General features: G+C 46.1%; 10 protein-coding genes and 2 long non-coding RNA genes across 17 annotated transcripts; 6 read left to right on the forward strand and 6 right to left on the reverse strand.

The window, feature by feature from the left end:
* The first annotated feature begins 1,832 nt into the window (after positions 1–1,832).
* On the forward strand, positions 1,833–33,085 carry LOC135918678 (uncharacterized). Its single transcript, XM_065452329.1, has 6 exons — positions 1,833–1,991; positions 15,965–16,176; positions 17,588–17,656; positions 22,054–22,123; positions 24,713–24,789; positions 32,024–33,085. The coding sequence occupies exons 2-6, from the start codon at positions 16,025–16,027 to the stop codon at positions 32,160–32,162; spliced, it is 507 nt and encodes a 168-aa protein (XP_065308401.1). The 5' UTR covers positions 1,833–1,991; positions 15,965–16,024; the 3' UTR covers positions 32,163–33,085.
* A 12,326-nt stretch (positions 33,086–45,411) lies between these two features.
* LOC135918695 (uncharacterized) lies at positions 45,412–76,821 on the forward strand. Of its 3 annotated transcripts, none has more exons than XM_065452355.1 (4): positions 45,412–45,777; positions 64,655–64,861; positions 67,058–67,341; positions 68,689–76,821. In XM_065452355.1, exons 2-4 carry the CDS (start codon positions 64,657–64,659, stop codon positions 68,881–68,883), a joined length of 684 nt encoding a protein of 227 aa, XP_065308427.1. In that variant the 5' UTR covers positions 45,412–45,777; positions 64,655–64,656; the 3' UTR covers positions 68,884–76,821. The 3 variants fall into 3 exon arrangements, with proteins under 3 accessions (XP_065308427.1, XP_070396653.1, XP_065308428.1); XM_070540552.1 differs by lacking the exon at positions 45,412–45,777 and adding an exon at positions 55,448–55,580; XM_065452356.1 differs by lacking the exon at positions 45,412–45,777 and adding an exon at positions 64,161–64,274.
* Positions 69,741–90,453, reverse strand: LOC135918692 (XK-related protein 6-like). Its single transcript, XM_065452350.2, has 5 exons — positions 89,612–90,453; positions 88,243–88,448; positions 87,245–87,533; positions 86,253–86,484; positions 69,741–81,030 (listed from the first exon to the last, which is right to left on the reverse strand). The coding sequence occupies exons 1-5, from the start codon at positions 90,025–90,027 to the stop codon at positions 80,773–80,775; spliced, it is 1,401 nt and encodes a 466-aa protein (XP_065308422.1). The 5' UTR covers positions 90,028–90,453; the 3' UTR covers positions 69,741–80,772.
* A 205-nt stretch (positions 90,454–90,658) lies between these two features.
* On the forward strand, positions 90,659–106,472 carry LOC135918693 (XK-related protein 6-like). The gene is made up of 5 exons (XM_065452351.2): positions 90,659–91,384; positions 94,764–94,969; positions 97,601–97,886; positions 98,835–99,066; positions 100,649–106,472. Exons 1-5 carry the CDS (start codon positions 90,975–90,977, stop codon positions 100,892–100,894), a joined length of 1,380 nt encoding a protein of 459 aa, XP_065308423.1. The 5' UTR covers positions 90,659–90,974; the 3' UTR covers positions 100,895–106,472.
* On the reverse strand, positions 100,494–109,173 carry LOC135918698 (uncharacterized). Its single transcript, XR_010569734.2, has 2 exons — positions 108,254–109,173; positions 100,494–100,842 (listed from the first exon to the last, which is right to left on the reverse strand). It is a non-coding gene; the product is annotated as an uncharacterized lncRNA (long non-coding RNA).
* Positions 109,174–109,625: 452 nt separating this feature from the next.
* Positions 109,626–110,529, forward strand: mRpS34 (mitochondrial ribosomal protein S34). Its single transcript, XM_065452357.2, has one exon. The coding sequence runs from the start codon at positions 109,850–109,852 to the stop codon at positions 110,411–110,413; it is 564 nt and encodes a 187-aa protein (XP_065308429.1). The 5' UTR covers positions 109,626–109,849; the 3' UTR covers positions 110,414–110,529.
* A 3,903-nt stretch (positions 110,530–114,432) lies between these two features.
* Positions 114,433–119,339, reverse strand: LOC135918697 (uncharacterized). Its single transcript, XM_065452358.2, has 8 exons — positions 118,946–119,339; positions 118,783–118,856; positions 117,623–117,650; positions 117,478–117,539; positions 116,665–116,692; positions 116,511–116,572; positions 115,702–115,729; positions 114,433–114,696 (listed from the first exon to the last, which is right to left on the reverse strand). The coding sequence occupies exons 1-8, from the start codon at positions 118,986–118,988 to the stop codon at positions 114,521–114,523; spliced, it is 501 nt and encodes a 166-aa protein (XP_065308430.1). The 5' UTR covers positions 118,989–119,339; the 3' UTR covers positions 114,433–114,520.
* Positions 119,340–119,495: 156 nt separating this feature from the next.
* On the forward strand, positions 119,496–130,998 carry mRpL46 (mitochondrial ribosomal protein L46). 2 transcript variants are annotated; one of them, XM_065452353.1, is made up of 6 exons: positions 119,496–119,643; positions 122,740–122,929; positions 124,097–124,218; positions 125,087–125,229; positions 128,610–128,741; positions 130,675–130,998. In XM_065452353.1, exons 1-6 carry the CDS (start codon positions 119,547–119,549, stop codon positions 130,957–130,959), a joined length of 969 nt encoding a protein of 322 aa, XP_065308425.1. In that variant the 5' UTR covers positions 119,496–119,546; the 3' UTR covers positions 130,960–130,998. The 2 variants fall into 2 exon arrangements, with proteins under 2 accessions (XP_065308425.1, XP_065308426.1); XM_065452354.2 differs by having other exon boundaries at positions 119,562–119,643; positions 122,727–122,929.
* Positions 130,999–133,881: 2,883 nt separating this feature from the next.
* On the reverse strand, positions 133,882–145,684 carry LOC135918665 (neurotrophin 1-like). 2 transcript variants are annotated; one of them, XM_065452311.1, is made up of 4 exons: positions 145,444–145,684; positions 141,084–141,367; positions 139,783–140,046; positions 133,882–135,640 (listed from the first exon to the last, which is right to left on the reverse strand). In XM_065452311.1, the coding sequence occupies exons 1-4, from the start codon at positions 145,501–145,503 to the stop codon at positions 135,460–135,462; spliced, it is 789 nt and encodes a 262-aa protein (XP_065308383.1). In that variant the 5' UTR covers positions 145,504–145,684; the 3' UTR covers positions 133,882–135,459. The 2 variants fall into 2 exon arrangements, with proteins under 2 accessions (XP_065308383.1, XP_065308384.1); XM_065452312.1 differs by lacking the exon at positions 145,444–145,684 and adding an exon at positions 142,701–143,399.
* Positions 145,685–146,975: 1,291 nt separating this feature from the next.
* On the reverse strand, positions 146,976–192,915 carry LOC135918687 (endothelin-converting enzyme 1-like). 2 transcript variants are annotated; one of them, XM_070540554.1, is made up of 7 exons: positions 192,658–192,915; positions 171,333–171,506; positions 167,546–167,759; positions 166,483–166,663; positions 152,314–152,439; positions 149,639–151,306; positions 146,976–147,546 (listed from the first exon to the last, which is right to left on the reverse strand). In XM_070540554.1, the coding sequence occupies exons 1-7, from the start codon at positions 192,896–192,898 to the stop codon at positions 147,160–147,162; spliced, it is 2,991 nt and encodes a 996-aa protein (XP_070396655.1). In that variant the 5' UTR covers positions 192,899–192,915; the 3' UTR covers positions 146,976–147,159. The 2 variants fall into 2 exon arrangements, with proteins under 2 accessions (XP_070396655.1, XP_070396656.1); XM_070540555.1 differs by lacking the exon at positions 171,333–171,506.
* On the forward strand, positions 173,072–183,118 carry LOC139061079 (uncharacterized). The gene is made up of 4 exons (XR_011515161.1): positions 173,072–173,252; positions 174,655–174,696; positions 177,806–178,010; positions 180,692–183,118. It is a non-coding gene; the product is annotated as an uncharacterized lncRNA (long non-coding RNA).
* An 8,743-nt stretch (positions 192,916–201,658) lies between the features above and the next one.
* On the reverse strand, positions 201,659–230,408 carry LOC139061080 (endothelin-converting enzyme 1-like). The gene is made up of 5 exons (XM_070540556.1): positions 230,156–230,408; positions 221,122–221,302; positions 206,944–207,069; positions 204,269–205,936; positions 201,659–202,232 (listed from the first exon to the last, which is right to left on the reverse strand). The coding sequence occupies exons 4-5, from the start codon at positions 205,760–205,762 to the stop codon at positions 201,846–201,848; spliced, it is 1,881 nt and encodes a 626-aa protein (XP_070396657.1). The 5' UTR covers positions 205,763–205,936; positions 206,944–207,069; positions 221,122–221,302; positions 230,156–230,408; the 3' UTR covers positions 201,659–201,845.
* Between the last annotated feature and the right edge of the window lie 4,760 nt (positions 230,409–235,168).

The raw sequence follows: 235,168 nt of genomic DNA on the forward strand, positions 1-235,168 counted from the left end.
CAACAGGCCCTACTATCTGTTGAGATGAGTGGAACGTCGAGAAACCGAAGCGCATTATCGACAGGCACTTCAAAAGTCACAAGTGACTTCAAATACTGGCGAAAGATCGTAATACACCGGCAAATTTTTCTCGAAAACTCTTACAAGTGCAACGCAGAAACACTAAAAGATATCTTGCAGTTTTTCTTCTAGCGCAAAAAGCACAAGGACGTAGAAGCAAAAAGAAAGCAGTTACATACAAACACAAAAAGATTTTTTTTTTCTTCTACAGCCTTGTGCTTCTTGCGCTACAAGAAAAACTGCAAAATGTTACACGAACAAACCCAAATATCTACACTGATGGACTAAAAAATAATTGACAAATCTAAAGGCTCCATGAAAGACTGCTAGTGCCGTGAGACTTTCATACATGTGCCTATATATATATACTTGCGCTAAACATAGGTTGCTAAGGACGTGAGCTCAAAAAAACCCTGTGCAAATGCGTTTTCTTTTTCTGCAAGTATGGCCAATTGCGCAGCTAGGCAAAGGTTGAGAGCTAAAAACGCAACAATTCTAAAAACCCTTCTACAGAAACACCTGCTTTTTGTGAAAACTTTATGACGCCATACTTGTCCACGCAATCCCCTATGCACTTAAGAAGATAATTGTGCGGGATGGAATAATATAATTATTTGACGTCAGCTGACAAGCCCTGCGCACGCAAAAGCGAAAATGAGGTGAAAGAGTGGCGAAACAAAATATTTACATATAGACTGCTTGCGAAGTTTGACTTACATGGTGTAACACTCGGTGTAACTAACATAGCTTCGCTGTTCGGCCATCTTCACGAACTGGGAGGGACGTGATTTTTTTCAGCTCCAAACAAGCCAGTAAAACAAGCTGTGTAAAACCACTAGTACGATGAGGACAAGAAAGCCGGCATGTAATAAGAAGCACAAAGATCAGTTGGTCGTCTACGCCGAAAGGGTGGTCTATCGCATTCCGCCGTCATGCGGTAAATGCTACATAGGTCAAACCGGAAGATGCATCAACGAACGCTTAGGAGAGTACAAAAACAAAGTGAAAAGTGTATCAGGTGTCGGTTTTCTGGCGTTTCATTGGAATCCACGTACTACACGTCACCTTCCTCTGGAAGACAACTATTATAGAAGGGGATAAACGTGAGTTTCTAAGGTTGATAACAGAAACTCGGCCCATCTTCTCAGCCGCTGACCAATGCAAAAGCAAACTTTCAGTCATTGTCCTCGAAAGGAATTCATTACTTGCGCATGCCTTGACAGCTGACTTTATCTGCAGTCTATCAATTAAGCTGTCTTGGTGTATTGTGATTTACAGGCTTTGAGATCTTGCTAAGTTTAAGTTTCTTTGCTGATAGGCAGTGCAAGGTAGGTTCAAATAGGTCGCGAAGCTTCAGGCGAAAAGCGGTTCAGAACAAATTGTCACCGACATCAGCAAGGGTGGTTGTGGGAGCAGCGATTAACGCGCGGCTATGTTTGGAGGGAACAAACATTGGGAAAATAAAAAGCGTTCTTTATTCAGAGCGAGACACGGATTCGTTCAACGAAATTAACATTCGTGGTCAATTTTATATGTGCGTGACGAGCAAAGAAAATTCAAGTTCATTTTATATTATTATCAATAAATACATCTTTTCAGCGCCCATCGTAAGAGGGAGCCTTTGACGCCGATATCATTATCATTCGCAATGCAATACAGTTCTTGACGTGTGCAGCAAGGCATGCTCGTAAAGTTCATCTGATACAATACGCCCCCCTCACACGTTGTGCTGTTTTGCTTGTCGACGTTTGTCTGTATTTTGGTGACGCGAGCAGCTTCATCGTTTCTTAGCCTGTTCAGTCGGAAGTAGGGAGTGACGGCCGCCAGATAATTGTTTACTGCAGCTTTCGCGCGAGTGCGCTGGACGACGGGCTTGGCGTCCGACGATAGGACCAGCACTCTACACCTGAAGGTTTCATCGGCTTCCAAAGGTGTGTTCCGTATGTCAGCATACGGCTGGCCTTTTCCTGCGTCACTTTCCGCGCTGAAAGCTATAAATGCCCATCAAGTGGAATGGCGGGACATTTGAATATACAGCTCTACTGGCAGGCCACCAAAAGAAATTTCGCGCCTTCGAGAAGAAAATGGCGTCACTCCTGTTTTTAACGGACATGACGTCCCATTTTTTTCTTCTGCCGGAATTTTTCCCTCCACACAGAGATGGCGCTAAACCCCACGAACCACCGATGAACCGTCATGTTTTGAACACATGGGCACATATGGAAGCTTCACTACCAGCTATATTTACATTGCATAGCGTTCGTGTCAGTTTGTCATTTCTCCTTGTGTCCGTGTTTTGCTGGGCTGTGCCAGATACAATTCCTACGATCAAGATCAAGGAATCCACGAAGCCACCGTCACGTCTCAAGCACCACCGCAATTACCATCGACGAACCAGAGGTTAGTGTGTTGCCTCCAGTCGTAGTCGTGCTCTATGAGCCACCACCAGAAAAGTCAGCTGCCAAGAGGTGCAATGAGAAAAGTCATGGCAGCCTAGGGAATTTCGCTGCTGCAGTACAAGTCACCAGCTCGGGTATTAGCGGCGTGCTTCCATGCTTCCACACACTAGTATACCGAGAAGTGGCGATACGAAGGTATGTACAGCCTTCGTTACAGCCGTGATTCCATGGCCACTGAAGATTACATTCCATGAGTATGGTTTAAGTCATTCAATATCGACCTGCACATCGTTTCTAACGTGCCGTGGAGACCCCTTTGCAAGGTCGCCCATGCGTATGAGCACTGGAGACAAGACCTAGATAGTAGTTAAGGCCTGTTCACTCTGATCCATGACGTCATGCTACTTGGCCCGACTGCCATAGAAGCTAATAAAGATGCTCCCGAGTAAGCAACAGTGATTTTGATGTCACCGTTTTTGTTATGCTAACCTTATTGCCAATGGAAATTATGGGCCAGGTAGCATGACGTCATGTATCGGAGTGAACGAGCCTTGTGCTCTGTATGTGGTGTTGGCACTGGTCATGCAAGCAGGGTAATATCGTATCCTGCCATCATAATCGTGGAATCCACTGAGCCAGCGTCAGGTCTCGAAACACCACCGTAAATGCCGTCGACGAACCATGGATGCCTGTGGTGCCTCCAGTCATTGTCGAGGTCGCTGTGCGACAGGGAGAAGCAGCTTCCAACGGAAAGAATGAGCGAAGCCATGTCATATTTGGCAGCTTCGATACAACAGTACAAGTCGTCGGCTCGGGTATGAGCGGCGTGCTCCCATGGAGCCACATACTAAATCACCTAGAAGTGGTGACATGAAAATAAAGGTGCCGTGCTTCCATGCCCACTGAAGATTGTGTTTGATGCATCCAGATTTAACTTGTCGAGCGCGAAAGGAAAAGTGATCGGTACACAAGCTACACAGCTGATACAGGAGCATACGCTTCACAACCATCTTTATTTCTTTCGATGTTCGTGCTGTGAGCACCTCCTGGCATCGTAGCAGCTAGAGCGCAAGCGCGTAATGGGCGCAATGCTGGCGTTCTTGAGGTTGAAAGGGAAGGTAAAGCTCTGGGGAATCCGTGCTCTGGAGATGCATGGGGGGGGGGGATTAGCATTACACGTAGGCCGGCTTGAGACGGTCTATAGAGACTTTTCCTCACGTCCCTGTTGCGTGATGAGAAGTCTTGGCGGAACAGCGCAGAACCGGAAGCGGCCCGTCATAGGCTGGCTTAATAGGCGCCCGGATACAGTCTTGCCCAAGAAAAACGTGTGAAGGTCGCGAGGTCCAGGTGTTCGATTATGTGTTGCTTGGCAGACCTATGTTGGATGCGCTGGAGGGCATGGAATCAGTCATGGATGCCTTGAAGATATGGTTGATGTTCAGGCGTTGTCTTTTCTGCAGTGAAAAGGTCACCTGCAAAAAGTAAAGGGGTGCCGTAAACTATAGTCTGGCCATCAATGGCAATTAGTCTGTCCAGTGACACGATAACGACATGCTGTTAGGGCCGTCTTGAGCTGCCGATCAAGATGCTCGACCATGCCGTTTGCGGACGGATAGCAAGCAGGACTGTGGCAGTGCTTCCCACCTAGGACACGGGTAAGTGCAGAAAATAATGCAGATTCCAACTGCCGTCCCCGGTCTGTCGTTACAATGGCTGGGCATCCGAAACGTCGAACCCATAAAGAAATGAAGGCGCGTGCCACTGTCTCTGCGGTGACGTCAACAATGGGGACCGCTTCGGGCCACCGTGTGAAACGGTCAACTATAGTCAAAATGTAACGGTAGCCACGCGAAACAGAAAACGGACCAACCATGCCGATGTGGATATCATCGAAGCGCTGGTCGGGAGGCAGGAACCATTGGTGTGGCGCAATAGTGTGACGGGTCACCTTGGTTGTTTGACATGCAATACAGGAACGGGACCACGCGCGAGTGTCTACATTGACGCCACACACAGCGCAGCGTGACGAGGGGTCGAGTGGCCCGTATGCCAGGGTGAGCAATGTCGTGCAGAGTGTGAAAAAATGTCCCGCCGGAACGCTACTGGAATAAAAGGGCGCGAAAGAGGCCCATACATATCGCACCACAGAGAAAACGGTGCCGACGGATGAGGAACAAGCTCGAGGCGAAGGGAAGAAGGGCGTTGCCGTAACTCTTTTAGTTGAGGGTCGTTGCGCTGTGCCTCCAATACCGCATGCAAGTCGACAGTAATAAATGTTGAGCTGATTGCCGCAACACTGGATAGGGCATCGGCCGCAGTGTTGTCGGCTTCCTTGTCATGCCGTATATCCGTGGTGAACTCTGATACGTATGCAAGATGTCGTTTCTCCCTCCCGGCGTACTTTAAGGAGTTCATGCAGAACACTCAAGTCAGAGGCTTATGATCAGTCATCACGTGGAACTGGCGTCCTTCCAATGGGGGGCGGAAGTGTTGAGTGGTGGCATAGATGGCCAACAGTTCGCGACCGAAGACACCGTAGTTTGTCTCGGCGAATTGCAGCTTCCGAAAGAAATAGCCCAAGGAGTGCCATTCAGAGCCAATTTATTGTTGCAACGCAACTCCGGTGACCACACTGCAGGCATCTACCATTACTCTAATCGGTGCGTCAGAACGGGGATTTACCAGCAGAGTTGCTTCAGCGACGACTTTCTCAGCACCCAAAAGACGCAGCCCGATCCTGAGGTGACCATGGTATTGTTGAAGACGGGCTCCATGGATGGCCTTTTCAGTAGGTCGGTGATCAGCTGCAGTTAGGCTGGGCAGTGTGAAATAAAACGGCGTGAAAAATTGACGAGACCCAACAACTTGCGAAACATGGGAACAGCGTTGGGCAGCAGGAAATTCTGGACAGCCTGGATGCGGGGTGGCAACAGGAGGATGCCGAGTGCCGAAAGGCGATGGCTCACGAAATCTAGCTCGGTGTTTCCGAAAACGTATTTCTGTGGTTTCACGACAAGGCCATACTGTTGCAGACACTGTAAAAGCTCACGCAAGTGATACTCGTGGTCTTTTGGAGTGGCGCTAGCGATTAGTATGTCATTTATGCACGCGAAGGCATAATATTCTACAGGCCTCAACAGGGGCATTGTGTAAGGGGGGGGGGGGGTCAAATACAAACTTTTATACAAAGTACGCTGTCAACTACGCATAAAGTACAGCAAAATAGAAGTAAACAGAAAACTTATGCTCTCAGGTATAAAATCACAAAATATGGAAAATCGGAAGAAGTGATATAAAGTACAAGACGTCACTTATGCATCATGGAGCACAATAAGGGAAATGCACGAAGTAGTGTACATACGTCAAAAAATTGTATCAATCACGTTAACAAACGGACGTACTGAGTCTTATCATTGAAATGTTTGAGCATTTGTTCGCGAAAGGTATGGTGATTTCACTGCTGGGCGACGCAGTCCTGAAGATCGATGCACAGGCGGATGACGCACTAGAGTGACGAGAAGTTAAAAGCATGTGTAGCGCCGCAAATGCGGGTGTGGCTGTGGTTGTTACGTGATCTATGCTATAAGTTAGATGGACGTTGTAATCGTGCTAGAGGAGACCGAGTTTATTCATGAGAGAAATAAAAGGGCAATGTTTCGACGCGTATTTAACGGCTGGAGTGAAAGTGATCGAGCTTCCGCTGGGTTGCACTGAACTGGTAAATATAAATACGCGATATAAAACGTCAAGCTATGTCTAGATCGTTTCTAACTTGTCTATTACGTATTTTTGATGAGGTGACCAGATGGATAAAGCGTATTCTAATTGCGGAGTAACAAATGTTATATAGGCTTGTTTACGCACATGAGGGGTATTGCTGAGTAGGTTGCGGCGAAGAAACCGTAATGATCTGGAAGAATTAGCAGAAATGGTGCTTATGTGATCAACCCAAGAAATATTTGGTGTGAAGTGGACGCCTAGGTACTTGCACCCTGTGGTTCCAGCCTATGTATTGTTATTAATGTTGTGAGGAAAATGCGAACGAGCTAATTTTCTAGTGAGAGAGATTGTGTTAAATGACACCAATTTTACACCAATCGTTAATTTGATCCAGGTCACCTTGGAGCTAAAGGTGATCATCAGTACCTGTCATTGAATGATAAACAATGCACTCGCCAGCAAATATACGCATACAAGATTAGATGTTATGTGGCAGGTTGTTGGTGTAAATTAAGAAGAGTAACGGACCGAGGACACTTCCTTGCGGCACGCCTGATGCGACGTTGGAGCGAGGAGGAATTATTGACAAAGGTGAACTGCTGGTGCTTAGAATGTTACGGACCCATGACAAAATTGGCGAATCCAATTTGAGCGCAGAAAGCTTAGATATTAGGGGGCAATGTGCTACACGATCAGATGCTTTGGCAAAGTCAAAGAAAATGCAGTCGGTCTGTATGTTAATGCTCATGTCGTAATGTAGGTCAGTAGTGAATTCAAATAATTGCGACTCACGGGAAAAGGTTTTTCTAAATCCATGCTCTTTCTCCGGCGTTCCGAAATCAAAAAGGCATGCACACGAACTTCAATAAACCGAATGGCGTGGTGAAGGCAGTTTTGGGAATGTCGTTGGGTTCAACTCATGTCTGGCTGTACGCCTCAAGCAGATCCACTTTGCTGAATATTGTCACGTGGCAGTGACAGTCGAGGACACAGCAACACGTCTGTGAATGGCGAAACTAACTTTATTGGGCGAACCTGTGCCCACAAAAACAGGCTGCACTCAAAGCTCAACGGAAGCGGCGAACACAGTCGGCAATCGTCGAAAATCTGATCATGCAGCGGGTCAAGCGCATCGGCTTTTATACATCAGTCGTAAATTGTTCCAGAGTGATCGCTGGGACTCGCGTGTCTTCCACGAAGCTCTACACTATTCGCGTCGCGCAAACAGGCAATCAGATTACACAAGGTTCAATGGCAGACAGTGGATGGAATCATGGATAACATTTCAGAAGCTTCCGATACATCCAGGCGCGTCCTGCGCTGTGCGATAACATTTATTAGGCGGTAACAAGCGGTCACCCGGAAAAGATAAACCAGTACACGTGTCAATATATTGCACCCATTCCGGTTTAGATGTGAAATGTTGAGAATGGGGAAGATGGGTAGCTGTCATGGGCGGTTTTAGCATTGATCGCATGGTCGTCTCCCCACGGACGCCAATCATTCGGATCCTTCTTTTGGCACCAAATGCAGCGGCGAAGGCCAAGCACTGGATGAAGGAAGAATAATGCTGAGTTGCAGCATGGGCTCAAACTCTGGTTTAGCGTCGGCGTGAAGGTCACCGAACAATCGGCGAGGACGGGAAGAAACTGGGGAACCATGCGTGATGACGCTGTAAGTAACCGTGTGGTTAGGAGGTTTGTTCAATGTGCAAAGTGTTGTGACCTCGGTGAAGTCTCCAAGATTCTCTGGTAAAGACTTGACGGTACAATTGACGGACAAAAGTAGATTAGCTGGATAATTCCGGTTGCTTAAGGCATTTCTAAAGATATTGATGACGCAGGAAATTGAACTAAGCGAACCAAATGGAGCTTAAGCGTACATCACGTAAAGCGTCTGCCTAAAAAAAGTACAATTCGCGGGTTAAAAGGCCAGCAGCATATTTAAAGAGTATAAAAAGAAAGCAATGGTTTCCTTGCTAGTAATGAAGAAGTCTTGAGTGAAGTGTTTCGAACAAAGCACCATAGCGTCTGTCACCTTTTTCCCAATGCGCGATTTTTCTGATCCATCCATGCCTCTCTCCGTTGCGTGCCGTCTGCTGTCTTCGGAAAACGATGAAATGATGAATTGCTGTCTTTGATGGCACAAATTTTTTCGAGGTTCGTTTTGGTGTTTCGGGCTTGTGCGTGGCGGCGGCATCATGGTCATTTGAGAACTACGAGGCAGCGTTGCAATGCAGGCTGTAATGTGAGAACGTGTGGATGAACCTGGATCGGTTGCTTCTCGGCACGGTCGCTAGGGGGCGAGCATTTAGTTGGAATCGCGAATACGAGGAAACAGGTGACATCCCACGCCGTCATCATCATCATCATCAGCCTGGTTACGCCCACTGCAGGGCAAAAGCCTCTCCCATACTTCTCCAACAACCCCGGTCATGTGCTAATTGTGCCCATGTCGTCCCTGCAAACTTCTTAATCTCATCCGCCCACCTAACTTTCTGCCACCCCCTGCTACGCTTCCCTTCCCTTGGAATCCAGTCCGTAATCCTTAATGGCCATCGGTTATCTTCCCTCCTCATTACATGTCCTGCCCACGCCGTAAAAGCTGGTAAATCAGCTGGTTTGGCGAAGCGTGTCAGATGATCGTGACCGTTACCCGCCGATTTCCACGCGGTGTCGCGGGAAGCGGGCCGTAGGGGCCCACCCCGACCCATTGAATGCTTTTGCGGGACAATGCAACGGCTGCAAGGTACCGGAAACGCATAGAGCTGGCGATTTGTGGCATTGACATGGAGTGCCACAGGTCGGCAAAATAATACTAACTCACTTAGACTTGCTCCCACTTTTATTTTCTGAAGGCTCACTCGGTCTCAGACTCCCCAAAATTCTACTCAACCGGTATACTTTGTGGCGCAAAATACATTTCTTGAAAAGGGACAGAAGAAAGGGAGACAGTGAAGCGCCAAACTACCAACTGTTTAATGACAGCCTCAACAAACTTTCTTCTGTCCCTTTTCAAGAAATCTATTTTGCGCCACAAAGTATACTTAGGAAATCTAAGCGCCAACTTGCCCAAGAAGAAGTCCTTTTGCTACTCAACTGGGCTCACTTAACGTAGATTCTAAGGCGTGAAGAAATGTACTTGACGAAAATAGGACAGAAAATTCCGCTGAACCCATCTCACGGTGCCTGTGGACGGTAATGTGTTTAGCATTTAATCAATGTAACGACATGACCTGTCGCCACCGTCGAATAGCTATGTGTGAGGCGTGTATGCTGCAGCTGGGCTCCTCCTTCGCGCTTCCACAAGAACAATCGGCGCCATCTAGCGGCGACACCGCGAAGCCTGCGCGTCACCTCCGAAATCCATGGCGTGCTGGTGCGTGCAAACACTGAGAAAGCTGGCATGCGGCACCCGGCTTCCTTTCTCACGGTTCTTTTCTGGACACGCTGCGCCATCTAGTGGCGTGGCCGAGAAGCCGCCGGGGCATGGCCTCCGAGACGAGAGGCGTGGCGCGCCGGCGTCTGCGAACTTTTCGTTATGGAGTTAAGTTATTTAACTCCTTAATTTTAGTGAACTCTTTATATTTCGTATAGAAGTTAGGTCTTCAAAAGTTATTCGATTTAGCAAAAGCATGCATGACCTATGACAAAGGAATGCAGGCCAAAAACCACCACGTCGCAAAAGGTTGTACCTCGTGCAAGTGCACGGTGATTCGGAAAGCTCACCATGCTTTTTCGCACACTGTCGGGTATTCGGAAGGCATAATAACGGACGCGCAGGAAGGTGAACTGGCGACGGTAATATGCCAGTAGATGTGAAAAAAAGAAGGCAGCACGCTTCAACGATTCCTTCAGCTCTGTAGTCGTTTTCTACGACAGCAGCACTCTTTTTGAAGGCTCCCATCTTAATTTTGCTTGCCTGTTCTTTCCTTGCTTTTTCTCAAACAATTCCGTTCGCCCAGTACGGGGAACACGAGTACGCTTATTTCGTGTTTTGGTTCACTCGAATGACGTAATAGTTGAGATTTCAGGCAACAACCCTCTGAAGATATGAGCGGTCACAAAGCGTGTTTGTTCTTATGGGAAAAAAATAGTAGGCAACATTATTTGCTACGTTGTTAAGACTTCAAAAATATGTTGTTTTTTGTGATTGTTGGATAAATGGTACATTGTGATTTCGTGACATATTATTGGAAACAATAGAAACATTGTCGTGAATATACAGGGAAATTAAAAGCAAAACATACTTAAATCTAATACAAAGCACAAGCACAGCGATGACAAGCGACATATATTGAAGAAAAATGGCGTAGTAGAGATCGCCAGGGAAGCGCGGCTAACCCTGCGTGGCTTTTTGTACATGTGCTATTCAGTGCGCTACCCTGGCCAAACAGCAGTCAAGGCACTGATGTTGGACATGCGCCGTGGAACGGGGACTGTTCTCGCGAATATACTACTATGGCTTTGAATCAACGATCACTCGAAGACGTCCGTGGAATTCCGCCACCGACGCTGCAGCAGACCAGGCTACAAAATCAGCGGACACTCCTTTCAACATCAGGGGGTACGGCAGCTGTCGCCCAGCTGAAACTACCTCATAGAAAAATAAAATTTAACGGAAATAGTCCGAAGAGTAATAAGTAACCTCGTCAGAATCGTATAGCTGTTCACTCGATTAACCAAGTTCTTGCGGATGCTGTGCGGCACGCGCGACAAAATTGCATCGTAAGAAAATAGCACACGTCATCAATTCAGTATAAAGAAGCCTAAACTAACATGATGCCTAACACGACCTGATGCTTACAATGCGCGACAGTGCAGCAACAAGTTTGACTCACCTCGCCGTATGATTGATGATAGCGCTGGAACACTTCGAAAGTCCGTGATTGATTCACAGATGCGACAGGAGCACTGATGACGATGCATAATGGGCACAGACGTCGGCGGGCACAGTGCACAGCCGTGACATCGACATTTTTCAACAGTCGCGCAGAACACCAGCGCCGCATTCTCGCAAGGCGAACAGCGCCAGAACTCAGTTTAGGCAGCATGCGCTCGCATTAAGCCTGTTTCCCATGATGTGATTTTGAAAGCACCGAAAATGCAATCGCAGTCGCAGTGCCGACTCCCCCCCCTCCCCCCCCCCTCCTGTCCCCTCCACCCCTTTTCAAGTACAACCGTCCGGTTGGTCGCACATCGCAGTGATCGCTGCGATTGTCCGTCGAAATCGCGCCGAGCTATTTTGCGGGTGGTTTTGGGGAATGGCGTCGGTTGCCTCAACACAACGCTTATAGATACTTTATCTCTGAACGTTAGCTCAACAAGCCTTGGACAGTGCAGCTAAATGGAGCTGTGGATTGCGCAAGCGGTACGTGCCATCAGCACCGACACGCGAACAAGGCAGATAAGACTCGGTCATATTCGGTTGTGTGATTTCTATGCGTTTGTTGACACGCTATATATGTTGCTAGTCATGCGACCATAGCTTCTCTTTTCCACGTTGGCTTAGCGTGCTGATAAAGCATTAAAATTAAATTATGGGGTCTTACGTGCCTCAACCACTATATCGTTATCAGGCGCGCCATAGCGGAGGACTCCACATTCATTATTGACCACCGTATTCATTTCACCCCTATCGAAATGCTGCCTCCCTGGCCGCAATTTGAAACCGCGCTCTAGGGCATAGCAGCGCAAGGCCCAAGCCATTAGACCGTAACGACGGGTTATCGTAATGAATATTGTACAATAGCGTATTGAACGCTTAGACCAGGAGTAGACAGTAGTGCCAATTTATACACAAGCGTTGATGTACTGTAAGCTTCATTTAACCAGTTGTATTTGTTTTTTTCTGTTGTATCATTTTCTTTTTCCCGCACGAAAACTAACAAACCTTCAATATGTTACAAACTTTGTATCCTTACAGCACATGGATTGACCCTCACTTTAAAAGGTAATTGTATATTGCACCTACTTAAGTGCGTTTGTTTATGCTGCCAGTAACATGGAAGTATCCTAAGAAATGACTTGGCCGTAAACATCCTTGCCTTTCCTTGCTTTCGCTACCACCTACAAAACATGCAGCAATGAGGAGAGGAGGCAAACAACCTGGTTTTATGCCAAGCATACTAGCCGCACAACCACGCTCTTCCTTGCTGCGCCGCGCGCGGCCGCGTAGCTACCATATGGCGTCATAACAGCTGCGAAGCGGACGCTTAAGCTTCGCCTTCAAGAGTGGAACGCGACAGCGTTCCCGTCGACCCGACAATGGGCTACGGCGCAGCGACTACGCGCCCCGCATCGGACGCGGTGAGCGTCGAGCAACGCAGCGTTCGGCGCGACAACGAAATGTGCGCCTGAGCAAGCGACGCATGCCTGAGCCTTAGAAACAGCTCGTTTCTAAGGCAACACCGCGTTCACTAGAGGCGCTTTTGTAGCGCTTTGAAGCATCGAACTCGTGGCTTCGAACTCGTGGAGACGTTACCGGAGACGGTAACGTCTCCAGTAACGCAGAACGTAAAAACGCAGAACGTAAAAGCGCAGAACGCAGAAAACGCAGAACGCACAAAAGCCGGTAACACCGGCTTTTCTGCGACACCAGCTCCTTCACGCTGTCGCGTTAAAATAAAGGCTAGTATGCTTCGCATCCTGGGCTTAACCTTAGCTAAGCCACAGCCAGTTTTTATTGCGATAGCAATTATATGGACATCCCAGGCGCATTTCCACCGTCGGCGTCACCGTCACCGTAATATCCCGCATAAGGTCCGAAGGCGAAAGCGTCCGAGGGAAGCCTACAATCGTCGCTCAATCTCGCCCATGCGAAGCATAGCAACACGAGGAACCCAACGTTGCGAGGCTGTCTTTCTGTTGTGGCCTTTGTAGAAGCATCGTTGTTCAAAGTGCAACAATTAGACAGATTCTTTGACTAGCTTGTAGATTCGCCTGTACAATCCCGGTGGTGCTGATCCACCAGTTCAGCAATTCCTTGTTACTGAAGGGAAACCTGCAAATAAAAACACCGCTTCGCATGTAAGAAAATGCTCTCAAATGCGCTTCTTAAATGATTGTGATGCATCACTAGAGCTGTCTACTCGCGTGATGTTCTGAACAAGAAGATACATTCGTGTACTTACATGTGAAGGTAAATGCCAGAGCCCTTCGGGTCTTGGGTGTGGCACAAAGGGCACGAAGGTGTCATAGCGTCCGATGTCGTCGAGCGCTCACATGTCGAATGTAAACTGCACGAAACTACTACGCACCCAGTAGCACAGAGATTCTAAACCGAAATTCGCGCCGTGTTTTATTGAATGCATGCGTAAATCGTGATTTACATAAAATACGCACTTAGCAAGCGCTTTCTGTAAACTCAATATTCACCATCAGAAAACCATAAGGTATGCGTTTTCTTGTTGTTGTTGTTGCTTTTTTTTTATGCCGAAGCATAAGGCGACTTGCTTTGTACTAGTTTGACTTGTACTGTTCGACTTGTGCTTGTACTTGTTTTCAGTCCTTTCGATAGTAATTGCTCTGGCCCCATTGACAAGTAGCAACAGGGCGGCGCCTTAGCGGTTCTCCCTTTTTCGGCCCACCTTTTCCTCTAGAGTTGGTTAACTCTAGGGGCTTAGGTACGTTCAAATAACCCGCGCAGCTTGACGAAATGGTGAAGCGGTCATAAATGCCACCCCTTTTGATTTAAGGTTACAATTTTGAAAGATGTTTGTATCAAAAAAAAAATGAGGAGAATTGTCTCAAACCAGTTTGTAAGAGACGCAACCTTTTCTTCCCTTAGCAACGGCAAAAGCGGGCGTTCGCGGGAAGCGTTGTCCGCATGGCTATGGCATAGAGTTTCTCATTACGTAGTGAGAAACTCTATGCTTAAGAGGAAGCTTTAGCTCGGGCCCAACTCCGACGCGGCCTATTCAAATACATGTAAAAACGCAAAAACGTTTTTTTGAGATAACCCCTGGACCGATTTTAATGAAATTTGTTGCTTTTGAGAGAGAAAGTTGAATTCTAGTGACTGTTGGAAGCGGAATTTTGATTTAGGGCTTGAATTTTCTTAAAGAGATTTACAAAAATTCAGAAGTTTGAAAAAAATACAAGCACGAAGTTTACAAACTAATAGCTCTGCATCAAGAACAGATATCGCGGTTCTGTAAACGGCATCCATTAGATCATTCAAAGCGAACAAATTTTATGTCATTTTACATCTTACGTGAGTTTGTTACGTTGTTTACGAGGGTTATGCAAAAGTTGTAATTACATAATGATAATTTTTTTGAGATTCCTGTATAAGATATCAAATTTGTCCGCTTTAGATGTGCGATTAGGTACAATTCACAGAATTGCGATATCACCTATTCGTGCTGAGTTAGAGTTGTAAACTTGATAGTTTCGTTTTCTGAAAATTTGCGATTTTTGCCAATTTTTAATAACAAATTTACGACCTAAATCGAAAATTCAAAACCAACAGTCACTAGATTTTATGTTTTTCATTTAAATGCAACAAACCCCGTCAAATTTGGTGCTGTGGTTGCCAAGAAAAACGAATTCTCCTTTTACATGTATTTAGATAGGAGCACCCGAGCTAAAGCTTCCTCTTAAGTACATTCAAATAACCCGCGCAGCATGACGAAATGGTGAAGCGCTCATAAATGCCGCCCCTGTTAATTTATAGTTACGATTCTGAATGATGTGTCTATTAAAAAAATATGAAGAGAATTGTCTCTAACCAATTTGTGAGAGAAGCAACCTTTTTGTCGCTTAGCAACGGCATAAAGCGGGCGGTCGCGGGAAGCGTTGTCCGCATGGTTGTACGTTTGTGAAGACCAAGCAGAATAAAGTAGAAAAGTGGTCGTTCTTTGAGCGCGCTCACTGAAAACACCCTGGCGGCGCTGCGATCGCTTTAGCTTTCTGGCTCTGATCGCTTCTTCGCCGGCACCAGTCTGTACCAAAACTTCATTTACCCACAAAAGTTATGTAAATCAGCAAAAGACGCACCTCAAATAATATTAGATCTTCTGACAAACTATGTATGATACATTGCTTTACTTTTAATTGCTAATTTTTAGCAGATTGTTATATGAGTTCCGTGCAAGCGCCTTTGCAACGCTGCCTGTTCGTACGCACAGATGGTGTTTCTTTTAAGACGAAGGCGTTAAATGCTTCATCAGACGGTGCCCTTAAAAACGACTCTTGGCCAATCCCCGCGAGTGGGTAAGCGCCAAACTCATCCAGGACATCATCATCATCATCTTAAAAACGCGGCATGTGGTAAAGAAAGTCATGCGAGCTCGCCTCGTGCAGAGACGTGCTCATGCCACTGCTCTCGCGTTCGTCGTCGTCCTTAGCAACGCATGCGAATGAGCATGAGAAAGGTGGTAATCAACACATGTTCTGCAAGAACGCCTCGGTTATGCCACAAAGCGAGCTGCTGACCCACATCACCAAAACTTCGGTGGATGGACGTTTTAAGAACATCGCCTTTGAAACATCATACTGGTTGATGCCACAAAACTCATTATTTCTAACTTTGTTCTGTTCATGCTAACAAACTATCAAACTTGTTAGAAATTTATTTGCCTTAAAAACTAACGTCTTTCGATTCTGCGTAATCCGTGTGTTCTGTGTTTTTTTTTTTACTGCACATCGTTCGCAGCGCCCTCTGCGTGTTTTTTTTTTTTTCTACGTATGGCGGTTCAATGAAAACGCCTCGACTTGTAAACTCAATCTTTTGATGCTGGCAGGGTCACAAATTTTAAAGTTGTCTCGGTCGCGGTTGTGCAGGAATGCCGTTAGTTTGTTCTGCTTTCCCACCGCTTTCCGGCTCAAGTTCCTCGCAACAACATGGAAGAGCGTGAGCAAGATTCCTCACCAACGAAACCTAAGTGCCCTTTCAAAAAGGAAGTGTGGTTCGAGACGTCCATGCTCGGAAAGCGGCGAGTGCCCGTGGATCCGATGAAAAACAAGTGTCGGAAACTGCTACAGCTGGCTCAGGGGTAAGTTTCAGCAAGTTAAAGTGCGTGTTTGCATCTTAATATCAACAATTTAAGGCACACGGGTGTTTCCGATCGGACCAATACAGGTCGAGCGCCGCGGAGGGGTCATGTTTTAGCGCCGTTTTTGACTGGTGGTCCTGCTCGCTTCTTTTAAAACGCGCTTGTCAAGTTCAATGTAGATTGAACTGGTAGAAAAGCGAACGTGTCGGAGGGGCGCTGCCATAAAGCAGGACTCGTAGTTGTACCGTTGTAGTTCTTGTACAGAATGACAATTTTTCTGCGCTCTTTCCACGCTGTTGCAAGAGGTGCAATACGCTGGTCGGATGTTGTTTGTTGTTGTTGTTCTCCTCTGATTGTGGGTCGTACCCACTACGGGAAACTTTCGATTACTCGGTGGATAAGGGTTGATAAATATAGGAATTAAATTTCACTTGTAAATTTGCGGAGTCTGATAATCAAGTTCAATCTGATACACGCATGAAAATAAATGATGCAACCTGGATTGAACTAATTCAAGCTAAAATAAATAATAATTGTGGAAACATATTTAACTGGGCAGTCGCTTGGGATCAATAATAAATTTCTGGATGGCGGCGCAGGCATCCCATTTACTGTAACCGTTAATCGAAGCTCCAAATGAAAGGACAACAGGTGTTGGCGGATTCAGGCCAATTTGAAGACTCTTGATATCAGTGTAGTAGAGTGGCAGCACGATAAAAAAAATTGATCTGTTGTTTGCGCCTCGTTACAGAAAATGCAAAGGGGGAATGCCTCAAAGCACACCTGTGTAGGTAAAAGTTCAAAGCGAATTCGACAGCATAATTTGGTGAGTGAGTCTGCGTGTATTGAACGATTCACTATGCCAGGTGGCTAGGGATAAGGAGGTGTCAATACTAAGAAGAAGCAGTTAACGTGGTGTGCTGGAAAAAGCTTGCTCAGCTGTACTCTTGTGAAATCTAACCGAAGTGGAATAAGCATGCAATGGTACATCAGGAATAACTGGGCTGTTAAGGGTTGCCTTGACTTTTGAGTCCGCAGTTTCATTCAGAAACAAGCCCTTGTGACCAGGCACCCAAATTAATCAAGTACACTGCAAATAGCAGGGACCAGAGAAGCAACAGTCGTAATAGAGGAGATTTATTAGATGTGGAAAAGGGCAAACATACAGGTGGAAAATCTGTGAGAATGGCAGCGGTGGTATTCCAAGTGCTTAATTCATGCAGAGCGAAAATTACATCGATGGTCTCCTCCAAAAATATAGGTATGAAATCTGGCAATTGAAAAGAAAAAGACCAAGTTTAAGACAAAAATATTCCAGTGCCTGATTTTTCTTCACAGTGTGATGTCAGTTACGCAGTGGCGGGGGTTCGCTTGTGTGACAATTGTTTTTCTTTGTTTCTTCAACAATTAGGAGGGTGATCACTAGAGGTCCGGATATGGACGCTAAGACTAAGGAGCTCCTCGTCGACACATCAGAAAAGTAAGAGCCCGTTTCTTCTGTTCTTAGCTTCTTGATCTTTTTCTGAATGGAGCAAAAGGTTGCAACTTGGAGGGCCAAACTCCATGGCATCAAGGGGCCAAGCCAACTTCTCTACCTACTACCCCCCCCCCCCCCCCCCCCGCACTCCGTCTGCATATATTTCTCATGCTTTGTAGCTTTAATTAGTTAATGATTTAGTGGGATTACTCTGCATTGTTGCAGTGGCCATTTGTTACACTAAAGTCTGGAATGTCAAAGTTTCATGCACTTTGCGTTTTCAATCATTTCACCCTCCCGTTGTCTTCATATAGCCAGCCTCCCAATTAGCTCATTTGGTTGTGCTGCTTGCCCGACAAGACAGTGCCACTAGATATAGAGCACCTAGGCCTTGACAGACTTTCAGCTGTTACACATTCTTTCTGTAATACTCATGCAATATTTTTTTTCTCTGCACTGTAGTTATACATATACCAATTTTCGCATTCGTATTGCCGCATGCAATGAAAGGTATGTTGAGTCAGCCTAGACCGAACATTTTTAGATTCCTTTCAGTTTGAAAGCTGCGGCGTGCGGAGTGTCACTTTTCTGGTTCCTGCCGCGCGGTGGCGCTCGTCACGCTGTTTGCCCGACTGGCGCGGTCCCTTCCCATTGTTGCCGCCACCTGATCGAAGTAGCGAGCTGTACTTTTTCAAATGTGAACATTACTCAAATATTCCACTTTGAGTTCAAGTTCAACACTTTCACAGACTGTCTTTGTTCCAGGGCATGTCCAAAGTAGAAGGGGGACATCCACTTAAGATGCAGGAATGAAACACTTTGGGCACGGGACATTGTCTTCCTGTGGTCACAGGTACACGCATTCCTTAGTGTAGCAGCCACCCTGGCCCAAAGTCTCCAGAGAGAGACTTCCTTCACCCAAGAAAGACTGGAAGGGGGGGAGGGACACTTTCCATGATGCACTTATGGCAACCTTTCAAGGCTGGTGTCTGACAGGTGTGCTAGAGAACAACACAGGCATGCTGATAGGAGAGACAAGAAGTGTTAACAAGAACTGCTTCCTCATTGTCAGTGAAGACGGTTCTCGCTTCTGCAAGATTTTGCTCGGGAGTAACTTGGTATCGCGAACAATTGTCTAATGGCTGGCTATGGGCTGTCACACAGGTATTATGACGTCATAGGTGGGACGTAATAGAGGTGGCCTCATACGATCCAAGGAGGGAGTAACCAATTTTTCATGTGAAAATGTTATCTCTCAGCTGAATGCAGCATAATAACATTTAGTTTTAATGTTTGTGGCAGCATTGTATACAGATAGCGAATGTTTTCTTCCGTGTCCAAATGGTGTTGCAGCACCCTTTTAACACGTGTAGGCCCTCGTGCATTCAACCTGTGCCGACCAGTCTCAGAAGTGAACAGCAGTTTACGATAGGTAGCGAGGCACTGGAAGTGGTAAGAGAATACATCTACTTAGGACAGGTAGTGATCGCAGATGCGGATAATGAGACTGAAATAATCAGAAGAATAAGGATGGGCTGGGGTGCCTTTGGCAGGCATTCACAGATCATGAACAGCAGGTTGTCATTATTCCTCAAGAGAAAAATGTATAACAGCTGTGTCTTACCAGTACTAACGTACGGGGCAGAAACCTGGAGGCTTACGAAAAGGGTTCTACTTAAATTGAGGACAACGCAATGAGCTATGAAAAGAATGATAGGTGTAATGTTAAGGGATAAGAAAAGAGCAGATTCGGTGAGGGAACAAACGCGAGTTTCATTCTGTCGAAACCTCAGCAGTCATGGAGGCATTGCAGAATCAGGGTGCAGATGAGCCGTATGTAAAAATACTGAAAGATATCTATAGTGGCTCCACAGCCATTGTAGTCCTCCATAAAGAAAGCACCAAATCCCAATAAAGAAAGGCGTCAGGCAGGGAGATACGACTTCTCCAATGCTATTCACAGCCTGTTTACAGGAGGTATTCAGAGACCTGGATTGGGAAGAATTGGGGATAAAAGTTAATGGAGAATACCTTAGTAACTTGTGATTCGCTGATGATATTGCCTTGCTTAGTAACTCAGGAGACTAATTGCAATGCATGCTCACTGACCTGGAGAGGCAAAGCAGAAGAGTGGGTCTAAAAATTTATCTGCAGAAAACTAAAGTAATGTTTAACAGTCTCGGAAGAGAACAGAAATTTACAATAGGTAGCGAGACACTGGAAGTGGTAAGGGAATACATCTACTTAGGGCAGGTGGTGACGGCGGATCCGGATCACGAGACAGAAATAATCAGAAGAATAAGAATGGGCTGGGGTGCATTTGGCAGGCATTCTCAGATCATTAACAGCAGGTTGCCATTATCCCTCAAGAGAAAAGTGCATAATAGCTGTGTCTTACCAGTACTCACCTACGGGGCAGAAATCTGGAGGCTTACGAAAAGGGTTCTACTCAAATTGAGGACGACGCAACGAGCTATGGAAAGAAGAATGATAGGTGTAATGTTAAGGGATAAGAAAAGAGCAGATTGGGTGAGGGAACAAACGCGAGTTAATGACATCTTAGTTGAAATCAAGAAAAAGAAATGGGCATGGGCAGGACATGTAATGAGGAGGGAAGATAACGGATGGTCTTTAAGGGTTACGGACTAAAATCCAAGGGAAGCGAAGCGTAGCAGGGGTGACAGAAAGTTATGTTGAATTCCAATGGTAGATCGCGAGCGCTCGGCCTGATCACGAACGGAGCGCGTCGCTCCGACTGAGATCGCTCTCATCTGCTCACACCATATCTGCGAAGGGAATGCGTGCGCTCCCGCGGGGGCACTTAGTACAGGAAAATCAAGTGAGAGGGCGCTAGAATAGAGAGAGGAACAAGCGCTTGGAACCATAACCCACCACCCCATTTCACTGTGCGTGTCAGAAGAATCATCACTCAACTTGGAAATTGTACTGTCCGAGTCGGAGCTGTCTAGGAGCGCGAACAAAATCGCACAGCGCGAAGCATCGTCCACGTTTCGCATGTCCGGGACCGGAAACAGGCGACCGTGGCAGGAAGCAGAGGCGGGTGAAGGAAATACGTCACGAGGACTTCCGGTCAAATCTGCCGATTTCAGCGTAGCAAATATTTTTGCTCCACGGAGCAATCCGGGATCAGTGGCTGGTCCCAATCTGCCATTGGAATAGGATTGCTCCATGCAGAGCAGAAAAACTTGATCTGGATCTGACATTGGAATTCAACATTAGGTGGGCGGATGAGATTAAGAAGTTGGCAGGGACAACATGGCCACAATTAGTACATGACTGGGGTAGTTGGAGAAGTATGGGAGAGGACTTTGCCCTGCAGTGGGCGTAACCAGGCTGATGATGATGATGATGAGTGTTGTGCATTCATCTTTCTCTGTTTATACGGACACAATGGGCATTTCCGACAGCACTGCATTTGCATGCAAGGCATCATCTTTGTTGCAGTTAAACCTTGATTTAATGAAGTCAGTCAGACTTGATAATTTGCCGAATCTAAAAGCTTGTTAAAAACAAAAATACACATGTGAGTAACATAATGCTTATTCAAGAGCGGAAAAATAGATGTCATTTTTTGCTTACTTGGGCTTCATACAACTAAGGAGTTGTGGGCTGAAAAGATGGCAGTCATCTTAGTTTGCCTGTAACAGAGCATTTGGCACAATCTGTTAGAGCTAACACTGAGCCTTGCTATGTTGAATGACTGCAGTGGAGCAGTTTCATTAAAAAAAAAAAATATGGACCACCAGGGTACTACTCTTACTGCAGCCATACACTTATAAACTTCGAGGCATTTTGAATGCAACACGTTTCCTGTGGCCTGTTTCTTGATACATACCTTCATGAAAATCTTTGTCAAATTGGACAAGATGTTAATTTCCCTTTGTTGCTTCAATATTTTTTCAGTGCATTGGGCTACCCGCCATGGTTGCTTAGTGGCTATGATGTTGCGCTGCTCAGCACGAGGTCGCGGGATCGAATCCTGGTGACTGCAGCCGCATTTCGATGAGGGCGAATTGCGAAAACACCCATGTACTTAGATTTAGGTGCACATTAAAGAACCCCGGGGGGTCCAAATTTCCGGAGTCCCCCACTACGGTGTGCCTCATAATCATAAAGTGGTTTTGACACATTAAACCCCATAATTCAATATTTTTTTTTTCAATTCATTGGGCTCTATGAATATGTGTTGTCAATTCTAAAGCACTTATTGAAAGCTTTCTAAAATCGAGTTTCCGTAATGCCAGGTTTGGCTGTATGTGACTATTAGGGCCCTGTCATTTTCCATAAAGTGAGTGTCTGTGAAATGTTTTGGCTATTTTCCTTTGATCTGCCTCTTAAATTGAGAATTGTTCTAATTTGACCTTGCCCTTTTTTTGCAGGATCCTTTCATGCCTGGACAAGGGCCTCCAGCTTCGGGTTTTCGACCCTGATAAACTGATGGATCTCGTAGTGAGTTGGTGTTTATTTGTGCAGGCAACCTGTAGCGATTTACATTTGTGTCCTCACAGTTAATCAAGGTGCTGTGCTGGTGAATGTCGTCAAAAGAGAGCAGACATTATGTCAGAGAGAAAAATTATTTGAGCAAACGTTAATAATCTACCCTTCTACGACACCAAAAAAAAAGACACTCTTACCATGAGGGTGGATTTGGTAAGCGAGAAAAGATGCAAAAACCAAAAGCCGGTGGTGGCGCCAACCTTAATGTATCGCAACAGCTTGCCATGATGACGTCAATTTTGACGGCATCCTCTGAATCTAGTTAATTTTTTACGGGTAAAGCTGGACTAAATTGCATTGTAAGAGAGCCAGAGGTGGAGCTTGGGCAAGTTTGAGGAACTTTCACTGAGCCGCACTGATCCCAAATATGAAAAAAAAAAAAACTTTTGATATCTGTAGCATCACTCTGATGTGCAGGCAATGGGGTCGTGACGGAAAATTTTAAAAATTGAACTCTGACTTTCACTTTCTCCTATAATAATCAGCCCATTACCACAAAATCAACGAAAAGAGTTTTGAAAGCGTACCTTGTCAGTCACCAGTACTGATGTGGCATTCGTCTTTAGCGTTCCTTTAATCCCTTAACTGAGGCGTCCATCATTTGACTTGCAAGGCCTGTCTTAGAAGTGTCCAAACACGCTTCCGGAAAAAAAGAAGTGTTGCCTGGTGCTTTCGTCGTTCTACTCAATTTGAAAGTAGTGCCCCCCTGCTTTCAAACTAGTCTGACAATCCCTCCACTTCTGCCAAGAATCCTGGAACCCATCCTCGGAAAGTACTACTAGGGCAGCCATCGCGTTGCATTCGATGCCTTCAAACGTTTGGAAGGGCATTCTTTTAAAGTGCCTTTCGATATCTGCGAACAGCCATTCGCCAACTCTTTTAGTATCTCTGTGAAAAATCTTGGGCAAAATTTTGCAGACGTCGGCTGCATACTCAGATAGTTCACAGCATGTCCCTAATGAGACTGATTTTGGCACGTAATACCCCATAATTTAATTACTTAATTTACGGTCAGATACTTTCAGGCAACCCGTGCATATTATTCCAGCCACAGGAAAGGGTTATCGCACCATGATATTACGACACAGTATCAGGGAAACGAAACCAAGACTGTCTGTGGAAAAAATTACGTACATCCGACACACATCTCAAAATCTACGTGTGGCGAAGCTCTCGTGAGACGGTTAATTCAATGCTATAAATTTGCCCATTTCATTCCTGCGTCCTTGGCATAAAGGAAACTGGCATGTGCTCCCACTCACCTGTACACTTGCGGCGATAATTTCAAGGAGATAGTGGGGCTTGATAGATAGAAGTACACGTGCGATTGTGGCATAATGATTGGAGTAGCATCAGGCTGCTGTGCTTGTGGACCAAGGTTTGATTCTGTCCCTGCCCACATAGTTCTTTTTTTTTTATTTAGTATGACTATTTGACAAAACAGCACCCAGCAGCCACGGTCACGAAAGTCCTGGTGGTTCACAAAGAAAAGTTCTATTTAAAGCTACCACATTATTTTGGACGCTCTGAGACTTGCCGGGCTTCTTTTTCTTTTTAGGTTTTCAAGATCCCAGAGCTTCATTCAACGCAGAAATGAACTGTCAAAATATGTCAATACTTCTTGTAAGTGATCTCGAGTAGTCATAATGAATTCATGTTCCAGTAGAGAGTAGTGGCTTACGGGTTGCCTTGGAATGTTACATTCCTGCATTCGTTCGCCAAGCCTATTTAACCAAGCAGCAAGCGAACGCTGTGCAAGTGGATAGATGAGCACTTCGTCTATTTTGGTGGGGTAGCCTCAGCCATATTTCTGCACATAAAGTATGCATACATCTCCAAACAGTGAATGAGAGTGAAGATACCACCCTAGATCAACTAGTGCAGCATCACTGTGGAGGTTGTGGGTTTTGATCCCATTGCTGCTGAGCAGTCTTTTCTTTCATTTTTATTATCTCTTCTTTGACCGTGGAACACAAACCTCAGCGACAATGCTCTCTGATACCTTGTGCTGGCCTCATGGCATTGGTGCTATGGCAATGTTACCCGGCATTAGTGGTAGTTAAATTGATACTCGAGGGTCTTTTGTGCAGCGTTTTGTCGCTTTAAGGGCACATTCACACCATCAGTTCACAGAATTCGCACTACCAACCGTGACTGGTAGCCAAGGAGTTATTCAAAGCTATCTACTATGTCCACACCAGGAAACGCGACCTGCCTGTCGCCGCACCAAAATGTCTCGCGATAGACACCATTCCCGTCTGCTCACGCCTTCATTTCTTATTCTAAGCCTTCGTCACTACGGGAAATCATCGCCGCGCCCGTGCCGCTGATTGGTTAGTTAAGATTGCGACTGCAATCTCAAGACTGAAAAATCGAGCAGGTAAATCAACCAAGACTGATTTGGGTCAGTCGCAGTTCGACCAAAGCGTCCATTTGGGACTGACTTTGTTGCACAACCTCGGTAAGTCACAGGTGTGATCGAGCCCAGAAACTTGCCTCTGTGTTGTTTTTGTAGCTGGTGTTTTTGTGACTGTCTTGCAGCACAGAAAAAGACCACTGGCAAAGGAAGTGAGAGCACGCTGTGAGCACTTGGAGCAGCGCATCAGGAGGGCAGAGATGTAAGTGATGATGTGTAAATCTTGCTGACCGCCACCCATGCGGTGGACAGTAGCACAGTCATGGGCGGCCAAATAAGTGGTGGTGGGAATTCAAAGTTGGCCACATGGCTGTTTTTTCACCGGCACAGCTGGTTTTGTTTCCTCATTGGGCCGGATGCCAATCCAGCACCCATGCCCGCATGTTATTTGCCCATTTTCTGGTTCTTCCTTAAATGGGCACAGTATTAAGTTGCTTCTCAAGCGATCTGTTGAATGTTTTGACACGGCTGGCAGCTGAATCGCCACATGCAAATTCATTCCCGAGTCTTGAGCGTTTTGCCGTCGAGTTATGTGAAGTTGCAAGACTAAGCCATCAACCTGTCCCCTTGTGGAATTTTTTTTTTTCTGACATTCCTTGTACGAGTTCAAAAGCATCCTTTGCTTCTCTTTAATGCATCTTCTCGGCTACTGCCTGTCGTTTGCGCTTATCACTTCAGGTGCAATGACTTTCTTTTTCGCATCTTGCCAACTTTTTGTTTTCATCTTGTTTGTACTTTTGTTGGCGGTACTCTTCACAAGAAATGTAAACCCCTTCCTTCTCCCAGTTTCTCGATGCTGTTCTCTTTTCTTTTTTCTTGTTAAAGGTGGCACCCGTAGGTATTAAAGTTGTGCCATCTTCATCCACCATATCAATAAAGCCCTTTATCTGCAAAGTTTGCTTGAGCTGTACCTACCCTTGCAATTTGTACCAATATAAACCAAAGACCAGTCCTACTTTCCAGGGTGCAGTTCTTTAATTGCTTGCCAAGAACTAACTGTGGCCACTAATTGATTTCAAGGCATTTAGTCATTACCACTTCTATCTATATCTATAACATTGAGGCATTGAGGGATACCGTTTTCAAGAGAATTGCTCTTGCTTAATATATATTTGGGCGAATATATACAGGATAAGATATTTTAGTGATTTGGAGTGTTTCGCACAAAAATCTTGAAAAATATTGCTTTTTTGAAGGGGAGGGAAGGTGTGAAGCGTTTAAGAAGGCTGCAAGAGCCATCCTGTCTTTTTTTTTTTTACACCTGTACTCAAACTTGGCTAACCGCCAGTCAGTGCTGTTGTAAAACTGTGTTTAAATAGCAGGCAATAATTCATTTTAAGCAAAGAAGGATAGGTGTGCACAACCTGCATTAACGATAATCGCATTGTCCTACACCTACCGCAGCGGCAAATTGACATCTTCTGCTGAACAGGAGACTGTGCATTTTATTTCCAGTTGCACGAGTCACACCCAGATGTGTCCAGAATGCAAAAACTCATGTACCAAGCTTGCATTAAAGGCTAACTGCAACGGAATTTCACTATGGATAGGTTGGATCTCAATAAGTAGTATATACTCATTGAGTATGTGCTATATATTAAGTAGTAGTATAGTATGAGAAATTTTTGCAAAGCTGCAGGGCTATTAATTGTCTTTCCATTTAGAAGCTTTTGAGTAGCAGCTAAGAAGACACGCGTGCATCTGGTGGTTTGCGGACATTGCACAAGTCCCAGCGCGTCCATTCCGATTTGTTGGTGCATGTGACGTTGTTTACCATTGTTATTATTTGAGAATTGTTGTCCCACTCTCGTCATGCTGTTGTTGTCATGCTGCCTTTGGCTGCGCCAGCGTATGCTAAGCTGGCAAAGCGTTCGTGCAGTAGCTTAAACGAAAACACTATAAAACGTCCTGTACACCGAAATCTCCTGGAGGAAGCCGTGCCTTCGGACCTCCAAGCTATTTGGCGAGATCATGAGCAAAAATGCCTAGCCTGCACCGCAGCTAATGCTTAAACATTTGGATTACACCCATAACCACCATCCTGTGAGCTTCTTTTTTTTCACTTGTTTTTAGTTTTGGTGTCAGAAATAGCTATTTTTGCTAGCTTTTGGTGGCACATCTGCTGATATTCCAAACATAAAATTTTGCGTGGAAGATCCTTTATATCTGCCCTTTTTGAAATTGGGCCTTTTACGGATTCCAAAATTTTGTGCAAGATGGCCTTAATGAACCAGGTTGTCAAAACTAGTGCAGCTTCAGTATGGTCTCACAGCTCTCAGTGTTGTTTCTCCACATTGAAGTTCAGCATAAGGCCCTGGTCAATTTACTAGTCAAACTTCAGACCACAGATATAACAAACTATTGGATGTACGCAATTAAATCGAAATTGTCTCTTATTGATTTTGACATGTAATGATTAGAGTTGAACCTAGATACAATGAAGATAGATATACAAAAGTATCAAATTTAATTATGTCTGTGTTTTGTGTCATCATACTCATTGCTGTTCTCAGTGCATCTTGTCATGCCACATCAGTCACTGAAGTGACTCTTTTTCACAGTCACCAGAAAGAATGCCTGTTCACATATATAGGTGCATCCAAGGAGAGACACCAGCTTTGATGGATTGTTATCTGTGTGTTCATGCTCTTTCTTATCAAATTCTTATGCAACCAATATAAAGGCTCCTTCTGCTGCATGCCTTTTAGCTAAGCATACGCTGCAGGCCAATTAGCTTTTGCTTCCATGTCTAGTCAGTCTTCTGGTGGCACCGAGTAAGGGTATCGAAACAGATGGTTGATCTGTTTCTCATATTTAAACTTGAAACGCTTTTGGAATTCTGCCAAAAAGATTTTTCATATGCTCTAAAGATTTGGCGTCGTGCCTTGTCCACATGAATGAAATGTTTATCTTGAAATTAAGAAGCCTTGTCTGATGACAGAAATTTTTGAAAAAGGCACCATTCCCATTTCAGTTTTTTAGTGTGAGGAGGGCACAAAGCGTTGCGACCTTTACTGTTAAAATGGATGGGAAGCAAGTATAACTGCACCGAATATTGACATTGTGAGTCAGGCTGGTAGCACGTCAAGAAATCAGCCCCTCAACCCTTGGTAAGCTTACTATGAGGGGTTTAAAGCTTGTCAAAATATGTTAATTGAAACAGCATGACGTAGTACAGAGCTTCAAAAATGCTGTTGATGCTGCTTTCACTATGGCAGCATGAAATTGAAGAAATTAATACAATTTTATGCTCAGCAGTGCCCGAGAAAACTATTTAAACTGAATGTTTGGCGGTGCAAGTGAATTTACCCTTTAACTGCAGTACTTAAGTAAAGCCGTGGCTGTCACACTTTTCGCTCAGTCAGGTAACCCATGAACATGAAATCTGTGTACTCCTTTCACCATCTGTACACAAAAGTTAACTTATGTACGCAATTGTATGAGCAGCTTTTGTGGCTGAGAAAACCTTGTTCCTGAAATTCGCCTCCATGTTCGCATGGCTGGTGCTTTACAACATGGTGGACCAGTGCAAGAAGTCCATGCAGATGTTTGAAGGATGCAGAAATCTGAGAGCTTCTTGTTAACTTTGGCCTTAAGGCTTAAAGGGACACTAAAGTGAAAAATGATTTCTTTTGCATCAGTAAATTACCGTTCTACAACACCAAAAACACCACTCTTACAACGATAAGACGTTTGGTAAGCCAGAAAAAGAGCAAGAACGAAATACGGGTGGCGACGCCTACTGAAGTTCCCGCACCTGGGGGCTGTGACGTCTTGGATTTTGATGGCATCTTCTAGGGCCTACTAATTATATATAGCGGTACAGATTGGCTACATTGTGTTCTAAGGGAACCAGATATTAAAAAAGGGAAGTTTCAGGAACCTTTATTCAGCCAATGCGGCCCAAATGCAAAAACATACTTAGGAATTCCTGACGTCACGCTGCGTACCGGCTCTGGGGTTTCGGCGCGAAATTCAAATACTGATACATGGACCTTCATTTTCTCATGTAATAATAAATTTTTTTGAAATGACTGCCTGCAGGGTTCTCAAACAATGCTTCATTAGACTAAACTGATTTATTTTTCGCTTTAGGGTCCCTTTAAGTATTGACTTCGAAGTGTGCCATTAAGAATGGTAGTGACAAGAAAGGCTACATTATTGGCTGTGGTACTATATTTTTGCCTATTCAGTTGAATATTCGTGTAGACAGTGGTGTAGACAGAAATTAAGTTTGGTGCACATTGAGAAAGCGTCCAGCTCAAAAAGGGCAGAGATGCCCAAATACAAAGAGGTGGGCATTACTTAAGTATATAGATCACATGAATGCTGTAGAAATGCAAACAGCTTCTCAATTTAAATAAGAAATGAGAAGTTTAAAGCTACTATCACAAAGGCTTACAATAGATACCCAGTGCAATCCAAACGGGAGTTCTGGGACCCCTGAATCCTGGGCAAAAGAAATCTTGACCTTTGTGTAATGTAGGAAGCCTAACTTCAACAAGGGTCTCTTCTGAATTACTGTGTGCCTGGTTAGTGCAATGTATAGTGCACAAATGGACGAAACAGTGTCGCTTTGCCTCCTGCCTGTCCCATCTGTTATTATAGCGTGCATGCTAAAGCAAACACCTAACAGTGTCTAATAAAGGCACTGGAACGTAGGTGTTCCAGTGCCTTGCAGCACGGTGCTAATAAAGCACCGTGCTGCAAGCTCATTGTCACTTTCACTCATTTCTGATGGAATATTGACAGGGAATTGATTCAGCAGGTTGTAAGAAGTAAACAAAATCGAAGAAAGAGAATCATTGCAATGTTACAGCCACTGACATGCAGTCTGCAGACCTAACCTAGCAATTCTTTGCTTGTATTCGACTTGACATAACCAAATGCAACAGTTGGCAAATGTTGTTAATGGGCTAAACCTCGTTAATTCGGATTTCACGGGACCAAAGGAAAGATGTCTGAATTAACCGAATGTCGAATTATCGGGGTATCAAGGAAACAAGCAGATGCTTACTTCGTCAACACGCTTTTATTTACTGAATGAATGAGCAAGTCCCATTTCTGTTTATCGTCAAGCAAGTCGTCGTCGTTTATCGTCAAGCAAGTTTATCGAGCAAGTCCCATTTCTGTACTTATCGTCAACTCATGACTGATTGGCTGTCCCAGGAATGAAGGCCTCGCGACTTCCTCTGCAGCATGGCCAAGGCGTGCGCCTTCATCAGACAGGCTTTTTACTACGGCCCGCACATCCCGATTAGTTTTTCGCCAGTGAGCTGGTCGCCAATAGATCGTCCATCCATCATGATGAAGCCAGGGCTCATCATCCTTGACAGCTTTGCGCCAAGTCAAAACGAAACAACTGTTTGCTGCAACCACTGCACACAAAACAGCAATTGCTATTGACGCGATCATTGATGGCAACTACTCAGTTTTGAAGGCATGCGGCCAACGCGGTGTTATGCGCGGTGCTACGCGCAGGAATAAAGGCTTTAAAGGCACAAATAGGCACGACGTATCTGGCGTTGCTGACATTTCTGCTGATGACTATGGCGATGTGGACTCCATCACTTCGTACGGTTTGGACTCTAGCTCCACCCTCGCTCCATTGCGTCGCACATTTGTGGCTCTCCGCGAGCTCCTAAGTTTGTCCGAATTAACGAGAGTTTGATTGCAATAAATAATGCATATGCCTGCTGGGACCAGATGACAATTCCGAATTAACAAGGTTTTACTGCAGTACTTTCCAGCCATTTCGGTATTGGCCAAGCCCACGATTAAAAAGAAAGTTCAGCAGCATGTCACAGTCCTGTAACACGCAAAAGCTTGCCGCATATGTGGTAATGCATTAAATTATGCCATCGGAGGGGTCAGACTTCTTGAAACACATAACGAGCTGCAGTGTGAAGTAGATGTAGGGCGCTGTAGGTCGACATCCCCAACAACACATGTTGTTACCTAATGCACTACCTAAAGGTTATTTCCTTCCTTCTTTTGTTCTCTCTTTCTTTATTTCATTCTTTCTTTCTTTGTTCTTTTATTCCTTCGTTCATGTCTTCATTCATATTCAGTCGTATATTTACTTGCTTACGGGTGTATGAGTCATTCCTGATGAAATTTTTTGATCACTGAGCTAGACGCCGCCAAGCCTGTGGCATGTTTCGCGTCCAAGCCTTGGTGTGGCGCCACCATCGAAACGACGACAGCGTACCGCCGGCAGTGGTAATCGAAATGCCAGCTAAGCCTTTATTATGTAAGCTTTATTTGCAACTCATCAGACCAGCACGTACAAAAAAATATTTCTATCTGAAATTATACATCTTTCGAAGCAAATTCAGCCTAAATTCTGAAAATTTTTATAACGTCGCTTCTCAAATGGTTAACTGCGAGAGAGCAGGCATTCTGGACCAGAAGTCGAACAGTCGTGACAGAATTCGCCCTTGTGAAAGCTATGTGTTTTCGCTCAAACAGGAAGCACTGGCTCAAATCAAGTTGCAGTTTATGAATATTGTGAACGAAGTGACGTGACATCTTCAGCTACAAAAGTGGAGAAACTTTGGCAACATACCAGCGTGCGACGGCATAATGTGGTCGGATGTGCTTCTTCATTCAACGGCGGACAGCTTGTGTTCACCAGAAATGTGTGGCGAGACTGTACATAGTATCTTTTTGCACATAAACAACTATGTATGTTACGCACCAGTATATCTTTGAAACGCTATTCATGTGCTTCTTATTTCATGTAAACATCGATGATGTGCGTTATAACAAAGCTGTTTATTGGGAGCAAGTTAGTGTGATTAGCATCGTGATTGCTCTCGGCCTATGCAGCAGTGCCAACCTTCAAAGGTAAATAAGAATATATATATATATATATAGTGGTATATACCTGGCCAAAGCAAGCAGGCAGCGCAAAAGCAATAGCAGAAGCAGACGACGCCGGTGTAGGTCGTCTGCTGTGCAGTATTCCTCACAAGCATCATTGCGCTTTCGATACACATGTAAGTTTTTAAGCAACTAAAGACTATTCAGACATCGCCTGTCATTTTTAAATATAGATTGTAAGGGAATAATATTCAAAACATTATCTATTATTAGTAAGTAAAAATTTTTTCTGGTATCAGTGCAACTACCGTTAGAATCCAGGCGGCACTAGCATCGCTTGCGAAAATCGGCCCCATTGGCCCTGTGGGAACGTCACGGGCTTGACGCCGCTTTTTTCGGGTATGATTCATTGCAACAAGCCACTTAAGGCTTTTACCTTAATACTTGTAGAATGGTTAATGAACTTGTGTGCCACATGCATACACATATACATAGCTGCAGCATTGTTCTGCAATATGTTCTGCTTTTGTGGCAGCAATATATTCCTGGGGGGTGGGGGACAATATTTTTGCTCTTGTCTTTCTGTTTCTTTTTGTCTTCTTAACGGGCAGGTTTCGGGACCAACTGAAGCAGCAGAGCGAGCAAGAAAAATGGGACAAGGCTGCTGACCAACAATTGACCAAGAACTCGTGTGCAGAGAGACAAAACTTTAATATGTCCTTGATGGGGGCCAGGGGTGGCGGGGTTTGAGATAGCCCCCAGTCACCCTCCCCCCCCCCCCGCTTCCTCACGGCCAGTCCTTGCTTTCTGGCGGCTCATACGTATCCACCCAACATTCTGTGACTAAGGCCATTACTCAAAAGCTCTATTGTCTCTTTTATAGGCCTTCATTGTGGTCACTGCACATGATTACCCAGCTCTCCACAAAGTGACTCATTGTGATGCCAAGAACAAATCATTTTATGCGCTTCTGACATAGGGATCATTATCCCATTGTTCTTAAATTTTTAATTCAAATGCAGCTTGTTGGGTTTCCCTTGGTCACAACGTGTAATAAGCGCGCTTGTCCAAAAATCAAGTAGCTCACTAAGTGGTAGTGAAGTGTATTTCACTTGTTGATTGTACTTTGCTATTATTTTACTATGTTTATTGCATACTTCGTGACAACCATCGTGACACTTGAATGTTTGTCTACTTGGCTGTTCAAGAATGAATTCTGCTTTGTTGTAATAAAGAAGGGCACAGTACACTCCTATTGTCCTGAGCATGGCACCTAACTATCATGTTTCTCAGATATTCTACACAAGCACTACAGCGCTACAAGCACTACAGTGCACTGAAGTTGCAGCAGAGGCAAATAATAAATCAAGCCTCGGCGCAACGACCTGTCCAAAGCTTAATTTTTACCAAGAGCAGAGCTTTCGTAACCAAGAAACATTGGCGAAGGACACCTGCCACTGGTGCTGTAAAAGTATGGTACGAGCTCCTATGCTGCAACACATCCTGTTTTTAATGACATCGCCACGTTCAGTGCACGTGCTGCTGTTACTCTCCTGGTATGGTTAAGTTCACTGTGCTATAGCAGGAAAGTGATGTGACTGGGACAATGTTATTGTATATTTTTGCAGTTAAGTCAATTAAAGTGGTTGTGGAATGCCTCATCTCAACCCCGATCCTATTGTAAGATGTTACTTTCTTTTTTTGCACGTATTATACCTCCTTTGGTAACCTTATGAGGGCAAAGTAGAGGCAACAAAGCAATATTCAAAGCATGTGCTTTCTAAGAGTTGTTGCTCTTAAGCCTCCCCCCCCCCCTCTCCGTAGGACTACAACTAACAGCATTCTTGGCAGCAGTAGTGCAGTAGTAAAACTGCCCTTTAGGAACTGTGTGCACAATTGTTCACGCAGCATGATAGCGCAATAACAGCAAAACCACTGATGAAAATTGATATTTAAAACCTGCCTTGTGCATCTTTAGGCGCTTCTAATTGTACATATGTGCTCGGAACAGGTACTTCCAAGTTTGGTAGGCATATGAGGTAGTTATTTCGATATCCGATGTTATCATAGAGCGTTGTCAAATGAAGTTCACAGTCTGTTAACTTGGCAAAGTTCTCACCAGAATTCTGAATTTTAAACTTGTTCTGCAGCTGTATGCTTTCTGTGATTCCGAACGTGAAACTAAATTATCAGCAGGAGGCATCGCTAGGCAGTGGACTTGAAAACCACCTGCAATAAGTGAAGCGAGTGATGCATTTCAAGGTGAAACACAATGTTGTTCGACCAGTTTGAATTTTTTTTTTGTACAGAAGAAAGAAACGAAAGCACTGGTGTTGCCTCTTCGCACTGCTCGCATTTGGCCCATTTTACTAGTGGCGCCCTCTCTGTGTAGTCTTTTAAGTGACGCCGCAATTGTGCGAAAGATTATTTGCTGATGCAGCCGTGCTGGATCTGTCGTGCGCGCATTTTGCATCAGTATGCGAATTTACCTGCCACGCTTCAAAAGAACTCGCCATATAGTTATTGCGGAAGGTTCGCCCCTGTATCTCCGCTCAATCCGCCTCTTTCATGTTTGTGTACTGCCCTCAGACGCACGCCGCTGGAAACGTTTTGGAAGGGTGTCGAGGATTTCGCTGGTTGATTTGTGTGCCTGCGCCCATGTTGAGTGTGCGTCGGTTGTGCGTTTCGTGGATTGCGATTGATTATTAATGGTTTCTCTGGGGCAGCACGTCGTTCACCCATCGAGTATAGCAGGTGAACAGGCCCGAGTGCGCTTTTGTGGTAATAGCACAGCCAATAAAGGCACGCTGCCGACGCGGTTGCCTTGAGTTTGTTGTCGCTGATGTCTGCGATTGCACATCATTTTTTGTATTCCTTTTACACATTCACTAAACATTTCGCATATTCAAGAAGCCTTCAAGCGCAGCCTTCCACGTGGGATTTGCCAAAGCGGTGCATTTGTTTACCTATACACCTTCAGATCGCTGTTAGCTTCAGTTATATTAGAAATGGGGCATCGTTGATGTGAAATAATCTCAAAATGTAGCAAAGCATACAGACGAGTCAGTATGAGCGGCCGAGTTCCTTAAACAACTGCAACTATGATCCAGACACTTATATATTGCGGGTTGTTACTACTGGTTCTCGATTGTGTTTAACTTCATCATACTTGCAGTTTGCGTGTACTATAAAAGGGACCCTGAAACTATTTTGACGATTTTCAACAAACGTACCGAGTCGTTGGAGTAGGTCCTTCTGATCAATAATTGACACATCTAAGTGCTCTGCGTAAAGTGTGTAATTTATCATAAGGTTTTAAAAATGCACATTGCTCCCGATCGCAGCACGCTGCTCGGCAGAATATTAAGCCGCCCCTACCCATATGACAGAAATCGCCCATATGACGTCAGTGGGGCGAGCTATCCGATTGGCTGACCAGGGCGCGTGATCAATAATTTTTCCAACTTTATGGTAAACAAATGATGTTTGTAATAGTTGGAATGTTAGTTGATTTGTTTTTAGAAAAAGAAAGTAACATAAAGAGAATGCACAAGAACAAAGAACAATTTTTCAGTACATTTAAGCACTTCCGGCACGCAGCAAGTGTCGTCTGCTTGTGTTACACGTGCTCCGTCTTTGACGAGAGCTCTGCAGTCAGTGTCGGTCTGTCTTTTCGCGAGCGCTATGATTCGACTTTGTTGCGTTGTGGACTGCAAACGTGGCGACTGGCAATATGTCAAGCTGCAACATCGTGTCCTTCCGCAAGCCAGTAGATGAGCGGACTGGCTGCAGCGCATTGGACAGCCGCTATCTGATGGGCGCCAGGGTTTGCGCGATTGCGGCCATCACTTTACACCGGAAGATTACTAACGCAATAGCGTTTCGCGAGTCCGGTGTTAGGATAAACGCAAGCGCAAGGGGACAGGGCCTGGCCGTGTCCCCTTGCGTGTCGTTTCAAGGATGAACAGAAGCCCAAATGTGAATGGTCTGCACAGTGCAGCCACCTGGTGGCATAGAGCTCAACCACGCATAGTAGCAGTAACAAAATGTATTATTCTTTGCTGCTGGCATAAATTTTTTGCAGGAGTGTAATCATTAACACATTGTTTTTGTAAATGTTTAAAATGTTTTACACTTAGTTAGAGCAATATTAGCTCTTTGGCAGGTTAAGCTCTGCGCCAACGGTCTGCTGGACCGTGAAGACCGATCAGGCAGCTCACGTACGCCTACGCTAAAGTTCCTTCATCAGCTTGAATTTATGCCTTCACCGTTCTGTCGAAACGTTCTGCTAGTGTGTGATTACCGGAATACCAGACACGTTTGGCGCTACGACAGAATGCTCGCAACGCACGCTGCTTTGATAGCTCTGGCTTGGGGTTAATGGCCAAGCTGCTAGCAGAGACGTTTCGTGCTGGCGGGGGCAGGCTCCAAGACAATCGGAAGTGGACGATGCGACGTCGCATCGTGACGCAGAACCAGTGAAGGCGGAGCTTAGCCCCAATCGCTTGGCGAACGAGGAGGAAAAGCATGGCTAGGGACGAGGGTAACTTGTAATCGCTTGTAGCTCCATTAATATGTAACGCTTCAATTAAATTGTGGTGTGTATACAAAATTTGTCCGAACCGTTTCAGGGGCCCTTTAAACAGTTTGCGCGTACTATGAAGTATTATTAGAGACAACTATGCTCGGCATAAGTCCCCACTTGTAGACTGTGTAGTTTTCTCGCAAAAACGCGGATGCCATCGCTGACACCGTTGGCAACTGAGCGAGTTTATGCTGCTGTACCGAATGCACTGTCTCTTCTTTCGTGTTTGACGCAGAGCTAAACAATCCTTCTTTGAAATTAAGAAATGTCAGCATAAAAACACACTCAGACCCACCATCTATGGGAATGCGACCGGCAGCGTTTGGGAACGGTGACGAAAGTACACGATGTTGGCACAACGCTGTGTCGCCGCTTGCCGCTTATTGTGTACGTGCCGTGCGAAGTGAAGAGTAGTTATCAAATCTATATAGGGCCACAACCTAATTATAAGAGCGGTTTTCTTCGTCCTGACTGCTTATTTTTTAAGTCGAGCTCCATCGGTAGCGGGTACACGAACTCGACGAGGTCAGGCCTAACCCAAACTTCGCTAAACAGGATCAACATTGACTCAAACTTCACGTGCACAGCTTGAGAGGACTGAAGCTCGTGCATTTGAACTTCGAAGGCATGTCGACGCATTTTGAGCGCGAATAATTATATTTACATGTGAATGAGCTGCAGCTATCGCATTGTCGGTTCGACGGCTGATCATGTAGGGTTCGGTCAAGCTATCACAGTTGGCACGCTGATTTTGTCGATGCTGTCAACACGAAAGCTCGTCGTGCTATATGACAGCTCGCACCCGTCGGTTGCGTCGCTGTCGGTCTGTTACAATCGAAGGGTCTCAGTGACGCAGTGCTGAATAGTCGGCCAATCGTCGGTGTCGGCGTCTTGTATCGACCAAGTGTTACCACGCCTTAAATGTACATGAAATCATGCGCGCGCTGCCACCAACGACAGTGGGCCGACGCTGCAAGAAGACTGCGTCAGCAACGTGTTTTTGAAGTGTCGCCCAAGTGTAACGCAGGGGTTTATCGATAAACTTGACAGCCGTTAATGCAAGGCGGCAACTACGTGGTTCACGGTGCAGTCCGGACCAAGCCCTGGCCCTTTTCTGTTTCAAAGTGGGGTTGCAGTCTTACGCACGTTTTCGGCACCGCACCGGCGTCGAACTACCAGTAGAGCTTCAACGCGGTACCTGGCACGAGCGTTTGCAACAGCGCGGGTCCAAACGCTTTCTTCTTTTGCGAGGGGGGGGGGGGGGTGTACTTTCCCCCGTTATCGGCCACGCGCGCGCCCCTTCCAAAACGTTTCGCGTCTAATCCGCTTGGGCGTGGCGCATGCGCCGTTGTGCCGTGAAAAAAGGTGTATCGAGATTGCATTGTCGACCGCCTGATTTGCGACATGAGCTTGTTGTGTGCTTCTTTCTCGTCACTGCGCGATGACCAACAGCCCTCTGCGTGCTTGCGTTGGTAACTGTATCTTCACGTTGTGTTCAGTCCGGCAGCAAACGTTCGTAAACGAGCGCCTTGTGTGTACGGCTTCTTCCCATGTGCGCGGGCGTTTCGCATTTGGTCTCCTGGCCACGAGTCTTCTCATAACATAGTGTGCACATGACGTCACATCCGCTTCTGTCGTCTGCTTCCGCCATCTTGGGGTACCTTATCAACAGGCGCGCGCATCCCCAAGATGGCGCTGCTGCAAACCGGAAGTCGCGGAGTATCGTTGAATGACGTACGTGCATACGTGCATAGCTGCTCTCAAGAGCAGTGCGCCCGCCGTTGAAGCAAGCGCAGATCTCGGCCGCTTCGGTATATATTTAGCTTTCCAGTTGCCAAGCCACGTGATTCCGCTTCCCGCAACAGCGAGTAAGAAACGGTATGCGTGCTGGGGCACCCGGGGGCACGCCGAGCTGAACGCGTGCGGCTTTTTGTTTTTGTGTATCTTTTCCTGTAACGACCGCAACGTGCCGGGGTCGGAACCGCTTGCTGCTGGAAAACAAACACACCGTTTCTCCATGTCGGAGCCGGCTCTAGGCAGTGGTGACGTGTTCCGCGCCGCCGCAGTTACGTATGCGCCTCGGCGCGCGTTTCGGCGTTATTTTCTGCCTCGCAGTTTTCTTTCTCGGAGAAAGAGTCCAGTTGCTTTTGGCGGCTCTACGCTCCACTATGCGAGGTCGCTGCACTCGGTGATTCAGTTATTGAGAGCTTCGATACACACGACAGCACATTCTAAATGGGTTTACGCATGCCGTGCGTGCAACACGAAAACCTACCCCCCTCCTCTGTGTGTGTGTGTGTGTGTGCATGTGCGCGTGTGCGTGTATGCGAATTATTCTTGAAAACAAGCCCACATAAAAAAGCTGTTTGTCGTCTTTCTCTTTGTCGGCGACGCTTAATTATTCATGCGTCCGACGTCGAATGTCGCGCTGATGAATAATTAAACAGTACCTAATTATAACGATTTATTAGGAAACATATTGCAAGTAGGCCAAACTAAGGCCAGTCACTGCCTAAGTCATGTCCGCTTACTGTAAATGCTTTCCCGAGACTCGGTGGTCGCAAATCAATGTGGGCGAAATGCGGGGGAAAAAAAAAAAACGACCGTGCACCGTGCATTGGATTCACGTTAAAGAACCGCAAGTGGTCAAAATTGATCCGGAGTCCTCCCCTCCCACAATGATGTGCCTAATTATCGTATCTTGCGCGTGGCACGTAAAGCCGCTCTATTTAATTTTTTATATACATGTTTTTCACTGACGTCATCATGGCGGCCATCTTGGGGCACTAGCGTGTCGAGAAGCTGTTACGCAAGAAACTTGACACCATGACAGGCGTGTTTTGCGCCGAACTACAAAAAAATGTAAGTGATAACGCGGTAAAAAAAAAAAACGTTCGCCTCGTTAATAAACTAAAGCAGTGGACGTTTGATATGGTGCGCTCACATCGTCATGGCCGCCATGTTTGGCCAGTAGCATGGCGAGAAGTTGCGTCCGCTACGTCGCGTGAAAAACCTTACGGTTATACCGCATCCCGATATTTACCGATCACTGTGTATAGTTGTATATCACCGTTGGAGGTGTCATTCCGCTAATTGCGACGATTAAGGTGCCGCGCCGTTCGACCTAGTAGTTTCCCACAAAGCTTTTTTTCTTACCATGGAGGAAGGAAACGAATTAGGAAGGAGCGTCACGGGATAAAATTGAAGCCTACAGAAGATGTCGGCCCAACACGTGATCGTGTCGCAACGTACCTCCCGCACGTTGCTGTAGCAACAGCAACGTGCGGCTGCCGCGAGTTGCAGAAGGCGTGTGTAATATGTTGCAATAACCGACCAAAAAAAGAGTCCAGCTTTGCAAATCTGTACTTCTGCTGTAATCTGTTCTTGTACTTCTGCTGTACCAGAGAGAGAGCGCGCAGTTCTATAAACTGCGGCTGTTAGAACATCGTGCATGTAAAGCGGAGAAATTTGATATTCAAGCGTATACAGCTCGCGATTCCCGACAATGCGCCTGACGAGTCGGATGACGAGGATGGAACGATTGCAACGCCATCGCGACGATAATGTGACAACGAGTGCTTATCGATGACTGTACGGTGACGTCACGACAGCGGCGGCATGATCACGATCGAATGATTACATCATGATTGCGGCCGCGAGATAACGACGGCATGCGTTAAAGGAGGCGTTACTTTCTTTTTATTGAAAAAGGGGCGTAAGGAGAGTGGCTGCATGGTGGCAGAAGCAGGCTAAAAATTACGCTAATCGCGTTAATGCAACTTCCTTTTCTTTTTTAACTTATGCTGCCTAGGGAAGATAATATTACCTGCAACCATAACGCTACGAAAGCTCTATTCGGTGCCTCTAATAGCTGTCGCCCCGCTCCACTAAAGGAGAAAAAAAAACATCAAAAGGCCTTTAAAATGATTATACAACAGGGCGCTGTATCCTTGTGTTATAATGCTCGCATTCCTGCGCCGCCCATAAAAAAAAAAAGCGTGTTACGGCATATGAGAATATGAGACCCACGTGAGCTAATTCGGAGGAAAGATCGTTACTCTGCATTGCTTATTCGCTGTGCAAAAGAAATAATAATAATAAATAAACGAACGCCGGGGTCATAACACACTTCTTCCAGGAAGTAAACTGAATAGCGCACCGCCTGCTATAAATACGCTGTAAACAGAGCGACGACTGCTCGTGTCGACCAGTCAACGGTACTTTTTCTTTTTTATCTCTTCTCTTTACAGCCGCTTTCTACAGAAAAGAAAGTCCGCAACCCCTGTCGTGTTTACGCGTTATATAAATAATTTTCCGGGTTGCCACGACATCGCCGTGGCACTGTCAAGAAACCGACTCTCCCTCGGGCAAACATTGCTTTGTACACAGACAGGGACCAAAAGAACGACGAAGACAAGCGCTGTTCTTTTGGTCCCTGTCTGTGTACGCGCTGTAAGAGATGGCTGCAACGGAATACCAGCTAGCCCGTACCCAAACCCTGCCTTCACCCTCGGTACCAGCCTTTGCATTCTTTATGTGTGTGTGCGCGTCTTTTACCACGCGTTAAACCACCCGCCGTGGTTGCTCAGTGGCTATGGTGTTAAGCTGCTGAGCACGAGGTCGCGGGATCGAATCCCGGCCACGGCGGCCGCATTTCGATGGGGGCGAAATGCGAAAACACCCGTGTGCTTAGATTTAGGTGCACGGTAAAGAACCCCAGGTGGTCGAAATTTCCGGAGTCCTCCACTACGGCGTGCCTCATAATCAGAAAGTGGTTTTGGCACGTAAAACCCCATATATTATTATTATTTGCCACGCGTTCAACCGCCTTCCAGTCATTATCCCCCTTCTGGACGTGCCTCCCTCTCCTCGCCAACGCAAGGACACACACAAACGCACTCGCCCATCGTCGTCGCATTTGTCGCTTGTCTACAAAAAAAAAAGCACCGGAAAAAGAAAAGTCGATCGATACATACCAACTTACAGACTCCGGTGCGGCATAAAATTCCGATTATGACGTGTTTGCACGTCTCCCTATCTGTTGTCGATCGCGAAACTGCCGGGTACTGCCATATCGGCTCTGCGACGCATCTGCGAGCTCGGTGTTTCATGTTTGCCGTGGCCGATATTGTGAGGGGACGCTATAGAAGCAAATGTCGAACGAAGACTGATAGAACGGTGCTCCGCGAGTTGTCCAAAGTGTTTATTTTTTTACCGAAAGCTGAAGCACTACTTTTCATTATTTTTGTAAGCGAGGGTATCAGGTAAACGTCGAACAGCACCGATGCCGCCACTGTGAAAATATACATATGGTCTATAGTAGCTTTCGTTGTGTGACATGTTGCCCTTATACTTGGAAGATGGTGGTTCACGACTGATGTCGAAAAATATCTGTGACATTGCATCTCAACGTGATAGAAAATACTTTACCCATTGTTTCTCCCCTCTCCCCCCCCCCCCCATACGCCCTTAGAATTAACTAACCAGCGCTCTATGCACATGCTATTTGCTAAGGTGACAATGGATGGTTACTAGATGGATATTATGAGCGTCTCCTTTGAAACGGAGTGGTGATGAATGCCGCCAAGCTCGTCACTTTTACCTCTCTTCTGCGCCCATTTTTTCAGTCCTTTAGAAACAAGGAAAAAAAAACGAAGGTTAATTCATTCTTTGAAATGCTTTTATTTATAACATGGAACATGAAAGACTCACCACACGTTACCATTAACATTCCCACAATTTTCACTGAACTTGAAGGTGGTGCCTTGTGCAGCTGATTTGGGTCTTAGGGAAATATAGCAAATAACGGCAGTATTAAGTAACTCTCTACAAAGGCTGTAATTAAGTTGCAGAAATGAAAAAAAAAATATAGTTCGTCGGGCACAACACGCTTCCTGCTTCAACGAAATAAATATAAGCCCCGTGCTTCTCATAGTTAACCAAGGAGACCGGGGAACAGCAGCTGTACATGCCGTGCATAAAGTACGAGAACTGGACGAAGGTAAGTATTCAGTAACTATATTTAAAGCACATAATTACTCGAAACACTTTATGCTTCCGGCACACATCACTCGCAGAATGACCCCCCCCCCCCATTTCATTATTCTTTATTCATAAATGAAGTAAACATTAAATCTCTGCCATTTACGGTCCGCCCGCGGACGAGAGAAAATAAATGAATTAACCGTCTCATCGTATGTAAGCGCTTTTGCACGGGCCAAAAGCGAACGTTTGGCAATATTTATTTGACCCCCTAATTGATACATGCAATTCAAAATTTATTTGCTTATTGCTCTGAACAGGCCGCACATTTCCTCAAATTATAGACTGCGTAAGTGATATATATATATATATATATATATATATATATATATATATATATATATATATACCCATGAAAACTGGCATGTAGCGTTTTTGAGCGCGGTTCTAGACACAATAGGAGCGTCGCTGTTAAATCACGCAGACGACTACTCCATACGGTGCTCTGCATCGGCGCCGCGTATCAGTCATTTTAACAGTTTCATAAATATGTTCGCGACCCGAAATGGCCTCGCCTATGACTACTACTACTACTACTACTTTACAGTACATGACCGGGGTTGTTGGAGAAATATGGGAGAGGCCTTTGCCCTGCAGTGGGCGTAACCAGGCTGATGATGATGATGATGATGACTACTACGGTATAGCCAAATGGCATGTACGCGGGCCATGCGTTTTCTGCACACTTAACAGAAATCACGCGGAATTTATGGGGAATTCATATAGATTCCGTCAGAACTATATGCGGAACATATATGGAACAGTAATGGCATACAGAACGCCACAGTGGGATATGCGCCCTTTGTCGTATACCGATGCGGCTGGCCAAAAAATAGTTTATTTGACTGATGATTTACGATTTGATGACTTATGATTATGATAATTGATTATTTATTTCACTTGCATTGTGCCGTGCCAGCTCACCTTGGAATGACCTTCCCTAGCGTATGTTTTTCTTTTCTTTTTATTATTATTAGTATTATTTATTATTATTATTTTTTTTTTGAAATCGGATTGGCATGCATTCCGTGACAGGTTGCCATCTGCATTCTTCTTAAAGTTGTTCCTGTGCCATGCTTTGCTTGCATGTTTGTCTTTATCTTATTTTTTTTCTTATGTATTTGTGCTGCTCCTTTGTTCAATACTGCACAGTTTTTCCACCTCTGCTGGCAACTACTAATGTTTGTCAAGAATTGTATAATGATGTTTGTTGTTTATGTTGCCTTTGTTCTTGTATTTGTTTACGTGCTTGGTCAATTCAATTTCCCGTACTCTTACTTCGTTTTGTAATCCTCCTTATTCAGTGTCCATCGCGGAGGCCTATAAGTTGCAATAAATAAATAAATAAATAAATAAATAGATAGATAAATTAAACAGCTGTGAGTTTTGGGGCCTAAGCTCACCTGTGTTTTCTTTTTCTTTATAAATGTCCGTGTAAGAGTACATATTTTTTGAAGATATACGCGTCGGTTCATCGTTATAGTCCATCTTAATTTATTGTACATGCCTTTATTGTTGTTTATTGAACGCGTCAGTTGGCATTTCGTTCTTTTCGTTTTTTTTTTATTTTCTCTTTTCGTAGTACAATTTTTTTTAATGAAAGAAAGCTTGCCCGATCTCTCTTTTTTTTACAGTCACCATTCTTGTTTACCTTTTACATGAGTGCTTACCGACCCTTTTCAGACTTCATTCGCGTGAGATCGAGGTTTGCTTTTCTTTTTCAGCAATTTTAGGCATTAACTTTTGCAATCCATCACTCAGCTGTAGCCGAAAAAAGATGCAAATATTTAGCTGTGCCTAATGCTTATTTCGATCGCAACAAATTCCGACGTGTTGACGTCAACAGATATACTGTTTACCCGATACGCATGTAAATGAGTTTCAGTTCTGCACTCTCTCTCTCTCTCTACATATATATATATATATATATATATATATATATATATATATATATACTCTCTCTCTCTACATATATATATATATATATATATATATATGTGTGTGTGTGTGTGTGTGTGTGTGTGTGTGTGTGTGTGTGTGTGTGTGTGTGTGTGTGTGTGTGTGTGTGTGTGTGTGTGTGTGTGTTTTCTACGAGACTAGGCACCTCTCTGGAATAACCCACTGTAAGAGTCGTCGGACTATCTCGCCGCTGCCATCATTTGAAGGAGTTGAAGGTCGTAGAGAGGAGCTCGGTGAACAGGATTTATTTACATATTTTACATTTTAAGCAAGATACATTGGCAGTCTAGCGCGACTGCCATATGGAGCCCGCAAAACCAACATACAGCAAACAGTTTACGAGCACACAGCTCACTACTACATTTCGAGCATGAGAACGAGCACTCAGATCCCGACGACGAGCACGACACGAGCACGCTCTAGCAGCCGGCAAACGCTGCTTATAAGCTCTCCGCTTGACGTCATAGTTCGACGTCATCGTTCGGCGTCATCGTTCGGCGTCACTCTTCGAGGTCCACGTGGACGGAGTCCCACTGGACGGAAACGTTCGTCCAGTCATTGTAAACTTGCCGCCGCCCCGCAGAACAGTTTACGCACACATAGGCACACACATTCCGATGTCCGGCGCCGACGACAGAGGGCTTCGTGGAACTCTGCTCCGTCTCCGGTGGCGCTGCCGAGTACCACATTCCTGAGCTGACCGCGCGCCACGTGGCTGCCGGTCATCCGCAGTTCTCGGAAGGGCGCCCCGTCTGGTGGGCTTGGAACACGTGCAGCGGGCTGAAAGCTGGCACGTTGCCACCCCGTACGGCCATTCCTAACACCACACGGTCTCCATGTCACAGGCACACAATCTATCTATCTATCTATCTATCTATCTATCTATCTATCTATCTATCTATCTATCTATCTATCTATCTATCTATCTATCTATCTATCTATCTATCTATCTATCTATCTATCTATCTTTTTCTCTCTGCTAAACGACGTTGGTGCAGTGACGTTTCTAGGTTTAAAAAAACACAAATTCCCTCAAATTCGACCGTCGCCCTGCAAGCCCAAAACGACCTTCTTTTTTTTCTTTTTTTGAAAGTGAAAGCGCCGGTTGCTACCAACGCCAACAGATGGCGCTGGCGCCCAACCCTGGCTCTCAAACCCCGGGAGCCCTTAACGAAGCGTGGGCGGTTGATTCTTCGATTACGGCCTCTCATCGCGGGGTGTTGTGGGGGAGGGGGAGGGGGGCGAGGGGGAAGTGCCACGGCGTTATAAAAGAGACCCCATTAAGACGTTGCCTTCTCTCAATTCATCTTCCGCTCCCGCTCACGCATACGTGTTTCTTCAGTGGCATAGAGTTCAAACTCGGCGCCCGCCTCACACCGGACATTGGGTCGAGAAAAAAAAAAGAGAGAGAAAGGCGCGCTTATCGAGTCGGCGTGCGGCGCGGCAATCCACTCTCGGCTGCGCAGTTTCCAAACCGCGCGAGCAGGCGTAGGATCGGCGCTTTCGGCGCACAAAGGAAGCGCGCTTTGAGTGAGCGGTCAAGCCACTGGCGCGGACCCGAGGTGCGCATTGTCTGTGGCGCGCGCGCCGGACTTCGGAACTTTCCTTTTTTTTTTTTGATCCCGCGCTGTGTGGGAACGCCGCCTTCTTCCTTCCTCCCGCGCAACACAGCAAGCACGCACGCACGCCAAGGCGTTTTTTTACGGCCCGCCTCCGCCGCCACTGCTGACCAAAGCGCAAGGAGTTGCGTCGACGAGTTTCTTTCACGCAACGGGAAAGGTGAGTTAGTTAATTCTTTCGAACTGTATATTATTGGTGTTGATTTAGTTGCGAGAAGAATTGATGAATTGTAGTTGCCCCGCGTATACTTGTAGTTTACGAGAAACAAGAAAAGTTTAGTGTAAATGCCGTTTGACGTGTACTGGCCGATCAACGGACACCGAAAACATCGCGAAACACAGAAAGAAAGACACACACACGCGCTCACACATTGCAACTGAAGGATGTGTTCCCAATCGTGTTGAGTAAGCTTCACTGGAAAAAAAAATAAGAGAAATGAAATGCCGAATGTCAGACTACTCGTTGGTTATTGTCTGTTAGACGGGCTGGCGTGTTGCCGGATTCTTGATTCAGTTTGCCAGCGCAAAACGAAATGGGACACAAACGGAAAAAGACACCGCAGACGCTGGCAGCTAGTGTCTCTCTCCAATGTTCGCGCTGTTTAAGTCCCATCTTCGTGCCCCCAATTATTTAGCTATATTCTTGCGCTGGAAAAAACAAATCGAGCCTCTGTATATAGTTCCGAAATGGTAAACGTTGCACCGAGCAAGACGGATAAGCGGAACCGAAAGGCTCGATATTTTGTGTTAGTTATAACCGTACGAACCTAATGGATAAATGATAGCAATGAAAAGAAAAAGGATAGCCGAAAATAACTGCGCATTTAATTTAAATTTAGAAATAATGAGATAAAAGAAGAATGCAAGTGAAGGAAAAGGCGTCTTGCCGCCAGGTTGGGAGTCGAACCCACGTTTTCTGCATTGCGCGTGCGATGCGCTGTATTGTTTCTAATTCGTAAGCATTCCAGGGCTGCTTCCCACAGAAATCTTTCAGTGTGTATGTAACGCGTCGGACGATCTGCGCCATAGGTAAACAAGGGGTCCTGGGGTATGAGAGTGCCTTATGACTGTGTTCGTTATATATATATATATATATATATATATATATATATATATATATATATATATATATATTTAAGCTACTGGAAGAAACTGCTTACGCACTGTCTGACAAGTCCCACGTTAGGGATTTTTTCTGCTGTAACTTTTTTTACTTTTCGCTTGAAACAGTCGGTTAATTTCCCCCCGGACTTTCCTTGGTATCACATTGTGTGTTGGCGTCGCGTGCTGGGAACGAATTGTTCTATCTGCCCCCAAGGTGAGTTCCGAGGCCCATAAGTGGCGCGGATATGCCAAATTACATGCGACCCGTTCGTGGAATTGCGTGTCGCGCGAAGGTTAACGACTCGTCCGCAGAGCGTTATAGCTTAGTGGCTGTAGCCTTGTGCTGCTGGACTATATCGACGGGACTATAGCTATATCCGGTAATGCCGTGCTTCATTGCTACGAGTGTGATTGAGCATTTTATTCTTGAATGTACGTTTCTTTTTTTAAATTATGGGGTTTTACGTGCCAAAAACCACTTTCTGATTATGAGTCACGCCGTAGTGGAGGATTCCGGAAATTTCGACCACCTGGGGTTCTTTAACGTGCACCTAAATCTAAGTGCACGGATGTTTTCGCAGTTTCGCCCCCATCGAAATGCGGCCGCCGTGGCCGGGATTCGATCCCGCGACCTCGTGCTCAGCAGCCCAACACCATAGCCACTGAGCAGCCACGGCGGGTTGAATGTATGTTTGTCCACAAGCATTCGGACAAGCTAACGAGATATATGCTATAGAAGCTATTGAGATAGGACAGTTATACAAGACTGATTCTGTTGGTAGCTCTTTAGTGCTTCTCTCTCCAAAATAAATTGAGTATTTTTTTTTGTTTTGTTTTTTACGCTGTGTCGTAATTTGCGATAATAACGCCTTTGCCATCGTTGTATCTTCGAAAAAAAAAAAGTTGAAAGTCAGAGCTGTATACATATGTGCATTTGTTTATCGCATTGTTTCGCTATCGATCGCTGTAGGTTCCTAATTTCACTCGGCTCTGCTTGGCGCTTCGATTAGAAAATTAGTCGCAGTGTTCTTTCTTTCTTTTTCTTATTTTTTCCCCCTTTTTTTCCCGAAAAGGCTTGTTGCCACAGGAGCTGTTTACGCTTCCGCATAAAGAAGCTTCAAAATCTATAGTTTGCTAATAGCGGGGTACCTATTTCTGGCGCAGAGCCATTTCTGATTCAGTGACCTTTACACAAAGCGCTCCGATGCAGCCATACTTCAAAATAAAGTGCCACTTCTAAAAAATTTGCTTGCACGCACGCGTGTCCGTAAATACTCCCTATAATGAAAATGCCGTGATGCGAAAATTCATTCTCTTCGATTTCTCCCCCTCCCCCCTCTCTCTCTCTCTTCTTTTTTCTACAGCGGTTATTGAGCAACGAGACCTGTCCTACGTGATCCAGATTCAAACGCGCCTCTGTATAACGGAATCATTCGTATTGGCTGGGTCAAACATTAGTTCTGGTCGTTCGTGTCAGACCGAAGCAGCGTAATTGCGTGCTCTCTCGTGATACGTATATGAACATGTATGCTCACGACGAATGAATGCAATTGACGCTGGATGATTACGGTTTCGATTGAATATTCGCTTATATACACACACAGTGAAGTAGACGCGCGTATGAAGCGGTTTATTGACGTTTCGGCCGGGGTCCGCCCTTCATTAGTTTATGATGAAGGCCGGATATATCAATTCAATTGACGCTGGATGATTACGGTTTCGATTGAATACTCGCTTCTGCTTGAATATAGCAGATGACAATACTGACTGAAATTATACAAATATATATATATATATATATATATATATATATATATATATATATATATATATATATATATATATATATATATATATATATATATATATACAGTGAAGTAGACGCGCGTATGAAGCGGTTTATTGACGTTTCGGCCGGGGTCCGGCCTTCATCAGTTTCTGATGAAGGCCGGACCCTGGCCGAAACGTCAATAAGCCGCTTCATACGCGCGTTTACGTCACTGTGAATATTTACCCGGACCCATAACTTCTTTCTTTCTGGTGTGTGTGTGTATATATATATATATATATTATTGTGATGGCCCGCCAGATGTACCATCACCTTACAGCCGTTTCACAATTACAAGCTCAAATACTCAGTTGACCAGACGTGCAGGTGTGAATTGCATCGCTTGTACTATATAATGTAAATTAACCTATTCTTTACCAAGAGGGACTCTCGCGGAAGCCTTGTAATACTTGAATTTGTTTAGAAATTCGAAAATATTCGGTATTCGAATGCTGTCTTCTTCCTCTTTTTTTTCGAGTGTCGCTAGTCGATTTAATTTGGAAATTTCGTTATTCGGACACACCTAAAAATATTTAAAGTGGAGCATACTGTATACAATGACTATTGGTAGGGTCAAGGTACACCTTACGCGTAGTTAATTGATTAGCTTTTGTAAGAAAGATTGATGACATTAAAACCGGCCCAATTTCTCGTGCGCTTGGTCCCGTCTGGGATGATAATAGACTATGGCAATCAACTATGGGGACAGGCCAAGGATAAAGTGGGAAAATGACACATGAGACAAAGACGTGCTTTAATATAGTGAGAAAAAAATGCGAAAAAGAAAGAAAGGTGCTAAGAAGCAAGAATAGTACGTATTTGAGCAGCCGTACTACTTGCAAGACAATTACAAAAGATATGCTAAATATTGTGAAATAAACGACTGCTGGAATGAAGCGCTCCCTAAATCCTTTCCATTTCTCTTCGTCATCCTTTCTAGTTCTTCACATTCGCGTGTTCTGAGAGCGTTAGCCGCCGTGTTGTTTTTTCAACTATATATGTAGGGCACATATAATTATTTTTAGTGTTGTTTATTTTTTCGATTAATCGTTTATTTTACTGAACTTGATTCTGCAATTTTATTTATTCACGCATGTTGTTGCTTTCTTCTCCATTAATACATTTTTTTTTTCATTGGCTGCCTGCTCAGCCGTTTTTCCGCGTTCGAGTGTCGTTTTTGTGTTATTCCTGTCTTTCCTTTTACATTTTTTCGTTCACCTATCAGAATACTTTTCTTATATGGTAACTCCTGTCGCCCGGTTCCCTGCCTATTAACCTTAGCGGGCACGTGCCATAGATGAGGATCGTCATCATCAGCAGCAGCAGCAGCAGTAGCAGCAGCAGCGAACTACATTTACCGTCTCCAAAGCGGACACCTATGTAGGACAGATCGAGATTGACAGCTAGAGCTGCAGGCTGCCGTGTGAGTGGACCATTTAGCGTCCTTAACCATTCCCTGAGTGTCTGCAGCCTTTCCATTGCAGAGAACTATGCCGTAACAACGAACGCGTAAATACGTGTGCCGCGCCGTAGGCTCCACAGAACGTTCGAGGCCTCGGTCACAGAAACCTCGCGATTCACGGTGTCTACTCCTCCCACGATCGACTCTGTGGCGCTCCAAGATCATCGCCTTCTTAGCAAAGCCTCGCTTCGAGATAGTTTCTCTGTCATGACGTGCTGCGACGAAGCGAGCAGCTATATTCCTCGCTGAAGTCGAGCGAGGAATAGCCACCGCACCAGACGACACCGTTAGGCTTAGCGAGGACCCGACAACGTAGGATCGTCTGCCCGCGAGTCGCGTGATGGCCTCGCGGTGCCACGACGTTGTTTAGCACCGGTTTTCTTCACGACCTCGCACATCCCAAAGAAGTCGTCGATCCGTTTCGAGACGGCGCAAACAAGTCGTCGTGACCAAACGTCGTTCGGAGCTAGGCCTACCAGTCATGATTTTCAGCCAGGAAGTGAGCCGCTACAGTGTCACCCACCTCCTGCCGACCAGCGACAGCGAACTTTTCGAAGGCCGAGATGGCGACGGCTCGCACGCTGCCGGTAATGCCGGCGATCACGCGTCTCAGCAGCGGCAAGGCCCTCCCCGTTTTGAAAAGAGACTGTCGTCGCTCACCACTCCTCTGTTCTACGTCACAGTGGCCGTGTTCGCCGTGTGCGGAATCTCTTTTGCCCTTTACGTGTTGTACGTTCGGTCCAAAGGAATGAGCCTTTACGTGAATAACTAACGCTCGCGAAATGCTGTAGTTATGCCCGCCTGCTGTCGTGAAGGAGCTGCGGTTGTGAGTCGGTGTATAATGTATTATTACGCCGATTTCTTTTTTCGGTGTTCCTTGAGAAAGCCGCGTATATCTCGCAACGACGATCGAGTATCTGTGACTGCAACGATCGGTGACTAACAAAGCCTAACCGCGACCCTTCTGGTGACCAATTTTCGTGAAGCTGCGTCTATAGAAAAGAGTTTAATTGTATGCGCACTTGTGGTAATCATAAGCATATTGCAGCGTCACAAGGACAAGAGAGATTTAAGAATGCCGTGCAATAAGCTCCAGGGTTCTGCACCAAGACGTGGTCACTTCGAATTTTCGGCATGCGCCGATGTGTGAATTACACGCTTTGTGAGGATTAGCCTCATAACGACACGTATACAGGAGGCGGAGGCCCGACTTCATCTTGCGGAACACCTTGACAGATGATCTTCACCCATTCGTGAAGAGTGCTCTATGGTCATTCATACCAGATTCGCCGCGTACCCGGGCAAGGCAGTGCTTTTCTCGTAGTTTGCTCCGAGCTTTATTATTGCGGCTCACGCTTTCTTGCAAGCTTAACACGGGTGTCACACGGCGCACTTCTGATCGCGATCAAGCCCGATCCGGATCGAATTTCTCGGTCGCGATTGGTTGCGCAAGCTGGGCGAGGGAGCCAATCGCGGTCGAGAATTTCGATCCGGATCGGACATGATCGCCATCGAAAGTGGTCGTATGACGCCGACATCAGCTATGCCTCGGTCGCCGGAGTTTCTTTATAGCGGTTTAACTCAACGGGTATTGGAGACATCAATGCGTTTTGAGACGGGCCTGTCCCAGAGACAAACACGCTGGTAACGCGCGTGCCGTTCGTGACTTGGGAAGTGCCGGGTTCGCACCGTTAAGGAAAGGAAATTATGGCAAGACAGATGACGATTATCGTTGTGGGACAAGATAAGCACCAAAAGGGTGCAAACTCTTTTAAGAGTGTTCGGCGGACAGTCATCTCTTGTGGCTGTGTCATGGTACTGAGGACATTATGCACAAGATGCTTAGGAGGCCAAACTAAAGCTGAATCACTCACATGGCTTTACCTGTTGGATAAAAGACAACAAGCGTGTTAATTCTTTCCTGCAGTACCGCGGCACTGAACAGGACTTGCACGTATTCGCTTGACGCTTCTTGCAAATTTTTTTGGCAAATATGCCTTGCGGCAAGTCCACCGAATAAAACAAAAAATGACCTAGTTATACTAGTCTGTTGTCTTGTTGGGAAATCGGTCAAATGTTAAACGGCGCAACCCACTGAGGCCAATTATCGTGCAGCAGGAAAGGACAAGACGTACTTAAAGGAAGTAGTAATAATGATAATGTTACTGTTAATGAGCAAATAATACTAAATAAACTAAACAACTTAAAAGGTCGCTATATATAATTACTTATTTGAACTGTATTGGCAAATTATGCTTCCGTAATACCAGGAAGAGCCACTATTACCATGAGACGATGCTTTGTAAGCCAGAAAAGACGCGAGAACAAAAGACAGGTGGCGACATCGTCTTGAAGATCCCGCACCACTGAGTCGTGACGTCATGATTTCTTGTGGCGTCTGTTCGGGCCTATTTAATGTTTCATCGGTAAAGATAGGTTACGTTGCGTTCTAAAATGGCCCCAGCGTGAACTTAGTTATTTTACAGGGCCACAACGTCCTAATGTGAAAAAAAAAAGGAAATGAAATCCGTGACGTGACAACGACGTATCGGCATGGAGTATTGGAGGGACATTCGCAAAATCAAAGTTTGACCCTTCATTCTCGCTTCTATATATAATGTGTCCCAGCTAACGTTAGCGCAGGTGTTCAACGAAAAAGAATATTTGAAAAATACGGTGCAAGGTGCGATTTAAAGACCTGTGGTGGTGTTCAGTCATCAGACCCCTGACGACTGAATATCATACTTTTTATAGTTTTACCTTAAACCGATTCTTCTGATATAGGTTTCCTTTTTTTTCATTGAACACCTTGGTTAGCGTTAGCTGAGACACAAGGTACAACCCACTGCCACGAAATGAACGAATATGAAGTTGCGACATAGTAATTTACCAGTTATAACTGATTTATTGTTTGTCCTTAGTGTCCGTTTAGGGTGGCCGAAAAAGTGCGCGAGCCCGTGTCTAATATTATTTTTGTTTCTTCAGACCGATGACATAGTTTCTTCTTTCTGTTTCTTTTTTCGTAGGTTCTGCAAATTACTATGCTGAAGCAACCTACATCCAGTGGCACACGCTGTTTCAATATGAAAGCAATATATTTATTGAGGAAACTCCGTAACTTCGTGTTTACATGCATTTGAAGTGTAGTTAGAAGATACGCGTATGCTGTTTTCTTTCTGTCTTTCTTCTTATATGAACTCTGCTACGAAGACACATATAAATGTTAATGTTAAATTGCACATTGTTTCTCAGAAAGCTTCAACAGGCGGTAATATTAATGTTTTGGAAATTCGAAGATGGCTGTTATTTGCGCGTTTTGTGCATCTTCATGTACAAAGAACTGCTCTGCTATTTTGTTTGTTTGTTTGTTTGTTTGTTTGTTTGTTTGTAAGTGGAACTTGTACCTCGCGCTCTGCAATCGACATGAGTAGCATTGGGTAGGTCATTCGTTGCAGGCAACCAGGTATACCTCCTTTTATTGCGATTGAATCGCGCTTCAGTTTTGTGTTGCCGACCGTGATGTACCGGAAGGGAAGCATATTCACTGAAAAACCGCACGCTTTGCTGATCGAAAACAAACGTACGTAGCCTATAAAACCAGGGATTGCCAGTGACCTGGATATATGAATAACTCTGACGGCACACAAAGGAAACGAATTTTATGTTTCTCTTTTTCTTTTTTTCTCCGCAATCTCACTTCCTTTACTCTTGGTCCCTACTTTCTTTTTTTTTGTTCTGAGTTCAGACAGTGGAATGCTAAGAAATAATAATTTTCGTTTCCCTGACGTCACATCCGGCATATACACTATACTTCCTTTTCTCCCATGTTTCCCGATCACAGCACGCGCTATATGTAGCGTGATTTCAAACAATTCCATACCGGGTCCCTTTCGGTGTCACCACCAGCCGTTCAATTGCGGGTCGCGATGAAGGGCACCGCGCGGGCGTCCTATATATAGTCGCGCCGCTCATTAAAAAAAGGGGCGATACATTGCCACTGGACACGAACAGCGGCTACGCTATATATAACCGGCCATGCTCCACTATGAACACGGACTCCGGTTGAGAAAGGAGGCCGAGTTGTGCTTACGTTTGCTTTTGTTCGAACGAAGTCGCGCAATTGCGGCGCCGAAGGCTGTGTCACGATCGCGTCCCAGTTCGGGGGCGAGGGGAAAAGTTTATGACTTGGAAGGCGAAAGGGGGGGAGGGGGGAAGTTATTTATAGCGACCACGCTGGTGGTGGAGCACGGCGATACGTCACTCTAGTCGATGACGTCTTCGTCGTAGTGATTGCGTCAGAGCTATAGCGGCGACCCGCAGCTCGGGCCATGTCGATGACCTGAAAATCGCGACTTGGGTCGAGGTTGCTTTTGTGAGAACGCTGGTGTTGATATCAAATCGCAGTTATAGTCGGCCACCAACTCAATAAAGCGAACTTGGACGTCTGAGCGGGATAATGGTGGTTAGATTTTTTAATTTATTGAGTGAGTGAGTGAGTGAGTGAGTGAGTGAGTGAGTGAGTGAGTGAGTGAGTGAGTGAGTGAGTGAGTGAGTGAGTGAGTGAGTGAGTGAGTAAGTGAGTGAGTGAGTGAGTGAGTGAGTGAGTGAGTGAGTGAGTGAGTGAGTGAGTGAGTGAGTGAGTGAGTGAGTGAGTGAGTGAGTGAGTGCTGACGCTGTCAGCCCGGCGAGGCAAAGGAGCATTATGACTCAGCGCTACTCAACATGCCTTATACCCCGGCCACAAGGCGTACTTTCGATCGTAATCGATCCCGATCGGGTTTGACCGCGATCGAAAGTGCGCGTGCGACACCGGTATGATTGCTGCCCAAGGCCTGATCACTGGCTAAGGTGTGCGCTGTGCGATAAAATATAGTGCGTTATTTTACGCGTTAATGTGTGCTATATACCACTCTACATAGCGGTGTAGCAAGATGTGCTCTAGATGAATCTGTAATGGCTTGTTTTGGATTGCCACAGCTCGTTTCTGCGTGTTGTTGCATCCTATGGTATGATCTGGTGTTATGGCATGACATACAATGGTAAAATTTGGTAAGGTGCTGTGTCTGCAGCAAAAGCTACCAGGTAACGCACACTGCGCATTATCGTGGTCTGTTCTGTACGGTTCAGTACAGACTGCGTGACTACATTTGGAATGCCAACACAAGGCCGCAGGTTATCTTGGTTATCATCTATCAATCACCCCACAAGGTCTTGTACGCCGCTGCTACCGGCAGTGGCAGCGTGTTGAATCGCAAAGTACTGATGTTCCTTTCATCACACATCGAGAATGAATCCCAAGTTATTAAACTACTCAGTTTCGTATCACGTGCTCTGCACACCACGTTTCTGGTTTTAGCACGCGCTAAGGAAGAAAAGAAAGGCGCAACGTGCAATTTCCGCGCTCCCAAAGTGACCCACCCCTTCCGTCCTATTGTGCGGAGGACAGAGCTTACAACAAAAACTTTGCACCTGGATTAGGCTGCATTAGAGCTCCACTTGGGTGCACGAACCCCGAGGTCGCCGCACCCAAGGACTGGCCGCTTGAAAAAACGTGATCCGGGTCACCGCTGTTCGTCGCTTATCTTCGTCACCGCTCGCCGACGTTTTTTTGAAGACGTGCCTCTGTACATTGCGCTACTCTTGTACTGTTTCTACCCGGCCCTCTCTTCTTTCCTGCTCCGAAGTGACCTGGTTCTCCTGCACGTGAGACGTGCATGCCGGATAGTGAATGCATAGCTCTGGGTCACTCTACTTGTATATAAGCTGGTGCTGACGCGACGGCAGCTACGAGAACGGATACGTCTCCAAGAAATATTCTATTGTCGGTTCGTCTGGTTCGATGCTAGAACAGCGGTGAAGTTAAAGGGCCCCTGAAACGGTTCGGACAAATTTTGCAGACGCCTAGGGTGCAGCTAAAGTTAATCATTCGCACCACAAATTGCGTGAAGGGTCTCATATTAAGAGAGCTACGGACGATTACGAGCTACCCTCCTCCAAAAGTCATGCATTTTCTCCCCAAATCGTTCGCCGAGCGATCGGGGCTAAGCACCGCCTTCACTGGATCTGCGTCATGATGGCACGTCGTGTCGTCTACTTCCGGTTCTCCAGGAGCGAGCGCGCGAAGCCTCCCCATGCAACCTCTCCGGCAGCTGCTTGGCAGTCGGCCCTAAGCGAGAGCTATCGAAGCAGCGTGCGTGCGAGCATTCTGTCGCAACGCCGAACGTGTCTAGTATTCCGGTAGCCACAGGCAAGCTGGGCCTTTCGACGGATGGGTGGAGGCATAAGCCTTAAGCTGATGAAGCAACTTTAGCGTAGACGTACGTGAGCGGCCTGATCGCTCTGCACGGTCCATCCACCTGTTCGCGCAGAGCTTAATCGCCAAACAAAGAGCTAATAATGCTCTAACCAAGTGTAAAACATTTTACACATTTACAAAAACAGTATATTAACGATTACGCTCCTGCGAAAAATTTACACCAGCAGCAAATAATACACTTCTTTACTGCTACTGTGTTTGGTTGAGCTCTGTGCCACCGTGACAGGGCCTGACCGCTTGACATCCTGCACGGCTACACCGTGCGGAAGGTCAAGCGGCCAGGCCCTGTCCCCTCGCTTGCGTTTACCCGAATACCAGACTCGCGAAAGTTATGGTAGTAGTAATCCTCCGGTGTAAAGGGACAGCCGCAAACGCGCAAATTCTGGCGCCGTAGGATCATCATCATCAGCCTGATTACGCCCACTGCAGGGCAAAAGCGGGCAAAAGCCTCTCCCATACTTCTCCAGCTACCCCGGTCATGTACTAATTGTAGCCATGTTGTCCCTGCAAACTTCTTAATCTCATCCGCCCACCTAAGTGTCTGCCGCCCCCTACTACGTTCCCTTCCCTTGGAATCCAGTCCGTAACCCTTAACTAACATCGGCTACCTTCCTTCCTCATTACATGACCTGCCCATGCACATTTTTTCTTGATTTCAACTGAGATGTCATTAGCTCACGTTTGTTTCCTCACCCAATCTACTATTTTCTTATCCCTTAACGTTACACCTATCATTCTTCTTTCCATAGCTCGTTGCGTCGTCCTCAATTTAAGTAGAACCCTTTTCGCAAGCATCCAGGTTTCTGCCCCGTACGTGAGTACTGGTAAGGCACAGCTGTTATACACTTTTCTCTTCAGGGATAATGGCAACCTGCTGTTCATGATTTAAGAATGCCTGCCAAACGCACCCCAGCCCATTCTTATTCTGATTATTTCAGTCTCATGATTCGGATCCGCGGTCACTATACCTGTCCTAAGTAGATGTATTCCCTTACCACTTCCAGTGCCTCGCTACCTATCGTAAACTGCTGTTCTCTTCCCAGACTGTTAAACGTTACTTTAGTTTTCTGAAGATTAATTTTAAACCCACCCTTCTGCTTTGCTTCTCCAGGTCAGTGAGCATGCATTATCAGCAAGGCAATATCATCAGCAAATCACAAGTTACTAAGGTATTCTCCATTAACTCTTATCCCCAATTCTTCCCAATCCAGGTCTCTGAATACCTCCTGTAAACACGCTGTGAATAGCATTGGAGAGATCGTATCTCCCTGCCTGACGCCTTTCTTTATTAGGATTTTGTTGCTTTCTTTACTGCATCAGGGTGGCCAATCCTGCTCTGGTGAGGGAGTGCGCTACCGGTTCTGGTCACCGGGATCAGATCAGGGCACACTCCAGGCCTGCTTATGCAATTTTATCAACACGCGGATTTTTTTTAATCCGGTGGAAAATTGCGCGGCACCGTGATTCGAACCATGGTCCTCTTGCACGCGAGGCGGATGTTCTACGTCTAGGCCACCACTGCACCCCTAGCGCCGTAGGATAGTTACAGTCTGCAGCCACTCCGCTTGTCTGCTGCCTTGCAGAGGAACACGATGTCGCATCTTGACATATTGCCACTCGCTACGTTGGCACTCGCTACGCAACAAAGTCGATTCATGGTGCTCACGAAAAGACACACCAACACTGACTGCGAAGCTCTCTTCAAGACGGAGCACGAACACAAGCAGACGACGCTTGCTGTGTGCCGGAAGTGCTTAAGTGTAGTGAGAAATTGTTCTTGTGCATTCTCTTTCTGTTACTTTCTTTTTATAAAAACAAATTAACTGACATTCGAACTATTACAAACATCATTTGTTCACCATAAAGGTGAAAAAATTGTCGATGACGCGCCCTGGGCAGCCAATCGGATAGCTCGCCCTACTGACGTCAATTGGGTGATTTACGTCATACGGGTAGGGGCGGCTGAAAATTCCGCCGAGCAATGTGCTGCGATCGGCAGCGATGTACATTTTTAAAACCTTGTAGTAAATTACACGCTTTACGCGGAGCACTTAGGTGCGTCAATTAATTAATGATCAAAAAGAACTACTCTAACGACTCAGTACGTTTGTACAAAATCGTCAAAATCGTTTCAAGGTCCCTTTATATCACGGGAATCGACCACCATTTCGGAATGAACATTATGCTGCATTAGACGCGGGAGCATGTACGATTACGCACGCGGGTTAATGTGAAAGGAAGACTCGACTCACTCCGGAGCTTCTATTGTGAGCTATACTTAGCCTGGTTTGCTTTATTCCTTTCCCAAACAGGCCTCGAATCATAATTTTTCTATCTATCTATCTATCTATCTATCTATCTATCTATCTATCTATCTATCTATCTATCTATCTATCTATCTATCTATCTATCTATCTATCTATCTATCTATCTATCTATCTATCTATCTATCTATCTATCTATCTACATTGCAATATTTGTTTGTTTCTTGTTGTAGTTCCTTTCTTTTTTCATTGTATTGTACTATCCGCTCCTGCTACAGCCCCACCAGGGGCTAAAGTATGTGAAAATAAATAAATAAATCCAAATTCAATATAGCTTCCTTCACTTGCAAGGCTCTGTCGTAGCGGCACTGCGAGCTTGGATGATTTTAGATCAGGATCCCTAGAGCTGCTGCACCATTTATTGCCGGTGCCGCGACACAACGCCGGGGTGCAATTCGGTGAAGGTTTATTTTCCTTTTGTTGCTCTCTGAAGGTCCGCTATATGTCTGAAGTTGTAGTTTCGACAGACTACCGGCCAGTGAAACGGCCGGTTTCCGAAACAGGCCTTAATTAAGACGCACTGCCGCCGTAGCTTCTCGATTGGCTCACCCAACTCTGGTGCGAAAGATGTGTTGGCCCCGGCGCTCGTGCGTCACCCAGATAACGCGGCCAGACGGATAAACCCCGCGACACTCCCTTCTCGTGCCGTTCGATTTGACTGGTCGCGTGCGAGAGCGGCGCCGCCTCGTGTGCTGATAGTAAAGTTAATTACTCTCGAGGGGCGCACCGCTGTCGCTCGGCGCAGCCGTGCGTTCCGCGCCGCAGTTTCGCTCTGTTGTTGCTCGGAGCTCGTCGTATCGATGCCAAAGATACCGCGCGGTCGCGAGAAGTCGTGCGGAAAGAGACGTGTACGTGTGGGGGCAACGGAAGAACGACCCTGGACCAATTTGGCCAGACGGTGTTAGGCTTAAGGTCATTTCCTTCGCGTCAGTTCCGTGCAGTGCTGCGTGAGCTGTGGAGGTGCAGTTAACGACGTAATTGCGAGCGGAAAGGTGGCTGAGGAGGCGCTCGAATACTGAAACGCCTTCGAGCGCGTTCGGACCGAGTTTACGCGTGCGTCCACCTTTATCTAAAACGGCCTGCTTGTCTGTTGCCATAAACTCTCTAATTCGGATCGCGAAAAAGCTGACGGCGAAAGAAAGCATGATAGAGCAATCCAATAAAGCCTATCTTCTTCCACGCCTTTCCTTTTTCTTTTTCGCAACACCCATCTTGTGCAATGCGTTCGTTATTCCCCAACGACCTGACAATTTTGCGCCTTGCAGTGGAACTTGCAATATATAACTTGGATCGCAAGTTGTTCGTTGCGTTAATGTGCACTAATGCTAATACAATGATAAAAGTGTAATTGTATCGCGGTGATATGCAGTATATCTTATCAGAATTGAGGTGCGTTGCGTACTAGTGCAATTCTGTGGGCGCATAGCTACAAATAAGCTACAAACATCTAAGCAGCGTTTAGCCACGACTAGTATACCAACAATCTACACTTAAATAGTAAGGTTGCTTGGCAACATTCAAGGTGTAATCTAGCCCCATCTCCCGCGTACTTGTCCTAACGTCACCGACTACTGCGCATCAACTGCATCCCAAAGGAGCGTAAAGTTGGTTGGGCTTCTTGGTGATGCATAACTAGAACTGCAAAGAAATGCGTGGACATAAACGAGCATAACCCGCACAACCGCATACCCCGTCTGGTCGTTCTTCGTCCCAGTTTCCCTTTTTTTCTCCCGCCATCAGGCCGAGAAACCCTTTAGTGTTTTCAGTTCCTGACATTGACACGACACAAAAATCGTTATGTCTAGGGTCCGCGCTGTTCTAGTTTCGGCGGTGCTAAAATTGGCAACGGAACTTTGCACTCCACGAGTTAATGTTCGTTACTTACTACATTTACCAGAGTATATTCCCTGTAAAAGACGTGGCGTGTTGCGTGCTTCTCCTGCTCAACACACCGCTTGCGCTGAAGCACCCTTGCCGGTGTTATTCTTGACGGTGTGTACGCGCGCGTGTGTATTTCCTCTACGTTCCCCTCCATTACATTGTCGGCGCCACTCTCGACGCGCCCACATTCGTGTGCTTCCCCTGCGTTACGTTTCTCTTGCAGTGAAGCACCCTTGCCAGTATCGGCGTGTGTATGTGTGCTTTCCCTGCGTGACACCGTTTTCGCAGTGAAGCGCCCTTGCCGGTATCGGCGTGTGTATGTGTCCTTCACCTTCACGACACAAGGCTTGCAGTGAAGCACCCTTGCCGGGGTCAGTGCTCACATGATGGTTTCTTTTTTTAAGTGAATGGGCCCTTCTTTGACTCTTTCGGTCGTTTCCTTGGTGGTGGGACTTTCACCGTCAATACAAAGGCGCCGGTCTAAAACACAAGTGGCCTCACGCAACCGAATCGCCAAGCGGGCTCGGCGCCGAATTAACGCTAATATACAGTTCTTTGAGATGCACGCGCTGTCGCGCGAGAACTTTGAAAACTCTGAAGCTTTAGACGCTGAATACGGGATAGGAAAATGGCAGTGGCCTTCCGCGCCGGCGCTCGCACCGCTAGAGACAACACACACACGGCGGATAGGGCTGTACTCATAGCCACCTATACTACCGCTACAGGTGTGCTGCTTAACCACTCTGTTTTCTACCAAGACCGTAAAAGCGGACAAATCGTTCCAGTTTTCTTCTTTTGCGTTCATTGCTTTCAGTGTCTGTTGGCTTTATGTGGTATTGATTAACAAAATCAAGCCCCTCGGTTCCCCTCCTCTTGTTTCCTACCAAGTTGCTCAATGCAACAATAAACGCTACCTAAATATCCTCACTGCAACAAACGCACGCATTTAATTGCGTCATTTATTCGACAAAGCGAGCAAATTTCTAGAAGCGTTCAGCTATTCTCTCACATTGACTGTCATCGTCGATTATTTCTGGACGTTTTTATTTTTCCTTGCGTGAATCTCGCGGTAAAGCCTCCTTGCTGATGCCAACGTGGGTTCCGTCTCGTTTGCATTGCGTTATTTTTTACAGTTGTTTCCGTACATAGTTCAACTATTCAGACGTGTACAGTCTGAATCGGGAATCCACAACACGTTCGAAGAAATCGTTGAAGCCCAAAAGTTTTCTCAGTTTATCAGACTCTCTGGTACCCCAGCGGGCCGAGCCATATTTGGCATGCTGGGACGTAACCCCATGGTCGTCGGTCCCGACACTGTGAAGCTGCACAACGACGTAAGATCCAAGATTTCCATACACCGGATGCCACGCAATATACATCCGAGCGACAACGAAGAACGAAGATGAGCCAGTGGTAAAGCTCTGCTCGCCAGTGGCCGCTTGGACAAGGATCGAACATCCTTCGTAGACACTGCTTCGTACGCTCAAGAAAAAACTTTCTGCTCAGTGGTCATCGACTGTGATTCCAAAGTTCTCAGCTGCGCTACCATCCGCACTTCTAGTTCCGGCGTTGCGGAGCAGGTTGCAATTGCTCTTGCATTGACGGACAGCGTACATGACACGATTTATTCAGACTCCAAGGCTGCTATCAGGGCCTTTCAGATGGGAATGGTGGCTCCCCGGGCAATACGTATCATCCTAAATGCTAAAGAGCTCAAACAGCACTCATTGGCCTGGTTCCCTGCGCACCTTGGAACCATTGAGGGCGTCTCGCTCACCCCCAACGAGGAGGCGCACTTGGCTGCACAAGGCTTGACTGACCGTGTGCCTGGTAACGCGTCCCCTCCTGGGCGACCCGAGCCTCTCTGCTCGTACAACGAGATCTGCAAGCATAATTATCTATCAAGAAGACCCCTGCCTTTGCCGCACCCCTCGCTGTGCAGTGCCCAGGCAGCCACTCTCAGACTTCCACAAACAAGCACTTACCCGAGCCCCGCGGCACTGCACACAGTGTACCGCGAACGGTTCCCAATCCCGGACTGCCCCCTGTGCGGTGGTTATGCGGACTTCGAGCATGTCCTGTGAGGCTGCGCCTCTGCCAGTCCCCTTTTCAGCCAACAGGAAATGATGAAGCTTATTAAAGCCCAGGTCTAAACCTCTCAAATCCTGGCAGTCCAGAGGGCCCGCGAGAGGACCGTCAGGTTTCACCTGATGGTCCCCGAGTAGGCCTAGCCAGGTGGCGTTGAGTTTACTCGCGTCTATTGTGGACCGAATAAAGTTGTTTCACTCACTCGCTCACGACATAGCAAACGCCCACGTTTGTCTGTTTCCCCTGCGTGACATTATTGTTGCAGTGAAGCATCCTTGCCGGTGTCGGCGTGTGTACTTTCATTAACTTCCCCTCCATTACATTGTCGACGCCAGCCTTGACGCACCCATGTTTGTTTGCTTCCCCAGCGTGACATCACTCCTGCAGTGAAGCACCCTTGCCAGTGACGAAGGACGAGAATAAAGTTTTGCCGTACTACACATATGAAACAACCAAAATACATTTAATTGCTTCCCTTCTTTTCTATATATCTGTCAAAAAGGAAAAGTCGCCTCATCTACCTGCACAAGAACTGACGGGAACGGCGCCACGCGATTGTGACGTCACAACTTGAGGTCTTTTTTCTTTTATTTTTTACATAAACGAGTAAACTCAGACATAAAATTTCTGCAACCTAAGTCACCGAAACAACAGTCGAGCCACTGTGAATATGCACGTTTCTCAGTACGCAAGATTTACAGCCTTGCAAGGGGATAAAATCGAAGCAAAGGAGGCTTCGACAGCGTTGTTCGTTGAGTTGCACGCGAAAAACAGCGCATTTATAGCTGCTTAGTTACAGCAAGTATTTGCTTATTTTTAAGTAGTTATTTTTTATCACCCGACTAAACAGTGATGTCGATTGTCGCAGTTTGTTTCCGGGGCCGTTTTTGTAAACCGATCGCATTACGCCAGACAGAAAGAAAAAAAAAGAAGAAGACGGACTGAATTGCTGCTGACAGCGGCATGTCGGCCAGGTCTCTGTTGTGGTCCGCGTCGCGGTCAATGACGTTTACCTGAGGGAGAGCAGAAGGGAGCGGCGAGTTCTTAAGCGTTCGATATACCGACTCCCATTCTGCACGGCTTCCGCGTTTTTCTTTTTTTTTTGCCGTTCTACAACAGCTGCAACGCCGAAAGGAGACACGGAAGTGGAAGCATTTTGGAAGTTAGTTACAATATGCACTGAAACATAACGGTGTGTTGACTGGATGCGTTTTCTCTCTCTCTCTCTCCTCTCTTTCCTTTTTTCCCCGTGTCTAACGTGATAAACTTCAGCGAATCACACAGGTGCGCGGCGGTCATTCATCCCATCCGGGCAGACGTGGAGAGGGAGCTTTCGACTCAAAATCGATCGTTGCCTCGTCCTTCGCCTCTCTTTCATTAACCTTCCACGCGCGTATTTTGCCTCTTGTAAACTCTCCCAAGCGCTGGGGAGAAGGGGATGAAACGGTTGCCCCTAGAGCCACACCTCCGTACTAAGCGCAGACGATTTTGCCGTGTCGTCTGCTCCGATACAACGTGAACGCGCGGTTGCTCGCTTCAGGTTCTTCGCAAGCGAAGCAGTATACGTGTTGCGCTATGGCCGCTTCGCACTCGTTACGAGATCTGCGACAGGCAGTAATTTAGTTCCGCCGGCTCTTTGTGGGGATATTACAGTGTAAGTTTACAGAAGCTTGTTCTAAAACAGATGTCTCGTGTTCCGTATACTCGCACATATAGCCACTATCACGAGTGTATGTAAGGATGCTCCATAGCTGGTGTCTCGCTAAGTGTAGACGGTCAGATACAGCAGGATGTCTGTATTTTATCTTACCCCCTGTTGCCGCGAACTCACTGGCTCTCTTGGGAGATGAAGGTTGCGGTTAAAATGGTGCAATTAGTCCATTATCTTAGCTAGATAGTTATGGATTGACCGGATAGGGATTGACTGAAGGAGACATGGAGTGCACTGGTTGACGAACAACCCGACCGATTAGCGAATCAGTCATTCGTCAGCCGACAGACCCGCTTCACTCTTCGATTGTCCTTCCGTCCCAGGTATGACTCCGCTAGAGACAGCGGCGACTCACGTGACTCCCGGCAGCCTAAGGCCGAGCCCCATCGTATTTTACAACGAGGCGCACGGCCACGGAATGACCACCTACCACAATCACCACGGAGCTGGAGGAGGCGGCTTGCATCCGTCCGCAGAAGTCCACGGTGCACATCCGACCAGCCATTTTCTCGGAAGTCAAATAGTTGTGGGTAAGTAAAACAGTTTCAGTAAAACTTCATTTGGGCCTAGTTGGTGCATAATTCTGAACATAAAATTACTGCGCAAACACCTAAGACGAACCACGAAAGGAAGATACGACACACACTGGCGCTAACAACTTCTTTATTTCTTCGTCGTCGATGCATATATAAACCCTAGGCCACACCACCGCGCAGGCGCACAGATTACATTACCTGTGCGCTGCGCGGTTGTCTGGCCTAGGGTTTATATATGCATCGACGACGAAGAAATAAAGAAGTTGTTAGCGCCAGTGTGTGTCGTATCTTCCTTTCGTGGTTCGTCTTAGGTATTTGCGCTGTAAGTTTATGTTCAGAATTAAGTAAAACAGTTTCCGTGGAGTGTAGGGGGCGTGTTATCGGCCAGTTTGTTGAAATATATGCCTCCTTACAGCCGCGGACATGACGACAGAACTCGACTTCCTTCCGTGTTGCACCAAAAACGCGAAGCGTGATATGAACGCGTGACGTCACGGAATTCGGTCCTTGTGAAAACAAAGTTTACAGTTATCGCCAGGCATAGATTTTTTTTATTGCAGCGTTGTCTCACCTTTAATATTAAAGCGGGACTATAAGTAAGCCAAGGTTGGACGTCACAGTGCATTGTGACGTTTAGTTTCGTAGCTGTAACATGAAAGCTGAAAGTGCTCTAACGGTTATGCTGGTAGGTTTCTACCTTAAAGGTGTTCGATATATTGTTTTCTGCAATAAATACCTCATTACCCATTATCGTAAAAAAATATTTAAATTGTGGAGTTTTGTGTTCCAAAACCACGATCTGATTATGAGGCACGCCGTAGTGAGGGACTCTGGAAAGTTGGACCACCTGGTGTTCTTTAACGTGAACCTAAATCTAAGTGCACGGGTGTTCTCGCATTTCGCCCCCATCGAAATGTGGCTGCCGTGGGCGGGATTTGACCTCGCGACTTCGTGCTTAGCATCCCAACACCATAGCCAGTACGCGACCTCGGCGGGTTTATCGTAGAAAATGGCGATAGAATGCCTTCTTTATATTTCTTTCAATTCTGCGCCGATGAGTTGTCCTGCTTCTTAGAATGCAGTGTAATGTAATCGCAAAAAAAAAAATCTGCTACCCTAGGCCAAACGTAATCGCAATAATTTGTAAGAGAGACTCGCTTCTGTGATCTGAAAGTGATATCGCCCCAGCAGTGTTTCACTTTCGTGCCGTATTTGGCATATAAAGGCTCCTTCGTCTTTTTCTTTTCTTTTCTCTCTCTCTCTCTCTCTCTCTGTGTTTGTGTGTGTGCGTGCGTGCGTGCGTGTGTGTGTGTGTGTATGTGACGCAGCAAAGATCGTATATATTATGTCTCGGGCGACAATAAAAAATCCAGTGCGTTTCATGAAGTTGGTCCGCGCTACTATAGTGAAAGAAGGATAAATGCATGGTGTTTCTTATTACAGCAGTCTTTTTGCTACCAAGGACCTCATGTATATTGTACTGACCTTTTCTCCCATCCCGCTTTTTTTTAACAGATTGCATATGATCAAGTTTGACTTGTGCGGGTTGTTCGCGAAGCCTGCTACGTGCACAATAATAGTATTTAGCACATTTCTTCGTGACAGCATTGTCTATTGGCCAAGTACGCTTTACCGCCACGCTTTAAAATTGTGCCACTTGCGCTCGAGAGGTCGGGCGTTTGGAGTGATAGCGAGGGTTTAGTGTTCCGCTTGAACTCCTCGGACGGTGTTCTCGGAGGCCACACCTCCTCTGAGGCCACGCCTACTGGGCAGGAGAAACAGCGCCATAACAGTTACCAGGCATCTCACAACGGTGGCGCGATGTTCGCCGCCAATTTGCGTTTTGCAAGCGTCACACCTCTGATGGTGCACGAAAAAGAAGATGTACAAAAAAAAGAAAGAAACGTCGGCGTAATAGTCGGCGCGCCCAGTGAATTGTCAGATAACGTTAGATCTTGACGCTTACTGCTCAGGCCAACCGCAATAAATCGACCTCTAACTCTCCACGCACCAGTCGCGCATGCGCCGTGAGTGGGACAACCACGACAACGGCGGCTAGCTACGTGAATGCACCTCGAGCGTCCGCATACTATTTGCTGTCGCAATAAAATGCGAAAGGTTCCCCTCAAGTTCACTGTACCTTGCAGACCGTGCTCACTCTTGTTTCTTCTCGACGTGTCGGCCTCACAGGCGTCAGCCCCTCGGCCAACGGCTCCGGCCGCGTGACCGCCGGCAGCGCCACCAACGGCGTCGGCAAGGCGAGCAAGAAGCACGGCAAGAATCACGGAGGCAAGCGCCTCTCGAACCGCATCATCGAGGCGAGCCTGTGCGTGTTCCTGAGCCTGTGCGTCTCCCTGGCGGGCCTCTTCCTGGGCCTTCTCTACCAGCCGCTGCTTCTCATCGTATTCGCGTGCGGGCTCGTGGCGCTGCTCGCCTACCTCTGCTACGGTTTCGTCCACTACAAGCGCTCCTGGGTCAGTACGTAGTTCACCGCGGTGCGAGTTTGAGGCAGTTATCAGGGACGCGTACAAGGGCATAACAGCGCACAAAAGAGAAAAAAAGAAAGAAAGAAAGAAAGAAAGAAAGAAAGAAAGAAAGAAAGAAAGAAAGAAAGAAAGAAAGAAAGAAAGAAAGAAAGAAAGGAAGAATGCTTTTGGCACTGCGGAACATATTTCCCTTATTCTTTCGCCTTCACGCCATGTCATGCGTTATCAACAAAAGCCGATTGACATGTTCATTACATTCATTACTGGCTGCGACCGAGCGTGTTGGCTTCGCCGATAATAATAATAATAATAATAATAATAATAATAATAATAATAATAATAATAATTGGAGGACGCTTAAGCTTCGCCCTTAAGAGTGGAAATGGATAGCATTCAAGGATCCCTGACTTCATCTCGTGCTTCCCGGCAACTATAGCTTATGTAAAGGTAGTATTTACCGGGAAACGCTGGCGGCGAACGCTATGCACAAAGACGAGCTTTCTGGTAGAAACGCGGCCTCTTGCGTGGGTCGGTCTCGAAGGTAGTGCACAGCCGCGCCAAAAAGATTACACGGTTTTCAAGTTTCTGTTATTGTTTCGCACTTTCAGTATTCAAGTTCGAGAAGATTTAACATAAGAGGCATGTGTTGCCGGTGTTTTGTTTCAGGGTATTTGTTTGTGGGCTGTCATTCTCACAAATTCCGAGGAATAACTTTGTCAAGAATGTAAGGCAAGGTATGAGCAATAGTAGTGATAGAATGGTGTGGCAATATAACCCGCATGTACTGCATGTCATATAGCAAGGCGTGTCATACATGAACCGAAATATATACGGAAATTTTCGCTCATGGACAACTCTGCCGACATTGACACCGGATCTCCTGCGACATAGGGCCCTTAACGCTATCACGTTAATAACAATGATCTTTAATTCAGCCGTCCCCATTTTTTGTAGCCTTAGAATCAGGCTTCGCCTTGTGCACTTAAGCACAAGGAGGTGCCCACTTTACAGGAGAAGCACGGAAAGCCGTGGGTGCGCGTTTTGCTTCCTGTCACGCCCGCGCAACTGCATCAGACCTTGTGCCCTACTGTGCCGTTATTAGTACACTTATTTCATTCTTCACTCGAGAAGGAAACCTGCGCTTGCATATTTGTTCATTAAAACTTCACAGCGCATCCTTACAAGAAACACTTCCTTCCCTCGCACATCGCTGTTTGGCTCTTGTGAACTCGTTCGCTTTTGCGGTTAACGTCTAAAAACACCGTGGGCGAGCGCAGTTAGTGTCACGTGGTTGTTCTCGCCCGTTCATTCCGGCGAAACACAATATCGTTGCAGCGGAGACGTAACTCTGGTCTGACGTCTTACTGGGCGGGCCACCGCAAGATCTCGGTGGTCTCCGTCGACCGCATGCCTACCATCAACGAGGTGCTCATCGAGGACAACGTCTCCATCACCAAGGGTCTCCCCGAGGAGACCTGGAGCGGCAAGACGTTCGTCGTGCAGAACGGGAGCACGTCTCCCGAGAGCTGAAAGCAGAGTGCGGCACCGCGTCTGGGCGCCTCATCCTGCGCGCGTGTGCATCGAATCCGTGCCGTTGGGTTCACGTGACTTCGCGCCGAACGCCATGATGGCGGTTTCTGCGAGTCGCGCTGAAAGCGGGTCGCGTTCCCATGGCAACAGGCGCTTTAGCAAAGAACGCGTTTGATATCAGAGAGGTGCACGGCTTTCGTTAACACCTGTCGCGAGGTTGCACAAAAACCATGGCTCAAAAACGGTGCACCTACTGGTCCAGCTCATTGGGTCTTACAGATCTTTGTGGCACCTGCTGAAGAAAAAAAGAAAGTGAACTAAGCAGTGCTAACGCATGACACTTAAACATCTAGTCATTTTCTGCTCATAAGGGTAGTACGTGTCTGCTATCTACAGGAAATTTGCCGCAGTAGGAGAGCACAACTTGAAACGGGGTTTCGATGCTTGCACGGTTGCCCAAGTCTGGTACGTGGCAATCCAACGTATCCATGTATGTGACGATCCAACAATGTGTTTGATGTTTCAAACTAGTTGATAATGTGTTCCGAAACACCCATAAAACCTAGACTTGCTCACTTTAATACAGGAATATGGAACCTTAAGGGACAGGCCGCAGCTTAAAACTGAATGCCTGGCAGCTTGTCGTTTTGCCAGGGAGATAAGACAAGAGGTGTAGACATCGTGGTATAAACTCTATCTTTTTTTTTAGAGTTTTGAAGTGTCTACATGTTAAATAAGATCAAATGTGTCGCAATCTTTTTTTCTATGTGAACAAACATTATAATCACAGAAACCTATGCTATAAGTAGCCAAGTGCATTGTCTTATTCTTTCGTATACATAACAAAACACAAGCCATCATTCATTAAACAGGTTTATTAATTCCTCAGCACACAATACACGTCGTTCAAAACAGCACATATAAAGTATCGCGACACAATATAAGGTACACAACAATATTAGCACGGCAAGTGTAAAGATAGTAGGAACTGATGATGATAGGAAAACAGGAAACAAAGTACAGTTCAGTTGCAAATGTACGATCAAAATGCTAAAGAAGCACAGGATGCCACTCACACAAATGTTCACGACCCGTGAAAGAGGTCAAAGTCGACATGTGGTTATTCAATTCAACTCAAATACCAAGCATACCGTGATGGTTTGGTGACCAAAGTCACTGTCAACATGCTGACCCTTCTATATAACACTCAATCAACAGGTGTTTAAAAAAAAAATGGGTGGGAGAGAGCACTGAGTAGAAATCTAAAATATGTGTGACACTAAGAATTAAAAAAGAGCATGGATATATGATGAGTCTCTTTTTGGTTTGATCGGTAGCTTAGTTCGTGCCACCCCACTCCTCCCACTGAGTTAATTTTACAGAATGACTTGATGTTTTTTGCAGTCTTGTGTTCTCTCTTTAATTAAATCCAGCAAGAAATCACTGGCGTGTCTAGTTGGGCACGCTTAAAAACTATGCAGCTAAACAAAGCACCATACATCCGAATAATAAAAAGACACTGCCACTTCACTCTAAAGCAGGTACCCTGACTGGAATGTTGTGCATTATGACTACATAAGCATGTGCTAGTGTATACCAGTGCTTCATGAACCGCCTCTGAAATGCAGAGATCCGTCATACACTGCTCAGACCATACCTTCTTGCTCTAACACAGCAGCCAAATGCACCTTTCAAAACTTGCAATCAACAGCTGTACAGACGTAGTGAATTGTCATTTAGGGCGCATTTTATGGAGTTCACAGATGGGCGATATATGACTATGCAGACTACTGAGATATACCTGAGCAAAACAGTGACCAACATATCTGTCTGTAAAACAACTCTGCTTCACCAAATGGAATGTAATGAAATCACAGATGATGTAATAAAAGAAGCAAGCGTTGAAAGGAATGTCTCTTAGCTCATGTGGGCCTCTCTCGCAGCACTGCTTTGAACATGCATCTCTCAGCGTCTATGGAGTAAATAATGAGCTTTGCAATCAAGCTATATTGAGCCACAAACTGTCAGCACGCTTAAATGACAATAGCTAAACATGAGCAAAGGCTTGTTGCTTTGACATAAAACATGCAACAAGGTGGACTAATAGAGACGCAAAGGAATTGTTGTGTAAGCCAGTGAAGAGCTCTTTGCTGACTAAAAGAATGTTATTCTCCACGTACAACTACCACAAACTCACTATGCAAATCACATACTTCAGTAACATGATCAGTATATATGTATTATGCCTACACAATATTACGAAAAAAAGAAGAAAAAAAAGATGGGCATTTGTTGCAAGCAAACTCTGTGTCTCCTTTTTGCTTTCAATTTGCAAAAAAAAGAAAAAGAAAGCATCAATTGTTCACATATGACTAGAAGAACAAAGTTTGTTAGAGACCTTACTGTGTTAAATGACTGGCATGGTTACAAGCCAATAAATATTTCACAAAGAGAACAAGACACAAAGGTTCAGTGAGATACCCTTCACACGATGACGCATAACCTCTCAAGTACCAAAGGTGAGCCTTACTCATCCTAATAATTTTTTGCACCATCTGCCAGGACCAGTCTGAGTCAGTTTCATAATCCATTACAGATTTGTTAATGCAGACAATGAGGCAAGTTCCTGCATCCTATTCTGATACCATTTTAGAACTCTCTCTTTTGCCTCTAAGAGGGAAACAGGTGAAACATTGTGGCAGTTATGTCAGAACTAATGAAAATCGTTGCTATTGGATAACCTAATCATCTAGCCTTTGGACGGCTTTGTGCTGGATAACAGAAAGCCAGTGGCTTTTGATAGTAGGGTATCAACAAGGTTTTTGAGAAAGAAGTCTTGTATTTCAAATTTTCACAGAAAATGTTGCTCACAAGTAGCGGCATGATGTGTGCATTTTTAATCTACAACAAATTTTATACTCAGATTTGCAATAAGGAAAATTACCATTTTCAAAAAAATTTATGTCCACAATCTCTGAGTGGTCGAAAAATTTAATTGAAATTATTTTTCAAGAACTTTATCAATACCTTCAAATTGGTTCCGCATGAAGCATAAGCTATGACAGCAAGTGCCAGCAGACTGTCATGGAGAAATAAATATTCAGGTGGAGAAACTTCTCCAAGTGGCACCGACACAAATAGGTGGCCAGATAACATCACAGGAACAAGTGAAATAGAAAGTGATCATGGAGGGAAAACAGTGACGAAGGGATATTCACTGGAGCAGAACGAAAGTTTGCAGCGGTGGGCTCAGTTGCCATGGCAACCATGCAAACAGGAAGATTTAGCCTAGGGTGCCAAAGCGCACCAGGTTACAAACTGCCTGGAGCTTCTGCAACACGATGAAACTGTGTCCAAGATGGTAAGCACCAACTAGCTCACAAGTGAGTGTTAACCAGAGCCCTCTGGTGTATCCTTTATTTGTCCACATTCCAAATGTACTGCGCCTCCACGTAACAGCAAGTAACTAAGCCTAACAGTATATGTTATGCAGCACCATCTGGCATCCGCATCCTAAGTGCCCTGCGCATAACCCTAATGAGCAACAAACTACTAACACACCAATATGTATGTGGTAACCAGCACCTTATGGTGTGTTGTTTTCATGTGTCCTCATCCTGAGTGTGCTGAGCTTATAGATAATGAAATACCCTGTCCCCTCAGAGCTACATGTGCAGTACTACACAGGACCACAAAAGATACATGTTCAATTCTGTGTTTGAATGCACGGAGATGGCTTGAACCCTACAACTAGCACACTCCCTAGGTACACTCCCTAGATACACTCCCTATGTACACTCTTAGGTACACTCCCTAGGCACACTCCCCCAGTATACCACCAACCTCTTTCAAACCTTTAAGCTAACTACTCAACCGCTGCTATCTCGTCGCATCATGTAACACCTGATCAAAATGAAATTCTCGCAAATAAATTTTTAGCAAAGACTGAGCGCTGATGCAGCCATATTTCTTAATGCAATGCAAAAAAAGTATGCAAGAACAAACTTCTTTTTCATGTGCCAGAATCACAAGCGGGATACAACCCCGGCTATATATATAAAAAAAGGAGGAATCTAATTCAACTGAACTCTGTTGCTAATTCTCTATAGCTGTCCTTTTGACAGCTGTCACTACAATCACATTTTACAGCTAGGAGAATAAGGAAGCCAGGTGGCTCCAGAACAACTCATGCACTTTTTGTGACACTGTCATGACAAACCAAGTTTGGCACACTCTAAACAGTAATGGCTCCTCACAGCTAAGCGGTAAACACCCTAACAACTAAAACTTTAGACACGATCACTCAGCATGTTAACTCTTGTCTACAAAATGTGAGCCAGCTATGCAGTACCCAATCATTCTTGAACTAGTCAAGCAGTAACACTGATTGACAAATTTGTATGCCATGCACAAACGACAAGCCCTGAAGATATATTGTTAATTAGCTAAAGTCAAATGTGGCTGTTGATGTACGAGTCATTGCTGTGTAAGGTGTTCTCTTCTATCATCCTTTAGTGTAGCAACATCTTGCACTCGGAAACTGTTACTGCGCTAATGGCATACATACTACATAAACAATAAAATCTAATTACCTACTTCAGCATGACTTTGTCCCGTAGGCCTTGTTGGCAGTGACTGAGAGCAGGATGTCAAAAAATAGGATTTTACCCTTTGAAGCTCACTAAGTTGAGTTTGACAAAAGATGAGAAACATGCAAAAAGACACATCACCCATGCTATCCCAGATTCAACAGAAAACATAACGCTAGATAGATCTCGAGAATCCATGCATGAAGATGAAATTGACAATCCATCCGTAACACCAAAGGGTGTACACATAAAACACATTAAAAGGAACATCAGTACAACATGTGATAAAAGTAGCACGCCACAAATTTGACGTACAAATGGGAACGCTTCATAACGGCTCTGAGACGCACTTTTTGTCGCAAAAGCTTCCTGGCCAGAACGCCTATGGCCAAGAATGGTCCTAAAGACGTGGGGCAGTGGTGCAACTCCCGGTATGCGGCTGATCTAATGTTACTGAGACTTCAAGGTCTCTTGTGAGAATCTCTGAACACCGCAAACCCATGGCTCAAGACTCAAGACTCAACACCTCCATCTCAACTGCTAAACCCATCCCATGCCTTCATCTCTTACAACTTTGGCAGCTGCCTTGCCTTACGTGTGGGTCCAGTCAGGATAGTCATGTGACCGTGGTGCATTATGGTAGTTGGTCGAGCCACCAAGATAGACACTGACACTACATGCTCAAGATCTTACTGCAATGGCAAAACATGCAAAAGGAACTGAGGCACTAAAGTGGGTTACCCACTTCATCTGTTGACATCATCACCTATCTCCATCACACCAGCCAGCACCAGTGGGCAAAGGTAGTGAATACCCCAAGGCTACCATACCATACCATACCATACCATACCAAGTAACAATAATTGCACTTTTTTTGTTGGTGGTGTTCACTGCTGTGTGTTGTAGTGTTCTATGCCCATGTGGGAGTTATTGCACCAGTCCAAGACAGGCATGGCTGGATGTTACCTACCCTCTATGGCCCACTGCACTCAAGGTTACCTTACGAGCAAGCACAAAGCAGCAACCATGTTGAATATACCTTCGGCGAGGTGTCAGTGCACTTATCTTACATTACGTGATAACTACGCAGTTATCTTTACCTGAATTAGTGCAATGTAAGTTAGAGATTAAAGTGGTACGCACGGTACACACTTCACACCTCACGGTGAACAATTCAGACGTCATAGCAGTGAGGCTGTTGCACAGCATAAATAGACACACTGCTAATGGACGATGCTGCACTGCAGGTATGCCGAAAATGTGTTCCATATCCTTGCCACCATATGTTGGTTCATGTTTAGTTTGGCTGTGAGCAACTGAGTCTAGCAAACTTTGCGACAAATAGTACACAGAAATAGGCACTAGGCATACAACCAGAGCTTTTGTTTAAATTCTACAGTAATGAGAAATAATTCATTAATGACAATCAGCATGCCATGAAAGGAGTACAACATGTCTGCTATCGACAGGGAGCAATCAACAGACCCTGTCACTAAAAAATATTTGCACCAGGACATGATAGCGCAAAATGTGTGACGGCAGCTTACAAGAGGCAAGCTTACCATCACTTATCCACAGAAATGGCAGTAGAAGGCAATGACAAGCTGAAGAGTGACACATAAGGTCTGAAAACATGGCACATGCAAAAGTGACATGTGCTGTCTAGGATAAAAATATTAGAACAAGGTCAAGAAAGAGAAAACAAGAGAAAGCAGCCTCGGAGGTGCATCTGGTGTAGGCCAGTGAAAGAGAATAGACCCGCGCGTTCCTGCATCGCCTGTCTCAGATTATTAAAAATAGGGTACCCAAGGTGATACGATATTACAGACCAAGCTTCCTTAGCACTTGTGCTACAATCACTGATCCAGTTATGTAGTGAAATGCATTGCTGTTAATCGACATTTCGTAGGTTGCTTGCTTATGGGCAAAATTTTTTGTTGCTGTTGTTTCCGGTATTTGCCTGTTTTGCGATAGCTGCAGTATTTCATACAGGGTACTGTGGTCACTGTTACGTTGTCGCTATTTGAGTAAAAGATAACTTTGCTCATGTTTTAGGACGTGATACTATTCTGCTATTATACAGTGGTGCTTGTTATGAAAATGTTTTTGACGACACTCCTACAAGGACCCTGAGTTAGGCCTGCAGTATATTGTAAACAAATAAAGAGGTACAGAAACCTGATTGGAAAAGCAGTGCACTTTGCAGTAAATTTTGAGTAGGTATTTTTTTTTAACTGGAGCTAGGTACAAAGTCTCTAGCAAAATGTTATACACTTAGTACTGGCTGACTTCGATTTTGCAGTTCCAACATGGCCCTCAGGTGGTTGTTAAAAGGTAAACAGTGTGATACTATGTAAGAACTACATTGGCAATTTTCGTGTAAATTCTGATGTCTGCCAACTACCATACAGCTTGGTCAGCAATAATTGTATAATCTCAAATTCCCTATATTTGTTAATCAGAGACAGTCATCACACAGGCATACAACATCCATCCGGTATGGTGAGCCCGGGGTGGAACGGTCAAATACTGTCAGATTTCTGGGACGATTAATGTTTTCACGCATTATAATCCATGATTAGAATCCTTGCACTTCTCCCAACAAAGCATGTTTCGTGTTTACTGCTGATCTGCTGACACTCAAAGTTTGCACCAGAATTTCACTTTATAGCTTACATGGAGCGTTTAGTGCCAGCGCTTGTCTGGTTCTTCTGACAAAACAACAAACACGACCGATCTGTGCAAATGTTACTGATTGCAGAGCCATTCACAGTGAACAGCAGTTTCACCCCCTGATCCTGTAATGTCACTAAAAATGTCCATTACACGTAGATATCAGCGAGAAACATTTTAGATTCACTTTGTTATATTAGAAAATTCGTTACAGTGAGACTGCACTGCGGTCACACATGCATTCTTGTTAAGCACTGAAATCAAAGACCGTTAAGATCTGTAATCTCCATTCGCTCCCTTTCATGATCCCGTACCAAGAAGCCAATGAAGCTAAGCGATCTTAATGGCCTTAGATTTCAATCATCACTGAAGATGAGTGCATGACCAGGGTATCACAAACATAGGGAGAACCTGATAATCATACAATGAACGCTGAACTGTTAGTGACCTTAACCCTTTCGCTGTCGGACCTTTCTGACCGTGACGCACCCCCAGTGTCGGCTTGGTTTCAGGGAACGAGCATAACAGGGAATGAACATAGCAATTTATTTTTGATTATGATTGGTATACAAATAACATAGTCAATGTAATATACGCATTTCAGTGTTCTGCAGCTGTTGTTAGTAAACATCATCATCATCATCAGCCTGACTATAAAATCCCTTCAACACCCGAATCTGACGATGCGGAACCCTCTTCCTCGCATGCGACTATGTCTGAGTCCGAATCCGAGCTCGGCTCGTATTCTGAATCGGAATTGAGCCACCGCTCCAATGAGCAGACGAAGGTCCCGCGCGCTGAGCCATCCGAAAGCAACCGCGCGCAGGGAGGATGCGCTTTCAGTCGCCCGCACAACGGAGATAAATGGGACGTTGCGTGATCAAGATGACAGAGAGAGATGGAAAAAGGCTAAACAAAGTTCGAAGGGCTTTACGTTTACTGCTGCAAGTCGAAAGCGAGGGTGCGGCGAGAGAGCGAAAGCAGCAACGAGTCGCTCTTTTCGGAGAGGCAACGGCACGTGCGCCTGAACTTGACGCGCCGTAGCAGGCACACCAACAGAAGAAAAATAAAAACCTTCAAACCAGCGGAGACGGCAGAACAACCCTTGAACCTACAACCACACGCGCGCGACGCATGATACAGCGAACACGGAGCCACCGCGCCACTCAGCAAAGAGAAAGTGGGGAGTGGCCGTCGCGCCCTACTCTTCAATACATGGAGTAACACAGGTCGGGGCGAATATACGAACTTGTAGAAAGAGTCAACAGAGTGCGTGGCCAATCCAGGAGCGCCAGCTTTGCGCTCTGGCGCGAAATTTTGAACGCACGATAGAGAACGTACCGGTACGTCAGTGACAGTTTTGGGGGGGAAGCGCGATGACGTACCGGTACGTCCGTGACAGCGAAAGGGTTAAAAAGCCAGAGCTGTCTCTGCATATAACCATTGGCAAAGGGCAGTCTGCGAGACAAGCAGATTGTTGCTGACATCTTCTGTCAGATAAACAAGGAGCACTGGTAACAATGGTAGTCTCACTTGGCCAGCAGATAGCACCAACAGCCTATCAATGGCCATGTGTGCAGATGTTATTTTTTTTTCTGTAAAAACAACACAGGTGCCAAAATCAAATGATGCGGGCTATGAGATAAGATTGTGGAACAAAAATATTTGAGTGTCAACACATCGGTAGCAGACGCACAATATATACTTAGCACCTCCAAGATAAAAGCACAGGTCGCTATATGAAGCGTGACAAATGTCACCATGGTTTGCCAAGGCATCATGACCAGGCACCGCAAAGGTTTTGTCTGTCAACAAGACACACTCGAAACACGGACAGTAACACACAACGCACTAACCTCCAGTTCACAGTTCAAATTTTAGGACAATACCATTATGTGAAGGGTAGCTGCTTATTTAGGAGCACAACCATATGCAAAAACGACATTTTGGCCCTTAATCTACACTCCGAGCAAGTGAAGGCTAATTACATATTTAATTGCCTGATTACCATGACTTAACCTAACATAACCACGCTAAAACCTTGGTTTCAGGTGACATAAAGGAAAAGAGTAGACACAGCACAAATGACCTTGTTCTAGTCAGCTCGCTCACAAAATATTTCGAGCAGCCTTACAAAATTGTGACATTCTTGCTATGGCGACATATGAATAAGAAGAGTACATCTTGTTCCAAATGGTAAATGAATAACACACCACACCTCTGTTTGGCGAGTGCTCGGATGATTAAGGGGAGATTTTGAACACCGAACGAAGCGACTCATAACTTTCCTGCAGTTGCAAAGTAAACTTTTCAGGCCCAACCACGATGCTGCAATATTGAAAGTCAGAGTTTACAGGTGATCAGTTGGCAATCATGCGTAATTGGCAGAAATAATTACACAGGTTAGATTTGCTGGACGCTTTTTGGAATTAGGTTATCCTGTGCAAGTCCACAACTTCAAAGGAACACCATAATTATGCACAGACTTCCACAAAAGCATTATCGGTGCATTCTGTGAGGCTTTGAACATGGACAGATCCTTAAAATGAACTCAACATGAGGAGTTGCAAGCACTTTCTGCTTGCTGTAACAGCAGATGTAACTAAGGTTATGAGCAAGTGCTCAATTGTTTCTCTAACCGCACTTGCCATGTTCCGGAAGTGCATCTTTGACATCTCAAGCTTAAAAAACCTAGCCACTTCAATGATACCAGTCATTTGAACTTCAAATACAATACTATTTACACTCATAACTTACTCTAATGCTGTCATTCGACTAAGTCTGCAGCTGGACATATGACTTTGGTAAAGACTGGCAAAAATCTGCACTGCACGATACACAAAAAATTTGAAGAATTGGTCAGCATACAGCATGACTGTTGCAGTTAGAATCACGCCCATTAAACCCATGAAAACTTGTGCTGTCTGTGACCGCAACTCAAAGTACGATACACAAATGATGAGCACCACAAGAGTTTCCACTAGCCAAATTAAAGCTAAATGCCAGCATGGATGTATATGTGTGAGTAGGAAAAGTCAGAATGATGTTCAAATTAGAAGCTTCATCCAGCAGTCACTTCTGGTGGTAACTGTTAATGCTTTACTATATGTTTGGCCCTGTTAGCCCTGTAGACAACATACACCCTGTTATCCTTCCAGTGTCATAACTCTAGAGTCGCATAATAAAGCTCGGCCAGTTCCTTCGAAGTACAGCATGTACCAGCATCACTCACGCTTGCACAGGGTTGAACAAAGACAACCGATGCCCACTGGAAAGAAAGAATCCTGCCTCTGTTACTTAAAAAACACTTGTCACCTTGGAACTAACCCAGTCACGTATATCACAGGTACTAACACAAACAGATAAGCTCACAATAGTTAACCAACGTGTTCTCAGTGGGATTTTTTAAGGAGATTATTTCAGCTCATGCTGGCCCATGAGTTGGAAACGAATGAGTGGCTACGAGCAATTCTCTAGAAAACCAAATTCAATCAGGTTTTTCAACAAAATATCACTGAGGATTCTAAATGCTACTAACACCCAAGTAAAGCTTTTTCATGGCCTAGTGTGTGCAATAGTGCGCAAGACATACTTGTAACATAAAGTACATCAAGAAACAGATGTAAATCACATAAGAGGGTTATCTTCTCATGTGACTTGTGCCTATCTCTTTTGGTATATTCTGTTACAATTACCAACACCCTGTTGTTAAAACATACAGAATCTTTTTTTTTTCCACAAATGAAAGAGCACCATGTTTGCCCTATTATGATGGCTTTGGACACCACAAGTGGCATGTCAGGTGTACAAGCTTTCATAACAGTACTGATCAACTCAATTCCCCCTAAGCCAACAAACCAACATAACCTGCTGACCTGCGGCACGCACATGACCAAACTTTCCCATAACCTAACTGGTTGAGCAGTCTCACAAGTTATGTACAGTGCTTCTAAAGTTTCCCAACTACCTGCAACAACCCTACAACTTCACAGTTGAGCGCAGTTCTAAGTTTATTCATGACAGTCTAGCCAATCTGACACAATTCTCTTCACTATATCACTTTTAGTGGCTGAAATAATGCAATAAAGCTGGCTTGAAGTTTGAGCCATGCTTGCAAGACTGCTAGACAACTGCACAACATGCGTACTAACTTGAGAGTCATGTAATGACAACAAAGGCATTGCAGGTGTCGTTACACTTCTGCACTAGCAACCTTCAAGCCTGACTTTTCTCAGCTCTATGTCTAGTCTTGAGTTATATGCACAGCATAAATTATCAGGGGCCTATCGATTGACAAACCATTACAAACTGCAACCTTGCCAGCCTCCTTCAAAAGTGCAGTCAATAATCTCACTCTCAAATGTCAACAGATCCTGCTCAAGGGAGCCATGTTCTTTCGTAACCTCTTGTCTGTTTCATGAGGCTTTCTTTAACCTGCATCTCGCTTGACAGGCAAGTCAACAACCTCTGCTCCGCAATCCACATCACACTTTGCGCCCTCGCGATTTCAGAGCACGTCTGCAAAGTTCTTCCTCACTTGACTGGACTCCCAAACTCGTGAATCGTGTGGCAGGTATGCAGGCATTACAGGGCAATCGCCTCCTCCTCCGGAGGTCTCGGCCGTGTGTCAGACGGCCGTTACTTTGAAGCCCGGAACGGAGCATGGCGAGTCACCGCTCTCAAAGAAGGACGCCTCCGATGACTCCCCGTTGGGAGCGACATCAGCGAGAAGAACACGGGGCGGCGACCTGTGCTCCGCACTTGGCGTGTCCACCGGCGAGTCCTCCAGCCCGTCGGATGTGTAACCGCAGCGGGTGTTCACGTCCCGCATCTCGGGCTGCACGATGCTGGAAGCGTTTGGGTGCAGCAGGAGGTAGTAAATGACCTGCAATGAAAGAAGGCCAAGAGATCAAGCCTATTAATATCATTACTAGGATCAGTACATCGTCCTGTGTTCTTTTGCTTGCACCCATCGTAAATGGTGCTGTTCAAGATGGAAGTCTGAGGGAACAAGGAACACGATGACAGAGCAGTTGAGATGTACTGCTACCGAGCAAGAGGTTGTTCAGTTTAACTATAATCTCCCATATGTTTACAATGCCTGCCCAGTTGCCTGCAATGCATGGGAGCTTGTGGTTCTCTGTAGTGGTGCCCTTGTTCCCTCACCGATTGGGTGAGGGAACAAACGTGAGTTAATGACATCCTAGTTGAAATCAAGAAAAAGAAATGGGCATGCGCAGGACATGTAATGAGGAGGGAAGATAACAGATGGTCATTAAGGGTTACGAACTAGATTCTAAGGGACGGGAAGCGTAGCAGGGGACGGCAGAAAGTGAGGTGGGTGGATGAGATTAGGAAGTTTGCAGGGACAACATGGCCACAATTAGTACACGACCGGGGTAGTTGGAGAGGTATGGGAGAGGCCTTTGTCCTGCAGCGGGCGTAACCATGATGATAGTGATGATGATGATGATGTAGTGGTGCCACGTTCCCAGGCGTTTGATGAAACCAGTCGCTACTTGAGCATAGACAACTTTGGCCACGCACTGCTGCCACTCTGTACCCATTCCTTTGCTTCTGCATGGCATGTCGTGATGAAATAATGGTGATGTGACACTAACCATGCCACATAAACTGTGACTAACTACTGGAAAATAGGTGCCTTTTATCCCTTCGAGGGTCAATGACGTAAATATATGGTGCCGCAAACAAGCCCAAAATGGTCAATGACGTATATTTACGGCGCCATCCCACATAGCGCCGCCTGCCGCTATGTGGGAATACAGGGAATTTTTTTCCCGCGCCTCCTTCTCTCGGTTTTCATTGCATGGTTTGTCTCAGAGCTAGTTTGCTCCGGCACGTCTATATACTACCGCTCGCGCGGTGGCGCGCGGGCGGCAGTTTGGGTTTTGTTCCACGGGTGGTTTCGGCTTCTTGCGCTCACAGAACTGATGGCTATCTCATTACTAATCACTCAAAGGGCGACTGCTTGTTTCTTGCTCGTTTAGGGCTCACAGGGGTGCGCATAGGAAGGATGTCGTCGTGCATGCATTTCATTTTCTTTTTTGAAAACGCACAAAAACTAATTGCCTCTGTTTGGCCATAAGATGAAGATTAGCAGAAGTTTGTCACACGTTTTGCTTTTAAAAGGGCACACTACCACACTGTTTTTGTGAGTGCACTCACCTACGTAGTTCGATTACGCTATGGACGTAAATATTAGTGTAAGAGCAGGAACATTTGAGAGTTGCGAAATATTCTTGTGTGCGTATTTCCTAAGCCTTGAACTATGTGTATGATGCATCAAATTATTTACTATTATAACTTGTTTTCCTTTTTTTATTGTTCTTATTCATTAATAAACAGTACATATATAACAACACAAAATATTTCTTTCTCATTTTACAGTCACCCCAGGAAAATTACAGTAATTTTTTTTAGATATAGGTCCCTCAGAAGAATTGGAATCTGCAATAAAAAAAATCAACCTTGGGTGGTCGCATATGGCGAAAAAAATTGACCCTCAGAGGGTTAACTCTTTCAAGGTCACTGACATAAATATACAGCACTGCAAACAAATCCAAAATGGTCGATGCTGTTGTTGATGTTGTTCTGTCTTCATGCTTATACGACATCATCTTGGGGTGGGATTTCCTTTCCGATCACAAGGCTGTCATTGACTGTTCTCGTGCCGAAGTCGAATTTTCGCCGCTTCCTGACGTCCAACTTGATGATGCTGATGACTCCGGAGCCAAGCTGCTCGTTGCTGACGACACTACGATACCTCTGCACTCCTCTGTGACTCTGTGATTGCCTGCTTCAACGGTGTTACAAATACCACTGTTCTTTTAACACCGTCGCATATTTTTGTTCATCGACGCTGTTCTCTTACCTTCGGTGTCATCACTGTCAAAGGGAGCTTCACTCATGTGCTTGTCTCCAACGGTTATGCCTTGCCCCTCACTTTGCGTCGCGGTGAGTGCCTTGGATATCTTGAATGCATAGGCTCTATGCTTCAATGCCCCTCTTCATGGCACCTGCTCCGAGATCAGCACATTGGCTTGCCCCGTGTCTTAACCGGACTTCCTTAACAGTTCTATGTATACCAAGTTGAGTCCCGCACAATTTTCTCAGCTTCTCAGCCTGCTTTGCAAGTACTTTTCTACATTTTATTGCCAACAGGCGACTTTGGGCCGCACGTCGATGGTGTATCACGAGATCGATATGTGCACCCTCGCTCTGCTGTGCCAGTGACCTTATGGCGTGTCACCCACAGAGTGCCGCGCTATTGAAGACCAAGTCAGCGCTATGCTTCAGTGCGGAGTTCGAACTCTTAACAGAACCTGGGCAACCGATGTAGTCCTTGTGAAGAAAAAGGATGGGTCCATCTGGTTTTACGCAGACTATCGGCATCTTAACAAGATAATGCACAAAAACGTATATCCTTTGCTGCGCAATGACCATGCCCTTGATTTTTTGTAAGGCACGGAGTACTTTTCCTCACTCAACTTAAGTTCCACCTATCGGCAAGTGCCTATGGCTCCAGCCAATTGAATTTAAGGTTATGCCGTTTGGTCTTTGCAATGCTCCTGCTACTTTTGAACTGATGATAGACAGTCTCCTCTGTAGTCTAATATGGAAAAGATGCTTATATTACCTTGATGACGTGGTCGTCTTTTCTCCAGACTATATATTTGAAATCACCATAAAACGCTATGTAAACAGCCAGAGGTTCATTGCTATAGGCTACATATTGAAAAAAAGAAAAAGAATGTCGCCGACTACTATCTCCTCTTAGAGAACCTCTGTTTTGGCATCACCAGGCAGTCATTGAATATAATATACAGGAGGTTAATGTGAAAAGGCGCGAGTGCTCCTGCACTGTACTAAGATATCTAAGCATGTAAGAAAGCTCTACCTATTGATCAGCTGGTCTGTGCAGCTGTTCTAATAGCACTAGAGGTGCATAGAAAGCAGGCTAATTTCAATGACGCACTGTGCATACTAATATGGAAACATGTGGCATTGCTGGAACATTCAGCAACAATCTTGGTGTTTGCCCCTCCAAAGTAGTACCGTATTTACTAACGTAATGAATGCACTCGCGTAATGAAGGCACCCCCAATTTTTTTTTCCTTGCATAATGAATGCACCCCCAACTTTGCTACTGTGCAGACCCACAGTCGCACGGCTGTGCTATACTTTTTCAGAGGGACTACAATCTCTGACTCCTGCACATGTGTTGAAAGCAAGTGCACTTAATGCTTAACGCATCCTTTCCGCCAGTGCCGGCGCAAAGATACCTCGCAGATTCGAGAGAGAAAAAAAAATGCAACTGGCTCTCCACAACATATACAGTTTACGTACTTTACGCTGACGAAATAGGAGAGCGTGTGTGTGCACCGGAGAGTCTAAGTGAAGAAAGGCATTCTGTGAAGGGGCGGCCGGCACTTGATTGGCATAGTGGTCATAGTCGGGCGTAGTGTCGAATTCGCGTGTCTGTGGCTTGCTTTTCTGCCTGCCTTGGGTTTCATGTGTGTGACAGGCCTTAAGTCAAGTTGTACGCCTGCTGCGGGACATAGAGTTTATCTGCTCTCAAAATGGGAACGCTGATCGGAAGTCAATAAACTTTGACAAATCGATGAGCAGGACAGTCAAGGAAAGAGACACACACAGCGTGCATGTCAAAACGGGTGCGTGCTTCAACGTGATGCTTGCATTAACAGCAGATGGCCGGAAGCGGCTGCGAGGATCAGCTGGTGCAAGATCGGAGATCGCCGTTCAGAGTGTGCATCCAGTTTTGGCGTGCACAATTAGCGTAGGCCACACCGACTTAGCGCAGCTGACGCGTTCGTTCTATACTCAAATTCAAATTTATTTACCAGACAATATGCTGGAAGGTCCGCTGGGCTAAAAGCAGTAAAAACGGCTTGGTGGTGGAACCATGATGTGGATGAAGCAGCCAGCGAGCTGAACAGCAAGTCTGGTGGTTTCGATGCAGAGTGAAATTACGGTTCGCAAATGGTATACATGTATTTTTACTGCAAAGATAACTTATCTTATGGATGTTCCAAATCATTGCCATCTTACTTTTCAATTTTTGCTGTTTCGAAAATGTATCCATGAAATTTACCCCACATAATGAACGCACGTACCAACTTTGCTTCAGTAAATTGGTAAAAAAAAATGCATGCATTATGCGGGTATATACAGTATGTGCTTTATTGACACTATAAAGAAGTAATTACGTTAGGGAAGATGGGTATACAACACTTCTGCAATAGCAAACAAGTCGGTATTGCTGCAAACAGAGGCTTGGCGTGACAGAAACGCCATGAATGTTCAAAATGGCAGCAGGGGTAAAGGCATTACCAATGCTGACTTCCCACAATGTGACAAGTTTTGATGCTGCCTAATCAAGCTAGCACTAGCTGTTTATCAATAAAAGAGAATAACAGAGATTCAACATAACAAGATCTCTACGCTTCCTGTACACAAAGAGAAAAGGTATGGCAAAATTTCTTGAATTCTGTCACATTAATGTTACTGACACAATGGTTTATGCACAAGATAAAGAAAAGGAAAAAGTCTGGCCTTCATGATATAGTGCTGACAGAGTAATCTACCAGTCTAAACCAAATGCATGTTTTTGTTTAGCTGCCCTTTAGGAGAAGCTCCCTTATGGACAACACCTCTTCCCCAAGTGAAACTCAAGTTTTTTGTTAGTGCACAGATGAAACTAGTAGGCATGATAACAATGAACCACAACAACATGTGAATACTAAGGCCCAAAATCATGTTAACACACCCTAATGAATTATACAACTTCTTGGCTAAAGGAAAACGAATCAAATCTTGGCTGACTAAAGTTATTTATAGCTTGCAGGAGAGAGAAAGAAAGCTTGCAAGGGTCAGTTCAAACAAAAACAAAATGATTGCTTGTCCTGTTCCTTCTCTTCTATGACAATTTTCACATTTTGTGGTGAAAAAACATCAATGTCACTGTAGTGCGTCAAATAGCCCAGCAGGAAACTTTTTCTGGCTATGCTCCACATGAATATGGAGCTGTGCAACCAAGACAACTACGAAGAAGCTGACAGGGCTTACCAGGAAGACCATGCCCATGCAGAAGCTGCAGAAGCTGCCCAGGAGTGCAACCGTCTCATACCAGTGGCTGCCCTGCTTGTAGTGGTACCACAGCCCGAGCAGCAGGGCGTTCTCACCAAAGGTGAAAGCATAAAAGAAGGCGTAACGGAACCGGCGGTTGCCAGGCGCCAGGTCAACAAAGCAAAAGATGTACACGGCTGCCAGCACTGCCTTGAAGCACAGCTTGTCACTCCTAATGGCGGCATCAACAGAGAGAGAGAAAAAAAGAGAAAGAAGGTTCATGAGTTACTGCCATGCCCTGCTAGTGATGTGATCTGTGGTAGTTGTATACTTGGACCGTATGGCCGCCGGCACTTTTCGCACTACCGGTCGGATCTGGGGACACCGAGCTGATTCGTTGTGGCATACAACGAAAGAAGCAACCTTTGTGATGTGTTGTGACTGTATCTTGCCGTCCGGCGATCACCCAGAGTTAACCGGTGGTGCAAAAAGGATGAGCAACCATAACATGTGCTCCGCCAACGGAACAGCAGCTAGCGTCATCTAGTGGCCACGGAACCAACTTTGCTTTCTGGCAGGAAGTTTTGAATGTTTTCCAAAAATTTTGTCCTCCGAAGTGAGGGTGCGGCCCCTACACAATTATATACAGTAACTACATGACATCGTGAACTCCATATTTTGTGAGGTGCATCCAAATGTACTACTGTGAACAAATTAAATACCAATCAAAAAGTGCTAAACACATCCCTTTCCGAATAATGTTAGCTAAAGAGAGCAACTCTGTTCTACTACTATCAGGTTAACAAAGAAGGGGTAGTCGCCAAGCTAAGTTCACAAGTCGGAATCATGATGCACAACATCCCACAAACTGGTAAAAGTGAAAAGGAAAAAAAAAATTTTGTTAAACCTGGCACTAACTTGCTCGCTTTTCCTTTGTGTACAAGAGCACAAGGCTGTGCTATCTGCAAGCAATGAAAATCCCGGCTGCTCACCTGCTGTCATACTGGCCTATGCGCACAAACTTGATGAGCCAGGAATACATGAGCAGCCAGCGAACACCGCAGACGATGAAGAGCACCCAGTGAAAGACCGACGAGAACAGGGTGAGGGCTGTCAGCCGGGGCATGAGCACCATCAGACGCCAGCAGTAGCAGACCAGCGTGCCTAGCCAGGAGACATTGGGCGAGTCCTCGAGCGAGAAGCGCAGCGTCCGTACGTAAGCCACCAGCGCCCAAGCCACTGATGCCGTGCCCACCGCCACTGAAACCACCTGCGCCAGCACTGAGAAGCACAAGAAGTGGTTACCACTGAACCAGTGATGGTCAGTGATGATCAGCTGATGGTATGATGGTAGTATGATGGATGATGGTACCAGTGATGGCCAGCTAGATGTGCCTGATGATCTGCCAAGAAAAGAATTGCTGCGCTGATAAGTCGCATCAGACACGGGGGTCACACAAACCCTGGGGGTACAAGAAATTCTTTTCCTTACAGCCTGTGCCTGATATTAGTTACGTTTATAATTAATGATCTTGGCCAGACACCTTTGCATAAACATTGCACTTGGTTGCACTAGTGCAACCAAGCTTCCACATAAATGGAAAAAATATATATTTTTCAAAAGTGGAGCCATTAGTGTGTGTTCTAATTGAACAACTGGGGTTCTTTGATTATACAGTTCTGTACTATCCACGAATAGTCCATGGATGTTTCTCTGACAGAAAGGCACGTAATAGTCACATGACCTAACTGTAGGGGACCGCCCGAGATTCCACCAGAAGTCATTCTACTTGCATGGGAATTAGCATAGTCTCCAAGATAATGCATTCTTGGAGGGCACAGTGTTAGCATAGCGCAAGTAAAGCGTCAGGTTGCTTTCTTGCAAGTTTTTCAGCAGACTGTATGCTGACATGTTGGTCCTGTCTTAAACATGACACTGATGGCACTGACAGTGGCAGCTTGCTGTGGCAAAAGAAGTGTTGACACTCACCCAGTGACCGCAAATGATCTGGCGTTGTCGTGAGAACGTAGACTTGCAGCATCAGCTGTGGCACCGACTCGAGGAAGGACTCCACCAGACGCAGTATAGAAGCATCGTTGTCCTCCCACAACATAAGCTGGTAGTAGATGCGACGGTCTGTCTTTGTGCGTGACTTATTTTGGCTCTTGATGCCGAAGATCAATGCGCTCAGGTACCTGCAATAAGATGAAAAAATGAGGTGCTTTTTTAGCAGCTCATAAAGGTAAAACAGGAATGAACAAGTTGCCTCCAGAGTTCTGTAACCTGTAGCTTAACATGGAGCATTGCAATGGTGACCAAGTCTAACAAGTGGTACACTTAACTTGCCCCTTGAGTGGAAACTAATGATAAACACTAAATCAGTTTACGCTGGCAGACAACAATCTAAAAACATTCTGCATTTCTTTAAATGAAAGACGCTGCCTATTAGCATAAAATGTGAAGGCCAAAAGCAGATCGCAGTGCCCACGACATTATGGTGATGACAGATTTCGTGGTACCTTTGTGTAAATAGGGCCATTTCTTCCAGGGAGAGAAAAGACAATATTTTAGTTTATTTCTTAATTCAAGGTAAACCTCAATTTCTTTATCATTACCTAGTCTCGTCCTGACATAACCAACATCTTCCCCATTGGGGGAAGCTGTTGCAAGACTTTGCCATCGCCACTCATCTTTCACTTTTCTATCTTCTTTGACACAACACGCCTACGCTCACAGTAAGACAACGTGTATAGTTCTATAGGTACAATCAAACAATCTAGCCGAACAAGTGACCATTATTCGTGGAACTAAAATCTGATCTACTGAGTTGCTGAACTGAAGATTTCTCTACAGTGTCCCTCTAAAAACTGGATGAGTTTTTTTTGTTTGTTTGCATATCTTGCGCAAGAATAGAGAACTGGATGCGAGCAACTGCCGATGCAGTGCAACGCTGTGACTAGTTCTGCAGTCTGCACAGTTGACGTTGCGCCAGTAGTGTGAACGCCTCAAGTACGCGTTCTCTATAACCTATTAAACTACTACATACGTTTAACATTTCTTAAAGGCTAATACGACTTTTGCAGCATATTGTAGTACATGTCTGTGTGTTCGTGTTGGCGCCGAACCAGGCAGTGGTTGAACTTTTCACATGGACAAAGTTGTTTTCAGTTCACTACACTGCAGGGACCACGAGATACTTTCTGCCCGTCCACTCTAAACAGCGAGTAGATTGGATTGCAAGACGTGGAAATCGCGCGTGGTCAAACATCGAGAGAACGGTGTGCAAAAGGCCGTAAGAACAATGCGCGTTGTGACAGGCGCAACGATCAGGAACGCGCGCATGTCGAAGGGTCATCACCTGTACACGATGGCGAGCTGGAAGACATGAAGCACAACGGCCAGCCACGTCCGCTGCCTGTACTGATTGTACTCGGGGTGGCGCGTCTGGATGAGGCACCACTTGAGGCTGATCCATGTGACGATCCACGACGGCACGAGAATGAACACGAGCGTCAGCGCGAAGTAGACCAACTTGCCGTGCTGTAGATACTTGTAAGCGACCCAGGCGTCGACGAAGACGTCGCCGATCGCGGTCAGCATGGAGAACACGAGCACCGCCTTGTCCCAGCGCGAGAAGGATAGCGACTCGGACACCGCGTCCACTTCGACGATGTCGTCCATCGTCCTGAAGCCGTCCATTCTGATCGCTGACGCTGCGGCCGGCGGCGAGTACGCACCGCCGTTCGGCGGGCTCGGCGTCGTCGCGACCAGCATAGTGCGCCGGTCCGGTTGGTCGGGGCGGCCACTCCCGATCAAAGAATTGGGCGGCGTGCGGACGCGAGCGAACGGGTTTGTTTACCTCGCAGCCGCCACGATCTTGCGACGCGCGTCGTCGGCAAGCCAGCGGTCATCTCTCGCCGAGGAAGCGCAAGGTGAGTGTACTTCCGGTGCCGGAGACAACCTTTTGCTCCAGTTCCTTTTGCCCTCGACCGCCGGCTGACGTCGGGAGTTGCGCTCGCCAAGGCCACAGATGATAGCGTGAAACGAAAACGCGTTCTGTTGGATTCCTGAAGCTTGTCCTGGCAGCAGTCGTCCGTGGAGTGCTCGTGTGCTTGTCGTATTCTCGGCTCTTTCGAGTCTAGATCGGCGGCGCTCGCGTTCCGCTGGTGCGTATCTACGGTAGCCGGAAAGAGATACCGAACGCGGAGAAACCGAAACAGAAACTGCCGTGAAGAAAATCATACATCAAAAGTAGACGCCCTTGTCGCAGCTCGCTCTGCATTCCGTCGTTCGTGGCAGCTCAAAGCGTTCGGAACGTGTGGCTAGCCATCAGTCAACTGTCGCTGGGGCGTGAAGAGAACAAAGGGGCTCTTCGCGCAACAGGCGAGGATCGAGCGGCGTTATAAAAAGCTGGTGGGGAGAGGAGAGCCTAGCCTGCTGTTGGCTTGTCGTGACTCCCCGGTGTGTACGTCACACGGGCTCCGGTCAAACGTCACGCTCAGCCGAGGACGAAAAGGATGTGTGTGCCTGCTGTGCGGTGTGCAGTGTCGCGTTGTTGTTATAGATGACCCGCTGAGCGCTGAGCCTTTGCCGTGCCACTGGGTCACTATGTGCGGTCTGTGGCTCCGCGCTTGTGAGCTGCAGCATTAAAACATTGAGTGGTATCGCATATCGTTGCCGGCTCTAAATGGCAACCGCTGAACCTCGGAGCGGCGACAGTGATGTCAGCTTCAGAAAAGACGGGCGTTTCGACTGGCCCGCGGTCCAATGGATCGACAGGCTCGAATTGCAAGTGCGAGCCCGCGGCCGTGGTCGTCAAGCCGTCGGTGCGGACGGCGTTCAAGCAGCGCAAGTACACGATTCTAGACGGGCTGTGCGTGCTTTGTTCCGTGGGCAGCTTTCTGTTCGACACCGGCTCGGACATCTGGGTCGCGTACCGACACTACAAGGACGGCAGTTATTGGTATTTTGGGTTGACAGTCGCCTTTATCATGGTGCCCGCAACGATCATGATGGGCTTTAGCTTTAGGTGGTATTTGCTAGATCTCAAGCAGCACCAGAAGCACCCGTCCAAGCTTCAGTGGTTCGTGAGGACTGCCTTTCACTTGCTACAGCTGGGACAAGTCGTCAGGTGAGCGAACCTTTATCTTCTGTGGACCTGGCAAAACCTTTTTGTGGCATTGGAAGTCCATCAATCAGAAACGCTCGTGTTTGGTGAATATGTCGGGCGAAGGCCTTAGAGATACGAGGTCGATATATTTAGTAAACTGGAAAACAAGAGAACGTACTATATATAGGTGGTTTCACTGTGGGAAGAGTGGGGTAAACCATGTCCTTGCATAATGCAGGAAGCGCCATGATAAACCTTATCAGTGTGGCCGTGCGACTGCCGCGTTTGAAAGCATACCCTTATCTTTGTGCTTGTTTATTGAAAGTGTTTCCATCAGGTGATCATTCAGGGTGATCGCCATTATCTGTGAATTTCACGCCTGATAAGGAATGCATGGATAGGTTCATGTGCAGGTACATAGGTTGTCATGAGACAGAACTGGTAGGTGTTAACACTCTATATTGCCACAAATATTAAAGTGCAAGCCTTAAGTGGCTTATACCCCTGATGGCCATGAAAATAACACGTCGACCAGTCCAGTGGTACGAAAACTATTATCATCAGCAATGTCTAAGCAAGCAAAAAATGCAATGGCTCATCCCTCTCGTAATACGGAGGCTACAAGCACTCAGCAAAGTGAAGGGTACAGTGCATACATTCATTGGAATCCTGCATACAATGTACAGAAATGTGGAGTCTAGTTGAACTGTAAAAAAAAAAGAAAAACACTTGACCTTCTCAATGGCCCTAGCCCTATTAGGCTGAGGCTACAAGCACTCAGTAAAGTGAAGCGAACAGTGCACAGATTCATTGAAATCACCCATACAACACACAGAACAGCATATGTTTCAATCCCCTGCTGAGAGGATGCAACGTAAAGTCTAAGAAAAACGTCGTTGGCCTGAGTCTGACCCTGCTCCGTGACCCTGCTATACGAGCCTGCGAAGCTGCAGCTAAGCATCGAAAGCAAGCCGAAGAAGCTGAACTGCGGAAGCAGCAATGCCACAATGCGAGATGGCGCATTACTAAGTTTGCAGCAGGCTTTTGCCTTCACGCGTTCCACAAGTGTAACGTGCTGCCGAACTTTTCGTTGAACACTATACTAGCTATGTTGTTACATTGCTGGTATTGATGTGCTTTTTTGCTAACAAGTGTTGTTCAAATGCTGTGCTAGATATGCACGCATTGAAAGCATTGCAAAGTTTTCAGCATATGTTTATTTACAATCTTTAACACCTAATCGCAATTTAACATGTACAATGTATTTCATGCTTTAATGTGAGCAATTTATGTTTATTTATCACCTGATGTCTGCTCCCTTAGCCGCTGACTATGGGGGAGATTCAGGGCTCGAGCCCCCTCCAAAGTTTTACTGCGAGCGGGGGGAAGGGGGTCGAAATAAATGAAACCAATGGCATAACATACACTTTGACAAGTAATTAAACTATTACATTGTGGAGTCACGTGGCTATATGCTAATAATTCTAGTCATAAGTTGTGTTGAGAAATTTTTATATGTTGTGTAATCTTTATATGTCTTGTATCTTCTCAACTGACCTTCTGTCAGGGAAAGATTTCTTGATTGTATCTTTGCATATTAAATCTTTCATGACACATTACATGGCTTTTTTTATTAATGTGTATTTGTGTGGCCTCATACACACAGAAGACATATATCTCACTGACGTGTTTAACTGAATCCGCTTGTCACATGGCTCATCTGAGAGATGCCAGGTGGTGCGAGGGGACTCAGGCTGTCAAATTGAACGGTCTCCTACTGTGAGGTCTTGTAAATACTCGTATAAGGCCGTCAGTTCAGTGAACAATTCTTTGAGGGCACACAAAATTTTTTCAGGTGCAACTGTTAAAGGTAATTATGTATATATATGTGTGGGCTGTGGGGGTTGCTTGGCAGGCTAGTCAGGCCCCTCCCCCCCCCCACCTCTTGGAAAAAATGAAAACTTTCCACCTATGCTTGCTCCACACTCCCTGCTCAAAGCCGTGGTGGTTTTGGCGTTGCGTTGGAAAGCCCGATTCCACGGGATCGAATCTCAGCCATGGCCACTGCATTTTGATGGCAGCAAAATGCAAAAATGCCCGTGTACCATGCATTGGATGCAAGTTAAAGAAACCCAAGTGGTCAAAATTAATCCAGTGACCCCTGCTACAGTGTGCCTCATAATCAGATTCTGGTTTTGGCACATAAAAGCTTAGAATTTTACTTAATTGCCCTCTAATTGTATTTGAATGCTTAGCCACCGATGTTGCCTTGTTCCCTATGTAGTAGAACTGTTTTCTTCTCATTTGGTCGGGTTTCTTGCTGTTCCTATCTTCAATGACAGTATATACGTAATCCAAAGCAGCAAGACATCCCAACTTAGGCAGGATGTTTAGTGCTTCTGCTGTTGTACCACCACCGATGCGCTTTTGTCCGACTTTTGTGCGTCGCTCTTGTCCTAGTAACAGTTGTCCGTGGAGTGGTTGTAGTATTTTCGACTTTTTCAGGTTGTTAGCGGTGGTGCTAATGCTAGACTGGCACATATCTACGGTAGCAGCAGTAGGAGCAGCAATACAGGCTTTCTATCATAGTCAACATTCGTCACAGGCTCAAGGTCCCAACCTTTTTTATAAGCTTCAGTCACTGCCTTTAGTGTTGTAAGAGATGGAGAAAAAGGTGGTGTTACAAGTATCATGGTATATACATGGGGGCACCAAATGCAAATTATGTAAATCCAGATAGAGAAGACGTTGTCAAGACATTTTTCACACGAGGTGCTGCATACAGACATGCTACCCTTATTTCTTCTCAATGAAGCTTGCACTTCCGCCCCTTGCCAGTGACCTAACTTTTGTTTTTATACGAAAGCAGCCTGTATGCGTTGCTGTGCTGCAAGGATGGGACATCACTCAATGAACGACATGAGTTGTGTGTTTTGAAACTGTCATCAGTGCAGTGTTCTGCTTATACCGCTCAGTCAGATAGCTGGGGTCCATATGTGCAAGTTAGGTATGGGCTTCTATTTTTGAGAGAATCCATATGGGTTGAGTTTCCTTTATAACTTGATGCCACTCTTAGGCAGATTCTTAAAATTTCCTTTACACTCTTTCCTTTCATAAAGACTTGGTTCAATTCACTGCGAACATCCATGTTTATGGTGAACATAACATTAACTGAGAACCAGGGGCGGATCCTGCTGCATGGTTAGTACTGTCAGAGCTAATGTGCCGGCATTCTCAGAGGTGGCTTGGGCCCTCGGTGCCCCTCTCTGGATCGGCCGGTGCGGAGAACGTATATGAACTATGAGCACTCACAAACTTTCCTATGGATAACTGATATTTTTGCTTTGCTTATTGCCGCTACAGCGTGGGCAACATGGATGAACTTGATATGTGAATGCAGATATGTGGACGCTCTCATCTATGGCCTTAAGAGCGCCCGCAGCAAGTCGGAGCAGCGTGAATTCTACAGACGGAGCGCGGAGGAAGACGTCGACGCCAGCATGCTGCGCCTCTTTGAGTGCTTTATGGAGGCCACGCCGCAGCTGATTCTGCAGATCTGCATCCTCGCCAGGGACTACCCGCATCAGGAGGAAGACTTTTGGACAAGTCAGTTGGTCCCCAGAGATGTGGGGTTTTTTTGTCCTTTGTTTGGAAACATGCCAAAGGTAAAGGAGGAGGAAAGAATAGTTATTGGTTCATAAAAAAAATGGCTGTGGCTTAGCTAAGGTTAAGCCCAGGATGCGAAGCATACTAGCCTTTATTTTAGTTGTTGAACCACTGTTTAGCCTGGTGAACTGCTGTTGCTTGGCTGGAGATACGTTCTGTATAAAAGAGCGCGCCGCTCTTTTATACAGCTGTTATGACGCCAGTGCCCTAGCAGGAGGAACGGCAGTTAGGCCGCAGCACCGGCTGTGCGACTGCAGGCGAGCGCAAGAGTTGAGCCCGGCTTGCAGCTGTTGTGACGTCAGTGCACTAGCGGGAGGAGCGGGAGTTAGGCCGCAGTACTATCTGTGTGACCGCAGGCGAGCGCACGAGCGAATGCGAAAGCATTAGTATGTAATCGAATGCTGCTGAGTAATTCTTCGAGCTATGAACTCCTCACGGACAAGCGAGCACGTTGAGACGCTTGGCGCGTTTTGATTTGGCTTTACCGAGGCGCAGTACGAGTTGAGCCTCCGCGTTTGCAGCTGTTATGATGTCATATGGTAGCTACGCGGCCGCGCGCGGCGCAGCAAGGAAGAGCGTGGTTGTGCGGCTAGTATGCTTCGCATAAAACAACTGCTTCTTTAAGAGAACAAGTCTCTTCCTGCTTGCATGAGAAGGGGCTTTCAGTCCAGTCCAGTGCACCTATCGCTTTCACTGTTTTCTGGGCCCACCACATGAGCCGTTGCTGCTCACACGGGTCTGAGCTAAACAGCACAGGCTCTCACTGCTCGGGTGTGGGGTTAGAAATTTGCAAAACTACTTGTATGCAGGGTGTCCCACATAACTTGAGCCAAGAATTTAAAAATGAAAGGCGCATCGGAAGCAAATTGAACCGAATGCATACTATTCGCAGTAGCCTATAGTAACTCAGACAATTTTTTGTTTTCCACATAACTCACTAATAAGTTTAGTTACACAACTTTTAAATTATTGGCTGAGGACCTCAAGAATGATACGCAGATTTGTAGAGCGCCTTTGGAAACCGCCGATAGAGTTGTTTCCTTTACGATACGTCTCACATGCTCCTTTTTTTCCGCGTTGCAAAGAAAGCCAGCGAGAAATGAAAAAAGCCACGTGACGGAGCGTTTGCGCAGTGGTGTTGTGCTGCTCTCGAGCGTGTGTTCGGTTAACAAGGTCAGCTGCATCGTGACTGCTGGCGAGGAAGTGGCAGGGCCTTCTTTATCTCATCGGCAGCACTCGGCCAGCAGCATGTATTTTTGCCATCATCCGGCGGGAGCCAACCTTGTTCACAGAACGCATGCTTTAGAGCAGCACGATACCACTGCACAAGCGCCTCCATCACGTGGCTTTTTTCATATTTCGTGGACTTTATTTGCAACCAGAAAAAAAGGACTACGTGAGAAGTATTGTAAAGGAAACAACTCTATTGGTGGTTTCTGAAGGTGCTCTACAAATGTGAGTATCATACTTCCGGTCCTCAGCCAATAATTAAAAAGCTGGGTAATTAAGTTAATTAGTTAGTGAGTTATGGGGGAAAAATATTGCCTGAGTTACTATAGGCTGTTGCGAATAGTATGTGTTCAGTTCAGTTCACTTCCGACGCACCTTTCACTTCAAAATTCTTGACTCAAGTTATGTGGGACAACCTGTATACTAAGCATAGCCATGTAGTGTGGTAGAAGGAGGCCTAGTCTCCACATAGGGGGCATTTGTATGAGTATAGGGTGGTGTGTATCATGTATAGTAGGCGTAAATGGGTGTATGTGTTAGTTTGAAATCGTCGTTGTATCACTGCCCCCTTGCGTAAGAGAGGCCATGGAAACCAGTGGCACTGCGAGGTTGTTTTTACAGGGCCTCGTAAAGGAAGCTTATGGAGGAACTATGTTTATTTCGCAGTCCCTTAACCTATATTGAAGTGGTAGACCCTTCTGATACTAAACACTACTGTAACAGTCCGAGCCAGCACCCATGCTCCAGACTATTGTGTTCAACACAAATTTAGATCTCGCTCCCTTTACCCACTAATCCATGCACACACTGTCTGGTTCATTATTTTTCACTAGCTTTGTGTGTGTTACACTTCTATGACCAGTGTGGTGTGCTTACTGGAACACTCGAGGGTTGCCCTGTGAATCCATCGACAGATTTTTGTGCAGGATAGGGCAGGCAGCACAAAACTACAGGCACAGCACTTTTGCTTGTCATTTTGCATTGTTACCTGTCCTATGCTGTACTAAAAATCGAAGTGTTATATTAATTGTTATATTATTATTAATAGTTATTAATTATGTATGTGTGTTTTGTATGCAAGTTTAACATGCTAATTAGCCTGAACCAACATTTTGCTTGTTGACACAGTCATGATTAGGTTCTAGTTTAGTGAAAATGACTATCAAGAATAGGAGCAGACATACATTCTGCGTTTATGACCTTTCCTTGCATCCATGTCTCATTTATGCTGTGTTTGTGTGCGGTTATGGCACACATGGGAACAGCCTGAAGTAAAGACGTTGCAGCTCTCCATGCTAGGTGCCTCATGGTCCTCACACACAGTTAACCTCTCCCCATTAGTGGTGGCTCAGAATGTGTCCATCGTGACATCCCTGGTGTCTGTGGCCTGGTCCCTGGCCTCGTACAACAAGTCACTGCGGCTGGTCATCGAGGACAAGGCGAACATGCGGTGGCGGGGTGCGGCCGTCTACTTCCTCTGGCGCCTCTTTGTCATCGTGCCTCGAGTGCTGGCCCTGGGGCTGTTCGCCTCTCTGTTCCCGCTCTACATGTTCCTCGTCTGCGGCTTTCGCTGGCTGGTCATGTCTGCCTGGATCATCTCCATGAAGACTCAGTTCTACGAGAACAGGTCAGGGAAGCTGGCATCTTGGCCTGCCCTTTGTATATATTCTGTCTCCTTTAGGCATAAAATGATTACTCAAAATGTTCTAGGTAATTTCCTTGCCAGAACTACTGGGTTACTTGCACAAGGTACTAAAGGAAAACTTTGAACCTGTCAGCATTGTTAGATTATCTTTGTATAAGCCTCAAAGTGTTTGTTTCATGCTAAGAGATAACTTAGGCACACAGTAGGTCAGAGCTGATGGGACCTCACAGTTCTTCCAGTGCTCCACTTGTGACAGGTGCGGCCTCTTTTGGAGGCATCTTGAACTGCTTTGGAAATATCGGAGGGCGTGTTATGCCTAGTGCTGCTGCTTGTAGCACAGTGGATGACCAAGCTAGATATTGGTTCATACCTGAGAATACTCGTACTTTGTATATGCAGTAAAAAAAAAAGTCCAACGATATACGATACTCCCAAATGCGAAGTTTGAGCGCAGCTTTATGCCTGTTTTCATTTGACAATATATTGAGGCAAAGAATTTGAGGCTGAAATCACCGTGGAATGCTAACATGATATGCGGCATCAGAGCCAGCTGTGGAGGACGATGACAACGAATGCGTGAGAAATATATCGAGGCAAAGAATTTCTGACCGAAGTCGCTGTACCGACTGGCAGTGGGTCAGTGCTGTCAGCGCCTTCGCAGAGAGAGGGGCAGTATGGCAACGCTAGCATGATGAGCGGCATCGGAGCCAGCTGTGGTTGAAGATGATGACGAATGCATCAGCAGTAGCACGAGCGCGTTCGCACAGTTATGCCGACGCCTAACCCAGGAACGGGTGCCTAAGAGCTGCACTCTGAAAATTTTGTTCTGAGTTGGCATCTGTCTACAGTAGCTATCTGCAGTGGTGACTCTCGTGGGCTGTGGTGTAGATCTTTCGCTTTAGTTTAAGAATTCTGCATCTAATATCGCAGGGTGGAGGAGCTGGTGTACAACCTGGTGCTCGGTGTGGTGTTCATCTTCTGCTACCTAAACCCGGTGGACACTCCAACTCGGTTTCGCATGTCTGCCTTCTACGTCGGCACCTTCATTGAGAACAGCGTCCTGCTTGGTGTCTTCTATGTGTACAGTCCACAGGATATCTGGTACAAGGTTCCTGCAGTGCTCGGTGGAACGCTCTGCTTTTTTCTTGGCATCACCTTCATGGTAAGTGTGTGTGTGTGGTTTTGTGGAGAAGGAGGCATATGTGCTTAGAATAATGTTATAAGTGAAACTACAAACGTAGGTTACAGTTCTTAAGTAGCAAATACAGCAGAACCTCGTTGATACAGTTCCGTTTCGTACACAAATGAAAATGCCAGCACGCACTCAGTTCCCTCTTCTGGTGCCAGCAAATATTCTTGCGGGTCAAATATTCACAGCTATCGTTGCCGACCCTATTGTGATGAGCATCTTCACCTACCTGTGTCACGGTGTGCGTGGCGTAGTGCTGTTTGACGCGTACTGCACACTTTTAATTGGCAATAACCCAAACCTGCTGCCGTTCCTTCCTGCAGGCAGTGTGAAGGGAGACTCATGTTTCGCTCATATTCCAGCGTCTGCCCAACTTGGTTTCGTTTCGATTTCCTGTCGCCATCTTGAAACACTACACTACAAGAAAACGACAATGCGCAGCTCGGGCCACTCAGGCCTCCCTAGCTCAGCGCACACCCCATCGTTATACGATGCTGAAATAACTCGCGCAGTGGTTCGCATTATGTAGATGTCAACTGCAGTTGAGTCTGCGAAACATTTTAGTGACCTCGGATTGTATGTTTTCTTGGTTACTACGTTCTTTCTCTCCTTTTTTTTTGTTCAGAACGTACAAACGAGGTTCCACTGTAGCTCTCCTACTAAGAACAAAGGCCCCGCATGGAAGTAAAGTAGTGAATATGAAATACAGGTGGCAACACTCTCTTTGAATTCCCGAAGCTCGGCACAACATCAAATGTATTGCAGCGTTGACTGGTTGAGGCTAGCTAGCTGTTGACTGCTGAAGAGGAGATAGGCTATGTATGCAAGCACATTCCATATTTACATGCAATGTAATAACTTAATGCTAAGAAAGACACAGTTTCATTGCATTTAAATAGGAAGTAAATTCATAATTGTATCATCTTGTGTGGAACCATATCAAACAAAAATGGGTGGGGGGGGGGAGGTATTGCTAAAGCTTTTGACAACACACAATGACTTCATAAGATTTGCAATTTTTTGTATGGAAAACTGAAGTAAATTTCAGTCTTCATTTAAGATTCCTCTTGCTTTTGCTTAAGAAATGGCGGCTGACTTCTGAGTTAACATCGTGCCAGTCTAGCCTGTCTGGATAACATCATAGCGCATGCGTACGAGAAGGTCGCCTGTATGACAACAAAAATACAAGCGCACGTAGCTGTTCGTGTGCACGCATTGCCTTGTAATCATGACCATACACTGCCTTAATTTCTCATTAGTACCATGATCTTCCAGCCTTACATGCTATTTTTCTTTAGCACCTCTTTGAAACAGTGTAGGCATCAAAATTTCAGCTTTCATTCTTCTTTACTTGTGAGGAGTATGGAAAGTTCTGCCATTCCCAAACATATAGTACAGTGTGAAATTCAAGAACATGCTATATTCTTGTCTATTAACTTGGCAGTCAGTACGACTGCACAAGCAAGGGTCAGGGGTTGAACGTTTAGAGCTTCGGATGCCCCCATAAGCTTAGGTTCACTTCACAGGCGTATCTACAAAGCATTTGTTAATGCAGGTGATCTACTATCTTCTCCTCCATCCAACGAGCAGCATTCCCCTGGTGCTGCACCGTAACCAGTGTCTTCCGGTACCGCGGGCGCAGATCCGCGAGGAGATTCTCAAGGCCAGCACGCTCGAGAACGACATGGCCAGCCACCTCGAATCTCTCACCACACAGTCTCCGCCCAGTGAAGATGACTGCAGCTGCTCCTGCAAAACAGACAGTAGTGCACGAGAGAGCCACAATGAGGTTGACGTTTAACCAAGAGTGCCAATTAGGCCAGGGCCACTGGTGCAAGGTTTGCGTTGCAGTGACCCAGCAGTCACTGATAAGGTGGCTTAGCAGATGGAAAGATTTTTGAAGAGCTAAATGGAGGAAGAATTTCACACAATGTACTTGCCTGCCTTTTTTGAAATGGAACTATTGCATAGGCCCGCACAGATAGAGTTAGACAACACCAGCAAGTACAAAACAAGCCAACTTCCAACTGGATGTGTCTTTACACGGCGTAGCGAGAGTTGTTGCTTTGTTCACAAAAATGTGGCTTCTTTTCGCCTCCTGAAGTACTTCCATTACACCTGTCTCTACAGTGTTCAGAACATTTTCACGAATGTAACGCAAGTTTTTCTTCATTTTCCACAGTTGCCAGCCGAGGAGTGCACATTGTTTTATTTTTAACACCATGAAAAGCACACAATTTTTTTCCCCTCCAGTTCCATTTTTCAAATTAATGTATGCTCCACCGTCAGGCGACTAAACTTTGTGGAGAAACCACCTTGTCAGTGACTTGTATCACTAAAACGTAAACATGATAACGTCAAAAGTGAAGTTGGACTGCAGTGCGCGTGACAGTTACCAACGGGCACCGCAAGAACTTCAACAACGTATGATGCAGTCACCAATGACAACGGCTGTCAATTTAGTAGCGGGTGCATTGAATGGTTCCACTGGTCACCATGCAGCAAACTCCTGTTTGTGATAGCCCTGTGCCACTATGTATTTATGTTCAATTCACTGACGGAAGCAGCTGAGTATGTCCGTGCCACTGTAGTTCTTCGCGGCTGTCACTGCTTGGACCAGAGTGTCAGGCCACACAGAGTGTTTGACGACGATAGCGTCCGAGCTGGATGATGGTTGCCATATGTCTTTCTCTCATGACCCCCTTGTACAGGCTGCCATGTCATGGGTCACACGTACAGCCTGCTGAGTTTTTAGTAATATAGCTTGAGTGTCGAGCGCATGGAATGTCAGTGCCTTATGACGGTGAGGAGCAGCAAGATTGACAATGGTACGTGCAAGCATGCAAAGCACTCTCCAGCATAAGCATCGTCTGCTACGTTATTTGCTTCATGAGTGTACGTGTCCTATTTTTATTATCCGTGAGGCCCCGTCATTCACATACAAAACCTCGTATGTGCCAGTAACATCCCTTTCATGTATCTTTTTTTCTTTTAGTCCATGGCACATGCGTGGGTCCAGCAGTACGAAAGAATAATGGAAGGTCCATTGCAGATGACACATCATAGCCAGGGAGGTGTTTTTCTTCACACTGGATCTTTTGTAAACAAAACTGCACAGATAAGCCTGGCACGGGATGTGTCCTTCTAGAGCGATAAGTGTAGCAGAAGATGCTTGCACTAAAGTGTGCCTTGCACGCATGTACCTACTATCCCCACTCTCAACGCATCTTGCCATTACAAGACGCTGTATTGCTGAATTTGCTGCCGCTTCGAACGCTGCTAGTTTTAATTGTCAGATGCGTTAGTTGCACTTGGATAACTCGTGATCGTGCCTCAGGGTTCAACTTATTGCATTGCACTCGCCTACCACTTAGTTTTTATTTAGTGAATGTTGGTGCAGTGAAGCCTCAGTATAGTGAACTTCAACTTGCGTAAACTACAAAAGCATGACATAAACACTTTTTTTTCCTTTACTTCTTTTCCTGGTTCGAATTCACCTGAGTACTGTGTGCCCTTTTCCGCATTTTAGTGAGGTGATCTTGTTTTGCCGTTTCGATTTAATTATGTCTGTCCTATTCACTTGCATGTACAAGCACCCACAAAAGTTTGAGACACATGATTTGTGAAAAAACTGAATTCCGGTGTTGCCTGGGCTCATAGCCTCAAATTTAAAGTTTCGATGAGAGTCCTTGCGACTTAGACAGTGATTCATTAAAAGAATGCCATGCATTAACAGTACTACAGTAGCTAGCTGGGTGAGTCGGTACATCTGCATTATTACTTACAGTTCGAACAAATCAAACACAGGCAAAGAAGAGGAATGTAACATGGGCGCTCATGTTATGTCTCTCTTCTTTTTCCACGTTTGATTTGTTCACGCTGTAAGTAATAATGCCTTAACAAATCAGAGATTCACATGAATCATGGAACCCATGTCCCGTAAACATTTGTGGCCGACTGTACCTAGAGCTTTCGTGACGAAAGCAAGGACACCATTCGGCAGTGAACCCATCATTTGTGTGCATTTTTTTTGCAAGGAAATATTGCCAGTGAAATCATTTTTACTGCTTAAACATAGAGACCTCAACTTAATGAAATTTGGAAATATTAACGAAGTTCTTCTCTGTGAATACAATTTTTTATGTTGAGGTTGGGTCATGTACTCGTATGAGGTGTTCAACGTTGAGGTGGTAAGTAATCGTTGAGCATTGCTTGTAGCGTGTGTCTGCATCTAATCTTCGAGATTGCTTTATCGTGAAGTGCGATCATGCATTCATTATTTTAAGCTTCATATAGCCTAAGAATATACTGGTGCAAGCCAGTAAGCTCTGACAATGGGAGCTACTTGGTGTTTTGAGTTTTTCGGCAGCCCCTAACTAAAGAATGGGCAGTGGTTTATGCATTTATAATGTGGTAAAAGCAGTCTTTATTGATATTTCTGGATCTTTAATAGCAAAGTACACTACACTTAGCTTCAATAGTGCAATGCTTGTATTGCAACTGGTAGTTCAAAGTATAAAACAATAAGAAAGGTCGCTTAATGGGAGTACACATGACAGCAGAAGTAATCGGAACTAGTCACAAAATGCATGACTTCCTCGTGACTGCATCACACAACCTGAAATTAAGGTGAACAATGCAGTTGTCATATGGGGACATATTCACTGCAGTTTTTCATTTGACATTCAATGCGTTTACGGCAAAGAAAGCTAGCTTATTCGCAGATGTCGTGCACCAACGATTTTTCAATGTCGTGCTCCAACGCTTTTTCAATTGGGAATTCATTTTTCATGTGTCAAGGTGATGTCAATGACACATCACATTATACATGTAATGTTACGTTACACGACAAAAGGAACTTCTTTAACTGCTTGCTTGAGATGGCTTCGATGTATGTCCAAATGAAGTTCTTGAAGTCTGTTGCTTTGAAGGCAGCTATCGCAGTAAATTTTGTTTTAGAACAAAAGAAAACAGTCTCGTTTGTGTCGCAGTGATGATTAGAGAGTTTTAGCATGTCACCATCGCTGCCACTTCGTGCACCTGCTAGATCTGCATGGTTTAACTAAGATGTGGCCAGCGTGCAGCTTGCTAAAAGATCTCTATTCCAAGGTCATGGATGCCGATAGTCAACACAACTTGTATACATTGTTTTTTTCTTCAAATTGTTGAAAGAGCTCCCAACCCTGCACAATACATCTGTGCATATACGGTTGATCCTCAATGTAATGAATGCAGATATAATGAATTCCTTTATATAACGAAGTTAATTTTCTTGTTGATAGCAGCTTATTATGAATGTTGAATATAACAAGTATTTTCATGTTAAGTGTGACTTTGTTACAACAATGTTTGTAACAGTAATTACGCATAATACTGGATGCCAGCTCAAGGGTGACTTGCAATGCCTTGTGGTAATTGGGTGAAGTTAGGTTTCAAGCAATTTTGGGAGTCTGTTGCGAAGAACTGGCTGTCTAGTCATCTTCTATGGTCCTCAGTTTGCTGAGCTTTAACTGTTTCATTTGTTTTGGCTGTCTCGTATCTTTTTCTTCTTCTTTCCACAATATGTGTTTTAACTTTTTCTTGCTCAGAGTCTTGTGCTTTTAAGTGTTTTTTTTTTGTGTGGTTATGTTATGCAAGTTCTGTTGTTGTTTTGCTACTCTTTGTATAGTTGAACAAACATTCTTGGAACACATTAGAACACATTTTAACTCTTGGATTTACATATCGAAGGAGTGTTTCCGGTCAGAGCATTTATAGAAGTGGAATGGATTCCACATAAATGACTTTTTTAACACATTGTTGAACAGAGATAATGGTCTTCTAATAACAGTGGTGGTGACTGTATGGGTGGAAGTAGCTTTCTTATCATGGTTTTGACAGCATAAATCCACCCTTACCGACTCTGGCCATGAATTTTTCATTTTTTAATGTGTGTGTGTGTGTGAATTAAGTGGACTGCTCAGAGACATAATGTACAGTCCAAGTCGTGATAACAAGAGAACTCGCGGTTGCAATCTTGAAAGTTTGCCACTGATGGCCGAGTTTGAGCACAAGCCGTCAACTTCTACTAGGTTATTTCTCTATTGACTAATAAACCAAACAGTACTTTGTTAAACTGAACACAAAAGGAAGAAATACCACTGTTGGTTCTCTTTGAGCTGAAGATAGAGGAACATTGAAAATACGTCCATGATGCCAGAAGTTCATCCTGTGTTGAATCAATGGAAGACTAAATGGTCCTGAACAGTTGAGCCTGCTGAACGATACAGAGTGTACAGTTTTCCCACAAGTTACACAATCTCTGTAAAACAAACGTGCCACATGTTGTCTCAGCCCTGACACAGGGCTACTTATTGTAGCAGAGAACACCTTAAAGGGCGATTTTGAATGTGCTGAGAAACACTGTGCTGTACGATAATACCAATAACAGTTTGTTTAGCTTGTGTATGATGACAGCATGCCAATAACTGTGTCATTTGCATATTGTGTTTGCATCAACACATGCCATTGTATTCAAGGGACATTGTTAATGTTTCAATGCCTGAAGTGTCCGGACGTTGCCAAACTATGCATAAGATTGAGGAGCAGAATGGTGAAACTCACAAAAATCGATTGCCCATATTTTCTTGTTGACAGTGCCACTGCTTACATGTGTTGTTTTTGCATAATTGTTTCTCTCTATTTAGGTTTGCCTGAGGGTGCTCTGTGTTATTTGTTATAGTCGGTAGTCTTAGGAAAGGTGTAGAAAGAATAGTAATTTGTCTACAAAAGCAGCACTGTTGTAAACTTAATGTTTCACTGTAGTACTGCTTAGCCAATATAGTTAAACGCACATTTGTATTTGCTAACATGCACGCTGTCGTATTATCTTATCTTTTCAGTCATTTTTCACTGTGGCTGAACAACTCAGTGATAGGCTATGTAAAGACCGATCATTTATTCTGAAAGATCCCTATTTAGACACAAACCAAACTGCCAAAAAGTGTTGCCAAAGCAGAACAGTGCAATATTGTATTTATACAGGTAGCTATTCACTTTGGCCATTTTAATAATACAGAGTGCGCAGTTTTCCAAGAAGTTACATGATCTCCATAAAACAAATGTGCCACTTCTGGTCTCACCCCTGACACAGGACTACTTATTGTAGGATGCAATTGTTCCTGCAGTTCCTGCAGTATGTATCTATATCTGTGATAACTGAGAACAATTCCATCTGTTAAAAAACCTAGAACAAGTGTTCCTTTATTAAATTCAAAAGACATTTGTTTACCGAGTTTTAGAGGTTTTTTGTGTCTGTTGTGTTTGTGGCCTTGTTATAAGCTTGGCGTTTTGTGACACACAACATATAGAGGTTTAATAAATAGCTTTTGTTAAACTTGTTTTTGTTCTTTTATGAATTACGGATGTCAGGCGTTCTTGAAAACTTGACCCGATTCTCATTATGATACAGTTTCAGCTACAATTACAATTTTCTTGTATTCTGGTATGTCTAAATGCTACCTGCAAAGATGAAAACAAATGCTCAAGTGCATTATTATATTGCCAAGTGTTCTTGTGCTCATTTGGGCATTCTGACTATATCCTGACCACGGCTGAAACATCAGTTTGTGTTCATCTGGATATGTGGTTTCGACAAGCATTTCACAAACATCCATCTGAGTACAGTGCCATCTTGTTAAGCCTTCTCTCTCTTCTGTTGTTGTTTTAGATGCTACCATATCCTCATGCAACTCCTCATACTTTATAATGCTCATTACCTTCAATTCTTTGCAATGTTAACTGCACTGTGACTGCAAAATATTCATCCCAGATAAGAAACCATATGTGTATGGAAGTACATGGGAATGGTTAAAGCATATCCTTGCTGCAAGCTTTTGTGAAAATTGACACCTCTGCAATTTAGATCATCGTGATGCTGACTGATGACGAAAAGCGCTCAGGAAGTGTGTTTTGAATGCAGCTAGTTGACATGAAAGTCCTGGAAGCAGCATCAACGTGCCAACGTACCACGCGATTTTATGCCATATTTTCTTTGTTTAGGACCAGAAAAGCAATTCTGACATCAAGTAATGTGAGGGGGCAATTACTGTCTCTACATACATGAAGATACTGCATTCAGCTCCTAACAGGAATACCTTGAAAAAAATTTTATTTTTTCGTGTTTGTAACACACAGTCGGTAATAAGAACTGACTTAAAAGGCAGCTATGTCCTCGAGTTTTGTTCAGGTGTGAGGAGGATATGGATTAGTAGATTTGCATCTCTCCTGCGGGAATCACTGTTTCGAAAAAAAAAAAGGTTTCGTCACCCAGATGAAGATGCCCATTTAGTGAAATGTTGCCTTCAGGCTGGGGCTCCGCTTGTTCGCACATTCATCACTATAATGTGTACCTTATGAATGACCATTATTGATCCACTAAAAAAAAACGTGCAGATCCAAACACAATGTTGGAATCTAAACGATGGGAACCTTGTTTGAATTAGCCAAGGGGCAACACAGACACGAGCACAGCCTCGTTGCCAGTCACTGTTAGGTGTCTGCATCACAAGAACGAAGGCGGTGCATGATGCTTGTTGAGGGAAGAACGTGTGTGAGAGCGGCATGCACAGAGAAGTGTGACACATATTTAGATACACTTGAGGCGGCGCACCCCTTGCGTCACGGTTGCACAGCCATTCTGCATAATTAATTGGCCATGGATGGGCACATCACTAGTGCCGAAGTTGTCTACTCGGGCATATACCCAATGGCCCAAATTGTCCGCATATATACATATATACACAGAAATAGTTGGCAAAGGTAACAACAGTGAACGTCAAATCTGGGGAAAAAGGCAAAGAATGCTATTCGCTATTAAACGTGCTATAGAAACATTTCACTATAGTTTTCTTCCGGATGCTTTCGTGCCTCAAAATTGGACGCAGGTGCGAAATTTGAGCATACCGGGTATCAGCTTCCTAATATCTGCAACGCACAATTTGCATTGTTGCAGTACAGTTTAGTTCAGTGTGGTTAATGGCATCATAACTTGTGGCACGGACATTTGTTTCAGTGATCTTTTTAAATAAAAAAAGATGGCGGCCTACATGCCGTAGGTGCGCTTGTGTCGGTTGCAATCAAAATGGTACTAGTAGCACTGTTTATACTGCAGGCTACTTACTTTCGGGTCCTCGGAACTGCAATTAAGTCTGTCAAGCATATCAGACAGCGGGTTCTTGGACGCTACAACTATGCAAGCAGCTTTCACCGAATGAAAAGCCACTTTTCGGCTTGTACTAGAATCTGTTAAATGTAGCGAACTTGGTCAAAGTCACGTATGTGAAAACACTTCTTCTGTAGGACATCAGAATCGCGTCCTTATATCCGTGCACCATCTTGAGGACAAACAGGACATCTGCCTGACATCTAGTTTCGTAATCCTACCACAGATGTCCCTAGGACATCGCACATATACCTTTTTCTGATATTTACCACATAAGGTTATCCTGCGGGGGCTTTTTTCGATATATACAGAATATTTGCACTCCATTTGAGGCTTTTTCTTTGAGTTTCCTTGCAACATAATTATGTTTTCTCACATGTTCCAATTACAGACCGAAACTGCAGCTCGTGTACGTCATGAGTACATCGGAAGGCCTAAAAGAATTAGGAGTATACTACTTGTGCACATGTGCATGCACGCGTAACATGTACACACTATGTATCTGTTCTTAATGCATGGGCATCTGCATGAGCCGTTGCATCTGTCTCACAACATGTCATGAGTACATCGGAAGGCCTAAAAGAATTAGGAGTATACTACTTGTGCACATGTGCATGCACGCATAACATGTACACACTGTGTATCTGTTCTTAATGCATGGGCATCTGCATGAGCCGTTGCATCTGTCTCACAACATGGTATACGAACGTAATAGCTATAGACAAATTATAGCAAGCAGTACAATCGGCCCTGCCATACATCCACGAAATGTACGCAGCATGACCTCATGATGTCCCTCATGGACATGCAAGGGACATCTGCAGGACATGGAAAGTGCGGCCACTTTGTCAGAAACGAAAAAACAAAGACCTCCAGAGGCATCCGATACCTACCTCAGGGCTGTGCTGAAAATCAGTGATTCGAAAAGAACTTTTTTTAAAAGCAACATCCACAATTACGTTCAGCAGAAATAGGCAACAAAAGCGGTCTCCGGAGGACATTCATAAAAGCTATAGGTTATTTACAGCAAGTGTGTTTGTAGTTTATGGTTCAGAAGACAAATATGAGCTTGTAGCCCTTCCTTCCTTGTCGAATGCCGTACTTAGAAAAAGCGTTACGTGGCTCTGGCAGCCCGCGGGTAGCCAGAAGTGGAAAATCGAAGAAGCCCAATAGAGAGCAAGCGCGTGTCACCGAAACCGAAACTAAGTTTCAGTTAAAATATTTGTTTAGGAAGCTTTGTATTTTAACAAAGCTGACGTCTCATATTTTATGCTTAGCTTGTGTAACATACTTACGCAAACTTTGAGAACAAACGTAACAGGCGAGAGGGGCAGAGAAAAATCGGCCATCAGCAGTCGATCCGAGATTCGACTTTATCCGAGAAACATGGCGCCTTTCATGCGGTGAGCGTGCTTGATTTGCGCCTGATGCTCGTTATCATCGTCGAGAGCGGTCAGTGTTATTCTTTCCAAGCTCTCGTCTCCAGCACAACGTGTAAGTCAGTTCGCTACCTCTCGCAGTCGCGATTTGGTGAAAAGTCCGCCGCGTTTCGCCATGCCTCGCATCAAGTACATTGGCTATCCGTCCCCGTACGTCGGCAAGCACTTGCTCTGGCTACTGGGCAACCTCAAGAACTTCGGCGTCGGACGCGTCGTCACGCGCACCGGTTTCGAGCGCTACCCGGAGCCGTCGTACTACGTGATCACGAAGGTCGTGCCGTACATGGACGACGCCAACCAGTACGGCGACGTGTGGGCCGAAACCGTGTACCGCGGCCGCCGCATCGGGGTCGTTCAGCTCGAGTCGCCTCAGGTGCCCGACTACAAGTTGGTGCCCAAGAGCGAAGAAGGCCGACTCCTGTCGCTTCCGGTCGCGGACCCCGTGCCCAAGGTCCTGCCCCGCTACCTCAAGATGCCGCCGTTGATGCGCATAGTCGCCGAGCGAGACCTTAAGGCTAAGGGTATCGGCGACGCGGAGCCAAAGTTGCAGGCCGTCTACACCAGCTCCTACTTGATGACCTATCGCATCGCGGAGGAAGGGGAAGCGCCGGACGTCGAACACACCGACATGAGGGATTACATCGCCGAAAAGTTTCGACAGGGCATAAAGGAAATTTAGGACCTCCATTACTTTTTGCCCCCCTCATCCGGTGCCGTGTTTTGAAGGGAACATCATGTGGCGCCCCTGTATATAAACGCGTAGATATATGTTGAAATTACAAAGCCTAGACGAGACCTTGTGTGCGTGCGTTCTCATTCAAGTGTTTAGAGATGCACTTTACGAAAGCCGCCTCCGCGGCGGTGCTAGTATTCTACAGGACTTGGTAGCTAAACTATGGCGTTTACACAGTGTTTTTAAACACGCAAGGTAACTGATCAGGCTCTCGACCAGATCTTTCAGAGCCTGCGTGCCCGCGCCTTGGAGCGCATATTGTGTTTTGCAAAGGAGAAGCAAGCACTGACTTGGAATGGCACCTCAGCAGAATGTGCCTTGGAAGCATTCATGTATTGTGTGTGTCATGCTATATGTACAGATAAACTAGAAGGGAGGTCCAAGTTGTGTTGAGCCTGAAGTGAAACGTGGTAAAAGAAGAAAGCACTGTCAGTGGTGCTCAATAGTAGTGGATGAGAGGACAATGATATTAGTCGGATGTCTCCGATAGATTGGGTAAGAGAAAAATCTAGGCAAGCACGTGAAATTTACGTGCAACGGTTAGTGGAGCCTGCTACTGAAGGCCTCTATGTATTACTTTGAAGTGGTGGGCGGTCTAACTGAAAACAAAAAACAAGTGGACTTAGAAAGAACATGTGATGCACGTAACTGATCAACCTGTACTATATATACAAAAGAATAAGAGAAGCAAGGCATTGTTTGAGGCAGAAAAATTTTGTGGGGCCGCAACATTCATATGGGGACAGATTACCAGTGAAGTTGTTTTAGGCTGCACTCATGGGGTGCATAGATTATGAAATCATGCATATTTTTCCTACGGCACCACACTACGCCGACACCAGCACCGCTGCTGTCACCACACCTCCCATGCATCTGTCCCAACCGCTGCGGCAGCCGTGCCAGCAGCTCCGACGCGTATGACGTTACAACCACAGAAGCCTAGGCAACGTGCACAGGCGCCGTCGCCACACTCTTTCCCTATATATATATATATATATATATTATATATATATATGTACATATATACATATATAGAAAGGGTTTCTCTTACAATTCCCAATTTATGTGGTTCCAAGATATTAAACTTATTTTTGGAAGTTGGCGGAGTGTTTGAAGCCTGCTGCACCTCAACTGTGGGTCAACCCGGTATTTTACTATCTCCAGGATCGTCCCATGCGTTCCTGTCAACGCACCGTGATATGGATGCAAGCCGATCAGGGTACCCACCCTAGCTGGAAATGCATGCCCCGTATTGCACTATCTCTGGGATCGGTGCCCACATTCCTGTTGCCTATACGGACCTAAGCCAGCCAGAGTACCCCTTAGGGAATGCATGTCCGGTACTTCCCTATCTCCGAGATCGGCGCACACATTCCTGTTGCCACTACAGATGTAAGCTGGCCTGGATACCCCCTGGGAATGCATGTCCGGTATTTCACTATAGGCCTCGTGCACTGCAGCTTCAAGCCGCGCACGTAGCGCCCTCTGTCGCGGGTGACGGCGATTATAGGTTGGGGGTGAATGCGAAGTGGACGCGTTGACAACGTAGGGGAGCATGGCGCCTCGTCGCGTGGTTGTGAAAACCGGGTCCAGGAAAGGCAATTCGCCGTATTGCTGCGTTTATGGCTGTCACAACAGCTACAGGAACACTGCTGGAAAATTGCCGCCGATCAAATTCTACCGTTTTCCTTGGAAATCGTATGAGACTGAAAGAAGACAGAGGTGGATCGCAGCTGTCCGCCGAGCAAGGTAAACATCTCTTACTATCGATTAATGCCAGTATAATGTTGCACATTGGGCTTCTTGGTATATCATGATGGAGGCAAAGTAGTTGCGCATCAAAAACAGAACAAAAGAACACAGACAACACACACCAAAGCGCCAAATGTGGGTGTCGTCTGTGTTCTTTAGACCTGTTTCTGATGGGCTGCGCCTTTTGCCTTTAAAATGCCAGTCTGTGCGCCTTATGTATTCAGACACGTTATCTTCTTGCTTTCTAACAGCTCAGAGGGAGATCTGTGGCAACGGAAAAGGAATGAAACGCGAATATGCAGTGCTCACTTCGTGGGAAACGAGAGAAGCAACATCGCTCAGCACCCAGCGTACATTCCAACAATGGAAGAAAACATGTCTCAGTTAAAACAAGTCACATGTATTTAAAATTAGAAGTGTATGTTAATAAAAAATCAAACCTCCTTACGGCAGCCTGGCCCTTGGTGATTTCGGCAATCTCTAATATTTGATCAATGTTTTTTTGACGAATTGTTTGTAGAAATCTTTTTCAGGGATAGACATCTTTGAGACCATGTTTTCACTTTTCAGAATAAAAGGAGAGGTCGAAGTGACCCTTAGCGCACTGCGTATGCTGCCCGCCTTATCTAGTTTTTTTTTTAGCAACTCTCGGTCGAAGCTGTCGTCTGCTAGATGTGCCGTCGACGGCACCTGGATCATGTCCCTGCGCTCCTCAAGCTCCTTAATGGCACAATCTACACCTGTAAACTGCGAGAAAAGAGCTGCAGGGTTCACCATCTGCAGAATTGGTTTTGGCGAAGGTCGACTTGCAAAATTGATTGCGTCAATCAGCGGCAAAGTCGCATCACACACACAAAAAAAAGTAAAAAACGAACTTCCCGTACGGGAAAAGACTTCCTTGATTGATTTTTTGACATCGACGTTGGGACGCGATGATGGTTTCTTCCATGCGCATGGAACATCCGTGCACGATGTATATTCGTATTCATTTGCGAATATCGCCATGGCCGCGGCGTGCTTGCACCAGCCTCCGCAGCCAGCTTTGCATGTACAGCTTGCGTGCAAAATATTTCTGCAATTTTCTGACAACTAAAAAAAGAAAGAAAAATGAAGTGGTTAGCGATATTGAGGCACTTATTTTTTTTTTTTTTTTTGACGAAAGGATTGGTTCACCTCAAGACGCACATCGTAGTCCACGCTTTTCATCAGGGCGACACATTTGCCGACGATATCCGACGGGCCCCTTGCGTTCACCGATTCTTCTCTTACTGCGTAAACGTGCCTGCTATAGTATGACCTCGCACCCATGCGTAAGCAGCTCTTCTTGAAGTAGCCATCGATATTTTCTATCGTTAGAAAGCCGCAAAACAACACACGCCGATCACTCGTCAACGCCATCTCCACCCATAGCGCAGTGCGCGGCGCGGCCGTAAACAGTAGTGCCCCCAACCTGAAATCTCCGAGGATGGGCGCATGTGGCGCTGCATGTACCGGTACAGTGGCGCCGCGTAACCAGAGCTCGAGGCCTATTTCCGGGATCGGCACACACATTTCTGTCGCCCATACGGATGTAAGCCAGCCAAGGCACACCCCTGGGAACGGACGTCCGGCATTTCACTATCTCTGGGATTGATGCACACAATCCTGTCGCTTATACAGACGTAAGCCGGCCAGGGCACCCGCCTGGGAACGCATGCGGGGGATGCATATGGGTGCCAGAAGCTAACAGCTTCACTCTAAGAAATGGGGACAGAGGGGTGAGCAGTTATATTCAGGGGTAGAGGGTACATGCAAGATGGGGCAAATTGCAGGCACATGTAAGAAAGGGAATTAGCCGCATTTTTTAATATATGTGCACCTGCTCTTTGTGCCCATCGTGGCAAAACTTTGGCATTGTGCTTAGTTCTAAAAGAAGAAAATAATTATGAACTCTGAAATAAGCTGGCCAATGTTGCTGTAAATATAAAAGATTAGTATTAACAGCCCATTAGTTCAAGTACCTTGAAGTTTCATTTGTGGAGAAGTTTTATTTGGAGGGAAAGAGCAGGGAAATGGGATGGGCGCTTTATGGGGAACATACTTACATTCATGTGAATTATGCAACATAGTTGACTTCGCACTGAGGCAATATTTTGCTAGTATTGCCACAGTGGTAGCACAAGGACAGCCACAAGTCGACAGCATTGGAGCAACATCAATGGAGACCATGGTGATTAAGTAGGACGTCATTTATTTTAACAGCTCAATACTACTTGTAAATACTACCGACATCTGTACACGTATATTACAGGTGACAATAGGTCACGAAAGTAGCGCGGCCACCAGCGCCGATATGAACAGGGTCAGCCAGAAGTTGACCTTGAGAAGCGGGCTGCTGCTATCCTGCTGGTGGCTGTCGTGCGTCGGCGAGTGGGTTTGCCCGGGCGTGACAGGAACGCTATGTGTAGTGCTCTGCACCCTGTCTGGCACATTTAGTCCTGTTGGGCATAAAAAATACATTAAAAAAAATAAACTGCCATGTTTAAAGAAATACTGACATGAGGTTTTATACTTTCCAACTTTATAAACATAAAAAATTGCCAAAATTCTAGACAACATCAGGAGGTGGGATAGAGGGAAAGAATAGCGCTCTTTTTCTTTCGTGGTTGTCCTGAGACACCTTTTTGTTGAATATGTGAGCACCTTTTAACGATTATTTACCTCTAGCACCCTTGGCTGTGCGTCAGAGCAGTGGGAGAAAAGGCGAAAAAAAGAACTTCACAAATTTTGCTCCGTGTCAAGATCATTTCGATGACAGCAGTGGGCCTGGCATTTCAAGACGACTTTGATATAAAAGTAAAATATGTTTCTTAACCTTTACACTTGCTGAGCTTGCAAGAAGCATGTGGCAGTTACTTGAACTAAAAAAACATATAGGTCAGTGCTTGTTTAAAGAGACACTAACGAGAGAAATAAGATGAGCTGAACTGCATTAGTAAATTATCCTTCTACAGTACCAAAAAGGCCACTCTTGCTATGAGATGAGGTTTGATAAACCGGAATCAAGATGAGTGACGAAGGACTGGTGGGGATGCCACCTTGGAATTTCCTGCACAATCTTGTATTTTGATGGTGTTTGCTCAGTCCCAGTTAATTTGTTCATCGGTGCTCAGTCTCCCTGGAAATCTTCACAGTCTTCAACTCTGCCACGATATATTATATGCTGCAATATTACTGATAGCTATGACCTTCGCAGAGAGCCTCAATGTGACCTCACTCGAAGTCGGGCCAGCAGCACATTCAGTCCGAGTGTTCTCAACTAGAAGAGGCGCAGCCACTCTGCTGTCACCAATGTTGGATATGTTGCTTCCAAGCTATCTTGTAATTGATGATGTGATAATTGATAACCATGCTAACATCAGCGTAGACATTAAAATGACAGCATTTCACGGGTAGCAATAAACAGCTGTAGTTCAGAGAGAGATATATATACACATACATACCCTGCTCGCCATCTGACAGCTCACGTTTCTGAAACAAATAATCAATTCATTAGAATGTTACATGCAACGCATACTGAACATCCTAGCCTGCTCTCGATTGATCTACTGCAGCCGAACGCGAAGATATTACTCTGTCCGAAACGGCACACTCAAACGTTTGCATGAAGCAGACGGCAAACATTGAGGGTGAAACAAATAAAATATACCTGCAGCTGCGGGCTTTAGGAATGTGCCCCATGTACACATCGCATGCTACTGTTTAGGAGCTAAACTTTAGGCATTCAATCCCAGCTATCTGTCAATTTTATGAATGGCACATGTAACTATTTTTGTTAGTTGCTTCGTATACATTGATACCCTTGCTGCTTAGCAGATGCTGTTATGAGCGCCATGTTTACACAGGGGTGTTGCACGTTATCAGATGGCACCATCAAGGGTGCTGGTAATAAGACTGCATTATCGATTGGTATCTTTGCGACAGTAGGAGGTGCACCAGTTGCTGCTAAACAATGAGCACGTACTGCACTACGCATGATACGACGTGCGGCAACACCCGGCATGTGATGCACCCATATTGGCTTGCACTTCTAAAAGCACTCTTCTTTTTTCGTTTTGGCAACAAAGTGGCATTTTTTATGGCCACACGTAGATCGAGTAAGAGAAGATTTCACATTCCCAAAGACACAACTGACTCGATCGCTTCTACACACACCGCTATACTGGCATGTCGTACGTACTTAAAGACACAAGGCGATCAAAAGCAATTCAGAGCAGTGCCGAATCAAGACAATCGGTCAACAAATACGAACCTCTTCAGCGCACCCGCTGGAAGTGCAGTCCGCCGGATCCAGTCGCCGCTCCGAGAGCCATGCTAACATAAGCGTAGACATTCAAACAATAGCATTTCATAGGCAGTAATAAATATAAATAGCTGCAGTTCAGAGAGATATACTATATACATACCCTTCTCGCCAGCCGACAGCTCGTGTTTCTGAAACACAAATGATCAATTCATTAGAACTTTAGATGCAATGCATGTTCAACATCCTAGTCTGCTCCCTATCGATCTACTGCTGCCAAACACGAGGATATTACTCTGTGCAAAACAGCGTGATCAAGTGTGTGCATATAGAAGATGACAAACGTTGAAAGTGAAAAAATAAAATAAACCTGCAGCTGCTGATGTCGGGGGTGTGCCCCAAGTACATGTCACATGCTGCTGTCTAGGGGTGAAATTTTATGCCTTCAATCCCACCAATCCATCAATTTTATGGTTGCATGTGTCGATGATTCATTCAAGCTATATTTGTTAGTTGCTCGGTTTCCGCTGATACCTTTGCTGTTTAGCAGACGCTCTTATGAGCGCAATGCTTACACAGGGGTGTTACACGTTAACAGATGGCACGATCAAGGGTGCTCGTAATAAGACTGCTTTTTGGTTGTTATCTCAGCGACAGTAGGAGGTGTGCCTGTTGCCGCTAAATGGGCATGTAGTGCACTATGCGCGATACGAAATGCAACACGCAGCATGTGATACATCCATACGTCCTGGCTCACACATCTAAAAGCACTCTTCTTTTTCATTTTGGCAACAAAGCAACATTTTTCATGACACACATAGATCGAGTAACTGAAGATTTGACATTCTCAAGGACACGACTGACTTGCTTCAACACACACCGTTATATGGGCATGTCCTACGTACTTACAGATACAAGCAATCAAAAGCAGTTCAAAACAGTGCCAAATCAACACAATCAATCAGCAAATACGAACCTTTTCGGCGCACCCGCTGGAAGGGCAGTCCGCCTTATCTTGCCGCCGCTCCGAGAGCCATGCTAACATCAGTGTAGACATTCAAACAACAGCATTTCACAGGCAATAATAAGTAGCTGTAATTCAGAGAGAGATGTATACATACCTTGCTCGCCAGCCGACAGATCACTTTTCTGAAACAAATGATCAATTCATTAGAACTTTACATGCAACGCATTTTGGTCATCCTAGCCTGCTCCCGATCGATCTACTGCTGCCGAACACGAAGATATCGTACAGACTCGTGTAAGAGCCGCACCCCAAACATTGGCAGCACAAAATTTCGAAAAATATATTTTCTATCGGAGAAGCAACCGCGTTCGGTGCCCCGATGATGCGCGCACGCATCGGCGAATTTTCGCGCGCTGTGTACTTCGCATGCCGCTACTATATCGCGTGAACTGCGCGTTGACCACCTCTGATGCAATGGTACATCCGGGGTGTGCAGTAGTCGCCGGCTGTGCAAGCACCATACTGACCAAAAGGTTCGGTCCTGTTTAAGAGCCGCACCTCGTCAAAATGGTGGAAAAAAAACAAAAACAATGTGCGGTCCTTGCAGGAGTCTATACGGTATTACTCTGTGCGAAACGGCGCGCTCAAGTGCGTGTAGGAAGCAGACGACAAATGTCGAAGGTGGAAAAAAAAAACCAAAAACCGAAAAACGCAGCTGCTGGCTTTATGAATATGCACCCACGTACACGTCACATACTACTGTCTATGATCCCAGCTATCGGTCAGTTTTATGGACGTCACGTACAGGTGTCGGTGATTCATGCAAACTACTTTTGCTAGTTGCTCGGTATACGTTGATACTTTGCTGTTTAGCAGACGCTCTTGCGAGCGCAACGTCTACACAGGGGTTCAGACGGCACGATCAAGGGCGCTCGTAATAACTGCATTATCTGACGGTATCTTCGCGACAGTATCTATGTTATCTGATGGCATCTTCGCGCCGGTTGCCGCTAAGCAACGAGCACGTACTGCGCTACGCGCGATACGAGGTGCAGCAAGCCCCGGCGTGTGATACACCCATACGATCGTGGCTTGCGCTTCTACAAGCACTCTTCGTTTTTCGTTTTGACATCAAAGCGACGCGTTTTTTCATGGTCACACGTAGATTGAGTAACGGAAGATTTCACATTCCCAAAGACGCGACTAATTCGCTTCCACACATCGTCAGGCATGTCGTACGTGCCTACAGACAGAAGCGATCAAAAGCAATTCAAAACGCTGCCGAATCAACACGATCAATCAGCAAATACGAACCTTTTCGGCGCACGTCCCGCTGGAAGAGCAGTCCGCCCGATCCCGTCGCCGCTCCGAGTCTGCCAAGCAAACCGCTATGAACCAGAAAACAGAATGACCACGATTGCTCGACTCTGAAAGGTTTAATTAATAGCAGGAAGCTTTCAGCGAGGGTGTAACGTACCGGCTAGGACGAGAACAGACAGAGCGATCGTCGTGGGATTCATCGCATCCGCGCACCAATCGATGAGTCAACCACGCAAGTCAGGGAAGCTCCAGTAAGCTCCCGCTGTGTGAAACACTACCGCAGCAGCGTAGATCGGCGCTCCTAATTGACGTGAAGAATTCATTTCGACGGAGATCACTGCGATCTCGAGAAGTCCGTCGAGGTCGAAACAACGTCGCAGAGAGGCCGATGCATCGCCACACTCGCTCACAGCCTCGCTTCGCACTCCTACTGATCCTACCAGAAGGCGACGCCAGCCTTGGCGACGCCCAAACCCAGCTCAAAGAAGCCGACAGAAAACGAAAATAAGGAAAATTCATCCCAAAGAAACGAAACTAAACACCGTTACGCCACCCAGCGCCGGAGCTGCAACTAATTGTTATCCGTTTTGCCTAAACAGTATCGCACACTTTATTCCTGTAATACAATGTCATTTAAAGTTTTAGTTATTATAAATTATTTATTGATGAAAAAAATTTGTTTGCATTTTTAAAATTTATTTATTATAGTGCATATTATAGCCAGCACGATTCGCAGCCAAAGCTGTTTCGCATTAAACATGGCGCTGCCTAGCGTGATGCTCGTTGCCAGAGCGCCGGGCAGATTATGTAGGAACACGCTTTGCCTTCTGAGGACTGCGTACAGAAACGAATTAGGTACGTAGTGAAAGAGCGCACTCGCGTGCCATCCTTCTAGCGAGGCTATCCAATGACTCGTTTCTTCTATGCTGTTATCATGAAGTCCGTCCTCAAGCGATCACTGATGTTTAACTAACTACAAAACGAAAGTCGCCTGTTATGATGCGTATACGCAGCAAGACAAATGTTTTATGCCGCTTCACAGATGTGATCATGATCTTCGCAGATCATATTTTTGCAGATGTCCATAGACCGAAATATAAACTGTCCTTTTTGTCCGGGTGAGCTCCTTTGGTTTACTGGAGTGCGTGCACGTCTATAATTACGCCATGCAAGAAGGTTATTAAAAAGTATATACTATATCTGAAGTGGCAAGCTCTGTAGCGCATTGAAGAGCTGACGCAGGGGCACACGTACTTTTATGCTAAAACAAAATAAGGTCGTACCGGTTCGATCGCCAGCCCGACTGCTTTCCTTTTCTAATGATATCTTAGAGGTTAAACAGAAACGAGTCGTGCATACCCGACGCAGTGCTGGCATCTAAATGACGCGATGCTTGTTTGAGTAGGCCAGGTAGCAGAACTAACAGGTGACTCGAGCACAACCTCGTCGTCGACTAACTGTTCGCTCTCCGTGCCACGAAGGCGATGCGTGATCCTGGTCGAGGGAAGAATGTTGATGACATATGTATGGGCGCACATACGCACGGCACCTATGTATATAAAAAGAATCCGACAGGGTCCAATGTCACGATGAATGTCGACGTTAATGCGATTGTCAGTGACGCAATGTCGCGACACACTGTATTGACACCGCCGAAATGCGTCTTTTATGAGGCATGCGTGCCGCCGGGTTCCCTTCTCGCGCTTCCCCCTGAATACGCTGCGCCATCTAGCGATGCCGCCCCGAAGTCCGCTCGTGGCGCCTGTGTCAATATAGAAGCTGCATATATATATATATATATATATATATATATATATATATATATATATATATATATATATATATATATATATATATATATACACACCAGGAAAATTTAGAGGACTTTTTTTTTTGTCATAAAACCACGGCACATACCCAGTTACATTTACCTAACAACTCAAGTAGAACCCTGCTCCATCAGCACAGCAGCCCAATGCTTGTACCCATTAGACCTTGAACTACCCAGTGACCCAAGTTTGTGGGAAAGCAGTCAGAGACCCAGGCAGAAAGATAGTCCCCTAAAAGTGCTTGAAGTCCCCAATGAATGCTGATCGCATTAGTACATTTAAGGCTTCTCTGCACTTGTCACAGTAGCACATGCCCATTCTAAGGGAATAACCAAGAAGCGGCATGTGTCCAGCGACCCTAGTTGTATGCTCTGCAAGACGTCAGCTGCCAGCACCCGAAAAGTGGTGAAAAGAGTTAAAATAAGAAAGCTTTGCTTTCTTATTTTAACAGTTCTAGCTGGTAGCTATAATGTCACCTGTTGTTTCACACGGGTGCCATAGTCATCAGTAAAACTTGTCACCAAGTTCACATACAACCTACAAATAAGCTCTGATACACAAAGGTCCAGCAACATTTATACCTTGTGAACTGTGAATCAAAACTTGCAAGGCAAGTGTTGAAACTTTGGCTTCTTGGCGATGAATGGCTCTGGGTAGGGAGCGAAGTAGACGGAAGCAGACACACACAGTGCTGACTCTCTACAATGTTAATTTGAAAATATGGTGCGCAGCATATATATATATACACACATAATCATCCCAGATTGTATATGCTGTGTGCCATTTTTCAAATGCATTTTATTGATAACATATATATATATATAATCTTATTTGATTATGTGTCTATATATACATCTGCTGCACACCCTTTTTCGAATAAACTTTGTTGAGAGTCAGGACTCTGTGTATCTACTTCTCTCCATCTTGTCTACTTTACTCTGTACGTGCGATTGCAGAAAAAAAGTCTTCTGTTTGGCACTACATGTTACGACTTCTTGATATCCCGCATAAACTGAAAAACGTGCATTTTCACTTTAGTAATGCATTTTCCATGCAGAATTAATCTTATAACCTCCTTGACGCCATGTGCTGTTGGTCGCTAACTTCCAAATAATTTTTTTTTAGGTTGCTTGTGACAGTAAGGTTAGCGATTCACTTGCACAGCTTTTGTTCATTGTGTTTTAGCAAACCTTTGATTAGCATAAATATGCTCACCATGGCCCTAAATATAATAAAATAGTCACAGCTTACAACAGCTCTATGTACACAGTTGAAGGACACGCTGTAGGTCATCCTTGCACCTAGAGACAGAAGCAACTCAAAACAGTTGCTCAAAATCAACAGCTAGACTTATTTGCTATCCTTCATTGTTACACTCATTCAGCCATGTTCGCTATCCTTACCCAAATTATGCAAGGCCTTGTCCTTAACATTAGGCAAGCTCTAAGAAGAGGGTGAATTCAGGCAAACGACTATTAATAAAAATGAGCTGTACAGCTGTTGTTTGACTTAACTGAACGTTCTAGGCACATTCCCAGTGACTTATTTCTAACTAACGCTGGTATTAAGGATTAAATACAGAAGGTGTTGAAAAAACGCATTAAAGGAACGCTGAAGAGAAATGCCAAGTCAATTTGGACCGATAAAGTATTGTCCTGTTATCATTAATTTCACTGTTACAGGTTCATTATTAGAAGAGACAATAAAGATTAAAATTTAATTTTATTAATGTTACACTGATGCCTTATACTTTGCACTGAAATTTACTAATTTAACTCAAATATTTTTCCTCTTTAATCCCCCTTTAAGCTGGCAGATTTAAGCCACACCAAAACAGGAATTTCCATTTATCAATGTGCAATCATTTATCAACATGCACCACCAATACAGAAATATCCAGCATCATCTGCAGGAGAAGCGGAAAAGCGCTTAAGACTTGTTAGGAGTTAAGTACGACGAAGGTCGTACCTACCATTTACCTTCACACTACAAATGAAGTGTAAGCTTCTTAACAGTGATGACTAGACGTGAGTGCCACTGCTTTCGTCTAAATGCTCAAAGAGGGCTTAGTTTTGTTAATTCATTTTGAGAACCTAACTAGTAGTGAAGAATTTGTTCGCAGCACTTGCTCGGTCCTGTTCATCAGCGAAAGGTTCCTCGTCTGGTTGGGACTTGGTTGGTGCGGTTGCTCTCGAGCGTAAGCCTGTAATCATGCCGGAGCTGAATGCTCTCGAGAAAAAGTACCTCGAAGCTCTGCGCGCCATTGAAGTGGAGGGAAGCCTACTCAGCGACCATGAGCTGCAGCTTCTCGAGTGCGTAACTATTTCTGCCTACTGCATGCAACTGTGTAGTAATGTGCAGATTTCATCATTTGTTGTGTACTTTAAGGGACACTTTAGACGAGACTTTTGCTTGGGGGTTCCCATCTAAAAAGATGAGAACAAAGAAATTGTTTCGCTCGGCAACCACTGTACCGATTTTGATAGGGTTTGCTGCGTTTTAAGAGAAAAAGAACATCTATAGTTGGTGGTAGCCCAGGTATTCAATACAAGTTGCACCCACAAAACGGACTGCACCTTGCAAATTGTTTTTGATTTGGACAGCATACACATAAGCTTTTTATTCATAGGCTGTCCCCGACTATAGCAACTGTGAAAAGCAGATTTTTTTTTATTTAGGTCACTTTCTTTTGCAGAAGTTGCTAGAAATAACGAAATTTGAAGAAAAAGCTTAAGTACCAAGAACTCCATAGCCCAGTAATAAATAATATCATGACTTTGAAAACTTCTCTTATCGAGACATCCGTAGTGGACAAAATTGGTCCACTCTAAAATATAGTACTAGTTTGTGAGTAGTGCTTCTGGAAAACCCTTGTAAATGTTGTAATGAGTTCATGTAAGCTATAAATTATTACATCAACTTTGTCCACTTTAGGTGCTCTAATGGATGCAGTTTGTACAACTGTGACAACTTTGGTGCAGCGTTACAAATTTGTAAGCGTCCTACTGAAATTCTTTTTTTTTTCCTTACCAAATTTTACGCATTTTTATACAAAATTTCACACCTAAAATCAAAATTCTGCTTCATAGTGTCACTAATCAAGTACAACAAGTTGCATTCCATTTTGTCTAATAGTAGTCTAATAAAAGCATTATAAAAGCATTCCACACTTTACATGTATTAAGAAGCTTTAAGAAATAGTGCACCCAAACATCTTTGTTTACCAAAATCGTTACCCCCTGCTTGCATTCTTTAGTACACTATGTGGTTTGTGCGTGCCTGCAAAACTTGAATGTCCTTATTGCTGGAACTGGAATGCGATGACTCAATGCATTTATGGCAAAGGGAGTTCAAAAAAATCTTAAGCACAGTGGCAATATGGAAGGCATTGGGTTTGCTTTTCTCCGCAGGACAAATCTTTGACTTTTTGTTTTATCAGTGCCTGACTTTTCCTGTCTTCCTCCCTTTCATTCATTCAGGGACAAAAAGAAAAGGCAAGACCCTGAGGAAGGGGTTACCATCAAAGTCCAAACAGCGCAGGACATTGAAGATGAGTGGACCAAGAAGGCCAAAGAGTTCAAGCCTGCCTCACGGTTGACAGGTAAGGTTGCACTGTAAACTTGCCACGAACCGTCCTTGGATTTAGGCATATAATTTCTCAAAAGCTCTGTGAATGGAGAGATCTGTGTCGGACTACTGACTGAATTGGCACTCAATGGCTAACGGCCATATCGAGTGCATTTATGTAGGATTGACTTTCATTGCACAACATCCGCAGATATAGGACTCAATAAATTTTTGAGGGCTTGTACGAAACATTACCTGCCGCATTATGCTGACAAAAATTAGTGTATTGCTTTAAATTGTGCGAGAAATGCAATCATTAAGCCCTGGCAACTTGGGTAAGTTCGTGGTATGTCATTTCTGCTGCTGGAATGCTTGAAATGGAGTAGTTCCTTGGAGTTGCTTTTCATCTCAGTAGCTGCAAAATTAATTTGAGCCATGACTAGTGCAGGTAGGGTCACTGGAACCTTTAGCTTTTATGTGGCTCCTGAGGTAACCACACGTTTCCCAGTGACGGCACTCCACTGAACAACCTTGGAAGTTTTCGGCACGATAAGTACCATAAGGGGCACTGCGTAGTTATGACCATGGGTGTACACAGTAACGCACAAGAGTGATGGGCACGGGGAGGGGGGGCTGAACTCCAAGCTTCAAAGTAGCACAGCACCATCCATCCCCATCTGCCTAATTTCTCGGCATCCTTGCTGTAACTTTAGCTGCATACTCACTAACTGCAGAGTTGCCAGGCGTCTGCTGTTTCCGCAGAAGACCGGAGGCATAACAGCAAGGGACTTAGTAGGGAGAGCAGGTTATTGCCCCCTGCCCTTGCTTCCCGTTTGCATGTGCCTTTGGTTATGGCTATGGTTGGTTGATTGCTCATTGACCAGAGCAAGTTTCCTTTTCAGAGGCTGATTCGAAGGGGGACACGCGGACCACACTGCGCTGCCTCGACCAGGCGCTTCTGCTCGTCGTGAACCAACAGTTGGGCAAGGGCCATCGCTGGATCCTGCCACAGACACTCCATGCTAATGGTGAAACAATGCGACAGGTGATAAGCTTGGTTCTTATAACAAGTCCTTGCTGAACTTGTTGAATAACTACTACAGGGAGATTAGGTACTAACACATGCATAAACAAGAAGATTATTGTTTCATCTGTGCTTCTTGCATGGTCTGCATCTGCATCGGGCTTGTACACGTTATTGAAAAAAGTAACTGATTACAATTGCAGTTGCTTCATTCAAAAATGTATAATTACTGCCCCACGAAAGCAATTGAGGAATTATTAAAAAGTAATAAATTACTTCTACATTACATTTGTCCCAACCTTTATGACTATTGCACAAATACAGTAGATAGAACAGGCTGGCTTGGCTCTTTGAGTGCATCCTCTACAGACCTTCACACGTCATTTATGCACTCCAGCAATTGCACTTAAAAATTTTCAACAGCCATCTTCCCTAATTTTGCTTGTGAGGACATCAGCAGCAATGCTCAAACTTGTTCATTGTGTACACTGGAGGGGAGAGCTATGTTGCAATGTACGTACACCGAACGAGGAAATCAGAGGCTGGGTATTATACAACGACAAATGAAAGAGCGAAGTCTCAGCTCGTTAAACAGGAGCTTTGACATAGTGGCGCTTGTGTTGCACAAAAATGTGAAACTATCGTGAGATGTATAATGTAATGCTGACATAGGTAGCCTTCACACATGCACACACGTAGCTGTGTGTATGGAGGCTCTCTACACCGGCAACATAGGCAGCACGATGCGGCTTTAAGATGAGGAAACAAATGCCATATTTACCCAGATCTAGCATGCACATTTTTTCCGAGAAATGGGTTCAAAAATTGCCTGTGCATTACAATTGAATAGAAAACCAAAACCATGCTTGCGGCATTGGCAACAGGACCGTCAGGGCGGTAAGACGCCGCATCATCGCAATCCCAAGATGGCGACAGAGCATGTTTTTGTGAGAGTTGCTGTAGATTCATTTTGTGCACGACTGTGACCTGGAGCGGTGTTCTCGATCAGTAACTTTCGGAGGTACTATCACTTTTGAGAAATGCGACTTGACTTGGCACCAGATGTGTCAGCGTATACTGCTGCCAGTGTTTTGGGCACTGTGGCAAGATTGCTATCTGTGCACAGTTCTTGAAACATTGTCGGCTGCATCCTTCAACGAGTTCAACACACAGACTTGTGAAAGTGATCATAGCATCTCTAAAAGTGATCACTCAAGAATACTGCCCCTGTGTGCTTGTTACCTGTGGCCAATGAAGTGCAAATGGCTACGACGCACCGCTTTCATTATGAAAACTCAACAAAGAAAAAAACTTTCTGTGAAAGTAAATTTTGCAGATCTCATTTTTTTCTGATTGTGAACATTGGGGGCATGTTATATTTCTCATTTAATAAATCAAAGACATGTTACATTCAGATGCATTTTTATTTTCTGACTTTAAACTCACAAAAATTGGTGTGCATTAGATTTAAGGACATATTAGAATAGGGTAGAAACGGTACTGAGCACCAGGTGTGCCTCTACAAACATGCCCATCCACAAGGTTTCAGTGTGGCATGACTGCAGGTATACTTCAGTTTCTGCCAAATTGAAGTGCCCAAAGCTGTTATAGCCGTGCTCAAAGTGTTACAGCATCTCGCCAGTAAAGTAGCTGGTTACATGTAATTGCACACTGAAAAGAGTAATTGAATTACAGTGAGTATTACCAAGTAAAAGAGGTAATAAATCACTTACAGCTCCACCAAAGAGTTTGATTACTGGTAACTAATTACATGTTATTCATTACGTAGAAGTCTGATGTGCATGAGTGTTCTCACCTGACGTCTGCATAGTAATGAACTTGGCATTCTAAAAACCACCAATGGATGGTGACCTGCTATCATATTTAAACAGCCTGTATGCTGTCTTACTGAAACCTTGTTTTATTATCATTTCATCATTTTGGATCACCTTGTCCCGAAAATTTATTTGCTTTAGGTGCCTGTGAGAGCCTTCCATGCGCTGATGTCATTGACAAAAGAAAAAAAAGTAATGTGGAAATTTTCATTTTCTTTTTTAGGAACAGTTGGGTAGCATAAGCACCTTGGCATTTGTGAGCATAATCCAACATGCTGAATGCTCATGCATTTACAAAAGGCAGACAAACAACTCAAGCTGATAATTTGGAGTGACAATCCTTTGTGGAAACTTGTTTCTTACACTCTTTAGATGTAGCGTACCATCATGTTATAATTGCTAAGTGCACATGAGAATGCTGAACAGTTTGCGTTCTCACTCTTCGGTTTTGTTGAAAACAACTGAATGTGCCAACCATTCGGCTTCTGTGATTAAATTACCAGGTGACTAAAGCAAACCATGATCACTTAGTGCCACCCCAGTTTTAGCGTCACACATTGTCAGTTGTCGCTCTATATTTCAGAGAGATCAGAAGTACGGTCGTAAGCAACATGAGCGTGAATGCCTAATTAATTTTTGAGCAACAATTGCTTTTGATGGAACAATTGCTTTTAACATGGAAAAAGTATCTTTCCTATTGCGCGTTTAGTCTCATTTAACTAAGCTTGAACAGCACGACTGAAACAATGATACACAGAAAAAGAAGCAGGCATTTGTTTCTCTCCGCATCCTTGTTTTAGTTGCACTGTTTGAGCTTAGTTCTAAAGATGAAGCACCTAGCTCTCGCTAAGATGTTGGTAATCTTACTACTCATTGGACACTTTTGTCCAATGTATGAGGCAGAAACTTGGAGGTTAAGAAAGAAGCTGGAGAAGAAGTCAAGGTCCTGGTAACATGCGATGGAACGAAAAATAATATGCATAACGTCCAGAGACAGGAAAACAGTAGTGTGGGTCAGAGAGCAAACGGGGATCGCCGATATTCAGTAAATGGAGCTGGACAGGCTATGTAATGCATAGGGCAAATAATCAATGATGTATTAGTTACAAAGTAGGTGCCAAGGGAAGGGAAGAAGCACAGTCGAGGGCGGCAGAGAACTAGGTGGTCCACTGGAACCAGGAAATTTGCGGGTATAAAAGGGGGGTAGACTCTACAATATAGGCGCAATTGCATATCGCTGGAAGAAACCCTTGTACTGCCGTGGATGTAAATAGGAGACTGAGGATGGGGATGATGAACAGTTCTGTTCACGCCCAGTGTGTTAGCCACTGCAGCTCTTGAAGGCAATTTGATTGTTTACTTTCATATTGCTCAAACTTGTACTTTGAAAATGCAAGGGCATCGTTTGCTCAACTACTATGCTACACTCTCTGACCACTGTATAACCATCCTTTTGCCAGTGGCAAAAGCATCTCAGAGAAAAGTGGTCACTGTAACCTCTTGCAATTTAAACACACTGCACTTTGAAAGTTGACGAAAGTGTAAACCGTTTCTTCTTTCGTGCAGACTGCTGAACGTGCGCTGACTGAAGTCTGCGGGCCAGCTTTGGAGACTTTCTTCCTTGGCAACGCACCTGCAGGTTGCTACAGTTACACGTATCCGCCTGAATTCCAAAAGAATGGCATCCAGGGGGCCAAGGCAAGTGGAATGCAGTCACCCCACTTTCAATACGCCTAGATAGAAGCATGTGAAAGCACAGAAGTAAATCTCGATTGCTTTTCCTCACACTAATGGTTCAGCCGTGATCTGATTTGAGGCACATTCAAGTTGTCAGGAATTATGAGAAACTAACTTTTTATTAACATCTAAGCGCGTGGCTGATGGAGGAAGGTGTTGTCAAGGTGTAAATAAGCTCAGTATTGATAAGAAAGCTTATACGACTCAATGAGGTCCAAGTTTAGGACAATAAAATGAAGTGCACTAGCTCTTTCAAAACCTGGAACTCTTTGTGTGGTCAGTACTCATGGACCAAGCTTGAAAATCAACTTCTGTTTGGTGCCAGTGTAGCTGATTAGTGCTGTGCTGGAATTCGTTAGCATATCCACCGGGCAGTTCTTCCACAGATTTTGCACTGATATCACGTGCCACTTAAATGTGCAGCTTGCAAGACTAGCACCACATATTATAGCTGAATGTATTCAGACATGTGTTCAAAGGGAATTAAACCTTGAAGATATGCCTTGAACAACCTTGAACAGGTGTGCCACCCCACAAATGAACTAGAGAATCAGTATTTTTGCAGGCCCTGGTATTGTTACCCTGTGGTGGACATTCAAAATTCTGTAGGCAAGTCTCTTAGCACTGTACATAAATCCATAAGCACAATGGACTCTTGATTTTGGGTGAAATTGATTAGATCCCACATTCTTTATGGAATTATGTTAGAACATGAAGCTTCTATGCAGTGCTTCAAGCACTGTAGATGACCTAACTTCTCATGACTTGCATGAATTGCTAGCATATACAAAAGAATTGACCCTGCAAACAAGTTCAGTTGTCATGCAAATGGAGTGCTATTCTTCCTATCTCTCATAATTTAGTGTCTACGAACTACGTATGAGCAAATTTCTGAACCCAATAAAATGATGAGAAATCAAGTTAAAAGAAAGCATAACTTATAGCATTCACTATTACTACTTCGCTAAGTAATATGACTGTGTTCCGTAATTGTACTGCAGTTAAAACTCGATCTGACGAAACCCAACTTTACGAAGTTCCTAATCTTAACAATGAAATTTCCATTCCTTGGCGGGTACCCTTAGGGTTCACTGTTATCATCAACCCGAAATAATGAAGCAGACTTGGTCAAACTCAATTTAACAAAGCTTATACTGAAATAAATTAGTAAAAAAAGCGGTATTGTTTTCTGATTTTGACATGAAGGCTTCTACTTCGAGTATGTGCTCTAAAGCTATTGTGTTAAAACATCTAGACACCGTGGTCACATTCTTAGCTTTATTTTGATGAGGCTGCACGTTGTGCCTACGCACGGAAGAGCCGCCTCAGCACCATTTTGGTAGGGGCGGCGGTGGTCACTTTCGTAATATCACAGCTTGTGCGACAAACATAAACATGCCTGGATTAGCGGCATATACCATGCCACAGTAGCTTTTACGTGTCACTACGTTACAATTTCAGATTGTGAAGGACCGAAAAATTCCTTTCTCGATTTTACAAACTTCCCGATTTAATAAAATAATTCAAGCGTGCTCATCAGTTTTCGTTAAATCGAGTTTCAACTGTATATGACTCTGATACAAAGTCACATCATCATCTTGTGAGTGTGCAAACAGCTTCAACTTGAAGTTGACCAGTCACTCACTTTAGAGCATTGTTTTGTGTGTTTGTCCTAATAACCCACAAATCAGCCTAATAACCTATAATTTTATCTGCTTTTACATATTATTCTACTTTGTATAATTCAAACGAAAAATCTGCGCTTCCTAAAGTTTTAAATTAATGTGAGTCAGCTTTAATTTTTGTAACTGAGGTAGGTGTTTTGCAATTTCGCATTTAACGTTTCAGAGATGGCTTTTGGTCAGTTGTATTTGTGTAATTTTCCCCACACTAGGTATTCTTCTTCAAGGCGCAGCTCAAGAAAGGTGCTTTGTCTGTCAGCGACTTGAAGAAGCTAACGAAGGCAGATGACTTTGCCTGGCTCACATACAGAGAGCTCAGTTCTAAGATGCTCCCAAGGTACTGCAAGGCTGTGCAGTCCTTCCTAATGGCCCCCGAAGAAACACCATACCAACACCTGCTTGACAGAGCTTTGTCTTCAATAACACGGCAAAAATCGAGCATCACACCAGAGATACCGCATGAAAGTAAATCCGCCGCAAAGGCTGTAAAAAGCTAAGGAACCTGTTTCACAATAAAGTTGAAGTTAATGTAGCTATTTGGTAGCCAAGCATTGTCATTCTTTTGCTATCGTACAGTTGTGTGGGCATGGCCGTTCAGCTCTGCAGGAGAGCTCACCATCGAAAGCACAACATTAACTAACTGTGCTCTGTTTCAGGCATAGCAGGCAACGCTACGAAGGGGTAGAAAGGCTTCTCCCACTGCTGTTATTAGCGACCAAAAATGTGCGCAACATATAAAAGAAAGTATAGGTACACATAACCTAATTTGATTTGAGTGTGTAAAATTAAGTCTTGTACTTTTATATAGCAAAATATGGTGTTGCAAATACAGTAAGCATCCGATTTTTCAGACTCACTAGGGCTCACAAAAGGGTAAGAAAAAATGAATGCATGCCTTTTACTGCCCCCAAGAGCTCATATCGCTACAGGTCTGTCTGAAATAGATCTGAAAGCCTGCAAGTACACTTATTGGGCGTATAGGTGCTTGTACTGCAACATGATACAGCACGTACGCGGTTGTATAATTAAGGAAGACGTACTGTGTCCCATGACATTTGCTCTCTTTCCACTCTTTGTATGCTTCACTGCAACACAGTCGACGACTGATGATTCAGACTCTATGGGGAACCTAAATGAGTCTGAACTATTGAATGTCCAAAAAAATGAATGTGTCCTAAAAATATTATTTATTTTTAAGGCCCTTGTGCAAGGCAGAAGTGGTCGATTCAGTGCTGCACGCACTTCCGCTTACATGCAGCCAAGTCCACCTGAATTTCTGCCCGTTTTTTGTTGTCTCTGTACGCTGATCCAAGGACTGCAAAGGCTCGAGTCAGATCTGCATGTACAGGCTCTAGAGCACATGGCACATCTTCATCATCCGAGTTAGAGTCGCATTTTGACAGTGGGAAAACTTGCTCAATGGTTTCATCATCGTTCAGTTCGGCACATGATGACGCCGTACTGTCGGCGCCTGCAATGTCTTCAGATGTAATGGCGGCAGGAATCGGCACATCGCAGCCTAGTAGGTAAATCATAATGTCCAGATTTGAGCTCATTGTTGTAGGCGGCAGTTCAAGCTCTTCAGTTGTGGAGCTGGGCTCATTCGGATTGCAACTCTAGACTCGTCCGGAGTCGGACTACGAGGGCATCATTGGTGCCATTTGACACAGACTTTTGATAACTTCATGAAAAAGACTTCTTGGAGCTGGCAGAGTGTGGTCTGGAACGCATACTAAACCAGCAAACAAGCACAGAATGGCGAAACGCTGCCTGGAAGGCTAATTCAGGAAACAAGAGTAGGCCATGCACAGTGGTGCCAGGATGGATGTGATGATCGCAATGTTTATGCGACCTCATAATTCAGGCAAAGCCTGCAAGATTGGCATTTGCAGTTAAATCTCTGAGGTGCAGTGCTGCGACCAAGGCAAGCCCTCAGAGATTACCATCTAGCGTGTAATCTCTGAGGCTATGCTTTATGTCCCTTCAATGTTGCCAGAGGAGATAATGGCGGTAGAGTTGGCGTACGTTACAGCCACGGATGGAGTCTGAATAATCTAATGTAGAGCTGGCAGCTGTCCGAAATATTGGTTGTCTTTACACATGAAGTCTCTGGGGCCATTGGCAGTGCTGCAAAACTGTCCAAATTAGCAAGCATGTTCTGATCATCTGTGTCCGATTTATCGGTCGATGACTGTACACCGCATTTTCTCCATCACAATAAATTGCATTTGTTTCTCTGCATAACACTGTGCAGCTGGCTTTTGGGAACTGGCATTATGCAACGCTTAACCTTTGCTGTGCTCTCCACGCTTTGAAGCCATCGGTGAGGATTAGAAAGGCGGAGTTGGCAACATTGCTGACAGCGGCGATTTCTTTCGATAAAAAACATTACCCTGAACAGCACGAAGCTTGGTAGCGAACGTCGAAGCAGCTAAGCCTAGCAAGGTAGCTAGCCACACGGCCATCAAACGGACATTGTATTTATTTGCCTTGGTTTGTGGTCCGCATTCTCCAGTTTGCACCAGCGCATCGTCTGAAGAAAGTGAGGCTCTTGAGACATTTCATGGTGGGCCGATGGTACATGGAATGCCCTCCCGCATACAACAGTTGCGCGAACCCTCAAGAACAGTAACATTTCTAATGCATTAGATGGAATTGAAAATGACTTTCTGTGGTCGGTAGACAGCGAAAAGGAGATGTTGTCGGACTATGCTAGGGATTAGTTGCCGATATTCATCTGCGTGCATGTCTGTGTGACTTTCTTCTGTAAAATCATTTCAACATGGTACGCGTCGACTCGGGTTGCATTACTTGATATGCGTGGTAGAATTGGCTCCAAGTTATTTTTGGGGATATTTGGATGGTAATATATCTGTGCATTACAATCGGGGGCATGGTAGAATCATGCAAATACGGTAACACTGCAATCTGAACTGAATGTGACTTCGGGAATATGGCCAGAGGCTACATTGCTTGACTGCTATTTACATTACCATCAACAGTCATTGTGAGAGTTGTGCCGCAGTGTATTTGTTCTCTTAGTTTAGACCACCGTGCTTTTGTATTAATGTGATGTAAAAGATATCATAACAACATATAACTTAGTCACATTTAGTTCCTTCTTTCTGTGACGTTAACATTCAGCTGAAATATTGTATTAGTATGAAATCTGCCAGAGGCAGTCTTTTTATTACTGCTATTGTTCACTTTTCCATGTTGATCATTTAGAAACTGCATAATTTACCTGCTTGTACTTGAAAACAGCACTGTATGTATTGAAGGACATATTCTTTTTATTAGTATCATGACATATGTGTTGTGTTTTCAACATTTTAAGGAGCATAACGAAGAAATTCTTACAGCCTTCTGTTTTGCATAAAAGCTTTATTACATTTAATCTGAAAATGGAAGTGGTATCCTTGGCACCAAACTATTTGAAACCATTAAAGGGACACTAAAGCCAAATATTAATTCAAGCTAAAGTGATAGATTAGTGATCAGTGCTGAGGAATATCTGAGGCACCAATATTATCGCAAACAGGGCCGTAATAATTGAGAAACTCAAGTAAACGAAGGACATGATTAGAGACTCCCCCGGGACATTCAAGCACTTGTCCGATGACGAAAGCACTCCTCACATAAATTCTGTCACTAGTACTCAACCACTCGTTGCAAAAAATATCATTGTATTGTAATAAAAGACGAAATGAAATGCTACTTATCCAGTTCTATTTCATTTTTAGTAAAAAAAGAACTAATTGAAATTACCCTTGACAACCACGCAGGTGGTCGAAAGGTCTTGTTTTCGCTTGACTCTACATAGCCCATGCTTTCGCATTTCAGCAGTTTCGTTATCGCATAGTGCTGCGCTGGCTTTGCTGGCTCGCGGAACTCGCACACGCTGCTAGTAGCAGTGATTTCAACTTCCAGGTTATGTCGCGGGATGCCCAAATGGTCAATGGCACTTTACAAAAAAGCAGCTGCAGTGGCGAATCCACCGCTCTGTCTTGGCTCGGTGCTGCCACCTGTCGGGCGCCGTTTTAGTCACTGATGGCAGCAAAGGGTGGTGATGGCGTGTGCAATGTCACCACGCCCCCAGTTGGGTGGCGGGAGATTCGAATTCCGATAAAGGTATTCTGACCTTTTATATGCAATTTTCTCGTGAACTAAGTCTTTTCGTGGCATGAAACTAGTGTTGCGAGGTTTCTGGAATGGTATTTAAACAGTCCATGTCGACTTATTATTTGCCTTTAGTGTCCCTTTAAGCAGCAGTTTTGTATTGTACAGCTAATAAATGTGAAACAGAGCAGAAGGCAGCAGCTCACTACAAACAGTTACTCAGACTGCCATACTATTGATGCAGACAATGAAGTTAAAACATACACAAAACAGTAAGCACTATTGTCACCATCATGTAATTAGATGCAGTGGAGAACCACAATTAAGCCTTACTTCATGATATGTTGATGTAGACAATGAAGTTAGAACATTACACAATGCAATTATCACTATCATCAACATTATGTAATTAGCTGCAGTGAAGAATCACGATTAACCATTACTTCATGATGCGAAAAGTCACAGTGCTGTGCCATTTGTGTTCTCTGCCAATAGCTTGGCCAAAGCATGTCGCATCATGTTTACGTCGGAAGTTTTGACTGTTTTGTTCTTTGGTTTATTTAGTTGCTCATTAATGTACTGCACTGACAATAATGCAGGATGTCTTGGTGTACACCCTTACTTCCACTCCATTGAAGTAGGGAAAGCGTATTAAGACTTCCTAAATTGCACTCCTTACAACCCTGAAGGCATGTTACATAAACATTTCACCAGCAAGCTTCCCATTCACACCAGAGATACTTTTCAGCTGGTCCATTAAAAAATCAGCGGCAGTTCTCTCACACCCGCCTAGCTCAGTGATGTGAGTTTGAAATTGGCGCACAATTTGTGAGCCATGTGCCACGAAATAACAGGCCCATGCTACTACCTATCGGCGCTTAGTGGAACCGGTAATCATCCACGTAGCAGACACATCCGCTGGGAATTGGAAACAGGTCGATGAGGGGTTTCTGTCCCGGATCGTAAGGATTAACTGCGATGAGCGGGTAAAGCATCTCGCGCTGCTTGCACGAAGACTTGTAGCACGGCACCATGTAGTCACACGGCTTGTTCCGGTACCTGCGAGCCAGCAAAACACCAAAAGTGATGAAGCTGCCATTGCATCACGGAACGAAGCCGACATTGCGCCTCCACGTTTAAAGGCCAACTGCAACAAAATTTTGGACCACTTAAAAGGCCTAGTTTAAGATAGTTTATGCCATACATAGACCAGCCTTCGTGTGAAATTTTGCCTTTGAAATACGTGTGCATGCAGTCTGAAAAGCTCGCAAAACTGGACGCTTTCGATACCAAAATAGCAAGAAAAAGAAAAAAAATTATGCAGATCCCCACACATTGTAGGAATCGATGTAAGCAAAGCTTTCTGTGCTGATTGCTTTGATTGACGATAATTAGCGGTTATGTTATGGCAAATGTTTATTTTCTTCAACGTTCTGTCCAACACGAGAGTGGCGAGTTGTTGTTAAACGTTACCTTGTGTGCACCACTGCTGTTTCTGTGCGTAGTACACAAAACACCAAGGGAGAAGTGTGCACCATATTTCATAACCTGTGAGAGTGTTGAGCATGGTCATTGCCTCACATGGCACATCGCATCGTGGCAGAAACATTAAATTTGAATTGGATTATGGGGCTGTACGTGCCAAAACCACAATCGGATTATGAGGCAGGCCGTAGTGGCGCACTCCGGATCAATTTTGGCACCGTGGTGTTCTTTAACATGTCCCTAAATCAAAGTGCGCGAGCGTCCTTTTATTTCGCCTTGCCGAAATGCGGCTGCCGCGGTCAAATCCGTGACCTCGAGCAACGCCATAGCCGCAAAGCTATCGCGGCGGGCACAGAAGTGGTGATTTGACATGCGGCCCCTTCCGTTGTGTCGCCTAGACCCTGTGTTGCGTTTTAATTAATGCAGCTCTCTTCTGCACGTCCTGCGTCAGTTGTCCGCTAGACCTATTTGCATAGTTCTATTTTTAATATAATATAATATTTGGGGTTTTACGTGCCAAAACCACTTTCTGATTATGAGGCACGCCGTAGTGGAGGACTCCGGAAATTTTGACCACCTGGGGTTCTTTAACGTGCACCTAAATCTAAGCACACGGGTGTTTTCGCATTTCGCCCCCATCGAAATGCGGCCGCCGTGGCCGGGATTCGATCCCGCGACCTCGTGCTCAGCAGCCCAACACCATAGCCACTGAGCAACCACGGCGGGTAGTTCTATTTTTCAAAGATAGCAGAAGCGCACCATACCATACCGTGCCTTGAATATAAGTTTATCCAGCGTTTCCTCGCCTTCTCACGTCACCTTGTCCCTATCCCCCTTCCTGTATTTGTATAGGAACTGCGAGTGAAGAGTCGCAAGGCTGCTATTTACTCGTTCCGCGACTGCATCGGTTCTACCCATTCTTCGCCTCCTCTCCCCCTGCTCTCTTCCACTCTATCTAGCTACCCTCTGTGCTTGCACGTTGGTAGCAAGGTAAGCGCTTCCGGAGGGTCACGGATAGTTACAGCTGTCAAGAGGCTAATGTGGTAACGATCCGGGAGCTCCAGAGGGCACTGTGCACATTCGACGTGGTGCGGTCCAAACGAGTTCCTCGCCTCTCTTTTCTTCTCTGCCACGCTCCTTCCATGTATATACTCGCTTTGAACCATCCCTGACGCGGTGTGCCAAACAGCAGCAGTGGGAGGAAAGTCGAAGTAAAAGTAAAAAAAAGAAAGCTTCGCTTGAAAACGCCGTCATTACCGCCGCCGGAAGTGACGCATGGCTCAGACCGCGCGGCTCCTCGGCATGACCTTCGAGTTCATGCGCCGCCCGCGGCTGCCGACAGTGCGCGGACGAATCTCGGAGGCGACGTGCAGGGGCTCGCGTCATGTTTGCCAGCCGCCAGGTGCACGCGTCGTCTGCCTAGGTACTGTATAAAGACTGTTGAAAGACAGTTACCAGCCCTGCAACTTTGTCATGATTGGTTGAGTAGTATATACTGCTCACTTAAAACCAATTTAGCCGCAGTGAAATTACTTTGCAGTCGGTCTTTAAGGAAACTCTCAAAAAAGGCATTCTAGATGAGCACGGGCTTGTTGGACATTTCTTAGAAAAGGTAAACATAAGCTGTATTGGTAAATTACCCTTCCACAATACCAAGAAGAGGCCACCTTGGCTGTGAGGAGAGCTTAAGTGAGCCAGAAAAGGACGCAGAAACGAAAGCCGGATGCAGACGCAGCTTTGAAGTTTCTGGAACAGCTGGATGTGACGTCGATAGTGGGTTCTGATAGCTCCTTCTCGGGCCTAGTTAACTTATTTATAGCTAAACATGGACTACATTGTACTCGGAAAAAAAACCCCTAAGATTTGAACTTAGCAAATTTCGGAAGTTTCTACTGCGCTACAAAGGCCCAGATGTTAAAAAAAATACTTTGAAATCCATGACGTCACACGGACGTGCCGGCACTTTGATTTCGGCTCTTTGCCCTTCATTTTTGACAAGGTGAAAGTTTGAGCTATTTGTGTCACCCTACAACATATGCTTACAGCGCAAGGCTAAGCCTGGACAGAGACAAGAAAACACCGTTGCCTTGCTCTGTATGAATATATTGTAGGTTAGCCTACCTTTCTAATAACTTATTACCGTGAAGTTCACGAAAATTGAGTTTCAAAAGAGTACCTTGTCCCTGTAAAGTGTTTTCGTGTTTCTATTTAGTATCCCTTTGAAGATTATACTTACATTCCTTCGCCCGAAGAAGTACGATTACTAACGTACAAAATGAAGCCCGAACTCACCACTTCAATTTCCGCCACCAAACAACCCCGCACATGACACCTGCGTGACGTCACATATTTACCGATACTTTATTGTATTTGGTTGATATTTATGTGCTAAAGTTAGCGAGAAAAAAAAAAGATTCTCAAGTTTTTTTCTTTTTCCTTTACAAATGTAGGGCGAATTTTTGAAGTTTTGAACATGAATCGAATGTCGCACACTAACGAAAATAACTATTCGGTATTTTCGAATAATCTGAAACTAACCAAATATTTCTTGGTAACGGGCAGCACCAATGACGAGGGCAAAGTAACCACACGGAATGAGCGCTATTTCGCTAGACAAAGCACCGCAGGTTATCAGAAGTTAGACAACTACAAAAATTTACGAAGTGCTGAAATAAAATAGGTAATGCACACCTTGCTTTCCGTTTCGCGGCAGAAGCCAAATTACGTAACATCTTGTGATCTTTGCTCTTTGTCTGTCCTTTAGTGTTTCTGACAGCGTAGGTATGTATAGGCATCACTTCGTGACTGTCATGACACATCTTCAGGAAACTAAACCGAAACTTCGCAAAACTGAGGTTTTCTAGTACTTTTTCTGGGGTTTCGAGGTCTGTGGGATCGTCATTGAACGCAAAAAAAATGAAAAGTGAAGAGGTCGTGTCAGTACTGCTCCAACGCGATGCGCCGCACTGTTTTCTGCATTCGCGCGTGCACCATTCCCTCCGAGATCACGGGCGCGTAATCTCGGAGGCCATACGCTTACGTACGCACTTGCACTAGCGAAAAAAGAAAATAAAGAAAAGGCACAGGCGCCGACACAAAGAGCACAAAAATTCTTTAACTGACATTCCGGCCCCCACACGGAAGCCTTCTTCAATCCTCCCGTGCGGGTCCGGAACGTCAAAGAATTTTGTCTTTGTGTCGGCGCCTGTTCTCCCTTTCCCCCTCCTCTTTTTTTTTTCACTATGGCTCTACCCATAGCTCGCGGGACCTTTCATTAAAGCTTTACTAGATGCCTGCCGCGTGACCTGAGAAGCTGGTTCCTGCCCCTCTCCTCTTTACTCTTCCCCACCCGGGTTAACCCGGGTCGGCTGCGAGCGCTAGCTGCGGTGGCCGCTGGAAACCTAAATCAAGTAGCCCAGCCTCCGAGATTTTAGCGGCGTCTGTTGCAATCCCGGAGGCAGGACCCACAATCTCTCGTCAAGCGATTGGTCGAGCGCGCGCCAGCCTAGTAATCGTCATTTCCTTCGCAACAGGAAGTGGGTCGGCTGCGAGCGCCGTCTCTCTGCGACTACCCTGAACTACGGGAACCTCCGCTCCAATGGGAAGACTAGTGACGCGGCAGGCATCTAGTAAAGGAGGCATTGATTAAAGTCGTTCCATCCATCCATCCATACCCGACCAGACGAGATTTCGTCACGATTCTCGATTCCACGTACTTGCACTTCTCGACCCTCGTGACCTGCGGGAAGCGCTCGGTGTTGACGACGGTCATCCAGAGGCCCTTCCAGTTCTTGGCCCACCCGATGCGCAAGTACACGGCCTCGGAGCGGCACACGAAGCTGCCGTGCTGCTTCTCGGCGGTGAACGCCAGCGTGTAGTTCTCCACCCACTGGACCTCGTGCGGAGGCGTCTTGTACAGCGTGTGGTACAGGTCGTACATCTGGTTGTAGTACCGGTCCACGATCGCTTGAACTTTCTCGCTACGAGAGCGCAGCAAAAAAAAAAAGCAATTTAGTAAAGCAATGAAGGGGGCTAGTTGGTGAACGTTCATGGTTATATTGCGCTCAGTTTTACACAGAAGATATTAAGGAAGGACAGGACGTGGACGGACGTAGCGCTACGTCCGTCCACGTCCTGTCCTTCGTTAATATCGTCTGTGCGAAACTGAGCGTAATATAACCATAAAAAGCAAGATCTGGGATGAACACTTACGCAACACAAGCGCGCATAATTAAGAGAATGCTGTGAAGACTATTTTGTTTTTAAACGTTGTTTTATAGTCTTCAGAGGATATATGTAAAAGAAGGCATCTTCGCCGCTGTATGACCTGGATAAGAAAGCCTGGACTTTCTGCCGAGGCACCTTGCGCTTCGCAGGCACATTTTGCGAGAGAGCAAATTAACGCTCGAGAACTTTTCATTTGCCTGCTGGACCTATTTCAACATGAAACCTACTTTCCGATGTCTCTTCAAAAACCTGTTTTTCTTGTCGACGTGGTCTGCTACTGTTCAGTTATCGTTTGTGACCTAGAACTCGGTGCTTAGGTTTATTGTCTAATGCCCTGTAATATATCGTGATGCATTCACGATGTGACATATCAGAAAGACAGAAAAGCTCACTGAATGATTGAAACCTTAGCCCCGCTGCTTGCTGCTTCAAATGGTGATTGGTTGATAGGAAAAAGGCTCCCAGTGTATACGCAGCATTACCATGATCCTCGCACAGGCAAGGAGCGCAGATAAGTTATGTGAAGTTACCGCCACTTTTGAACAAGGAAAAGCGTTTTCAAATAATTTCACAATAGTGCATTCATTTCTCAGACATTTCTTATAATCTTCGATAACTTACACAATGGTGTGTACTAATCTCCATAGGTCACTTATTCACCCTATTGTAACTCAGTTTCACGTCTTGGGACGCACTAGCACCCAAACCAAAATCCCGGATGTTACGTTTTTTTCGTTTGTAACGACTGCCCGTACGCGTTCCAATGCTCTATTTCCCCGCATGCTCTCACATGGGGTAGTCGTGGTTGAAGACGCACAAGTCCAGGTCTCTCGCGCACGAAGGCCTTCCGTGCACGAACCCCGACGGGATTATTGACGCCGCAGGTACGAGCGACGTCTTCCCCTTGGGGAAGCGCCTGTCACCGGAGAACGGAGGCTCCTTGTGGTACAGGACCACCACGCCACCTGCGCCGCCCGAGCCGTGGTGGTGCGGGAACTCGGAGCCCAGAACCGTAGCGGCAGTCCAGAGCAGGCCCAGGCAAAGGACGGCGGATGCTGTCGGCAACAGCTGCGCCTGTGCGGACAACAGGTCCCGTTGCTGGTTGTTAAAGATTCGGGGAGCAAAGGCATTTGCACGTACGGAAGAAGCACACGCTGGATGGCCATTTTGGGCTTTGAGCCCAAAATGGCCATCCAGCGTGTGCTTGTCAGTGCTTGCCAGTGTGTGCTATGTCAAGTTAGCTTGACATACTGCGAAAAATCTTACAAAGACAGTAGCAGAGTAAACGGTGGGCCTCTTCGATTATCCGTCCCTGACAGTCCCGGACTGCCACAGGCGGTGCTTTCAGCCAGTGAGGGTTGCGTTTGCTGCGTCTCGGAGAGTCCTGGACAGTCCGGTTCAAATCAAAGAGGCCCATGTGTGTGCACAGTGACAACAGCGTAAGGATTTCTACAAATTTTCGCAAGCTGTAGCGTCTTGCATCTACCGAGGACGTGTCATGTGCGCTGTAATTGTAGCCGAAATGACTCCTTGATTAGGAGCACTCAGAAGCTTAGTGAATTAATCCACGTGCTGAGGTTTCATGAAAACGTGGTCCTTTACAAAGTTATGCATGAACGGTACACCTCTTCCACTGTGGTCGCGCACAGTTGCAACTAGACCTAAGAACCGCGTTTCGTTTAGACTGCTTCAAATGGCAAGTTCAATAGGCTGGCCGATAATCAAAGTACCTAATCGAATCTTTTCTTTTGCGTGAAGATTCGAAACTAGCCACAGATACCGCGCTGACCAAGATGAGCCAATGAAACGTCATTGGTTACTGTGGTTTCGTCGGTCCCAGTATTGTTAACGGCGCGGATCAGCGGTATCTGCAGCATAAGTACATGCTTGTCTATATTCCACGTCCGTCAACCTCATATTATTTTATGTACGTCGCACAAGACGCGTCATCTGCAGCGAGCACGGTCAATTGGCGCCGATTGGTACATAATCCAAGAAGGGCGGAAACAGCCCAAGGGGCGAGACGAGCAGGAGGAGGTGCTCAGGGCATTGTCTTTATGCGTCCACTAATGCGAAATAACGAGAACTTCGGTATCCCCTCCCTCCCCACCACCTTTTCTGAGATAATCTTAATTCTGTCGCGCTCACACACTTCATTCGCTACTTGAAGCCATCTAAATGGCTTCAAGTCAGCGCCTTGTGTGTCCACAGTCTGCATCCAGCCCCCAGCGCTCTTCCCATTCTTCCTCTGTGAGCAACACAACCTCCACCTCGGCTAGAAACCGAACCCACAGTCTCGTTCCCGACACATCCACGTTCTCAACGAGCGTTTGCACACATCACTTCCAGGGTACAAGGGTAGGGTGGGGAGAGCAGGAATCCGTTCCGTGGCCGGCCCGGTCCTCACCGTGCCTATCCGTGGCGGAATCCCGAGTCTCTGCCTCGTGTCCATGGCGAACAGCTTGTGCCTGGGCGCCCGTTTCGCGCGGACGTCTCTCTCTACGTGTTCTGCGTGGACGCGCGGTCCGGCACCGGTGTTTTAAGGCGGCCCGCGCTACAAAAGGGGCACCGGGCCGGAACGGGGCCAAGGGAGAGCGGCCACCGCCGCGCGGTGCGCATTGTCTCTGCGGTCGGCGGCCGGGGATGCCACCGGCACCGCTAATTGCGCGCCTCCCGTCCCGTCGGTGTGGAAGGGGCGTACGTCCCCGCGGTGAAAGCGAACGCGACGGTTCCACGCTTGTCCGATGAGGAGGCGCTTGGTGCGTGGCGGAAGGGGGTGGAGGCGCGTTCGGTGTTGACCGTCCGTCCCAGCTGGCCCGTCTCGCGGGTCGCCCTTTGCGACTTGGCGTTCGAGGCGCCACCTGGGACTTGCGGTGGCGTGCTCGTGCCGCGCGTGGTCCTCTCATCGATGCGCTTCCGATCTTGAAGCGAATTTAGGCTGTCTCTATGGATTTTAACGCGATGGCGTTAAGGGCCCCGTGTAGCGGAAAATCCTGTGACGCCGTCGGCGCCAGCGTCGGCGGAGTTGTCCGTGAGCGAAAATTGCTATATGTATTTAGGTATATGTGTATGCCACGCCTTTCTCTATGACATTATATATGCATATGCTGGCTATATTCCCACACCATTCTATCACTAAAGTTGCTCATACGTTCATACGCTTACATTCTTGACAAAGTTATTCCTCGACATGAAACAAAACACCGACAGTGCATTCCTTTGGTGTTAAATATTTTGAGACTTAAATGTTTAAAGTGCGAAACAATAACAGAAAGCTGAAGGTGGTGTAGTTTTTTGGCGCGGCTTTTCACTACCTCTGGGACCGGCCCACGCCAGAGGCGGCGTTACCTGAAAGCTCGTGTTCGTGCATAGCGTTCGCCGTCAGCGTTTCCCGGTAATAAGCTGCAGTTGCCGGGAAGCGTGAGAAGCAGTCAGGGATCTTTGAATGCTATTGCGTTCAACATCTTAAGGGCGAAGCTTAAGCGTGCTCCTAAATTTTCCCCGTTCTAGATCATACAATGTCTGTAGACAAAAGTCGGGAACTACTCTATTTCATTCGATAGATTGGGGTGCATATAGACCTCTGCGCGGGTTATTTACAGGACTTCTCTGAACATAATAAGAATACAAAATTTCTAATGCTTTCAATTCCACAGGCTATATCTATAGATATTCTGCAGACTAAATACGTTTTAGCCAGGATTCTGTCGTGTATATTCACACAAATATGTAAACGACTTATTGATATCTTTTTCCAGACGTAAGAATGTATCACAGGGAGATGAAATTTCAAAAAAGAGCTGACTGATAACTGCCATTATAAGAGGTACAACGCTTGCCTGCTCAAGAAAAAGAAATGTCAATAGAACAAGGTCAGTCAAGAATGGTTCTAAAAGAAAAACTGCAGTGTGGAAGCAGGCGAAGGAACTGAGAAAGACAGGCACGGAACATTAAGTCTAACCATGTTCTAACAACAATTTAAACGTTACTATAGGTTCAACCGTGATAAAAACTAGTGGCCATTATCTCAAACCGCGGAATCTAGCAGCCAATATGCTCAGGTACCCGCGGTGGTGGCTCACTAACTGCTGCATTTCGCTGCTTTGCGGAGGTCCCGGGATCGAATACTTGCCGCGGGTCGACACCATGACTGTGGTAGAGGAATGGGGGAAAAAGGGAGTGTATATTGTATTGCGAAACCGTTAAAGACCCCGAAATGATATAAATTGATTACGGAACTTTCACTACGGTGCCAAGTACGATAGAACACAGTGGAGCTTTTATGTCGACGTTAGGAGGCTTGCAGTTGCTGTGTACCTAACATTGATTGGGTTTGCGAGGATCCGCCGAAGGACATTTTGCAATTTGTCACTCGCTATTGAGGCTCAGTAAAATGAAGTTTCCTTCCATCCTGCCCCGGGCGTTCTCCCGACCATCTTGACTGTAGTTCGAGTGTTCGCCCAGCAGGTGGATCTTCGTTCGCAAGTCCTGTCGTGCCCACGCAGCGCGGCAGGTGCGGCGCCTCATCGCCTGCCGTGTGCGCTGGTAGTCGTCACACTGAAGTCGACCGCTGGGAACGCTGTAACGTCGCTGTCGGAACACAGACCGGCGTGTGGCGTAACGCCGGTTGACGCGCGGCTTTTTCTCTTTCTTTTATCGGCGCTGCCTTCGCGACCTTCCCGCGCCCCATCGCGGCGACGTCTGCGCTTTTTGTCTCGGAGAACATTGCACGGGGTAGTCCGCGGCGGACGTCTCGGTGAAAGGAAGCTTATAAAGCACGCGCCGCGCTCTCGCCCCGCTACTTGTAAGGCTCAAGCGCTGCCCCCCCTGCAGGCGGCCGTTGATTGTATCGGGCCATGTAACGAGCACGGAGCGACAGGCATCCCGATTTCATTCGAAGTTGTTCGCACGCCGGTTATTCGTCGACTTTGTCACGAAGCAAACGGTGCTCGATTAGTGTTCGAATTCGGTCGAAAGGGTCGGAGCAACATATGTCTCGCGCTGTCAGAGTTGTTAGTTACGCATCAAACCCGGCTGCGAAAGAGGCACACGGGGACGATCCCAGAGTGTCGAAAGCAGGCCTTGACCCATGGGCGCTGGGGCTCGTTCCGTATGCACGGTCGCAAGGTACGTGGGCGTCCGAAGCTCACCCGCGGATGCTTGTGTGCGGCGTACGTAATTCGGCTTTCTCTTGGATACGCCGTGAGCATGCGCCTTTCGACATTTGCAAGACAGTGTGAGGGGACGTCCCCTGGCTCTGAGCGCGCGACCCTCGGATGGGTGGATGGATGATTGTGGCTCAACCCTTTGAATCGGGCGGCGGCGACGCGCGCCACCTAGCCTCGGAGGAAACGCACAAGGCGCACCCTCCTGGAGGTTTCGCGTTCTATTCTCCTTGAGAGCAAGCAGGACGACGCCGGAGTGAGACGAACACAAGTATACGTTCCTCCTTTATGAGGGACGGCCACGGACGTTTTTTCAAAGTTACCTATAACCTTTTCGATGGATAGGCGCAGGAACTACAGGACACATAGGCGCACACACCGCGCAACTGGAAATTGATGATTCAACTGAAGGTTACCTCGCAAACGTGTTTTACCAACTCCCTGGTGCTTGAACATTCACTGCAAGGTTGCGGAGTTGGCTGCCTTGTATAGCTTCGTCGCCACCAACATTTACCGACCCAGTTTTGCGTTGATAAAGAAATAAGACAGAAATTGAAAGTAGTGTGTCATTTGGTCCGGTTTAAATTCTAGACCTCATTAAAGACGCCTTGTGTTGAAGACCTCTCAATGGCTTTTGGTGGCGGCGGTGTTTCGAAACACATGCGACATATATGTGGCGATCGAAAGGAGGTTCGTTGAATATCCAAACGCGTCTCTTTTTTTTTCTTGAACTTGGTCGAAAGCAAGAAGAATTCGTAGGATACCGAAAATTAGATGTTCACACCAACACCCGAGACTGACATCACTGCCTGTGGGCTATACATGCGGAATAAGCTTACGCGCGCGCATTAGCAGCAGTATGCCTGTGAAAAAACAAACAAAAAAACAAAAACAAAAAAAACGTCCGTTCACGGGTATTCGGTGGTCAATTTTGCGGAGAAAAAAAAGAAGGCCTGTTGTCAAGAGCTCAAATCCGGATAGATGCTCTTCTAGACATCTTCGAATAAGAGATTGTGCTTCCAGCTCATTCGTGTTCGTTTTGTGTATGTTACGTCAAAACTTGACTTACAAAATAATATTATTTGTTGCAAAGCAAGTGTTCTTGCATAGGTGATAGGGGTCACGTACTCGTGGATATTGCAGCCTTGCACTCTCGTCGTCACTCGACAACTTGCGGTTTCACAGAGCGAAGTAGCAAGTCTTCCGTGACGTTTGTTCCTTGTACACACGTACAGACGCACACGGTTCGCATACGCACCACGTTGCGAAAATCGATATCGCGAAATCGGCGAGAATAAGACTTCGAACGAGCGAATTCTTGGTAAGCCTACGACGATTTGTTCTCTTTTTAGCATTCCTATTGTGCGAATTGAAAGTTTAATGAGACAACAGAGCGAATGTCTGTCAAGGTTCCGCGAATATATATAAGGAAATCACTATTAGCACATTTATCTTCTGTATAATCGCCGAAGGGTCAATTGCGCTCGGAAATACGGGAGTAAAGCATATTTTACAAATAAGCAACACATGCATGGCGTTTATTTTCACACGTTCAATCAAACACATTCTAATATTCAACACATTAAAGCCCATTCACGCAAACACATAGAGAAATCCCACCAAATTGGTCTCATTAAACTGTACGTATTCATTAATATACGAAGACTAAAAAAAAAACCGGAAGTGGTAGCGGTCCCCGATTCACGTGAAGAATGCGCACTTCCGTGCCGGATTCATGGCGGCGCCCTCCGGGCATCGGAAGGCGTTGGCGAAAGCCGCCATTTGAGAGACCGCCTTGTTGCAGCTGACGCGCAGGGCGGGGTCCGCGTCGTGAAGTCCGCAAATGGTGACGCAGGCCGCCACAAAGAAGAGCTGGTCCTCGCTGAACGCGTGGAAAACCTTCAGCGAGCGGTCGTACTCGGTCGTGGCCGCCTCGTACGCCGCGTGCACAGCTTCCATGGCGACAATCTCCGGGAAGAATTCGCCGTAGGCGTCCGGCTGGGGCCCGAGGCACGACGCCTTCTTCGCCAACGCATCCTTCGTGCCGGCGGGCAGCCACGAATCTGTGATTCTCCCGTTGGGGTCCACCTGAAGGAGAAGTATTTTAATGATTGGAAAATGTAGAGAGGTCGGCTGGATAATGGAGCATCTGGCCTGCTACTCTACGTAAGGGAAGGGGAAGAGGGGAAGAAAAAGGGTCACAATGGGGGATGATAATGGGAGGAACGAGGTGAATGACACATTACACGACTGGTATCACAGGCGTGAGTCCAGGCCCGTGTCACTTAGGAAACGTGAAAGTGCACGCATTGTCTCTGTCGTCTGCCAACTCTGTGGCCACGCGCCTAGCAAGCGGTCCTCCGACAGTGGTCCATCCTGAAATGTTACACGAAACAGGGGCGATTCACGAAACGATATCTGCGGGGACCCGCAAGGTGGAGTCGCGTTCGCACCCACATCTGCGACATTTGAACGTGAATACGAGAAGCAATGTTCAGCTGCGAAACTTGCATTCCGAGAATCCCGTATGGTCATATGGCTGCATTATCTTCGCCGTGTCGAAATCCTCCATCGACGCTCCCAACGAACCAGAACTTACTTGATGTTCACGTCGATGGTGTGCCTTTGACGGCGTTTATATATATACTGGTTACAATAAGGCAAGATTCGGATCTAAGTCTGGACTTATGGACACCAGCGGGCCCTGCTGGTGTCCATAATGAGTCGTAACCTCGGTCGTCGACTGAGGAAGGTTCTCAGGCCTCCTACTACGGGCCAGTTCAGCCGACGGCTCTCTGGCTCTCGAGCTGTCGGCTGAACTGGCCAGCGCTGCATTACCCTTCGTAAATATACTTTGTATATAGTTTCCAGTCCTCAATCCTTCGGCCGCGTGAAAATGTCATAGTGTGTTGTCCTGGACACATATTGTAAAATTCTGAAATGGCGGCGTTTTGAGCCGATAAGAGAGGCCGCAGCAGCCCTGTGAGCCAACAAGAACTGAGGAGATGGCGAATTTGACAATACGGGAGTTTGAGAATGCCGAGTGCGACACCCAAAGTTTAGTTTAAGTGCAACAGAAGATGTGCACGAAGAGGGGATGACACAAAGGTAGATGAGACAACTTTTCCGTGCGCGTCAGCTGTTGCGCTGAAATCCTACTTTGGAACGCATGTTCTTGTATATGCAACCGTCGGTCACTACACGTTGTCCCCGCTTCGCGGAAATCCAGTTTACCTTGCCTTGCCTCGCCGTGGGGGTCATTGCCCCCTGCTCTTTCTTGGAATCGAGGTGGCTGCCCGATCGGGGCGCCACCACTGCCACCCGGCAAACCTGCTTTTGCTTTTGTGTAAGGCCAGTCGATCAGCGTTCTCAAACTGTCAAAACGTGTATATATTGCCTCCGCTAAAGCGAGCTCCCAACATTCTTGAAATTCTCTAATTTCGCCATGTTGGCATCTTGAGCCAACCGGAGACGGCGTAACCCCTTTGCGAGCCAATCAGAGCACACACAATAACGACTTCGACAATATGGCGGGTATTTGATATTTGTCCTGAACAGCGCAGCCCGATTCGCCATCTTGTAAACCCTATGGGTTTCCTTTTTTCCGCTGCAAATGTTATACCTATGGTTTGCAAATGGCATTGTCTTATTGAGCAATGCTAGCGATGACTTTCTATACATTATTCAGGACCTTAGGCTAGAAAGTGTAAGACAGGGAAGAAGATTATTATGCAGAAGAAAAACGTAGCGTTCAATAGCCTGGGAAAGAGCAAGAATTCATAATTGGCAGTCAGCCCCTAGAATCTCTGCAAGAGTACGTTGATCTGGTCAATTGCTAACAGGGGACTCAGATCACGAGAAGGAAATCTACAGAAGAATAAAATGGGTTGAAGAGCATACAGAAGACATTGTACCAAGTCATGACTGGCAGCTTACCACTATCCTTGAAAAGTATACAATCATTGCATTCCTCCGGTATAACATATGGGGAAGAAACTTGGAGGTTAACAGGTAAGCTTGAGAATAAGATAGGGACCGCGCAGTTAGCGATGGAAAGAAAAAATGTTAGGCGCAACGAAAGACAGGACGAGAACTGTATGCAACATGGTATATATATAGCCGATATTCTAGTTGACATTGAGATGGAAAAAACATTGAGCTGGATAGGCCATAAGCATACCTGAATTCCTACGCTGTCGAAACTTCTGACTAGCTGGAGCGCGTAGAAGAAGCCAAGCGCGCCGTAATCCATCGCCTTGGTGCCTTTCGCGTAATACCAGGGACGCGACAGCGCCACGAGTGCCACGCGGACGGCGTTGAGGAAGTGGTCGTACCGGACGAATGGCACCAAGACGTTTAGAGGGTGCTCAGTGACTTCTGCGTGGTCGCCCCGAGTGGCGAGTTTGCGCCAGTTCCTGGCCGCGTTGATCCAGCTCTCGGTGAAGGTGCTCGCGTTCGAGAACCAGCCCGCGTGGAGCTTCGACAGCCCTTCCTCGGTCAGGAGGCCTTCGCTCGGCCAGAGGGTCACCGAGACGTTTCGGACTTTGTCGCCCAGAGCCTTTCCGGAGCCAGGGTCGGCCCAAGTCGCGTTCTCGAGCAGAGAGGCTACGGTCTGCGTGATCTTGTTCAGCGAGGCGTCTATGGTGTCTCGACTGTCCCGCGGAAAGTCGGCGGCGACGAGCAGCGAGACGACGATCCATCGGTACGCCGCTTCCACTTCGGTCGCGCAGAACGAACGTCGCTGTCTGCGGGCCAACGTCTGGCTGCCGAGCTTGTGCGTCAAGAAGTCCCGGTCGGCGATCGAGGAGAAGACCTGAATGAACGTCCAGGACAGATGCCACATCACGGAGGTGTCATTGTAGCGGAGGAAAATGTTGTTCACCGCTTCCAAGAGGGTCTTGTCGGCGAAGGTGACGTTGTCCGATGGATGGAACGGGTGGCGACTCGACGCCTCCAGGGCCTTTCTCCAGCGATCCGCGCTCACGTTGACGGTGTGTGCTCCGATGTGCCGAATATGAACCTGGAGCGGTGCCGCGAGCCTTGCTTTGACCACGCGGCCCAACTCTTCGTTGATGTCTGCGTGTGTTCGCCCGATCTGGTCTACCTCGGCTTGCGGTCGCTGCGGCTGGTCCGGTGCAAACTCCTGGTAGAGGCCGTTCCAGATGGTGGCGTGTGCCGCCGAAGCCTCGACTTCTCGTTCGATGGAAGACCACACCCAGAAGAGACTGGCAGGTCTCAAGATAGCGTTGGCCGTACCGTCGCCGTCCTGCAACACGGTGACGTCGAACCACGGACCCACGCGCCAGTTGAGCGAAAGGTCCAGAACGACTTCCAGAGGGTCCACTCCGGCCGACGGCGCTTCGGGCCAAGGCACTCTGAGCTCGCGCATGAATTCCTTCAGCTGCTCGACGCCTTGGCGCGACTCGGCTTTCGAAACGTCGGCCATGCACTTCGTGAAGACGTCGAAGACTCGGCCGGCAGTGTTTAGGTACGGAATTGCTCTGCGCAGTTTGACCTCGAAGCCTTCCGCCCATTTCTTCAAGCCGTAGCCCAGCGCCCCTGTGGTCAGCCTTCCGCCCTGAGCACCGACCCACTTGGAGCATATGTAGCCGTCGAAATCGTGGCACGGGTCGACGCTCGTGTTCAGCCAGCGCTCGAGTATGTCCGCCTGCATTCCGCAGTCCTCAGTGCGGCAGAACAGGCTGTCCAGTTCGCTCGTCTCGCGCGCCGGTTTGGAGAAGAGCACGTAGGCGAATATGCACAAGACGGTAATGACGACGCCCGCAAAAGTCACGAGTGCGGCGCACCGGTAAGACTTTTCGATGGCGTACGAGGGCACGGATGACTCCTGCGGGAAAAGCGAGAAGAAAGTGTCATGCGCACTTGCGAATTTACGAAGCACGTTCGGGGCTGACGGGCAGATATGAATAGACGTGATAGCAGTTCCTCACTATGCATTAATTCTGCTCGAATGCTTAAAAGAGGAGACGGCGCAGATAGACACACTTCACATTCTAGCCTTTAATGGATATTATAATTAACGGGAAAAAATTAAAAAAGTAGGAAATGAGGTTTTCATAGTTTCGTTCATTGCTTTAAATGGACATCGAAACCTTGCAAAGAATACGAGCAAGCTTCAGAGTGCCCTGAATATTTTCACTACAATACTAGCTTTCCTACGAATCAGTTTCGGTTTCGTTTACCAGGACGTGCATACGTCATGACGTCGCGACGTAGGTGGTGGTCACGTGGGAGCGCAAGATTGTGATGTTTTGGCACTTGTGCCAGATTCCTGGGTCGTTTTTTACATATATGCTGTTACGTGGCGTCACGCAATGGTCGAGTAGCGCGCGCGTCCTGAAGTCCGGCCTTGGCTGCGTGTGGTGGCCCGCACGCTGTACACTGAGGTCATCTGTTGTTGTTGCCAGGGCGAAGGGCGACCATGCAAGGGCGAGCCGAGAGGGCTGGCGGCTTCCCACGCGCGTGTATAGTGTTGTAGGTCACGTGATATAAGTTTTGGAGACGCGGCGCAGTTGAAACGGCAGCACGGAAAGTTCGTTTTGGGACAAGCCCGCTGTCGGCGCCCTTCAATAGCGTTGCGGCAGCGAGTGCTCGAGGTCATCGAGTGCTCGTGGTCATCGAGTCAAATCTGTTCGTTGGGCGCGTGACGCGACGGTTGTTTAATTAGTACGCGAGCGTTTACTGCAATTTATACCACCTACAAAACTGCGAACCTTGTACATTGACTGTGTATAATTGCGTAATAATTTACTGTCGCTATCAGTGCTTCGCATTTCGAGAGAAACTAAAAGCTTTTTTTTTAATAGAAGCACCAAATAAGGTGCGCATACATACCGGTGTTGATGCTGGAAAAGCCCTGAAAATCCGGCCTCTGGCGATCTGAGGACGCAAACGAGGATTTCCGGTCCCCGCGCTACCTGGTAGATAACCTGGTCCCCTGACGCCAGGCTTGGCAGGCAACTGCAGCGTAAGGAGACGGCAGTCAGGGCAGGAATGTCTTGTGGTCGCTTTTGTAAGCGGGGAAATGCTGGTAAGTGAAGGAAGAGAACACGTACGTGTTGCCTATCCCGCAAGTTGCATGTTCATCAAACATATCTTTACAGCGGATAGCTGCAAGGCATTATGAGCTTTAAGATGACGGCTTGTCCAATAGCTATTGTTCGAATAAATTATTGGTTAGCTCCCACTAGACTGCAGGTATATGAATCAGGAAAATTTATTTAGACGGTTCCCCAGGAAAGAAAAAGCTTTTCCTGGTGCTGAATTTGTGCCCAGCAACCACGGCGATACTTCGCGATAGCAACGACACTGAGACAACACGTTTTTTTTTTGCTGCTCGCCAGCATTAAGCGCGTGCACGCGAAAGCGAGTATGCAAATGATGAATCCGCTCTCGTCGGGCGATGTTCTTTTTTCACGACGGCTCCCGGTACATGTACGATGCGCGTGGGCCTCACTACGGAACAGTGAAGAAAATTGCTTCGAATATTTCGGTAATATATATATATATATATATATATATATATATATATATATATATATATATATATATATATATATATATATATATATATATATATAGTTATGGCTGAGGAAATCACGCTGGCCCAGGTAGTAAAATAAAGAAAATGAGTACGTACGTTGAATAAGCACAGTATACTGCATTGACGTTTCGACTGGTGGACCAGCCTTTTTAGACTTTGACAAAGGCTAGTCCACCGGTCGAAACGTCAGTGCAATATATTGTGCTTATTCAACGTATGTCGTACTCTTCTTCTTTATATATATATATATATATATATATATATATATATATATATATATATATATATATATAATATCACTTTAGTGAGTATTGTCATCTGCTATATTCAAGCAGAAGCCAATATTCAATCGAAACCGTAATCATCCAGCGTCAATTGAATTGATCCGTCGTGAGCATAGAAACAGACGTATCACGAGAGAGCACGTAATTACGCTGCTTCGGTCTGACACAAACGACCAGCCCTGATGTTTGATCCAGTCATTACGAATGACCACGCTATACAGAGGCGCGTTTGAATCTGCATCACGTAAGACAGGTCTCGTTGCTCAATAACCGCTGTAGAAAAAAGGAGAGAGAGAGAGAGAGAGAGACATCGCAGAGAATGAATTATCGCGGCACGGCGTTCTCACTGTACGGAATATTTATGAACACGCGTCCACGCAAGCAAATTTTTAGAGGTGTTACTTTATTTTCAAATATGGCTGCAACGGAGCGCTTTCTGTAAAGGTCACTGCATCAGAAATGGCTATGCGCCAGAAATAGGTACCCCACTATTAGCAAACTATAGTTTTCGAATTTTTCTTATGCGGAAGCGTAAACAGCTCCTGTGGCAACAAGTATTTCGGGGAAAGAAAAAAGAAAAGAAAAGAAGAAAAGAAAAGGAAAAAACAACGCTGCGACTAATTTTCTAATCGAAGTCGCGGAGCTCACGTTTAGCTTTAAAAAGCGCCGAACAGAGCTGAGTGAAATTAGCAACCTAGAGCGATCGATAGAGAGACAAGGCGATGAAAAAAAAAACGCACATATGTATACAGCGCTGACTTTCAACTTTTTTTTCTCTCAAAGATACAGCGATGACAAAGGCTTTATTATCGCAAATTACGACACAGCGTAGAAAAAAAATACTCAATTTATTTTGGAGAGAGACGCACTAAAGAGCCATCGACATATTCAATCATGTATAGCCGTCCTATCTGAAAAAGCTTCTATAACATATCTCTCGTTAGCTTGTCCTGATATGCTTGTGGACAGACCTTTCACATCTCACAGATTACATAATCACCTCAGCTTTACACGCATCTACGGGAACGCGCATGCATTCAACTGGTCGGCGCTTCCTCGTGCCATTCGATTGTGGAACGCTCTTTCTGATTTCATCGTCTCCGAACCTAATCCCGATAAATTCCGCCAGCTCATCATTTCATATTCCACCGCGCAACATCAATAAAGTGCACGATGCTTTTTTCCTTTTTTATTCCAGTTATGTGCTCTCTTGTTTATCAGCTCATTTCGCTTATTATTCTTGTATTCTTTAGTATTGTTATTATTTGTACTAGTGTGGCAACATTATTTTTCATTGTTTATTAAAGAAACTGTATCATTTGTTTTTTTCTAATATGTACACTCCAGACCTTGTTATGTTGTACAATGCTTTTAATACTTGTATAAGATAGGCTTATAGTTTTTCACTGTCAATTAATAATGTATGTCTATTATGCTTTTATATGTTCTATATACTCTGTTAATCTTATTGTAACGCCCCCCTTACCCAATGCCTCATACGAGGCCTGTAAGGACAATGTTAAATAAAAATAAAAAAATAAAGACGTACATTCAAGAAAAATAATATGCGCCATCACACTCGTAGCAATGAAGCGCGATATTACCGCATATAGCTATAGTCCCGTCGACATAGTCCAGCAGCACAAGGCTATAGCCACTAAGCTACACCGCGCCGCGGACGAGTCGTCAACCTTCATGTGCCACGCAATCCCACGAACTGGGGTGCTATGCAGGATGCGTCGAGTTTGGCGAAACTCGGGATCTTCACGAGCTCTGGCGACACCCCAAGATGAAAGCACGAATGGTACCGAGACACAGTTTATCTTTCGACAAGCCTCCAGTTTCATTGGTTTATCTAGATTCACTCTGACTGGCTATCATTCCTTGGGCGTTGCCTTCTGGGCGGTCGACAAACTGGGGCTCACGTGATCGTACCGTCGGTGCATGGTCGTGCCTTCTTTCACTTGTTTGTCGTTCCACCGAGTGCATTACATGCAGAAGCAAGTTGTAAAACAAATGCATTTAGTACAATATTATTAGTTACGTTAACGTGGTTTAGAAGCATTTTGAAGCTTACGAGATGTGCACTGAATGCGTCTTAGACTAATTTGTAATTTAGTACGCTTCGCATTATACCACGAGGGAGCGCTGTAGTGGCGTCATCACATCCATTCACCGGGCAAGCATGGCGGCTAAGCATCAGAGAGGCCCAGTGTAAACAAACCCGTACAACGAGCTTGCAGTGCGCGACGTAGTGATCAGGCTCGACGAAGGCCACTATTTCTTGGATAGTTCTGTTCCTCCGTGGGCAATCTTCCCGTGCACCCGGTAAGACTGCCAATAGCTGAGGCGATTTTACAGATCGCAACGCACACCTACTGTTCACGGCGAAGTGCTGAAGAAACAACTTGTCCGGGGCTGCTTCTGCGAGTGCGCCGAGTTCCTCCACTCTGCGTGACTGCGAGCGTCACGAATATTACATAGTGTGGGCAAAAGGTAGACATCCTATATAGCTACGATGCGACGAGGTGGTACCGACGATGGATCTCGCTACCAACACAGTGAAGGAGACTTCGACAAACTGCAGATAAGTATATTTCTACTGTTTCATATTTAGCATAATAAGAGTGCACGGATTAAGTCACTTTGGTAGTAACGAACTGAATGTCCAGCAGTTTAAAGAAGGCAGTGAGAACCAATGAGTGTTCGTGCTTTTACGTGCAAGTGGGCCCGCGAAAATATGGAATAGATGAAGGTAACCTTCACCAACTTGGTGAGGCAACAGAAATTCATGAGTGACATTAAGCTAGAAAATTTATGGAAGAGTATCTTTATCCAAGTGAAATATCAATAGCAAGTACTGATATAAAGCAGGAAACTTATACAAAAATTTCATGGGTTGAACACCACATGGAAGGCATTACCGAATCGTGATCGCCACGTTACCGATATCCTTGAAAAAAGTCTAGAATCATTGCATTCCACCGGTTATGCAATATGGGACATAAACCTGGAGGTTAACAAAGAAACTTGAGATGTCAAGGACTGTGTAGAAAGCGAAGTAACAAAAATTGTTGCAGATAGCATTAAGGCAGGAAGACAGTGGCGTAGTAAACCGTGGCAACTGATATGCTAGTTGAGATTAAAAAAGAAAGGAATCGGCAGGCAGGCCATGCACGTATTCGATCACTTGTTGCCAATTCATATCAGGTGATTACATAAGCATTACAGAATGAATGTCAAGGAGAGAGAACTACAGCCAAGGATGGTAGAAAATTGTGTAATGGGACAAGAATATGATGTTTGTAGGCATAGGATGCAATCAGCTTGTATAAGACGGGATTGTAAGGTGAGGCATTTGTTTTGCAGCGAACAAAAATATGTTTGTGGTGCTGACAGTAGAGACTCGTGAAGGTGCAGGGCCACCTCAGCTGCTGGCACACTAATCAACATGACAATTGGCTCTGAAAAAGAAAACCCCAGTTTTGAAAAATAAAGCAATGTTGTCCCAACGCATTGTTTTACTAAGCATACTACACTAGAGGCTTCCATATTTAAGGGCACTTAGTACTAATAGTGCAACGAGCATTTTTCTTTGTAAATAATGGTTTGTACGTGGCTGATTCATTCCAATACACTTTTTTGCAGCAAAACATTCTGCTGCCGGAGCCACTCAACCGCCTGGTGGCAGTAGGCGAGCGCCAGACACGTGCTCTTGAGAGTGTGGCAAAGGTCCAGAGGGCTGCTCCGCAACAGTAGTATCGGTGCCCTCACTGCTCTCCTGTCGAGCCCACAGAAGGCACCTTATAAAGGAGCTTTCAGTTTAATATTTTGTTTATTATTCAAGAACATGAATAAAATTATTGCAGTAAACATTGTGTTGTGCATATTAGGAGACTTATAACATGCACTTTGTGTCCCTTCAAAATAGGCAAAAACGTAAGACAACCTGTGCCACTCTTGGACCATGTAAATAAAAAATACACTAATGCAGCATACACGTCATCATGCTGTTTGTTCTTTCTATGTGCAAGAATACAGTGCGTGTTCATTAGCCACAAGATGAACGGTGTGTGTAATTCACAATGAAGAAAGGAAACAGCAGGAGCTTAATAATGCTATCACCTATAGACTGTGCATATGACTGCAACACTCCCCGATTCAAATGTGCCATTACATGCATGTTCGATACCACATATTCTTTAACATTGTCTTATAATTGCATGTACCATATTTCACACATCTTAAGCCCTTGCATAGCACACTTCTGATGTATCCATTTCATAGGCCAAATAATTGCACACTTTGTCCTTTTGTGTTGTATAAAAAGCAGCATCCTTCACAGTCGGATAAAACTTCATAAGACAGGAGAGGCCCCACCCAGATGACCAAAGCGCAGCAGCCGATTGCCTACACGTCTAAAGAAATAGTCCCTCTCCAACGAGCAATATTAGTCTGTCTGGTGGCACGATATCAGTCTCGAGTGCGTGCCCATTGGTGCAGGCTTGTGTTCACCTGCCTTAAAGTGCAGATTCCGCAGCCTCCTAAAGTTGTATCCGACTATAGAAACACGTAATGCCTTGCACCAGTTGCATAGACTTCTGCAATTTGATAGCACACAATGATCAGGAGCAGAAATCTATAAAGGCATCCAAGCAAAGATGGCTGACCACACTTCCATTATGAGGGGCTGAAAAAGGTCTCGCCAAATATTCCAATGACGTCCTTGAAAAAGAGGTGGTGTTTGGCACTTCTTTAGAATCAAAAGCAGATTACACTGAATGTTGTGTAGCACGTCAAAACAAACTGAGCTTGGTTATTTGCACAGCATGTAATGGGAGGTCGAGCTTCACATAGGAAACAAACTGCTCTGTCCAGTACAATTTTGAGGCCGGTATGGTACCTATTATGGCACCTATTATGTCAACAGTGTCTATATACAAATTACACTTTTCACAGGCCATTGATTTCACCATTATTTTTGTGTGATGGTTCTTTCAATCAGCGCTTGTATTACATGAGCAGGTGGATTTGAAAGCAAAGCTTTGTTTGCAAACCTTCCGACTTCCATAAGTGTGTGGCAAGGCACTGGCATGTTGTCGAATAGCTCACACTTCCTCGGTCCTGCACCAAAGAAGCCCAATGCTCTATTTTAAGTTGGATCGCACAACAATTCAATGGCACACAAAGAAGTGTAACACACACAGCAAAGTATTCTGCTGTGTGTATTTCTCTTTGTGTCCCGTCAAATTGTTGTGCAATTAAACTTCAAGCTTCTATACCAATACACCGTCTTCAACCTCACCAATGCTCTAGTTATTAGGCCACAATGGTGCACATCTTTGAAATTTCCCAACACAAATTAGTTCTCCGAAAAATCACAAATGTTAAATTTTGCAGCACAGCTGTATGTATGAACGTGCCATATTCTTTACCACTAAACTCACAGGAATCAAAGAGGCAAGCATTAACCAGCCTTGCTGCTGCCGTTACCATTATCATCATGACACCAATGGAAAGACAGTGCCACGTTTCAGTAAAGGGAGTGCTGGAGGGAAAGGTGTGACAGCGAGGGCTTACAATAAAAATAACAGTTACGAGACATGTTCAATGCCAATATATGCTGCATGTCGCTCAGCCTACTTTGGCAATGCGGCAAGTGTTTACTCGTTTGGGCATATCACGTTTTGTGTAATCGTTGCTCTAAAGCTGTACAAATGGTCTATTTGCTCTGCAAGTTTTATTTTTATCATGGTAGGTTAAAGACCCACTTTTCATTGGCATCTGCACCACATTTCTCCCGATATGTAATAATGCCTTGGTGGTTCATGACATCTTCACGTACAGAGAGTTCTGCAGAGTATCGGATGTGCACTGTTCTAATGCTTAAGAATTAGAGCCCCATCATGAGACGAAAATATACAATTTATCCATCCAGAATAACGCCGCCCCCCCCCCCCCCCCCAAAAAAAAATAGAAGATGCACTGAACATCTGGCACATGCATCGACAGTGAGCAGAGCAAACAATCTGAAGTATTTTCTTCATGCAAGCCAACACACTAAGATTCTCAATGCATTTTTATTTCGCCACAAATGCATAGGCACAACCGGCTTGGCGCAACATCCACATCTCGCGCTGCAACAAATTGTGCAATGCCTCGCTGTTTCATAGTGCGGCCGATAGATTACGCATGACCAAAATTCAGCATTGTGCATACTTAGTAACTTCACCAATGAAGCACCCCAAGTTGTTTATGAGATTAGGATTCATAGGTTACTTCACACAATTAGTGATATCCATTTATCTATTTATACTTAACCCCTTTCCCAAGAAAGTGAGCCATATGGAAGGCACCCTGACAGATAAGTAGAACAATCGACAAAAAGTGATCAACCAGCGAAAAAGTCTGTTAATCACAGTAACGCTGACATTGAAAGCGCCTTAATTCCTACGTACGTTCCGTCTACACACCCGACTACGTTCGTAATGTTCCCACGAAGTGGGAAGCATTCTTTTATATATGCCCGCTCCGCCGCAGTATTCTGGAAAGCTAGCCACCGCTTAAGCACTGCCGCATCGATAAGCGCGTCAGACACATCTCTGACACAGTGGCTAACAGTAGTTTGGTGGCGTCCGATGTAACGCTCGGCGCCGACGCTTCCCTGAAAACTCCCAGTCCCGTAGAAACGGAGGGCACAGATGACTTGCTCTACGACGGTGAGCGAATGAAGCCCGCCACGCTGTCTCCGCAGACGAGAGTCTTCGCCTAGCTCGTCACACAGCCAGCACACTGATGTCTTCGACAGGCGAAAATGACGCTGAAACTCCCCGTCGGTCATTCAGGTGAACGGGTCCGGACGGTCATACTGACGCTTGCTGCCGCTGGATGCAATGAAACAGGCTGCTGCTGCCGCCGCCATGTTCCCGAGTTGAACTCGGAGGGGGTTTCGCGATGTACGAGTTTAGCACGAGTTCGCCTGTCAATCAAAACCAGAGGTCACGCCCCGCGCGAGGCATGTAACTATTGCGCGCGCACCCACTACAGTTGGGCCACGCCCAACTCATCTTCCGGCAACAGCGACGCGGTGTCGAGCTGGGAGGCATCAACAATCTTGACCGCCGACATAAAACACGCACAACGCACTGTCATCGGTGATGTACTGAGCACCACTATCGAAAACAAAGCGTTGACTGTCGCTGGCATACATCTTCTCGGGCTGAGATGGCCGCACAACACGGTTTCATTGCCTGCATTGTGGCGGCGTAGCGCACAGTAAATAATTATCGGCACGTCACTGTAGGTGCTTGCAAGGCGTCGAGGCGTCGAGGGGGACGACGATGCTGAGGAGTGCTTATTGCAGCAGTCGTTTCAGATGGCTGCTCTGTTATCGGTGATGAAACGGAGCCACAACGTCGTAAACACGATCAGCGTCCGAGAATCGCTCGCTCTTCTAGGCCCAGTGCAATGGCATTTCTTCATCACAAGCACTGCGCACTCAACAGTTCCAACACCTCTCTCCGTTCGAAATCTGATTTCATAACTGCACACAAGAGCCCTCACCTGCCAAAATGCGAGTGCTGCGGTGTCGTTACGATATCCATCTGCGATCGCTGCTGGCTCCAGCAGAGGTAATCCGCAAGCACCTTCGACTGCACAACACACTCATATACTGCGTACTTGCGCTCAGAGGCGCCTTCACTGGGCAAGCGATGACAAGCGATGAATTCTGTCGCTGGGGAAGCACGCACGTTTCGCAATGTATCGCAGAGGCTTCGCGCACAAAGATAAACTGGTACATTTTCACTGAACTGCGTCACTACGCACTATAATATACCATACCTGACCATACCGCCATTTTACAGCGACAGCTGTTGTGTCGTTTTTAGTTGGTAAAGCGGGGGCCTTAATAGCCTAGTGAAGCGCCTGCGATGAACAGCCGTACCGCGGCGCTGCGTTTCTATTCCCCTAATAGAGAAAGAGTGGCCATGACCCTCCATGGATCATGACCGACTTTATTGAGAATAGCACTGCAGCGCCCCTAGGCGACTTATCACCGTATGAACGCCCTCGTGCGTGCGACCCGCTTCAATGTACCGCTTCTAAGCTTTCGCCTCCCTGTCGCCACTCACGGCAAGAAGTGCAATATTTAATAATTTGCACGATCTCCGTTTGTCATCACAAATTTCGAGCGTTGAAAACAAAAACGGATACCTAACGACATAAAAATGTGCGTTATTTTATTTGTCGTACTTTAACGTATTCGTTTGAGTGAAAGTGTAGGTGCAAGAATGCGCCGCATGTACCCCGTTCGCATTCGATGGAGGATAGATAGATAGCGCCCGAAAGATGAGGCACGCCCTTGACGCGCCCGGGAGAGGCGTGGCAAACGGCTCACGGCAAGTGTGCTGACAGACAGCGGGGCAGTCACGGTATCGCTAAGTTGCGATAATCCGTTGATAACAATACGCGGCGCTGGCGCGTTTCGTTGTGCAGCCTTCTGCGCTTGAAACGTGGAAGCAGCGTGCCGCGCAGGGTGCGCTCATGTTGTCATACGTGACTTTTTGTCTACACATCTTTTTGCCTGCACCTTCGGCCCGTTCCGCGCTATCTCCGTTCACTGACTGCCGTCGAGCAAACTCGGGCAAAACTCGGGTGAACGAGAAACTCGGCGCATCCTGCATAGCACCCCTGGTCGCATATAATTTGGCATCCGCGCCACTTATGGGTCTCGGAACTCACCTTTGGGGCAGATAAAACAACTCGTTCCCAGCACGCTACGCCAACACAGAATGTGATACCAAGGAACGTCCGGGGGAAATGAACGGACTCTTTCAAGCTAAAGGTAAAAAAGTTACAGCAGCAAAACTCCCTAACGTGGGACTTGTCAGACAGTGCGCAAGCATGTTCGTCCAGTAACTTAATCTTATATATATATATATATTGTAAGGAAGAGAACGAACGTGCGCACAGAGTCAGCAGCATCGGCAGCAGAGGCTCGAGCTCGGGAACTGCTCGGTGCAGCCTAGAACCGATGGTCGCTACGAACCCCAGTAAATCTCCTTTAGAAGTGGTGGAGCCGTGCTGGGTAACGTTCCATTCAACCATCCTGGAACTTCGTTCTCGGACGCTACCCTCCGCCATGCGGGACGCCGACCAGCGGACCCTTCCATCGCCACCCGTCCCTTGCGCTGGCACCGTTCGCCAGCGGGAGCCTCCCATCTTCAGCGGAACCGACGGAACACGATCTCTACCACCGACGATGCTCGGTTTTTGAGCGCAATTGTCTACCCTGCACGTCCTCCTTGAATTACACCACGACCTCTTACATCCAGACAGTGGTACGAGCACGAAAGCTCTACTAAGTCTGGACGTCCATAAGGCTTTTGATAACGTGATCCACGCGGCCGTGCTCGAGAGTTTAGCCTACTTACAACCTGGAGAACGAACCCACAACTATATGAGGTCGTTTCTCACGGACAGGATGGTCAAGATCACGGTCGGGGACCTGCGCTTGCCTGTAATCCGGCTCGGGGACAGAGGCACGCCGCAAGGCGCAGTCTTGTCACCGTTCCTATTCAACTTAGCAATGCGCACCCTGCCTCCGAAACTGAATGAAGTTCCGGGACTCAGACACAAGCTATACGCCGACGGCATCACGCTATGGACGTGTGAAGGGTCGGACGGCACAGTTGAAACGCTCGAACATGCCACCGACATCGTCGTGCAACACGTGAACGCAGCGAGACTAGAGTGCTCCCAGCACAAGTCGGAACTCCTGATGCGGCCACCAAACCGAAGCAAGCAAAAGTCACACCCACTTCCCATCACGAGAAGCGTAAACCGGCAGCCAGTCACCCATGTCGAGCACATGCGAGTACTGGGCATGATACTATACTGAGCAACATGATACATATACATGATATGATATGACATGACATGATATGATACTATACATGATACTGAGCAGAACTGGTGGAACGGCATAACCATTGACCGACTCCAGATGACGGTGAACCAGACCACGTGACTGCTACAGAAAGTGAGCGCGCGTAAGCAAGGCATGAAGGAGAAGGACCTGCTTCAACTAGTCCAGACCTTTGTCGTCTGCTGTCTCACCTATGCACTACCATACCTACAGTTACAGAAGACAGAACGAGCTCGCCTCGACTGCATTGTCGACACGCATACAAGGTAGCCCTCGGCTTACCAAGACGCACATCCACCGAGAGACTTCTTTAACTGGGAGCTCACAACACCATCGCTGAACTCATTGAAGCACACCGCACGTGAAAGGACTCGGGACGAGCGCTGGCTGGACGCAGCGCTCGTCCTGTGTCCTTTCTCTCCGTCGTCGTTTGGCCGCTCTGTTACCATTATGAATGTATACCAACTCGCCCAACTTTTCACTTTAACACCGCACATCACGGGTTCACCGTCTTTAAGGTAGCAAGACCGGCTGCTGGATCCTTGCTCGAATGGGCCTCAGAGTGTTCTCACTGGGCAGTGACCTAGCCACCATCCCACCACACATAAGGGGCATGCTCGTCATCAAACAGCTGCCCAAAAACACAGTCGCGGCCACCAGGACGGCAGGAGAAGAGCGAGGGCCCAGGCCTACACAAGACTTACGGGATCAACTCCACCGTGGCGTACGTCGACGCAGCCCAGTACTCTGATCGACCCCACACCTACGCCATTTGCGCCGTTCCAAGCACCGAACTCAAGGCACAGACGGCTTCGAACTCTGTACGCGCTGCCACCCCCACAGAAGCAGAAGAAGCCGCCATTGCGTTGGCCTTGGCCTGAACAAACGCCTATATAGGTATGAGGGACTCCAAAACTGCCATAACGAACTTTGTCGAGTAATAGTGGCACAGACAACACTAAAGCTCTTACAATCACTATACAACAGAGAAGAACCACGCTCAATAGAGCTGATGGTTCCCGGCTCACGCGGGGAATTCAGGGAACGAAGCGGCCCACCAACATGCTCGAGCATTCGTCAGCCGAGCGGAGGGCCTGCCGGAACCGGGGACCTCAAACGAAGTCCTGCGTTCATATTACGACATAACCCAATATCACCGTCTTACACGGCACACTGGGCCCGCACCACACTAGACAAGCGCCATGGGATCACCTGGGGCAGGTTACAGACACTCATACCCGAGTCCTTACGTATACTCGCACATTTACCCGGACAGAGTAAGTCCGTACTATGACCTCCTCACAGACATATCCTCTGGGACTGTGAAGAGGCCCCCCTCCCTCCTATCTCCTGGCACTCCTGGACTATCCCTCACCTTCATCGTGAGAGGAAGTGCTGCTTAGCTCCAGCCCGGACGTGCAACTCCGAGCCGTGGAGCGAGTCGAAGAGGTCGCCGTCACGCATCGCCACGCATCTCTCTCTCTCTCTCGTTGGGTAGACATAGAAATGCTTACGCATTTAAAAATCCAAGGAAGCCTAAGCACTTCTTAAGAGTTGTGAATGCGAAAGCAAAAATTGGAGGACGCTAAAGCTTCGCCTTCAAAAGTGGAACGCGATAGCGTTATCGCACCCCGTTCGCACCGCCCACTCATTCGCTCAGCATGCTCTTGAGTCACAGAAAGACATAGTTTTCATATACAACACTTCTAAGTCCACAGCACAACTTTGGGGCATCCTCGCACCGGTCCCCAGACGGCCTTAATGCGTTAAAACGAGACGAAGGGGAGAAGCGGGCGAGTGGCGCGCCATCTGTCGCGGCAGCGCCGTACAGTGTGAGGAGGGGGTCTTCTGTGTTTGCTACAATATGGCTCTGCGTGTGCGCCAAGCGCAGAAGAAATGTAGCGGAAACGTACTTCGCTACTCGTTTAACTGCGACTTCAGTAATTTACATGTTCATAATTACCGATATACACTGCAGTATAACTTTCTACGGCGCGGTTCTAAGGCAACACCGCATTCACTAGAGGCGCTTCTGTCCCGCTTTGAACCATCGAACTCATGGCTGAGTGGTAGCGTCTCCGGCTCACACTCCAGAGATCCTGGTTCGATTCCCACCCAGCCCATCTTGCAAGTTGTTTTTATTTATGAATTGCCTTCCGGGATTTCTCGCTCACGGCCAACGCCACCGACACCGGTTTTTCTGCGATACGAGCTCCTTAACGCTGTCGCGTTAATAATGTCCCATTGAACGTCACTGAGCGGTCCTTCGAGTACAACCCCTCGTGGGCAAGCGAGTGCGTTGATACGCTTGGCGCGTTTCGATTGGCCCTTGCCGAGGCCAACACCTCCAAGGTGCACTTAGAACGCAGGCGATAGCTTTCGCAGACAAGGAACACGCGGATAACACAGGCTTCCAAGAGAGAGAGAGAGAGCGAGGGTGTCGCGGTGATGCCCTCTCCCCTAACTCAACACCAGGCGTGCTATCGCGGCAGCAGCTGTTCCTTTTCGCAGCCAATGGGAACTCAGTCGAGGCGCGCTCCTAATGTGACGTCGCAGCCAATGTGACTTGAGGTGCCGTTTCGCAGCTACAGACTACAGACGCCTGCTTTTTCACTCAATGGGCCATTTGACGCTTTCGCATAAAAAATTGGAAGTGGCTTAGCTCGGCTATGCCAGGATATACGTAGCGAACGCTAAGGCGTAGCATGGTTAGCCTTGGTTAATCTTGATTGCAAGTCCAGGTTAGTCTGGTTGTCTAGCTATGTTGTGGCGTTTATTAGTCGTTCGGCGCGCTCTTCGTCTGTTTCATGGGCGATTCGTTTCCTCTTCATCTCGTTCCGATGTCGATTCCTGCCTCCTGCTTATCAGAATTGTCGCCGTCCATACTGCCGCCTGAACTGCGGTTGCGGCGCACGCGAGCTCTCCTTTTGAATCCTCCATGTTATCAGGCATGCGACGCAGCTGGCGAAGCGAGCGGAGGCGAGCGCAACGACGAGGAACGCGTGTGACGTCATACCTAACGGCGGCGCGCCGGAAAGGCGCGGCGCTGCGCAGCGGCGGAACACCTGTGGCTCGGTGCTACTAGTGGCGCATGCGCAGTAGTGACTAGGGAGCGAGCGAGAGAGAGAACTATCCGTGGCGAGGCGCGCTTTATGACGTCATTTGCTTCTTCGGAGCACCGCCACGTCGAAATTGCATGTTCGCGGCCAGTAAAGCTTTCGCTTTAAAAAAGAATCGTCACAGCTTACTCGCGTTCCTCCTGGGAGCGGCAAAGCGGTTGTTCGTCCTCGCCAAGGCGCAAGCAGCGTTCTCCTGCCTTGCAGATCCTGCTGGGCAGGTGTCTCTCGCCGTGAAGGGCGACCCGAGGACGAGACCTGCCGCGTGCTCGTGGTCGCCGGCGGCGCAGCGGCAAGGGAGCGAGTGCCCGTGCTGCGAGAGCGACCGGAACTGTTACAACGCGGAACACAGTCAGAAATGAAATTATTAAGACTGTAAGGAACAGTCTAAAGAAAGGGGACACCAAAGATATGTACAGTTAGGCTATGGAACAGATTACACTGCGAGTGTAGAACGAGCAAGTGGCAAGCAGAGGCTTTGCTTCCCGTGTTGAACTTAGTTCATGTAGTTTCTTACTGTATCAGCTAGAGGGAAATCTGGCGCCACTGTCTAGGGGAGTTTACAAACGGTCGCTGTGCCGTCGTAGGAATGGCGGTATATACGGGTGCGCTAGGCTTGTGTTGGCTGGTGTTGTACGAGGCTTCCAATAAAACGTAGAAATGGCGGCAAAGATAATGCACTCTTACAATAAAATTTTCGTAAAAGGTTTTCGTTCACCCGCATTACATCTTTCAGTGAAGCTTTCTCGCCTGCAGTGCATAATCGAGCGAAGAAAAGCATGAACAGTCGACAAACTGCTCCAAAGCGAGTGCGAATCTCGTCTGTTCTCCAACTTCAGGGGCCCGCTGACACACTTCACGTTTCATATAATTTTACATGCAATCACAAGTTCTCATAACTAAACAAAACATGTTTTGTGTAATGATAAAGTTAAAACGGCTTTTACTTGCTGTTTCAGTAGGAAATTAATCATTGTGACAGACGGAACGGTGCTCTCTAAAGGCGCGTCTTCGAAGTGTCCTGGCTCTCCTGAGACGATGCCAATCCAAATTCACCATATATACCGGCACTCCCATGCATACAACAGCGCAGCAGCACCAGATTTTCCTCTACGTAAAACAGTGAGAAACTCTATGACTTAGCTTTCCCATGTTAGGCTTAGCTTCCCATGTACGAACAAGCCGACGTCCTCACCCAGCGCTGGTGGTCCGCGAAGATGACGGAAGAGGGACGGTCGAAGACGGTGACTGCTCTGCCGTCAGCCCAGTGGACCTTGACGGAATGTCACGTGATGGCGACGCCGTTTTAGAAGTCGATGCCGGCGAGGCATTGCTAGCCTCGTTTCCGAGCACCACCTTCGGCAACGGCTCCGCAGACAGTTTAGGGAGGAGAGCCTTTCCCTCTCCGGCTAGAGGAGCGAAACAGTGCTTTGGTGAGTGCTAAAAAATTCACGGAGCATTGACACGTGGGCTGAGTTTTCCCTTTTTAAAAGTGGCGATTTAAGGCCAAGGGCGATCGTAGCAATGAGAGTGATAGCAAAGTATTAAAATAATACTGTGCTCAGTAACGTTCGTGGTTTTATGGGTAGTGTAAGTTGCAGTAAACATTCGCTTACGAAAAAGCACGCCTGGTCCCACGCGCCCCGAGACACACATGAACGGAGTTCACTAGATGACCTCGATCACAACGCTCACTTGATGAGGAGGGCCGACAGCAGAGAGAGAGAAAACACTTTATTTTAGGAGAGAGAGAGAGGACTGTAGGAAGGCAGGGATGTTAACCAGTCAAGAGTCTGGTTGTCTACCCTACTCCGGGGGAACAGAGAGGCGGAATAGGGAGAAGGGAGAGAGAAGGTGCAGAGACGTGTACGGATAGTACTTGAGTTATAGCCGCTCGCGCGAACCAGACGTTCTGAGAGAGCACAAAAGTGCCTTCACTGCCTTCTGAGCCGATGATCAGTGGATACTTTATTGTAGAAAAGGGAGGCAAGTTGTGGGGGCCCTCAGTCCAGGACCTCGCTTGCAGCGTTCTGCAGCGCGTCGCGGATGAAGACCGCAAAGTGCTGTTGGTCTTGGTGCGAAGTGGCTGTGGTCAGCCACTCGGCAGTGGGTTTAAAGGTGACGGATGTGAGGGGTGCTATAAGGTGTAGTGTGGGGAAGCAGTGCCATAAAATGCGGGGGTATTAAGGTACAGCCTCCGCAGTGGCGGCTCATTCGAGGGCTTTCTTAGCGGAGGCCATTTATAAGACGCATCCTGGCGGGGGTCGGGAAGGTGCTTGTTTATGCCTGGCGGATGAGCACGCCTGGTCGGTGCGTCAAATCGCGATGCGGCTTGGGAAATATTCGGCGTGCGTCTCGATATGGCTTGAGGGGTGGCGGGATTGATAATGACTCGTCTGGGTCTGGCCGGGGAGTGTGAGGAGCCTGGTTTATTGTTTCGCAGGCAAGCTGATTAGCTTGTTCATTCACCGGCATTCCCGCGTGACCTGGGATCCAGACGATCTCTACCGAAGGATGAAGATGTTGCTGTAAGTGTTTCGTGATATTGGTGGGTACATCGTCATGCAGAAGCTTCCTGCATGCGTACATGGAGCCCGTGAATGTGATAGCTGTGCGTGTGTGTGAGTGTGGAAGACGCTGGATAGCTGCTGCGATTGCATGTAGCTCGGCTGTGGTAAGGTATTGTGGGCACGAGCTCTGTGTGTACAGTGTGGAGGTGGTGATGGGCTGCGGAAATGGCCGATCACTTCTGTACACTGTCGTCTACATAGTAGTATGTGCTTCAGGGGTTACGTGTGGTCTACCAAGTGTAGTATGCTACCCATTCTTGCCTACGGGCTTTGCTATTTTCCAGGTTCATATGACGTGGAAGAGATGCTGGATACCTAGTAAGGATCTAGCTTCTGGAGCGAGTGGTAGTGTATCTGCAGAGGGTGTGGCAGGTGGCTGCAGTCGTACGCTACGCAAGATGCTGCGACCTTGTCCTGTATACTGTAGGCGCAGCTCCTGACCGCGGCAGTGAATGGCGATGAGTTCGGTGACAGTGTTGTGGCATCCTCTGTCCATCAGGAGCTCTTTGTTAGCGCAGAGAGGGAGTCTCAGCGCCAGCTTGGTCGCTTTGCCGATGAGTGCGTCGAGACGGGTGAGGTCTTGGCTGCGTAGGTTGGAAGGTGATCGACAGCAGGTAGGTTCTCGTGCTTCTCCCAAAGCGAACGTTCAATGCCGCTGCTCCCTTTACCATTTCACTGTGAGGCGCCTCCGAAACTCAGTAGCACTAAGGGGGCTTGAGCATAACTCGTGACGTCAGCTCCAACAAAGAGCGCGCGGGAATACCGCGCACGTCAAGGCATTAGCATTCTCAGCACGAAGGCTATAGAGGGAAAGAAAGAAAGCCAGGAGGGAGCGCTGCCCAGCGCCCGACACGCGACCATGTAACGGTATGCTTTCTAGGGTCTTCCACCGCCGAAAAATCACGTACGCGTGCGAAAGCAACTTGCAGCTCCCGCACTCGGTCGTTCTGCAAGACGCACAAGGCCGCATGCTAACACGGCGGCGAAAATTACGGGAACTTTATGCAGGTCAAGTATCACGCTTCCGCCCGTTGGTCAGGCGCTTCGCAGTACTGATTTGTCCGAAGCGCATGCGCTAAAGGAGCAGTGCGTTCAAGCTGGCGTGAACGAGCCGGGCCGCTCCTATGTATACGCCTTTCTTCAGTGAACCTATTTATTATTCACCTGTGCGTTGCAAGTCTCACAATAAAATGTGTAAATGCGTGTACCATTCAAACGTATTTAGTGCAAGTGCAGAACTCGGAGCGTTAGAACCCATTCGAATTGGTTTCCTATAGAAAAACAAAACAAGAAAAAGAACATGCATTTTGTAAACACACTACAATTCTGTGAATGCAATTATTGCTTCATCGCCCAGTTAAAAAAAAAACAGTTGAGTCTAGTTGGATTTTTCAATGAGACCCAACTGGTTCCAATTGGACGCCATCAGACCCTTATGAAAATGACTGTTGAAATGTTGTTGGCATATTGTTGACGAACTGTTGACTCAATAGCCTTTCAACAATACCTCAACAATTATTGAAACCACAGAGCACTAATTCAACAGTAAAGTTGTTGGGCAGTTCACAACAAAAAAGTCGTTGACTAAATTCTGTTGGTATAGTGTTGAATAGTATTGAGTATTATTGAGCCATTGTTGAGTAGTTTTCAACAACAAAGTCGTTGACTAAATTCTCTTGATATATTGTTGAATAGTATTGAGTATTATTGAGCCATTGTTGAGTAGTTTCCAACAATAAAGTCGTTGACTATATTCTGTTGATATATTGTTGAATAGTATTGAGTATTATTGAGCTAATGTTGAGTAGTTTTCAACAATAAAGTCGTTGACTAAATTCTCTTGACGTATTGTTGAAAAGTATTGAGTATTGAACCATTGTTGAGTAGTTTCCAACAATAAAGTCGTTGACTAAATGCTGTTAACTTATTGTTGAATAACACTGAGTCACGAGCAATATTGAGTTTCGAAGTACATGTGAAAAACACAGGCACATATGTATGTGTGCGTCTTTTTCACATATATGTTGCTTTACTGATCACTTAATCACCATTGCATATATACAGGGTGTTGTTTCACGTTACTTGAACCATAGACGTATATACACGGGTTTCAGCTAACTTCACTCAGAGTTTAAAAATATGCCGATGCACCATAAGACGATGCGACCAAATGCATGTTGCTCACTCTTGTACGTGTCACGCTATTCTTGTATTTTTCCTAAGTAGCTAACTAGTCAAGAAAATTAGCCATTCTGAATGAACAAAGTTAGGCGAAAAATTCCAATTAGAAAGTTCTAGAGCACTTTGCAAAACGTCCGATTAGGCAATTTCTAACTTTCTATCTATTAAGTGTTAGTGTTTTTCAGCTTACTGCGGATGCCCGAGAAATACAAAAAATATCACCTGACATACCCGCTTGCGCGCCGTGCGTGCAGCGCTCCCAAACGAGCATACCATCGAGCAGGGTGTGTTGCCGCTTAAAAGGCGACAGGGCAGTGACGAAGGCGTTGGCTGTGGTATTGATCGCCAGCGACGTGCTTCCCTCGCTGCGGTTCATGATGGCGATAAGCAGACGGGTGTTCACACCTGTGAAATGGTATGTTTTCGTTTGTGCGCAGAAGGCTTAGGAGCCGTGCAATCACGACTCGCAGGCGGGCATGTCACGTGGTGCTTTTTGTATTTTTCGAGCATCCGCAGTAAGCTGGAAAACACTAATACTTAACAGATAAAAAGACAGAAACTGTTTATTCGGACGTGTTGCCAACTGCTCTGCAACTTTCTAATTGGAATTTCTTCGCAACTTCCTTGCTTCAGAAGTTGGTTAATTATCCTTGACTAATTAGCCAATTAAGCAATATATAGAAATAGCGCGACACGCTACATACCAAAGGGAGCAACATGCATTTAGTCGCGTCGTCATAGAGGGCATAGAGCTTACACTCGGCCTAAAGTTAGCAGAAACACCCTGCATATATATATATATATATATATATATATATATATATATATATATATATATATATATATATATATATATATAGTTTGAGAAGACAAACGTCGCTACAAGCAGTGATAAACAACCGATGATTGGACGCATCCTGCATTTCTATCGGCGTCCATTATAAGGGGCCAGTGCTGGCTGAGTGTTAGGAAACGGCATTGCATGCCTCCATGTTAAATATGGTCAAGGTGGCGGGGAACGTTAACAAAATTCAAGTCTGGGGTTTGACGGGCCAAAACCACGCTTTGATTATGAGCCGCACCGTAGTAAGAAACTCCATATTTATTTTGACCATCTGGGGTCCTTTAACCTGCACCAAATTTGGTGCAGGTTAAACGCACAGTACGCGGGCGTTTTTGCATTTCAGCCCCATCGAAATGCAGCCGCCGCCGCCGGCATTAGATTCCAAGCACTCGGGTTAGTAGCGCAACACCTCAGCCGCTATGCCACCACGGCGGGTGCGGCGGAGAAAGGAGTGAACATCGTTTTTACAGAGTAATTTAGCTTAGATGTTATCCGTTAGCGCGCTACAGAACGAAACGAAAAGCTTGGCGGATATGTACAACATGGTGCTCATATTTCACATGGAGGCCAAATTCTTCTCTGTGACCTAGACGGGGTGCTGGCGAATGTGTTGGGAATCTGCTCGGCCACCAAGCACAACCTGCGCTGCTATACGTTCTCGGTGACAACTCGCACAGCGCAGAAGCACACGCACAAATGTTTAAAGAATGGGACGACAGACCGCCTGCAGTTTGCCATGACGTCGAAATAAGAAGCACAAACAGCGACGTTTCTGTACTTTTGTGGTCAATAGTTCAGTTCGCATGGTTGCGGCACGCATTACTTTTTTTTTTTAAATACAAACGACGAAAACTGTGCGCGGAAACATTAGCACGGCGTTTGCGACGTTTGAATTTCGCGCCTTTTCCCGCGCATGCCATTAGCTCCGGCCGGTGCACTGCGTTACTGCGCCAAAGAAAGTAGTTCATCAAAGAAGTGAAGCAAAAAACTTTTATACACTTCCAAAGCGCTACAATTTTTCTGTAATAACATGACATTACAGAATTTGTTATCAAATGGTACAATTTATGATAATATAAGCGTGTATTTGTATGAGTGTACATGTATGATTGCGCGTTTGCGCTGTTGAGGCTTGTAGCATTCCGGCGTGATCGTGCATGCCGGTTGTGTGAAAACTTCCTGCGTTTTCTGCGTTCTTTGTGTGCTTCGCTGTGACATCTTTGGAATGTTCCTGCGTGTTGCTCGCTTTTTATGGGCTTGTTGCCTCGAAGATCGCCATGATCGCCTCCGACTCAGCGACATCAAAGGTGAGTTAGTGTTTCGAATTCCCCTTGTTCGTCCGCGCCGCAGGCGCGGACGAAGGGGAATTTCAGCGCCTGTGCGTGTTTTCCGTGCGCCTCTTTTCTAGTTTTCATTCCTAGCACTATCCTTTGGTTGTACCGCACTAGATTCGTGGTATATAACATGGAGCTTTGTCCTGGTTTAACTTTACACTCCGCTTGTGGTGACGTAAGGTAGCTATGTGGTGCCAGCTAAAACAGGGCATGTTGTACGCCATGATTTCTGATACGGTATTCGAGCTCCGATTGAGTTAGCCTTATTAATGAGCGCAAAACAATGCGACGTGAAACCATCCGATCTGTACTGTAATCGGAAGATATTTCGTTTGCGCCACGCTAGTACAAGACGTGGGAGCGAGCTTGTAGCGGCGTGGGGCGGTGGGATCGGCGAAAGTGTATTCTGTTGCGCTGAATTCCCTTCAGGAACGAGTGACTTCTATCTGACACGCCGTGCGGCCGATGTTCGCGCGATCGGAAAACACAGAGGAGGCTGTCGCGCAATAATAATAAAGAATTTGAAGGGTGTACATGTGATTCTATGCGATACGTGAGATACAATAGAGGGGGATGCCACAGAGTGCTGCGAAATCATCGAGTTATACGCCTTGCTAACCGCGTGTGTTTTGTTTTCCACCAGTTCGCGCGCATTCAGCTTTCTTTTTTCATCTTCGTTCGACGCCATCGAGTGCTTCGCCCCAAACGGCTTCGCGTAGGCGCTCATAGCATTCACGGAAAGGCAGATTTCATGTCACTCCAGGTCCTACAACATTCAAAATAACGTAATTTCGTGAAATTGCAGCTTTTCGCACTTCAGTAAGTGATTGATTTAACAAAATTTTAAAATCAGTAGAGGAACGAGATGCCTGGCATATCTGCTTTGTCGTCCCACTGGGTTTCGAGGCGGCATGTATACGTTATCGGCAACATAAACATCAATAATTAGCATTGTTTCTTGTGACCATAGAAGTAGCTAGTTATGTCGAAAAGCTAAGCTTGGAATAATGCATTGTCGAAAGAGCAGTTCTGTGAAATTCTTTCTTTGAGAGTAAGCAAAACTTCAGTAGCATCAGGTAGACGGGGAGTAAAAGAATGCAACACTGTGGTTTTATACGAAGGAGCATCCTTTAATATGTGGCCATAACCATTCAGTAGATGCATGGAAATAATTTTTAAAATAATAGAGGAATGTGAAATAAATTATTTGACAAGCTCACACTGCCATTGGCAAGAGCGGCCACACTTTAGTGTATTCAATGACTAGTCATTTGTATCCGTCTATTTATGTCAGCCTAATGGTCCATGTAGCTCTTTTGATTGTTGATTTTGCTGCATTGTGGCTTCACATTTTAATACTGACATCTTTTTTCAGATTCAAAATGAGCTGAGAGACACCCAAGCTGGAATGCTAAAGGTGAATTCGTTGGCCATCCATTCTGTAACGTCACCATGATCAAATGCAGTGATGCCGTGAAAATGTATTGCAGGAAGCAGAAAAAACAACATTGCTGATGCAACTGCAAGGCATTTGCTCCAGTGATCAATTGGTGCAGAGTGCCTTCATTAGGAGACATGGTGCCTTTAAGCACTCAGCTGAAAGACTGCAACTGCACCGGGACTGGGAGTGAATTTCAGTGTCACTTGTGAACATATTAAAGATAGAATGTGCCTTCTTCAGGGTATATGCTTGATATGGGAGGGGTGTTCAGAAACAGTGTGGACATTAGTGGTCTACGTGAGTGCACATCTTCCTAGTTTTACCTATGTCATGCAGCAGTGCACTGCTAGAGGTATCAAACCAGAGCAGCAGCACCCTTTGAGAAAGTTGGCTGAAGAACGAGCAGTGATCAAAGCTTTCTGCATTTCAAGGGCCAAATTCCAGAAAGATTGATGCCGAGCTGGACGGTGTGAAGTGCCGGTCACCACATACTGTAGCCAGCATGGCATGAATCTCCTTGGCATTATGCCTCGTTAGGATACAGAAATTGCATCACTGCTCATAAAAAAAAAATTGGAAATTGGGAGGTTGAGGGGAAGTGGCAGGGCTCCCCTCTGGAGTAGCCAGTGCATGCCCATTGCTATATTGATAATCCTACCTTAATGAGAACCAGTGATGCATGTTAACCTATTACGCAGCTAAGTGCATTCCTTGTTTTGTATTAAGGGGACACTAATGACACCTTAAATGAATTTAAAATAAAGCATCGTTTTAAATATCGACTTCTGTAAATTTCTTGGTAATTGCTTGATTATTAGAGAAAATAAAGCTCAGCGTTCAATTTTCTGAGTATCGCCCCAAAATCTTCGTGCTGACATCTCATTGTCACATCGTGGATTTCAAGTATTTTTACAAACTTGGGTTGTATTGTTTCAGTAAAAGTTCCTGACGGTTCTTATTTTAAGTTTTTGGAATACAATGAAGAACATCTTTATTTGTAAAAAAAAATTGCTGCACCTGAACAGACATCAAAATCCATGACGTCACAGCAAGCGGGTGTGGTAACTTCAAGGCAGCACTGCCACCAATCTTTCCTCTTGCTGCTTTTACAATTTACTCACCCTCTTGTCATGGTACGAGTGAATCTCTTGAATTGTAGGAAGGTCATTTACAGATACATCTAAAATAATTTTTCTCTTTAGTGCTTTCTTGCCATAGTTGCTTAGGGGTGTTGGCACAGCGCCGCTAAGCACGAGGTCACATGATCAAACAACCGCATTTTGATGGAGGTGAAATACAAAACTGCCCATGTACCTTGCAGCCTGATTTGGTAAAAATTAATCCAGAGTTCCCCACTATGGCGTGCTTAAAGCCTGTTTCACATGCAAGCGAAAATGCTTGCAAATCCTGCCGCCGCGCCGCAGAAATCAGTTTCGACGGTGGGAGCGGCAAGGTTCGGGCAAGTTGGAATTTCATCGCAGCGGCAGAGCGGCAGCACTGCTTCCGAACGACCCACCTCGACACGTGACCAGCGGAGGATTAGTGCTGGAAAGCCTGCGCATAGGATGATGTTTATTTACTTGGTACACGTGGTACAGGCAACATGCCAAGAGAGCTTTTCAACGAATTGTTAAATTGGTAAGCGCAGGATATGTATTTATAAAATAAAAATTTGAGAGGCAGAGACAAAGCTATGTTTATGTTGGTAGTCGCAAACTACCGAAACTGGCTGAAAGTCCTGTGTTTTATGCCAGCAACATTGCTATTCGCAGCAGCGGAAAATGCGCGGCGGCAATGCATATGAAACGAAACTTTGCGATAAGCTTTGCAGCGCCGCGTCGCTGTTCGCTCCATTCGCTGAATCGCTTGCATGTGAAACAAGCTTAAACATCAGATTGTCGTTTTGGCACTTAAAACGCCAAAATTTAATTAATTTAATTTTACTTTAGTGCTCCTTTAAGCGGTAGAATTCATGATCTCTGCAAAAACTCATGCTCAAAGTATTTTCCGTAAAGATTAAATAAACAGTAGATATAAGTGTCTATTTATATTTTGAATTCTGTGATACGTGATGACTATTAGTGGTACGAGACAGAATTGTAATACAATGTGTGACGGCACGATGATGCACATCGAGGAAATGACCGAGTCTCCCTAGAGGTCCCTGACATGGACATCAACTGACTGTCCACAAACTTCTGAGTTCACTCCGTGATCTTGTGCAGCCTGTGCGTTGCGAGTAGATTAATTTTATTGAGATTTAATTTACTGTCCTTGCGGCTTATGTACATTTCATACAGTGGAGTGGAATCTCGCATTACTTCTGGAGCACAGCAAGCGAACGTGATGTGTAGTGGTAATCTTAGTAATGATCGACAATCATGTCCCACTTCGAGCTCCTAATGCTGCTTGCCAACACAAGCAGCAGCATATGCTCAAGATAGCGTGAAAGAGATTCATTGAAAAGTGGCATATGCCCAGGGTCACATACCCAGTCACCCAAGCCTGTTCCAACGGTTGGTATTGAACTCTTCCCTCAACATAGCAGCCTAATCTCCCCATTAGACCATGGCTACATATGCACACAAATGGATGGGACAATCGAGACAAACACCTGAAAATATGAAGTATCCCAAGCATGGTAATCACAATAAATAGTACTAGATGTGCATTAGCGCAAGCTCTTGGGCCAGTTGGTGCATGATGAACTTGAAAAAGGGGGGTACCAGCAAAACAAAGGACGCGCACACATGGAAAAGGCGTTAGACAGGGACGAACGCTGGTCCGTCCCAATGTCCGTCCATGTCTAATGCCGTTTCCTTGTGTGCGTGTCATTTGTGTTTCGCTGGTGCTCCCCTTTTTCAAGTACTAGATGTTTGGATACGTTGGTTTATTTTTCTTGTTTGTGCTGGATTGTTTTTCTGAAACATGGGGCATCCAGACAGCATCAGAAGCTTGTAAGAAGTCAAGTTTAGCATTTTAGATTTGCAACAAGTACTTTTGTAATTGATTTGCAGTAGGGCTGTTGTGTGAATGTACTTGAAAGGCTTAAAACTGTTTTGCTAACATTTACTTAAACATGCAGGTTCACATACGCTGTAAGAGTGCACATTGAGAAGGTTATCCTGGCCCAGCTTACCATGGCCTGCCATGGTGGACCAGGAAAGTTTGCAAGGGCCTTGCTTCACCATGTGTTCACAGAGGAGGAGCTCATGGGCCATTTGGGCTTTGGAAATAACACCAAGGGGCAACAGAGGCTCTTGACCCCATCAGGGTCAGTGCTGTTATAGGCAAGTACCATACACCCTTTCCGGTTGCATTTTTACATTCACATTTCTTTTCTAAATTTATGAACTTGCCATTGGCATAACAAACGACTTTCATGTAGCCTGTGTGTGCAGTTGTGTGCTACAATAGCCTACCATTTGGAATGACTGTTCATATGATCTTGAGTGCCTAATGCCGCCATACTCAAATGCTTCCAAATTTAAAAGCTGCCTTCACTGCCGAAAGTTTTTAGCATCTCCACCAAATAAAATGAGCTGCATTTGTGCATTAGCAGTGCTACTTGGCTGTCATTGCAAGGAATAGTTGTCTGTGAAGCACGCTCCAAATCTGTTGGCATGGAGGACATGGTTAAGTAGCCTGAAAGTGTTAATACACGAATTGTGGAGAAGCTATGCTCAAGTGTGGTTACTGCTCAGCTCGAGCAGGAGCACGTTCACCAAATTGCAGAAATCAAAACAAAACAGCGCTCCATGTTCTGAGATGTGAAACAGTAGTTTCACCAATTTTAACAGACCACATCAAATCAAAGTTGCTCCTATCTTGAAGCAGGTCCATGTGATCCGAGACAGCAACCTTTCAGCGGAGGGAACCTGAGTGTTGTGGCAAGTTTCTTTTGGTAGTTTCAATCAAAGAAACAACAGGGACCGAGTTGCCAGCTTCACAGTCAACAGTACTATGTTTAGTGGATGCTTACTTATTCTAAGCACCTAACCTATGACTCGTATTTATTAACATGCACTGTATCACTTTGTATTCTAAGATAAGAAAAAAATATTTATGTGGCTTTTCCTCATATACTTCAATAAATGGAGAATAGGCTCTTGGGGCCTAATGTATAAAGCTTCTTACAGACCATCGGACATGTCCACTACTCCCATTCTGAAATTGTTAGAATTGTTTCCTGCTTCCTTACTTCACCTACCTGTTAACATGGTTATGAACCATTGCCAAGTAGATTATGGGCTTAAATTTATCAAAAAGATGAATGGGCTTTTCTGTCGCTCTTGTTTAGCCCGTTGAGGATCACATTTTGGGGAGAAATATGCCTCTAATTTAGGAGTTATATATCTTTTGTAGTGTGCACATATTCAAAACTTTCGACTTGAATAGTGTCCTATTCAATTTAGTCTTTGAATGGTCACTATTTGTAAATGTGAGTATTATTCTAATATTTCGAAACACCAATAAAACATGAGATTTGAGCCAAAGTACGGTAAATTTTCACCTCCAATAACATAGTATAGACGTAAAACGTAAGAACTTGTAAGAATAGCAGACCAGGCTACGTTACTAAAGTAGCTGTACTTTAGAGGCTGTACAGCAATCATTCATGCTTACTGAAGAGTCCTGTGCATGTGAAGAAACTTTTTGCTGCTCCATTTGTGCCTTTAATAAACAGCTCTTCATAACATAACAATGACAGAAACTTGCTAACTTTAAGAATACTAGTATGTGAACCTCATCTTACATTAATTGTGATATCAGCTGTTCATTATTCAGAAGCTATCCAATATTTGATTTGCTTCTGGCATTATTCGGTTCAGTCTCAAAAATCACTTTTCGCGCATCCTTAATATTGTTATTGCAGATTTAAGTTCTTCAGGGCGCCTTTCCGAGAAAATAAACTGGTAAATAATTTTTTAAAATAACAATAAAGTGGCAATACCATTTCAGTATTTGCAGTTTTACATGTTTTATTGTTTTATGCAGGATAAAGCAGCATAATTTTTTCTGTAATGAAACTTACGGAAACTTGTGGCAGCACTCCCAAATTAGTGCAATGACAGACACCAAGAAGCTAAGTGAAAAATCAGTTTGGGAGAAACCCAAGGAGCGACAGCACTATAAGAATATTTTCTAGAAGTCTCAGAAGGTTGCAGCACCTCCAGTGGGAGGCTAGGCAACACTTTGTTCTGAAAAGGCAAATTTTTTCAGAACGTTCCATCACAGTGACAGATGTATGGCAGTGAACCCTAAAAGGCTTAAAGAAGTCAGTCCTATGGCATATGGCTCTTAAAAGACAGCATTTCTTCGTATCTGTGACATTCTGCAAGTGTCATGCTAAGCAGTTTGGCGCACAACTACACGGAATCCTCATTATAACAGTAATTCAGTCGTTGAGGAAGAAAACATACTTCGCTGTAAGCAATGTCTTCTTTAATGTGGAAAGTCCTAAGTCATTGTAAGGCGAGAAGTACGTTCTGATTGCATGTGAACTCAGGAAACCTAACATCAAATGAAGCTACACTCAATTATAGTGACATGACACTATTGTATTTGGAGCATGGAAAAGCACAGTGAAGTGCTGCACATTTTAATTATGAAACTTACAAGAAATAATTTTAGTTGTCAGTTCAGGTTTATTTATGAACGACATGAATTTTTTTCGCCATTTTGTTTATCAGCAAGCAAAGTTCACATCTTTGACATTGAAGATATTCATAAAGTTATATTGCTACAGTGTTTTGTTCCTCTTTGCCCTTTCCTGCATTTGACACTTAGTGGAGTCCTGTGCCACACTAAATAAATTTAAATGGTCATGCTGTAAAGCTGTACCCATGGAAAATTGGAATAAAGCAACACAAATACATAAATCAATTTCATTGTAACAAGGGCATATTGCATGCCATTCTTTTGCATGTGGAAGTTGCTTTTTAAAACTTATTCTGGCTTGTTTTTGCAGGCTTCACGTGTCGCAAATTTCCTGGTACCAACATGCCCTATGAAAAGAACTCTGGCCTCGCTTCTCGCATGGGACCCTGCCCCTGAAGCAACTGCCCCTGCCCCTTCACCTCTGAAGAGCCCAAGTTGGACAGCTCAAACCAAAACACAAGTGTTGTGCTTTTGTAACTCGACATTTTTATGTTTTATGTTAGTCTCCTGAAGGGCCCAATTTGGATTTCTCAAATGAGCATACAAATGTTGTGCCTTCCTATGCCTTGACATTTTTATGTTAATTTTATTTATGTTAATTATGCTAGTCTCCTGAGAAGCCCACATTGGATTGCTCAATCCAGAATACAAGTGCTGTGCTTTGTTGTAGTTCACTACATTTTTATGTTAGTTTTTGATATGGTTCCAGTAAGGATAGTGTTTCCTTATTAATATATTTTTTAAGTAGCTTAAGTCATTTCATGCCAAACCACCCAACAATTTTCTCAAGAACTGTTCCATTATGGCAAACCATTTCAAGTTTGCTTGATTTTGAGTAGGTACAACGAGAAAATTTTTGAGAAAATTTGCTTTCATACATACTCTTAAGTAATTCCAGGGCAACCAACCAGCGTTTTTTTGGCCATCACAGATATAGTTGAAGCTCCGAACTCTTGCTCCCCATTTATTTTCCTTCACAAAAATTTTTTTGAATTTTGGCAAAAATTTATTGTTCTTGCCCAGCTAAGCTAGAAGCCACTGATACACGTTTCTTCTGAAAGGGAAATTGTATGATCCAGATATTCAGGTGGTGTTCATGCCAAGAGACTGAAGTGGTGTGACTGCCAAAATTTGCAGTTTGAATTTTCTTCTAACGTAGGGAAATACAGAAGGCACAAAATGAATATAAAATCAGACTGCTTGACTTGGGATAGCAGCAAAATATTTCAAGCCTTGGAGGTTCAGTTTATCAGCTAAAAAAACTGTAACGTTGAAATTTTTTGCAAGCTTCGTGTTGAAGGTAAAAAATTAGCTTTGGTGGTTGGCACAAAAGTATGTCACCCATCATTACACAGCCGTACATGTCTGCTATGCATGTGACATGAAACAAAAAGTGATTATTCTTTAAGTGCGATAAGGTATTTTTTATAATGTTCCTTTGAGGATCACACATACAGCATAAATATAGCATAAATATATGAAGCCATGTCATTTAGCAAGGAAAGGTTGTTAATATATTAGCCACAAGAACTACTCAACAAACTGACTTGTCTTTTTTATCATTACGAAGGCAGGTGACGTCAAGCGCTGCTGCTGCAGTCTCAGCTCGTATTTTTTTAACATGAACGCAAAAAGTGGTCGCCAATGGTGTCTGACCACATCAGACTGAACATGGCACATATGACTTTTATAGATGAGCATGTTCCAGCTCTGAAACAGTGGTAGCAAACAACACCACAAGAATTTGTTCATACTCATGTAGGTTTTCAGTCTTAATTATGAAGGTGTTTTCTACTTCCATCATCATTGGGCTTCAGGGAGCAGGGCACAAAATGTCCTGCTCCCTCTATGTTGCATTGCAATGCGACATGCCCTTTAGGATGCTTTGTATGAACAATATCAGTGCTCTTTATAGATTTATTGTCTACATAATAGCTGATATTTCTTTTTCTAAACTGCATGAAACATATCTTTTAGCACTGCAGGATTCCCTCACATATTTATTACGTACGAGGTCTGTTAGAAAAGTATTCGACCTTTTTTTGCGAACACCTGATGAATATGAAACAAGCGCGTTTTCATCAGCCGCCCTTGAACCTTTGTGCGCATGCATGAATTTTTTCCCACCTGCCAATAGCGTGAATTGCTGGGACGCAGCGTTTGAATGAGGTAGTACGGTGCGCTCGTCGGTTTTTTATCGCAAGGAAAATGGCAGAGCGACTGGAGCAGTGCTACTGCATCAAATTTTGACAGAAACTGGGCGACAGCCAAGTGGAAACCATCTGGAAGATTCAGAGTGCTTTCGGTGACTGTGCTATGAGCAGCACACAGATTATGGAGTGGTACAACCAGTTTAAAGACGGCCACACATCGGTGGAGAGCGAGCCACGCTCCAGTCGGCCATCAACATGCCGAAATGACCAGGTCATTGCCGAAGTGAACCCCGTGGTGATGCGGGACCGTCGTGTAACTATCCAAGAAATTGCGGAAGAGGTGGGCATCAGCACATTTTATCCACATTCCATTATCACCGAAGATTTGGCCATGAAGAGAGTTGCGCCAAAATTCGTTCACAAGCTGCTCATGGTGGAGCAAAAGCAACTTTGTGTTGAAGTCTCGCAGCCATGCTGAATTCCACAAACAGTGACCCCAACTTCATGAACACCATAATCACTTGTGACAAGTCTTGGGTGTATGTTTACGACCTGGAAACCAAATCCCAGTCGTTACAGTGGAAGCATTCCACGTCACCAACCAAAGACTGCTAAGTGCGCAGCAATGTCAAAGTGTTGCTGACTGCTTCCTTTGACTCCCGCAGTGTGGTACACCACGGATACACACCACAGGGTCAAACAATCACTAAAGACTACTACAGGGATGTCCTCCATGGCCTATGTGATGCTGTATGGAGCAAGATACCGAAGTTGTCAACAGGAAATTGGCACATCCTTCAAGACAATGTTTTTCTCGCACTTGATTCAGACTTTTTTGGCGAAAAACCAGACTCCTGTAGTTCGACAGGCTCCTTGCTCTCCTGATATGGCGGCCTGCAACTTCTGGCAGTTTCCCAAAATCAAGGGGCCATTGAAACAAGCACGATTTCAGACAAGAGAAGACATTATGGCTGCAACGACAGCTGAGCTAAAGTCCATTTGGAAAGAAGCCTTCTCGGAATGCTTCTAACAACGGCAGCACCGCTGGGAGAAGTGTCTGGATTCCCAAGGAGACTACATTGAGGGTGATTAGGTTTCCAACACTTCAGTTATGCCAGTTTTTTTTCTTCAGCCAAAGGTCGGATACTCTTCTAACAGACCTTGTATTGATATTTTATGTGCAATGGCTGTATGGTTTACCTGGCCCACACCAAACACAAGCCTCGTTGCATTAGAGCATGTGTCCCTTAGCAATAAAATGCAGACCCTAACACCGCTTATCTGTCATCTCTGCATACGAAGCCAGCTTTGTCGTCTGCATTCCCGGCCAGCAAGCTGTGCGCACATAAGAGAAAAGTCGGTGCTGACAAAATTTCAAAAAGGAATTTCTCGCTTTTAAAAATGACTTTTTTAACTTCACACATGCATAGCAGACATGTAGAGTTATCCAATAATGTATAACATTTTTTCGCCAACTACGAAGGCTGTTTTTTCCTTGAACATGAAGCTTCTTGCAAAAGATTACAATTTTTTTTTTACAGGCGATCAGCTGAACCTTCAGAGCTTCATATATTTTTCTGCTATACTATGTCACTTGGGCTACCATTCTGTATTTAATTTCTGTCCTGTGAATTTTTTCTTACGAAAAAAAAACTAACGGATTGCAATTTGACTCGTTTTTGCCGGTGCCAAAAGCAATTGAAGTATGCAAATATTTGAAAAATTGGCTATTTTGGCAGTTGCATCACTTCACTGTATTTCCACGCACACCATTTGAAGGCCTCGATCAATACAATGTGCATTTGAAAAAAAAGTATTTGAAGCATTTGAAAAAAAAATGAAAAGCTAGAGGACATTTGATGCCTCTAGCTCAGCTGAACAGGAAAACTAAACTGTCACCTAAAATGCTACAAAATATCTGGCAGAAATAAATAAAAGTGGGTAACAAGCTTTGAACTCTAGTAAACATATGGCAATGTTTCAGATTTATGTGCGGTGTGAAAAAAATGCTTGTCGATTCGGCATGGAATTGCATACCTGCAAGTGCATCTGTGCCATTTCCAGAGTTCAGTAAGAACAGCATTTTACATAACTTTGTAAAAATGGTTTATTGCTATCTAAAATACATGAGTAAAATTAATAGATATAAGTCGGCTTAAATTTAATATGCAACAAAACATCTCCAGTAATGGCAATGATGTGCCTTTCATGTTTGCATAAAACCATATCTTCTGAATTCTTTCGTTATTTTTTGTGGCAGCGAATAAAATTGAAATGGAACTCGCACAAGGAGTAACTTTGCTGTATTCCAGCACATCACTAATAGCTGTCTTTGTTTCATATGAAAATCTGAAGCAGTCAATATGAATAAGTTGCTTGATATGGAATTACCTGCGCAGCAACGTTATCATGGCAGAAAACACAACTGGATCATGCAACAGCAATGCGGCATAATAAACTGCTCCCATAGGCATCACTTATTGTGATTGCCATGTTTCAAAAGTATGTAAGGTTTACTGAAATTGGCACACACCATTCAACCAACAAATAAGGATTGTACAGTGATCCTTTTTCAGTTTTACAGATATTTAAGTTGTCTGCCAGGTAGCATAATTCTTGTTCTTGAGCTGGATTATTCAGAGGTGGACATTACTAGCACAAGAAATGGAAACATTAAACTGATTGTCATAAATTTATTAATTCACTTATAACATCACAGCACATATTTGTTTGCAAATTGTAGCCAGTGAGTTTGCAAGGCATTCACTTGAAATTAATTTCCAGGATGACACCAGTTTCGATATTTTTCCATAAATGTGAGAGAAATACATGGGCATTCCGGTTACTTTTGTGCTTCGATGCATAGCAGTGCATTTCTACAGCCAGTTTGATGGCATGTGTCTCGTTACAAGTGTCATTCTGGAAATTCATTCTAAGTGCATACACCTTGTAAAATTACCGGCTACAATTCATAAAAACTTTATTAGGAACTGAGTTCTTGTTAATCAGCTGACTATGGTGTCTTGTTTCTCATGCAAGTAATGTTTGGCACTCTGTATCTAGTATTATGTTAGCTGCAACAGTCAGTCTTCAATAAGTTCCATGAAACCACCCTGCATATCAGGTCTCAGTTGAGTGCTGTGGGCACAAGCAAATTGTGCCATGGTTATAGTACCACTGGCTACCTAATAGAGAAAGCAAGTACCTTTTTTGAGTGTTCTTATTTACAGTCATGTCAGTCTGCTTGTACATTTATTTATTTAGGCATTTATTTTTTTAAATTTATTTCTTTTGGGAAATGTGTTTGACTTGAGAGCCACACTGACTACATCTTCAGTATTCAATTTTGTTATGGTGTCAAGCTGCAGGAAGTTTGTACTGTGCGATAGTTTTTAAGAAGTTTCTGATCTCAAACTACAAATGGTTGTACATTTACAGAGATGTTTGGTTACAAATAAACAGTTCACCTAGAAAAATGGTTTTTGTCTGCATCAGTTCAGCACTTTTGATTTTTCGGAGGACCATTCACTCTGACAATTGAAAAAAGTGGCATAACAGTACTGCTAGCAGTTTTACAATATGGTTTATTACAGGCAATCTAGGAGCATGCTTTTGAGCCAAGGGTGACAGAGGTCTGCGGTACAAAATGCCTGTATTTAAATTTTATCCTTATCCTCTCACAGCAGACATGCCACCGTGACATCAAAGGTAATTATATGCAACATAGCTCAGCAGTATTTTAAGGTAAGTGCAGGTTTAAACTGCCAAATACCCAGTGGGGCAAAAAGGGCTTTCAACGTAATTGGTGTTGATGTTCAACAGATCTGCAACAATGATTCCATGGGCTTTCAATATTGACGAACTACACATTTCAACAATACCTCCATGGGCTTTCAATTTTGAGGCTCAACACATCTGCAACAATGCTTCAATGGGCTGTCAACATTGACAAACAACACATTTCAACAATACCTCAATGGGCTTTCAATTTTGAGCTTCAACAATGCTTCAATGGTCTTTCAACATTGACAAACTACACATTTCAACAATACCTCAATGGGCTTTCAACATTGACAAACAACACATCTTCAACACTGCTTCAATGGGCTTTCAAGAGGGAAATACACCATAGTTTCAACGATATGCCAACGATCTTTCAAATTGAGAGGCCACAATGATGTTTCGACAAAATGTCGGGGGCCAATTATCAACACTTGTCAACAATTTCCTCAATGATGTTTCAACAATTCGCCAATGATCTTTCAAGGTCATTTGTTGACGTTGACCAATGATATTTCAATAACCTTTCAACAATTTTTTTTGTAAGGGGAGGCCCAAGTTCTAATTGGGCATCATGAGAAGACCAGTTGGTTACAGTTGGACATCACTGGAGCTTGGTATGCCAAATGGTCCCAAATGAACCCAATTGAAAGTCGATGAGTAATTCCGCGAAACAACAGAATAGTTGATAATAATAATAGCACAATTATAATATTAGTTTTAATGCAAAATCTCTCTGTATCTTGGTGTGATCAATGGAGAGAAGCATTTAGCTTTCTCTCAAGTTAAATATTTATCTTGAAATTTTACCAATTTCTGATGAACCACTGCTTGGTCAACCACTTGGTCAACCAAATTTTGTTCACATATATAGTACCTCACATGCATCTCTCGTAGTGGTGACTGTTTGGTATGTCCGTGAAGACAATTGCCGTAGTGCACTGTTCATGTATGAGTGTGCTTCTTGGACGGAGTTTCAGGTATATCTGTGTCACATCAAGGTTACTGAGCATGTGTTGGTGGGCTAGTTGGTTAAGCATGATTACAAAAACGGCGCCGAATAAAACAACACACGAAGAAGGGAAACACGAGACAGCACGTAGGCGCACTAACAACTGAGTGTGTTATTTCTTGACATAGTAATATATAGCTGCTGTCAAAAAACAACAAGAACTAAACAGGGCAGTCATCTGCATCGCACAAGGAAGCGAAGATACAGAATAACATCTTAAGAGTCACTCTCAAGATACGCCTGTTCCTTTGTCGAAAGCGACACTGAGGCTTCACTGATACATTCAAGACCGCGCTTTTTTATATCAAGCGCTTCCAATATCTCCCTTGTGAGTTGATGGTCAGCTCTGTACAGAACACTGGTTCTATCGAAATATGGGATGCATTATTATGTCAAGAAATAAAACACTCAGTTGTTAGTGCGCCTACGTGCTGTCTCGTGTTTTCCTTCTTCGTGTGTTGTTTTATTCGGCGCCGTTTTTTGTAAACATCAAGGTTAGGGCCCATCTAGGCTTTCTTTTTTCCTTTCCTTTGATTTTCATGTTGGTCTCAAGCCTAATTTAGATATCAATTGGGTTCAATTGTGTTAAAAAAAGCAATTGGTTCAATTGGACCTGTTGGATTTTTGAATGGGTGTGCCAAAACACAATTGGACATATTCAATGTGTTTCAGTTGGAAATTTCCTACTCGTTTGAGCATTTTTTTTTTTACTGGGCGTGGCTACACGGCATATGCGTCATCCGGACATTACGGCCGCTGACATATAGCTTTTTAATACTAAAGTTCATTCTAACATGCTATTTTTTAAATAACTTTCTTAACTTCAAAGTCGCTAAAATGTCGTCAGTTTGTCTGTCGCGTCGCTAAAGAAAGTCACTGGTCGCTAAATAAAAAAATTGTCGCTAAACAAACAGTAAAGTCGCTAGATCTAGCGACGAAATTGCTAAAATGTCAATACTGGCCTAGAGTGTCTGTGTAATTACCATAGCAATAAAAGGGATTCAAGTTTGGTCTGCGAATGTTCATCTTTGATAGCAATTGCAGCAAACTATATTGACCATTGACTCTTTTCGCGGAGCAGTTTGTGCTAGTAAAATGAGATGGCGCCTTCGGCGCCGCGCCGCATGTGCTTGCTGCGGTGAAGCTAGGGAAACTATGGAGCATGCTTTATTAGAATGTGAAGACGTCTACCCAGCGGTCGATTTAGGCACCACTGGCCACCTTGAAGCCCTTGGGTCCAGCGAGAGCAGTGGAAAAGTAAACATGTCCGCAATAGGGATTAGTAAGAGGCGATTGGAGGATTGGTGGAATAAAAGTAGGGAAACGACATAAAACGGAGACGTAGAAAAGTACAGTTCGCAATAGGGGATCAGAAAATTTGGTTGTGGGAGTTTATAGTGTTTTTTTTCCTTTTCTGTTGTTTAACCTAGGTAGGACATTAGGCAGTATAATAGCAAGAGCTTGGTGGCGAAACCCACCGCCCCGTTCCAAAGGGGACGGTCATAACATCCATCCATCCATCCATCCATCCATCCATCCATCCATCCATCCATCCATCCATCCATCCATCCATCCATCCATCCATCCATCCATCCATCCGCACGTAGCCACAGCGTCAGCGCACGAATATGAAACCGTTACCGCTTCCGCCTTTCTTCTGTGCAATCAGCTGTCGGAAGTTCAACTGAGTCTTTGCTAATGCACTGTGCTGCAATCATATTGGCATAAATCGTGTGCATTGAAGACGTATGCAGCAGTTGTCTGCAAAAATATTGACTGCATGTTAAGGAATCGAATGAATCTGTGTGGCGAAGTTCGCGGACCGCTGCTGTAACTGCCCGTGCATGTTACCGTGCCACATTGAGATGTGCGGCTTTCCTCGAGGACGCAGAAATTTGCTCACCCGTCAGCGTTGGATCGCTAACCTTTAATGAAAGTGCTTCAGCCCCGGAACGTCGGCAAGAGTGAGTACCATTGGTTAAACAATGACGAAGTGAGTAGCGCCGCTTCCTGTCATAGTAAGTTCAAGCACAGTATCTACACATATCTACCTCAACTGACACGGAAACTTCCGCCCACTCTATCGCCAACGTATCAAGAATAAGTGAATGGCTGCACAGTTGAATGGGCGCGCATCATATACCTACAATAAATGACGGCCTACACTGATAGCGCATGGATGGTCAAAGCTGAATGTGGCGTGACGGTCCAGAAGAGTAGGCAAGTTACTCGCGATATTAAATCTTTCTTACAAGGTATTACAATGTACAAAACAGCTACGTTTCAAGCCTTGCGCGCGGCAGCACCAAATCTATCGGAACTAAGCTCACCCGCGAGCGATTAGACAGGAAATAATCAGATAGTGACTACACTGGGGAAAATTATTGAGTCAGGAATGTGACGTACAAGCCACGCTGCTTCAACATGTTAGCCAAATAAAGAACTGAGAGCGAAAAAAAAACTTATCCTGATTCAATTCAGGAGCGGAAAGTTCGGATAGCTTGGAGTACATATTTAGCCCCGCTTTTAGAACAAGCACCATATACGCTGCTCGCGCCGTTCGGACATATAGCTTAATCAGCTCCGAAAACGCTTTTGCGTGCTCTCTGGAGCTGTAGCCAAAGCATGTGTCACCGTCTATACGATATTTTCCGAAACAAAGGTTTGCTAAGCCGCACCGAAGTCATACACACCTATTGTAAACACAGAGGAAACGGAGGCTGTTGAGGCAAGCGATGGAGGCGTCACCACGTGATCAAACATGGCAGCGCCCACGGGATCGCTGCAGAAAGGGTCAATACACTGGATGCGGAGTATATATACTTCGGTCGCTGTTCTCTTTCGTGCGAGCCGACGCCACCGTGGCTCCGTGGCTGGGACTGAGTTTAATTTGGTCGCGTTCTGTGACTAGCCTCTACACGTGATATGCGCTATTCCTGAGTCCTTCCATCCTTCCATTTTTTTTAATTTGCAGATGAGCGTCAAGTTTCCCACCGTAAATCGCGCAGCTAGACTTTCCTTGAACGCACAAATCAACACTTACACTCTGATCGGGTCATGTTCCCATCTTGCCGGGTAGGAGTTAACGGCCGCTCATGTTTTAAACGCGCCGTTTTGAATGCATCAGTTGTCATGACAACCGTTCCCCGCTTGTAGCCATCGTTCCAATTTCTTTGATCGCAGAAGTATTTAAAACTAATCCACCCTCGTCTTTCTTTGCTGCGTTCAAACTTGTTCATCTTGCCAGCTAGCATCACTATCGGATTCATTAGTCTTGGCTTAAACGTCCAAAAGCAGAACTGGCAAGGTATCAATCAGTCAGTCAACCAATAACAGTAGGATGGCGTTGCTAATTGCAAGGAATCCTAGAGACCTAAAAATGCACTGACGACAATGGTTGTGCCTGAGCTCCACTTCTCGCCTGAATCAGGTGCTGCGCGTTCAGCGAGTTGTAAACCATGGCCTCTAAGTTATACTGCGAGTTTGACGACAACTTAAGAATTACGTGCGAACTGCGCCAACAAAACCGCACTACGCCTGCTCTATGTGCCTCCGAGAACAAAAAAAAAATGGCTGTGGCTTAGGTAAGGTTAAGCCCAGGATGCGAAGCATACTAGCCTTTATTTTAGTTGTTGAACCACTGTTTAGCCTGGTGAACTGCTGTTGCTTGGCTATATTTGGTTCGGCTAGACGAAGAAACAACTCATGCATTACTTCTTCGCCTTCAAGAGTGGAACGCGACAGCGTTCCCGTCGACCCGCCAAGGAGTGTAAGACAATGGGCTACAGGGCAGCGACTACGCGCCCCGCATTGGACGCGGTGAGCGTCGAGCAAAGCAGCGTTCGGCGCGGCAACGAAATGTGCGCCTGAGCAAGAGACGCACGCCTTAGAAACAGCGCGTTTCTAAGGCAACACCGCATTCACTAGAGGCGCTTTTGTACCGCTTTGAAGCGTTGTACTCGTGGCTCAGTGGTAGCGTCTCCGTCCCACACTCCGGAGACCCTGGTTCGATTCCCACCCAGCCCGTCTTGCAAGAGTTGAGCCAAAGCCACTTCTCCTCTGTCGTGACGTCACGGTGTCACGTGATTTCATGGTCACCGCCGCGCCTGAGGAGCTGGGTTGAGCCCTCGTAATATGCTTCGCATAAAAGATAGTTATTGAGGAACTCCGCCATTGAAGAAAGTTCGTCTCGATCGTCAACTCGCGGAAATGAGCGATGGTAATTGTCTGGCGCGTCTACACGTTATCTTTGAAAGTTAGAACCGGCAAAACTGTGCCTATTGGTAGCTTGAGCTAGCATAAGGTAAATATTTCTTTCGCTCGATTATATTACTTCGGTATCATTAACCACTCATGGCCGGCCAATCGGGCTGGTAACGCATAGGCGGGGCACCACTCGGACCACTGACGAAGTTCAGAAATGAAATAAATGGAGATTATATATAGAGTTCCTATATTGTATTAGGCTTGGGCCGGGATAATGTAACGCCTATTCTATCATATACTTTTTTTTCGCTCTTCGTCAGTGGTCCAACCGGCCTCTTTCTGTCCTCTTGTGTGTTTGCTGTGTGCGTCTTTTTTTTTGCTGGTTTTTTTCTTAAATCCAGGTGGTGCTCTGTAGTATAGTGTCGCCCCCTGTCAGATCTATGTGTCATCGCCTATGTATGTTTTGTAGTTGTTTAGCTAGATGGCGCACCCCCCCTTCTGTCATGCGACGAGCATTGGACCAATCGGGAGGCGTCATCTGGCGTGTGAACCCTTTATAAGCAATAAACAGCCGCCGGTCGGCGGAGTCTTCGTTCCGGTTTTCAACGGGAGCAGTTCGCTCCGCGTCTCCTTTACTGCGCCGGCGTTAGCCGGGCGTTCGCTGGTCGGGCCCCCCGCTTGCCTGCCGCTGCCGACACAACACGCTCCACCTATGTGCGTCATCAGCCCTGTCGGCTGGTCATGATCGGTTAGTGATGCCAAAGTAATATAATTGAGTGAAAGTAATCGCTACGTGAATTATAACGGCCCTGAGCATTTGAGCGGCGATTATCGAGGCGGGCCGGAGGACTGCCCCCCGCAGTCCCTCTTACGCGAACGCCTATTCAAACCGAAGTTTATTCATTAGGAATCCTTCGTTAAGGAATCGCTCGTTCGTACATGTAACTTGTTCGAGCCGACTAACCAGTAAAAACAGGAGCAACTTTAGGGATATGTTTTTATACCGCCTTTCCACAACACAGACGTATATTTATGGCCCCTTTCGCGAGAAAGGAGCCGCAGCTTCACTCTTTTGATGAAACATTCACAGCAGCTCTTTCGAATGGAACGGTCTTACGGACTTACGAGTGGGACGGTCTGCGAGGCTGCCTTCTGCGATTTCTGGGGGACCAGTCCGTGTCTGGTCCGTGCCAGCTCGCCCGGCCTGCTGTCTCGGTCCAGGCTTCGCAGGGCTTTTCCGGGATCCCCGTCCAGGGCTCCTGGGGGACTGCTTCCCGCTCGCGTGGCGAGAACTGGGACGTCCCTTGGCACTGGCGGTCCGCTTTGGTGACCTGGATGGACTTCGAGGCACCTTCGGCGACTCCATGGCGCTTGTGTTTCTTCTTTTCCTTCTACCTCTAGATATGCAAATCTGTCTCGAGGGCTGGAGACGCAGTGCGATATTGTTGTTGCCCTCGAGATCAGTGACACGTAACCATTGCTCGCGTATGGAATCTATAGATAATTTTTATAATCGTGTCGGTGGCTTTCTACTCATCGAAAACTGTGCCTAAAAATTCCGCTTCAAAATTTAGGATTGCCTTTAAGCACTACTGTTATACTCTCCCTTGGAGCGTCAGTATTGGGATGCAGCCACAGGAACGTTTGCCCAGCCATTTATAATTTACAATTTTTTTATATGGCACAAAAAAGCCCTGTTAATAGTTCTTAGTTTACACAATTGATTTACTTCTACTTCAATTAAAGAAATTCGAGGAGTAAAAGCCCAAATTCACAGTTTAAATCTTTCTAGTATGGTTATCCAAAATTTAACTTACTCATGTTTAAGTATATCCCTTATATTATGTATTTCAGTAACTTTTTCCTTTCTTTGTTTTTTTTTGTTGGTACCCTCATCAATGAAAATCTTATTAGAATATTGATCACTACTTTATCTCATGTATTGGCCGTGTACTTTTTCTTAAAATATATATTTATTTGAATTTTTTGTGTTATTTATTTATTAACTAATTTAGTTCATTTTTTTCAGTCGTATTACCACCCGATTTGCCACCCCATCCCATAGTGGGTTTGTGCCATTAATTGAGGCATCATCATCATCATCATAATCATCACTGCCATCATCATCATCATCATCATCAGCTAGTCCTGTGTATAAGATGATTTCAATAAGTAGGGAAGAACTTTCGAATAGAAAATCCGGTGAAAATTCGGTGACGCCGGAAAATCGAGCGGAAAATCCGGTGACGCCGTCGGCGCCAGCGTCGGCGGAGTTGTCCGTGAGCGAAAATTTCTGCCTATATTTAGGTATACGTGTATGCCACGCCTTTCTATATGACATCATATATGTATATGCGGGTTATTTTGCCACACCATTCTATCACTAAAGTTGCTCATACGTTCATACGCTTACATTCTTGACACGGTTATTCCTCGACGTGAAAGAAAACACCGACAGCGTGTGCCTTTTGTGTTAAATATCTTCAGACTTAAATATTTAAAGTGCGAAACAATAACAGAAACCTGAAAATGATGTAGTTTTCTTTTTGTGCGGCTGTTCACTACCTCCGGGTTCGGCCCACGCGAGAGGCCGCGTTACCAAAGAGCTCGTCTTCGAGCATAGCGTTCGCCATCAGCGTTTCCCGGTAATAAGTTGCAGCTACCGGGAAGCGTGAGAAGCAGTCAGGGATCTTTGAATGCTATCGGCGTTCCACATCTTAAAGGCGAAGCTTAAGCGTGCTCCAAAATTTTCCTTGTTCTAGACTATACAACGTCTGTAGACGAAACTCAGTAATGGCTATATTTCATTCGATCGATTGCGGTGCATATAGACCTCTGCACGGGTTATTGACAGGAGTTCTCTGAACACAATAAGAATGCAACATTTACAAGGTTTTCAATTCCACAGGTTATCTATGAATAGTTTGCATACCTCGCTAAAAAAATCTATAAATATTCTGTAGACTAAATATGTGTTAGCCAGGCTTCTGTCGTGTGTTTTGACATAAATGCGTAAACGACTTGATATAACTGTTGTTTTTCAGGCGTAACAACATATCACAGGGAGATGAAATTTCAACAAATAGCTGACAGACAACTGCCATTGGGAGCGGTACAACGCTTGCCTAGCAATAAATGCGTTTTTTTTTCTTTGTTAAAATGGGCCGATTAATCTTTCCGCGTTCTGCAACCATTCCTCTCTCTGCTACTGCTGCTGTACAGATATTAGAGCTTTCTGTCAAATAAGAGATGAATGAAGCGCGCGCTGACATCGTAGTATGATTTGCAACTAACATTGCACGTACTTTCCCGCTTGCTATGACGTTGTTCAGAAATTTCCATTCTGCTAGTGGATCAGGCTAACCGGGAGACCGGAGCACAAAAAACGCATCTTGGACTGCATGAATGATCTCCAAGTAACACAGCTGTGCATTTACCTTTAACTGCACCCCATAGTACCCCGTTCCTTTCCCTTCCTACTCAGATGGTAATTACCAAGAGGGGAAGTCGTACACGTGTATAGGAAATAAAAGGTTTCTACGACCAACACGTACCGCACCTTGTTCGTGCACTAAGGACCGAAAGAAAACCATCTGCGACATGCATGGATAGAAACCGTACAAGTTTGCAACTTCCTGAGTCGCAATCTTCATAACGTGATTAGTTAGGAGGCTTGAACCTGCTGTGTGCCCAACATTGATTGGGTTTGCGAGGATCTGCCGAAGGACATTTTGCAATCTGTCACTCGCTATTGAGGCGAATTAAAATGACATTTTCTTCCATCCTGCCCCGTGGGTTCTCCCAACCATCTGACTGTAGTTCGAGTGTCGCCCACCAGGTGGATCTTCGTTCGCAAGTCCTGTCGTTCCCGAGCAGCGCAGCAGCTGCGGCGCCTCATCGCCTGCCGTGTGCGCTGGGAGTCGTCGCACTTAAGTCGACCGCTGGGAACGCTGTAACGTCGCTGTCGGTACACAGACCGGCGTGTGGCGTAACGCCGGTTGACGCGCGGCCTCTTCTCTTTCTTTTATCGGCGCTGCCTTCGCGACCTTCTCGCGCCCCATCGCGGCGACGTCTGCGCTTTTTGTCTCGGAGAACATTGCACGGGGTAGTCCGCGGCGGACGTCTCGGTGAAAGGAAGCTTATAAAGCACGCGCCGCGCTCTCGCCCCGCTACTTGTAAGGCTCAAGCGCTGCCCCCCCCCTGCAGGCGGCCGTTGATTGTATCGGGCCATGTAACGAGCGCGGAGCGACAGGCATCCCGATTTCATTCGAAGTTGTCCGCGCCCCGGTTATTCGTCGACTTTGTCACGAAGCAAACGGTGCTCGATTAGCGTTCGAAATTGGTTGAAAGGGTCAGAGCAACATATGTCTCGCGCTGTCAGAGTTCTTAGTTACGCATCAAACCCGGCTGCGAAAGAGGCACACGGGGACGATCCCAGAGTGTTGAAAGCAGGCCTTGACCCATGGGGTCAAGGGTGGTCAAGCTCGAAGAATGTGCGATGTGGGCACCGTCTCTGTCGCAATCACCACAGCCAAACATGGGAACTCATAATATAAATCCCGTAATCTCAGATGTTCCCATGGTGGCACCGCCCCCCGTGCACCGCTCCAGTTTTTCAACAGCTTCTTCAAGACTCCAGGATGGCCAGACACGATAAAGAGTTATTGGTCTGGCAGTGGAACTGCAGAGGTATAGCCGGGAAAAAACCTGTCCTACAACAATACGTAAGAAACATCCAACCCAAACCCGATGTGATAATGCTTCAAGAAACCGTGGGCGCGTCGGCCAACATCCCGGGCTACCACGCCCTCGTCCCTAAATTCCAAAACGATAGGGGCATTGCCACACTAATCAGAAAGGGTCTTGTACCCATTGAACATGAGATTACAGGCCCGCAGGCCGAGCATATAATGATAGAAATTATTCCTAACAGAACGCAAAAGAATAGCATCTTCATATTGAACATATACAGTAGCCCATCCAAAAGACGGCAGCGTTTTCTCTTCCTGCTCAAAAAGGGAGCCGAGCTCGCCGGCCTGAACCCGCTAATAGTGGGTGGGGATTTCAACGCGCCGTGCCATGCCTGGGGATACGGCCACACCACAACCAAGGGCAAACAGTTATGGCAGGACTCGCAAGACTTGGGATACACGATCATCACGGATTCCAGCGCCCCAACGCGTATGGGCAATTCGGTTGCAAGAGATACCACACCGGACTTAACAATGGTCAAAAACATCGAGAGGGCTACCTGGAGAAACACCCTAGAAGACCTAGGTAGCGACCACATGATCATCGAGATCACGATCCCCCGAGCGGGAACCACCCTCCCAGTCAAAAGCTTCAAATGGACAGACTGGGACAAGTTTCGCAAGCACCGGGATATCCGGCAAGACGACGAGCCAATCGGTGACATTGACAGATGGATCGCAGACTTGACCAGGGATGTCGGGGAGGCCACGCAAACCATCACTCCCGATTTCCTGACGGAGAAGATGGACAGTCGCCTCGCCCACCTCTGGGAAGCCAAGAAATCCATAAAAACCCGATGGCAAGGCCAGCGGTTCAATCGAAAGCTGAGAAAAAAGATAGCCGACTTAAACAAACAAATCGAAGAGCACTGCAACACCTTGAGCAAGCAACAGTGGGACGAAGTCTGCAATGCCGCGGATGGCCAACTCCACAACGGAAATACGTGGCGACTGCTGAGGCACCTACTGGGCGAAACCCAGTGCAAATCCAAGCAAAGAGCCGACATGCACAGACTTCTGCACAAAGAAAAAGGGGCGGCGAGCGAGAAGCAAATCGTCATGAAACTCTGCGACAAATACCTCCCGCAACGACCGACGGTCGAGCACGGCCGGTACACTGGCAGTCCTTGTCCCAAGTTAGATGAAGACTTCAGTGAGGCGGAAATCAGAACGGCACTCCAAGGACTCAACAGCAAGTCAGCCCCAGGACCGGACAGGGTTAACAACAAAACGCTCAAAAACCTGGACGACAAATCTGTTACCAAACTCACGGGCTATATGAACAAGTGCTGGAGAGAAGGCCGCATCCCGGAGCAGTGGAAGAGGTCCAAGGCTATCCTCATACCCAAGCACGGAAAGCCGTTGAGTTTGGAGAACCTACGCCCAATCTCTCTCACGTCGTGCGTGGGTAAGGTCTTGGAACACGCCTTCCTGAACCGTATCAACAGCCATCTAGAAGAGACGGAAGCCTACCCCCACACCATGATAGGCTTCCGATCCCGCCTGTCCACGCAGGACGTCATGTTACAACTAAAGAACCAGATCCTCGACGACAACACAAGAAACACCAGAGCCATCCTAGGACTAGACCTGGAGAAAGCATTCGACAACGTCGCTCACGAGTCGATCCTTAAACAAGTGTCTAATCTGAACCTGGGGGAAAGGTCCTACAACTACGTGAGGGACTTTCTGAACGATCGCAAAGCCACCCTCACGGTTGGCGACCTCGAGTCCGAAGAACGAGCCCAGGGAAGTGCAGGTACCCCCCAGGGCTCAGTTATATCTCCGCTCCTTTTCAACTTAGTCATGCTGGGTCTCCCCAGCAAACTACGCGAAATCGAAGGAATCCACCACGCTATATATGCAGACGATATAACGATATGGGCAGACCGCGGCAGTGATGGGCAAATTGAACACGCACTACAAACGGCCATTAACAAAGTGGAAGAGTACCTCCAAGGAACGGGCCTCAAATGCTCCCCGAGCAAGTCCGAACTACTCCTTTACCGGCCCACGCGCAGAGGCATGCCACCAAAGAGCTACACAGGACCCCGGGAGTACGAGGAAATCCGCCTGTACACCCAAGACGGAAACGCAATCCCCAAAGTGAACAAGATCAAAATCCTCGGAATGATCATTGAGGCCAACGGAGCTAACGGCGAAACCGTGAGGAAGATCGCAGGCAAAGTCATCAGCGCCACGAGACTCATAAAGAGAATAACCAATAGACACGCGGGCATGAAGGAAGACAACGTCATTCGGCTGATCCACTCATTCGTTGTCAGCCACATCGCCTATGTAGCCGCCTACCACAACTGGTACGTCGCGGAAAAGAACAAGATTAACACGCTCATAAGGAAAACGTACAAGATAGCCCTGGGCCTACCGGAATCGACGAGCACCGAGCTCCTGACTCAGCTGGGCATATACAACACCATAGAAGAAATAGCCGAAGCACAACGCATCTCGCAGCTCGAACGCCTGTCGACCACCACGACGGGAAGACACATTATGAACACGCTCGGCATAACGTACCACAACCAGCACGGCCAGAAAATGCAAATCCCCAACAAAATCAGAGAGACCATTACGGTGGCAACCATCCCAAGAAACGTGCACCCCGATTACAACCGAGGTAGACGAAAGGCAAGAGCCGAGGCTCTGCTCCGTTCATTCGGCAGGGACAGAAACGCGCGCTTTGTTGACGCAGCCGAATATGCGAACGGCCAAACATACGCCGCCGTAGTCATAGACGCAGAATCAAAAATCAGAACCACATGTAGTGTATACACCAAACACTCAGAAATAGCGGAGGAAGTAGCGATTGCGCTAGCCCTCACAGAACAGGAATGCGAAGTCGTACTAAGTGACTCACAAACGGCAGTAAAGAATTATGCCAAAGGTCGAATTTCCAAGGAAGCCATGTCCATTCTGGCCAAAGCGGGCAGATCCAAAACCGCGAGCTCGAGGATCATATGGTTCCCCGCGCACGTCACCACGGAAGGCGACGCGTTCCCGAACCTAAACGAGACGGCGCACCGGACGGCGCGAGACATGACCCGCCGCGCCGAACAGGGCAACGCCTCTCGTACGATAGCGAACGCTTCTCGAGCAGAACGGGACAGGCTCACAAGATACAACGACATCACCAGTGCATATTTGAACGCCAGAAGGATATACCCCCCGCCGAGTCCCAAATTGAACAGGAGGCAGGCCGTCGCCTGGCGACAACTCCAGACAAACACGTTCCCTAATCCATTCCGTCTCAAACGCATCTTCCCAGATAAGCATCAGGACGACACGTGCAAATTGTGCCAGGAAGGACCAGCAACACTCAAACACATGCTGTGGGAGTGCAATGTAGTTATAGGAGGGATGGCAGTTACTCCGGAGACCCTGTCGTCGAGGTGGGCCGCCGCTCTGCGCAGCTCAGACCTCGGAATCCAGACGTGGGCAGTCCAGCAAGCCCGTGAGGCGGCGTTGAGGCAGGGCCTTGACGTTCCTCCATGGGAGACCTGAGCCCGGGTCGTGTTAAACCTTGCCGGACGTACAAGAAAGTTGTATCCATCCATCCATTGACCCATGGGCGCTGGGGCTCGTTCCGTATGCACGGTCGCAAGGTACGTGGGCGTCCGAGGAGCACCCGCGGATGCTTGTGTGCGGCGTACGTGATTCGGCTTTCGCTTGAATACGCCGTGAGCATGCGCCTTTCGACATTTGCAAGACAGTGTGAGGGGACGTCCCCTGGCTCTGAGCGCGCGACCCTCGGATGGGTGGATGGATGATTGTGGCTCAACCCTTTGAATCGGGCGGCGGCGACGCGCGCCACCTAGCCTCGGAGGAAACGCACAAGGCGCACCCTCCTGGAGGTTTCGCGTTCCATTCTCCTTGAGAGCAAGCAGGACGACGCCGGAGTGAGACGAACACAAGTATACGTTCCTCCTTTGTGAGGGACGGCCACGGACGTTTTTTCAAAGTTACCTATAACCTTTTCGATGGATAGGCAGGAGCAAGAACTACAGGACACATAGGCGCACACACCGCGCAACTGGAAATTGATGATTCAACTGAAGGTTACCTCGCAAACGTGTTTTACCAACTCCCTGGTGCTTGAACATTCACTGCAAGGTTCCGGAGTTGGCTGCCTTGTAAAGCTTCGTCGCCACCAACATTTACCGACCCAATTTTGCGTTGATAAAAAAAGAAAAAAAAATGAAAGTGGGGTGTCATTTGGTCCGGTTTAAATTCTAGACCACCTGAAAGACCGCTTGTGTTGAGGACCTCCCAATGGCTTTCGGTGGCCGCAGTGTTCTGAAACGTTCGTTGAATATCCAAACGCGTTTAATTTCTTGCTTAAATTTGATCGAAAGCAAGAAGAATTTGTTGGATACCGAAAATTAGGTGTTCACATCAACATCGAAGCAAGACTCGCGCATCAAGCCGCCGCACAACGTCGAAACAGCTGAACTTTCTTGTGCCAACGGAATTTTCGCGAACGGATTCACATACAACTTATCATGTTTTAAATGAAGATGCTGAACCACGCGTACGCATCTCCAGAGCCTCCAGAGTGTAAAGGAAATTTCTAACGGAGCCTGTTGAGGGGCCCCATAGCATTGCTAGGAAATGTTGACAAAGGTTAATTGCACAGAAAGAGAGACATAATTGTACACCGAGACACTGAAAATATAAATCACTGTATAGCAGTCAGCAGTCGCTACTCGAAGTCAGCATTAAAGGAACGATGAAAGGCAATATTTGCTCGACCCGGATAAATATATTACAATAAAAGCGTGCTGCTCCGTGAGCCGAGTTATAAAGACAGAAAGGACTTTAAAATGTAGGAACTTATGGCCGTTACGCTACCTCAACATTCCCGCAACCCCGCTCCTTGTGACGTCATATGATTTATAGCGGTCTCTGCTCAGCGATAATTGTGAAAAAAAGGAAAAAAAACGATGACGTTGCCTCGAAATATAGGGAAGAACTCCATAATGTGCCTTGGGGAAACTTCTGAGGCCCATGCCTGAGGCAGAGTGCTCGAAAATATTGTGGAATTCGTGGCGCAGGCACGATTTTACCGGTGGCCCAGTTTAGGCGCGAAATGCAAGAATAGAAAAATTCGCTTCATCTTCGCTACTAATAACCAGACCCCGCGCGAAATCGGCGAGAATAAGACTTCGAACGAATTGTTGGTAAGCCTACGACCATTTGTTCTCTTTTTTTTTGCGTTCCTTTAACTATTGTGCGAATTGAAAGTTTAATGAGACAAGAAGATTTCGCGAATGCATATAGGGAAATCACTATTAGCACCTTTTCTTCAACAGGTCGATTGCGCTCGGAAATACGGGAGTAAAGCATATTTTACAAATAAACAACACATATGCATGGCGTTTATTTTCACACGTTCAATCAAACACATTCTAATATTCAACACATTAAAGCCCATTCACGCAAACACACAGAGAAATCCCACCAAATTGGTCTCATTAAACTGTCCGTATTCATTATTATACAAAGACTAAAAAAAAAAGAAAACCGGAAGTGGCAGCGGTCCCCGATTCACGAGAAGAAGGTGCACTTCCTTGCCGGATTCATGGCGGCGCCCTCCGGGCATCGGAAGGCGTTGGCGAAAGCCGCCATTTGAGAGACCGCCTTGTTGCAGCTGACGCGCAGAGCGGGGTACGCGTCGTGAAGTCCGCAAATGGTGACGCAGGCCGCCACGAAGAAGAGCTGGTCCTCGCTGAACGCGTGGAAAACCTTCAGCGAGCGGTCGTACTCGGTCGTGGCCGCCTCGTACGCCGCGTGCACAGCTTCCATGGCGACAATCTCCGGGAAGAAGTCGCCGTAGCCGTCCGACTGGGGCCCGAGGCACGACGCCTTCTTCGCCAACGCATCCTTGGTGCCGGCCGGCAGCCACGAGTCTGTGATTCTCCCGTTGGGGTCCACCTGAAGAAGAAGTATTTTAATGATTGGAAAATGTAGAGAGGTCGGCTGGATAATGGAGCATCTGGCCTGCTACTCTACGTAAGGGAAGGGGAAGAGGGGAAGAAAAAGGGTCACAATGGGGGATGATAATGGGAGGAACGAGGTGAATGACACATTACACAACTGGTATCACAGGCGTGAGTCCAGGCCCGTGTCACTTAGGAAACGTGAAAGTGCACGCATTGTCTCTGTCGTATGCCAACTCTGTGGCCACGCGCCTAGCAAGAGGTCCACCGACAGTGGTCCATCCTGAAATGTTACACGAAACAGGGGCGATTCACGAAACGGTATCTGCGGGGACCCGCAAGGTGGAGTCGCATTCGCACCCACATCTGCGACATTTGAGCGTGAATATGAGAAGCAATGTTCAGCTGCGAAACTTGCATTCCGAGAATCCCGTATGGTCATATGGCTGCATTATCTTCGCCGTGTCGAAATCCTCCATTGACGCTCCCACCGAACCAGAACTTACTTGATGTTCACGTCGACGGTGTGCCTTTGACGGTGTTTATATATATACTGGAACCCAGGTGTCCATAACGAGTTGTAACCTCCGTCGCCGACTGAGGAAGGTTCTCACGCCTCCTACTCCTACTACCGGCCAGTTCAGCCGACGGCTCTCTGGCTCTCGAGCTGTCGGCTGAACTGGCCAGCGCTGCATTACCCTTTGTAAATATACTTTGTATATAGTCTCCAGTCCTCAATCCTTCGGCCGCGTGACAATATCATAGCGTGTTTTCCTGGACACATATTGTAAAATTCTGCAGTGGCGGCGTTTTGAACCAACCTGAGAGGCCGCAGCAGCCCTGTGAGCCAACAAGAACTGACGAGATGGCGAATTTGACAATACGGGAGTTTTAGAATGCCGAGTGTGACACCCATAGTTTAGTTTAAGTGCAACAGCAGATGTGCGCGAAGAGCGGATGGCACAAAGGTAGATGAGACAACTTTTCCGTGCGCATCAGCTGTTGCGCTGAAATCATACTTTGGAAGGCATGTTGTTGTATATGCAACCGTCGGTCACGTTGTCCCCGCTTCGCGGAAATCCAGTTTACCTCGCCTTGCCTCGCCGTGGGGGTCATTGCCCCCTGCTCTTTCTTGGAATCGAGGTGGCTGCCCGATTGGGGCGCCACCACTGCCACTCCGCAAACCTGCTTTTGCTTTTTGCTAAGGCCAGTCGATTAGCGTTCGCAAACTGTCAAAACGTGTATATATTGCCTCTTCTGAAGCGAGCTCCCAACATTCTTGACATTCTTTAATTTCGCCATGTTGGCATTTTGAGCCAATCGGAGACGGCGTAACCCCTTTGCGAGCCAATCAGAGCACACACAATAACGACTTCGACAATATGGCGGGTATTTGATATTTGCCCTGAACAGCGCAGCCCGACTCGCCATCTTGTGAACCCTATGAGTCTACTTTTGCGCTGCAAATGTTATACCTACGGTTTGCAAATGACATTGTCTTATTGAGCAATGCTAGCAATGACCTTCTACAAATTATTCAGGACCTTAGCCTAGAAAGTGTAAGATAGGGAAGAAGATTATTATGCTGAACAAAAACGTAGTGTTCAATAGCTTGGGAAAAAAAGAATTCATAATTGGCAGTCAGCCTCTAGAATCTCTGCAAGAGTACGTTGATCTGGTCAATTGCTAACAGGGGACTCATATCACGAGAAGGAAATCTACAGAAGAATAAAATGGGTTGAAGAGCATACAGAAGACATTGTACCAAGTCATGACTGGCAGCTTACCACTATCCTTGAAAAGTATACAATCATTGCATTCCTCCGGTATAACATATGGGGAAGAAACTTGGAGGTTAACAGGTAAGCTTGAGAATAAGATAGGGACCGCGCAGTTAGCGATGGAAAGAAAAAATGTTAGGCGCAACGAAAGACAGGACGAGAACTGTATGCAACATGGTATATATATAGCCGATATTCTAGTTGACATTGAGATGGAAAAAACATTGAGCTGGATAGGCCATAAGCATACCTGAATTCCTACGCTGTCGAAACTTCTGACTAGCTGGAGCGCGTAGAAGAAGCCAAGCGCGCCGTAATCCATCGCCTTGGTGCCTTTCGCGTAGTACCAGGGACGCGACAGCGCCACGAGTGCCACGCGGACGGCGTTGAGGAAGTGGTCGTACCGGACGAATGGCACCAAGACGTTTAGAGGGTGCTCAGTGACTTCTGCGTGGTCGCCCCGAGTGGCGAGTTTGCGCCAGTTCCTGGCCGCGTTGATCCAGCTCTCGGTGAAGGTGCTCGCGTTCGAGAACCAGCCCGCGTGGAGCTTCGACAGCCCTTCCTCGGTCAGGAGGCCTTCGCTCGGCCAGAGGGTCACCGAGACGTTTCGGACTTTGTCGCCCAGAGCCTTTCCGGAGCCAGGGTCGGCCCAAGTCGCGTTCTCGAGCAGAGAGGCTACGGTCTGCGTGATCTTGTTCAGCGAGGCGTCTATGGTGTCTCGACTGTCCCGCGGAAAGTCGGCGGCGACGAGCAGCGAGACGACGATCCATCGGTACGCCGCTTCCACTTCGGTCGCGCAGAACGAACGTCGCTGTCTGCGGGCCAACGTCTGGCTGCCGAGCTTGTGCGTCAAGAAGTCCCGGTCGGCGATCGAGGAGAAGACCTGAATGAACGTCCAGGACAGATGCCACATCACGGAGGTGTCATTGTAGCGGATGAAAATGTTGTTCACCGCTTCCAAGAGGGTCTTGTCGGCGAAGGTGACGTTGTCCGATGGATGGAACGGGTGGCGACTCGACGCCTCCAGGGCCTTTCTCCAGCGATCCGCGCTCACGTTGACGGTGTGTGCTCCGATGTGCCGAATATGAACCTGGAGCGGTGCCGCGAGCCTTGCTTTGACCACGCGGCCCAACTCTTCGTTGATGTCTGCGTGTGTTCGCCCGATCTGGTCTACCTCGGCTTGCGGTCGCTGCGGCTGGTCCGGTGCAAACTCCTGGTAGAGGCCGTTCCAGATGGTGGCGTGTGCCGCCGAAGCCTCGACTTCTCGTTCGATGGAAGACCACACCCAGAAGAGACTGGCAGGTCTCAAGATAGCGTTGGCCGTACCGTCGCCGTCCTGCAACACGGTGACGTCGAACCACGGACCCACGCGCCAGTTGAGCGAAAGGTCCAGAACGACTTCCAGAGGGTCCACTCCGGCCGACGGCGCTTCGGGCCAAGGCACTCTGAGCTCGCGCATGAATTCCTTCAGCTGCTCGACGCCTTGGCGCGACTCGGCTTTCGAAACGTCGGCCATGCACTTCGTGAAGACGTCGAAGACTCGGCCGGCAGTGTTTAGGTACGGAATTGCTCTGCGCAGTTTGACCTCGAAGCCTTCCGCCCATTTCTTCAAGCCGTAGCCCAGCGCCCCTGTGGTCAGCCTTCCGCCCTGAGCACCGACCCACTTGGAGCATATGTAGCCGTCGAAATCGTGGCACGGGTCGACGCTCGTGTTCAGCCAGCGCTCGAGTATGTCCGCCTGCATTCCGCAGTCCTCAGTGCGGCAGAACAGGCTGTCCAGTTCGCTCGTCTCGCGCGCCGGTTTGGAGAAGAGCACGTAGGCGAATATGCACAAGACGGTAATGACGACGCCCGCAAAAGTCACGAGTGCGGCGCACCGGTAAGACTTTTCGATGGCGTACGAGGGCACGGATGACTCCTGCGGGAAAAGCGAGAAGAAAGTGTCATGCGCACTTGCGAATTTACGAAGCACGTTCGGGGCTGATGGGCAGATATGAATAGACGTGATAGCAGTTCCTCACTATGCATTAATTCTGCTCGAATGCTTAAAAGAGGAGACGGCGCAGATAGACACACTTCACATTCTAGCCTTTAATGGATATTATAATTAACGGGAAAAAATTAAAAAAGTAGGAAATGAGGTTTTCATAGTTTCGTTCATTGCTTTAAATGGACATCGAAACCTTGCAAAGAATACGAGCAAGCTTCAGAGTGCCCTGAATATTTTCACTACAATACTAGCTTTCCTACGAATCAGTTTCGGTTTCGTTTACCAGGACGTGCATACGTCATGACGTCGCGACGTAGGTGGTGGTCACGTGGAAGCGCAAGATTGTGATGTTTTGGCACTTGTGCCAGATTCCTGGGTCGTTTTTTACATATATGCTGTTACGTGGCGTCACGCAATGGTCGAGTAGCGCGCGCGTCCTGAAGTCCGGCCTTGGCTGCGTGTGGTGGCCCGCACGCTGTACACTGAGGTCATTTGTTGTTGTTGCCAGGGCGAAGGGCGACCATGCAAGGGCGAGCCGAGAGGGCTGGCGGCTTCCCACGCGCGTGTATAGTGTTGTAGGTCACGTGATATAAGTTTTGGAGACGCGGCGCAGTTGAAACGGCAGCACGGAAAGTTCGTTTTGGGACAAGCCCGCTGTCGGCGCCCTTCAATAGCGTTGCGGCAGCGAGTGCTCGAGGTCATCGAGTGCTCGTGGTCATCGAGTCAAATCTGTTCGTTGGGCGCGTGACGCGACGGTTGTTTAATTAGTACGCGAGCGTTTACTGCAATTTATACCACCTACAAAACTGCGAACCTTGTACATTGACTGTGTATAATTGCGTAATAATTTACTGTCGCTATCAGTGCTTCGCATTTCGAGAGAAACTAAAAGCTTTTTTTTTAATAGAAGCACCAAATAAGGTGCGCATACATACCGGTGTTGATGCTGGAAAAGCCCTGAAAATCCGGCCTCTGGCGATCTGAGGACGCAAACGAGGATTTCCGGTCCCCGCGCTACCTGGTAGATAACCTGGTCCCCTGACGCCAGGCTTGGCAGGCAACTGCAGCGTAAGGAGACGGCAGTCAGGGCAGGAATGTCTTGTGGTCGCTTTTGTAAGCGGGGAAATGCTGGTAAGTGAAGGAAGAGAACACGTACGTGTTGCCTATCCCGCAAGTTGCATGTTCATCAAACATATCTTTACAGCGGATAGCTGCAAGGCATTATGAGCTTTAAGATGACGGCTTGTCCAATAGCTATTGTTCGAATAAATTATTGGTTAGCTCCCACTAGACTGCAGGTATATGAATCAGGAAAATTTATTTAGACGGTTCCCCAGGAAAGAAAAAGCTTTTCCTGGTGCTGAATTTGTGCCCAGCAACCACGGCGATACTTCGCGATAGCAACGACACTGAGAAAACACGTTTTTTTTTGCTGCTCGCCAGCATTAAGCGCGTGCACGCGAAAGCGAGTATGCAAATGATGAATCCGCTCTCGTCGGGCGATGTTCTTTTTTCACGACGGCTCCCGGTACATGTACGATGCGCGTGGGCCTCACTACGGAACAGTGAAGAAAATTGCTTCGAATATTTCGGTAATATATATATATATATATATATATATATATATATATATATATATATATATATATATATATATATATATATATATATATATATATATATATAGTTATGGCTGAGGAAATCACGCTGGCCCAGGTAGTAAAATAAAGAAAATGAGTACGTACGTTGAATAAGCACAGTATACTGCATTGACGTTTCGACTGGTGGACCAGCCTTTTTAGACTTTGACAAAGGCTAGTCCACCGGTCGAAACGTCAGTGCAATATATTGTGCTTATTCAACGTATGTCGTACTCTTCTTCTTTATATATATATATATATATATATATATATATATATATATATATATATATATATATATATAATATCACTTTAGTGAGTATTGTCATCTGCTATATTCAAGCAGAAGCCAATATTCAATCGAAACCGTAATCATCCAGCGTCAATTGAATTGATCCGTCGTGAGCATAGAAACAGACGTATCACGAGAGAGCACGTAATTACGCTGCTTCGGTCTGACACAAACGACCAGCCCTGATGTTTGATCCAGTCATTACGAATGACCACGCTATACAGAGGCGCGTTTGAATCTGCATCACGTAAGACAGGTCTCGTTGCTCAATAACCGCTGTAGAAAAAAGGAGAGAGAGAGAGAGAGAGAGACATCGCAGAGAATGAATTATCGCGGCACGGCGTTCTCACTGTACGGAATATTTATGAACACGCGTCCACGCAAGCAAATTTTTAGAGGTGTTACTTTATTTTCAAATATGGCTGCAACGGAGCGCTTTCTGTAAAGGTCACTGCATCAGAAATGGCTATGCGCCAGAAATAGGTACCCCACTATTAGCAAACTATAGTTTTCGAATTTTTCTTATGCGGAAGCGTAAACAGCTCCTGTGGCAACAAGTATTTCGGGGAAAGAAAAAAGAAAAGAAAAGAAGAAAAGAAAAGGAAAAAACAACGCTGCGACTAATTTTCTAATCGAAGTCGCGGAGCTCACGTTTAGCTTTAAAAAGCGCCGAACAGAGCTGAGTGAAATTAGCAACCTAGAGCGATCGATAGAGAGACAAGGCGATGAAAAAAAAAAAACGCACATATGTATACAGCGCTGACTTTCAACTTTTTTTTCTCTCAAAGATACAGCGATGACAAAGGCTTTATTATCGCAAATTACGACACAGCGTAGAAAAAAAATACTCAATTTATTTTGGAGAGAGACGCACTAAAGAGCCATCGACATATTCAATCATGTATAGCCGTCCTATCTGAAAAAGCTTCTATAACATATCTCTCGTTAGCTTGTCCTGATATGCTTGTGGACAGACCTTTCACATCTCACAGATTACATAATCACCTCAGCTTTACACGCATCTACGGGAACGCGCATGCATTCAACTGGTCGGCGCTTCCTCGTGCCATTCGATTGTGGAACGCTCTTTCTGATTTCATCGTCTCCGAACCTAATCCCGATAAATTCCGCCAGCTCATCATTTCATATTCCACCGCGCAACATCAATAAAGTGCACGATGCTTTTTTCCTTTTTTATTCCAGTTATGTGCTCTCTTGTTTATCAGCTCATTTCGCTTATTATTCTTGTATTCTTTAGTATTGTTATTATTTGTACTAGTGTGGCAACATTATTTTTCATTGTTTATTAAAGAAACTGTATCATTTGTTTTTTTCTAATATGTACACTCCAGACCTTGTTATGTTGTACAATGCTTTTAATACTTGTATAAGATAGGCTTATAGTTTTTCACTGTCAATTAATAATGTATGTCTATTATGCTTTTATATGTTCTATATACTCTGTTAATCTTATTGTAACGCCCCCCTTACCCAATGCCTCATACGAGGCCTGTAAGGACAATGTTAAATAAAAATAAAAAAATAAAGACGTACATTCAAGAAAAATAATATGCGCCATCACACTCGTAGCAATGAAGCGCGATATTACCGCATATAGCTATAGTCCCGTCGACATAGTCCAGCAGCACAAGGCTATAGCCACTAAGCTACACCGCGCCGCGGACGAGTCGTCAACCTTCATGTGCCACGCAATCCCACGAACTGGGGTGCTATGCAGGATGCGTCGAGTTTGGCGAAACTCGGGATCTTCACGAGCTCTGGCGACACCCCAAGATGAAAGCACGAATGGTACCGAGACACAGTTTATCTTTCGACAAGCCTCCAGTTTCATTGGTTTATCTAGATTCACTCTGACTGGCTATCATTCCTTGGGCGTTGCCTTCTGGGCGGTCGACAAACTGGGGCTCACGTGATCGTACCGTCGGTGCATGGTCGTGCCTTCTTTCACTTGTTTGTCGTTCCACCGAGTGCATTACATGCAGAAGCAAGTTGTAAAACAAATGCATTTAGTACAATATTATTAGTTACGTTAACGTGGTTTAGAAGCATTTTGAAGCTTACGAGATGTGCACTGAATGCGTCTTAGACTAATTTGTAATTTAGTACGCTTCGCATTATACCACGAGGGAGCGCTGTAGTGGCGTCATCACATCCATTCACCGGGCAAGCATGGCGGCTAAGCATCAGAGAGGCCCAGTGTAAACAAACCCGTACAACGAGCTTGCAGTGCGCGACGTAGTGATCAGGCTCGACGAAGGCCACTATTTCTTGGATAGTTCTGTTCCTCCGTGGGCAATCTTCCCGTGCACCCGGTAAGACTGCCAATAGCTGAGGCGATTTTACAGATCGCAACGCACACCTACTGTTCACGGCGAAGTGCTGAAGAAACAACTTGTCCGGGGCTGCTTCTGCGAGTGCGCCGAGTTCCTCCACTCTGCGTGACTGCGAGCGTCACGAATATTACATAGTGTGGGCAAAAGGTAGACATCCTATATAGCTACGATGCGACGAGGTGGTACCGACGATGGATCTCGCTACCAACACAGTGAAGGAGACTTCGACAAACTGCAGATAAGTATATTTCTACTGTTTCATATTTAGCATAATAAGAGTGCACGGATTAAGTCACTTTGGTAGTAACGAACTGAATGTCCAGCAGTTTAAAGAAGGCAGTGAGAACCAATGAGTGTTCGTGCTTTTACGTGCAAGTGGGCCCGCGAAAATATGGAATAGATGAAGGTAACCTTCACCAACTTGGTGAGGCAACAGAAATTCATGAGTGACATTAAGCTAGAAAATTTATGGAAGAGTATCTTTATCCAAGTGAAATATCAATAGCAAGTACTGATATAAAGCAGGAAACTTATACAAAAATTTCATGGGTTGAACACCACATGGAAGGCATTACCGAATCGTGATCGCCACGTTACCGATATCCTTGAAAAAAGTCTAGAATCATTGCATTCCACCGGTTATGCAATATGGGACATAAACCTGGAGGTTAACAAAGAAACTTGAGATGTCAAGGACTGTGTAGAAAGCGAAGTAACAAAAATTGTTGCAGATAGCATTAAGGCAGGAAGACAGTGGCGTAGTAAACCGTGGCAACTGATATGCTAGTTGAGATTAAAAAAGAAAGGAATCGGCAGGCAGGCCATGCACGTATTCGATCACTTGTTGCCAATTCATATCAGGTGATAACATAAGCATTACAGAATGAATGTCAAGGAGAGAGAACTACAGCCAAGGATGGTAGAAAATTGTGTAATGGGACAAGAATATGATGTTTGTAGGCATAGGATGCAATCAGCTTGTATAAGACGGGATTGTAAGGTGAGGCATTTGTTTTGCAGCGAACAAAAATATGTTTGTGGTGCTGACAGTAGAGACTCGTGAAGGTGCAGGGCCACCTCAGCTGCTGGCACACTAATCAACATGACAATTGGCTCTGAAAAAGAAAACCCCAGTTTTGAAAAATAAAGCAATGTTGTCCCAACGCATTGTTTTACTAAGCATACTACACTAGAGGCTTCCATATTTAAGGGCACTTAGTACTAATAGTGCAACGAGCATTTTTCTTTGTAAATAATGGTTTGTACGTGGCTGATTCATTCCAATACACTTTTTTGCAGCAAAACATTCTGCTGCCGGAGCCACTCAACCGCCTGGTGGCAGTAGGCGAGCGCCAGACACGTGCTCTTGAGAGTGTGGCAAAGGTCCAGAGGGCTGCTCCGCAACAGTAGTATCGGTGCCCTCACTGCTCTCCTGTCGAGCCCACAGAAGGCACCTTATAAAGGAGCTTTCAGTTTAATATTTTGTTTATTATTCAAGAACATGAATAAAATTATTGCAGTAAACATTGTGTTGTGCATATTAGGAGACTTATAACATGCACTTTGTGTCCCTTCAAAATAGGCAAAAACGTAAGACAACCTGTGCCACTCTTGGACCATGTAAATAAAAAATACACTAATGCAGCATACACGTCATCATGCTGTTTGTTCTTTCTATGTGCAAGAATACAGTGCGTGTTCATTAGCCACAAGATGAACGGTGTGTGTAATTCACAATGAAGAAAGGAAACAGCAGGAGCTTAATAATGCTATCACCTATAGACTGTGCATATGACTGCAACACTCCCCGATTCAAATGTGCCATTACATGCATGTTCGATACCACATATTCTTTAACATTGTCTTATAATTGCATGTACCATATTTCACACATCTTAAGCCCTTGCATAGCACACTTCTGATGTATCCATTTCATAGGCCAAATAATTGCACACTTTGTCCTTTTGTGTTGTATAAAAAGCAGCATCCTTCACAGTCGGATAAAACTTCATAAGACAGGAGAGGCCCCACCCAGATGACCAAAGCGCAGCAGCCGATTGCCTACACGTCTAAAGAAATAGTCCCTCTCCAACGAGCAATATTAGTCTGTCTGGTGGCACGATATCAGTCTCGAGTGCGTGCCCATTGGTGCAGGCTTGTGTTCACCTGCCTTAAAGTGCAGATTCCGCAGCCTCCTAAAGTTGTATCCGACTATAGAAACACGTAATGCCTTGCACCAGTTGCATAGACTTCTGCAATTTGATAGCACACAATGATCAGGAGCAGAAATCTATAAAGGCATCCAAGCAAAGATGGCTGACCACACTTCCATTATGAGGGGCTGAAAAAGGTCTCGCCAAATATTCCAATGACGTCCTTGAAAAAGAGGTGGTGTTTGGCACTTCTTTAGAATCAAAAGCAGATTACACTGAATGTTGTGTAGCACGTCAAAACAAACTGAGCTTGGTTATTTGCACAGCATGTAATGGGAGGTCGAGCTTCACATAGGAAACAAACTGCTCTGTCCAGTACAATTTTGAGGCCGGTATGGTACCTATTATGGCACCTATTATGTCAACAGTGTCTATATACAAATTACACTTTTCACAGGCCATTGATTTCACCATTATTTTTGTGTGATGGTTCTTTCAATCAGCGCTTGTATTACATGAGCAGGTGGATTTGAAAGCAAAGCTTTGTTTGCAAACCTTCCGACTTCCATAAGTGTGTGGCAAGGCACTGGCATGTTGTCGAATAGCTCACACTTCCTCGGTCCTGCACCAAAGAAGCCCAATGCTCTATTTTAAGTTGGATCGCACAACAATTCAATGGCACACAAAGAAGTGTAACACACACAGCAAAGTATTCTGCTGTGTGTATTTCTCTTTGTGTCCCGTCAAATTGTTGTGCAATTAAACTTCAAGCTTCTATACCAATACACCGTCTTCAACCTCACCAATGCTCTAGTTATTAGGCCACAATGGTGCACATCTTTGAAATTTCCCAACACAAATTAGTTCTCCGAAAAATCACAAATGTTAAATTTTGCAGCACAGCTGTATGTATGAACGTGCCATATTCTTTACCACTAAACTCACAGGAATCAAAGAGGCAAGCATTAACCAGCCTTGCTGCTGCCGTTACCATTATCATCATGACACCAATGGAAAGACAGTGCCACGTTTCAGTAAAGGGAGTGCTGGAGGGAAAGGTGTGACAGCGAGGGCTTACAATAAAAATAACAGTTACGAGACATGTTCAATGCCAATATATGCTGCATGTCGCTCAGCCTACTTTGGCAATGCGGCAAGTGTTTACTCGTTTGGGCATATCACGTTTTGTGTAATCGTTGCTCTAAAGCTGTACAAATGGTCTATTTGCTCTGCAAGTTTTATTTTTATCATGGTAGGTTAAAGACCCACTTTTCATTGGCATCTGCACCACATTTCTCCCGATATGTAATAATGCCTTGGTGGTTCATGACATCTTCACGTACAGAGAGTTCTGCAGAGTATCGGATGTGCACTGTTCTAATGCTTAAGAATTAGAGCCCCATCATGAGACGAAAATATACAATTTATCCATCCAGAATAACGCCGCCCCCCCCCCCCCCCCCCAAAAAAAATAGAAGATGCACTGAACATCTGGCACATGCATCGACAGTGAGCAGAGCAAACAATCTGAAGTATTTTCTTCATGCAAGCCAACACACTAAGATTCTCAATGCATTTTTATTTCGCCACAAATGCATAGGCACAACCGGCTTGGCGCAACATCCACATCTCGCGCTGCAACAAATTGTGCAATGCCTCGCTGTTTCATAGTGCGGCCGATAGATTACGCATGACCAAAATTCAGCATTGTGCATACTTAGTAACTTCACCAATGAAGCACCCCAAGTTGTTTATGAGATTAGGATTCATAGGTTACTTCACACAATTAGTGATATCCATTTATCTATTTATACTTAACCCCTTTCCCAAGAAAGTGAGCCATATGGAAGGCACCCTGACAGATAAGTAGAACAATCGACAAAAAGTGATCAACCAGCGAAAAAGTCTGTTAATCACAGTAACGCTGACATTGAAAGCGCCTTAATTCCTACGTACGTTCCGTCTACACACCCGACTACGTTCGTAATGTTCCCACGAAGTGGGAAGCATTCTTTTATATATGCCCGCTCCGCCGCAGTATTCTGGAAAGCTAGCCACCGCTTAAGCACTGCCGCATCGATAAGCGCGTCAGACACATCTCTGACACAGTGGCTAACAGTAGTTTGGTGGCGTCCGATGTAACGCTCGGCGCCGACGCTTCCCTGAAAACTCCCAGTCCCGTAGAAACGGAGGGCACAGATGACTTGCTCTACGACGGTGAGCGAATGAAGCCCGCCACGCTGTCTCCGCAGACGAGAGTCTTCGCCTAGCTCGTCACACAGCCAGCACACTGATGTCTTCGACAGGCGAAAATGACGCTGAAACTCCCCGTCGGTCATTCAGGTGAACGGGTCCGGACGGTCATACTGACGCTTGCTGCCGCTGGATGCAATGAAACAGGCTGCTGCTGCCGCCGCCATGTTCCCGAGTTGAACTCGGAGGGGGTTTCGCGATGTACGAGTTTAGCACGAGTTCGCCTGTCAATCAAAACCAGAGGTCACGCCCCGCGCGAGGCATGTAACTATTGCGCGCGCACCCACTACAGTTGGGCCACGCCCAACTCATCTTCCGGCAACAGCGACGCGGTGTCGAGCTGGGAGGCATCAACAATCTTGACCGCCGACATAAAACACGCACAACGCACTGTCATCGGTGATGTACTGAGCACCACTATCGAAAACAAAGCGTTGACTGTCGCTGGCATACATCTTCTCGGGCTGAGATGGCCGCACAACACGGTTTCATTGCCTGCATTGTGGCGGCGTAGCGCACAGTAAATAATTATCGGCACGTCACTGTAGGTGCTTGCAAGGCGTCGAGGCGTCGAGGGGGACGACGATGCTGAGGAGTGCTTATTGCAGCAGTCGTTTCAGATGGCTGCTCTGTTATCGGTGATGAAACGGAGCCACAACGTCGTAAACACGATCAGCGTCCGAGAATCGCTCGCTCTTCTAGGCCCAGTGCAATGGCATTTCTTCATCACAAGCACTGCGCACTCAACAGTTCCAACACCTCTCTCCGTTCGAAATCTGATTTCATAACTGCACACAAGAGCCCTCACCTGCCAAAATGCGAGTGCTGCGGTGTCGTTACGATATCCATCTGCGATCGCTGCTGGCTCCAGCAGAGGTAATCCGCAAGCACCTTCGACTGCACAACACACTCATATACTGCGTACTTGCGCTCAGAGGCGCCTTCACTGGGCAAGCGATGACAAGCGATGAATTCTGTCGCTGGGGAAGCACGCACGTTTCGCAATGTATCGCAGAGGCTTCGCGCACAAAGATAAACTGGTACATTTTCACTGAACTGCGTCACTACGCACTATAATATACCATACCTGACCATACCGCCATTTTACAGCGACAGCTGTTGTGTCGTTTTTAGTTGGTAAAGCGGGGGCCTTAATAGCCTAGTGAAGCGCCTGCGATGAACAGCCGTACCGCGGCGCTGCGTTTCTATTCCCCTAATAGAGAAAGAGTGGCCATGACCCTCCATGGATCATGACCGACTTTATTGAGAATAGCACTGCAGCGCCCCTAGGCGACTTATCACCGTATGAACGCCCTCGTGCGTGCGACCCGCTTCAATGTACCGCTTCTAAGCTTTCGCCTCCCTGTCGCCACTCACGGCAAGAAGTGCAATATTTAATAATTTGCACGATCTCCGTTTGTCATCACAAATTTCGAGCGTTGAAAACAAAAACGGATACCTAACGACATAAAAATGTGCGTTATTTTATTTGTCGTACTTTAACGTATTCGTTTGAGTGAAAGTGTAGGTGCAAGAATGCGCCGCATGTACCCCGTTCGCATTCGATGGAGGATAGATAGATAGCGCCCGAAAGATGAGGCACGCCCTTGACGCGCCCGGGAGAGGCGTGGCAAACGGCTCACGGCAAGTGTGCTGACAGACAGCGGGGCAGTCACGGTATCGCTAAGTTGCGATAATCCGTTGATAACAATACGCGGCGCTGGCGCGTTTCGTTGTGCAGCCTTCTGCGCTTGAAACGTGGAAGCAGCGTGCCGCGCAGGGTGCGCTCATGTTGTCATACGTGACTTTTTGTCTACACATCTTTTTGCCTGCACCTTCGGCCCGTTCCGCGCTATCTCCGTTCACTGACTGCCGTCGAGCAAACTCGGGCAAAACTCGGGTGAACGAGAAACTCGGCGCATCCTGCATAGCACCCCTGGTCGCATATAATTTGGCATCCGCGCCACTTATGGGTCTCGGAACTCACCTTTGGGGCAGATAAAACAACTCGTTCCCAGCACGCTACGCCAACACAGAATGTGATACCTAGGAACGTCCGGGGGAAATGAACGGACTCTTTCAAGCTAAAGGTAAAAAAGTTACAGCAGCAAAACTCCCTAACGTGGGACTTGTCAGACAGTGCGCAAGCATGTTCGTCCAGTAACTTAATCTTATATATATATATATATTGTAAGGAAGAGAACGAACGTGCGCACAGAGTCAGCAGCATCGGCAGCAGAGGCTCGAGCTCGGGAACTGCTCGGTGCAGCCTAGAACCGATGGTCGCTACGAACCCCAGTAAATCTCCTTTAGAAGTGGTGGAGCCGTGCTGGGTAACGTTCCATTCAACCATCCTGGAACTTCGTTCTCGGACGCTACCCTCCGCCATGCGGGACGCCGACCAGCGGACCCTTCCATCGCCACCCGTCCCTTGCGCTGGCACCGTTCGCCAGCGGGAGCCTCCCATCTTCAGCGGAACCGACGGAACACGATCTCTACCACCGACGATGCTCGGTTTTTGAGCGCAATTGTCTACCCTGCACGTCCTCCTTGAATTACACCACGACCTCTTACATCCAGACAGTGGTACGAGCACGAAAGCTCTACTAAGTCTGGACGTCCATAAGGCTTTTGATAACGTGATCCACGCGGCCGTGCTCGAGAGTTTAGCCTACTTACAACCTGGAGAACGAACCCACAACTATATGAGGTCGTTTCTCACGGACAGGATGGTCAAGATCACGGTCGGGGACCTGCGCTTGCCTGTAATCCGGCTCGGGGACAGAGGCACGCCGCAAGGCGCAGTCTTGTCACCGTTCCTATTCAACTTAGCAATGCGCACCCTGCCTCCGAAACTGAATGAAGTTCCGGGACTCAGACACAAGCTATACGCCGACGGCATCACGCTATGGACGTGTGAAGGGTCGGACGGCACAGTTGAAACGCTCGAACATGCCACCGACATCGTCGTGCAACACGTGAACGCAGCGAGACTAGAGTGCTCCCAGCACAAGTCGGAACTCCTGATGCGGCCACCAAACCGAAGCAAGCAAAAGTCACACCCACTTCCCATCACGAGAAGCGTAAACCGGCAGCCAGTCACCCATGTCGAGCACATGCGAGTACTGGGCATGATACTATACTGAGCAACATGATACATATACATGATATGATATGACATGACATGATATGATACTATACATGATACTGAGCAGAACTGGTGGAACGGCATAACCATTGACCGACTCCAGATGACGGTGAACCAGACCACGTGACTGCTACAGAAAGTGAGCGCGCGTAAGCAAGGCATGAAGGAGAAGGACCTGCTTCAACTAGTCCAGACCTTTGTCGTCTGCTGTCTCACCTATGCACTACCATACCTACAGTTACAGAAGACAGAACGAGCTCGCCTCGACTGCATTGTCGACACGCATACAAGGTAGCCCTCGGCTTACCAAGACGCACATCCACCGAGAGACTTCTTTAACTGGGAGCTCACAACACCATCGCTGAACTCATTGAAGCACACCGCACGTGAAAGGACTCGGGACGAGCGCTGGCTGGACGCAGCGCTCGTCCTGTGTCCTTTCTCTCCGTCGTCGTTTGGCCGCTCTGTTACCATTATGAATGTATACCAACTCGCCCAACTTTTCACTTTAACACCGCACATCACGGGTTCACCGTCTTTAAGGTAGCAAGACCGGCTGCTGGATCCTTGCTCGAATGGGCCTCAGAGTGTTCTCACTGGGCAGTGACCTAGCCACCATCCCACCACACATAAGGGGCATGCTCGTCATCAAACAGCTGCCCAAAAACACAGTCGCGGCCACCAGGACGGCAGGAGAAGAGCGAGGGCCCAGGCCTACACAAGACTTACGGGATCAACTCCACCGTGGCGTACGTCGACGCAGCCCAGTACTCTGATCGACCCCACACCTACGCCATTTGCGCCGTTCCAAGCACCGAACTCAAGGCACAGACGGCTTCGAACTCTGTACGCGCTGCCACCCCCACAGAAGCAGAAGAAGCCGCCATTGCGTTGGCCTTGGCCTGAACAAACGCCTATATAGGTATGAGGGACTCCAAAACTGCCATAACGAACTTTGTCGAGTAATAGTGGCACAGACAACACTAAAGCTCTTACAATCACTATACAACAGAGAAGAACCACGCTCAATAGAGCTGATGGTTCCCGGCTCACGCGGGGAATTCAGGGAACGAAGCGGCCCACCAACATGCTCGAGCATTCGTCAGCCGAGCGGAGGGCCTGCCGGAACCGGGGACCTCAAACGAAGTCCTGCGTTCATATTACGACATAACCCAATATCACCGTCTTACACGGCACACTGGGCCCGCACCACACTAGACAAGCGCCATGGGATCACCTGGGGCAGGTTACAGACACTCATACCCGAGTCCTTACGTATACTCGCACATTTACCCGGACAGAGTAAGTCCGTACTATGACCTCCTCACAGACATATCCTCTGGGACTGTGAAGAGGCCCCCCTCCCTCCTATCTCCTGGCACTCCTGGACTATCCCTCACCTTCATCGTGAGAGGAAGTGCTGCTTAGCTCCAGCCCGGACGTGCAACTCCGAGCCGTGGAGCGAGTCGAAGAGGTCGCCGTCACGCATCGCCACGCATCTCTCTCTCTCTCTCGTTGGGTAGACATAGAAATGCTTACGCATTTAAAAATCCAAGGAAGCCTAAGCACTTCTTAAGAGTTGTGAATGCGAAAGCAAAAATTGGAGGACGCTAAAGCTTCGCCTTCAAAAGTGGAACGCGATAGCGTTATCGCACCCCGTTCGCACCGCCCACTCATTCGCTCAGCATGCTCTTGAGTCACAGAAAGACATAGTTTTCATATACAACACTTCTAAGTCCACAGCACAACTTTGGGGCATCCTCGCACCGGTCCCCAGACGGCCTTAATGCGTTAAAACGAGACGAAGGGGAGAAGCGGGCGAGTGGCGCGCCATCTGTCGCGGCAGCGCCGTACAGTGTGAGGAGGGGGTCTTCTGTGTTTGCTACAATATGGCTCTGCGTGTGCGCCAAGCGCAGAAGAAATGTAGCGGAAACGTACTTCGCTACTCGTTTAACTGCGACTTCAGTAATTTACATGTTCATAATTACCGATATACACTGCAGTATAACTTTCTACGGCGCGGTTCTAAGGCAACACCGCATTCACTAGAGGCGCTTCTGTCCCGCTTTGAACCATCGAACTCATGGCTGAGTGGTAGCGTCTCCGGCTCACACTCCAGAGATCCTGGTTCGATTCCCACCCAGCCCATCTTGCAAGTTGTTTTTATTTATGAATTGCCTTCCGGGATTTCTCGCTCACGGCCAACGCCACCGACACCGGTTTTTCTGCGATACGAGCTCCTTAACGCTGTCGCGTTAATAATGTCCCATTGAACGTCACTGAGCGGTCCTTCGAGTACAACCCCTCGTGGGCAAGCGAGTGCGTTGATACGCTTGGCGCGTTTCGATTGGCCCTTGCCGAGGCCAACACCTCCAAGGTGCACTTAGAACGCAGGCGATAGCTTTCGCAGACAAGGAACACGCGGATAACACAGGCTTCCAAGAGAGAGAGAGAGAGCGAGGGTGTCGCGGTGATGCCCTCTCCCCTAACTCAACACCAGGCGTGCTATCGCGGCAGCAGCTGTTCCTTTTCGCAGCCAATGGGAACTCAGTCGAGGCGCGCTCCTAATGTGACGTCGCAGCCAATGTGACTTGAGGTGCCGTTTCGCAGCTACAGACTACAGACGCCTGCTTTTTCACTCAATGGGCCATTTGACGCTTTCGCATAAAAAATTGGAAGTGGCTTAGCTCGGCTATGCCAGGATATACGTAGCGAACGCTAAGGCGTAGCATGGTTAGCCTTGGTTAATCTTGATTGCAAGTCCAGGTTAGTCTGGTTGTCTAGCTATGTTGTGGCGTTTATTAGTCGTTCGGCGCGCTCTTCGTCTGTTTCATGGGCGATTCGTTTCCTCTTCATCTCGTTCCGATGTCGATTCCTGCCTCCTGCTTATCAGAATTGTCGCCGTCCATACTGCCGCCTGAACTGCGGTTGCGGCGCACGCGAGCTCTCCTTTTGAATCCTCCATGTTATCAGGCATGCGACGCAGCTGGCGAAGCGAGCGGAGGCGAGCGCAACGACGAGGAACGCGTGTGACGTCATACCTAACGGCGGCGCGCCGGAAAGGCGCGGCGCTGCGCAGCGGCGGAACACCTGTGGCTCGGTGCTACTAGTGGCGCATGCGCAGTAGTGACTAGGGAGCGAGCGAGAGAGAGAACTATCCGTGGCGAGGCGCGCTTTATGACGTCATTTGCTTCTTCGGAGCACCGCCACGTCGAAATTGCATGTTCGCGGCCAGTAAAGCTTTCGCTTTAAAAAAGAATCGTCACAGCTTACTCGCGTTCCTCCTGGGAGCGGCAAAGCGGTTGTTCGTCCTCGCCAAGGCGCAAGCAGCGTTCTCCTGCCTTGCAGATCCTGCTGGGCAGGTGTCTCTCGCCGTGAAGGGCGACCCGAGGACGAGACCTGCCGCGTGCTCGTGGTCGCCGGCGGCGCAGCGGCAAGGGAGAGAGTGCCCGTGCTGCGAGAGCGACCGGAACCGTTACAACGCGGAACACAGTCAGAAATGAAATTATTAAGACTGTAAGGAACAGTCTAAAGAAAGGGGACACCAAAGATATGTACAGTTAGGCTATGGAACAGATTACACTGCGAGTGTAGAACGAGCAAGTGGCAAGCAGAGGCTTTGCTTCCCGTGTTGAACTTAGTTCATGTAGTTTCTTACTGTATCAGCTAGAGGGAAATCTGGCGCCACTGTCTAGGGGAGTTTACAAACGGTCGCTGTGCCGTCGTAGGAATGGCGGTATATACGGGTGCGCTAGGCTTGTGTTGGCTGGTGTTGTACGAGGCTTCCAATAAAACGTAGAAATGGCGGCAAAGATAATGCACTCTTACAATAAAATTTTCGTAAAAGGTTTTCGTTCACCCGCATTACATCTTTCAGTGAAGCTTTCTCGCCTGCAGTGCATAATCGAGCGAAGAAAAGCATGAACAGTCGACAAACTGCTCCAAAGCGAGTGCGAATCTCGTCTGTTCTCCAACTTCAGGGGCCCGCTGACACACTTCACGTTTTATATAATTTTACATGCAATCACAAGTTCTCATAACTAAACAAAACATGTTTTGTGTAATGATAAAGTTAAAACGGCTTTTACTTGCCGTTTCAGTAGGAAATGAATCATTGTGACAGACGGAACGGTGCTCTCTATAGGCGCGTCTTCGAAGTGTCCTGGCTCTCCTAAGACGATGCCAATCCAAATTCACCATCTATACCGGCACTCCCATGCATACAACAGCGCAGCAGCACCAGATTTTCCTCTACGTAAAACAGTGAGAAACTCTATCACTTGGCTTTCCCATGTTAGGCTTAGCTTCCCATGTACGAACAAGCCGACGTCTTCACCCAGCGCTGATGGTCCGCGAAGATGACGGAGGAAGGACGGTCGAAGAAGGTGACTGGTCTGCCGTCAGCCCAGTGGACCTTGACGGAATGTCACGTGATGGTGACGCCGTTTTAGAAGTCGGTGCCGGCGAGGCATTGCTAGCCTCGTTTCCGAGCACCACCTTCGGCAACGGCTCCGCAGACAGTTTAGGGAGGACAGCCTTTCCCTCTCCGGCTAGAGGAGCGAAACAGTGCTTTGGTGAGTGCTAAAAAATACACGGAGCATTGACACGTGGGCTGTGTTTTCCCTTTTTAAAAGTGGCAATTTAAGGCCAAGGGCGATCGAAGCAATGACAGCGATAGCAAAGTATTAAAATAATACTGTGCTCAGTAACGTTTGTGGTTTTATGGGTAGTGTAAATTGCAGTAAACATTCGCTTACGAAAAAGCACGCCTGGTCCCACGCGCCCCGAGACACACATGAACGGAGTTCACTAGATGACCTCGATCACAACGCTCACGTGATGAGGAGGGCCGACAACGTAGAGAGAGAAAACACTTTATTTTAGGAGAGAGAGAGAGAGGAATATAGGAAGGCAGGGATGTTAACCAGTCAAGAGTGTGGTTGGCTACCGTACTCCGGGAGAACAGAGAGGCGGAATAGGGAGAAGGGAGAGAGAAGGTGCAGAGACGTGTACGGATAGTACTTGAGTTAAAGCCGCTCGCGCGAACCAGACGTTCTGAGAGAGCACAAAAGTGCCTTCACTGCCTTCTGAGCCGATGATCAGTGGATACTTCATTGTAGAAAAGGAAGGCAAGTTGTGGGGGCCCTCAGTCCAGGACCTCGCTTGCAGCGTTCTGCAGCGCGTCGCGGATGAAGACCGCAAAGTGCTGTTGGTCTTGGTGCGAAGTGGCTGTGGTCAGCCACTCGGCAGTGGGTTTAGAGGTGACGGATGTGAGGGGGGCAATAAGGTGTAGTGTGGGGAAGCAGTGCCATAAAATGTGGGGAGTATTAAGGTATAGACTCCACAGTGGCGGCTCATTCGAGGGCTTTCTTAGCGGAGGCCATTTATACGACGCATATGGGCGGGGGTCGGGAAGCTGCTTGTTTATGCCTGGCGGATGAGCACGCCTTGTCGGTGCGTCAAATCGCGATGTGGCTTGGGAAATAATCGGCGTGCGTCTCGATATGGCTTGAGGGGTGGCGGGATTGATAATGACTCGTCTGGGTCTGGCCGGAGAGTGTCAGGAGCCTGGTTTATTGTTTCGAAGGCAAGCTGATTAGCTCGTTCATTCACCGGCATTCCCGCGTGACCTGGGACCCAGACGATCTCTACCGAACGATGAAGATGTTGCTGTAAGTGTTTCTTGATATTTGTGGGTACATCGTTATGCAGAAGCTTCCTGCATGCGTAGATGGAGCCCGTGAATGCGATAGGTGTGCGTGTGGGTGAGTGTGGAAGACGCTGGATAGCTGCTGCGATTGCATGTAGCTCGGCTGTGGTAAGGTATTGTGGGCACGAGCTCTGTGTGTACAGTGTGGAGGTGGTGATGGGCTGCGGAAATGGCCGATCACTTCTGTACACTGTCGTCTACATAGTAGTATGTGCTTCAGGGGTTACGTGTGGTCTACCAAGTGTAGTATGCTACCCATTCTTGCCTACGGGCTTTGCTATTTTCCAGGTTCATATGACGTGGAAGAGATGCTGGATACCTAGTAAGGATCTAGCTTCTGGAGCGAGTGGTAGTGTATCTGCAGAGGGTGTGGCAGGCGGCTGCTGTCGTACGCTACGCAAGATGTTGCGACCTTGTCCTGTTTGCTGTAGGCGCAGCTCCTGACCGCGGCAGTGAATGGCGATGAGTTCGGTCACAGTGTTGTGGCATCCTATGTCCATCAGGAGCTCTGTGTTAGCGCAGAGAGGGAGTCTCAGCGCCAACTTGGTCGCTTTGCGGATGAGTGCGTCGAGACGGGTGACGTCTTGGCTGCGTAGGTTGGAAGGGGATCGACAGCAGGGAGGTTCTCGTGCTTCTCCCAAAGCGAACGTTCAATGCCGCTGCTCCCTTTACCATTTCACTGTGAGGCGCCTCCGAAACTCAGTAGCACTAAGGGGGCTTGAGCATAACTCGTGACGTCAGCTCCAACAAAGAGCGCGCGGGAATACCGCGCACGTCAAGGCATTAGCATTCTCAGCACGAAGGCTATAGAGGGAAAGAAAGAAAGCCAGGAGGGAGCGCTGCCCAGCGCCCGACACGCGACCATGTAACGGTATGCTTTCTAGGGTCTTCCACCGCCGAAAAATCACGTACGCGTGCGAAAGCAACTTGCAGCTCCCGCACTCGGTCGTTCTGCAAGACGCACAAGGCCGCATGCTAACACGGCGGCGAAAATTACGGGAACTTTATGCAGGTCAAGTATCACGCTTCCGCCCGTTGGTCAGGCGCTTCGCAGTACTGATTTGTCCGAAGCGCATGCGCTAAAGGAGCAGTGCGTTCAAGCTGGCGTGAACGAGCCGGGCCGCTCCTATGTATACGCCTTTCTTCAGTGAACCTATTTATTATTCACCTGTGCGTTGCAAGTCTCACAATAAAATGTGTAAATGCGTGTACCATTCAAACGTATTTAGTGCAAGTGCAGAACTCGGAGCGTTAGAACCCATTCGAATTGGTTTCCTATAGAAAAACAAAACAAGAAAAAGAACATGCATTTTGTAAACACACTACAATTCTGTGAATGCAATTATTGCTTCATCGCCCAGTTAAAAAAAACAGTTGAGTCTAGTTGGATTTTTCAATGAGACCCAACTGGTTCCAATTGGACGCCATCAGAGGCCCAAGTTCTAATTGGGCATCATGAGAAGACCAGTTGGTTACAGTTGGACATCACTGGAGCTTGGTATGCCAAATGGTCCCAAATGAACCCAATTGAAAGTCGATGAGTAATTCCGCGAAACAACAGAATAGTTGATAATAATAATAGCACAATTATAATATTAGTTTTAATGCAAAATCTCTCTGTATCTTGGTGTGATCAATGGAGAGAAGCATTTAGCTTTCTCTCAAGTTAAATATTTATCTTGAAATTTTACCAATTTCTGATGAACCACTGCTTGGTCAACCACTTGGTCAACCAAATTTTGTTCACATATATAGTACCTCACATGCATCTCTCGTAGTGGTGACTGTTTGGTATGTCCGTGAAGACAATTGCCGTAGTGCACTGTTCATGTATGAGTGTGCTTCTTGGACGGAGTTTCAGGTATATCTGTGTCACATCAAGGTTACTGAGCATGTGTTGGTGGGCTAGTTGGTTAAGCATGATTACAAAAACGGCGCCGAATAAAACAACACACGAAGAAGGGAAACACGAGACAGCACGTAGGCGCACTAACAACTGAGTGTGTTATTTCTTGACATAGTAATATATAGCTGCTGTCAAAAAACAACAAGAACTAAACAGGGCAGTCATCTGCATCGCACAAGGAAGCGAAGATACAGAATAACATCTTAAGAGTCACTCTCAAGATACGCCTGTTCCTTTGTCGAAAGCGACACTGAGGCTTCACTGATACATTCAAGACCGCGCTTTTTTATATCAAGCGCTTCCAATATCTCCCTTGTGAGTTGTTGGTCAGCTCTGTACAGAACACTGGTTCTATCGAAATATGGGATGCATTATTATGTCAAGAAATAAAACACTCAGTTGTTAGTGCGCCTACGTGCTGTCTCGTGTTTTCCTTCTTCGTGTGTTGTTTTATTCGGCGCCGTTTTTTGTAAACATCAAGGTTAGGGCCCATCTAGGCTTTCTTTTTTCCTTTCCTTTGATTTTCATGTTGGTCTCAAGCCTAATTTAGATATCAATTGGGTTCAATTGTGTTAAAAAAAGCAATTGGTTCAATTGGACCTGTTGGATTTTTGAATGGGTGTGCCAAAACACAATTGGACATATTCAATGTGTTTCAGTTGGAAATTTCCTACTCGTTTGAGCAATTTTTTTTTTATTGGGCGTGGCTACACGGCATATGCGTCATCCGGACATTACGGCCGCTGACATATAGCTTTTTAATACTAAAGTTCATTCTAACATGCTATTTTTTAAATAACTTTTTTAACTTCAAAGTCGCTAAAATGTCGTCAGTTTGTCTGTCGCGTCGCTAAAGAAAGTCACTGGTCGCTAAATAAAAAAATTGTCGCTAAACAAACAGTAAAGTCGCTAGATCTAGCGACGAAATTGCTAAAATGTCAATACTGGCCTAGAGTGTCTGTGTAATTACCATAGCAATAAAAGGGATTCAAGTTTGGTCTGCGAATGTTCATCTTTGATAGCAATTGCAGCAAACTATATTGACCATTGACTCTTTTCGCGGAGCAGTTTGTGCTAGTAAAACGAGATGGCGCTTTCGGCGCCGCGCCGCATGTGCTTGCTGCGGTGAAGCTAGGGAAACTATGGAGCATGCTTTATTAGAATGTGAAGACGTCTACCCAGCGGTCGATTTAGGCACCACTGGCCACCTTGAAGCCCTTGGGTCCAGTGAGAGCAGTGGAAAAGTAAACATGTCCGCAATAGGGATTAGTAAGAGGCGATTGGAGGATTGGTGGAATAAAAGTAGGGAAACGACATAAAACGGAGACGTAGAAAAGTACAGTTCGCAATAGGGGATCAGAAAATTTGGTTGTGGGAGTTTATAGTGTTTTTTTTTCCTTTTCTGTTGTTTAACCTAGGTAGGACATTAGGCAGTATAATAGCAAGAGCTTGGTGGCGAAACCCACCGCCCCGTTCCAAAGGGGACGGTCATAACATCCATCCATCCATCCATCCATCCATCCATCCGCACGTAGCCACAGCGTCAGCGCACGAATATGAAACCGTTACCGCTTCCGCCTTTCTTCTGTGCAATCAGCTGTCGGAAGTTCAACTGAGTCTTTGCTAATGCACTGTGCTGCAATCATATTGGCATAAATCGTGTGCATTGAAGACGTATGCAGCAGTTGTCTGCAAAAATATTGACTGCATGTTAAGGAATCGAATGAATCTGTGTGGCGAAGTTCGCGGACCACTGCTGTAACTGCCCGTGCATGTTACCGTGCCACATTGAGATGTGCGGCTTTCCTCGAGGACGCAGAAATTTGCTCACCCGTCAGCGTTGGATCGCTAACCTTTAATGAAAGTGCTTCAGCCCCGGAACGTCGGCAAGAGTGAGTACCATTGGTTAAACAATGACGAAGTGAGTAGCGCCGCTTCCTGTCATAGTAAGTTCAAGCACAGTATCTACACATATCTACCTCAACTGACACGGAAACTTCCGCCCACTCTATCGCCAACGTATCAAGAATAAGTGAATGGCTGCACAGTTGAATGGGCGCGCATCATATACCTACAATAAATGACGGCCTACACTGATAGCGCATGGATGGTCAAAGCTGAATGTGGCGTGACGGTCCAGAAGAGTAGGCAAGTTACTCGCGATATTAAATCTTTCTTACAAGGTATTACAATGTACAAAACAGCTACGTTTCAAGCCTTGCGCGCGGCAGCACCAAATCTATCGGAACTAAGCTCACCCGCGAGCGATTAGACAGGAAATAATCAGATAGTGACTACACTGGGGAAAATTATTGAGTCAGGAATGTGACGTACAAGCCACGCTGCTTCAACATGTTAGCCAAATAAAGAACTGAGAGCGAAAAAAAAACTTATCCTGATTCAATTCAGGAGCGGAAAGTTCGGATAGCTTGGAGTACATATTTAGCCCCGCTTTTAGAACAAGCACCATATACGCTGCTCGCGCCGTTCGGACATATAGCTTAATCAGCTCCGAAAACGCTTTTGCGTGCTCTCTGGAGCTGTAGCCAAAGCATGTGTCACCGTCTATACGATATTTTCCGAAACAAAGGTTTGCTAAGCCGCACCGAAGTCATACACACCTATTGTAAACACAGAGGAAACGGAGGCTGTTGAGGCAAGCGATGGAGGCGTCACCACGTGATCAAACATGGCAGCGCCCACGGGATCGCTGCAGAAAGGGTCAACACACTGGATGCGGAGTATATATACTTCGGTCGCTGTTCTCTTTCGTGCGAGCCGACGCCACCGTGGCTCCGTGGCTGGGACTGAGTTTAATTTGGTCGCGTTCTGTGACTAGCCTCTACACGTGATATGCGCTATTCCTGAGTCCTTCCATCCTTCCATTTTTTTTAAATTTGCAGATGAGCGTCAAGTTTCCCACCGTAAATCGCGCAGCTAGACTTTCCTTGAACGCACAAATCAACACTTACACTCTGATCGGGTCATGTTCCCATCTTGCCGGGTAGGAGTTAACGGCCGCTCATGTTTTAAACGCGCCGTTTTGAATGCATCAGTTGTCATGACAACCGTTCCCCGCATGTAGCCATCGTTCCAATTTCTTTGATCGCAGAAGTATTTAAAACTAATCCACCCTCGTCTTTCTTTGCTGCGTTCAAACTTGTTCATCTTGCCAGCTAGCATCACTATCGGATTCATTAGTCTTGGCTTAAACGTCCAAAAGCAGAACTGGCAAGGTATCAATCAATCAGTCAGTCAACCAATAACAGTAGGATGGCGTTGCTAATTGCAAGGAATCCTAGAGACCTAAAAATGCACTGACGACAATGGTTGTGCCTGAGCTCCACTTCTCGCCTGAATCAGGTGCTGTGCGTTCAGCGAGTTGTAAACCATGGCCTCTAAGTTATACTGCGAGTTTGACGACAACTTAAGAATTACGTGCGAACTGCGCCAACAAAACCGCACTACGCCTGCTCTATGTGCCTCCGAGAACAAAAAAAAAAAGATAGTTATTGAGGAACTCCGCCATTGAAGAAAGTTCGTCTCGATCGTCAACTCGCGGAAATGAGCGATGGTAATTGTCTGGCGCGTCTACACGTTATCTTTGAAAGTTAGAACCGGCAAAACTGTGCCTATTGGTAGCTTGAGCTAGCATAAGGTAAATATTTCTTTCGCTCGATTATATTGCTTCGGTATCATTAACCACTCATGGCCGGCCAATCGGGCTGGTAACGCATAGGCGGGGCACCACTCGGACCACTGACGAAGTTCAGAAATGAAATAAATGGAGATTATATATAGAGTTCCTATATTGTATTAGGCTTGGGCCGGGATAATGTAACGCCTATTCTATCATATACTTTTTTTTCGCTCTTCGTCAGTGGTCCAACCGGCCTCTTTCTGTCCTCTTGTGTGTTTGCTGTGTGCGTCTTTTTTTTTTGCTGGTTTTTTTCTTAAATCCAGGTGGCGCTCTGTAGTATAGTGTCGCCCCCTGTCAGATCTATGTGTCATCGCCTATGTATGTTTTGTAGTTGTTTAGCTAGATGGCGCACCCCCCCCCCCTTCTGTCACTCGACGAGCATTGGACCAATCGGGAGGCGTCATCTGGCGTGTGAACCCTTTATAAGCAATAAACAGCCGCCGGTCGGCGGAGTCTTCGTTCCGGTTTTCAACGGGAGCAGTTCGCTCCGCGTCTCCTTTACTGCGCCGGCGTTAGCCGGGCGTTCGCTGGTCGGGCCCCCCGCTTGCCTGCCGCTGCCGACACAACACGCTCCACCTATGTGCGTCATCAGCCCTGTCGGCTGGTCATGATCGGTTAGTGATGCCAAAGTAATATAATTGAGTGAAAGTAATCGCTACGTGAATTATAACGGCCCTGAGCATTTGAGCGGCGATTATCGAAGCGGGCCGGAGGACTGCCCCCCGCAGTCCCTCTTACGCGAACGCCTATTCAAACCGAAGTTTATTCATTAGGAATCCTTCGTTAAGGAATCGCTCGTTCGTACATGTAACTTGTTCGAGCCGACTAACGAGTAAAAACAGGAGCAACTTTAGGGATATGTTTTTATACCGCCTTTCCACAACACAGACGTATATTTATGGCCCCTTTCGCGAGAAAGGAGCCGCAGCTTCACTCTTTTGATGAAACATTCACAGCAGCTCTTTCGAATGGAACGGTATTGCGGACTTACGAGTGGGACGGTCTGCGAGGCTGCCTTCTGGGATTTCTGGGGTACCAGTCCGTGTCTGGTCCGTGCCAGCTCGCCCGGCCTGCTGTCTCGGTCCAGGCTTCGCAGGGCTTTTCCGGGATCCCCGTCCAGGGCTCCTGGGGGACTGCTTCCCGCTCGCGTGGCGAGAACTGGGACGTCCCTTGGCACTGGCGGTCCGCTTTGGTGACCTGGATGGACTTCGAGGCACCTTCGGCGACTCCATGGCGCTTGTGTTTCTTCTTTTCCTTCTACCTCTAGATATGCAAATCTGTCTCGAGGGCTGGAGACGCAGTGCGATATTGTTGTTGCCCTCGAGATCAGTGACACGTAACCATTGCTCGCGTATGGAATCTATAGATCATTTTTATAATCGTGTCGGTGGCTTTCTACTCATCGAAAACTGTGCCTAAAAATTCCGCTTCAAAATTTAGGATTGCCTTTAAGCACTACTGTTATACTCTCCCTTGGAGCGTCAGTATTGGGATGCAGCCACAGGAACGTTTGCCCAGCCATTTATAATTTACAATTTTTTTATATGGCACAAAAAAGCCCTGTTAATAGTTCTTAGTTTACACAATTGATTTACTTCTACTTCAATTAAAGAAATTCGAGGAGTAAAAGCCCAAATTCACAGTTTAAATCTTTCTAGTATGGTTATCCAAAATTTAACTTACTCATGTTTAAGTATATCCCTTATATTATGTATTTCAGTAACTTTTTCCTTTCTTTGTTTTTTTTTGTTGGTACCCTCATCAATGAAAATCTTATTAGAATATTGATCACTACTTTATCTCATGTATTGGCCGTGTACTTTTTCTTAAAATATATATTTATTTGAATTTTTTGTGTTATTTATTTATTAACTAATTTAGTTCATTTTTTTCAGTCGTATTACCACCCGATTTGCCACCCCATCCCATAGTGGGTTTGTGCCATTAATTGAGGCATCATCATCATCATCATAATCATCACTGCCATCATCATCATCATCATCATCAGCTAGTCCTGTGTATAAGATGATTTCAATAAGTAGGGAAGAACTTTCGAATAGAAAATCCGGTGAAAATTCGGTGACGCCGGAAAATCGAGCGGAAAATCCGGTGACGCCGTCGGCGCCAGCGTCGGCGGAGTTCTCCGTGAGCGAAAATTTCTGCCTATATTTAGGTATACGTGTATGCCACGCCTTTCTATATGACATCATATATGTATATGCGGGTTATTTTGCCACACCATTCTATCACTAAAGTTGCTCATACGTTCATACGCTTACATTCTTGACACGGTTATTCCTCGACGTGAAAGAAAACACCGACAGCGTGTGCCTTTTGTGTTAAATATCTTCAGACTTAAATATTTAAAGTGCGAAACAATAACAGAAACCTGAAAATGATGTAGTTTTCTTTTTGTGCGGCTGTTCACTACCTCCGGGTTCGGCCCACGCGAGAGGCCGCGTTACCAAAGAGCTCGTCTTCGAGCATAGCGTTCGCCATCAGCGTTTCCCGGTAATAAGTTGCAGCTACCGGGAAGCGTGAGAAGCAGTCAGGGATCTTTGAATGCTATCGGCGTTCCACATCTTAAAGGCGAAGCTTAAGCGTGCTCCAAAATTTTCCTTGTTCTAGACTATACAACGTCTGTAGACGAAACTCAGTAATGGCTATATTTCATTCGATCGATTGCGGTGCATATAGACCTCTGCACGGGTTATTGACAGGAGTTCTCTGAACACAATAAGAATGCAACATTTACAAGGTTTTCAATTCCACAGGTTATCTATGAATAGTTTGCATACCTCGCTAAAAAAATCTATAAATATTCTGTAGACTAAATATGTGTTAGCCAGGCTTCTGTCGTGTGTTTTGACATAAATGCGTAAACGACTTGATATAACTGTTGTTTTTCAGGCGTAACAACATATCACAGGGAGATGAAATTTCAACAAATAGCTGACAGACAACTGCCATTGGGAGCGGTACAACGCTTGCCTAGCAATAAATGCGTTTTTTTTTCTTTGTTAAAATGGGCCGATTAATCTTTCCGCGTTCTGCAACCATTCCTCTCTCTGCTACTGCTGCTGTACAGATATTAGAGCTTTCTGTCAAATAAGAGATGAATGAAGCGCGCGCTGACATCGTAGTATGATTTGCAGCTAACATTGCACGTACTTTCCCGCTTGCTATGACGTTGTTCAGAAATTTCCATTCTGCTAGTGGATCAGGCTAACCGGGAGACCGGAGCACAAAAAACGCATCTTGGACTGCATGAATGATCTCCAAGTAACACAGCTGTGCATTTACCTTTAACTTGACGGGGCCCCGGACCCCGTCAAGCTGCTTCAAGGCAGCTTTTTGTCCCCGGCCTTTTTCTCTTGGAGAAATAAATGAATCTTGAATCTTGAATCTTGAATCTTGAACTGCACCCCATAGTACCCCGTTCCTTTCCCTTCCTACTCAGGTGGTAATTACCAAGAGGGGAAGTCGTACACGTGTATAGGAAATAAAAGGTTTCTACGACCAACACGTACCGCACCTTGTTCGTGCACTAAGGACCGAAAGAAAACCATCTGCGACATGCATGGATAGAAACCGTACAAGTTTGCAACTTCCTGAGTCGCAATCTTCATAACGTGATTAGTTAGGAGGCTTGAACCTGCTGTGTGCCCAACATTGATTGGGTTTGCGAGGATCTGCCGAAGGACATTTTGCAATCTGTCACTCGCTATTGAGGCTAATTAAAATGACATTTTCTTCCATCCTGCCCCGTGGGTTCTCCCAACCATCTGACTGTAGTTCGAGTGTCGCCCACCAGGTGGATCTTCGTTCGCAAGTCCTGTCGTTCCCGAGCAGCGCAGCAGCTGCGGCGCCTCATCGCCTGCCGTGTGCGCTGGGAGTCGTCGCACTTAAGTCGACCGCTGGGAACGCTGTAACGTCGCTGTCGGAACACAGACCGGCGTGTGGCGTAACGCCGGTTGACGCGCGGCCTCTTCTCTTTCTTTTATCGGCGCTGCCTTCGCGACCTTCCCGCGCCCCATCGCGGCGACGTCTGCGCTTTTTGTCTCGGAGAACATTGCACGGGGTAGTCCGCGGCGGACGTCTCGGTGAAAGGAAGCTTATAAAGCACGCGCCGCGCTCTCGCCCCGCTACTTGTAAGGCTCAAGCGCTACCCCCCCTGCAGGCGGCCGTTGATTGTATCGGGCCATGTAACGAGCACGGAGCGACAGGCATCCCGATTTCATTCGAAGTTGTCCGCGCCCCGGTTATTCGTCGACTTTGTTACGAAGCAAACGGTGCTCGATTAGCGTTCGAAATTGGTTGAAAGGGTCAGAGCAACATGTGTCTCGCGCTGTGAGAGTTGCTAGTTACACATCAAACCCGGCTGCGAAAGAGACACGCGGGGATGATCCCAGAGTGTTGAAAGCAGGCCTTGACCCATGGGCGCTGGGGCTCGTTCCGTATGCAGGGTCGCAAGGTACGTGGGCGTCCGAAGCTCACCCTCGGATGCTTGTGTGCGGCGTACGTAATTCGGCTTTCTCTTGAATACGCCGTGAGCATGCGCCTTTCGACATTTGCAAGACAGTGTGAGGGGTCGTCCCCTGGCTCTGAGCGCGCGACCCTCGGAGGAAACGCACAAGGCGCCCCCTCCTGGAGGTTTCGCGTTCTATTCTCCTTGAGAGCAAGCAGGACGACGCCGAAGTGAGACGAACACAAGTATACGTACCACTTTTGTGAGGAGCGGCCACGAACATTTTTTTGAAAGTTACCTATAACCTTTTCGATGGATAGGCGCAGGAACTACAGGACACATAGGCGCATACACCGCGCAATTGGAAATTGATGATTCAACTGAAGGTTACCTCGCAAACGTGTTTTACCAACTCCCTGGTGCTTGAACATTCACTGCAAGGTTGCGGAGTTGGCTGCCTTGTATAGCTTCGTCGCCACCAACATTTACCGACCCAGTTTCGCGTTGATAAAGAAATAAGAAAGAAATTGAAGGTAGTGTGTCATTTGGTCCGGTTTAAATTGTGGACCACCTTAAAGACCGCTTGTGTTGAGGACCTCCCAATGACTTTTGGTGGCCGCAGTGTTTTGAAACACTATGCAGAAAAGGGCATAGTGTGAAACACATGCAACATATATGTGGCGATCGAGAGGTGGTTATATATGTGGCGATCAAACGCGTTTCATTTTTTTTTCTTGAACTTGGTCGAAAGCAAGAAGAATTCGTTGGATACCGAAAATTAGGTGTTCACACCAACATCGAAGCAAGACTCGTGCAGCAAGCCGCCGCACAACGTCGAAACAGCGGAACTTTCTCGTACCAACTGAATTTTCGCGAACTTAACTTATGTTTTAACTGAAGATACTAAACCACACGTACGCATCTCCAGAGCCCCCACAGTGTAAACGAACTTTCTAACGGAGCCTGTTGAGGGGTGCCATAACATTGCTAGGAAATGTTGACAAAGGTTGCACAGAAAAAGAGGCAATTGTACACCGAGACACTCAAAGTATAAATCACTGTATAGCAGTCAGCAGTCGCTACTTGAAGTTAGCATTAAATGAACGCTGAAGGGCAATATTTGCTCGACCCAGATAAATATATTACAATAAAACTGTGCTGCTCCGTGAGCCGAATTATAAAGACAAAAAGGACGTTAAAATGGAGAAACCAATGGCCGTTACGCTACTCCGAAATTCCCGCAGGAAGGAAGGAAGGAAATCAACTTTATTCAGGTCCTGCAGGCCACGAGAGTTTTGGGCTCTCATGTAGTGGGACGTCTCCCACGACGGAATCTCCCGGTTCCGTCGTGGGAGCCTTGTGAGTCTCCGTCGTGAGCCTTGTGATGACATGATTTACAGCGGCCTCTGCTCAGCGATAATGGTCAAAAAAAGAAAAAAAATATCACGTTGCCTCAAAATGTAAGGAAGAAATCCATATTGTACCTTAGGGAAACTTCTGAGGCTCATGCCTGAGGCCGAGTACTCGAAAATGTTG

Source organism: Dermacentor albipictus, chromosome 6 (genome assembly GCF_038994185.2).
Source record: "Dermacentor albipictus isolate Rhodes 1998 colony chromosome 6, USDA_Dalb.pri_finalv2, whole genome shotgun sequence".
NCBI classification, from domain to species: Eukaryota; Metazoa; Arthropoda; class Arachnida; order Ixodida; family Ixodidae; genus Dermacentor; species Dermacentor albipictus.

What these genes read in the sequence shown, in the direction of transcription:
- LOC135918678 (XM_065452329.1), top strand. Translation starts at nt 16,025, where the DNA reads ATGGAAGAGCGTGAGCAAGATTCCTCACCAACGAAACCTAAGTGCCCT. An exon ending in CTGCTACAGCTGGCTCAGGG is followed by an intron (nt 16,177 to 17,587) that starts GTAAGTTTCAGC and finishes TTCAACAATTAG; the next exon opens with GAGGGTGATCACTAGAGGTC. An exon ending in ATAAACTGATGGATCTCGTA is followed by an intron (nt 22,124 to 24,712) that starts GTGAGTTGGTGT and finishes ACTGTCTTGCAG; the next exon opens with CACAGAAAAAGACCACTGGC.
- LOC135918695 (XM_065452355.1), top strand. Translation starts at nt 64,657, where the DNA reads ATGACTCCGCTAGAGACAGCGGCGACTCACGTGACTCCCGGCAGCCTA. An exon ending in CGGAAGTCAAATAGTTGTGG is followed by an intron (nt 64,862 to 67,057) that starts GTAAGTAAAACA and finishes TCGGCCTCACAG; the next exon opens with GCGTCAGCCCCTCGGCCAAC. An exon ending in TCCACTACAAGCGCTCCTGG is followed by an intron (nt 67,342 to 68,688) that starts GTCAGTACGTAG and finishes ATATCGTTGCAG; the next exon opens with CGGAGACGTAACTCTGGTCT.
- LOC135918692 (XM_065452350.2), bottom strand. Translation starts at nt 90,027, where the DNA reads ATGCTGGTCGCGACGACGCCGAGCCCGCCGAACGGCGGTGCGTACTCG. An exon ending in ATAGGCCAGTATGACAGCAG is followed by an intron (nt 86,485 to 87,244) that starts GTGAGCAGCCGG and finishes TGCCGCCATTAG; the next exon opens with GAGTGACAAGCTGTGCTTCA. An exon ending in GCATGGGCATGGTCTTCCTG is followed by an intron (nt 81,031 to 86,252) that starts GTAAGCCCTGTC and finishes CTTTCATTGCAG; the next exon opens with GTCATTTACTACCTCCTGCT.
- LOC135918693 (XM_065452351.2), top strand. Translation starts at nt 90,975, where the DNA reads ATGTCAGCTTCAGAAAAGACGGGCGTTTCGACTGGCCCGCGGTCCAAT. An exon ending in ACTCAGTTCTACGAGAACAG is followed by an intron (nt 97,887 to 98,834) that starts GTCAGGGAAGCT and finishes CTAATATCGCAG; the next exon opens with GGTGGAGGAGCTGGTGTACA. An exon ending in TTCTTGGCATCACCTTCATG is followed by an intron (nt 99,067 to 100,648) that starts GTAAGTGTGTGT and finishes TTGTTAATGCAG; the next exon opens with GTGATCTACTATCTTCTCCT.
- mRpS34 (XM_065452357.2), top strand. Translation starts at nt 109,850, where the DNA reads ATGCCTCGCATCAAGTACATTGGCTATCCGTCCCCGTACGTCGGCAAG.
- LOC135918697 (XM_065452358.2), bottom strand. Translation starts at nt 118,988, where the DNA reads ATGAATCCCACGACGATCGCTCTGTCTGTTCTCGTCCTAGCCG. An exon ending in GCGGGACGTGCGCCGAAAAG is followed by an intron (nt 117,651 to 118,782) that starts GTTCGTATTTGC and finishes CATTTGTTTCAG; the next exon opens with AAAAGTGATCTGTCGGCTGG. An exon ending in GCTGTCAGATGGCGAGCAGG is followed by an intron (nt 114,697 to 115,701) that starts GTATGTATGTGT and finishes TATGCCCAACAG; the next exon opens with GACTAAATGTGCCAGACAGG.
- mRpL46 (XM_065452353.1), top strand. Translation starts at nt 119,547, where the DNA reads ATGGCGCTGCCTAGCGTGATGCTCGTTGCCAGAGCGCCGGGCAGATTA. An exon ending in TGCGTACAGAAACGAATTAG is followed by an intron (nt 119,644 to 122,739) that starts GTACGTAGTGAA and finishes ATTTGTTCGCAG; the next exon opens with CACTTGCTCGGTCCTGTTCA. An exon ending in ATGGCATCCAGGGGGCCAAG is followed by an intron (nt 128,742 to 130,674) that starts GCAAGTGGAATG and finishes TCCCCACACTAG; the next exon opens with GTATTCTTCTTCAAGGCGCA.
- LOC135918665 (XM_065452311.1), bottom strand. Translation starts at nt 145,503, where the DNA reads ATGCTCACGGCGTATCCAAGAGAAAGCCGAATTACGTACGCCGCACAC. An exon ending in CCGCACACAAGCATCCGCGG is followed by an intron (nt 141,368 to 145,443) that starts GTGAGCTTCGGA and finishes TTGTCCGCACAG; the next exon opens with GCGCAGCTGTTGCCGACAGC. An exon ending in ACGAGGGTCGAGAAGTGCAA is followed by an intron (nt 135,641 to 139,782) that starts GTACGTGGAATC and finishes GCTGGCTCGCAG; the next exon opens with GTACCGGAACAAGCCGTGTG.
- LOC135918687 (XM_070540554.1), bottom strand. Translation starts at nt 192,898, where the DNA reads ATGGAGTCGCCGAAGGTGCCTCGAAGTCCATCCAGGTCACCAAAGCGG. An exon ending in CACGCACGGCGCGCAAGCGG is followed by an intron (nt 167,760 to 171,332) that starts GTATGTCAGGTG and finishes TCGCTCCTCTAG; the next exon opens with CCGGAGAGGGAAAGGCTCTC. An exon ending in TCGCGGACCACCAGCGCTGG is followed by an intron (nt 166,664 to 167,545) that starts GTGAGGACGTCG and finishes TCGCTCTCGCAG; the next exon opens with CACGGGCACTCGCTCCCTTG.
- LOC139061080 (XM_070540556.1), bottom strand. Translation starts at nt 205,762, where the DNA reads ATGCAGGCGGACATACTCGAGCGCTGGCTGAACACGAGCGTCGACCCG. An exon ending in TCGACAGCGTAGGAATTCAG is followed by an intron (nt 202,233 to 204,268) that starts GTATGCTTATGG and finishes CTTCTTCTTCAG; the next exon opens with GTGGACCCCAACGGGAGAAT.